This window comes from Pleuronectes platessa, chromosome 22, assembly GCF_947347685.1.
Source record: "Pleuronectes platessa chromosome 22, fPlePla1.1, whole genome shotgun sequence".
Lineage (NCBI taxonomy): Eukaryota > Metazoa > Chordata > Actinopteri > Pleuronectiformes > Pleuronectidae > Pleuronectes > Pleuronectes platessa.
The window spans coordinates 13,357,502-13,591,747 of NC_070647.1; the positions used below are offsets into that span (position 1 = coordinate 13,357,502).

The following is a 234,246-nucleotide window of genomic DNA, read 5'->3' on the forward strand; positions in this document are numbered from 1 at the left end:
AGTTTATCCATTAGCAAGCCATAATATTGACAAGGCCACGCTCCCCGGTTCCAAACTCCAGCCTTGTAGCCGTAACATTGGCCAACAGACAGGGTGTAGTGTGTCAATGTGAGGTGCTTACAGGCCGATAAAGGCTGCTGTTCCAATTCCTATAGGCAGGGGTTGATGGACAGCACAAGGGGAGAGGGGAGGGAGGGAGGGAGGGAGAACGAGTGGTGCCAAGGGCTCTCACAGCCTTTAAGAGTTGAGCTGGAATTTGGTGAAACGACAAGGAGGCGAGGAGACACAGATGAGGTAGGATTATCAAACTGCCCAAGGACTAAATGTCTCTCTCCTCAGACCTCAACAGCAGCAGAAGATGCACACATGCAGTAAGAGGACACAACACACGTGAATGTTCATGCAGACGTGTGCGATAACACAGAAAAGGGAAGCACAAACACAAAAGGTTCCTGCCAGCCACAGTCCCGCAGACAAACAGAGGAACTTCAGCCTGCAGTATAGAGACACTTTCCCCTGGAGACAAGCTGCTTTCCTTTGCCTCACCGTCACAGGCAGTTAAACAGCAACTAATGGACCCCACATCAACCAGCAGCATCTCGGGCCCTTTTCTTGAATGTTGTTTTCAGCTGCCCATAAAAAAAACAAAATATCAGACTTCGAAGCCAATAAAGAATCTCTCAGCTAAAAACAACCTTTTTCTCTAACCACCCCACAGCATATCTGAAATATACCATAGGTGACGGCTATGAAACATCTTCCAAACAAACCATTAAATTATGTGATAATAAACAAATATATGTTTTGATTAATTCTCCAACAAAAGCCTCATATATGGGATCAGACTCTCCCCTGCACCAGCCTGTGAAGCCATACTGCCCCTTATGGATTTCCAGCATATAGCCTTGTCCCTGCTCCCTCTGTTGAGTGCACACTAAACAATTATATGTTATCTTTTTGTTAGGACCATTAAAAACATAACTAGGACCATATAACTTTGATGCTCATGAGATTTTTACAACAATATCAATAACACAATGCTGGACACATAGGGTAATGTCAAACAGGGACTGGAGGGAGCGACGCTGAATTGATGCATTGAGTCTGGAGTGCAGGTGGGTAGAGGGAGGGAGGAACCAGCAGAGGGGCTCAGTGGGGCTGCTCTGCGAGGGATCTGCATTTTGCATATAGGGTTGGACTAGAGCAGCTGTTTTCTGCGTGTGAGGGGCGAGAGAGACGCAGGGAGCAAGGGAGGTGAGGAAGGAAGGGAGGGAGGGAGGGGAGCAGCAAGAGAGCGAGAGATGAGGCGACGACGGCGAGACAAAGTTTATGAGTCACATTTGGAATCAAAGACCTACAGCACACAGTCACACTACAGGGCTGACGCAGAGTGTATTCAGACGAGCCTGCACTGCTGTGCTCCGTGCTCACATGAATAGGAATCAGCTTAATCTTTAAAAAAAAAACTCCCTATTCAGATATAGATGAAAACGATGCCGGGAGATTACCCACAGTTAAGCTCAACCATACAAATCCATTAACCTTGAATATGGGAACTGTTTATAGAAGCACGTGCATCATTATGAGACAGTGTTTAACTTTAAATGGAGAGGAAAAATAATTTCATCGTTGAATCTCTTGGCTTATATGAGGCATAACCCTGAAGGGAAAGTGGGCACAGTCTGAATCCATGAGGGTTGACAATCCAAATATCTTTTAAATCATCTCAGTAAGTCACCAAGTTTGTTTGATTGCAATTTTGCAGAGCTTTAAAAATCCAGCCTTGTGAAGAACGTCATAAAACCATTTACAGATCCCCACAGTGAATGGGTGCAGGTTTCAACCATGATATCAAAGACAAATATGCTTCATATAATCTGCAAAATTGAATATGTTAACCTTAAATTGCACCCATCACGTGACCCTCAGTGGAATATCATCACTGGTAATAAAAAACCCAGGGCTTAAGATAAGGTCACAGTAAACTCGGTGTGCCTGCTGCATACCACAGAGACCAAGTCCCTGCAGACGCATTAAAATGTTTTCTCTGTTAACACGAGTTTCCCTAAAGTCGAGCTCTTCTTCAGGCGCTCTGTCTGAGCCACATCGGTCAAGTGCACCAGCTCTGGGGAGAGAGAGAAAGCCACATCCCAGCGATCCTGGAAAAACCCACATGGGGAGAAACGTGGCTGAGTTTAATTCAGCATAACGCAACCGTGCACGAATTATCACACGGGAAGACATGGCCACTCGTAAAATATTAACTGTGCGGACTCGCTGCAAAAAGCAAACCCAGGAATACGAGGATTGTGCAAAGGACCCGCTTGGAAAGAACCTCCCGAGCTCGAATAGTTCCAGGCTCCTTGAAATCCTGCATCCCTGAAAAGGCTCCAAAAAGGCAGGAATTCAAGAACTTCCCAAAGTATCACGCTGTGCATCATTATAATTCATGATCTTTTTAAATCTGAACATGTCGAGGGATTTGCAGTTGCTAAGCATCCTGCACAAAATCATGTGTATAGTAGAATATAAGAGGTTTTTTTGGAGACGAGCCTTAAATCCCAAACTGCAGTGCATGCATGGCTCTGCACTCCACTGGAGCTGCTCCGTGCATCGGGAGGGGAAACGCATTAATCCGACGCGGACTCCTCCACGAATCGTTCTCTTTTTAACCTTCAGACTTTGCACAGTGCAGGAGGAATACGCACAGCGCGACCATGCAGCTCCCTCTCCTCCCAGTGGATGGATGGCACGGATGATGATGGGCATTGTGGATGTATAGGGTCCCGGAGTTTGGGGGACATGGCAAGTCATTAAAAAATGTTTCTGCAATTCTCGAGATGGACAGGTTCGGTGTGAAACCCGCCCCGGTGCCGGAGTGCGCAGCGCGGGCATGGCGCAGCCTGAACAGGTGCAGCACGCCTCGGATCACCTGGCTGCTGCAGTGGCCACCTCACACCCAATCAAACCCGGGATAGAATAGCCCCAAAGCGAGCTTAAAAAAGAGATAAAAAAGAGTCCCGGCTGTGGGGACTGAAGCCGTGACAACCCCCATGTGCTTACCTGTAATCTATGCAGATATCACTTCACAGCCTCAGCCGCATCGACACTGCGGATAAGAGGCACGTCCGGAGCGATCCCCAACTCCTGGTACTCCTCCCAAAAACCGAGAGAATCACGTTAAATCCGGACGAGACAGAGTGTCCACTTTAAAATCCCCGATGAGGCTGTTGGTTCGAAGGCGATTCCTTGCACGGGAAACGGGGTTCAAAAAGCGGCGGACTTCCAGGCAGCATCCACGGTTCAGCGGGACTGTACTACGCCGCTCTGTGCGCGCTGAGACCCGGCTGCTGCAGCTCCCATCACTCGGCGAGGACGCACTTGGTATGCCGCTGGAAAAGCCGCTGCGCCGTATTGGGATACCGCAGGAAGCTGTGCGTGTGAGTGCGTGCGTGCGTGTGTGCATGCAACGTGTGCGCGTGTGTGTGTAGAGAGAGAGAGAGCGAGAGAGAGAGACAGCGTGCGTGCGTAGATGTGACTCAGTGCGGTGCTCCTGCTCAACTGAGGTGCTGCAGCGGAGTGCGAAAGAGAGAGGGTCGAAGAGGGAGGGAGGAGGACAGGAAGAAGAGAGGGAGGGAGAGAGAGAGAGGGGAGCATGCACTGCCTGGGAGTTTGCAGCGGATCTTGAGGCTCGGGAGGGACCGAGGAGGAGACGACTGTTCCCACAGGGATCCTCACTCCCCCGCGGGAACACCTCGGACGTGGAGGGGGGGCTGCGGCGGGGTTACATTTTTACATCCCTGGCAACTGCCCTAAAAGAGGCTTAGTGCGCATTAATGAGTATTATACACAACAATGTCCAGCACCGAGCAGTTTACTATAATCACGGTATTGATCTAATTCCCTTTAAAGACATTGGTTGAGATGATTCCACTGTAGTGTCCAAAAAGAAGAATGTTAGGAAAAGTTGATTTGAAAGTTTGGCACCTCCATAATTTGAATACAACAAGAAAACAATGATATAAGAGATGATACTGTATTCAAATAGAGGGTTTAAGCAGTGAGGTATAAGCGTCCCTCAGACAGATGAAGGTTTATGTAATGCATTCATCCCCCTTGAGAATGGGATTTGGCAATGCCGTAGGCAGATTTTACACAAATATGCCACAATAGCGGGGGTGAAATGATCAGATCATCGGATTTGAATATCAAATCGCATGCAGGATGATTTAAAGATAGAGATTAAGCAACAGAGCAACATAATTATGACACTTGCATAGTTGCAGGGGGATTAGGAAATCTGCATTTTTGCTCTTTGATGATCTTTTAACATGCTCCAGGAGTGTTTCCCTCCCAACATGCATTTCAAGCAATTCATATTAAAAAAATTATAATTATGTAATCTGGTCTTTAATGATATAATCAGTGTGGGGTGGGGGGGATAATGCCCTTTCCATAAAATGGATTATTAGGCTTGCTCCTTATCTTCACATAGAGACAATTCAAAACACATGGTGCACAACACTGAGTCATGTTTCTTTTGTTTCCAATCTTGTGAAAACTTCCAAAACAAGCCCCGCTGGTCTGTGCCATTGTTTGAGAAATGGCCCTACTCAAAGAAATGATGTGGCATTTAGGGATTTGCAGATGAGCTCAGTGGAAACAACTGACAACAACATCTTAACTTCATGAAAACATTAATTCAAGCAGACTGGGGGAAGAAGAAGGGCCGGAGCTGACCATTTAGATCACATCCCTCAGACTGGGAGGCAGTTTACGCTTCAGGGGGTTGGAGGGTGGTGGGGGTCTTTTTTGGAAAGGCATCCATGCCTGCTGCAATATCCTCTCTCTCTCTTCCTCCCTTAGACCTTCTCTCTCTCTCCCTCTCCCAGCTCTCACTTCCACAGGGCTCCCCTGCATTGGCTTTGAAACACTGCATCAGAGCCCCACCTACAGGCCCAAGAAATACCGCAGCTACACAGACGCTGGCCAGACTGTTGTGATCCGAGCACATTAAACCACCACAATTCACTGAGTTATTTGTGGATATTTTAACTAAATATTTTACAAAGACAACTGTAAAAACAATGAAGTGGACAAAATGTTGAGAAAAATGGAAATTCCTCAATTCCAACTCCATCTGCGGAGGTAAACTTTGATATGACAGCTGCTGGTGGAGCTTGTTATGAGACTGTTCTGCTAAATCCTGTTGGAAATTAGCATTTCAGTTAACTGTCATTTATCAGTATCGGAGAGAAGCAAAAACTTCCAAGAGAATAAAGTTGAAATTCACAACACAATATATGTAAAGAGATCCCATAAGGTCACAAATATATACATACATGTTTTATTTATACATATTATACAGAAGGTTGCATTGAGCTCAAGCCAGATACGTGTCAGAATAAGGTCTCCTGTCATGTGAAGATTCTCCCACAGAGGTTAAATACCTGTGATACCTGTGATACCTCACAGTACTTGGTTATAGAAACAAGTAAAAGCCTCTTGGGTAAGAAATATCGTCAAGAAATATAAGTAAGCCTAGAAACTACACCGACACCATACCTCCACTTCTGATACCAGTGAAAGTTCTGAAGATACCACAGTACTAACCACAGCAGATATTTTAGACAGCAGTACTGAAGATGCCATACACAGTAATGCAGATACCATAGAAGGTGATGAGCATACCATTACATAACTGAAGGTACCACAGAATGTAGTGCAGATACCACTGGAAGTACAGAAGATACCATAGTAAAAAGTACAGAAGATACCATACACAGTACTGCATATACCATGGATAGTACTGCAGATACCATGGACAGTACTGCTGATACCACAGGAAATACAGAAGACACCACAGAAAACACAGATTATACCATAGAAAGAAGTGAAGATACCATACAAATTACTGCAGATACAATACAAAGTACTGCAGATATAGTAGACAGCACTGAAGATACGATGTAAATAAGACACGCAGAAAGTGTCTAACAAACCAAACCACACTGAAGCGTCTATTCTGCAGTAAAACACGCACTCACCTCCAGTACTTTCCACAGCTGCTCATCAAATGGGTGAATTCCAGTCTTTAAATGCATCGTTAATATGAAATTACGGTTTTAAAGTTAATGAAACTGAGGTTTAATAAACGTTATGATTGTATACAAGGAAGCGGACACAGCGTCATGTGACAAAAACCTAATTAACGCCAGCTTGGACGTCACGTGACAGACCTGTGCTCACCTGTGGGGTTTTCTTCGATGACGTCAAAATGAATGCGACTCTGTTTTATTCTGAAAGACAAAAGATTTGTTTTTATCATTGTGTCAGTGACACGTCTCTAATCTGTGTCGTTGTTTTTCATTCATTTGTTAAATTGTTTGTTACTAAATAGGAGGTTTTTATTTCACAACCCTTTCTCCACGTATTTGCTTAACTTCCTGTTTCTTACAAAATAAAATAAACATCCGGTTTCTAGAATATTTATTGAAAGATTTAAAAGACAGCTCCTGAAGTCAAATTAATTGTGCATTGCTTATTTACTTCAGTTGTGTATCACTACCAGATCAAACTCCCAGGCTAACTTTGTCTGAATGTGTCAATGGCTCCAATGTTACATCAATAGGAGATTCTAAGTCAAAAATGTTACCGTACATTTTTGTATGTGACTTTTTAACAAATCGTGTATTTTTGGAATTTTGGGGCTGAGGAGGTCTAGTGGTTCATTCACGAAACACGAAGTTGGTGGTTCGATCCCTGGCCCCTCTAGTCCTTGTCCTGGGGCAAAATAATGAAACCCAAGTTTGCCCACAATTAAAACTCACTGACTAAAGTTTAAAAGCATGTGAATGGATGCTCAAAGATCGCTATGTGCTTGAAATGCTTGGATAGACCAGGTACGTTTGATAAAGATGGATCCATATAGGGAATGAGAGGTTTAATAGCATTCTGACATGGTGATATGTTATTGTTGTTTAAAAATCTTTGCAAAAGGAACTAAAATAGCTTTTCTATAAACAAATACAAAGAGGTTCAACGTTCAATGTCACCTCTGAAGAAGTCTGACCCTATAGCAAATCAATTCACACAATAATTCAACAATAGCTGTGTATATTGGGGGGGAGGGTGGGGGGTCTCTTCCTCTTTGACGGACCCGTTATCGTCAGCACGTCTCAGATCTGTGCTCATTCATTCCACTTTGGCCCCGGTGACAGACTGCGAGGGCAGATCCCGGAGTCATTTGAAGGGTGAAGGTGCGCAGATATCAACAGACCTATTGACTTGATTTAATTATTCAATAGGAGCGCGGAGCTAAATCAACAGTCTGCGGATCTCAATATCAGATAGCTTTCAAAAGCACAGCAAATCAATAGCGCTGCAATCTACAGTGACAATAGTAATTCCACGAGGGGTCAGAATCGCACGACCTCACCAAATTAATGTTAAGGCCACTGGTCCGTGTGCAGATCCAACATGCTCGGACCAGATGATAATGGCTCGGTGTAATTATGTTTTATCATAGGAGCAGCATCCTATCTGTGTGCTGCATGAGCACATATTAATTCAGTCCAAGGACACATGGGTTTGAGAGAAGCATTTAAGATATGTGGATTCACATGGATGTCAGATGTTAAGAATAAATAGGTGTTCACTCTCTGATCTTAAGACCAAATTGCCAAAACTGTAATATTTGTACCATGGGCCAATAGTTTCTCTTAAAGTAACTCAGCTGCTACCATGCTACACACACTCATAGATATCAATCCCCTTAGTATCGCTTTTTTGAATCAAGACCCATGAATTATTGAATTACGTCTAAAGATCTGTTCCGGAGCTTTCAGTCACATCACACAGTTTCTTCTTCAGCCGGTGGAGTTGCCCAGATGGAATCATGGACGTTCAAATTTCAAGTTGCCATTCATATAAGTACAAATATTCATGTTATCTTGAATAAAAGTTATTTCTTGAAGTTGTTCCTGGTATTTCGGTCATGTTTTGGGCTTTTTGACAAGAAATCCGTTTTAATTTTGTTTCACTCGTACAAAAATGCCAATTTAATAGGAGCATTATTACAAATGGGGTCGTGGCTTCATTCAGGATCATTGATATACAGATGTTGGAACATGAATTTGAATATTGGCTTGTCAAGAGGTCAGCGAATCTGGCCGTGCTGTGCGAGGACCCGCGTGTTGCGAGGGCAGAGGAGGACGCTGGCTCCGTGCTCGGCTCTTTATTAAAATGCACTGACCAATTTGACTCGGCCATTTGTCTTGCAAATGAGATGATGACTTATGGAGGCAACATGAACAGCTTTGATGAAGCCTCCTTTTTAATGCAGTCAAGTGGGCTGGAGGGAGGTGCGCGTGTGTATCTGTGTGTCTTTGTGGGTCGCATCACCAGCTGGCGCGGGGTTCTTTCAGCAGCTCTCCTCATCTTGCTGAAAACTGCGTGTGTGTGTGTTTGTGTGTGTGTGTGGGTGTTTGTGTGTTGTGTATCTGCTCACGGGCTGCATTGCATCCCTGTGTCCGTTTGAATTAACTCAGTGAACCCCTTTAAACACAGCTGTACATGGTTTATCTTAAGCCTGTGGGGATGCAGAGACCCCCCCCCACAACAGTGTTACACCGATCCCGGGGGTCTTCCCCTATTCTCCCCTGCAAGCCCCGACACACACACACACACACACCCTGCACACACACTGTATGATCCACATAATAGACATTCATCACACATCTGTTACAGTATATCCTTCAATACGACAGGCTGCTAAATCACGCGTGCAAAGTGTGTATATGTTCACTTTATGGTCAATTTACATGTCCTTCCTGTCTCAGGGATGATAATATTTATGAGGTGCCAATGGTGACGCTGGATTTAGTATGTCCGTCTTCATAAAAGTGTCTGCCCACTCCCTTCACTCCGGCTCAGGCTTATTCCTTTTCTTTAAATCACGGCTGAAACACTGGATGTGTCAGCCTCGTCCATGATATCTCATTTCTGCACCAAATCAATTAGCGTGCCGCCGAGCTAATGAAGTTTTATGTGTTATATGGAGGCAATGAATGACACCCTGATATCTCATTGATTTGGACTGTAAATAGGTTTTCAATTATTCGCCCGCATATGAGCCACGAGATGGTAAATTATCTTGAGGCTGACATTTGTGTACATCTGCTGTGTTTGTGTGTGTGTGTGTGTGTGTGTGTTGGTGCATGTGGGCGGACGGTCGGGCGTTGAATGTGTCACTCATTCATATAATTAGTTAGTTTGCATATTGATGACTTACTACGTTGTCTGTGGACGTGTTCGCCCGTGTGCTTCAGTTTTATTCCATCATGTCATGCGTGTGTTTACTCATCCGTGCATTATCTCCATCAGCCTCCCCATCAGGCTAGCAGCTGCCTGTCTGTCTGTCCATATATCTGTGTGTACGTGTGTGTGTGTGTGTGTGTGTGTGTGTGTGTGTGTGTGAGTGTGTGTGTGTGGCCACTCCGGGGCCAGGTGAATCAATGTTTTGCCAGCCTTTTCTCTAGAGAGCCAGGCTCATGTCCGTGGAGATCCAGACAGAGACACCCCCAACCTTGAGCTCTTCTGCCCCCCCCCACAGAATTGAAGTCTTCCACTGGGATGAACACTGCAGATGGTCAGGGGGGCTGGAGAATAGGGACATCAAATATACATGCAAAGAGCCAGGTGATCCCAAATGAGGATGATGGGATGGAGTTTGGCTCGCAGGGACCACACAGTCCTCCACCTGCGTGTGGACTTTAAAGAGGGAAGTAGAAAGTTGTCTTGTTTGTTTGTTAAATGGTTGGAACACGTTCAATTTTTGATGTGGATCCGGATCAGGGGGTGGATCAACCATGGTCAAATCTAGATTAAAGACACAAGCAGGAGCATAGACTGAACATAAAGACTTCTCCCCAAAAGTGAAGCCAAAGAGTCTCTATTGCCACCTGGACTATATGTCATACATCCTGCCTCCTCCAGATTAGTGGATGGGACATGAACCAAACTAAAAAGTCAAATTGATTTATTTTGGTTTTATTTCTGGATAGAGGATGGAAGTGGAGACACAATGAAGGTGCACTGGTTCTCGCAGGTCCACTGTTGCTGCTTTCTGCGTCATGGTCTCAAGTCCTTTTTTGCCTTGAACAGAAGGATAATAGCGTCCTTGTCTCATATTCGTCAATTATTTGTCCACCCTCTTTTTGTGATGCAAGCAAACACACACACACACACAAACACACTGATGACTGGAGGAATGTGGATATCTATGAACAGCGTCTTTCAAAAACGTCCCTGGGAGATTTTAGCACAGTATCGACTGGCACTGCTCCACAAAACACTCTATCACTATCCCTCCGTTCAATTCCCCTTTGGATCGCGTCCATCGGCCAAACTTTATGTGTGTGTTCATAACCTCCTTCTGTAAAGGCTTTGTTTTCTAGGTCCAGATGTTCCTGTTCCCTGATGTTTATCTGCCCATGATATTCTTGGCCAAAATGAACGACTGTTTTTGTGCATTAAAAATGAATTTATTTTGGTCTCCGTGTCCTGCGGTAAAAAACATCTTTAAAAAGCAGATACAGCGCTCTGTGCAGGCTGCAGCCTCCCTACACAAGCACATGTCATTTAAAATCACTCTGACGTGTGTCTGAATGCATCATGTTGAGCATTCAGAGACAGGAAACAGCACCGAGCGCAGAGCCAGGATCAGCCAAGTTTAAACACTGAAGAGCAGCTGAACGATCAACCTCCCGTCCTCCTGCTGTTCCACCTTCTCCACTGATCTGGTTCAAATCACATTGCATGTCTGACAAACTTTTCTGATCACAGGAGGAAATATGGATTTTACTCGTGCACGTGGCATTTAATCTTGAATCTGCACGTGGGAAGAAAAAACACAAAATTACCAACAAATGTTATTCCTGCTGTTAATTGATCGAACACGGCGGGAACACATTTACATTTTAAATTGATCATTGTCTTCCAAGTGTTACACTGGAGATGTAAATTACGTAATTATGCATGCATGAATACATGTCATAAACAGGCGGTGTCATTGCACTCTGCAGAGAGGGGGTGCAGTGTGCGTTACCGTAAGGAGTGAGTGACAGACTATATCACATTCATTTTGCATGGGAGCTAGGACGGAGCTCCTGCTGCACGTCTGTGAACAAACAACTGGAGACGACGCTCAGGCATGTCGACAAAACACAGCAGCGTTCTCACGTTGGAGGATACGTTTTGCACCAAAGCTGTGGATTCGTGAAGACAGAACAAAACATCATATTGCTGTAATCTGTCACGAGAGCACAAACACGCTCAGCAGACAAATAACATCTTTGATTCACCAAAGCCGAGCGAGAGCTCAGAGTAGAATGCGTCACATCCAGGCCTGTTTGTCAAACAGTGAGCAGCAAGAGCGTCTTTATTAAAACATTTCAAGGGGGGGGGGGGGGGGGGCTCAAGATGTGTTGTCATCACGTGCAGTCACTGAGGAAATTCCTTTTATCGCTGGATCCAGCCTGACTTTTTATAATGTGTTATTGACTCTTTTTACTGTGCTGCCATTTGATGTTTACAATGAAAATACATACAAAGTCGTGAGTGTACTGTATACAAGCCTCCATGCCCTTATAAGGGTCCTGACCTCTTCATGATGACATCGCAGAAGGAACACACAGTGGATTGTGATCGAGGTGTCAGCTGATCGTGGTTTATGATCACAACTACATTAATCAGATATCCAATAGTTCTACTCACATATTCTACCATTAATGGCAAAACCTCTATCATTGTCATCGCTAATGCCTCTTCTCTGTCAGACATTTTCTTTTGTATAAATATCTTAAACATTGATACACCTCTCCTTTTACGCTGGACACTGTTTCCTCTCATGAATGTTGTATCTTATGTATATTTGTCTTAAGATCTGAGCCATTTCCCTTTCTGTTCAGACAGCTCCAATGAAACCATAATGATATTTTCATCTAAAAAATAAAAGGTTAGAAAATGGCCTCATCACAGTTGTTTTATTGCAGAGAGGGAATTATGTGAACTGCTATGGAACAACCACAGGAACCAGCCAATCCACACAGCAGTTAAGTCTCAGGCATGCAACGATACACTAGCATCTAACTGGGCAACTTATTTCAAACACCTACACACATGCAAGATATGGACACAAACATAGACACACACACATACAAATTGTTGTATGAAATGGAAATGTAATCAAAGTCCAATGGAGAGCAGTCACATACAAATGTTATCCGCTGCACTGCAGGGCTGCAGCCAAAGGTGAGAAAACGCTGTTAAACCTCCTTTTCAAATTCAGAAGCAATATCACCACAACACGAGATTGGTGCTGTTTTAACTTGAAATGACACTTTAAACGGCCGACGCGGCAAAAACATCTAGCGAGATGAATTATAAATGAATTGCTTCTTTGGTAAATGTCTTTAAAGGCGCAGTTTGTGAAGCAAATGCTGCAGCGCCTCCAACAAACCTCAGAAAGTGACTGACAGGGATCTTAATGTGGAGACTGACACTACTCAGGAAATACAACAAAGTACTAATGGTGTCTGATGCTTTTAAAGGGGGTTAAAATTTGCCTTAACATTAGTTTATAAATCAAATGGTTAACTTATGTCTCTATCTATGGTTTAAGTTTCTACATCTGTCACTTGTCATTATTCTACATTTAAAACACAGATCCATAATAAAGTAAGTACAGGCAGTTTTATTTGTATAACAGTGCACATACCAGTCCATGACATCAGGTGCTCGTGTGCACGTAAACAAGCCAGAAGAAGAAGTGAATGGAGGAGACGACTCCAGCGAGCTGACAAGCAGAAGATTAATCCATCTTTGCCTGGGCCGGTCCCTCCCACTCCCTCCTCCTGTTTCTCCTTCCAGCCTCATTGTTTTCAATAAAGTGTCAAGACCGGCCATTTTATAATCACATTTGTGACTTGGGATCTGGGATTCAGATGCAATCAATGTCTATTAGAATCACAGGGTTATTGATTGAAAGAGGAGAGATGGTGTGAGCGATCTCTACCCATTCTCCTCCTCACTGTTTTCCTCGTGCATAATGGACACATATTTACACACAGCCAGACCTGGGATCAGCACACGGCTGTCTGCACATCGCTGGTGCTTTACTGGCAAGAACGGAGAGAACCGAAACAGATATTAAGAAGGATTCTAAAAGAATTTAAAAAGTCAGAAGCGTTCATTCCCCTTCTTCTTACAGGAGATATGTGTAATATCCATGTGCACAGTTCATATTCAAGCACTGACTACATGGGATGACCGTGTTCCAATCACACAATTCTTATGAAAAGTTATTTTCAACAACCATTTGTAAATGAATGTGATAAAAACCCTAAAAAACGATGAAGGATGTGCTCGTTTTTCTGCTCTTCCACATTTTCCTTACTGTATAGCTTGTTTCGCCCACTGCGTGTGTTGTGTTTTGTGTGTGTTTGTGTGTCTGTGTTTGTGTGCGTGTGTGTTTGTTTGCATCAGTGCCTGTCAGCCAGGGTCTCTGCAGCATTTCCACAAGGTGACATTTAGGGGACAGTTTCACACACTGAGGATATGGCTCCTTTAACTGCTGTTTATCACCTGCTTCTGGAAACGTCACCCGGCCTTACAATAGCTATATATCAGGATACGTGCGTGTGTGTGTGTATGTGTGCGTGTGTGTGTATGTGTGTGTGTGTGTATATTGTCGTGTGAGAGAGAGAAACGGAGAGAGAGCCTTTATTCCAAACCCTATATATTTTCTTTAGGTTGTATTTTTCTTGTAATTATCAATGTGCTCTTGTCCGCAAATTATACCTTTTACTCCCACATGCTTTCAGGAAGAGACCTTTGGAACGTTCAGCTTCTTTATGAATCCTGTGCATCTGGTGAATCTGGTGAGAGCAGCTCTACCTTTATGTGGGCTGTGTTCACTGTGTCACTGTGCATCTTCACTGGGTACTCCAGCTTCCTCTCACAGTCCAAAGACATGCACAGTGGGGGTCAGGTTGATTCCAGTCTCACTAATGTGAATGTGAGTGTGAATGGTTGTGTCTCTATGTTGGTCCTGTGATGCGCTGGAGACGTGTCCATGATGTCCCCTGCCTCTCGCCCAGTGCCAGCTGTGATTGGCTCAAAAGCACAAGTGGTGGGTTTTTTCGTTTTCGTTTTCGAGGGGTCTGTTCAAAAGATGTTAATTTGTCTCATGAAGATGAATGTTTCCTTCATGGCTTGAATATGAAAACAATTTGAGTGGATATTTCTAAAATACTACTTCTACAAAATACTTCAATGTTAGAATCAGGTTTAGTGCAGGATTAGAACAGTAGAATACGGTTAATGAGGTAGTTTAGACATGGTTGAAATATGAGGTTAAGGAATGATAGTTCTCACAATGACAGAGAGTAGGAAACTGTGTGTGTGTCTGTCCCCTCTGCGTGTGTGTGTGTGTGTGTGTGTGTGTGTGTGTGTGTGTGTGTGTGTGTGTGTTGAGCAGCCTCAAGTCCCAGGATAACTCATTAAGTGTGTAGTCCTGTCTGTAGAAGAATAAGAAGAGCAGGACAGTGTGCTGCTGTCTGAACTTACCACGCCAGTCAAGCACAGGGACCAGTGTGTGTGTGTCTGTGTGTGTGTGTGTGTGTGTGTGTGAGTGTAGGAGAGACAAATACACATACGACTCACACTAAGGGGGACACTGATTTGTGTCGCTCATGGTTCAAGGAGACCAGGAAGGAATTTAACCAGAGAATATGAACACACATTGTTGGATATAACACAAACACACACAGAGAGAGACACAAGAACACACACTCACCCCTCACAGGAAATAGCTCATGGACTGTGCAGAGTTTAAAGCAGTTGGTGTGTGAGGGGCTGTTGATTCAGTCACTGCACGAACACAGTGCACCTTCGTCTTAATGGAATAATTGAGTCTGTTCTATTGACAGATGCATACGTGTAAAAAGAAACACACACACACACACACACATACGTGCCCACACTGACAAATGCTAATGGCCGGAGGACTCCGCGCACCTCGTTCATTGTGATTATTGATAAGAGCTCCTTTGATTTTGGTTATTTGAATGGAAATGAAGCACACGATTGTGTTTGGTTTGCGTCTTGTTCTGAAATGTGTGCGTTTCAGTAGACGTGGAATTTGCGTGACAAGCGGCGAGGTTTTAATGAAACGCTTGTTTGATTTGGGAATTGGAAACGGCGAGGTCTCCTCCTCATTCTGATGTGTTCTGTTAAAGAACAAAGTAAATACACTTAATGTGCATATGTGTTTTTTCCCCTCTCCTCCATTCAGGAAAAGGGAGGAGGACAAAGGAGCAAAAAGAAGGGAAGAGTCTTTGTCTTCCTCCTTTCCACCCCGTGTTGTTTTCTTTTGTCTCACCTTCATTCCTAATTCAATACTTCTAAACACATAGGATGAAAATGAGATCCTAGCACAAACGAGAGGCGGTGAACGGAGAGAGGGCAAGTGAAGGAGGAATCTTTTTGTGTGGCTCTTCTTTCTCCGCCGACAAACAAAAGGAAAATAGGCCATCTTTCCTCATCCCAGCGACAAGTCCACAGGATCGATAATCAATCCCTAATCTCCCTCATCTCTCCAAGGTTCTCTCTCTCTCTCTCTCTCTCCCTTCTCCCCCTCTGTTGCTCTCCCATCTCATTCCTCTCCAGCCTCTCCATGTCACAAGCGGAGGACACACACAAGAACCAAGCAGATGCACACAAACAAGGTTTATTGCACAGAAACACACATATGATTAAAGATGAAGACAACTTGTGCTAAAACACACCTGAATGAACACAACATGTCATGACATATTCAATGTCAGGACAATAAAGACTCTCGAGTCTCCAGTCAAACAACACAAGACTTAGTTTAATGGATTTGTTTAAAATCAATTTAAATAACTTGATTTATTCAAAGAATAAATAATTCATCCTCTGTGATTTATGTTCAATTGACTTCAGTCTTAATAGAATCTAAATAAACTAGTAAACTACTATAAATTAGTGTCGTCTCTAAATCAAAATAGGAACCTCATATTTTCAAATAGGAGCAATAAGAAGAGTCTGTGAAGCAAAGTCAAATACATCCACTGAGGGTCAGAGGCTGGATATATGAGCTCTGGACCAGTATTCAGAGGATTTTCTTTTATATTGGACAGTTCCATATCTTTGTACTTTGGGAAAAATGAGGAATTATAAACACACAACCCTTCTACGGCTGTGTGTTTGTTTTAATGAGGCAGGAACAGTCTCCTCAATGGCCCATCCCACCAGAAAATGCAGCCACTCTCACATGCAGCCTATAAGATGAGCTTCAAGGCTCTGAAATGTAAAAGCAATGGATCCACCTGAGCTCCTTTACCTTCATGTTCCCTCACAGGTGGTTCGCTGCTTTAGGAAATGTTAATCTCACCCACAGGGACGCGATGAAAGGGAGGCAGGAAACTCACAGAGATAACCGGTGGAAGATGGAGGAGAAATAAAAGAACAAAATGAGCGACAAGAGAGGAGGGATCGAGGGCTGCCAGAGATCACACAGCATTTAATCTACCTGCGTTCACAACCATGAGGACCCGTGCTGGCCTGAGATCAGACCCCCCACCTCCTCTGGAACTGCTGCCTTGCTCCTGAGCTTCTTCTTTACATTGGGACAGAGAGAGAAGGAGCTGAAGGTGCATCTCACATCGTCTCCTGTGTTGTGCGTCCAGAACATCGCACAAGGACAGTGACACTGGGAGAAGGGGGCACCTTTCGCTCTGACATGAGTGTGTATGTGTGTGTATGTGTGTCTGTGTGTGTGTGTTTGTGTGTGTGTGTGTGTGTGTGTGTGTGTGTGCAACTGCCACTAGAAGAAAAGGATAAATACCAGGATGATACTGTTAACTCCACCTCAAGAACATCGAGTTCTATTTGGCTAAATGCTATATTGTTTGAAACTGATATTTCCCAACAACCAGTTACTAAAGAACAACTTTAACTTTTAAACTGTTGAATGCAAGGAAGGAAAACTTTTCTTGTTATATTGTGGTAAGAATCAGAAAATTATTTTATGGTACAATGAAAATACACCATAATATAATTAAAGACATCTTACTTTGCAGCAATTTGCTTCCTCACACTAATGAGTGCAAGAAGAGGCAGTCGGCATCATAAGTGTGGGATAAAAGTTTCATATAGAAAAATACTGTGTTTTATAATTGCATATAAATACGCATCTCAATACACAGACTGTCGAGAGACTGCGCTGAGACAAGTTGGACTTTTATTAGTTTCTCTTGTTTTATCGCTGACCCACTTGCAATTTTTCTCTTTAATGTTCTCTTTCTAAACTTGTTCTACAGTCGATAAAATAAATAAATCTAATGTAATTTCCAGTGACATTAAACACAGCCATCTGGTTCTGGATCAGTTGCTACTGGAGCAGACATAAATGTAAATCAGAAAAACAAGGGAACAATCTTTTCATCCACTTCTCGTCCCAAACCGAGGGTGTTTTATTTGTCCAGCTCACATCTTCACTAAGTGTCTCATTAGGCCGCTGACGAATTGTGTTTGCACTTCTTCACATCACAAAAAAACAACAATGTCTTTAGGACCAGGCCGAGATGGTTGCATGGAAACTCTGCAGACCTGGGTGGTTATGGGGGGGGGGGGGGGGGGGGGGGGGATACCGATTTCTGAGGCAACGACTGATTCAATGAGAACGAAAATAAGTTTGCACCTGATCTTGTGTCTCCCTCTTTAAAAAGATGGAGACGTGGAGCGGTGCAGCGTCGGCAGCTTTTCGAGTCCATCTCCACAAGTGGCACGAAGCACGGGGGGGGGGGGGGGGGCAGCGTGAGTCGCCACAAACTCTGTCCCCGTCCTCTTCTCTTTGGTTTTGTTCCACGTCCCCACGTATTTGTTTGAATCCCAAATGCGGGCACTTAAAAACTCAAATCTTTTATTCAACGGTGTGATTGTGAAACACGTGGGTGGTTTCAAGTGCTCACGGCCACTTCCCCCCAAACGGCATTTCAGTGATTACAGAGCCCGAGACAGAGAGGCTGCTTTCGATCGGGTGTCGCATGATTATTTAATAACTTATACAAATAACAACTTTTTCAACTATTTCATTTCTGCCTCTTTTGCTCACACACACACGAATAGGAAACATCCTCATGTGTTGATGCTGAATCCCAAAACCTCACAGTGTGATTTTCACTTCCCGACACACAGAAATGTGCAGGAATGGCTCTGAAACGTTGTATCAATTATTTGTATCAAACTCAATTCTGAAAATATCGCACACTCACCCTGAAAGTAACTCCTAGTATTCAATATTCCTCTTGGAGGCAATAAAGGTGTAAGTTATAGATACATTTATTTCTCCTGTTGGAAGGAAACCTGGGAAACATATATGAGAAGAGGTCAAAGGTGCATTTGTGTGAAATCATACAACATACGTGTGTGTGTGGCTTTACTCGTATGTTGCAGCAGCATATTTAATAATGTGGGAAGAGAGAGGCTCTCCACGTGGACAGTGTGAAGCTCACCAGTAAAACACAGGTGGATCAAAGGGAACCAGTATAGAAACGGAGTGGCTCCCACAGAGGAGAGGAAAGAGTACATCAATGGAAGCAAACCAAGAACTGTCTGCATCATATGAAGTCATCTGTTCACATCACATCACATCTCAGCATGAAGGCTCCTGGATGTTGGCTCTGTGATACACTGGGGGCCATTAAGGGGCCAAAATTTACACAGAGGGGCCAATTATATATCCAACATCCATGCACAAGTCTTGTGTTCTTCGAAACAGCTTAGAAAATAAAAAATCTTAAAATAATTGTTATATCTATTGCCATAGGCATCACAGCTGGGGTCAGTGCCCCCCCTGGCTGCGCCCCTGGATCCCCCCCTTGATCATAGCTTTCCCATAAAACCCAACTCATTATGTGAATTTGAGAATGAAACAAGGAGACAAAAATGGATTATGTAGAAACTTGTATTTTGGTTGAGGTTAAGACACAAAGGTTTACACATTCTTACAGCAGGATGTTGTGAACACCACAGACACAGCACAAGAGGTTAATCCTCCACAAATGAAATAACTACTGATGAAACCAGTGTGTTATGTTGTGGAGGCTGAGGGGTAATTTAAGCAGAATTAAAAAAAATAAATAAAAAAATGCCAATGCAGGAATTCACAACATATTAAATTGAAAAGGTGACAGTGAATGATTAATAGTTTTCATTAAAACGCCACACCACAATAATTTTCCCCCGGAGTGGAAGATGTTCCCCCCCCCCCCACCCCCAAAGCACATGTCATTAGTGAAAAAAAAAAAGGATGTGGCATCTCAAACATGAACAATTCATTTGATGATGCTGAACACAAGTAATAAGCAGGTTGTGTGTTTGTGTTGTGTGATCCTGGTGCGCGTCTGGAGAGCAGAAGAAGAAGCTGTTGTGTCCTCGGTGTGTGTCCTCCGCAATTAACTCACCAGTGCCACCAGCGCCGTTCTGCCCACTGAACGTCCTGTAGTAATGAAACCTTTAGCCTGGGGCCCTGTGTGAGTGTGGCTGAGGAACAATCCGGGTGATGAAATGATAACTCTTTTTGTGTGTATGTGTGTGTGTGTGTGTGTGCGTTACAAATAACAACCCAGCTGAGCCGACACAAACAGAGACACATCCTTTAGCATTTATGAAACTGTTTCAATTACCTTCACTGCCACTTAAACCCAATGAGCTCCCCGCATTGTTAATATAACCCCTCAGGCCACACACACACACACACACACACACACACACACACACACACACTCGGAGAGAGAGGGTTAAACTCCACCGAACGCTGATAAGCCAATGTCATTCACACAAAGCGTTAACCCAGCACCGCGTCTGCTCCATCAGAATCGATAGCGGCCCCCGGGTGCGGCTTGTCGCGGCCATGTTCGGGGGGGGGAAGCACAACAGCGTAACACCGGCAGCAATAATAATGTTAATGAGCTCCACGGAAAGGTCAAGGCTAAACAAAAGAATTCCTCCTTATAAATATTTAAGTGTGATTAACATTAGTGGTCCTAATTAAGCCATCAATCTTGGCCCCGGTGAAAGGACCTGTGATTAGCCCACACTCAGGACGCAGCACCCCACTCAGGTGGAGAGCGGGCTCCGCGGGGCCTGATGGAGAAGCTGTCGAGGAGAAGTGATCAGATCGGCCGACGTGGAAATATCTTCTTCTTTTATTCGTATAGCTGCAAATTACAGTATACACATTATCTCAAGGTACTTCACATAGTTAGATTGAAACGAGCAAACACTTCGGCGACTGTGGAGCGATACAAACGCCCTGATTGGCCCAAATATCCTCAGGAACTGATCTGTAGAATACACAACAACTTTGTGTCTCTAATCAACCTCTGTTGTACGTGGAACAATAAGAGAAAGCACTTTTATATTAGATGTAGTTACAGCGATTGGCTCCAGCTCCCTCTGTGAACCATTAAAGTTTAAACCCTACAGATAATGGATGGATGGCAATTTAAATGTAACAATTCAAACCAAAAGGTCTTAAAACAACTAGACCTATGTTATATATCTTATTGACTTGTTTATTGACCCATATCTGCTTTAGCCATGACATCAGTGCTAGCCAGTTAGCGTCTGTTTGTATTGTCACAACATCAAACTAGGTCTTTTGACATTGGTTTGATGACGAGAGCCCTGAGATGCACATGGAGCGTTTAAGAGAGAAAACCAATTATATTTATATAAGTTTGTTGATTTCCAGAGTGAGACAGTCTAATCAGATAATAACACAATAGACAGAATGAAAACAATACATTAAGGTTTCCTCCAGATACATTAAAGCCCCGGTCAAATCTCATCTCAGCAGCGATTTGTCGTAGCACAGGGTTGAGTGTTGGGACTTTAGTGGGAAAGCAGGGAAAGTGTCACAGCTCCAACCAGCTGCCATGTGGCTCTGGTGAAGCCCGGCCCGTATTCACTCATCGTGCTAACAGATGTTTGTCTGCAGACGCCACACAGGCCTCAGTGGTCGGCACTGTTACCTCACAGCACGAACTTTCACAGATCAAATCTCAGCCTCGGACTCCTCTGTGTGTGAAACCTGTTTTCTTTTACAGTGTCGGTTTGTCCCACAGTCCAAAGTTGAAGTCTCAATTAAATGAAAAAAATAATTACTCAAAAAGTTATTTTATAGATACATTCATTGGAGCTTTTGGGAAACGATGACGTCACTTACCTCGCTCATTCCCACAGATGCTTCATCGCCCCCTACTGGCCCAGGTCGCTTGGGTGTTTGAAGTTGTTTTCATGTTGTTGCATGGACAGAGATACAAATAAATAAAATCTTTCAAAAACATATCCACAGTCGGGTACAGGGCCTCAGTTAGAGGGACTTGTGACTATAGGACCATGGAGTGGTTCTATAGTAGATTGGAATCAGAGGCTATGTAACATCTCCAGTATATATTAATTCAATAATGGTGTTAGACTGGTTTTACACATGGTTCTGGCTCTTCTGAATAAAAGCAATATACTTGACACACCACCGAGGACACAAGGATAACGTTGAAGACCACACACACTCGGTCACACACACACACACACACACACACACACACACACACACACACACTAATACACAACGATCAACACAGTGAGCCGAGCTCGTGTTACTCCAGTCACCTGAGCCCTGGCTGTGTGTCGGTGGCCTCCGGGCGGTGCAGATGTTTATACGTGTGATAATGACTGTATGATGTCACTCGTGTGACCCAGAGACATTAAACAGAGATAATCACATTTTAACGCGTGTCTGTGTTATGAATGCCTGGAAGCACGGTATACAAGCAGGGAGGTTTCACATTCAGCACAATGTGTGTGTGTGTGTGTGTGTGCGTTTTAATGTTCAACATCTCCTGCTTGCCCTCCGGCCCTCTGCTTACAATGTGAGAGTGTGCCTGTGCACGAGCTGCAGCCATAACGTGAATAATAAATAACCGTGTGTGTGTGTGTCTCTGTATTCAGCCTCTGCACTGTATTTATGAGAACAGGTGTGTGTGTTTGTGTGTGTGTGTGTGTGTTTATGTACAGAAGCATCTCACATCCGTATACAGAGGTTACCACAAAGTGCATCTGAAGGAACAACGTGAGTCAAACTGTAATTTAAATAGTTCGCTGCTCGTCCGAGTGCTCGGTGGCGTGCGGACCAAATTAAGAAGAGAAGCGAAGTCGAGCCACAGCACGGGCTGCGGGCGCAAAGTAATTTAAATCCTCTTCTGAAGGGTGAGAAAACATTTTATACAGTTGTGGGGATTAGTCTAAACTGGCTCCTCGCGGGTCACGGATGGATCGGCTTATGCTGGGGCCGTGTAACAGGTTTAGTAGCCACTGGCTTGTGGTGCAGTCACATGCTTCCTCTGACATGGAGGGAGCATCTAACCTTCACATGAGGGCGACTCATTGGACGTCACGCTCAGGTCTGTCACCCATTCAGTCCATATCCACCGATACATAATTCATGGTGACACTGTGTGGTGCAGGTGGAGCTGTACCAGGGTGACACGGTAACTAATGACCTGGTGAATCCAAACACTGCTGCGATGAAGGGTTAATAACAACATGAGGAAACTAAAGATAAAATCACTTTAGAACTAATCTCGTGATAAAATACCTACAAAAAACACCAATTGAAACAATAATGCATTAACACTGTGTCCCTATATATCAGCTAGACAAATATAATAACAACAAATAATACAAAGAACAATTAAATATGTTTTATTACGAGTGGCTCTTATTGGAAAATCTAAACATTGGATCCTTTTTAAAAGGGCAACAGCAGAAGATGAATGCGACGTAATAATGTACCTGAGGAAAACAAATTTGGAGTAAAGATATTGTGTCAAATAGAAATAAAAATTCGGTGTTTTTGCTAGCGATTGATTTTTTCCCCCTCTCATTAGTAAAGGCCTCCCAATGAGAACTAGAGGATATGTTGTTCTGAAGAAAGCAGACACACTTTAAAACCTGCGATCTGTTTCCTCACATTAAAGACCTCCAGTCCTCTTGTGCCTCTTCTCCACCAGCACCGTGGTGGAGCCAGTGTCTCCAGAACTGGGCCATTGTCAAAAAACAGGGCTGCATTTTGACGGGCTTGACAATTTAAACATGATGTAATCCCGTGTGGCCTGAACGCACCAGTCTGTCTGTTTGACGGTAAAGCCCAAAAGAAGAGCGGCAGGAGATGGAGGATTGAGACCCTGGCCAACTTTCCCTCCAGTTGTCTCAGAGTGGTTCATCTCCTGGGCTCCACCCTCCCAGTGGCTTCAACTCCTGGCTGCGGCCCCTGACTTGTTTTGGTGCAAGTACATGAAACCAACACCCGGTTATAACTCAAAACTTTTTTTACAGCATTGCCAGAATCCACTGATTACATTAAGTTCCTCTTCCTCATTTGCAAAATAAAATCTTTCTAACTTAACACTTAAAAGGATTGCCGGTCTGTTTACAGTTAGTTTATTGGAATAGGAGTGGTGTGATATAATAAACACAAGATAATAAAGTGTAAAAAGTGCCCTTTTATATTAGGAAATAATAGATTAAAGTGTGTGTGTGTGTGTGTGTGTGTCTGTGTGTGACCGAGTGTACGTGGTCTTCCACGTCATCCCCGTGTCCCCGGTGGTCTCACTGTCTCCTCAGCACGGCAGCTCAGGGCCTCATTACTGCTCTTTTCATTTCTGTGGGGAAACAAAGTCAAAGCCAAGCTCTCACTCACTGCTTCCGTCTCCTCTTCATCACACACACACACACACACACACAGACACACAGGCACACACACACACACAGACACACACAGTATCCATCCCACCACCATAAATGACGTCAAATCATTCACACAGCTTTCATGATAGAGATCAACCGTGTTTTTGTTCAATTCCTTCTCTCTTGTCTTTTTTTCTTTTCTCCCTTCTCTCGTTTTATTTCTCCTTCGGTCCGTCACTTATTCCACAGATTTATAGTCTTATTTATCCGAGTAGATTCCTCCACACCAGGACATGGACCCTTTGGATTTGCACGTAATTAAAGTCCATCCAACTTGATGTCCTCACAAAAGGAACTGTTACCCATTACAAAAAAAATGCTGTTGCAGAGTCAAACCAAGCAGTGGCAAGAAGAGAGAAGCACTCAGAGTTAGGTGCTCCATCTGTTTTTATTCCACTGATACGTGACGTCTGTTGAGGTGTTAGAAGAGGAGTCTGTGTTCTGCAGGGGACAAAGGGAATAAGGTGGTGTTTCATCTCCTTCCATTTTGACTTGGAGTGGTTCTCATGGTTACTTAGCTCATTGCTGTATCCTTAGAGATACCTGAAAGTGATAATTTAAGTTCTATAAATACACATATTAGTGTTAGTTGTGTAGATTAGCATCAGAGGAAGAGATATACACCACTCATATAGGAGGCTCGCTGATGGGTTAGTGGTTTTATCGTCACGTTGAGGAAACCCAGACGTCCCGATGCTTTCGAGCTCTTCCTGGAGGATCCTGAGGAATTCCCAGGCCAGATGGGAAATGGAATCTCTCCAGTGAGTCCTGGGTCTACCCCGGGGTCTCCCACCGGTTGGGGCGGGCCCGGTAAACCTCCAATGAACCAGATCTCATCTAAGACCCAGTGAGAGAGCAGCATCTATTCAGTTCCAAGCAGATCTTCAAACAACTACTAAAGTTTGAGTGAAACTTCCTGTGCCAACGAGCCGCTCTGGCTCCAGCGAGCCTTCCTCCACTGACCAAAAACTTTATAGTGGAAAAAGAAAAAGTGAACGGTAGCAGCAGTTTGTAAAACCCCCGCCAATAACTCACCCCCCCCGCGGCAGAGCAGAAGTTCTGGCGGCAGTGAGAAGAGTTGTTGATGGCGACGGGCAGACGGACCCCGGCACAGACCCAGAGAGGGGGAGCGGACGAGAACAAACAAAAATAAAAAAAGAAGAACAAATAAATAAGAGTTGGGAGAGAATGGCGGAGGGTAGCGTGAGCGGAGAGGGAGCTCTATAAATTGTGGCCTGATGCAGGGCTGCAGGACGGGGTGTAGCAGCCTGATGAATAGAGCCATCAGCCTAAGCAGAGGCTACAGAGCAGCCTGCCATCTGCCTGCCCATTACCAGAATGGAGTGCATGACGGCCTCCTCTCATCTGCAGGGGCCCCACTGGCATCACTGGCAACCAGGTCCATTTCTTTACGTGCGCGTGTGCGATCACTCTGAACACATCCTCCAAATTCAAACCATAAACCCATTTTCTCTCGTGTTTTATTTTTTGTATATTTGTGGTTTAAATGCATTTGTCAAGCGCTTGAGTCTGTGTGAAGCATATGTGCGTTTGCATGTGTGTGTGTAACAAGGCGAAGGGTGGCCCTCGCGGAAGAGCAGAATTCACACCTCATTGGCAAACAAGGAAGGCCGACCACCACCAGCAGATCCACCCCTCAGGCTGCCGTCCCATTCTTCAGGATCCCTGATGATTTAGAGATCGTGGGGGGGGGGGGCAGAAGAAGGAAACGTAAGGAAAAGAGCAGAGGGAGAGGGAGACGGAACAAAAGAACAAAAAAGGGAGTAAATGCAGGAGCAAGAAAAGGGATAGACTGTGAGGAGAGACACTGAAAGGCACAAAGAGACGAATCAGAGCCAGGAAGTGAGTGCAGTTGGGAAAGTTAAAAGGGAAAAAGCTATTTTCTTCTTTTTCTTCTCCAGACAAGGTCATTAAATCAAATGTGATTAATCACGGCGGTGGAGGATGTTGCCTTTTGAGTGCATTCTGCTTTCCAGCCGCTTCCCAGAGAACTGAGCCCATAGAGAAGTGAGGAATCGTGGAAATGGAAAGAATGAAAACGAGATCGGAGCTTTATCCTCTTCGCCTCGTGTGGTTCAATACAGGAGCCGGCGCTGGTGGGAGCCACTGGGAGAACTCCACTGTGCACACAGAGACAGATGGTACGGAGCAGTTAGAGACACGCAGAGCTGCACTGACAGAAGGCCGTACCAGTAACTGCTGGGGAACGCAGGAGTAGGGTAGACGTGCAGAGTTTAAAGTCTTAGTGTGAGGGTATGAGGTGGGTTTATTAAACAGGACAATCTGGAGTCGAGGGGACACCTCCACCGAGGCCACCATCACTAAACACGCCTGGTATTCTTATTGCCTGGGAAATTGGTAAACAATTGGCAATGTTGAAGAAACTCTAGGATCTGCCCCTTTTTCTGTATCCACGCTAAAGTTTAATGGGTTCATACTGGGGTCATGTCTCACCCTTCCATCAAGTCTTAGGGAAATCCATTGGGTGGTTTCTGCATTATACTGGTTACAAGCAAACAGACAGGGGGTGACAACATAACCTCCTCAGTGGAGGATTAATTATACGCATCAGAGAACACTGATATTTGTTTTTATTTTCAGAGGCTTAGAAATTGATGATTTGTTAAGAATACACTTAAAACTCATGCCAGTTTAACCACAACAAAAAATGTGTGTGTTTGTGTGGATCCAGAAACACTGATTTAGAGCTCTAAATTCCAGTTGACCAAAAAGGAGGCGGGAACTACTCAACTACACAAAGTTTGGCTCATTTTTGTTTTTACCTCTGACATGAAATCCATGGACAAGGAACAGCAATTCACGTTTGGTGTGGATCTGGACAAATTTTTCACAGATTTTCATGTAAATAAAAAGCCTCTTTAGGTAAAACTAATGTCTCGGACTTTGTGCAGTTGTGTTCAGATACAGATAAAAGTTTTGATCTTCAGATGTTGTTCCACAAGCCGACCGTTGGCCCCTCGGTGGAGGTTAGTGAACTTCTACTTTCTCCATTTGTCTCCAAGAAGCTCCAGATATCCAGGGTGGTCATCACATTATTCTCCCAGTCCCATTGTTTTCCTGCAGGTGCACGTGGATCTTCACTGAGACACACTAGCACCTGAACCAGCGCAGCACTTCTTGCTTCTGCTTCAACTGTATAACTTTGTTTTTGTGTATAAAAGCATTTGTTCGTGTCTTGAATTCCTGCTCTCTGCAGAAACACGACTTACATCATCATGGAGAACGGAGAAGAGACGGATGAGAAACATCAACAGTGTTAGATGGTTTTTTTCAGCTCATGATTCCCAGTAACACTGACACTGACACCAGCCTGGTGATGAGATTAGTCAGCTGGAGCTCAACCTCAGGGCCTCGTCCCATTAAGGGGAAGTGGTTTCATCATGGCTGGGTCTTGAGATGTTCTTACTTCTGTGACTTCAGTAGTGTTATACTGGGAGAAGATGCTCTCTCGCTGGTAAGTGTCTCAAATCAGAATCATAAAAGAACACTGACCTGTTCTCCATTCATGATGACTGCTGCCCCTCCAGTTTCCTCCTGAAGGCTCCGATGTTACAGCGGTGATGTGCATTTGTTCGTTTTTAAATCAAGCATGTGCAGATATTTTGATTTTTATGGGTTAATCTTTACTTAGATAATGTCTATAACAATATTCCTATCAACTATATCAGGGAATGGATATTTTTGTGCATGGTATTTGTGCCTGGATGGAGGTATGTGCCCTCCAGGCATTATGTTCATGTTCGAGTTTTTAGCGAACAACTGTCGGTGCTTCACGTTGTGGAAAACACGTTTTACTCCAAATTAAAATATCATTAAGCTGTTGTGGAATATTAGAACTCAACGACATCTCATCCACACTTACTGAAATAGAAAAAAGTGTTTTTCTATTCTTATTCCTCACCTCCGAATCTCATTACCTCTACTACCTGATAGATGGGAGATCTTAACGGTGTCAGATGGCGTGTTTATAAATTCCAGCTAATTTAGCACAACATTAAGTTTGAATTGTCTGCTGCTCCTCGGGCGATTCATCAAGCTAAATAAACCAAACGCTGCGTCTTTGTGACTTTAGAGGACGAATCCCATCATCGACTCTGCTTCCACCGGCTCCTCTCGAGTCTTTGAGCGTCTGAATAGAAGATTTACAAGTTGAAAAGGTTGTAAAGGTCATAGCGGAGGCAAGGTAAGCCCCATGTTGGGATCTCATGATATAATAATAATGCTTTTAATTATATTAGAGGGGATATAATCTTATTAAAGACCGAACACAGCGTTAAATCACTTATCTTGGCTCAGAGGCCCCGGCTCAGACAGAGGAGTCTGTGCTTGTATCAGGAAGAAGTGGGAAAACAAGTGGGGAGAGAGAAAAAGAAATGGGGCTTAGTCTGTTCTGTGGAGAAACACCTGCCACGAACTCCACTTCCCATTATTCCTAACCTTTAGACCCCCCCCCCCCCCCCGACCCCCTCCAACACACACACACACACACACGGCCGCTCTATAATGGAAGCAGACCCCTAAACCCTCGGAGACTCTAAAAGTCAAAACGCAAAAGGACAGCTGACTGACAAACAGAGGGGGATTAGTCACAATGAATCACATGCTTGCACAAACACACACCCTGTCTCTGTTGCTCTCCTGCTCTGTCCATCTCTCTCAACCCCACACACACACACACACACACACACACACACACACACACACACACACACACACACACACACACACACACACACACACACACACACACACACACACACACACACACACAAACACACACACACACACACACACACACACACACACACACACACACACACACACACACACACACACACACACACACACACGTTCCTCTGATGCAGAATCAAGATAAAGTCTTGTATGTGATCACCTGCCTCCACATCAAACCCACATAAGCCTCCCAAGGACTCAGAGGTGGGGGCGTCACACACACAGCTACCCCCCCCCCCCCCACACACACACTCACACACAGTCAAACCAAACACACACATACATACATAACAGTGTCTCTGTCTGCCGTGTTAAACCCAACCCAGGGAGTCTGGCAGAGTGCAGACAGCGTGGAGAAGCCGTCTCCTCCAAGGCAACATTAGCCTGGGAGACTGAGCAGAGGAGAAACGCACTCCAGAAAGAAAGAGGGGAAGAAGACAGAGGAGCGGGGAGGGAGGGAGGGGGGGGGCAGAGAATAAGTAGATAAGTGAAGAGAAAGAGGGACAACGAGCGGATAAGAAAGAGGTAGAGATCCCTCGCTCTTGTTACTGAGCAGAAGAGGATTCACACGACAGAGCTAAATAAAGAGAGGCAGATAGAGAAACGGAGGGAGAGATGGATGAGGAAGCAAACATCTGGGACGAATACCCCCCCCCCCCCCCCCCCCCCCCCCAACGCTTCAGTCCCCGTCTCCTGGGCTCGTTCACTCCGTTTGGAAAAATGTCGCTGTGACAACACGAAGGCCGCGTATCCATCAAAGATATACAACACTTCCTGTAATTAGCATAAAACGCACACACACACACACACGCACACACACTTGAGACATGGAGCCCATTGCATATTAATGGAGAAAAGTTCAACACAAGTTCCTGTATTGTTTCGTCTTTTATTTTTCTTCTGATCAGACAATCGTGGCAAAGTGTTGCTCTGGATGAAAACGCAACACGTGGATCGTTACAATATCAACGTGACACGACAACATCACACCGACAGATGCAAAGGGGACAAGGACACAAGTGTGTGTCTGTGAACAGGACAGTGCATTAGGAACTGGTGGAAACACTGAATTGATGACGACATATTGAGGACTGACACTGAGGTGTAAAAATAGAGCTTTGCTTTCTGAAGAGCAGTGGAGTGAGCGGGGATGGCTGGTGTTCTTGAGGTGGTTCTGGTTCATCTTTTTCAGAGGGCCATGCTCCGGCCTGCTGGGTCCCGCGGGTCACCGGTGTGTCTCCAAAATGGCGGACAGTATCTCTGTCCCTCTGCCATTCTCACAGGAGAGAGAGACGAAGGTTTGGAGAGGTAGGAGGAGAAGATAAGGGTTGAGGGAAAGGACGTCTACTTCTCATTCTAGGTGCTGTGTTCAGTGCCTGGGGTGGCTCCGTGGCAGGGTTTGGAGGGTGTGTGTGTCTGTGTGTGTGTGTGTGTGTGTGGGTGTGTGTGTGTGTGTGTGTGTGTCTGTGTCTGTGTCGGTGCTGATTCATTCCCCTCCTCCTTCACTGCAGTCTGGTCTGTCAGTCGTTCGGTCGATAATCAGTAATCCCACACAATGAACTCCCTCTTACTTTCTCCTTTTCTTCCTTAACTTCCGGTCCTCAACTTGTTCTGCAGACAGAAACAGAGCGGGAAGTGCATTAGAGAGACAAGAGGGGCAAATCAAATCAAATCTAAATAGACAACGCAAAGAGACGGGGAAAGATAATATGTCAAACAGGAGAGACAAGACAGAGAGAGACGAGAGGCCTGAGAGAGTAAAGAGAAACAACGGAAAAGGAGAAGAGGATGGAGTGAGTTTGAAAAGTAGAAGAAGGACCGCAGGGCAGTGGATTTCATGTTAGCGATAAGTGCAGGCACAAATCCCCCCCCGCACTCGCTGTCAATAACCATTTGAACCGACCTATTGCAGCTGATCCCTCTGTATGAAAGAGAAAAAGATGAACGACGGGGGGAAAATAGAGGAATTAAGGGACGTAAGGGAGCGAGTAAGGTAGAGAGAGAAAAGATGTTCTTCCTCGCGGACCAACTTAATGACGGGGAGTCGGTTCCACGTCTGTAACATTTCATTTTCCCGCGGATAAACAGAGGGTGTATCTTCTGCAATATCGATTTGACCACAAAATGGTTATCAATAAAAAAACACTGTCCCTGAAGAGAGCCTCCTCACTGCAGAGTGGAGGTTGAGACTTTGATGGGAACACGGATGATTCCAGCTCATTACAACTTCACCATCGTTTCTGGAGGTTATGAAAACACTGTCTGCAGTTCCAAGGTCACTGCTGAGATGCAGGAACGTGGCAGCATCAATACAGCGGATTCCAATAGGGCAACAAATATTGGTAGACGCACTAATCCAATGTAGATATTGATCTTTTATAAAAATGTCCTAAACAAAAGGTGTAGTGTCACCTTGAAGACATTTTTAAAGGTCATTAAGGGATTTGTTTTTTCTGGTTTAATCAATTTCAGGAGAGGAACATTAAATTAAAAGTAAAAATATCTGCTTGGTCAAGATTTACTGACACAAGTGCTGAAATGACAAATTAAATCATAATTTATACTTGGAGGAGCGATATTGATTGAAACGCTGTCTGTATCAAAGGGGACGTCGGGGCAGTTGCATAAGGTCGCGGCATCTTTTGCATTTCAATACCTCGCAGACCTTACACCACCAAACCACGAACACGACTCAGACTTGGTCCTTTGAGAGTAAAAAAAAGAGGATGGGTCAGTCTGAAAAAAAAAAAAACGAATAGGAGAAGGAAAAGATAGAGAGCAGGAGGCGGTCATGCAGCGAGAATATGGAATGAGGAGCCGAGCAGTGGATGGAGAGATCGGCCCTCGTGATAAACTCTTATTCATAGAGGGAGAAAGAAAGAAGAGACTTTATCTGTCCTTCCACTGCCTCCTCCACACTGGTTGCTATCTGGACCTGTTAAGTGGTGAATGCATTAGAAGTGTGACGAGGGGATGAAGGGATGGCGGATGGAGGGATGGCGGCAGGGGCACAAAAGAGAGCGAACTTGGGATTGAATGTTATCAGCGACGGTGCCAATAAGAAGCCTAATTATCAGTGACAAAGGCCGAGTGGCTGAAAAGGCCTCTGCTTCAGGTGACCCCTGTTGACGAGTCAATGTAGTAGAAGAGAGATTTAGGGTCATTGGTTTAGATCCAGTGGGATCTGGCTCCTCACACATCCTGATCTGTAGCCGTGGTGCTGCCGAGTTTGAGGAATGGAAGGAGGGGGACGAGGGACGGGCTCTTAGAGGACACGTCTGGATCTTCTGACCTCCGGGGGTCAAAGTCACATCCTATGACACATCGTCTGGGGTGCAGCTTCCTGCCTGGCTGTGATAAAACTGTGTAAACATCCTAATCACCGAGCTGCATCAGCCCATATCAACTCCACTTCATCCCCCCCCTCCACTGTTTTGTCAGCTGTGTAATTCTGCATATTCTTCCTTTAAAGCCTTATCGCAGAACTGTTTCTTCAGCACCTAATGTCTTTAAAAAGCAAGTCTTAGATAAGCGCAGATGAACAGGAGTGTGGCACGATTGCCGCCGGCTGATAAACACAAGTGGATTACCATATCGTCACGGCCTAGCTTCCAAACAATTTACAGGATCATAGCAGCATCCGGACTGTGAACGCACCGTGGCTGAATCCCGACGAGGCTACAGGTAGCGCACTCTCGAAAAAACGCACGTACGAGACACGTGCGCACAATGAATAAAACATCACGCAATTTACATAATGTATAGCTTAAAAATCTGCCTGCATCTGACTTTTAGATCTAACACTAATACCCAGGAGAGTGAGCGACACACTGGAAACTCCTCAATTCTGGCAAAACAATGCAATTCAGAAAAAAAAAAAAAAATCTAATAGAAAAGCTCTATGAATGTAAATTGAGCCTTTTTGGGGGGGGGGTAATGGATGTTACATGTTGCAAAGTGAGAGAGGGGGAATCAAGTTAATATCAACCTGAGTGACATTACCATTACAACACAGTGTGTGGCCGCTGGGAAGGAACACAAAAAAGAGTTGTAGTTGACAATGAAAGGAGGAAACATGGAGAGGACACCGGTTTCCAACTAGCTCCTTTGGTTTGATTACATTAAAACACACACAGTGACAGTCAGGGGATGCTTGTGTCAGCAGATATTATGGAAATACAGCAGAAGGTTTAAACTATGTAGCATGAGCTGTACTCAGGCGCCAGCAGCCCTGTGGAAACGAGATTCTCCTGACTAAAAGCAAAGGGCTGCTGCATGTAAATGGATTCCAGCATGCGTGTGTGAGTGTGTGTGTTTCATTTAGACATTTAAAAAGCAGACCGACTGTTCTACTCTGGCTATCACACACATCTAAGCGGCCACTGATGTTTCGCTAACACACACATGGGACTACTTTGTAATACAAACATCAATTCGACTGAGAGCTACACTACAGGATTAGGAAGCACTACGACTCACATATCATCTCTCCATGAGGGTGCGTGCTCATGCTTGTCATTCTTCAGGAAGGGGGAACAAATGCATTATTTCAGTGGGTTGTTGTGGTTTTAAATTCAAGTTTTACATATTTTCCTCACCTGCCTGCTCTTTCATTCCACTTAACAAGCGTGCCAGGCACATATGCATAACATTCATATGCAAACGTTTCCAGCGTAGTGCTTCAAATGATGTTCACGTGAGATATGAGAAAAAGGATTCGTCCGGTAAACACCCACCTGTTTGGAGTTGTTGACACACTGCAGGTAAAGAGCTGCTATGTTGGAGCAGTTGAGGGTTTTCCCGACATTCTCTCTGTAGCACGCGAGGATCTGGCCCTGCAGGTCTGTGCACACGGGATACATCTCATACCGCCTGCGGGGGGGAGAGAGAGAGGGGGGTGGGGGGGGAGAGGCGGTGTGAGAAGTTGTGGAAAGTGTGGCGTCAAAGAGAAAAAGAGGATGGGGCAGGAGGGGAGAGAGTGAGGGGTGAGAGTTGAGGAAAAGGGATGGACGTGTTAAATGTGTGGGAGAGAATCAAAAGGCAAAAATCAGGTGGATGATGGGTAATGCAGGTTGACAGCAGAATTAGTGGGAGATACAAAATATTGAGAAGAAGAGGAAAAGAAGACATAATGTTGGAAAATGGACAAATCGATGGTCATTTTCTCTCAACAGAGTTCATGAACTGTTAGAGCACCCTGAGCTACCCTATGCGTGTGTGTGTGTGTGTGTGTGTGTGTGTGTGTGTGTGTGTGTGTGTGTGTGTGTGTGTGTGTGTGTGTGTGTGTATCCCCTGTCATTTCTATTATTACTCTCATTCCAGCCCAAAACACCATCAGATAGAATCAGCGTCACTGTAATTGCTGCTGAGGGGTCGGAGGTCAATCCGACCTGCCCGGACTGCAGGGATGACCACGTCCATGGGTGCATTACAACATATCGACAGAAGAGCCAGAGGGCTTTTATAATAATGGACAATAAGAGGCTTCAAATACAGCTTCCAGAACAACGGCTGCTGTCCGTGAGAGGGACCGGAGGAGAAGCTATAACTTTGCCATTCCTTGTGCAATACAGAGCAAAAACGAGAAGGATGGTTGAGTGTAGAAAAGCAATAAAGCTTGATGATAATGATGATGGGGTTAAAATTGCAGGCAGGCTCAGTATACCTTCCCATTTAATGAGTCCCTTTTCTTGTGTCCCACCACTAAAAACCATTTAAAATGTGTTATGGACGAGAGTATCGATCCCTCTACAAGGTGGAATCCATCCATTGATTCAGAATGGCTCCATGCAAGTGTCGACACTTTACAAACTGGGGAGCCATCACCTTGGACTGGTTTAAATGTCAAACTCAATCTCCTAGCATCCAAGAGGAGGTGGCTGTTATAGACTGTGAATGCAAATTGTCTGGTTATTGGCTACACATCACTAGCTTAGCACACTCCAAGTCTGTCCTTGAGGTCTGCTTCAGCTTTAGAGCGGCAGTCTTAGCTGGTTAGCGCCAGATGCTAGCACCTCTAATGATGGATGCTACGCTAAACTTAAGTGCATCAATTGGACCTTCGTTAGATGCAGGAGTGAAACCCGTTTTTTTCTCCAATCCAGGCGGTACCAGCAGCACTGGTGCCGCTGCCGGTGTTAACTGCTTTTGTCTGCTTCTTCACACACCCCATAAAAATCCATAATGACAACACATGCACACGCTCGGGCTATTATGCTAATGGCGGTGTCATCGTTTTGTTCACACCAGTGCTCAGGACACTCCATCTGCCTCACTAAACCCGCCTTGCATGGGTGTGAAAGAGAGAGATTTCGCCCGTCAGCAACTCCGGAGCTCCCAAAGGGATACTGGGGGGGGCGAAGCCGGGCCCCTGTAGTCAGAGTCAGATGTTTGATTTGCCCCCTGGAGTGAGAAATTACCCCCCCCCGTTGGATGCAAAGGAGGGGATTGGTCGCATGGGTCATTAACCAGGGTGCAAAGCAGCAGGAAGATGGCGGAGCTACGATGTGTACATATGTGCATCTCCACATGGTCATGTTTGTTTGGGGAAGAACCTACAGTATAGGACAGTGAGGATTGTTGGCAACAAGAATTATCAATATTTTTCATTCAGTCGCCAATGCTCCATGCAGTGGAAAGATAGAACATTTTTTTTAAATAAGTGCAAACCAACAGAGAAAAGGGTCAATGGTATTCCCCTTTTCCCCAGAAAGTAAGAATACTTCAATACCCAGAATGCACCAGGCTCAACACCTTCAACAGCCACTTCCAGATAACTCCCTGACAGATTTCTCCTATTAGACTTTACTTGAACTTCGGGTATGTTTACAAATACTATCAGCCGAGCAGGGGGCCATATACCGCTCATCGGAGTAAGAAGAAATTCATACTACACATGTGGTTGTGAAATCGATATTTTCCTATTTGCAAAGATTTGGAGAGGAAATGTCTTACAGGATTGAGCCATCATCTGTTTCCAGGAAAGTATCCTAGGCATTGTAGTCGGTGGCTAATGGCGGCTATTACCCGACACATGGAGAGAACACTGCAATGGAGAATTAACTAAGAGTCTCCATTTCAAAGTGAAGGGCCACGAACGGGGCGTTTCAGGCAAAACCGAGACAAACTTAAAGAATCGGTATTCATCCTCCAACTCTCTGCAAGGAAGTGAATAAACACTCTTCCCAAAATGTCAGAGTATTCTTTAAAAACATCGGCTGATTCTGGGGAGAGTCTACGCCTTGAAGTAATTCCTGGCATTTATAGAACTTTAAGCACGGATTGGGACATTATCATGCCGGGGGGGGCAGGGGGTTCTGCGCTTGTGCATCCGTCGGGGGAGAAATTCAGTCATCTGCTGGGAGGCACGACAAGGCCATTGCTCTGCGTCGGGGTATTGAACGATGACAGCGGCGCGGGGCAGGTATCGCTGCCATCCTATTCCTATGGATCCTGGCACTCATTTATTACAGCGCCTATGGGCATCTACGGGGACGAGAGGAGCCACATACACCCACTAATTACTTTCTTAAGCATCTGCGTTAATGCCAGGTGCATCCTGCTGATACAAACCACAGTGTTTATCACCAGTAATGGCCTCAGAGAGAGAAAGGAGGTAACATGAAGGGAGGGAGGGAGGGAGGGACGGGGGGGGGGTAGATAGAAGTGAAGAGCATTGCCTGATGAGGAACTAGACAGTGGTGCTTCTATTTTTTGCTTGCTCCCCGGTTCTCTCTCGGCGAGGAAGCGCCTCAGACCGCGGTTGAGTTAATCATGGAGACAATAACACTGTCACACACACTATCATCTATCATTAAGATTAACATTAAGTTCATGACGCCGAGCACACGGAGCTGGAAGGGAGAGACTTCAGCCTCCCCCCCCCCCCCCAGTTCCACATTAGCTGCCCTCCCGTCATTTACTGCAGAAACACAGGACTGCAGCTCTATGCAGCAAGGAGAGCAGACGCAAATAGGACAGACAGGTCGTATCGGTAATAGGCCACAAACACAACTGTTTCTATGAATGAGAGTATAGGATTTTTATTTACTGAGCAATAAAAGTTTGTGAGATTCTATCTATCAGAGCCAAGTGATATGAGTATTTTTCTGTTGGTTGAGCTTATCAATACCTTCTGATAAACAAAAACTATCAAACAGCTCATGAAACGAGACAAACGTTTGGTTGTTCCTGATGAATTCTTGTTAAAATAGTTTGAATGGTTCCAACACTTAAATGCTCCTTAGTAGAAGCACACTGAATCCTTGCACTGTGGGAATCCTTGGGTATAATTATAGATATCGTTGAAAACAACCATGAATCATCCAGTTCCCATGTAACCTGAGGAGAGAGGCATTCATAAACAGAGCTTCTGTTCCCCATTCCCAAAGCAGGAGTTTTGTTTTTCTTTACTGGGTTTAAATGATGTACAGGAAATAAAATAAAGGCATGGAGGGCAGGGGAATATTTAAAACAAGGTTCAGTAAGACTGTAGAAATGAAAGTTGTCTTTCTCAGAAGCCTAATTTGAAAAAGGTTAAGAGGCTACAGGATGTAAAACTATATATTTAGTTTTCTCTTATTTCCCATACCAATTTCCAATTTCCTGACCTTATTGTTTCCAATTTTTATCAAATTTATAGAATGGATTAAAAAATATATCAATGATTACTAAGATATCTTTAGTAAACCGTTAAGAAATGTAAATAAAGCTTGATAATTTGGAGTTTAACCATAAACTTACTAATAACTATTAATGAAAGAAAAAAACTAATACGACCAAATATATATATTTTTTAGATGTAACCATGAATGCACATCTTTAATGCGTTATAGATTCTGTAAAATGGGTTTTCGTTATTGATTTGAATCGTCAAACATATATGCTGAAGCCAATATATCTGCAAGAGGCTCATATCGATCAATTATTTATACATTTTGATAAATCGGTCAGGTTCTAGTGTGAAACTAGAGATTTTACAACACAAAAGTAGAGATTTCGATTTTTCTTTACTGCTGATTCATCCCGTGAACCCATGATGGTATAAATATACACCTTCTCTTTGTGTGAGTGCCGATCTTGTACAGCCATCACACACCATGTAAGAGCACTACATTATCAAAGACACAAATTTGAATGCGACATGTCTGCACAGAAATATAACTAACACGTTCTAATAACCTATATTCAGGTTATAGAAGCAGACGTTGCCATAAAATATCCCCAAAACAATTCCGCTATGATTCCTTCCCTCTATCCTCAGTGGTTCATGGGATATTTAATAAACCTCCATGTAGGAGGAGGGGACTGAAACAAACAGAGACATCTAAACAGAGACAGTATTATTTGCTCTCTGTGTGTGTGTGTATGTGTGTGTGTGTTTGTGTGTGATGCACCCTGCGTACCCCAGAGACCGTAAATCTAAACAGTCATATAGGGTCTCGCCTTGAGTCATTAGTAGCAGTAAAGGTTGCTATAACATCACCGTATCCAACCCAACCCCCAACACACACAAACACACACACGTACACACACACACTCGTCCCTATTGCCTGGATCCACTGATTGAGGGAGGATTGAAAGGGAGGCGGTTGCTTCAGATACCAACATTACACTTCCTCAGCTCTGCGTCATGAATCATAAAGCAGACAGGGGTAAAGAAGAGCAGACAGATGAGGGAGGAGGAGGAGGGGGGGGGGTGCTTTATTAGAGGCGGTGAGCCAGAGACCGCCGGTGGATGTTTTCAAGCCAGAGCACGGCACAAGACGGCAGAGAAAAGAGGCAGAGGGGTGTCTGCGGGGAGGGAGAGTTGGAGAGGAGAGGTGGGAGGCAGAGGAAACTCCTAGAGCTCTCCTCTCACTTCCTTTTGTAAAGTTTCCCTCCAGGAGAGGACCGAAAACCAGGTTGAGAGGAGGGGCAGGCAGGATGTGAGAGGGTGAACGTGTCCCATTTAACATGCAATAAAGTAGAACAGATTACCTGCTCACTCCCTCTCACTGTCCACCTCCCTCCTCAAGGTGTCCCTATATCATTTAATACAATCCCCCTCTTTCAAGCCTGCCGCTGCACAAGTCAGCACATTTCCATGCAGGGGGACACATTCCGATGGGTTTATGGCTCCGGCGTCATTCTTCAAAGGACATATTGACTAGGAGGGGATGAATTGAGCCTGATGCCTGGATTTCCATACGCCGTGCATGAGTTATGCCAATAGACGGAAGGGTATCGAGTCATTTTTCTAAAGCAACTTAAATTGATCATGACTACCATGAGCTGTAACGGAGCCGAGCGCTGCTGTAAAATGAGGTTCATAGATCTCGGTTAAGGAGAGGACATGCTTCGATAGCTGAACAAAGTGTGAGACACATCTGGAAACATGTACGTTCATCTGTCATGGTTTGAGATGCATTCCAACTTTAAATACAGAAAGCAAAAAGGAGCATCTACAAGGAATGGGACGAACACAGACACACTGGACGAAGGGGCATTGTCTACTCTAGCGTCCACTCTATTGGACAATGTCCTCTCGGCTCTTGTGCTGATTACACATCTTTGTTTTGGCCCCGAATTAGAGCGCGTGGCTAAGAATGTCTGACCCTGTTCGACCCCTAGAGAAAACCAACCGATCCTGATCCAAACCCGACAGGCAATTTTGTTTTTGTGTGTCGCAAACATAGCGAAACCGGTATAAAGCGGCCATTGTTGTCGTTTCATTTGTTGTTCTGGTTGATTCTGGGGATTCTTGTCTTTTTGTGTGTGTGTGTGTTTAAAAGCAAACCTGCGCTAGATGAAGCCATCTGTTCTGTTTCCCTAATGACATCTAATGCTGTTATTATTCTATCATGATTAAAAAGCACTTGACCACAAACAAGCGGGAGACATTTTGTGCTCTGTTTTAGTCGGGTTTCACACGTCTTACTCGAAATCCTAACCCATCTGTTTAAACACAGGCGACACATTCTGCGGCTCCATCCAGGGTATGGATTACTTTACTCTGCCACCATATTGAGTTCCAAATCACCACGTTGTCTATTTATCATCATTTGGGTCCACTTAGGGGTTAATAGGGTTAAGGGGGCGGGTGCCGGATCCCCCTTAAAAAGCCCTCATGCTCGCTCTAGTTAAGGCAGGCGTCAGTACCGAGGGGGGTAAATAAATACAAATGATCCAGTTAGGGAGAAAAATGACGTGCGTTTCGCTAACACAGCTTTTTAAAAAGCACAGCTGAACGACCCCCCACATTGAAATCCATCAGCATGGATAAGAGGTTGACTGGGAGAGGTAAAGTGGTAGAGAGAGGGAGAAAGAGCGATAGAGAGAGAGTGGGCCGGGAGGGAGGGATGGATGGATGGATGGACAGAGACGGAAAATCAAGAAGCGGAGTGATGGATAGAAGAATGGAGAGAGTGTATGAGTGAGCGAGGGAGAAGCAGACAATAACAAAGAGGGAGTGAGGGAGGGAGATTTAAATTAAGACAGAAAACAGGGTTCCTAAGTGAGCGGCGAGGGAGAGAAAGATAGATGAGTGAGTTAAAGAGGGAAAAGGAAACGGTGCACTTCTCCTTTCTAACCTCTCTTTGTACACGCTCTAATAAAGGGGCCCGGTGTTTGGTCTCTTTAGACGACACGTTTGATAGATTTCACAAAAGTGAAAAGGGAAAGCCTGAGACCACTTTACCGTTTATTTGGTAAAACGGCCTCAGACTTTTTGCACTTTGCTGTGTTTTCGGCCCGGTGATTCGGAGACCCTGAAATTACGAGACTCGTCCATAAACGGTGAGAGCGCCGGTGCGTCGCGATTGGTAAACATGCAACACATTTCCTCTGCGTATCCACAAAGTGCCACACGTCAGGTAGTTTCTGTTCTTTCAATCATGTCGCTGTAATATTCACTATATGGAAGAAAAAAAAACAACAACTCCCAAACAGGACAGAAAAGCAATAAAAGCTGTAAGTGGGTTTCCAGTCTGCGACTAAAAGGTGTGTGTATGTGATGCGTGTCAGTGTGTACGCCCACGCAGGTCGCTGGAATCGTGTGCGCTTTTTACCGGCAGCCCGGCGGAGCTCTTAAGGCCGAAAGAGGAGCTTTTAAAGCCGTTATTGACTTCTCACTCCTCTGCTGACCACCATCTTGTCCCTGGGCCCCGGGTTGCCATAGCTACGGAGTTGTGGTTCACCCTCACCTGAAGGGGGGGGGGGGGGGGGGGGGTCAAGACGCCGCTCAGCCCGACCTGCACCGCCACGAAAAAACACCTCCTCAACAACCTGCCTGCCAATTTAATCACTGCTATTTTGGGGTAATTAAAAGTGCTGCTTGGCCCGATTAAACCTCGATAAATCATTTCTTCGTTAATTTTGGGACATGTTTGTTCACTTAAACAAACAGGGAGCACTGCCGGGGGAAAGGAAGAGCCTCTACCTGACTCTACACCTCATTTACATGCTGGAGCAGCAGGGTGGATCTCAAACTGGCCAGGTTCTGTTTACTGTAATCATAATAAAGCATCGCAAATCATTTGGCAACGTCAAATAAAAAGGAAATGCGGATGCCGAAAAACTTTTAATAAGCAGCACTTGCATTACTAAGGGTTTTCTGGTAATACTGTGCAATTTGGATATATCATTAAAGTAAAGCAGGGTTGTTGGGAGTTGTTTATCCCTGAGAGATGTTTACGGTTGTGAAAGGCTGAACGAGGGATGAGTGGGCTCCGCTCTCTCCCACATGGTATGGAGGAGACGACAGACTGTCAGGTGTGGTCTCTTCACCGCGGCACAAACAAGACAAACAAGACAAACAATGAGCCATTTACATTCAACAAGTTCTGCTCCACGCCTCCTCATTCCACCTTTTACGTGAGCGTGTGTGTGTGTGTGTGTCGAGAAACAGAGCAAAGACAGGTGCTTCTGTTATTGTCAACTGGATAACATTAGAGAAAAAAAAGATTTATTTAAAAGTGGTAAATAAAAAATAAAATAAACAGACAAAGGGAGTGAGTGTATAGCCTGAGGGAGAGGAGGCGAGTGACAAGCAGAAATGAAAAATGATTCTCTATAGATGACCGTATGGGGGGGGGGGGGGGGGGCTGAAAAAGCTTGACTTTGACACACGCATACACGTCAATCATAATCAAAAAGTTGTAGAAATACACTTATTCTGATTCCATGACAAATGTCAGCAAGTTTTTCGAAGTTGTCACGAGATGTTATGTTCTCAATCCTTTAGTCTTTTAAGAGCGACACATTCACCGACACCTGACGTCCTGGTTGCATCTCAATTCTGCAGGGACCCCAGACAAACCCCGGAGTGACCGTCTCGGACAGGAAATCCCCCCCCCCCACAAAACTCTGAAAGGTTAGCGGTGACAGGAGAGCTTAGCGCCACGCCGCCGTTCTTTCATTCCCCATTCCGTCTCTTTTCGCATAATCTCACATCTATCATTTCCCTTCATGCCTGTCAGCTCGCATCTCAAAGTAAAGCCCCACTGGGTCAAACTCAGCCTGTCGAGACTTTAAACACACACACACACACACACACACACACACACAAACACACACACACACTCTCCAATGCAGATATCCACATACACATGCTAAAACGTCAGCACACTCAAATGCATTCATCTCCACGTACAAAAACACTCACACGCATATGTATGCACACATACATGCGGTGCAGTAAAGGTCACACATTCAGAGCTGGACAGTGTGATGCATCAGACCTGGATAAACACTAGTGGTGAATGTGGCAGCATATAAATCAGCTGCAGAGGGGGGGGGGGGGGGGGGGGGGGGGGGGGGGGTAGAGCCTCTTTCTGCACACGCACACACATCTGAGAACTCTTATCTACACCCAGTGTCACAGGGTAAGTGAATAAAAGCTTCGGTCTTATTTGTGCATGCGTGTGTCGGACGTACCGGGTTGTTACTTTATCTAATACATGTTGTGTATATTTTACCCTTTTATAGAAGACCTGTACACCAAACGTCTTTTGTCTCGGTCTTTGAGAGCAGGGTGATGGCCTGGAGTTTATGATTCATAGCAACCATTTCAGACGCCAGAGGGGCCTATTTACAGTTTTACCAGTACGTGCTTCAGACAATATTGTTCCAGTCGCTGCATTTTTGTGGGGAAAAGTTTTTGAACCATGACATCACAGAAATTCTTTCTTGTATTTATACTGCGCTGGCTTTGAGTAGAGAATTTTAGCCTTGTAAAAGTGTGACAGAATGTAATGTGCGTGTGTGTGTGTGGATGTAATGAGGTCAGAGTGATGCAGTGGTGTTCGGGGCCGGGAGAGCTCCATCATCCTCAGAAAACTCAGGTGGGAATACGGAGAACGGCGGCGAACAGATGTACAGCACACCTACGCTGAGAAAAAAGGAAAAGAACAACTACACACATACACCAAAAAATCGGGCTGCACAAAGACACACACACCTTCTCTCCCTTGAGTCCCTACCTCTCACACTTTAATATATTTCTTTCAACACCGCTAAACAAAATGACAGCACTGTACCACTCCTGCTGAAACCTATTTGTACACTATGTGGATAACCTGTGTATATCACACACCACAAAGAAACCAAATTAACACACAAAGGCAGGACTATTCCGGGCACTAGAGATCGTCAAGTCGTCCAAAAGAGCAAAACGGGAGTGATTTTTTCATTTCAGTGGAATCCAATCCCCAATACCAGACTAATATTTGTTTCAAACCGAAGCAATTATTTCCCATGTTGACTATTTCAGAGCATCAACTCAGAGAACTCAGAGAAGTATAAGAAAAGCTGCAGCACCCCCTGTTCCTTTTTCTAAAAGTCGCCCAAAAAACATGTACACAGATGTTATGATCCTCTACATTCGTGGTCCCACATATCCTCTGCTTTACTCTGATAAACCATACGTTCATATCAGCCCTAACACTGATCAATCCCTAGAGTGCTATCGCTCTCATTACAGCCGCGCCGACACGATCCACAGCGGGGAAATGAAGACATTCTAATAAGAAAGATGTCATCTCGCGCACTTTATAACATTTTCCCATTAACATATCAAATGTTAATTCTATCAAGTATGGATAAGACCTCGCCTTTGCGTTCTTTCTTCTTTTTGTTTTTTTTCATCTCTGGGGGACATTTTCCAGCTTTGAGGAAATCAAAAGCCAGTGTTAGACAAAAAATATTTCCTCCCGTTATTCAACAGAGGCAGATAGCATCTTATCTCTGTAGGGTATCTGTCATGAGAACGGGCTTTGAGGAAGGGTTCACATTATTGTGTTGGAGATATGAGTGCATGCAAACATACACCGTGGCGCATGAACTCGCACACGTAAACAAAGACGGGTCCAACACACCCTGTTAAATCCAATTAACCTCCCGCTCCGATCCCCACAATGCATCCCTGCCCCTGTCTTGTAAGACCAGACCTTCCCGCCATTTCATTAGTGCACACTCACACACATGCACGGATAGCTGCAGTCACAAGCCTGCTAATGCACACCATAATCCAATCCACCAATCGCTGCTCTCCGCGCGAAGGCCAGTGTCACATGACTGCCCGCGCGTTAGCCCAACATTTGCTCTCAGTTAGCGCCGTCATTTGGCACTAATGTTATTCCATGTTTTATTTTTTTCTTCTTTAATTTGATTTGGAAAAGTCTCAGCTCCGGCTTCCACCAGTCTCGAGCTCAACCCCCGGTGGACTGGGCTAATCACTTTCCAGCATTTCTGAGGGAGACAATGATCCCAGTGTTAGCGCTGGCTAATGACAAGCTAACACAATTAGCCTAGCCTCCCTGGAGGAGAGCTCAGAGCCAGGGCCCATTCTTGCCCCACCTCCTGCAGGCTCCTCATCCACTTTCCCTACATTACTATGGAGCCTAATGGCCTCTTATTAAGAAGACAGATGGAACACGGATGGGGAGGGATTCTGCACCTTCTTGAGTTACATATATGTGTCGGATGTGTGCTACATCAGTGACCACTCGGATGTTTAACTCTTTGTTTTTATGGGGTGGCGGCACGATTGGTAGAACTTGCAATTTAAGTCAAAAGAGGAGAAGCCGATGTAGACCTTGTTTCTGCAGCACAGAGGTAATCTTTAGTTTCTTGATATGGAAACACCATGATGTAACTGCTACAATTGATTTAATAATCTAAGGTCTGGTTGAAGATAAAGATTTACACAATAGAAGACAGTCCTGTAATAGTGAAATAATAAAAGAGCACGAGAAAAAGCCCTGTTATTATATCATGCAATCTGGCTTATCAGCATCATCAGCATCAGCTAATGGGCCGGGCTAATGTGGTTCTGATTGAAAGGCGTGGGTTAGAATGTGGCTGACATAATTCAATAGTGGACCCACCGGTCAGTCCACATGGATTTCTAATCTTTTGTGTAAATAGAGCTTTTAACTTTATCTGTCTCCGTGAAGCAATACACATGAAGCCTCCTGAGATCACAAACCTGATGTGTGTGACATAAGGATTTCTGTATAAATAAAAAAAACTTAAGATAAGGAAGGAATAGCAAAAGTCAGATTGATCCAGGTATAAACTAAGAGATCTAAAGTCTTCATCTACCTTGGATCACTTGAACTTACTTGAACTTGGCGTTCACTTGGTCGGCAGCTTTGTGGTAGTTCTCGGTGGTGACCTTGTAGAACTGAGCGCTCTGCAGAGAGAGAGACAAAAAGACAGAGACACTTGTGAGTGAGAGAAATACATGGAAATGTGATTGTGTCTCTTAAGTGTTCATCATCTCAGTTTGAAGCTTTTAAGACCAAAAGAAAACGTTTCAGGAGTATGACACTTTAACAGTTTAGACGATAATCTTAATATAAAGATGGAGGACATGACAGCTCCTAAAATGTGAAGCCACAGCGTCTCAATTGCCACCCGATGGCTCACTGCAGTATGGGTCAAACATTCAGTTTATTCATGTTAATGGATGGGAGATGAATCAAACTAACAGGCCAATGTACACATTTAATAAATTTTTCTCAAAGATGGTTTCTTAATTTCAGGTTGCTCTTATCACATCATTCCCTGATCACAATTCTGCAGCCTCTGGTTCCAAATGTGCAAGATACCAGAGTTCAAACCAGGGATATCTGAGCTTCTGGATAGTAGGATGAAGAGGGGGGGCGTCATCCATCTATATTTACAGTATTTACAGACAACCCTTCCTTAGCTAACATCACTTAAACTTCATTAAAAATTTGATTGACAGGGATATTAAGGCCAGAGGTCTATTGCCAGTTAGATTTACGGTCAATAACATGGAGGAGTATGTAGGTTGGAAGATTTCTTCTCTTTCCATGTCATTTTGAGCGTGTGTGCACACACTACATGTTGTCCTCTTGGTGTGAGGGTGTGAATTATTGGTATTTGTGTGTTTGTGTGTGTGTGTGTGTGTGTGTGTGTGTGTGTGTGTGTACATGTGCATTTGTGCTTATCCCTTCAGAAAAATGACTGCTGTAATAACGGGCAGTAATCCTGTAGGGTCAGAGTGTGACTAGTCAACAGCGCACAGAGCAGCGGTCATAATCCCCAGGTGACCCATAGCAAATGAAGCCGTAGCAGGACCACTCAGCCTGAATTACCTCCTCTAACACGGCCGTATAACCCAGCTCTTATGCCATTTATACTACTCCGGGAAGATCTGTTTGCCAGCCCTCTGTGGCTGCTATGCACATTTATGATCACACGGTGAGAGGTTGTAAAGAGTGATGGATAGCTTGATTGAGTCGTGTGAGGTTTGACCCAGGGACAAAACGAGCAGGATGTCAATCGCTAGCCACGTCTCCAGATAAGGAAGATATGGATAAAAAGAATAATTTGACGTTCTATGAAATCTGTCAAATTAGAAGTTTTGTGCCGTTGCCTGTGGTGTTGTTGGGCGAACACAATCAACTCAGCACTGCGTAACGCAATGCATGATATACAGGATCTTATCTAATGGAAACCAAAAGCTTCAATTATTTTGCATGAATGATATATCTACTGTAGAAGTGGGATGAATGTAAGCTTCTTGGTCCCATCTGCCCCGACCTAACCTCCTCGCAGGGAAGACATTTATCATAGTTCAGAAAAGATCAATAGGAATGAACTGCACTGCTGAAAAGATCAATAGTTATGTGTTGTAGGGCTAAAAGAAGATGGGACATGACAATGCTGACAAAAGGTCTGAGACGGATTTGAGTGTGCTTCATTTGAATGGACACTCGTACACAGGGTTTGGATCTAGAATCCTTTAATTTTTCACACTCTGCAGTCATGGAGGTCATTTGAAAATACTGTACTTTATTATCAACATGGAAACTGTTCTTTATAATAATACACAGCTATATTTCTAAATAGTATAAACATCATAAATATGTTATATCTGTTGAACCGGAACAAAGAGCGATTTAACGAACGTGTCCTGGACTCTTGCTACACCTTTTCTACAGAAACACACTTTGTATCCTCCTGTTGTTTTATCACTCACGAGATGCCTTCAGTCCAAGTGTCACATTTAATTGAGCGGAAATGATTGATGTCTATGTAACGTCTCGTGTCCCATGAGTAAAAATTAGATCATGAAATCCAAGAAACGTACATTTCCTTGTATGCTCAGGCATGAATTTGATTTAAAGGGGGGGTTGTATGCGACTGTTAGAATTATTGCTTTGTTGTTCTTGGAAAATATGGACATTGAAAAACATGGTATAGAACAATAAATTGTAAAGGGGGATCTGAATGCTCTGCCGGCCCACGGCAGCCGTCCCTCAGGCAGACATTAGTTTGTATGTAAAACACTATGAAAAAGCATTTCCAAAGTTTAAGAGTTAACTTGTAAGCTCATGCTGTATCAGTGCCCTCTTGGCCTCGAATCAAGTGGTTTTCAGTGAAGACAAAGAAACTGTCAAGAGCTAAGAAAAGGGATTTAAAGAGAAGCTTATTCACAGATAGAAAAAAAGACTAAAAGGAGATTTCGGGGGCTACTAAAGAGGCGAGAATAAGACTTCTCCTGGGTGCCGAGGTTGAGGCATTGGACGAGAAAGAGGGAGACGGGATTGGATGGGTTCGGGTCTCTGTCTGGAATACTAAGCATGAGGTAATAATACCTGCCTAAATGGCAAAGCTGGCACTAATCAGCACACTAATCCACCTGGGAGGACAAAAGGCCACGTGGGACCATGATTGCAGGGCCACTTACAACACACATACACACAAACATACGGTTACCGCGGTGGCTAGATGTGTAGATATAAACAGCGGCACACAGACCTCCACTAGGCAGAGAATTGGGTAATTTGTGTAATTACTGAGTGGCCTCAAATTGTGATTTCCTGCTGTTGGCCCAACTGATTTTAAGAGTAGCCCTGACCCTTTATTAGCCTTTAACTAGAATTTATTGTCCTTGAGAAGAAGGTTGAAAACGTTTCTCCCTTGACCAAAATTTTTGTTTAAAAAGAAATAGGAGTAGTAAAATACAACCTTGATATAAGTCTGGGAGAAATATGTTTTTCATCACTGCAGGGTAGATCTTTGTCAATGGATAAAGAGCTGTGACGCAACTGAAACAAGGTACAGTGAATATCCCTGTGTGCAATCAAGTATTCACCATCTCTTGACTACAACTGTGTTTCTGTTTATTTTCATCCCATTTACCCAATTTGCTTTCCACTAGCTCTTTAGCTCGTTGGGAGCCAAACAAAACGCTGGCGGGGGGGTGTCATAGACAAATTAAGTCATTACTGCTAATGCACTGCAGCGATATGGAGAAGATAGAAGCTGCACCCGAACACAGGCTGCAGCTCAATTTAGAGAATAGGAGTGCAATTTTTTTTAAAGAATAAAACAAATAACTCCCCGTACTGATGGCTTCTCTCTCTTATCTGCTGCTGAGCAGGAGGGCCGGAACGGGGAGAAACCCCACCATGGCAGACATCATGGTACTGCAGAGCGAGAGAAAATTAGACTTCTGCCGTGTGACTCACTGCAACTTGCTCATAGGGGAGGAAAGAGGCTGGTAAACTGTTATTGAGCTCATCCTGCAGACGCAGAATTGAGTAAGCACTTCAAGCTTTTTGCCTTGAGGGGCATGACATCATGCTCTGGTGGAGATGCACAGATAAGAGAGCCAGGACTCTCCGTAATTGCCATGAACACTTTAACTCCTAAAAGGACCATATCTGGAGGCCAAAGGTAACTAAATGTGCCAATGTGGACCATTTGTAAATGTGTATTTTTGGATCACTTATCCTGCAAACCACTTGTTCTGTATATGTACACACACTGTATTATATTCTAAAGGTTTATGCAACAAAAAACATCACCAATCAATCATCTCTGACTAATAAGTGAAGACATTCACCATTTTAGCCTGTGGAGTATTTCTATGCTATGTCGTTGTGACCAAATCACCAAATACACAAAAACTACTGACCACTTTAGTGTAAGAGAGAAATTCTCTTCGTCATCTCCTTCAAACACAGCAAAACAAGAGTATTATGCATTTTGATTTTAACACACAACAAGGAGCAAGGAAGCCCTCAAGTCTCCCCAAATAGAGTCGGAGAGGGAAAAGATTGAGAGGGATACTGAGAAGACGAGACAGGGGGAGAGATGAAGATACCAAGTCAGAGGCAGGGACAGAGATAGAGAGATCCAAGCCATTGCTTTTTCTTTTTTAAAGCTCTTCCCCTTGTATTTCTTCCTTTCAGAGTGCTGTGGAACTTTTGCTATGAGATGGCAATTGCTGCTGTGATTGTCCTCCATGGGAGAGCAGAAAAATCCAATTTCATCGATATACAAGGCGAAAAAAAGACAGGAAAAAAAAATCCCTTCAGAAAAAAAATGAAATTGAGGCATGGAGGAGGAGAAAAAAAAAAAAAAATCACCACTTGAGAGAAGAAAGCAGGAGGAGAAAAAAAAAGGGAGAGATAGAGAGAGACAGATGTGTTGGTAAGGGAGGGGGGGGGGGGGGTGGGGGTGGAATGAGACGTGATCAGGAGAAAAAAGAAAAAGAAAACATGGGTGAGTTGATTGTTAAATATGAGATTGTTTTACAGCAGGGCAGGTATTGAGTGAAAATGTAATAAATATATAGATATTGTTTTCAGGGGCTATTTGCTAGCGGTGGCCCCAAAGAGCGGCAGCAGCCCAGGCAGCGGGCTGAGCTGTCTGGGAGCCTGGTGATGGCCTGTCACTGGAAGCCCCTCTGATGAATGGCCGTGTTGGATTGGAACAGACGTGTAATATATATCAGACTTATATTCTCTCTCTCCCCCCCCCCCCTCTCTCTCTCTCTCTTTTGGTTTCTCGGCCTGTTTGTGGTGGTGTGTGGGAGAAACCTGAGGCGAGAGAGGGAGGGCGAGTGACGGGAGATGATATTAAACTGAAGGTACAAACTGCAGCCGAAATAAAACTTCTTCTTCTCACAGAAAGAACAAATCTAGAGGTTTACAACCAAAACAAGGAAGCAGGGTCTGAGTTTGTGGAGTGTTGTGTGGACCCAAATTGTTTCTGAAGATGGGACAACACGACAGCTCCCCTGAAGTGAGGCCAATTTGCCTTGATCACCCCTTGGTGGCATGCTGGAGCATAAGACATAAAGCCAGCCTCCTCCATGTTAGTTGATGGGACATGGACCAAAGTAAAATGTAAAAAATGCACATCAAATCCATTATTCTCAAAGATAATACGCTAGTAAGTGTTCAAATTTAATTTAATTTTATGTTTAATGCTATAAGGACGGGCTGAGACATCATGAGACAGCCAATCGAGGTGCTTGATACAAAGATCTAAAAGAAGAGCAACTTCTTTGAAAGATGGCCGAAGCCGTATCCTGGACAATTTGGCTTCACTTTTGTACCACATGAGGAAGTAGAGACATGTCATCCGTCTTACTATGGTGCGGACTGGTTTGAGTATCCACTGCTTTGTTCACCACCCTCCAATACACACACATCACTCATGTCGTATAAAAAGATTCTGTGTCACACATTCTTCATTTTCTTCCCCGAAGTTACACACGTTTAGGAATTTACTTTATGTTCGCTCATAAAAGTTTTATTATGTGAACGTAACTTATTTCTACTCCCACACTGCAGAGCATGGTGTGCCACGACAACCTACACAGGAACAGTTATTTTTGTGTAATACACACATGTCATCAGAGCTTTAAAATTGACATAATTGATTAATCTGTTAATGATTGTGGTATTGTTTCATTAGTGTCAGAAGACAGGGAAATAAATGGCCCTCTCAACTTCCCAGATATTAAGGTAGCATGTTCAGTAGTCTTGTCCATCTAAGCATTTAGAACACAAAGATATTTAAGTTTAATTGATTTCAACTAATAATTCATCAAATTCTCACTCTTAAGAATCCGAAACCATTGGAAGATTGGAATTATTTCTTGACGGTATATGCTGTAAATATCCACTTATAACTCATTAGCTTCATTTATAGAAAAACCTGTTAAATTATCCATATACTATTTTTTCAGGCCTCCTCTGCATTGTCTTAAACAATTTCAAGTTCTATATATTTGCTCGTAATTGTTTTTTCTTTTTATGTACAGCTATATATAATACAGTTAAGCTGTAAAATATTAAGCCTCAATAACACTTCTTTGTCTTTAGGGTTTGATAACATCTAGGAATCACTGCCATTTGTTTGAAACATTTATATCAGTCCCCAAATATCGATATTGTTCGAGCTGCAGCACTTTATGTCGTTTGTTGCTCATCTGTGTTTCGCTGTCTGTTTGTAATTGTATCTTCTTGTAAATTGTTCTCTGTGCTGTCTTTACGTATCGAGCGCCTTCCTCTGGTATCAATGTAATTAACCAAACAGGAATTACTGAGAACAAAACAAAAAGGGATGTTGTTGTTGGGTTTCCAGTGGGTGAGGTGAACAGGGGAGTGAACAGAGGCCGGACTGGGAGCCAAATGGGGAACTGTGGCCAGCGCAAGAAAAAGGTGAATTGTTAATACAGTCCCAACAAACTGCAGCCCCCCCCATGGAGTCCCAATCAGTCACAGTTAGGCGACATGCAATATGCCCACAATTGATCCTCCATTACACACAGGATCAAACACCGTCACACAAATCGCACATATGGTCCCCGCTTCTGTTGTGGTTTGTCTCCGCGGGGCCATACATCTCGTGGAGTCATTTGCAAAATGAATTGATGTGGTTGTGCGCAGGGATTGGTGATAAAGTGGTTTGGAAATGTAATAACTTCATTATTTCATTCTTGTGCATAAATAAATCAGTGTGCATTCTTTGTACTGTGTCTCACATTTAATTTGTTCCTGTTCATTATCGTTTCTCTCAACCTTTTCTTTACCACCCTCTCTTATTCTTTATCATTTAGTCGACATTTCGTCTTTTTATCGCTCTTCTGTCTTTCTTCTTTTACTTTAGTCTTTTGCTCTAATCCTCCATTACTCACTCAGCAATGTCACTTTATCCGAATTCCTTCTCTAAACCTTCTCAGGTAAAATCCTTTTTATATGTCTCCACCTGTCCGAGTCTCCCTTTAGCGTCTACCGTCCATTCGATATCTCTTTCCTTGGTGTTTGTCCATCTCTCTCTTTCCTCCCCCTCTCTCTCAATCTCTTGTGTCTCTGAGGTGTGAAGGTGATTAGTTGACACTTTGATCCAAGGAACATTGACCAGCGGCCAACATGGCTGATGGATGGCCGGAGCCTGGAGTCGATAACGCCTGCGTTTGTTGGGACTCATCACTTGGACCATCGGCTTTCACATTTGCTCCAATACAGTGGAGATACACAGTCCGGAGATGAGAAAAGAAAAGAGAAGCTCAAACAGTGGAGCTGGATCCGCGGAAGTTCAAGTGCGACAAAGGCAGCATGTCTCCATCATCGTGTTATCTCAGCTGTATTCTGCCACAACATAAACCTACAAAAGGACACAGACATGTTTTCTTTGCAAATGATTCATCGATTCATTTACACCTAATTTCACCCTGACGTCAGTAAATGGCTTCCTCTTCTCTCTGCTGCCCAACACAAGTTGTACAGACCAGTGCATTTCCAATTACTGACCGAGGTCCACTACCACTCAATAGCCACTGGCTTAAGAATTCAATCCTCAGTGACGGAGGGAAACATTGTGAGCTTGATTGACTCAAAGGGGGAATGTCTTGTGCAAAATGGGAGCTAACAAATCTATAGTGAAAATAATAAAAAAGCATTGTTACCTTTACGTATATTTAGATCCATCAGAGTCTGGATTTGGAGAGTGATAACCTCATAGTGGCACGACTTGTCTGTCCCATTTTCTCCTTCATATTCATATCTGCCCAGTAAATGCGTCGCTCCATGATAGACGAAGGCTCCAACAGATTCACTGGGCTTCGGTGACAAACTATTTTTCAACAGCAACCGTGGAGACGTGCACGGCTTGAGTTCGAATCATCAATGCAAAAAAACAGCTAACGATACGCATGTTAAAAAAACAAACAAGGGGCATTACAAACCTTCTTTGTGTGTTCGACTCCAGCCCTGTTGCTCGCAGGAAAAAAAACAATAGAGTAAGGCGGTGGTGATGCTGATCAGGGAAAGCATCTGTGGACCAGACGGTCCGAGCCACAGCTCACATCCTCACCAAGAGGGTTTTTTGTTTAAACAAATAAAAAAAAAACACAGAGGTCCTTCAGAGGACAAAGTGCCCACTGAGGATGGGATGTTGTGCAACTGTTGTTTTCGTGTGTGCCTCTACGAATAAGAATGCACCAGTGTCTTGATCATGACAGTGTGACATTTCCATTTGGCTTTCACCGTAAAGGGCATTTGACTTTTTGCTCTCTCCATAGGGGACAAAACTCCTTCCCAGCATGAAAGTGTCATTTCAGGCACATTAAACAGGGCATTGTATCCTTCCTGAGACACGCCTGTGATTTGAGAGCAGCGTGAGGGCGACATTTTTTAACACACGTTAAAGGGGCCTTTGACCCTGGTCCCTGTACCTCGCAGGCATGTCTCACTGGGACCAGCAAGGAGCTGCCACTTGAAGGGGGATAAAGCAGGGCGGCTGACCCTTGTCCCTTCAGAAGGACACTGGTTTGACAATGAGATTCGTGGGTAGTGTCATTTTCAGGGGACAGGAAGACGCATGCAGAGATGAATGAGATTTGACCTATTATCCTTCAGGTGGACGAATGGAAAAAGAGAGAATCCCAAAAGGCACACAAGTGAGGGAGAGAGAGAGAGAAAGGGATACACCACGCTTGGAAAAGCATGCAGAGTTTAAGTAAAGGGATGATAACAAAAACAGTGGGGCAGCGGGATGAGGAGAAAGAAGAAATGTGACCGTATTTGGGCTGAGCCCCATTATGAGCAAGCCTACTGGGTATGATGGCTGAACTGTGTGCACAGACCTGCGTGCACTGGTCCCTGCATGTCGGCGACTGCATGTATGTTGTTGAAAACAGCACTGATGCTTGATGAATGAACCAAACAGGGTTTAGTTATTTTACTAACTGTGCTTGTACCTGCATCACAACATTGTTAGGCTCACCACCCTGTCATGTGGTATAGATTTCATGGTTTACCATCCCAGTCAATGAAACAAGTTTTAAAAAAATCCATCAAGGTGTGATTTTCCATTTTTCTACACTAAGTGAAGGCTTATCAATGCTTTACTGATTAAATGTGAAGGCATGAAAATAAATCATCATTTAAAATGAATCAAATATCATCCCTTCATTCTGCAGTGAGCGGTAGAGCTACTGTGTATGCGTCAAACATCTTCTTACCCTCTCCTCCAGCCGCGCCACCTGCTCTCTGTAGAAAACATCCTGCTTCTTCAAATCCGCTTCTCTGGCCTCCAGCTGCTTGGCCTAAACACACGCACACACATACAAACACACACACCAATGTATGTGCACAGTATGCAGCAAACACACACGCACATACAAAAAGAAGACAAGAAAAAACATTACTCATGTGCCCAGTGGAGCATTACCAATTTTAACAAAACCAATCAGAATATAAATACACACAAGAGAATCGCGAAATAGAGATGTGGAGCACGTTTTTGCTCAATGCCTCGAAAAAAAAAAAAAATACTCCGGAGTGTCCATGCGTGTGAGACTGATCATGGCTCGGCAGCCACTGTATGAGCGTCTTTGTCCCCTTGTGCTCAATCTTCGGCCGAACCACTATCAAGCCAAGAGGATAACATCAGTCCTCCGTGCGAACGTGCACCACCGTCTGGCATATATATTTAGCTAGCCTGTACCTATCTCCACTGTCCTCCACTCGACTATGACCTTCACTAGACGTACGCTTGACTCTCTGGGTGATATACAGGACAGATAAGACCTGGATGTATCTGCTGCCAGACGGGGGGGGGGGGGGGGGGGGGCACAAACACCTTTACACTTCTATAGAGGGCCAGTGACACAATGGAGTCCACATATTTTGAATTGTTGAATTACTTTTAATCATCATTTGATTGTTATGATCACATGATTGGCTTTAAAATAGGATTTAAAAACTGAAATCAAATTTGGGTTCTGTTAAATTATTTACTTTACACTTTAATGTTTAGTTGAAAAAGACCTTTACTGACTAAAATAATCCCTTTGGATAAAGAAATCATATAAATGATATGTAATGTAGTGTAAAGTTAACTAGTTGAGTCAACTAATCGCACCAATCCCTTTCAATGACTGTCTCCTCCTCATTGGTGTTGGCTGCCTGAGCTAAGTTTTGTTATACGTTTTATTCACAAACCTATTTTTAGTCAAAAATGCAAGTGAAACGCTCCCGCTGTCGAGCCCTGTAAATCTTCAGAAACAAGCCGGAGTTGTCATCTCATCTATAATTCTACAAAGCATTTGGAACAAGGATCATATAAATATGGAGCCGCTGAAATACCTGCTGGGAAGAAATATGTAAGATGTCAAGGTAGCTGAAAGGGAAGAGGAATCCTTGACTCGATCGCGCCAAAAAACAGTGAAAGACAACTGTGGATTCTCGGTGAAGGTAAAGGCCTCTAGACTTACCTTCAATCCAATCTCCTGAATGAGGGGAGCGTTGAGAGAAAACAGGAGAAAGACAGAAAGACAGAGAGAAAAAAAAGTGTGAAGAGGCACTGATTCATCCATGAACTTCTTCAAAGTGGCATTTGGAAAGGTTTAGTATTCAGAGGCTAAGGGTGACTGGCTGCCACAGTGTTCTGCTTGAATACTCGCACACTTCATCCTCTCAATCTTCTCACTCACTGGCTTACACACACACACATGCACACACACAATCCACCATTATAGAAGGCATGGAGATAGAGCCTTGCAGCCATTGCTTTCGACAGAGCACTATAGGATGTAGGAGAGAGAATATAAAAGATATACAACGTTTAAAGGGGGAAAAGGAATTTGCATTACCGTGCTCGATCTCTACTGACACTGATAACCATCTGTGTTCGCCTGCTCAACCCACTCAATACAACAGCGCCGCTCGAGGCACACTGATGAGCAGCGGGCAGAGTCACTGAGGGGCCGTCCTCGCACGGGATGATTGGGTGGGGAAGTTTCAAAGTCAAGGGGATGTTCTGAGCTCACGTACTACACACAAGAGAGAAACCTACCAACACCGCACACACCCCTACACACTGTGGCATCTCTAGAGCCAGATAAGATGGGGGAAAAAACACCTCTGCACTTCATCACATTCACAACAACACAAACACACACACACAAACAAACTTTGTCATGGCGTGCATGACAAAGTTGCTGCCATCTCTACAGCCCTCAGCACAACCTAGCATTAGCAGGTCTTGTTTACGCGGTCACACAACCGTCTGCCTCACGAGTCTGAAGTGCTACTCTGTGGCCGCCGGTGTTATACAAAAAGAAAACGCTGCATGGACTTCATGACAGAATCTATTGGACTTAAACCTAGATAAATGATAGTGCCGGCTGGATGTGGGCTGAAGTACACACTTTAAAGTATGCCACATGTAGAGCGGAAGCAGCCACTAGTGTGACCTTTAAATGTGTTATCAATTCCGAGAGTGCAATCAGGTCTTCAAGGATGGAGTGGCAAAGTTTTTGACAGGGCTAGATTACATCGGCTGAGGTGCCAAAAAGCTGTCTCCCACCGACGGCTCAACTTGGAGAGGAAGAGAGGAGGGGCTGATGGGATGGAGGAGAGGACTGGCAGGGGGTCGTGTCCTGTCACAAGTGTGACCAAACTCAATGTTACGCCGATAGGTGGTGACCGCTGAGTTTAACTCGGCAGAGAGAGACAAAAGATACAAACAACAGCTGAGACGCTGTTCTGAGAGGCACACATCATCACACACACACACACACACACACGTTCACACCAGCCGGAGCAGCTGTACCCACAGAGAGCGGGTGGAGAGATAAATGTGTGCTGAGGGCGAGACTAAAGGGGTCATTAAAAGAAGAGAGGTGGTGACAGAAATGTGTACCCAGGGATTTTGCTCACTTTTGTGCATCGAAGTGTGTGTGTGTGTGCGACCGTGCATGTGTTCAATTTCCATGCGAGCAGGTTGGCCCACCTCTCCGACTGCGCACATAGGCCCAGACTCACAATACGTCAGGATTACTTCCGACTGATTAACCCCATTCAGCCGACTTTAGAGATAATCTAATCATACTAAAGGCCAAACAATGGGACAGACTTCACCACTGCCCATGCACCTTTTGTCCCCCAAATGAAGAGGCGGTTGCGGGTGGAGGAGGAGGAGAGCTCTGGGATAAGGGCTGGAGGGGGGAATGAAAGTGAACTTGAGAGTGGGGGGAACGGAGAGATAAGAGACAAAGAGGAGTGGACAATGGAAGGAGATTTATCAAGAGAGGTGTCAAAACGGAGAGCTGGCTGTTGGATGGGACACGGAGCCTCGGATGAGAGGAAATGATCATAAAGTTCAGAAAAGATGAGAGAAGTTAGAAAGAGGGGAATGAGAAAGAAAAAGAGGAAACACCTGATGCTGACAAGTTTTCCTTATTTTAAGAGCAATTTTAAAACTTTGCAAGTCCCGAGGATGATGTTATTCATTCAGGCTGATTCACTTTATTTAATTCAGCCTCTTGCGCCATCTAATTTTCCTGTGCAGCCATCCTTAACAAAGAGGAAGAAGAAAAAAATACCAAAGTAAAGCTACAAACACTCACAACAATACCTCCCCACATGCTGCTATTTGTAGCCAGGGAAACCGCATTAACACCAACAGCAAACGTTCACTTTCCCCCCTGCTTGTAGCCGTTGGCCCCCTGGTCTATTAGTAAGTACAGTAGCACAATAGCTGAGGGTGACAGCCGGCTCGGAGTGAGACCGCGGTGGTCAGATTAAGCGGATCGTTTAGGCGAGGTGAACGCCTCTGTGAATATCAATTAGCCCGCCGCTGAATAATTAAGGACAGCCATGTTTTTTAATTAGCCGACTGCCGCAGTTTGAGCTGGGAGCAAGGGCGGAGGAGTAAGAGGCGGAGGAGAGGAGGGGAGGAGGGAGAGGGAGGAAAACAGGTGGATTTTGCTGCGTCAGGCCCCCCCCCACACACACGGGCTGTTCCCTCAGTGATTTGCACAATTTCGTTCACAGTTAAGAGTGTTCTCTCTCTGACACTAGGGTTTGTTATTATTCAAAGCATAAGAGTAAAATCTCTCCTGACCAGTGATTACATGTCTTAGGGCAACTGCATGTACCGTTTAGATATGTGAATAATAAAGTTACATCATATTTCCCGTTTTTCAAGAGACACTGGAGACAAAACTCAAACAAAACACAGTTAAACTGAGTGTGGATCACTGTCCTCTATGGACAGACCACAATGTGTCCTCTGAGTGTGGACGTTATATATTAATGTTGCGAGGATATGAAAAACAATCAACTGTCAGTCGATTGGTGCACATGAGGTGATGACAAACTTAATTAATTAGTTTTGACATTTTTGTGGCAAAGAATCTTAAAACCCATCCAAGTTTAAAATGTCTATGAGTTGTAAGCAGTTAAACTCTTATCTAAAATAGTTTTACTTTAATAACTCATAGAGGCAAAAAGGTGAATTACTGGGGTGTTTATTTAATAGGGTTCTGCTTCCCTCTATCCATTCATCTACTTGTTACAAATCAGATATGTATTCCAACCACCTTGACCCCTAGGGTGAGAACAATCATTTTAATCAACTGTATCTGTAGAATTCAATAGGTTTACAGAATAGGTTTCTTCTAAGAGTATACATTTAGAGTAGACACTGCTATATTCCCTTTTGTTTAGGATAACAAATTCAGATTATGACTATTACTGTAGCAATTCTGTACATTTTACATTTTTCATTTCACGCCTCACTGATGGAGACCTCTGCGTTGTGATATAATGAGGTGAGTCACTGTTACACTGTTTACTCCCTACACGGTTTCAAATCATGCTTTATGAAAACAATCTTGCGAGATGCCAAGATCGATAGAGCACAAATCAGATCTCATCACATTATCTAACAGCACCTCATCCACAACCTTGGTCTCTTTTGTCTTCGGCCTGCCGCCATCAGCTCGGCCCTGATTCACCCCTGTGACAAGTAGCATCATAATCAATGCTCCCGCGCACCATCCGCATGAGAGCTGCAGCACGGTGGGTCAGACTCACTCACCGGGGCCCATCTATCACAGACCCCTCGCGACAGGGTCCTGTGACAAACTAATACTGAAGCCGCGGGTCTTGGGTCCTGCTTGCTCCAGCGGGCAGGGATGGGGGTCAAAGGGCAGCGCAATGCGACTGTGCTCCCGTGTTAATTGGCACGGCGGAGGTGTAGGTGGCTCGTGGGAGGTTAGAGATAGATGGAGGGAAGGGCAGGGATGTTCACGGGGTAGGAAAGATAAAAGCGAGGGAGAGAGCCGGGTCAATGTGTGGATGGAATATGGATCACAAGATAGTTGGAAGGAGGATTTTTGGACAGTTCTTGGATGAGCTGTCATATCAAGCTCGGAGGTAGGAGAATATTTTAAAAGGCCGGTGTCTCGTCTGATGAAAAAAAAGACGTAGACACACATCCCACCTGGCACCCACTTTGACTGCCTCTGAAACCACTGCAGCACTATCTTTAAAAGCTATCACTGGCAGATCAAATCTAAGATGGAGTGTAAAATGATATAACCTAAGTCAGACCTTACTGGCAGTGCTACGCATTACCCTTAAGAGTCACTAATAAAACATAACTCTTGGTAGCAGCATCTGTAAAACTCCACTGGAAACTATTCACTCTGGCTAGTTAATTAGCATCATGGGGTTTTACTGAGCGGCAATAACACTTAGCTACAAGGCAAGGTATTAGTCTCCGTGGGAAGTGGTAGGGTTATGGGCGATGTAATCATGTCAGATATAGTGCGGCCAGTTAATGGGCTTAACCTTGACTGATAGCACTAAAGGACGAACACACTGTGAGCACTTATTCACATACTGACTGGCTCACTATTGAAATGTGTTCCACAGCTGAGCCACTGAGTTCAGCTTGTACCCAGTGTTATTCTAAGTACACTATAAAAAAGAATATTATTATTATTATTACACATCTGAATCCTTGGATAGGTTGTACACTCTGCATAAAGACATTTCTGTTTTGTAAAGGCCAGAGGTGCTGGAATAAACTTGTTTATCTTTCCTGATGACGTGTGCCAATCATACAGCTGTGGTTGTTTTCAGACAGTCTCTCCTTGAAGGCATTCAAGGTGGTGCACTTGTTTGCACACGTAAAACTGACTGACGTAGCTGGAAAGAGGAATGAAAAGATGTCGCTGGAGAGATGTTTGAATCAATCGTACTTTTTCAGTCCTGCACCCGCAAGCTAAGCGCTTCATATAGGAAGTATCCTTGTTGGACTGATTGAGCTAAAAGAAGCAGTCTGTCCAACTCCAATGTCAGAGAGGTGTTGGGGAGGTGTTGTTTGAAACACCCAGAATCTTTGAGGCAGACTTAGCTGGTTGTAAGATAAAACAAAACAAAACAAAACCAAGACCAAACATTGTACCAGACCTGATTTGTCTTCTGTTCATGAAACCATTTTACAGATTATGTTTCAGTTACCAATCACTGGGTGTCTTCTAAATCTTGTAGCAATTCTGTGATGGTTGAAGTTTGGTTAGAGGGTTCACTTTTTGATGGTAAGGCCACCAAAAAAAAACATATAAGATCAGCGAAGTTAGCTTTTATGGGCAGATCTAGAGCAATGCACAGCATGGGGATATTGATAATGAGTATGACTCAATTGTAAGCATCTTAGATCAAGTCTTGAACTAAACCAAAGCAACCTCTTCTTCAGCAAAGAGGGTAATGGAGTGAAAAGAAGAAGTTTTATCATCAATCATTCAAAACAAGCTAGCATTGGGCAAGAAGCTCTGAATGAAGCAGTTACCTTCAGTCTACATTGCTGAAAATATTAGCCTATTTTCCTTTTTATATTCCTACGATATTTTATCCTCTATTGGGAATATGGTATAACCAGTGACACTAGGTGTTTTTGACAATCCCCATATAAGCACCATTTAAAAACATCAGTAAATTGACTTTCTCCTCGACAAAGTGAAGCATGGACCATCTTGGTAGAAAAAAGCAAGAATGATACAGGCTTAAGACAGATTGACTCTCCCAGGGGATCTCTTAGCACAGTGAGTAATGACCAGTGACCTGGTGGGTCAAAAGGCTGACCTACCCAGGACAGGGACCAAGGGGCCAGAAGGTGTAGGTAGTGAGCGTGGGTGTCTTGTGCGTGTATCTTAACTGCTGCCTAGTTAAGGGCAATGTTGAAAAGAAACGTCCGGGTGGAGTCTTTAGCTTATTGACTGAGAACAAGGGTCAAGAGAGGGCTTGATCTTAACCAGCTGCCCTTAATGATGCTGAGTCAGCAACTGTCAACCATCACACACACATTTACATCTCCACTGCATTTCTCCTAAATCTGTAGTTGTTTCAAAAATACACATTTATTTCACAGGTTCCAATGAATATAGGCCCCTCCGATAAAATGCTTCCTTTAAGATGAGCTCAGGATTGGAAGGCAGCGAATAACAGGTGAAAAGCTAGGAAAGAAATGATCCTCCAGTGAAAACAAATGGGAGCAGTGAGCCCACAAAGGTTGAAATCCTGGTAGGAACATGAAAAATCACTTTCCTTTCTACTCCCAGACACTTAAGGCCCCTCAGCCTTTGTTCGAGACACCACCTCCACCACTCCACTGCCAGCACCTTCACTGAGGGACGGCAACAACATCTGCTGGCTCAGGGATTGATTAATTGGCTGATCAGGCGCCCACGGTGTAAACTGATTGATTGATCATCTCGCGGTAGGAGCTGCCTTTATCTGGAGCCCTGGGGAGTGAACCTCTGGAGGTCCCCAGTCATCTGTCATGTCCAACACACAGGGGGAAGACGAAGAGGCAGATGAAGAGCTGTGGGTTCATTACCGAGACGCGGGGGGCATGTATGGAAGAAGTCTTAGCCAAGATGGGAACGGGGGGCATGCCAAGAGAACAATGGGAACATACGGACAAAGAAGCAGAGGATGTAAAGAAAGGAGAAGATGCTATGCAGAGAGAGATGAAGGAAGGAGAGTGGGCCAAGCCAACAGCAGTTGTAAGGCAACACGAAATTAGAATAAAAGGAGGAATAAACAAATGATAGAAGCCAGAGAGAGTCAAATACTTTTCAGGGTTTGCTTTGGGCATATAACCCATTTAAAATTCCTGCTACATCCTGGTTAAAAAAGCGAGAAGGTGGCAGATGAAAACAAGTGTGGAGAATGCTGGTATGCATTCAGTCAGACACACAAAATGTAGGCGGAAAATTCCTTTACTTGACGGCAAAGGACACAGTGAACGACCCGAGAGCGGAGAGCGGCATATTGCCTTTGGACAAGAGACGTCCCTGGGGGGGGAAAGTGAATCAGAGAGAGAAAGCTGGTGGAGCAGGGATGAGAGCACGAACAACCTCTGGCAGAGAGAAGGTGAGAGGAATGTAGAAGGGGGGACAACGGGAGAAAACATGCAGGGAGAAAAGGTGACAACCTCAGGGTAGGTAGCTGACATTGGACTATGGACACACTCAAGCTGCATGTGACTGACCCGTCTGTGTGGAAGCATGTGGATCTTTACCTGAATCAGGGCTCATGTTTAAGAGCAGCCTAGTATTTGTATAAGTAACTGAATCCTTAAGGGAATATGGCTTTGGGCATACTGTATATTGCTCAGGGTATGTTTGTGTGTGCTCACGCTGTGTAATTAATATTCATTCAATCCAGCAGCAGGTGGTCTTCCAAGGCTTGATGAAGCTAGGCGGGGGCTAGAGTCCGTCTTCGGCTTCTGTCTATCAAGCCAATGTCAGCAGACTCAGGGTCACCTTTAAGGCCTTGCTCCTATCCGGCATTAACATGCATGTAGTGTGAGCCAATCAAAAGTTGACAGCTCGAAATACATCGGTTCACATCTGGTCGGCGATTTTGTCTCCACATGCGTCTGGAGGGATTTATGATCAGATGCCACTTGCTGGCTTAATATGCTAATAAATATACATTAAACATACATGGGTACATCGTGTGTATTTGCAAAAAGTAGTTTTTAGCGTGTTTGAAGATGACAGATGGGGGTATATAGTAAATATGTGGGTTCTGTTACATGTGACTGGACAACCCGAGACCTTGATGTCACATCTGTACAGGGTCAAACTACTAACCTCATTGGCTGAACAAAGGCCTGTTCCTTTTCTATATCCAGCATTAAACTTTAAAAAAGGAATGGACAGAAAACAGCCATTCTGTTGCTGAGTCTCTAACCTTGTATGAAAACTGCTTTGTGGATAAATAGCTTTTATTTCTCTCTTTCCTTTCACCTCTGTATTTCCTTATCATTTCTCCTCTCTCTATTCTCTCAATGTTTCTCTATCCCATCCGCTTTTTCTGCTGTTCACAGCCCTCTTGACTCCTCTCCCCTCCTCTTTGTTCTTTCTATATGTTTAAGTTCTTTCCATCGTTCAATCAAAATGTCTCCCTCTAGCACCATTAGCTGAGCCGACTGTTCACTTCCATAGCACCTCATTAATACCACTCTCCTGTCAGAGCCAAGAGGGAAAACATGGAGAAAGACCAAGAAAAGAGGAAGGGACGAGCGTGAAAGAGGAATATACCTGTCATATTACACATCCAACGTATCTACTGTACGGAACCACACACACAAGTACAATTCTGCTGCAAAGTTAACTCTTGACACTTGCTTTTCTAACCTACGGACCAAAATAAGTTTCTGAGTGAAATTCCCAGTAAGACTAAAGGCTGCAAACACATTTCCACTCTCAGCCATAGTGAAACTGTTAAGAGTCTGGTTTCTAAGGTTTTTATGAATGCAGTTATGACCTAATATAACTTGAAACAGTATGCACATTTAGACATCACTAATACAAAGACAGTCACAGCATATCCGTGCTTATTTACCATTTCTCAACCGGAAAATCCTATTTGGATTTATTAACATTTGCTAGGATCCACTCTCAAACTCACTAACATGACCAGAGAGAGAGAGGTGCTCACAAAATGATGGTTAGACACTTGCTGCATTTGTCTTTAGTTGCAACAACAGATTTAAAACTCCTATCTACCCTAGTATAGGAAGATGGAAAGTTAAAACACTTTTTTATACCTTAGAAAATGTACAGATCTCAAATTTTCTTTTGTGTAGCATGTACTGAAAAGTCTTTGTTTAATTTGTTGTTATTTACACATGTCAAATGAATCACTCGCTCAGACAATGGCGGACCCCCCCCCCCCCCGCATAATAATAAACTTGTAATCAGCTTTCCAAAATGTTAAGAACAAATGAGGATCAATTCATACATAAATACATACACAGCCCAGTGAGGCTGAGGCAGTAAATTAACTGTACGCGCTCTCTCGTCAGAAAGAGGGTTCCGTGACATCGGTATCCATCCATCAATCGAGTGCTGCCGTATCCCGGCCCCACCGCTGGCAGCTCGCGGTGCCAATTAGCTGACAGGGTGAGGGCCCGGCGCAGAGTGCCAGCCAGGGGGCTCTGCCAATTACAGCCAGCCCTCCTGTCTAACTCTTACACTGGCACAGTGTGTGGGCACCGCAGCCTTGGCGGGGGTGAGGTAACGGCCAGAGATATGTAAAGGACGGTTGAACGGACACCCTCCAAGACGAGAGTCGGGGAATTAGAAAGGTAAGAGAGAGAATAACAGCGAGAGAGAAAAGGGAAAGAATTGACACATGTGTACAGAACACTGTCAGTGAAGGGGGGGGGGGGGGGGGGGATCGAAAAGGCACTGGTGCAGACAGAATATCTGCTCATTTAAACTGACCTCTCACAGAACACAAACATTTCATTATTCTGAATCCTCGGAGAAAACAGTTAGCATTTCCAAAAAGTTTCAGGATATCAGGACAAACAGTGAAAGGTATTTGGATTCAAATGGTGCCTCGTAAAATGTATTAATATCCACAGTGACTGATCACAACGTAATTACTTCATTTGTGAACAGCTAAATACTCAGGTAATGACTTTCTCAAGTGCTGTAAACAATTAAGCATCTGACAGGAAACAGGTACAGCGGCTTGTTGACTGGCAATACAACGCCGCTGTGTTGCAGACAAATCGTAATAAGCTGGAGGAACAACATCATTCTGCTGCTTCTACTCCTTCAAGGTTCCCTCAGCTTTTTAGGTCCAAACCCGTAATCTTTACCACATCACCCCAACCCCTGCTTTAATCCATCGGCACAGCAACAGCACCAGGAAAAGTCATTTTTAAATCCACATTAATCAAACAGACTGACAGCTCTCGCAAATCCAGTTACACGAAGCCTTGCAGGGGTTACTCCTACAACAGCTCAGAGAACTGTAGCCAGAGATAGGATGCAATTTGTCCTTGGCGAGCTGAGCAAATCCAAAATATATGTAAATCACAGTGTACCACTACCTCCCTTTATCTCATTCAAACGTAAAAAGAAACGAGGACCTTTTCTTCCTCCAATCTCCCTTATACTCTGTGATGTGGAGAGAAAAGTAATAAGTTTAGAGAGGAAGGAAATACAGTTTTCCTTTTTTTTCTAAATACCACCCACAGGCACCAATTCAAAACCCAGCAAGTCTCCTTTAATACCTGGGAAATTAAATTGTCGGCCCATTATCAGCCAGGTCCAGTCATCTGTATCTAAAATGCACCCGCCCGCAACTCGAGTACACAAGATTTGCCATAAAAAAAAAAAAAGAAGCAGGACATATGCTGGAGACAGTTTTCAGAGGGGAGGCAGGGAGACGAGTGGCACGGCGAGCAGAGCGGGAGAGTAGGGGTGGGTGGGGGGGGGGGGGGGGGGGGGGGCTTGCTGCATTAAAAATGTTAAGCTTTACCCAAAGTCATTTTCAAGCCAGCCAAGCATCAAATGGAACAGAGTACATACAGAGAGACTAGGTGCTGATTTTCTCCGGGAGCCCTGACAGGATGGACATGCTGTTTGTGTCTGTGTAGGTATGCTGCGTTATTCCTCGCTGTGAAAGCAGGGGATGGAGGAAGAATCACGGAAAATCACATTAGCAACTGGTATGCGCGTGTCTTTGTGTCTGTGTGTGTGGGTGTGTGTTTTTGTGTTTGTGTCTGTATATATGTGTTTGTGTGTATATATAGGAGAGAGAGAAAAAGTAAAACATGCAGACAGAGCGAGCAACAAAAGCAACTTTGTGAAAAAGTGATAAACATGGACTGATACAAGACTACAGCATAATAAAACCCAATTCATTCTAAAACAAGAGTCCTGGAATAAATCCTACCTTCATGAAGGTTATTATGTTTCATGGAGGTGTTTATTCAACTGTATGATCATTTCGAAGGCTGCTGGTGCATTTCAAGGATTCTGATTAATTGCATTGGGTTATACGGAGGAGTTTTACTATTCCACTCCATTTATATCAATGAGGGTATATCAATTATATCCATCACACAGAAACACCTCTCTGTATAATGCAAGGTCCCTGCAGCTTAAGGTAACTAGTTGGGGTACTATTTAAAAGAAGTTTTTGTGGTTTCAGCTATTCTGATCCATCCATCCATCATCTCACCATTTATCTTCTGAGGGTCGTGACCGAGCTGGAGCCAATCCCTCTGACAAACTGGGATTTGAACCTTCCTGCTGTGCGTCAAGAGCTAGCCACTACATCACCGTTCTTCCCCTCCACCTTTCTGCATCCCCACTGTGCCACCCAGTAAAAGTAAATCCGGAAGCAATCGGTATATTATCTTAAACATAGATGCTACAAATTACTTTGAGATTTAATACATTTTAGCATTTGAAAGACTTTTAAAATACCTTTTAATAACAGTTTGTGGACTAAATTCCTTGAAATACTTTTTGAGAGTTGGACATTGATATAATGTTCACAGCTTCCCTTACTCACAGTGTCAGCTTAAGATCTCAAATTAGAAAAAAAACGGCCAAAGTAAATGTAAGATCTGAGTGTTTTGGACCAGTTGACAACGGTAGACAAAAGCACCGCCGCCAGGTATAGACCCCACCCAGGCCACTGTTTGGAGCTAGGAAAGATTGATGACTCCGGGTTTGATTGAAAAGTCTGCCTCGGGGGTTAGAGCCTGTGTCTAGGTGAGATGCTGTGGCCGGTGATTGATTGGCCAACTGGACCCGTTTTGCCTCCGCGGGGAAGCAGTGTTGCTGAAAATCAAAAGAGGGGACGGGCGGAAGTCTATGGTTTCATTAAAACACAGATGTGGGGAGTGACAGATGGATGTAGACTGTGAATAAAAGAGTTGCGTGACTCGTTCATGCTGTTTGCTCGTATGTCTCTGTCAATACTTCTTATTTGTCGGTACATAAAGACAAGATCACATTTGTAGCGCTCATACGCTGTTGTCTGCTTTGTTTTCCGCCGGTATCCACCACAGAATCATATACTCCTAATTGATGCTTTTGTTTAATTATTGCGCTAATTGACCTGTAATGAATGATTTATTTGAGTGTAATTATTCTAAGGAAGCCACCAATCAGGTCCTTGAAACCAGGCTATCGTCTCAGAAACAACCCCCCCCTGAATGATCACATGATGGGAAAATGGACTTTTTTATTGGCTGTCATGCGTGTTGAAGATAAACAACGCAGTGATACATTATCCATTGTTTTATTTTTCAGAGTTAATTTGTCAAGCTTGACCCTGTTATTTAGAGCCTCTGTGATCCAGGAAATGATCCTGCTCTGGACAAAGCAGACATCAGCATACGCAATGAAATGAGAAATACAACTTTCCAAAAATCTACGCCTCATTAAAATGTTAAATATTCAATTAGTGATCGTCCTCGTTATGCTATTCTTATAATAGCTGATTGCTTCTAAATACCATAACCCCCCTTGTGTGTGTGTGTGTGTTTGTGTGTGTGTGTGTGTGTGTGTGTGTGTGTGTGCTGCTTTTCCCTGTACCTTAACTGTGGTTCCCCCCTGAGTGGCAGAACATGTGTGAGCGCTGACACCGAACATGTTACCCTCAGACAACAGAACCCGCGGATACCCAACAACAACAACAACACACAAACACACACCCACGCTGCTGGGAAGTTTCAATTACTGGTGGACTTGGTGGCTGGCTACTGACCGTCAGCCTGTCAGGGAGGGGAGGGGAGTGACTGGCGTTGGAAAAGGACAAATGACAAGCAGTTCCACAAGCAGCAATATAGGATATATACTATAAATATAAATATGATGAATAATGGCTGGTATACCTGCCTGAAACTGTTTGCTATAAGAACAGATATGAAAAACACTTTGCTTCAACATTTTTATGTCATTCAACTCATTTAAACAGGTTAAAACATATGTACATTTCAACTTGCATGTGAGAGGGAGGCAAATCATTTTAATCCTTTTTATTTTATCCCATTATTTATAAAACAATTGAACATATTACTGTTAAGTATACTTCTTTAAAATATGCTGCATTCACAGGGGATTTGCCTCCAGCTTTCCATTCAGTTTACTTTCTTTCAGTATCTAATATGGCAAGGATCTCAAACGCGATAGAAAAAGAACCAGGATCTATAAGCGGAGTCTAAATCAATAAAATCTAAATGATACCCAACTCTGGTCTAATCCCAAGTCTGGGGGCAATTCTCTAGAATGGGTGTCAATTTAATTGGTGCGGCTAAGGCGGTGAAGGTTATGGCCATTATAGGCGAGCGTGGGGAGGCATAACGGCTCGCCAGCGTCACACATTGTGTGTGAAGTAGAGGAGGGAAGGTATGGGGGTCCTGCCGCTCACCGTGACCTGTGTCTTAATGAGGGGGACAAATCAATACCGTGCCGGACAAAAGAACACGAGAACAGCCGCTATAGACAAATGTTTTTTCAGTGCAAGTGAACGTGGGTACAGGTCAATTCCCGATCCATTAAGAAACAATTTGAGGTCAATATGACTGTGGCTCAAGGAAAGAACTAATTCAATAACATCATCTTAATTGTGACAACTTATTTATCCAATTCCTTATTTTCTATAGATTATCCTCTCCTAGCTGGAGGTTGGCAGCACTTCAGGGCATCGTCGTGGTTCAGACGTACTGTCCCTGCACTGGTTCCCAGTTCAAATCAGGTCAGAACGTCATCCCTGTTTATTTTTCCCATGTTTTCTCATTTCTATCTTCTGTCTATATTAAACCAGTGGGGGGGGGGGAACAGTCCACAACAGATAGATCAATTGTTGACAGACGCAATGTTTACCCATGTAGTCGATTCTCTCCCAACTTCTTTGCTTTCCACGAGACTGAAAAACACAATGTCATTTCTCTTGACACCGCAACTGCCGGGGGGGGCTGAGATAAATCCGGCACTCTTCAAAACACTCAATTGTTTCAGTAATTTTGAGGGAACGCAGCACAATGCACCAATGAGCATCTCTCAGAAGTTTTTCGGATTTCAAACTAACTTGGAGTACACACAGGGAAACTTGAATTGATATGCATTTCAAGGGGTCTTTCTAACAACAAAACAATCATAGATATCATTATTATAAGGACAAAAGCACTGCACTCTCTCTCCGCATTGAAATTCAGCCTGCGGACTAAGTATTGAAGAAAGGTAGGAACAAAGAGACCAATCTTTGATTCAATCTAATGACCTGATTGATCGCTCAAGGACATAACAGCACAACAAATACGATAATACATGGAGGTGTTAACAGGTTTACTGGGGGGAAAAGGGACTGAACAAATCACCTCTGAAAGCTTTATCAGCCACCAGATTATGTGCTTAGTACAGCAAACCACAACCTCTCTCCCAGGAGCTCGCTCTCCATCAACTTATTGACTTTGCACAGCAATCAGAACCAATTTCACCTTCCAATTACTGAACCTTATGGGCTCTACCACAATGTAAATCTAATTTATTGGGTATAAGATATGGAGAAAGGGTTCGGTATTTGATCAGAGTTAAAAGCATGTCACGTGAAAATTTGCAAATAGCTAGATATATTATATTCAAATGTTTGAATATATCGTGCCATTTTCTTCTTTTGGGTGAAAAGATATGAAGTGTCACATTAAGACAGGCAGTGGAAGGACGACAGATCACGGCCCCGGAAAACATTATGTTTCATCAAACACGAGTTCCCTTTGGTAGGAGCGAACAATCCTGGAGTTTGACAAACGCAGAGGGAAATGACAATGGGTAGGAGATGTCTTGTGAGAGAGGCTGCCTTTTAAAAATGGAGAAAACTCCATTTCCAGTTGAAAAGAACAGTAGCTGGTGTAGAAGCTTCTGACTTGACAATTACATGAGTGGTGAATAAAATAAGAAAAAAGGAAAAAGCGGCATGGCGCCGGATTCCATTAAAAATCCAGCACTCCAAAAAGAATGCTCAAATGGAGGAAATTATCACACGCACACACACGGTTTTAAAACGGTAAAACTCCCAGACAGGGATTCCTTTTGCTGTAATATGCATTATTTCAGGAAGTGGGAACAAACTGGACGGAGAAAAGACACATTCAACAGAATTTATATTAAAAAAACACAGAAATAAAAGACAAGCCGTGGAAGAAAGGCTGATAGAGAATGCACAGCAGCTGCAGCACTTGCTAACTGCAGTTTCAAAGGCTGCTAATGTCCCTAGGTTAGCCCTAAGGCTCCAGGCAAGCGCTTCAGGGAGTAGAGGAGGAAAAGTAGAGGGAGTTTGTACTTCTGGAGGATGCAGGCAATGACATGCACAAAGAGCGTGTGTGATCAGTTCAATAACATCCAACACCTTGCTTCACACATAACAGATACGAAGCAGGTGATACTTTTCGCCCTTCCTCCCCATCATTTGAGCCGTTTCTTCCCCCCGGAGAAACACAACAGAAATAAACTAACAGGAAAAAACTAAAAACACATCACATCATCTGTCTCGTTCCCTTACTACCCCTTTCTCTCTCTCCCTCTCTCTCACAACCCTTTTCTCTTTTTGATTTGATCGCCGTTCCAAATGAGGGATCGCTCATACACTTGTCCTGGGGTGTGGTATCACGTCAACGCTCCTCTCCTCCTCTCACTGTCTGTCTCTCGACAAAATGATTCATTTTTCTATTACGGCGATGAGCGTGTGAAATGAGCTATATAATCAATAGCATAGGTTTGTAAACAGCAGTCCGCACTCCAGGGAAAATGTGTTTTCTCTTTGAAAACAATGCACCGCCTGTGTGTGGTGAAGAACGCTCGTCTGACAATGTTTACAAGGGCAATTTACAGGAAATAAAGGCGCCAGCCGCCCCAGAACGAAGGCAGCTTTATTAATACAGCAGGATGAGCCGGCAGAGATGTGCAAGAGGACAAAACTATCAAACTACAAGATGAGGCCATCTTGTAGATGGGTTTATTTACCGTATGTTGATTTGACTGAAACTGTCCTCTGAGTTTGTATTACGCTATGAAAACTACTATGAAAAGAAGATTGGGTTGGATTTATGGCTGTGTGTGTGTTTCTGGGGCCGAGTGTTGACCCAGCGCAGACACTTCTGTGAGTTACTGCTAGACACGACGCTCACATACTCATATCTCTGACATTTGTCCCTTTACCAGGCATGACCTGTCGAGTGCAGCGAATAGGTTCACCCCTGTGCGTCTGTGTGATAGAACAGGAGCGTGTGAACATGAAATGGGACCTGTCTTCGGGTAAAGATGGCCCTCATCAGGGAGTCGGTACTCGCAAGGTCGTGCAGTTTAAGTGTTGTTTGAAACTGCGCTGCAGATTTGAACCAACTGAATGTTAAACCTGTCTAGGAAGATAAAATAAGAGGAGAAGGTTGACAGCGGTTGCAGAACATAAACTTACAAAGATCTGGGCGCGGTGCCTCTCGTCCTCGGTGATGATCCTCTCCCTTAGGAGAGCCTGCTGGAGGTTCTCCTGCACCATGGCCCGCTCCACAGAGAGCATCCTGGAAACTTCACTGGGGACCTGGGACTGGGCGTCAGCGGTAGCCTGCTCTGCTGCTCGGGTCTTCTCCACTTCCAACCTGTGGAGAATTAGCAACAATTTACTTTTGAAAACCATTACAGGTATCTATTCCTTATCAATTAGTTACATGTCACATAAAATATTAAGCACATACCGTGGAACTATTAAGTTAAGTTGTTTTTCAAATCAGCAGATATAACATTGCAACTTCTCTTTTTGTGTCTACAGCGCCACCTACGCTCAGGAACCTGTTGCACCTAATGCTGACCTGTTGCACATCAAGTCTCCAGAAAGAATTAAAAGGTCACCAAAGCAATTATGGTGCTAATGAAGAATAGACTCAGGCCAATATACTTGTATATTGATTTGAAATACCAACGCCTGATTCATCCATTCGTGTCCTTGTTGTTCCACAGCTTGCAAAGAGGGGGCACCATTCAGAAGCAACAGTAGAAGTTTGACTGCCCCAGATGTACCACGGTCAATTAACTTCTGTCAGACGGTTCAAATCAATTTGTATTAATTCCAAATAATTTACACTGAAAGGTATTTCAACTATGAATATGTAAAAGACAACCGCCTAAAATAAGAATCATCAATCCAATGAAGCAGAGGTGTAAGCGGAGGCACCACGCTCTCTACCGACACACGACCACCGTTTGAACCCTGTCACCGGGTTCTCATAGTTGCCTAGCAACGCACTTCCCGACTCAGTGACGGTGTGCTTGATTGGTGAAGAGGAGGAACGTCCCTGAAACCCTGAACGTCTTCCTCTCGTAGGAATCAAACGTTCGCAGCGAGGTAAAATAAACACAGAACAGACGGATCGGGTGGCTGAGTGGATTAGAGCAGACGAATGGAGATGGCAAGGATCTTAATAAACTCCAGCCTGACGGAAATCCTAACAGAGCCCTGGAAGGTAACCTTGACGAGCAGGAGGATACCGTGAAGCGAGGCTGTGTGATGCAGTTCACAGACACACAACAATAGTTCCATATAATTCCTCCACATATAAAGAGGAGACATCTATGATCCACCAGACGATTAAGTGTCTGACAGTGGAAATACACCAACGGTTGTTTTTAAATGTCAGTTCACTGGGAATAAAATATTTTCTTCTGTCACCATAATTTTTCAAGTTGTGCTTTAAAAAGTGTGACATTGTTTTAATATACATAAACACTTTAGTTGAATGCATTACTCACATTCTGTCTAATTAGGCCTGTTCCTTGCTTACTTTGATAATTTATGTGAATCATCTTGGTTGTCAAGTGTGTGGAACCCAACGGCTGCAGATAAAGATGGAGGATATGACAGCTCCACAAAAGTGAAGCCAAAGTGTCTTGGTCACCCCCTGCTGGCTGGCTGCAGTATAGCTTCTAAACTCTGCCTCCTTTATCTTAGCAGATGGGACATGGACCAAATCAAAAAGTAAAATTAAACAACAAACACTTTTTTCTCAAAGATGGTTTCTGTCATATTACGTAGTTTTCATCACACTGATGCTATAAAAACTGGGTAAAATATGATGATTGACAACTGAGACAGAGTCGCGATTGGTTGAGAGCGTGTATCAATGGGACCCCGGCCCCACAGCTCCATACCTCGACAGCTATTGCACATGATGACAGGGTTTAAATATGTTCTATTTTTGCTTCGTTTCTGGATAGTTAAAAGCGAGGGGAGACGCGTCGTCCATCTTTATAAACAGTCTACGACAGAAAATCTGTTCAGAATGAAACATTTTCCTCCGTCTCCATCATTTTTCAAGTCGTGCTTTAATAGGAAAGAAAATGTTTTGATATTCATAAATGGTAAATTGGAGTGCATGACTCATATGCTGTCTCGTCAGGTTCGTTGATTGCTTATCATTATGATTTAAGTGAACCATCTTGGCTGTCAGGTGTGTGGCAAAGATACAGTTTGTGCATTTTCAACCTCATGGCTGTTTTCCTGATATTGTCAATGTGATGGATTAATTTCTTCCCCTCACCTGTGAATGTACCCAAAATGTACACAGTGATGAATCCTGATGGCGAACTAACTAACTTATCACAACCTTGCACTTTTGGCTTTCAGCTGATGACAGGTAAGTCAAATGAAAATCTGTCTGACATCCTAAAGCTGCCGTTTGCCCGGCAAAACCACTAAATGTCAGAGAGCGGGAAGTGAGGGAGGGGGGCAAGACGAAAAAGACCAAAAAAGAGAAAGAAAGAGAGAGAGAGAGAGAAAGGAGAGAGCGTGAGTGGTGGCGACATGACATGTTTGGCCCTGAGGAAGTGAAGCAGAGAGGGAGTGAGGCAGAGAGTGGGAGAGAGAGATGGAGGGAGACGGAGAGAGACCAGCCATGTCCAGTCTCACAGTCCACTGGGCTGCACACGTCAGCACACTCCATCCATCATCAAGCCCCAACTCACAGACACACACACACACACAGTCATACAGGGAGCCTCCTAATGGTCTTTTACATTCACCATTTCCCACCGATCCACGCCTCCCTGCCTGCACTGCTAATGTACCTAAGCTACCTTTACTCACGAAGCTGTGGCTTTAGCCATTGCTCCAACTGTGAGTGAAGGAACGATAAACAGAGTTCTTAGAAAGGGACTTGGGTGGTGGTCATGTGGGAGAGCAAAAGCACCAATATTCATTCTCTGTGACATGAAGTTGAAGGTTTTCCAATTTGGATAAATGTTATTTATCGCAGCAATGTTTGATTAAATAAACTGTCTCTTTGACACATAAAACTTTGCTCCAAGCAAAACCAACTTCCTGCTACGCACCTGTCAGCAACACTGACACTCCAGACAGGAGAACCAAATCTCCTTTTGTTTACCTGCTCTGCAACAGAAACCCAATGACAGACGGAGAAGCAGAACTGAAGCAGGCACGGATAAACATGAGTGGTTTTCTGGTGTGAACTTGAAACATCTGGTCAAGACATTTCAGAGTTTGCCTTTCACTTGTGGAGAGACCATTTCAAAACTGAGGACAGGACAATTGTTTTTTACAGCACATCTTCACCAATGTTGGTCCGTAACTCCAAAAGCTCTTGAATCTTGTTGTCTTTCCAAGTTAACATCTTCATCGGCACCTTCTACATGTATGTCACCTTTACATCTGAGATATTTGTATTATTCCAGGCTCATGTCTGCTGCATCATTAACGTTCTTTCATTGGCTACGAAAGGAAAGTGTGGAGAAGGTATCTGACTCGTTCAAATTTGTGTTTTTCACATAGAAAAGCAGCTATACTTAACATAAAAAAGCTGTACCCACTGATCAAGATCATTTTTTGTGTGTTTTGTCAGATTAAGAAAGCTGGCAATCCTCTGATGATAAACGAATGGTGGCCAAAAGCTACAACTTGGACAAGTGTGAGCGATGAGGACAAGAGAATGGACAGCCCAGCAAAAAAAAGTCTGTCTACCGACTTCCTCACAAGTGCTAACCCAAGCAAAGACTGCTATCACTAGCTGGATGCTATCTTTCTGCTTCACCTCTATTGCTTTCCAGTCATTATTGCCCTGTCCCTGGGATATTGAACGCATTTTTCATTCGACTGTAGAAGATTGGCACTGGGAGGGAAAGGAGGGGCGGGGGGGAGTGTGGGTTGCTTTGAGAAAGAATGGTCGAGTCAGACCGAGAGAGGAAAAAGACAGCACCTACTCATGGGAAAGAAAAAACAACATAATGCCTTCCGAGGAGAAGTGTGTGTGTGTGTGTGTGTGTGTGTGGGGGGGGGGGGGGGGGGGGATGCTGCAGGAAAGAGAAGGAGGATAATCTTGGCCCGGTAACCTGTGTTTTGATGGCTCAGTGGATCGAGTCTTGAAAACAGTAAGATGGAAAGGCCGGACCGGGGATGTATCATTAACTTGGAGAGGAGCGGAGTGCGAGTGGGTTGGACTGTTTCGGCCATTTCCGGGAGGAGTACCTCACTTTTCAGGGGGGGGTGACCTTGAACAGAAGTACAGGAGGATGCTTCAGTTCTTTTAGGAAAACTACTTCTTAAACTGACTGGAGATGCTGCAACTTCTGAACAAGCTGTGCAGGTATGTGCGTCTCTGCACATACACATGCTTTGCAAGAAACAATGATTAATGTAGACGTGTTAAAAAAGCGGGGGCGAAACCATCATCATCCAAGTGCTCCACAGAAAATCACATCTAATATTATTTCCCTTGCACGAATATCAAAAAGTAAATATATTCACGTCTCCTGGCTTTTCCCCTTTTTACCCATCCATCAGTTTCTGCTTCTGTCTCCTCTTTCTTCGCCCATTAATGCTTCCAGTTGTCTACATGTCATCTACACAACATGTGTCTCAATATACTCTGCCTGCCAGGACGGATTCTGACAGACCTGCATAACAGCGCAGGCTCGACCCAAGTGCCTTGAAACAAAGGCATTTAAAGGCCTGATGCAATATTGATGTTAGGAATAATGTGGCTGAATGCTGGCCATGAATATTTTATGGAGCTATGCACTCTCATTGACACACATAAACACACACAAACATAAACACCACACCTGACTGTGCAGTGGTGTTAGAAAGGCTGGGAGCAGAGTTAAATGTATGGAGCACGGAGAACGGTGGGGATTCATTTAAAGATCCTTCACAGTTCAGAAAGGAGCATAAAAGACATTTTCTCATCTCCCTCTACTATATCCACAGTTAGAGCTAACTGCTAATGCTACAATCAAGCCTCATCAGAGGTAAAGGTAGAATAATATCAGCGGTATAAAGCTCAGACTCCCAACAGCAAACAGTCCATGTACTGGAATACGTTCAGCTTCCTGATGGTTATCATGGCGCAGCTAACAGAGCTTAAACTCTGAGATGGTTGGAAATGTCATCAAATTTCTCCTGAACCGACTGATTCTATCCGTTCATATCAGATCACGTTGAGTTATACTGCAACCAGCAGATTTCCTAGTTGATAAGAGCCAAAAAGTATAACTGACTACACAGGTCAACCACAGGCCACAGAACAAAGACTTGATTCCCCTTTTGTTAAACAGTGTACGTACTGTTCAACATTTCCTTATGAAGTGAAAACGACGGAATTGAACAACAATGGGATAAAGTTAGAAATTGCACTACATCTTATGAAAGATAGAGTCGGTAAGTTAGTTCTGAAATCTTCTCCATGTCCCGATATCCATCAATAAATGAAGTTGTCGACGTATCATTTCATCGGGATTAACAAGTCGGAAACAATAGCCTCTGATAGATAGAGCGAGTCAGCCTCTAGCAGTTGTCAGACAGTGCAAATATCACGTGTTTTGACGAGAGAATTGATAGGAGGGGATGAGATGTATCCGTTACATATTTTCAAACTGTAGCCTTATAGTGCCAACTTTTCCTGGATTACCAACCCTACCTTTAATGCAGATAATGAAAAGGAAGGATGAAGAACACACAGATACATATATCCAGAGACGAAAAAGGAACACACATCTGTTGCTGTTGTAAGGTGGTAATAGATGAGCAGTAAGTGTTTTGTATATTATAATGATGTTTATTATATTGAGCACTACTGCCATGTTTATTTTGATTGATTGTATTATTAATATTGTAATGATTATTACTATTAGCACGGATGTGAGGGGGCTGTAGAGTTTGAAGGGTGTAGTCGATTTTGACAGTAGTCACAGATAGAATATCATGAAGTTACAGAAAGTGCGGTAAGAGAATCTGATCAAAGACCTGTGATGCTGCTGATTCAGGCAGATTTTTAAAGAAGAATCACAACTCCCCAGAAATACTCCTGACAATCGGGTAGGATTCGGGAAGTTTTTCTTTGCTGGTCACCTCAGGCTTTCTACTTTGTGTGTGTGAGTACCTGTATTTCTGTCTAACGATAAATTATATAAATAAACAAAATGTAAAAATCTATAGGCTCTGCTATCTGTCTCCATTTGATCCGGGAGCAATAAACAATTTAACAGGCTGCCTGGGTAACACAGAGAGGAAAACAGAGGCTCCGGGGTAAGGTCAGTGTTCTCATTCAAAAGTCTGACATGTAATTATAATCACACGAGCGAAAAACAAGCTGCATGACTACATGCTGAAATAATGGGCATAAGTTGCACAACTGTGACATGTAAGTGTGCTCTGTATGGGCAGGGGGAGGAGAACGATGGCTGATGGCTGGAGAAAAACAGGAAAAGAACAGGAGACAGGAGGAGAAAGAGACGAGAAAGAAATGGAGGGAAAGGTGCAAGAATAACACAGAGAAGAATTGGATCGAATGGTGACACGGGATGAGTCGGGTTGAGGGAGGGGAGACAGAATGCTGTGCGCGTTCTCCAGCCCCCGCTCATCCCTCCTTCTCTCTCATCCCTTTCTCTGAGTCGTTCTGCTCTGCTGCCTCACAGAGAAGCGGCAGAGGCAAATCTGCTCCCTGCAGCCGCTCCTTGCTACAAATGAGTTTAAGGCTGCACCCAAATGAACTCTTCACACAGCCCTTACTTCACGCCTGGCACAGCAAAACATGCAGACCCACATCTCTCTCTTGTCATCTGTGGACCTGAAGCCAAACAGAAGAAATACTGCCTTATCTAAACACCACTGTTCCTGAAAATTTCCAGAAATCTGGTTTGCTCTAAACGGCAAAAACTGCTCTGGATGGAATAACCAAGTTAACAATGTAATCAGAAAGTTTGTCCACAATGTCATTTCCTGTCAGACCGCTGCTGTTAAATAAATTGCCAGAAGTACTCAAACAATGAATTAGGAAGCAGGACTTCCTATCTGCATTTTTTTATTATGAAAAGGACATAAATGATCATCAAAGCAATATGTGTTAAGAACATTTTAACAACCAACAAAGTGCAGGAGCCATTTTGGGGTTGAACATGATGTGGTTATTGTATAGCTTGTCTTTGTACTCTCTCCTACTGACGTGGGCTTTTTCACATATTCTTCCATTTCCCTGCGTTCAAGCTGTGCAGCAGTTTCACTGCAGGGGTTCCCCAACTAGTGAGACACTGTGTGGCCTTTCTAGCTGAGCTCTAATAAACTCAGACAGACAAAATGTATCTTCCTTCAACTTGCGCAAAACAAATGTTATCTTGTCTCTTTGCTGCTCTTCTAGCACAGCCAAGGCCAAAATCCCTGGGCCATGTTTGCCTTCAACAACCAAAAACTCTTAAAAGTTACCAAACGAAAACAGAAAATCTGAACTGGGGTGACAGAAAATGAAGTGGGAGCCTTTTTCTGTCGTGAAGTATAGAGGTGTGGGAGGTTGTTGTGATCATATAAAAAACAATGATGTGCTGGATTGCCCTAAAGGAAAATAATATAATGACTAAATTCATTCCTGAGCCACTTTTTGTTGGAAAGAAGTTTCTGCAGAGTAAGAACAAACAATTAAACTATAATGGCAGAATAATCAATAGAATGTGTACCTCTGCCAAGGCAGAAAAATCCCCTTTATTCAAATCAATGTGCACCAACTTGCACACACTCTACATATCAGTCCCAATAATGCCTAATTTTTGTCATCATGATGCATGAATTATTCCCTTTAAAATTGCCCAAAAAAAACACCCCATCTCACAACACAAAAGAACATTCTAAAATCCTGGAATCCGAACAAAAAAACCAGGGGTGAAAACATAACATCCTCGGCTGAAGTAATTATGCTTTAGTACATTAAGTGTTTCTACCTCAGTATCATTACATTGTGATTTATTTTATGACTTTCTGACTCCAGACAAAACCCACCACTGAGCAGCACCTGGCCCATGATTACTGCCTATTAAACTATTATCAAGGAAAATGGTCACACGTGCATGAGAACACACTCACAAAAACACAAATTGAACAAAAATAATGTGACAAAAAAACACAGAAAAACAAAAATGGAGGGATTGAAAGCCAACATGATTTCAATTAATTGCAAGGAGGGCGTAATTCTGAAGCACTTACTGAACAGACATCAATAAGTGAACTGCAGGAAGTGGTTACAAAAACAAAAAAATAGCCAGGGGAGAAAGAGAAATCAATCGACAAATGATTTCTCAACACCACTTATTAATTTCTCTCTTCCTGAATGAGCCTAAAAAACGAGGCTAATCACTCGGCTAGCACTACTACCTCCTCCTGGACACAGAAAGGTTGTGTCCCCCTCATACAGTACAATAGTGCATTTAGTGCCTAATCACGGCTGTTCAATGAGGGGTCTGCTGGAGAACATCCAGGTCTGTTCGAGAAAGGGGGGAGCAACACGATTATCGGACATTACAGCATGTGCACCTGCTTCTTCAGGGTCAAAAAGAGAAGAGGAGAGCACAGGAGATGACAGGAAGAGAGGAGAGAATGGAACACGCTCCTCACACCAAGAGGGTGTTTCTTCATCGTGAAGGTCTAATTGATCACCCACTCAACACCCAGGAAATTACCTGAAGAACGCTCCCCCCTTTCTCAGGCATGATTAATTGATCCAGAAAGGAGAGGGAAGAAGCAGAAATAGAGGCAGGGAAAAGTGCTGATGTGCTTCGGAAGAGAGGCAGATTGGAAACAGTGGGAATCGGAAAGTCTGCTGCTGACCTTTTTGACTATTAATGAGGGCGGAAAATAGTCAAATCAGAGAGCGTCTTCCGTTTATAATGAAATCCGGGTGCAGGAGTTGACACTCGTGTTGTACCGTGATTCATGATCCAAAAGGAGGAAGATAGAGGGAAGAGGAGAAATGGGTAGAGAGAGCTGCACACAAGGAGCAGCAGAGATTCAGATTTTACAGCAAACTCATCTCTTGATTTCAGCTAAAAAGGGAAACACTTGATTCTGAAGTAAAACACAACAAAAATAAGTTTAACACAACCAGTCCATTCAAGGCCATAACCAATGTTTGTGCATGAGTGTGTGTGTGTGTGTGTGTGTATCTTACCAGGCTTGCAGCTCTTGCTCTGCCTTGGCCCTCTCCTCCTCAAAGCCTTTGTGCAGCTCAACAGAAATCTTCTTCCTCAGGGCCTCTTCGTCGACTGGGACACAAAGAGAAAGAGAGAAGCAAAAAGAAAGAGAAATGGTTAAAGAGGGAGATTTGGAAGCAGACCAGCTATTGTTTGCTGACAGACATATTGGGACACAGAGTAGAATGATACAGTCTAAAAACTGGGTGCTTGTTTAACAGGTGATCGAAGAGTCTGTATAATTTAAAACAAAGAATCTCTAATGCTGTTTTTTTGAAAATAAACTCCAGAACCTAATTTTTCAGTTTTGCATCCATCGAAGGTTAGAAACATTCTCAACAAGCCAACTCGCTCGCCTGGACATTAGCGTTCTCACAAACAGCCCCTCTGGAAAATCAGAGTCCACTGCTTGTCTGAAAAGGCGCTTAAAATAAACAAAGAATAAAATCCCCATATCATCTAAATGCATGCACACACACCATCCATCCTACAACCACACAGCACCCCACCCTGCCTACATGTGTTGGTATCATCATATCATCACACATGTATAATTCCGTGTGTCCGCTGGTCTATCTTGGCAGGTAATTAAGCTTGAAAGCAAAGATGCCAGTCGGCACCCGGGCTAGAACGTGCTCTGAAGGCAGAAGTGCCACGCAGTGTGCTGCGGCACTGCAGTGATTGGAGGAGAGTCTGAGTGTGTCAAGATTACTCTCCCACTGCATTAGTAAGATGGGATAATCCCTTTTGTCAGAGTCTATTATTACCAGGTAATGTGTGCTAACAGCAGGCAGGTTGAAAGGCAAACACACACAATAAGCTAATTCCAGCTAATTCAGACCAATAATAAGACCTAAAATGTGCAAAACCATACTTCTCATTATTAAGGCTGGAAAAGAAACACAGATACAAGAAAACGAAAACTGTATTGGTACATTTCTAATCTAACAGAAATGTATTAAAAATGTATAAAGTTTATTGTGTAAACTTCCTTTTAAAAAAAAGTTATTTCAGAAGCAAAAGTACATTAGTTAAGTAGTAAAAAGAAAGAACAATTACAAAACAATAAAATATGTGTTTTTATAAAATAAATAAACAATAATAAAATAAAAATACTCAAAGGGAGAGGCGGTGGTCTAGTAGCAGAAACTTGGACTACGGGCAGAGAAAGTCTCTGGTTCGTCTCTGGTTCGACTCCACGGAGAGACAACAAAAGACGAACCTGGATATATCTGTCCAAAAATCCAAGAGTCTCCCTACCCTGTCTAGTGCCCCTGAGCAAGGCACCTTGCTCCCCGAGCGCCGTACATGGTCGCTCACTGCTCTGTGTGTACTGCACCAGATGGGTCAAAAGCAGAGATTGAATTTCCCTACCTGCATGAGTGTGCCTTTGCATGTCTGTGCATGTATTTGGGACTAATAAATGCATCTTAATAGGTGCTTGCTGCCAACCATAGATTGTATGTCAAGATGGATGACACGTCTTTCCTTCCTCAGACTATCCAGAAATTAAATCAAAATATCCAACGGCCATCTTGCACATGGCAGAACATTTGGACATGTGTTCTGACTCTTTAGTTCAGTCCAAGTCTCATCTGCTAACATGGAGGAGGCATAGAGTCCATCTATATATCCAGTCTATGGGTTACACATGAGTGGCTAGTGGTGGCTAATTTTGTTCTTTCAAAATCACATCTGGAATTAGAAAACAACGATTCAAAAGGTTGCCTGTGAAGTTAAAATTCTGTTTGGATAAAACAAGATTTAGTTTAGTTGTTTCAAGTAAAAGCAGAATCCTCAATTCCAATATCACGGTCTAATTAAATGTTTTTAATGTTATTTGGCCCTGAGCCGTTGCAGTTGTCTTGGAAATCTATTTAAAGGCTTCTGAGATACCCGGTGAAAGCACTGACAGAATTACAAACTCTGAGGTAATGTTTGGAAAAGACAAGAAACAATTAGATCCACAATTCTCAGCTTTAATTTGATATTTTCTCCAGCAACGGTGGTTGTCTCCTTTTAACACTGCTGATTCAATACGATCCATCTCGATGCAATTTGCCCCTGAAACAAATTCTCCATCACAGAGACTCATAAAAATAATTACATTTTAAGGGAATGAATATTAACTGGCGCTTGTGGTGGCCTGAACCTCAGCGCAGACTCTATGTTCTCTGCAGCGCGTGAAGACCGAATAAAGATTCACTCTCAACATTGTTAAAATTAAAAACAAGTTAATGACACGGTTGAACTTTAAGGTGACCAGTTACCGAGAGCGTTTCTACAGCTAATATGCTAATATAAAAAAATGATCTTCACTGGACAAGATGGCTTCTCTGCAAGGTACCCGGGAATTAAGTCTGAAGTTAGTGGAGCAGCTTTCTCCTGCTTTGCTTCCTAGTCATGGAATAACCTCCAGAACTCTCCCAGCTTAATGATTCTGTCTCCCTGGGAGAATTCAAAGCTGTGATAGAAAGCTGAGGAACTGAAGAGAGTCCCTGAGCTGGGTTTTGTCTCATGTAACTGAGGCTTTTTATCTGTTTTTTAACATGGTCCATTTTCCTTAATTGTTCCTCGTCTGTTTTGATATGCTTTATTTCTTTAATGTGCTTTCTTGGCCAGGTCTCAATACCTCAAGGCATCTCCTGGTTAAATTACGGTTATGGACTCATAAAATCTCTGCTCATTAACAAGTCCTAGTGCAGTGGTTGTTTTAAACCTGCCTCTTAGGAACGGGCTGTTTGCTTGGCCTGTGTGAATGCGAGTTGCAGCTTTCTTTGGAACCTGGTGAATCAATTTAGGATGTTGATAAGTTAAAGATTATTAAAATTGAAATTCTCACACATCCAAATATGACACTGCACTTTCTTGGGCCCAAACGAATACACATGCAAAGTGTGTAGCTGATAAGGTGAAGCTTTCTTGAGCTATGCGTCATAGAGACATTTCTGCAATTACTACATATATTCCATCTTGGCTAGGTCTCCTTTGAAAAGGAGAATTTAATCTAAAGAGACTTCCTGGTTAAGTAAAGGTTATGGACAAATCAAATCTCTGCTCATTAACAGGTCTTCTAAACTTCCTTTAGCTCCTTTACCGCACTCACTGTTAATAAATTGCTCTCAAGAGACATTAGTGCAAAAAGACAGTTAACGTCCTTCGTTGTTTCTGATTTACACCCTCTACCTCCTTTTCTTCTCTCGCACCAGAGGACAAACATGAAGAACTCGCTGAGTGACAACGATTGGGCCGAGTGAAGTGAAATGAATAAGCATCAGGTAGAGGGCGGTTCTGTATGACAGCGCTTCACAAGAAACACTAGTGCAAACACAGGTGGTGATTGACAGTTGACAACTCTCTGCTGCGCAGTGTATACGCAAAGACAGAGGCTGCTGTCACCTTCTGTCCAGAGTGTGAGAAAATAATATCCATCACGTTTGACAGCACTCAGAAGCAACATTGATCTCACCTCGCTGGAGAGTCTAATTACAACTCTGTTTAGAACCGCGGCAGTCGGACCAACCTGTCGAGCTACAGGCAAAGAGGAACAAGACTTTACCAAGAAATACGTGTTAGCATCGGGTGCTGGGCTGTGATCACCTTGTGTCAGAAACAACATCAGCGTGTCAGCGTCATTTTCAGATGCAGCGGGCAGTTGTTTTTAGTGAAAACACACTATACGCTCTAATAACCACCAAACTGCAGGCGGACATAGTTAAAAGCTAGATCATGAGCTTAGTGGATCATTGAGCGTCTAAAAGAGCAAAAGCTTATGTTGAGAGCCTGAGTTGGCTGATAAAAATCTGTCAATATGAGACTTTCACTGACATGCAGAAACTTTATTTAACAGAATATTCTGTAAATATTTCTATGTCATAAGGGTTTGATAACGACATCAAAGGAATCCTTGCCAAACATGTTTTAAATCTAGTTATCAGAAGGTAAATTGGAAATGAGTCACTTTCAATGCAACAACTTTACAAGGTGATAATATGTTAATGTCCTCACCGCTTGTTCTGCTGCCCATGGCCAAAACAGAATCACTGAAAAGGAACTGACAGGCCAATGTCAAATCATCCCACATTTAAACTGGTGATTATGGCTGCAAACAGTAGTTTAGCTCTGGGCCACAATGAGACAAGCAGCTGATGCAACAGTTCAGAGTCTCTATGAGTCTTTCACTTATGGACTGTAAGCCCCATAAGATCTTTACAGTGGATGATGCACTGTGTGCTGGACACCAAGCTCGGGAAAATCCAGAGGTCAAAACCCTGATATTTTTCCAATCAGGCAGATTCACCTTTCAGCATCAACTGTCCTTTTAAAATCCCTCAGACTTACTTTGAAAATATTTACCCTTTAGCAGCTTGTGCTAGGAAAAAGTACAAATTTGAAGTTCAGACGAGACTAAGCAACTGCTCATTTATCACCACGTTCTCTTCAGCCCTGCAGAGAGGGAATTCAGATAGCTAGCAGGCCCACAGGGTCAGCTGGAGAACAGGTTCTGATATGATAAACACCGTCTGGGGTCTTCGAGAGAGAGGCTTGTCGGGGTCAGAGACAATTCCAGATAGACAGAGCCCATGTCAATCCTGAGTAGGACATGTAAATGTTAAAAAGATTAAAAACTCATCATCTCTTTAGACGTGTCCCCCTCCTTTTCCTTATACACCAATCACTACACCCCTGTGGAAAAAACCCATAGAGGAGGAAAGGCGGTGGAGCACAGACTATTGGCAGTGGAGATAATAGACGATGGCAAATTGCGTTTCTCATCAGAAGTTTCATTAACCCCAGGACCCGCGTGGAGGGCATAATCTGTAACATTACCACTTCCTCACGTTTCTAGCTTGCACTTAGTCGAGTCACCGTGCACCTTTCACTATGTTCAAATAGGAAGAAAAAAAATAAGAAAGCGCCAGGAGCAAGCTGCCAGCACTGGCAGGCAGGTGCCATTTCCCATTTTCTCTTTTATTCTCAACCTTTCCTTTAAATTCAATCCCATGTTATGGAATAGGACCTGACTGATCAATTTCAGTTTTCACAAGATACTGAGAAAAGTCAGCTTCAATCAAGAGTTATCCTTTTCACAAGTTTCACATTCGCCTATATGTCCACAAACACCAAGTCACCCACATCTCTCCCTTTATCTCTGCAAGTCCCCCCCGTTCTTTATGCTGCTTCTGGGAGACATCTTTAAGCAGACTATTAGTCCAGCGCAGTGTGTGGGCTCGGGCATATGAATATTTATAGCACATTGGAGAAGGTGTAGGAGGTTCAACCTTGACTATGGTGTAATCAGCACACATACTGACTCAGGCCATGATTTAGAGACAGCCGACCTGCTGAGTGCTTCACTCGATACCCAACTCTCGTGGACACACATAATCAATGTCTGCCTCATTAAGGTCGTAGCCTTTAAGGATCGGGCTGAACTTTGCAAGTTTTTAACTAGATTCACATTCATCGTAGCTTTTTCCTGTTCTTCTTTAACAAGAGCATGCTTGATCAATCGTTCGAAGTCAAATTTGTCCACTCGTTTATAACACAGTGTGAGTTGGGTACATTTTTGCTATGAGGTGACCTTGCAGGGACGGTATGTTTAAAATACCTCAGTAAATGTCAACGTACATTACTGTGGTGAGACAAATATGGGCCGATGGCTGGAGAAGGTCAGCAGCAAACTTACAGTTAAATTGAAACTGCAGTGAGATAACAAAACTGAAAACTGAGGCTGTGACGGTGTAGCAACAAACATACTTTACAGAACGACAACGACAACTTCATGACCTTATAACGACAACTTCATGACCTCCAACACACTATTTAGGACTTGATTTCATAACTAACCTTTAAATAAATCAGCTGTGACAGTGGAAAGCAGTTTCTCATAACAGTTACACTCAACACATATCTAACCTTTAACAGAATTAAGAGAGATACGGTCAAATTTATCTCATAATCTGTTAACCAATTAGCTCAAACAGTAGAGGGATACTTTTATTTGACATTTGACAGCAGGTCCAGAGTAAAACAAAAGGTTATATCCACTTAGGTTTTAAAACAAAGCACTTTGGCTCCACTTACGTCTGGTCTCCACACTACTGCAGAGTTTTTGAGCCCCTAAATCTTAAATGTTTTAAATAATGGCCCTATTTTAGTTTAATTACTCGTCGGGTAGTGTTTTAATCAGCACTGGCAGAAGTGGATGCTTTTGAAATGATGACACAGACAACCACATTTAAGAATCTGGACTTATCCTTCCCCCGATTTGTCAAGCTCCTGTCACATGAGCCTTTTGGGAAGAAAACAAGCGGCATCAGCCTGGATTACCGAGAGTGACTGCAATGAGATACAAGCAGTGCAGACCTTGGTGTCTCTGGTATCGGCTGTTGCAAGGTTAAATTCTGCATTTGATAATACTACTGTGTGTTTTCAAGCTTGTTAATGTGGCCACAGGTGATAGCTGATGCAAAGCTAAAATTCACATTTGGAGGGAGGTCGTTTTTGTTTTGAAACACAGAAAAAGTTCAATTAAAAAGCTCCAGTGGGTAGGATTTAGGGGATTTATTGGCAGAAAATGATGTCATTCGCAAATAGATAAGGACAATTTTGATTTAGTTCTCTTATAAGAGCCCTTTATATACATATTAGGAGCAGGTCCACTTCCACGAAGTCCGCTATGCAACACCGCCACGTTTCTACAGTGGCCCAGATTGACAAACCAAACACTTGCTCTAAAGAGGGCCTTTCGCTTTGCAATCTGCATCTCCACTGCTAGAGGTCACTACACTACACACTGAAACTTTCGTAGTCCAGTTGTATTTTTGATGGGATGAAACAACAAACAGCATATAAACTTCAGTGTTGTTTCATCAAAGCCCTGTGGCCGAATAAAAAGTTTTGTGCACCAAACACCCACCCAAACACCATCTCCAGCCGTCCCTTAATGAGGCCTGGTGTTTTGCTGTGTGAAAGTGCGGAGGTGTCATTTTAATCACTGGAGTCACTGTGGCGTGGCATAAGTTGGCCTTTTTTTAATTACCTCACTGATTGAGCCCAGTCAAGGATGGGGGAGCCTGCCCACACCCTGGATGCCACCTTCCGAGGAACTTGCACCCACGCCCCTTTCTGCACTGTGTAATGACTAGGTAACATTCTAATGTCCTCTGCTGGATGTGTCAAGAGATAAGGGACGTGAACCACATTAAAAAGACCGGCATGCTAAAACTTTGCTTTAAAAGATAAGTGGGGAAAAAAAGGTTGTGTGTTAGAGTGTGAGTCCGGCAATATTATTATAGTGTGTTACTGTATTATCTGGAGTAATAGGGTTGACTTTGCAAAATCTTCTTTTAAGATGCACAAAATCCTTGCCGCTTCTCAGAGGAAATCATAGAGATGCTCCAGTCTTTGTGTTTTATAATAGTTTCTTTCTCTCAGATTCAAACACTTGATAACTGAATCTTTGGCAACTTGAGATCAGTAGAGACTGAAAACAGAATACTGGAATATTATCACCTCCTGAAGTTGCAAATTAAACATCAAGAAAATATGAGCAGCATTAGAAATTGATTTGGAGTCGTAGTCACCGACCCTTTGGGTCACATTATGGATTTAATCAACTCCTGAGGGAAATATGTGACTCTTATGCATCTGAATGCTACATTGTTTACTATCTAGTCGGATACTGTCAGTCATTGGGTGCTGAAAATGTAGAACCAGAAAAGTGAAGATACGGCCAAGAAAACCATGAAGCATCTGCCGAATTGGTTGATAAGTCTTGGTGGAATATTAACAATAAATGTAATATAATTTGTGTTACGGTTCAATTTTTTTAATAAAACACTGATTATGGCTGCTTCACTGAAGGGGGAATTAAATGCTGGGAATAAAAAAAAGCACCCATATTCCACAACAGTAGAAGTTGCGGCCGAGGTCGAAGGCTCTCACAAACCTCGGGAGAGGAAGGGTTACCATGACAGCTTGAGCTCCACAGTGACGAGGCGGAATGGAAGGCCACTAATTACAGCATCAATTTATTAACACTATTACATGAAAGAATTAATCATTTCATTAACAGTTGGGGGATGGCAATGAATCATAATGTGACCAAAGCTAGTGTGAGGCCCATTTTTTAAATGAAGACTAATTACAATCTGCGCGGAAAAGTTGGGAGACAAAAAGCTTAGGGTGGCTTAAACAATATAAACAAATAAACAATATTAAAATTCAATATAGCCGGTCTTAAATCCTTGGACAGTTCCTTCCTCCTAACCTTTGCTTTCTAATTAACCGTGCCCAACACATTTTAGGATAAAATGAGCAATTACCGAGAACAATTCATTTCTTCAGTTTTTTTTTAAAAAACAATTATGAACTCCTGTCTCTTATTAGAAGGAACCAGACACCAGTTTGTCCAGGTGTTGCGGGGGTCACATCTGCAAGAATGCAGTAAAAACTCACCGGCTGGTGGAGGAGGAGGAGGTGGTGGGACTGGAATCGACTCGGGCACTGCCACAGGCTCTGGGACTGGAGCAGCGGGTACTGGTTCTACTGGGAGCTGAGGAGGAGGTGCAACTGGTTCACAGGGAGCAGTAAACTCTGGCATGGGAGGCGAAGCAAGTGGCTCAGCGGACTGCAGGGACAATGTGTCCCCTGAAGGAGGCGACGGTGGCGGCAGCGTGGGCTCAGGCTCGAAAATTGGAGGGAAAGAGAGGGGTTCGGATTGAGTAGGAGGGGGAGCAGCCATGGGTTCCATCTCGACAGGAGAAGGACATGTTATGGGCTCAGATACAAATGCAGGAGCAATGGATTCAATCACCTGTGGAGCAGCAATAGCTTCCATTACAGGAGCAGAAGCAGCAATGGGTTGATTTATCGGAGGAGGAGGAGGAGGAGGAGGAGGAGGAGAGGGTTCAATTACAAGTGGAGGAGGAGCAAGCACAGCGAGCTCTTCCACCGCAGCTGAAGCAGGGCAGGGAGCAGGAGCAGGGGAAGCTGGGAGCAATGTAGGCAAAGATGAGGATGGGAGCACCATGTCAGCTATGGTGGGGGCTGCTACCTGTTCTGCAGGAGGCTGAGGAGGAGGTGGTGCAGGTGCAGCCACAGTCTCTGTGACAGGTGGAGCTGGAGGTGCAACAGGTTCTACGAGAGGAGGGGGAGGAGGCAAGGAGGTGATCGGATCAAAGGGGGGAGGCACTGGCCGCAGGAGAGGAGAGGGAATAAGTGTCGGCTCCAAGGGAGGTGGTCGAGTGGGAGCACGTTGTTGTTGTTTAGGAGGAGCTGCGGGTTCCCTCATGCGGTTGAGGGCATTCTCAGAAAGCTGCAGGACAGTGAAAGAAAAGTTTCAGAGGAACAATGTAAAGGAATCATTTGACATACTTCAAAACAGTACATCTCATCTGTTTAATCAGATTTGAACTAAACAAATATGGGTTTTGGGGGGTTGATACCGATATCAGGTAGTTAAAGATACACAGAACAATATTAATAAGTTTCATGCAAACTGTCAAATTAAAAGTTGAATATGAACTTGAGTACGATTAAGGAGTAAAACATTTTCGATATCGAAATAATATATATTTTTTAAACATTGACAATGATTTCCAAGATGTTGTTATTGAAACCCTTGTGACAAGGAAATGTTTATGGTCTTAATGTTTTACAGTTTCAACCATAACTTTAAAATATTTAAAAAACCTAACAAATATAGGGAACTTATTTAGAAAAGTTTTCCATCTGATAAACGTAGATACCTGTATGTCTGAAAGGCTCAATATCGATAAAACAGTCAGTCTTATCCACGTATAAATAGTTACAGCACCTGACTCCTGGTAAAACCACACCTTGTCGTTTTATTTAGTTGTTTCTGTTTGTTTAAACAAAGGACACTTGGTATGTGGATTAGTGAGTTTCAGATCTTCTGATCAAAGTCACTCCTCACTGGATTTAGTTATGGAAAACTAGACATTGTTCCCCACCAGTGAATAAAAAAAAGCTTAATTTTCAATCTGTTTACATAAACTGGCATGAACAAGGTTACAGTTCAGTGGAAAGCTAAGTTAGATGGACTGTTGGCTCGAGCATTGATTGACAGGAGTCCTGCCAAGTCAACACCTCCACTCTGATCAGCTAAAGCCTCTCAATCTATATTTAACATGAGCTAACAGTGTCGTGCAGACACGGCCACAGCTCCCACGTTATACTGGGAACTTCATGAGAATAACATTAAGGATGCACCAGTGTGTCCTTGGTTTTCTTTTTGTTTCCTTATCCAAGAATACATTTTACAACCATATGTGGCAGTTCAATTGGTTCAGATATAGGACGATATGATAATGTGGACAACAAATTAGATTCAAATGAAAATAAAATGTAATAATAACAAGGAGAAACTACCAATTAACCCTATTAACTGCGGCCCAGATGTGAGGGATCACCTCTCCCAGGACCAGCTGCTTTTATTTTACTTTCGCATTTATTTTTAATTTAACTATAACGCTGCACTATAACCTGAAACTTGAAGTGCAATAGATGCCGCTTGCAACTGAGAACATCAACACTGTAACATATCATAAATCACAACTTCTATCCTCTGTCATGGATCCAGATGTGTGACCATGTTCTTCTGGTTCAGTGAGAAGGAAGTTGTCCCCAACTTCTTTTCTCCCTTCATCAGGAGGCTGTCAAAACAGGCAACTGTCACCAGCACGTGCGGGACGACTTTCATTCATTCTGAGGGGGGGCTGAGAGGAGAGCACGAGGCTGGTGACGTCAGTGTCAACACTCCCCAAAAGAAGACATTCAAAAGTTCAGTGAGAGAGAGAGAGAGAGAGAGGTCACACACACCTGAGAAGCTGTTAGTTAACTAAAGTAAACCTTCACTCCTTTAGCTTAGCCTGGTATGTACCCTTCACAATGAATGAAGAGGCTACATCAATGTAGCATAGCTAGCTTTACATAAGCTTATTTTAGCATCATCTTTAACAGGTACCCTCCTGATTCATCCCACTGTGACAGTGGACTCGCGCCGCAGCAGCATGTTCCCTCACCGGTGTGTGTAATGTCACTCACCCGAATGCCCTTCACCACCGATATGTTCTCGTTCTCGTCCGACTCGAACGACACACGGCGGGTGCTGCTGTTCGCTCCCATGGTCAGACCGCGGCTTGTCACAGCGACACCAATCTGCGTGAGACGTGGGGCAGGTACATCCAGCGAGGTTCCCCCACGGTTCGGTAGCGATGGGAGTCAGGCAGAGTTCACAGGGGCCCACACGAGCTTCAGACTCCGCACTTCCGTAGCATGACGGGGCGCAGCAACGGCAGAGCTGATTGGACAGAGGCGCCGCACGTCCTAACGTCAGTGATTTTCATTGGTCCACATTTGTGTGCGGCAAAGAGGGAGTGTGACAGATCCAAGCACAGTCTTTGTCATCAGTAGTCTGTTTTAATAAAGTTATATTATATTATAATAAATTATATTAAAAATATATAGTATTAGACATGATTAGTTTGTTGTAATAAAATGATTATTATATATTTTTGATATCCCTCAAGTACAATTCTATATGCTGATAACAGCCTTTGTAAATGTTTGCAGACTACACACAACTTTTTTTTCGTCCTTTTAGGTGTAACAACCTTTTACCTTAAGAGTTTTCCTATGGTGGATATTGTTTTCTATCTAATGTCAAATCTTATCGTGAATTAGCGTGTATGTCTGTTTTAATTTTCCATGATTAGTGTTTTAGTTTTGTTATTATTCTCACCACTTTGACCACTCCGAGCACTTAACATTACAGGTGGCATCCACACACACACACACACACACACACACACACACACACATTCAGCTCAGCTCCCATTGGAGATTTGGGGTTCAGTGTCTTGCCCAAGAACACAATGGCATGCGGACTGCCAGGTAGTGGATAACCCACTGTACCTCCTGAGCCACAGCTGGATGAAAAATACAGATCGGAAATACTTTTGCATCAGTTTTGCAGGAGTTCTTGGACCTAAACGAAGCAGAGCTAATATCATAAAATACTGATTTACTTGGTGGTGAGGCATGTATGTTTTGGTAATTCACATTCAGTCAGAACAGAGAGACAAAATCCAAATGGCACAGGCAAGCAGGTAGATAATCAAAGACAGAAGGTAGATGAAGTGTGGTGGGAGGAGGAGTGAATGCAGGAGCAAAGCGTAGAGGGCAACAGAGACAATCCAATAAAAAAAGCGGTGGTGAAAATAAGTGCCAGGAACCGGTAGATGAGATGGTGCAATCAGCACGAGAACACATGTAGTGATCACGCTCTATGAGAACCAGATCTTAACATAGTCTTCATTCACCACCCGTCTCTTAAGACAAGTCATCAAACTATTTAATTAACAGTGAAATATATATTCCACACACCGCGGTTAATAAGTGTTTCTACTATTACTTGTAGTTGTTCTATGAAATATACTGTTATCACATGTGAAACACAATCCCAAGTCTTAGTGGCGTCCTATGGAAATGAATTGGGGGTAAAAAACTGCAGCGATGAGCCATCTTATAAATGATGAGTAGTTTACTGAACAATCACGCCCCCCCCCCCCCCCCCCCCCCCCCCCCCCACACACACACCATGTTGAAATTTGTTTGAAAATATGGTGATAAAATGCACTTATATTAACATTAGTGAATCACATGAGCGCAGAAAGGTCAAATGTACAAGTGGAGCATTCATCTCCCACAGACTGATTGAAAATTAGATGGGAAAAGTTCAGCTGTAAGTGTGCAGAGAGAATTCATTGTAACTTTTCTTTTTTATTGTATAATACTTTATATAATACAATATCCATTCCAGAAGCTCATACAGCCTCATACAGCCGCTGGAAATTTGATAAGTCTCAAGGAGAGAGGATATTATAAGGGATGACAGTTCATAAGACCCGTCCTCCAAAGTTGATATATTATACGTAAAGAATAACCCAATACAATTTTTTATAATGCACTTTTCTGTTGATCTTTGTGTTTTTATGTCCTCTGCGCTGTATAAGTTTCGGATGCTGTGCAAACATAATTCAATAAAGAGCCTTTTTAAGAATTCCTTCTGGTTGTGTGTTGGGCAATATCATTGAGAAATGCCACGTACACAGAGGACTCGCATTCAAATCTCTTACACAATGAAAAACATGATCAAATACACACTTTAATATATAGCCATGGTCGGCAAATTGTGCAAAATGAAATCGGATGTAGAAGTTTTAATGAGTTACATGCAAAGGATGTCAATCACCGGGAGTAATGACATGAGTTACACCTTGAGAAAACTCGACAGGCTACACTACATGTATATTAATGTAGGTGTAATCACTCATAAAAATAAATGCACACAGTATTTCCTCAGATTCTGAGTTTTAAATAATCTTCGTCTTCTTTTGTTCTCTGAGATGATGTGAAACCATTCAGACATTCCGGGATTCGTCCTATTGTCATGGACCGACTCCCCCAAGGGGGTTTGCCTTCACCTCCACTGTGAAAAGATTACGCAATAAAGCGCTGGATTGTGCATCAATGCCCTGAGGGAACTCTTTGAAAACGCCTCGGGCTGTATTGAATGCAGTGCTTATAGAACAGAGAGATTAATGACTGGCGGAGGGGGGGGGGGGGGATAAAGGGCCGTGCTTGTTGTTTTTGACAGCTTTATTAAAGTAAACACGAGAATTATTAAACCTGACGTTGATACGAAGCAATTACGCCACTTGGTTATCTGCTGATGGGAGTGAAGACTGCTGCAAGCCGAGTGTCGCTGTAAATTTGTTCTCATATGATACTGACACTTCTGATAATGTGAATGTAATTTGCATCATTGATCTTATTTATAGTTTTCTACACAATTCGGGAGAATCAGTTAACATTTTTGGCTTTAAAGTTCCCTGTGGCGCGAAAATAAATTAGATTTTGTTGGCTGAGAAAACAGCTTCCTCAAAGCAACTCAAAGATCTTATCGTGCAGGATGAGGCTCTCCAGTACAACATAGTTTGTTATTAAGTGTTGAAGTATGACTTTTCATGTTGTTATGTCCACTTCAACTTTATCAATGTTGCCTTCTGGCAAGAAGTTTTACTTTTGCCTTGATCTTGTTACATTTGAGTTGATTAGACATCCATAAATCCTCTAATTTCATTTCTTTCTGTATCGTTTCTGCAAAATTGAGAGCTGTATAGATATGAGCTGAATCATTGTCAAAGGAATGAACTTGGAATATAAACTGAGTATGGAGGTGCTGTTTCCTAATGCATGTGAGGTGCAAAAATAATAGACGTTTCGCTTGATCCAATTACAGATGAGGTAAAAAAAATCCAGAAGGTAAATAACACATTTAATCTTCTGATGTTATCCTCATGCACATTTCCATGGAAACAAGTAAAATAGTACTTTTTCTTAATCACCAAGAGAAGACTATTTTTTTCACAAAGGTCAAATTGGCACACACGAGTAAGAAACAGAATAACAAGACAGAAATACCTTTTTGGAGAATGAGAGAAGAAAGAAATGTTTCCCATAGTAACCTAATCACTATTGTTACAGAAAAATAAACAAACCACACTGTTTGAGTCGCCACTTATTTAGCATTTTCCTAGTCTGCAAATATTATAATTGTAACATAAAAAGTTTGGTTCAAACTTTTTCTCCACAGGAATAGTTTGTAACAAGTTTCCAAGGGTTGTGTAACTGGAGAGGTTAATATACTGTGTTTGCACAATCTTGTCATCTATCTTTTTCTCTGACAATAATTACTAAAGCTATTAGCACACATTAACAACGACTCGCTCAATTAATTACAACCTCAAAATGACATCTAAATATGTTCCTAAGACGAAGATCATCAATTATTTAATGATCACTAGAACCGTATCTGAGGGAAAGCACCTGCTTACCAGTAGTTTTGCTAATAGAGCTCCAGACTTATCCTAATTCATATTATCTGCTGTTTCTTCAGTAAAAAAACACAAAATGAATGAATTTAATTATGTTCCTAAACTTTAGGCGACTTAATTGGATTTGGTAAAGTGGCTGCAGCATTATTCAAAATTCGGGAAAAAGTGTGAATTTAGATTTTCTTTATTAAGGACAAATTAATTAAGATAAAGCAATCTGCATTTCAGATCTTAAAGAAATATCTAGTCCTGAATGCTCTTAATCCATATACAGGTCAGTCAGTCAAACCCGTAAGTCAGTGTCCGAACACACGTCAGCGAAAAGGAAATACCCTTGGTGCTGTGTGAAAGAATCACAGTAGATTAGTGGGACTGATGGGACACGGGCTGGAGGCTGTGAGGCGATAAGAACTTCAGAATTAAACTTGGACCTGGGAAGCTATAGGTGCCTTCAAAAGAAAAACTGTGGCTCCTGCCTGACACGGGGATTGTTCATTTTCTCTTTTTTTCAAATTTTTTTTTGGGCGGGGGGGGGGGACACAAAGATCACCCACAATGTTATCTCGCCGGTCCACCAGTGCATCAATCAGGGCCCGGGATGCTGGGAATCGACCTCCTTTTTGCACCAGAATCAATGCCCTCGCTCATTCTCATCGGTACAGCACAGATTGTCAGAGATACAGTGCAGGAGAGCCCCGCCAAATCCAACACTATATGTTCCAAATGGGGGGGGGGGGGGGGGGGGGGGGGCTATTAACTCACTGACACGCACTGTCTTTCTCCCTGCTCCTCTGCTCCACCTTTGCTTCAGCCGTCTCAGGACTGGAAGTGTTGCAAGTGAAACCTTTTCTATTGTGATATTTGTGTTGCATGTAAAAGAAAGAAATTACCTCCAATGTCAACATTGCACTGGCAAATCAACTAGTTGTCATTATAGAACTACTAGATTTCACCCCACATAGTGCGCCACATGCTTGATGCAAACCAGTTAACATCGAGCTGATACAGATCTCTGTTCTTGATGATGATCAATGAGTAATAAAATAGTTTGAAATGATTTCAATAGGCATATAATAAATAATAATTTCCATATCTGCTTTTGGATTTTTTTTTAGGCCCAAGAACTGACAGGCACTGACACTCATCTCAATTTGAAGTTCATCTGATGTAAGCACTGGTTCAAGTACCTCAAAGTAAAAATGTTGAATATGGCCCAAAATGGACACTAAATGCAAAATAGCAGTCCTCCTGTTGCGTTTTTCTAATTGCACCCAACGACTGTTTTGTTTGTCTGGTCATGATACACATGTGTATCGATTTTTGTGAAGATCGGTCAGAATATTTTATAACAAATAATAATAATAATAATCCTTACAATTTCAATAGGGCCTCACTGTCTGTCAGTGCCTGTCAGGGAAATTTAATTTAATTTAATTTAATTTATTAGGGCCGGAGCACTGACAGGCAATGACAGACTATTGAAATTGTAAGGATTATCGTTATTATTATCTATTATAAATCATTCTTACCATAAGGGAACATGTTCACATTGACCGATCTTCAAAAAAATCAATACACATGTGTATCATGACCAGACAAACAAATAAGTCTAACGGTGCAATTTGAAAAACGCAGCAGGAAGCCTACTATTTTGCATTTAGTGGCCATCTTGGCCATATTCCACATTTTTACTTTGAGGTACTTGTTATTATTATTATTATTCAGGCAAATGAATTGGCTTTTTGAGGGGTTTAACATGCTCGAATTCTTACCAAAATTTGCAGTAAATTAAAAAGTGGTGAAAATGTCGTATTCTAGAGAAACTTTCAAGGGCAAGGCCAAATGGCTCAACCATATCCTACACATACAATCTCATCAATCGATTAAGTGCAAGTCTTCAATTAAATTGCTTAGTAAATAATAACAATTTCCCCTGGATCTATTATCTTTCCTCTATAACAGTGTATTTACACTTTGATGCCTCACTGCTGCGGAGGGACGCTCCTCTGCTCAAAACCACAACTCCCAGAGTTCCGCGGTGCAACCTCGCGCCGCTCACTTCCTGTTTGGGTGCCGCAGCTGGAGTAAAGATGGCAGCTGACACAGGGAGGTTCAGGAGTGCTGTGAGCAAAAACAAAGACCCCTCCGGTCTCCTCATCTCTGTCATAAGGTGAGCTTTGCCTTCTTCTCATACAGGTAACAGGGCTGCAACGTGTCGGGCAGCCATTAGAGAGCAGTAGCATTTAGACACAGAGGTTAAATGACAGCTAGCTCCTATGCTACAAGCTAGCTACCTCCTTCCTGTCCTGTCAAGTAAATAAGAGGAATTAAAGCAGGTTTAGTGTTCGATACCGTTATTTCATGTCAGCTAATGATCACAGTAGCTTTATTTACACATTAAGTGGAAGGAGAAGTGTTAAATATCGTTTGCTCATGGGCTGTGTCCTGTTGAAGAAGCTTATTTACTGTTCGTTCATTTATAAACTCAAGTATTTGGAAAGGGGTCTTGCATATGTTGTATTGAAAGGTCGCTGCGTCTTCTAATCCTTATATTGTCAGTCGCCGTTGGGTGTCCACATTTCCAAAGTACAGCTGCTTCAATAGGTCCTTTTATATATCATCAAATTAATTGTCTCATTTACATAAAATGAATAAGAAAACTACCATTTTGCATCTTGGAGCATCAAGATAATGTTGCTGTTACATCCATTTGTTATTGAATGAAAGAACCTATTCATGTTGTCATGCTACCTCCTCCAAAGTGTTGAGCTGTCACCCCAATAACTTCTACCTTAAACTAAACTCATGAAGTGCTTTATATAACCTTATACTTATATCCCACTCGTCTTGTAATTGATGCCCCATCCAGATATATCATGTTTACTTAGTTATTAGATCAATTCCCACATCTTCTTCTCATTCTCTTCCCCCCTGATGCAGGACCCTGTCCAGTAGCGACGATGTGCAGGACAGAGAGACGGAGAAGGGGCGTCTGGAAGAGGCCTTTGAGACGTGCGACAAGGATCTGGACGAGCTGATCGTTCAGCATTACGCCGAGCTCACCACGGCCATCAGGACCTACCAGAGCATCACAGAGCGCATCACCGGCTCCCGCAACAAGATCAAGCAGGTAGAGAGCAGAGACGTATTCAAAACATGGACCCTCGCTCAAATGAACCAGAAGGGTTCAGAAAAGTGTTACTGAATCAAAGAAGCGCTTCTTCTCACAATTTACATTTATCTCTTCATTCATTAAAAGTGTCTCTTAACTTTTTGGTTTGACAATACTGAACTAGTTATTTGATTAACACAAATCCTTTTCACCCAAGAAGAAAACTGCTCATGGGGTTTCCAGCTGAAGAACCCACAGCTCGACATGCAGCAACAAAGAGAGACATCTGGTTTCACGAGTACTTGTTCACCGCAGACTTTAAATGATGATATAATTGCATATATGGCTTATATAGATAGTTGGCTTGTCATAGTATGAAAAGCACAGGTGTTGAAATAAAATGAACAATGATTAAGATTCCCAAAAGGCTGTGACAGTAAACCAGAAGTCACAATACCTGGACCTCGAAACCAAAGCAGCTCAGTGGAATTCAACTGTCATCAATTTACATCTTTGTTTTTCTTACTGTGACTTGTCAAAATGTCTTAGCTGAGAAATGTGCATGAAAAACCTTCAGCATGGTTCATTTCCTTTTTAAACTCGAGGTTCAACCAGCCAGTGAAAACACCTGTGTCTCACACCATTGTTTATAAAAAGTTTTTAAGGAATATGATCAATCACTTATCTGCTTTACTTAACTTACCTTTCAGATACCCTACACTGAGTAAATATTGATTAATTTGGGCAGGTAATTAAGTTGAAATATTGTTTGTTATTAGGTATTTTGCTGTCTCCCATTCGTCCTTGTCAGAAAATTATTCTTTCTTTGATGATACTGAGCTCAGAAAATCGAACAAATCAACGTTCAGGCTGTAAACTGTAAATGTTATACATATTAGTAAACTGTTAACTCATGAGACTAAATTTAGCATTCTGCATGTATTTAGTAGCCAAAATATTAAAACAAAATTGCAAGTGCAAATATTAATATACATCACAGAACAATCTATTTTCAAATTAACCTTAAATCTCAAAATAACTTTTATAGTCATAAACATTGCCTCACTTATCTGTACAGTTTGAGCCACACCTCCAAAATGCTTTCATTTTGAAGTACTGCAGTATATAAACTGTGCCTCAGGACCAGGCTTAGTGTCATGACCTCTACTCTCTCTGTCCTGCAGGTGAAGGAGAACCTCCTGTCCTGCAAGATGCTTCTTCACTGCAAAAGGGACGAGCTGAGGAAGCTGTGGATCGAAGGCATCGAGCACAAGCATGTCCTCCAGCTGCTGGATGAAATTGAAAGCATCAAGCAGGTGCCTCAGCGGCTGGAGACCTACATGGCGAGCAAACACTACCTTCATGCCACAGATATGCTGGTGAGTAGACTGAATGCCAGAGGATTGGCTGTACAGAAGCATCCTGTCTTCATGTGTATATTATTCCAGTTAGACAAAGAGGCAGACAAACAAACTAATAGATTGTTGTTTTAAGTGTTTGTATGGATGGTATGCGCGGTAAACAAAGTTGAGGAAAGTTGTCTTATGGGAAAACTTATTGACACTCAGCATATAAATGAGGCAAAACTGATAAGGTGCTTCCGAGACCAATTGTGTGCGGCACACATACATAACCACCTGTGTTTATGAAGTCCTGCTGCTTAGATTGATTTCTAGTTTGGTGCCTTTCATCCTTTTTAAAGAATCCCATTTGAGTCTCCAACAGTCCAGTGCGTGGAACTCTTTTACTTCAAGCAAGCAGCATCTAAGGGCACTGCAGGTGTGGATGCATGCCTGTACACTTCTCCTTTTGATGTGTGTTTTGCATTCCGCTCGGCAGGGGAGCTGGAGGACTAAACGACCAAACACTATGGTCTCTCTGTTCCTTCCCTTTCCCTCTCTACCTTCCTCTCTTCCTCCTACACATCATCCACCCAGACTCTGGTAATAATTACTTTGCTCGGATGGGGTTATCGGAGGATGAGGGAAAGAAAGAGGGATGATTCTGTGTCCTAAGGACCATGAGAAATCATCTGTGTGGGCGTAGAAAAAAGTGGAGCTTCATTCAACCTGTGCTCAGCCCGATCGGTGTGTTTTGAAAGTACGTGGAAGGTTCAAAGTCAGTCGGACGCTATGCCTCTGTGTTGTGGATGGAGCATTTTTCGTAAACAGACTTAAAAGCCCATTTTTTTTTGCCCGTACATATCAAACCGCTGTTGGATGCTTTCGTTCTACCTTTTGCTTTGGTGACAAGCAGTTTCATGAATAAATAATGTTTGAAAAGTCCAGTTTAAATAACACTAAGCATCCGCCCGAGTAGATTATCCTATTAGTCTTTATAAAAAGGCAAAATAACATACTTGAAATACCATAATATGTGTATGTTTGACTCCACTAACCATTACACATTGATTTCTAATACTTTAGATATGAAGTAATAAAGCAGCTTGTTAGCTAAAATACATAATGGTGGTTCATACTGGCTGGAAACCCAGATGTCAAATAGACTATATTTGCTAGGGAATCTGGTGTATTTTTTAAGTCACTTATTAACATGTCATTTAATTTGTTTCATTGCTTTTAAAGTAAAAACCAGAGCATCAACTTTTCAAAAATCAGAAAGATAAAGCATTTCTTTGCTACTGAATAATATTGTGTAGTGTCTGCTTCTCCCTGTGGCAACATCATACTGCCTGCGTCACTTCTCATAGAACCACTGATGTGTTCATTCCCATCATGCTGTCACTCATTACAGCACTCGTCTGTGAGATTTTCATTTTTCTGTCGCTGGCTCTCCATATCGTTGTCTGGGCTTGTGTTTATGTGAGGCTTGTCTTTAACGGTCCCTGCACACTGTGGGACTTCAGCTGTCTGAGTGCATTGAAGGCCTCACAGTGCGACGTGGATTTAATGAACATCAAGTTTGTTGTACGTAGACTGTTGGATGATAACACGTACTTAATCGTTGGCTACTATGCAAGGCAATGCATGTATCATATATATATTTGCTATACTGCAGGAGTCGAGCCTTTGCAGTAGAGTGGTATTTATGTGTGTGGAAGAGAATGTCGATCAGGGCCTGGCTGTTGTGTTACCATTAATTCAGTGCGGCATTTACTGCTGCATTCCTATTTGTTGGTGAGTAGACGTATGTTGTAGCAGCAGCAGTCACATTGGTCACATCTTTGATCTTCTCTCCCACTGTTTGAAGCGGAACCAGCGTTTAAGAGCCACAAAGCCCATAAAAACCATCAGATTTATTTCTTATTGGTCATCTTTCAGCTGGGACAGACTCAAAATCACAAAGTCTATACTCTCAGAGAGCAGTGGGTATAGAAGTAAGACTATGATCTCTGCTATTGAATGGCAGTTTTAAAACCCATGGGGTTGGTTAAAAATAAGACCGGCTTTTGTCCCTGGAACAACTCCTCTCCTCTCCTCTCCTCTCCTCTCCTCTCCTCATCCCCCTATTTATCCTTATCTCCAATTCTCCCCGAGCAAATTCAGTCGAGGCTTCATATACCTCATTACACCGACCAGCCTCCCTCTGCCATCCCAGCCCAATGGTAACGAGCTAGCCCCCCCCCACACACAGACACATAAGTGTTAACTGATTTACAGTCATACAATCACACACATGTAATCATACTCAGACACACACACACACACACACACACACACCGAATACGCAAATCCTTAGAGTCATGCCAAGTTATTCTATTAAACCAAAGGGGCTGATCACGCAGCGCATTAGCTCATCTTGTCACTAATGTGACTCTCCTTTGCATCAACACACACTTGACCCACGCCCTCCCAACCCCTCCCTCCACTATCCAATTCCCCCCATTACCCATTCCCCCCCTGGCCTGCCCTGGCCGGTCGTGCAAATATCCTGCGCAGCGCTATCATCGGGCCATTAGTGCTCCTGAAATACACCCAGAAAAGCACATTCATACACATAAATATACACATACAGACAGGCGCATTTTATTTAATGGCGTGAGGATTTATTAATTGCAAACAATCTGCAACCGCTGCTGCTCCTGCTAATGAAACCCGAGAAAGGAGGGAAAGGAGGGAGGGGTGGGGGGGCAGGCTGGGTGAATTTGGAGAAAATAAAGAGCGTGACTCAGGAGTGGATGAGCCGAATTTAGAGCAGTTTCTTTGGTGTTTATTCATGTTTAATTTGTAGGTTGAATGAAGATAAAATGATAAGATTTGATGAATTAAATTAGATGAATAACATAAATACATTTGCCCGTTCATTTGTTTAGGTTGAAATGAGAGTCGCTGTTCATCTCGTTGTACTCACGGAGCGTTGCTTCACCAGTGCTCGTGTTGAAGGAAACAGTTGAGTGGGAAAGTTGGATTGTGATGCTGTTTGGTTAACGTGGGCAGATGCATCACACACACACGACTAAATGTTCCCCTGTTATCTTAGCAGGTAGAACAGTCATAGTATTTAAGTAGATGTTGGTTGTGATAATTAATGATTTATTATTATTATGTTTCTTCTACTGCTCTGAAGGTTTTATGTAGAATAGCCAGAATATGAGTTACATTTAGATGCCTGCCAAACAGTGGGGCATCACTTGTTCAGGTATCTGATATATCCCCCATTGTCAAGTATTGTCTCCCTCTATTGACATGGCTGTTTCAGCGTATACCAGTTGTCAAAGTGATAAGACCAGACACATGAAACCAAACTGTGTTATCATATGCAGGTGACAGCCGTGGAGTCCTTGGAGGGGCCCTTGCTGCAGGTGGAGGGGCTCGGTGATCTGCGGTTGGAGCTCCACAGCAAGAAGCTCAACATCCACATCGTGCTCATCGATGAGCTGCACCGACACCTCTACATCAAGTCCACGAGTCGCCTGGGACTCAGGAACAAGGACAAGAATGCTGCTCGCCTCCCAGGGTAAGAAGCAGCTCCTTATATTCTAGTTCTAATGTGTTGTTGTTGTTCTCTCAGTATCATCAAAATCTCTTTTACTCGATTGTACGTTATATAATATGTGATCAGTGTTTCATTATTGCTTCTGTGTTTTGTCCAGGCACAGACCCACGACTGTTGGTCATAAACTGACTTTACAGTCTAACTGTAGGGTGCTGTAAGTTGGGACTAGGGATTTCATGTCTTATATAAACCTCCCTTATAGCCTCAGTAAAGCTGCAGCTATGCTTTTATGGCTCCACAAACATACAACACATTTTTATTTCATTTTCCTACTGTTGAGTTGAAAAAAAGAAGTAGCTTGTTATATAAAATATGTGTTTTAGTCAGTTTGTGTTGGTGTCTGAAGTATAAAAAAACTTTTATTGTTTGCCTGTTATGTAGTCAGCAGAAACGCTGCCTTCAAAGACTGTATAGATGTGCCTTCATTATAAGTTGTTCCACAGCCGGAACTACTAAGTGCAACTTGCCAGTTATTTACTGTATGGATACCAAGCCAATTACTGACAGAAACAATTAGACCCTGTCTCACTTGTTGCTCGACTTCTTCCTCTCTGTACTCTGTGCTCTAAAGTTGCAGAGAAACTGACTAAAACTCAGTGAATCCTTTGCTGGAAAGACACAGACAGCACTGATCCGCTAACAGGGAATTAGGAAGTGGCACTCGGAGTCATGATATTTGCTTTTGTAAAAAAATCGGACAAACACACACACGATGGGATAATGTTCGTTTTTTTAAGGGAACAAACTGTTGTTAGAAGTCTAGGAGCCAATGTTGTTCTTCCAATTACTGGCAGTTAATATATAAGACGACAGAATGTAGCATCCGTGGATTCTGTGTGACACTCGTGATGCGTCAAACAATGAAGAAGGTTTCGCAGCCACTAGCAGGATAACCTCCTCCGTGACCCATCAGCCAGTTTCTCAGTTTCATGAAGCGGCCATGTAACTTATGGGGCATAATGTGGCACAATGGCTTTAAACACACTGTTGATGCTCTTGTGTTCTTTGTGAAACATTCGGCTTAAGTGTTGTTTTCACTTGTACAGATGTGTTTGTGTGTGTGTGTGTGTGGTGCAGTAATTATGGTGGCGGTGGGTTGGTGAGGTATGATTTATTACTGAGGGTCAGCCAGTGACAGGTCCTGGCCTCCCTGGATTGGGTCGCCTCTAACAACGAGCCAGCCTCCATACACCCCAGTCACTTAGCAGGCCCACTGTGTTTATACCGCCCCAACTTAAAGGACCTGGATTGCTTCCACCTCCAGCTTAAGCCTTGATAAATGGCTCATTGGAAAGCAGCAGCAATCCCACCCAGATATATATATATTTTTTTATAACAGTAGATTGTTTTTGTTAGGGAAGGGGCAGGTTAGTGGGTGTGTTTCTGTTAGTGAATACAACATGTGTGTATCAAAAGCTATTACTCCAGCATTGTGGAGCAACTTCCTTTTCTATTGCAATCTCAGGATTTGTACAAGACAGAAAACATGATATGTATTAAGTTCACTTATTTGTATTTTCCTTCCCAGGTCTGCTGCCAAAGACACATCTCCCATGCCTGTGTTGGACGTCAGCAGTATGTCCACCCCCCGCAAGCTTTTGGATTCCTCGCAGTTCAGCACCCCCGGATCCAGCAGTGGTACGGTCTTTTGATCCTTTTTAGATGTGAGATGTAAGAAACCGTAATGGACAAAGATTGATGCCGGCTTTGCAGTTAACGTAGCCGTTTTCAGACGTGACCTCCAGAGAATGTCCGCACAATCGGGTCCAGAGTTTGTCTTTCACACACGAAGGAGGCAGCAGGAGATCGGCTCATTACTCAAAGCAGCTTAAGGGGAATTTTTCATCAAAGACAAAAGCTTATGAAGTTAGCTCTCCATTAAAATGCCATACATAAGATAACCAAAGAGATAAACATTTCAATAAAGTAGTGTTGTCGGTCTCTATGGATAAAAAAAAAGTGTGTGGATTTCAGTGAGCAATGTTATTTTCACTCTGCGGATATTCTCTGTGATAATGAAGTCATTAGCATCACTTTGTCTTACAACCATTAGCATGTCATTATGGGTGTGTATTCTCTCTCTGACACACACACTAACATACGCACCATTACTGGATTCACACACCAAACAGACAACCCACCACTGATGCCTCATTGCACTTACACACATATTCAACTCTGCACACCGGCACACACGCACCCAGACTTCTTCCCTCGCAGTATATGTCATAACATCTTCAACTATGATCATAGTATACGTTTCCCACACTAAAATTATAATCATCTCGCCCCCCCTAGCTGTACCATTAGTCACCCAGCATCTCTGTCATCACAGCAGGCGAAAAAGCATTCATTACACTCAAACCAGTAACCAGCGCTTCTAACAGAGGCTGATAATGCAGACTATAATTTTACCGGGGAATGTGTGAATTCTCGCTCGGCCGTATAGCGCCAGCCGCCGCATTCCCTCCAGGCACAGCACAGAGGAAGGCAAACAAGGAGATAATGAAAAAAGTTAATCCTGCAATAACTCGGTGTTCCCTTAGTGTTTCTGAGTTTTCATCTTAAGCCTGACACTTTTTTTTTGGGGTATAAACCACCCACTCTTGGCATTCTGAATTAGTGACTCACCGTTTCGGTTTTAGCTCAGTGGATACGAGGCGATCATACTGTACGTACCACTCAGCGTCCACAGACATTTTAAATTATTCAACTATTTTTTTTTTTTTTTTTTTACACATCTTTTTATTGTTTTTGTTTTTCGTTCACATACAACAATAATTCACACATACAGTGTATACAAAAAATGTTATAGGCAGAGAATAGCAGTAGGATGTCCTACACGATGTATGATATTAACAAAAATCTTAAACTGAGCCAGAACGGACTCCATGAACCACAATTAACCCTTGACCCTTCCCACCCACTGATAAGAAAAAAGCAAAATAAATACATAATTAAACCAAAACATACTTTACATTACATAAAAAAGAAAAAGAAAAAAGAAAAAAGAAAAAAAAAAGAAATTAGTTGTTGAGATAATAGAGTAGTAAATTGTACAGAGTTTGAGGGGGGGCGGCATCTAGTCACTTTCAGGGTGAATAGTAGTGCTGTTTAAGTACTCTAAGAAAGGCTGCCAGGTTTTGTTGAAAGCGTTATCAGAACCCGACAGAGAGAATCTAACCTTCTCAAGTTTGATATAAAGAAGGATCTCCCTAAGCCAGCTATTATGTGAAGGTGGAGCAACTTGTTTCCATTTAAACAAAATAAGGCGCCTGGCCAGTAGAGTAGTAAAGGCCAGTACCCGGCGTTTCGATGCAGGGAAAATTATTCAACTATTGTGTGTAAGGCATGTGATAGGCTCCTGAAAAAAATAAAATTTACAATGTGGCCAACATTTCTTTGCCTTCCTAATGTTGTTAAATCATACTGTTGTGTTTCTCTCTGTCTACCTCCATCTTTAGCTCCGTCATCCTTTCACTTACGTACCTTTTAACTTCACCTCTTTTTATTTACCCAGCTCCACACAACGCGTACGTGCGTGCCGTGACCTCAAACGCACAAAAACCCACACAAAAGCCCGGATAACACCACAAATACATAATAAATATCCATTCAATTCGCCCACCCGACCGACCTAAAAGTGGGCTACAAACTAAACCACATTTTTACCCACATTATGTGGAGAAAGCTGTGGCAATTAGCTGCCACCGGGCGGTAAGTGCCAATACACCGCCACGCTAACAACCGTGGTCACGACACATCAGCCGGCTTCCATCAGCGACCTAGCGTTGCCATTTTGTTTAATAGCATTAGAGCACCTCATTTGTAGCTAGTAATTGTCATAATTATTACACAAACTATAGTCGGAATGGGGAAAAGAGGAAGTACACCCAAAGTCCATTAACTTGCCATAAACATTAACTCTCTTAACGCGCTTTGATGGGGAATTGGGAGGCCCCATCTAATGGAAATTAGAGCATCACTCCATGCTGCCACTCTCAATTTAGCCGTTAATGTGGCTAAGTCATATAGCGAGAGTGTGAGTTGGGGGTGGAGTGTGTTTCTGTGGGTGTGTAGGGGGGTGATAACAGGATAGGTGCAAGTGTGTGCGTTTTAAATAGAAAGGGCTGTTTGTATACTGTGTGTAGCAGCTTTACTCTGGAAACTGCTGAATAGGTGTCAAACACTTTTCAGGGCTCTACAGATCAGGTCTCAATTAAAAGTGATAATTTCATATTAGTCCAGTGCTGAAGTAATTTGATTTCTGCGCTTGTAAATGTTTTATTATTAATTTACTTGTATATATTCTCCATATATGTATATGTATATTTCTTTTATATGTGTATTTGTATTTCTTCTTCAGTGCGTGAGGACGGGCGAGAGCCGAACCAAGCCGACCTCTCTGAAGTGGATCCAGAGGAGAACAGTCCTGAGTTCATGGGCATCCTCATCAAGGTACAGACTGGACATGAGCATATCTGAATACTGCTCACTCTTTATAATAACTTTTAGAACCTGAGTGATGTCACACCCACCTCCGTGATCTGTGCTGTTACTTAAATGTTTGCGATCTCCTTTTTCCTTCAGGCTCTGGCCAAGTTGAAGAAAGTCCCAGAGACCATCAAAGCCATAATGGAGCGTCTGGAACCTGAGCTGAAGCAGATCGTCAAGAGGTCCACCACTCAGATAGCTGACCATGCTTATCAGAGGGGCGAAACCCTGGCCCAGGAGTGCCAGCCGAGGTAAAGCATGGAGAGAGGGAGAGGGAAGGAGGCACTCTATTAAAGTATCATGGCTTCCTGAGAGTGGAGAATGATCCCCTCAAGAGTGAGTCGCCAAAGATCAGTAAAATAAATGGAGAAAAACCAAATAGTAAATGAATAGTAAATGAGGAGGGAAATGAAAAGGGAGGGGGGAGGGTACAGTAAATGGATCGCCTGAAGAGGAAACAATAAGCAATTCTGTGGAAAGATGAAAACCATCTTTTTTGAAATGATAATATTTGCCTGACAGAAGATAATAAGAAGCGCTAGCAATGTTTCCATAAATGATCAGTGTAAACAGCAGCATGCAGCTTCTGCTGCTACCGCTGATAAAAGCTGTCATTTGTAATCCCCGCAGTATTCTATCTATGCAGAGGAGTTTTATTGAAGCAGCGTGCGTGCCTGCTTGCTTCTTCTTCTTTAGTTGTAGTATTTCCCACTGGAATCAGTTCCCCTGTGTCGTTGGCCACTCTCTCCATTCATCCGACCTTTGCTTGCTCTGATTCTCAATCAGCCTTTACAGCTGTTTCATATACCTACTAAGTGTTCCTTCAGATTCTGGACCAGGTTGAACGTGTCTTCTTCTACGTCCTCAGATAAACTACAGCAGTGGTCGGTAGCTCGGTCAAAATCGTTGCCTGGTTGTTTTGATAGTTTGGCTATTTGTATTCCACCATATCCGACTGAAACACAGTTCAGGGGCTGAGCTCCATCATTGCAACAATATATATATAATATTACTTCCTGTTTGGCAATTTGTCTTCAAAGTAAAAGCTCAACCTGCTTTTTGTTGCTGTAATGCTTTATATTTCGCTGAATTGCAGAGCTTTTATTTTTTAAACTCTGGTCTGAAGATTGTGTTGATTGTTTAACAGACCTCTGTTAAGTAAATCATTCAATCTTAAATATAAACCACACGTGAACAGTATTACATCTTCACAGCAGATAAACCAGGTTGGATGAGCAAAAGGTTTCCCAGCTTCACTCTTGCTCTTCACTAATGTGGATCGGATCGGTCTTTAGTCGCTCTGGGTGTTACATGCAGTGGGTCTTTTGCATTAGGATCTGACAGTGAAGGCAGCAGAGAGCATGTTTTGAATGCGTTCCCAGGGTGTTGATCGTCAGACCGTCAACCAGGTGTGAAACACAGTAAAGGCTAAGAGCGGAGACACGCCTGCCCCCAGACCATGAAAACAGATCCTCTGCTGCTTTAAACCTCACACAGGTCATGGTTAAACACACCCATACATACACAAACAATTTCACACCTGCCTTAGCGGGCCGCCAACATTTTAAAAGCGCTCACGTCGACTCCTGCAGACTCTCACACACACACGCGCCACAGAGCACAGACTTGGGAAGCACAGGTCTCAGTCCACTGATCCTGAACCATTTAAGAGGAACGTCTTGTTTTCTGTCAGGGATGTTCTCTCCGGCCTGGTCTGCCTTCCCCTCTCCGGTTGCCTGCTGAATCTGATCTGACCTCAGTGTAATAGGCCAACGCGTAGCTCATTCCCAGATTGCCTGCGTGTGCGTGTGCGAGCGCTGAACTGCATTCGGGGGAACACTTAGAGGTGTTTGTATTTGGATTCACACACACCTAGTTCTGCCTATGTTCACTTCAATATAAAGTCGAGGCTTGTTGCTATGGAAACTCCCACCAGTGTACCACTTGTAGGGAACAATGGTCTTGCATTATTGCACACTGTATTTTATAGCACTGCAGACTAGCAGGCAACAGTTAAGCACTTTACAGCACATGCAGTGGTCTGGCTTTGCTGCTGGAGCTTTATGTTCTCATTCACCTCGCCTGTGATCAGCCACATTGAGAGTGCCTTTTCATTTCCACCCCCTTTCACTAGATCTTTCATAAAGATACTCCACACAGGTTCCCACTCCACGCGGCGACGTTATTAGCATGCGCCACTGATCTGTGAGCAGTTCATTTTAATTTACATCAAATCGGACTTGTTGAACTCATATTCCCATTTTTGCATTTCAAAAACAGAGCCTCGGTCCTCTGTTCTGAATTTTATATATATATATATGTAGGTGCTTCTGAATCAAATTTGAATCCCTCAGATCGAAAGAAAGAGCGGATTTAAAAGTGGAGCAATGCTCGAATGACCAAAGGACATTCGAATAAAAGGGAATGTCTTTTTAATCCAAAGATCTGAAGAGTGATTGCTTGGCTCTTATGTCCTGTTTTTCCCTGCCTGTCCCCCCCAGTGGTCACTAGTAAAAGTCCGAGGGGCTAATTTGTATGAATGTGTTCCCAGTCTGTGTGAATTTGTGTGTGACAGCAGGATGACCTTGCACATTTAATACCTCAACTCTACTTTCAACACTCCGTAGACCCCTATTTATAGTAATTTAATTATCTGTAACTGATGACCGACCTAATGGAAATGGGGACACTATCCCCTACCTCCCAAAATGAAACACACAGATGAAAGTCAGGGGTTGGCTCTGTACGTCCACGTGTCCCCCCCCCCCCCCCGCTGTCTCTCCATCAGCCTTGCGTGTGTCCGCTTCGATCATGAGGGGAAATGAGAAGTGAGGTCTTAAAGAACAGACACTATGGATTAGGAAGACCTCCGCTGGGAGTGCAATGACTGAGTGAGGGGTAGCAGATGTAGTGCATTTAGAGATCGGACAACAGAAGAGGTGACGAGGTCAGAGCTGTGAGTTTCATGCGGGGGGTGTGTGGCGTTCGTGTCTTTCTAAAAGTTGCCGTCCACCGTGGGTCCTTCCTTTTCCACGTGTCAGTCCTTCATGTTTACACATGAGGCAGGAGGCAGGAGGAGGGAGAGATTCCTTCACCCGCCGCCGCTCACGGCTCCTCTCTTCGTCACATGAACATCTCCCATTCACCGAGTTATAACTCATAGTGATTTGTGCCTGCTTTATAATCTCCATTAATAACATTTACTCGCTGCTGCTGCCGGTGTAGTGACAGACAGCCAACCAAAATGTCCCCCTAGTGAAACATCCATCCATCTCGCCTCCACATTATCCTTCTACCTTCCCTGGGAAACCTTGGCCGCGTCCCAAAACTTTCGGCGTGCCTACTTTTCTTGAAATATTCAAATTGCCGGTAATTTGTATTGATTTGGGATTAATGAGGTTTTGGCTCAGGTGCTTTTGAGTGCACATAATAGAGGATTTGTTTTAGGCAGTCAAAGCTTTTGTGTTTCTGTACAACAGGTCTGTTTAGAGTCTTGTAATAATTGGGCACCAAACTCAGACTTTAACATTTTTGTTTTCAGCCCTCTCCATTGGTTTTATTTGTTTTTTCTGCAGGATTGCAGGATTTTCTATATCATTTAATAACATAGTGACATAATGTATTTTTATCTTATATTTTCACCTCCACCCATTTCTCACTGAATAATGCATGGATCTTGATTTGAAAAAAAAAAAAAAAAAACAGGCATATTTAGGGGACTGACATCTATGAGTGTTTGCAATTTGGTTCGAAGTTGATTTATTGGATTTAAATGTGGTTTCATTGGGGGTGTAGGCTTTTTATAGCCGCTGTATGGTAATGCATTTTGGCACAGATCAGGACAAAGGGGAGGTTCCAGTAATTTATTATCACTTTCTTTAACCCTGCGAGATGGAGGCCCCTGGTGGAGGTATGGGCTCTTCTGAATGATTTCTAGTTCTAATTAAATCAGCAGAAAAACTGATTATGAGGTTCAGGGAAGATCCAGTTAGATCTGAATGGGAAATATGAGGAGCTGGCTGGCATTGTCATGTTTACAAGAATATATTGAAGGTTTGCTCAGCTCACAGTATCTGTTTTTAAATCACATGACAGTTCAAGTTCCCCAGCAAGGTCCATTATCCAATAACAGATATTTTTATGAACTTTAATCTCTTGTCATTTGTCAAATTAAAAGCAAGGTTTCACTTACTGCCAATTAATTTGAACCCCGAACGACATGTCAGACGAGTGCACCGAAAGAGTGTCAGGGAGTTTGACTGTATTGATATTAACTCTTAATATCTCCACTCAAATAAAGTGGGCACTCACTGGCATGGGCGCACTGGGTTCTCATTCAGACTCGGCTAATATAACCTGTGTTCCCTCTTTACTTTGAAAGCTTTGTCCTTGCGCGGAAAGCAGCTAAGGCACAGTCTGTATGAAAGCACAAGCGCAGACGAGGCAACTGTGAGTTTCCGATCCACAGCGCAGCACTCAGATCAAGTGGAAGGTCAGTTTGGTTTTGGCTGCGCTCTCTTCTTCAGCCGGAGCCATTTAGAGCTAATGAGAGTAAAGCTGCTTGTTCTGTTCGGGTCCGCGTTTGGGCCAGCGCACTGCTTTGACATCAGCCAGCTCAGGTGATGTGTTTTATTACCGCAGGTGAAATATTTGTGAAAAGTTCCCATTAATGATTATTTTTCTATCACCTCGCGCATTTTCTTATGAATGGTCCATTTTTTTCATTTATTCTGCTTTACCTCAAGTAAGTTGTTACAAATAATAATATACTTCATTTATATTGCACTTCTCATTTCATAAAATGCATCTCAAGGTGGTTTACATTAAAAAGATGGTTAAAACCAAAACCTAAAAACACAGCATTTTAAAACAGCAAAGGATGTTAGAGCAATAAAGTCTTAAAACAGCAATGTTAAGATTAGGATAATACATGGTCAAATTTATTAAAAGCAAACCAAAGAAATATGTTTTTTTAACCTGTCGACAGATACATAGGGCAGTGAAAGCTTTCCCCCAAAATTTGTTGTATAGTTACATAAATATGCTTCACTGTAAAATGTTTTTTTTGCAGTTTATGCATAGTTTTACTTTTTAATTGCACCCTATTTACCTTGACTTTGTATACATTCAATGTTTTCATAGGAATAATTAACAAGATTGCTTCAGTGCACATTCATCAGGTGGCATTGAAGAAGGAAAAGAAAATCTAAGCAGCAGCTGAGATACACAATAATGTCTTAACGTACAGAGTGCACTACATTGTACATTAGGGATGCCACGAGTGAGGAGGTGAGACAACCCTGGAGAATGTGGCCATTAACTGTCGCAGCTCTGTGCAGATATTTAATGTCATTGTTGGCAATATGAAAAAAAACTTGTTAATTGGTTTGCTGGCTGGCAGCAGCAGTATATCACCTCACGCTGAGACTAATTCTCCCTTCCTTCTAATATTCAAATAGAAGCAGAATTCTGCTGAGGCTCAAGGCCAGTTTCTTTTCTTTATTAATGAAGTGTTGAGTGAATTCACTGCTGGTTGGGGTTTCTCAGAGCTTAGGGAAAGAAAAGGTTATGTTAAATTGCTTATATAACAAATGTTGCATTTCCAAATTCTTTTTATTTGTGCAAAAGTGAAAAAAAAACATCAAATTTTTGTTTATTTCTTTTAAATATTACCAAGACTCATTTCTCATAACTTCTCTCCATCCCCTCTCGTCTCGGAGTCCTTCCCACACTCACTCCTGCTCTCGTTCTGCTCTCTCTGCCTCCCTCTGCAGGCTGCTGCTGGAGCTGCTGGAGCTCCTGTTCGATAAGTTCAAGGCAGTGGCCCAGGCGCACAGCGTGGTGCTGGCCCAGCTGCAGCACATCGCGGTGCAGTGCCCGGGGGGGGCCCAGAAAGAGGGAATCAAGCTGTACGAGCAGGCGGACGTCTCTGCCAAGATCCAGACGGTGCTGCAGGTCAGTGTTCAACAGCAGTGATAGTAAAAACATCCCCAGACCATTGATATACAAACATATACGTGCTTAGTTTATCTGGCAGGTAACTGTACGCACATGAAAAGGACAAAAGCCACAAACATTAGAATAAATATGAAGCTGTAAACATCAATACTATGCAGATTAAATGGAAATCAAATGTTAGAAATGTGTTTGAAGAAACTGGATAATGCAATGCAGGGTTTGCCGTGTCGAGCAAAAACCTATAAATCTATTTGAATGTATTATTGTCTTCTTCTAGTGTCCATTCTTTTTAGCATCCCTCCTAATGGTATGGGTTTCATATTGTGGCACTCGACCCGGTGTCAAGTTAGTTTTCACGGTGAACTCTGGGTTGTTTGTGTCGCCCACCCTATCAGTCACAGCCCCAGGCATTTATTTTTCATTCCCCTCCACGGATATTTGCTCATCCTTGATTCCTCCGGTTTCTTAAAACATTGATTTAGTTCGTCCTCTCCTACAGTAAATGAATCAGTGGCGGAGCCGGCTGCGGTGTGATGGATGGCATTCAATCTGTCAGCGAGGAGCAGCGAGGGAAGGAGACGGGCGAGGCTTGATTGCTCAGATTAATTTTCGGTTCTTTAATTGGTGTGTATTTATGCGGGGTGTCCGCTCCCTGCCCCTGCGTGATTGGCTGAGGGGCTGAGCAGCTGTTGGACTGACCTATGGCGGATCTCGAAGGGAAAGTCTGCGGCAGTCGCTGCTGTCAAAGCGCTCGCTGGGTGTGTGTGTGTGTGTGTGTGTGTCTGTCTCCCTGTGTGTGTTGATAATGGAGAAATCTGAGCTCTCTCCGGTGCTCCTTCACTGCGACGCGTGTAATTTGAATTTATGACATTTTCCTGAAGCCTGCCTCACGTGTATAACAACACTTTAAGTTGCCTGAGAGCTGGATTTTCTTATAGATGAAGAGCTCGTGAGGAACTTTCTAGTGTAGGAAAGTACAGAAAAACACATTTTCTCAGCTAACATCATCCCCGCTACGGTGATCAATAGCGAAATCAGCATTAACATAAACATAAACATTTTTACATAAATAAAATGACAGAGCGTTTTGCTTCCAGGTTTTAAATGTATAGCCTGTTTACTTCAAGCTATCGCGTTCTGGCTCGTCTTCACACTCTTCGTCGGCTGGCAGGCTTGTGAATGCATAAATACAGGAGTGTGTAGGTGCACGTGTGTGTGTGTGTATCTCAAAGGTTGTGAATGTGCATAGGCATGTGCTATGATAGCTCTGTTCTAGCAGTGGGGTCACAGAAGGCATTAAGTCATTCCCCAGCATGCGACCGTTGCCAGCACCCAGTTACCAGGGACTCCCCCCCCCCCCCCATGTCCCTGCGATGTGAGATAATGTAATCTCTTGATTAGAATACTCATTACGTGAAATGAGGTTTTCTTATTCACTCACTGGTGTTATTATTTCCTGACCGATTGTATCAGTAGGAAGGCCCCCCCCGTCCACACCTCCCTCCCCTCTGCCATTTCTCTCACGTCTTGCTTGTTGCTTCCGTTTCCTCTTCTCCTTCTTCTCTTCCTTCCTCAGCCTCGTTCCTGCTGCCGCTGTATCACACTCCCTCAGTTTCCTAATGCCCTGTGCATATTCCTCTTGCTCCTTGTAATTTCCTTCTTGATCTCATTATCTTATTTTTTTTTTTCTCTCTCTCTCTCTCACAACTCCCACACTCGTTTTCACCCCCTTCGTTTAGCCCACTCTGTCTCGGAGAGTCAAATATCGGCAATGAGGGAAATTACTGCTCCCACAGTGGCACAGTGGTAAATATTACTGGATACTGACACAGTTCTTATCTCCTGTTTAAAGACCCCCGGAGGGGCAGGAACATGCTTGGCAATGGTTAGAATTTGGTCCTGAATTCTGTTAGCCCCTCATCTTGTTTCTTTCTTGAGTTTGTTATGTAAAAGTCACACTTCTAAAATTGGTTTGAAGGCTTAGAGAATTGCCTGCATAAGAGGCAATTCGTTTTTTTTGGTAGCGATTGCAAATTTGTTGAAAGTTGTTCAAGCATCTCTAACTTTTTGTCACCTACTTTTAATATATATCTGTCAATCTGGAGGAGGTGGGGTTTATGACCTGCACTGCAGCCAGCCACCAGGAGGCGATCAAGAAGATTTGGATTTGGCAATCTTTACATACAGTAAAAAATATTTGAATCCCTACAACTGCTTTTATACTGAAATCCCACAATATCTCAGATATTAAGAAGACTTACTATTAAATCTACTTGTTTACACTCAACCAAACAACGATGGCATAATGTTGCCACTTTGACTTTGGCATATCTGTGTTCCATGTCCCTCACATATCAATTCCTTCTGTGACTGCCTCGGCTGCCGGATTAATTCCCGAACAACAGCAATGCCCCCCCCCCATTCCTCCTATAAAGAGCAGCGAGCTGGAATACAGAACCGTTTGTATGAGAGAGGCTTTAGTTATTGCACTTAACGTCTTTGACATGTGCAGAAACCTCCGGGTACGTGTTATTTATTTCCTCACTTTGAGAGCTGGAGAAACCCGGTTGACCTTTTCACATGACAGACCAGCAGACGGATGCGAGAGCCGGCTACAGGCCTCGGCCGAGACACGCTCTTCATCAATATGTGGCTCAGGCCCAATAGGCTGAGAGTGGCACCAAGTAAAAACAAGCTTTTTAAAACCCAGGATATGTGTAGTGGTTCTAATCCCGGCTCAGAAATGCTGCAGTTTCTCCTCCTTGTATATTATTCTTTATTTCAGTAAGGAAGTATTGATCGGAGGCTTAAGAGACTGGATGGTAATCAGTGGTATTGATGCTGCGAGGAGTGTTTCAATGCCACTTCCCAATTTTTCCACTGGCTTCCTTTAGAATGCGTGTGAGTACATGTATCGATTATTCACACTGTTATTGAATTTGCATTTCTAAGTGCCCGCACCACCACATACCTTCGATAGTGCCTGCGACTGCATTTCTTCCGCCTACCATCAGAAACTCTCCTGTTCTTCAAAGCTGTTTGTTTCTTCTGAGGAATCTGTGGCTGGAATTTGTTTGTATTCAGAAAATAGGATACGGCTCCATCACACACTCGAGACGACCTGTCAGCGACTTTAATGTGATGTCATCCGAGTCATAACATAAAGTCCAAACAACATCACGCGCCAAGCGAGAAAATCCACAAGTTTCATTTAAATTATTAACCCAATAAAAGTCACAATACCCCATCAGGTAATTGGGTAACATAGTTGAACAAAGATCACAGTTCACAGACCTCCCCATGCATTCTTCATTAAGACCACCTAGTGGGAGTGTTATTTAGTCCTGTGTCTCCGGCTTCTGACGTCCGACACCTCTTGACCTTGTCGGCTGTTCAGTTTGATGCGGGCGAGTTTGTTAATTAGCTCGCCATTCGTGCATTCTGCCAGGATCCGTGGCCGGGTGACTGGCTCGCCGTGCCCGTTGTCTGCTGCGTGAGCGTGTGTGTGACTGTGTGTGTGTGTGACCAGAGTGCAAATCACACTTTTAATGAGTGGCATCCTCTCTGCAGACAAGGAACTCTGAGGCTTTGCGCTCAAAAATTATTGACGGGTGTTCGCTGTCTCGGTGCCGTCTTTAAGAACTGATCCTGGATCACAGATACTTGACCAGAGGAATCCAGCTTGTTCACATCCCTCTGTAGCAGGAGCTGAGCTGTTTTGATGTTGGCTCCACTGAAAGAGTCTGATTTTAAAAACAAACTGTGACTAGACGCATCTTGTCGAGGTAGATACTCAATATCCCTGCTTTAGAATACACTTTGAAACCCCAAGTGGGTTCTCAATTTGATTCTGTGATTTTCCTGAGCTTTGGTCATATATTCCAACACATTGCTTCTTTCATTCTTATGACGTTATTTTCCTGTTTTTACCCATCCCTGATCTCCCCCTCCTTATCGATTCAGACACCCACGAGACGAGACCCTCTATCTTCGTCTAAACCTGCTCCATATTTAATCATTTCATTGCCGCAGAAGTACCAAGACAAATGGGGGTATATTACGTTCCTGCCGGAGATATTTAAATATACAAGTGGCTTAAATATTCACAGCCTTCTCTCAGCGCATCAACAGAGTGAAAACGAGGTGAATTGAGCTGCCAGCGAGTAGCCAGAAGACAATGATCTCTTTTAATTAGATATGAGGCGCCGACATCGCCGCGTTGCTCTCGCCGCAACATTTTAATCAATGTGTCAGATTTATTCCGCCGTCCAGAGCGCTGTTATATTTACATATCGTCCCCCGTCTCCGTGGTATTGCAAAGTCTCATCTCTGTCAGCCCCAGCCCCCCCCCCCCCCCCTCACATCCACTACATCAACATCACCGGAGACTTAATCAAATGCTGATGCGTGTTTTCGCAGAAATTTCCTTTGACTGTTGTCGATACATTTTTATGACTTGACGTTGCGAGAGAGGACACAGTATTTGGTCCTGTGCTGTAAACGCCATCGATGAAGAACTCGGAGCTCTGTGATGAACAGTTTTCTCATTTGGGTACAAGGTGCTGCTGTGGTGGCAGATAGAACGAGCCCCCCCGGGGGGATTCATATCTAACTGAATAACATGCTGAACTTTGTTTACTGCAGTGCCGAAATGAAAAATGTGGCATCACCAGGGTCATTCTCTTCTACCTTGTTTTCATTTTTTGGGGGAATTATAGTTATTCTGAAACTCTGATATGACTTTGTATTCACCCTGCTATACGTAGGTTTTAAATTTAAATCATTATGGTTTTATAAAGTCATTAATTGAACACGTTGAAACCTGGAGAAACTCTATTTGAACTTAAAGCTTTCCAACATGGTACAGTTCACCCATATTTGAAACCAATTATGGTGAATGGTAACAGTGTCATCGCTCTATGTCTAAGTATATTGAAACATGTTTTCTCTTCCCTCCGGTTCCTCAGTTAAATATATTCAGTAATTATCGCTCCTGCAGCTTTCACTCTGCTGTTTTGACTAGTGGAGATGAAGCAATGGATTTGTAAAGGAGAGTATCCATAGCAACACCATTCTATTATTCCTCTTCACGTTGTTTTTTTTTTTTTTTTTAAACAAAAAGTACACATATCAATGTCAGGGACACGGCAAGGACACGGAGGGAAATAGAAATGGATTGGAGTGAACACACGGGCACATCTCCTTTTTCCTCCGTCAACAAGATAGTCTTCAAAAGATTGACTTGATGTGGCCCTCTCCAGGTGGGACCCCCCCCCCCCCCCCCCCCCCCCAGTGCAGTGCAGTGCTGCAGGGAGTAGTTGTGGCTGAAGCTCTGTCCAAACCTGTGAAGGTTATTGAAATTTCTGGAGCATAATCAATACAGGGATGTTTACAGAAACCTTTCTTTGACGGCCAAGGACACTTTGGGCTTTAACTTCAAACCAGCGCGGAGGGATATCAGTCAATATGTGTTGTGACAAGACACCAGCCATGGGACTTAGTGGGGAAACAGCCGATTTCAATGAGGCCCTGTGAAAGGAACAAAGCACTAAGATTTTTCTCTCGGCTGCTTCTTACGATGGATTAATAAGAAGGAGAGGATGTGAGCCAACGAAACAGAAAACCAAGCAACGGTTCATTTCTTTAATTTGTTGCCGAGTTTACCCAACCACAGGTGCTCACCTGCGGAACCTTGAGTGACGCCCTCCTAATTGCCCTGATTTGTCTGTAATGGACAGAACGGAGGACGAGGACACGCTTCCTGGAGGCACAAAGGGTGACACCGGGACATCTTGCGAGGAAGAAATAAACGGGAGTGCCGGTAATGAATTACGGGGGCAGAGTTCCGTGAAGCTTTTCTCCAATTCTTAATAGAACTTCGCACTCCAGCCCGGCGGACTGATTTAAGTTCTGGGCGAGACCCGAGCCACTCGAGTGCAGAACAAGCTCGGTCGCTTGATAGAATTACGTCGAACAGTTGTGGCGGAAATGATTGTCTTTGTCAGGAGAGCCCTTGAGAGAGATGAGTTTTGCATGTGTGCCCACTCGCACACACACAAGCACACAAACAGACAAACACGCACACTGGAGTTGATCTGAACTCTCGCGCTCGGTCTTATTATCCGGTGCGAAGAGCCGTTTGCCACGTGTGTCACATTTTTTTCATGTGCCGTCTCTTTCCCCAGCCCGCTGTTTCACAGATTCTCCCATGAATATTGATTTCCAGTGATGTCAGTGGGTTCCTTCACCCCGTGCCTGTTTCTCCATCAACCCTCTGAAACCTGTGAGGGGAAAGTTGAGGCGGAAGCCTGCTGATCTAATTTTCGAATGAAGAAACGTTTTTTTGGTGAATTAGTCCAGATCCGTCCACGCTGAAGAAGCTGCTAAGACGAGGCTTTGATGTTTAAATGCTGTAGTTTCAACCTGAACCCGACGAGAATGATAAGTGGAATGAGATACGAGTTTGTTTCCATCTGGTGCTGCCTGTTGCCAATTTAAAGACACAGCGAGAGAGAGAGAGAGAACGAGTGAGAGAGCGTGTTCATATTACATTTTCCTGATTTATCCCATTTCATGTCCACTGATGGCCGAGCCAGTTACATCAGATGTCGTGAACACTCCAGGATTCAACTAAAATTAGAACCGGCTCCCATTTGGCACCAATCTTCAATTAGTAACATTAAACCAGTCAATATGTTTATTTTTGTCACTTGTGGATCCTTGTGTTACTCTTTGTTTTGGCAGCTGCAAAACCTCACTGCTGTTTATTATCTCACCATCACGACTCAGCGCGTCATTCGTTGCATCTCTTGGTCACTTTTAATTCACTGGCACAAATCTTTCACAGACAGAGTGAACATGTTTTCCATCAGACAAACTGAAGTTGTTATTTCTCAGATTCAAGGTGGGTGATCCTTCGAAAACTTCCAACCTCAAAATGATTCACGATCATAATTTGATTCCGTCTTCTCCAATTTCTGGACCTTGGGAGAAGCTGCACATACCCGAGTGATGCTCCTTCACACAGCTCCAGTCACGGTGGTTTTTTCTACATCTGTCGTATCGCCTCAGAAAGTGTCGACCATTCCCCGACAAATTTTGCAGATAACTTTCCTTTGAGAAAGATCAAACTGGAAACGGTCGACCGACTGCCACACCACCCGGACGTTGAGTCCCCCTTTTGGCGTCTGTTCCTCAACCGCCATGCTTCCAGCTCGTGTTTGATCTGTTTAAAATGCATCACGCATGAAAGAGACTGGGAGAGAGTCCCAGTTTGACCAGTAAGCAAAGCTGTCAATCTGCAATCATTCTGTTGGTTTGTGAATGTCGGCCAGATCCTTGTTATTGGATTAGTCTGAACTGTCTCTTTTTAATTGACTGATAACCGACCTGTATCTTATTTATCTGATCATTTTCGAGCCAGCGTTACAGTGCAGTGCAGTTACAAACACATTTTAACTTATTATTGTCCTTTTTATTCACTGGTAAAAGACAGAATATAGACAAAAGTTGTGACGTTTTTTACTTATGCAACAGTTAGTACAGAAGTTTACCAGCACTGTTATAAATTGATGTGGGTTTTATCCTCGAACTTTGAATTAAATCAGAACTGAAGCTTCACACAAACACTGCCCTGCTATATTAGGAACATTCAGTGCTAGGCAACTAGCATTGTTTGCCTTATTTGTTTGGAACAGATGCTGCAAAGTGTCGTGTGGGTGATCGTTGTTTACTTTTATCGTAGTTATTGTAGTTTTCTATTATTAGGTACCTTGGAAGAAGTTGACAGCTTGAGATGATGTTGACTCACCACCTCGCATTAAAAGTTACGATTTTATATTTCAGGAATAAAGTGACTTTTGTTAAGTTTCTGACGTGATGCATTTGAAACTGCAAGTTTGTCCTTTATGAAAAGAGAACAACACAAACATTCTTGACAAATAAACATGTGTGTTGTTAAGCCTCTGAAATTGCTCTTTGTAATTAATTTGCTCACTCTGCAATGATATTGAGACATATTTAGTGTCCCATCCATAAACACACACTTGTGTTGACTTTGGCTTTGCAACAAGGACTTTTGTTTTACCAATTAGATTTGGAACCGACAAAGAAAATAATTAGGAAGCTTGAAGGTGACTTTCACAAAACTTTATTCTTGAGAGTTATTGGCTCTGCGATGTGTTTGCTGCTGATCTGAAGTAGATAGTTGAGGCTTGTCTACTTAAAGTTTTGTGCAGTCACTAAATTTACCGGGAGGTCCCTTAAGTAGAGGTGTGGATACCATCTTATTTGACTTCACTCAAAGGTGTTGAATCAGCAGCTACTGGTTATTTAACTGGGTCTCTTGTGTTTTATCTGTGTCCTCCTCCCTTCTCCCATCCTTCTATCCTTCTATGCCCGTTCTCTCTTTAGCATTCTGCTCAGTGCTCACTCGCCACATATAATCCTTTGCTCTTTCTATTCTCCACTACGCTTTCCCACCTTTATCTCTCCTTCTTCCCCCCCCTACCACCCCTCTGTGCAACTTTTCTGCCTCCCGTCCCTCCATCCCTCTCCCTGTCCTAGCAGTCCAGTTAATTGCCTCCAAAGTTCACTCTGTCTCTGGGCTAATGCAATTTAAGTAGGGTCGGAGCCCCTTCATCAGCCAGGCGCTGGCATTTCATTAAGTCTACTTGGGCGTTAGCTTGCAAGCAAGCGGGGGTTTCGCTCCATCAGCTCATCATTAGTAATTAATACACTGATAGGATTAGCTGCAGCATGAGGCCAGTGGCGGGTGGAAGCCTCGGTGTTGCCGGTTGGAGGGGACGTGTGTGATATGGCCTCCAGGACTCCCGGTGATGAGGGGAAGTGGGTTAGAGAGTAATTATGCGTATGGAGCACGGTTGTATGTGCCTGTTTAGCTTTATGTGAACATTTCGGACCGAGTGCTATGACACCTAACATAACATGTATCATGAGAAAGTTCACTTTTTGGGTTATTTTCTATAGTTTCAACATTTTACATTATGCAAAAAGTAAAAATATGACATACGATGATTTTGCAGTTTTATCTGACACAAAATTACACAAATTAAATTTTTCTTTGGACATTTACAATCCCATTTTCAGCAGAATCTTTCTCTGTCATAAGTTTAATCCACTCTCTACATGAGCCTGGATGCTGAGATAAAGCCTCTTACTGATAGCTGTGCCTTAGTAAGCCCTGGTGGAATGGGAGATTTATTCCATAAGAGACAAATCTACTGGGATTCTGCTAGAGAAGATACAAGAGTCACAAGTATTTCAAAAAACGCAATACCCCCAACAAAAGTTGTACCTATATACTTGTTAGATTTCCAACATTTATTATCTTAGGTAAGGCCCATTTTAATCACGTCCATGGGTGTAAAATAATATCCATGTAGAATTTTATAATGGATGAACTTCTTGCATCCCCTGTAGTCTTAGCAGCCTCTCATGAATCTTCCCTTATCTCATTATCAGGAACCCCTTGACATATTAAACCACAGTGCAAATTGTAGTGTGAGAATTTGAGATTTTCTTAATGAAATACTGATGCAGAATATAATATGGTACAAGAAAGTCTCCACTGCTTCTCTCTGTAGCCCAAAGACAAATGAATTATCTCTGCAGAGGTCACATGTATGTGTACTCCTTTTACCAGCCATTTATCTCATTGAAAGGATTATTTCAAAATACACACAATAATAGGGTTATTCCATATGTAAGAGTAGCTTTGTACTGCACTCACCCAGATTTGGTGTTCTCCCACCCATGTCCATTTTGAACGTTGTTAAAGTGGGTTAGGTGGACCTCAAGGCTCCATGTCCACCTAACCCTAACCCATGTTCCATCATTCCTTGTTTGGAAGAGCCAGTCCTCCATTAGCTCTTGAGGCAAACATATAATCTCTGACTGATACTTGGCATTTTTCCATTCCAGATGGTCCTTAATCATATGATTATATTGTTTATAGATTCCCTCAGAGATTAGATTATAGTGTTTTTTTCCCCCAATAAAGCGGGATTTATTCAATTCCATTATCCAGATTGTTCTATTTAACTAGTGGAAATTATATTTCCTAATTTTGACCCTGAACACAGCATCAGATCTGAATATATTCATTCCAATCAGTTAAACTGGAATGTAGGATTCCTGATTGCATGCACCTTGGGGTATCAACATAGCCTCAGGTTTATTGACCCTTTATTTTCCAGCCTGATATTTCAGAAGAAGATTCAATCATAGATAAAACATTAGGCACTGGGGAGACTTGGCTCTTTATAAGTAAAGCATTTCTAGTTATTTGTAACAAAAAAAATCAACCTCTTTTTTTGAAATATCATTAAAACCTGCTGTAGTACAATTTTTGATCGTAATCTTTTTCCTATCTCTGCTCTTGCAAATATGTGTGTGCACTTGAATTAATGGCGGCGCTAACATGTGAAGGCTTTCCCTTGCATGACGGGGGGTGCTCTCCGCAGCGTTAATTACATCATTATGGTCGGGATGGATCTCCATCTGCTCTACCATTACTCCTGTCCCACTCTGGGCTGACCCACTCTGCGCCTCAGAATTAGACACACACAGGCTAAATGGCTCCGCTAAATTATGAAGCTATTAGATATGGGAGGCTATTTTAGAACATATGTATTCACACAGAGAGAGGAATGAAGACGGGGCGAGCGGGAGAAAGGAAACGACGAACGGAGGTAGACGGCGCAAGAGAGAGAAAATAGAAATGTGAGAAATGAGAGATGGGGCAGTAAGAGAGTTTGAAAAATGAGAGCCAGTCAAAGCAACACAGGGAATGTGCAGATATAATGATAGAGTGGAGGAAGTTAACTTTCTCTATCGGGCCACGGCTTCGATGTGCTTGTCCTCGGCTATTGTTAGAAGTTGATAAGATTTTTATGAAGCATGATAAGACGTTGATGGATTTCACCATGGATCATGCAGACAGTTCAGGAAAATGGAGAACGCCGGTTTCAGCGGTGGTCATCAAATGCACCCAGTTATGTCAGTGGCCTTTTCTCTATCTCCAGGGTTTATTTCTTCTCTTTTTGTTGATAAAATGTTGCTGTGAATTGTAATAAACTGAGGTATTACAAGTCACGATAAATAGAAGACCTGCTGCTCATCAAATCTCGAGCTGATATCGTAGACATATATCTCTGCAGAGCAAGGAAATTGTAAATACACATTTCTTTGAAAATACATGAGAATAAATTGCAGTATAATATTCCCAGAAAGAAAAGAATGTAGTGTTACCACAGTGGGAACAGTCGCTGTGGAGAAATTGAACTTAGCACCTCAGTGAGCTGTGGTGTGAGGCAGCATCCCACCAGACAGTTAATGATCAAAACCCACTAGATTTATTTTAACAGTTTAACGATCTATTTTGGTCGTATGGATAAAAAAGGCAATTGTGAATAATCTTACAGGTGAATAGAGAACAGACAGGCCGAGTGTACAGGATATGATCCTGAGTGGGAGCTTCCAAGTCATTGATAAACTCAATGCGACATTATCTTTGGTGTAATAACATTAGGAGGAGTCAGATGAGGATAACATATCCCATCATGTGTTAGAGGAACTATTATAAGTGACTCTAGAGTGACACTAAAGAAATTCTAGAAATAATATGTTTTATGGACCAGTTTAGTTCGATGCAGACATTTGTTTTGTTTGTATTGACACTTTAGAATCTCCAATTAACTCAACCTACATCTCTTTGGACTGTGGAAGGAAGCCGGAGCAGCCAGAGAAAACCAGGATTCATCATTATCGTCCCTTCAAATTGTAGCCAGAGAAAACAACCCCTTAAAAATCATTGTCGACTGTAGACACAGCTTGTTATGCAAAGACAACAACCTGAACCTGTGTCACCCAGTGAAAGGCCATTATTGATACCATAAAGGCCATTATCCCATTAAGATAAGACTAAGATGGTCCTTACTTTCATTCTTGTGCTTCTTGACTTCTCATATTTTGCTCTGTGTTGTCTAGGGTCTGCTGATGGAATACCTTGATGTGAAGAACAGCCGGAGTGCCACAGAGCCATCGGCTCACAACTCCTACGCCAGCACGGGCAGTGAGTTCGCTGCCTTTTTTTCCAAGAAGAAGCCGCAGCGTGCCAAGCAGTCTCTTTTCAAGTAAGGATCAAATCTTTTGCTCTACGGTTCATGTTTGTCCAAAAATATAGGAATAAAGTATTTCCTATACAAGAGACTTTATCTCAAAAGACAAAAAGTATCTTTAATGTTACATTATTCGGTTTAACATCTCATACCCAAGGCCGCTGATCTTTGGATCCCCTCCCCTGCAGCTTGCTGTTGCATTATTTATGTATTGTTGTATTGTGTGCCCACTTGTTAACCCTTTGGTGTGTTTTGCAGGTTTGAATCGTCTTCCCATGCCATCAGCATGAGTGCCTACTTGAGAGAGCAGAGGCGAGAACTCTACAGCAAGAGTGGAGAATTACAAGGTGAGGAGGGGGATGGAGGGATGAATGTAGAGAGGGGCGGTGCATAATACTCCTGAACAGCTGGAATGGAGAAGGGTAGAAGGATGGTGAGATGAAGGGGAAAGGGGGGGGGGGCGGGGTGGCAGGGCAGAAGGTGGGAAAAGTATTGACTGAAATGTGGGAAAAGGGAAAAGTGTGAGAGAGAGACGAGAATAAATTGGGTTGGGTTTTGCGGCGTGGGGGATAAAGCAGCAGAGAAAAGAGCAGCAAAGGTTAGGGCTGGGTGGAGGGATGAAAAGGTGGAGAACTGTTGGAGGTGTATGGGTTGACTGAGAGAAAAGATCTGAGTAGAAGACACAAGACTTACTAGCTTACTGGAGGGACAAAAGTAGAGGCTACATGCAGATAGATCGACGGGCAGATGTGTGAATCTTGCCTTATTGAGTTTACTGACAAGGTGTAAATTGAATTGTCAAAGATGGAGGCGGGGGGGTGGAAGACTGCTGCCATACAGTGAATCAAAATATAATGAAGTGCTGTTGAGACAGAGACCGCATGTCACAGATTGAAAAGTGACAGGTGTCTATAGGAACAGGAAGGCGGCCAGCGGAGGAATGTGGAATGGCAAAAGGCAGAGAGCAGGGTGACTCTGCAACCCACCAGCAGGTCAGGGGCCTTGAAAACCGCTCATCCAAAGTCATTCTCTCTCACACATACACACACAAACTCACAAAACAGAACACTGAGTGAGCTACACAGCCAGACCCTGGAGAGTCCATGCTGCTCCACTGCTGCTGCTTCTTCTGTCTCCCTCTGACTGTGTTTCTCTGCCCGCGACCTTGAGGTTTCAATCAGCGGTGCCTGCCAGCGCTGTTTGTCTGGTACTACTCACCGAGCTCCTCGTTGACATTGTTTGGAGAAAAGAGAAATAGTTAAACGGTGGTGGAAGTAGATTAGTTTGGATTTTTTTAGAGAATTCTGTTTATCAAAGCATGCCAAAATGTTTTTTTTTGACAATATCTTCATATTTGTGTCTAGAATTCACTAGATCCAGATTTTTATTTGAATCTGCACCGAATTGCACACACTCAAAAATAGCACTCCCCTGAACATGACAGATTTTCTCTATCTATCAGGATTTATGAATTATTCTCTGATAAATCAACAATAATTTTGCAAAACACCCAATCTCCAATTCTAAAGAAAGCAGAAAATGAATCCTGGATCTGCCCCATAATCCAGATCCAGTCCAATATTTCGTAGGATCTTCCCTGACCCATAACAAATCCTTCCACCAAGTTTTGCCATCATCCGTCCAGTAGTTTTTGCATAATCCTGCAAACACACAAACAAATATAAGGAGACAAAAACATTACCTCCTTGATAGAAGTAATTAGGGTTCTGTATACATCTTAAAAACAACCTTTAAAAAACTCCACTGAAGTATATTTAATTACAGGCTGAACCACCAATTTTTAACAAGTCATACTGCATATAGTGTGTGAATGTCTACAGAATGTACTGCTCCAGCTCCCCACCATCACCACCACCACACAAAAAGAACAGCATTGATTAGCTGCGGATAAAGGAAAAACCTCAAATAGCTTTCAAATAACAGCTCACTCTTTTTTTTTTTTACTTCTTCAATCTGTCGGCGCCACAGAAAGAAAGTATGGAAAAAATCTGATTTTTGACTGGCTGAATGCCTCGGAGCGTTCATAAGGAGATGAGATTTCTTCTGCGCTTTCATTTTACCTGTCACAATGCGTGGCGCCGGCCACGAGCCCCGGCCGGCGCCCTGAATGGCTGCAGAGGAGATTGAAGGAGTGAGAAATCATTTAGAAAAAGTGAAATAAGTCGACTGTGATGGCAGGAGGGGGAAGGATGGATGCAGCGGAGGTGGGGTGGGGGGGGTTAAAAGTCATTGTTTTCATCAGGGTCCAGCGAAGAAACCATTAAGAGATTTCTCAAGGAAGAAATTAGAAAGAAAATATATATTGGACTGTGTGGAAAGGGACTTCTTCTTCTGCTTCAAATTAAACTTCCTGTAGGGAGGGAGGGAGGGGATGAAGAGTTAGAAAAAGCGAGATTGAGTTGATGAGTTCTTCTGGCTCCGGGATTACTCAACACTCCAAGCTTAGTCATGTGTGTCTCTCAGTCTCTCCACTCGGAGTTTCCTGAATTCTTTTTCCCTCAAAGGCCTGCTTCAAGTCAATAGAGTTATTAACTCAAACGCTTGCCAACAGCCGCGGAAATAAGAGTTTGATTGTCCAATTTTTTAATCCAGCTATGCGCCGTTAACAAATGCATGAGAATGGTCACATACCAAACAAAGTAAAGTCCACGAATGATTCTGTAGTCCGTGCACTTTTTCTGTTTCACACATCTGTGCACGAGTCGAGGAAAGATAAGAGCAGCTGTATGTGTGATGATTTAGTAATCTATCCACAATCACACATCTCTGATGGGTTTGAAATGAATCTGTAATTCCTGTAATTTATGTCCCCTGAGTGTTGTAAGGACACGCCATATATCATCACACACACACATACGGCTGCGTGGACACACATTCAAATGCCTCGCGTACACACACACACAAACATGCAGGGGGACTTAATTGCCTGCGTTCTCCATCTGAGCGTGCCTCGTATGCTTCAATTAATCCAATTCTCCATCTAAAGACTTTATTATGGCTCCATATGCAACCACATCTGGAATATGTGTACGTAGTGAGACTGCCGCCAAGAGTATGTGCAAGTTGTGTAGTTCACATACATACAGCAGACCCTCAGCTGTCGGTCTGAATGTGTGTCTACTCTCTGCAGGTGTGTTTGTAGCCCCTGCAAACCGCTACCTTTCTGAATCACACAACCTTAATCCAGATTCAATCACGTCCCCTATGAATAAATGATGAAAACAACATTGTTCAAGCTACAGATGTGTTTTTCTTTCCTTCCCCGCTGCACGTCTCCCAACCGCTACACTTCTCCATCCTCGACCTCCTGTCTTTTTTATTGCCTCTCTGTTGTGTGTTTGCGTTGTGTGTGTGTGTGTGTGTGTGTGTAGGCAGCGGATGACTCAAAGTGCCCCAGTGGTCATCTGGGAGGCGAAGTGTGAATATAGAGTATCTCAATAACTACTGCAGTCCACACCAAGCCGGCGATGCATTAGCAGAGTTTTGTGTTTTCTTATTTTATTTCTCTTTGTGCTGTGGCCGCTCCTTGTGTTCGGTGCGATATTGCTTCGCCCCGGGGCACGTTTGAAGCGACACCCCCGAGGGCCGTACACAAAGCCTGCCTATCACCACAAGCTCTCCCGGACACGCTCGCATCAAACCCCCCCCCCCCCCCCCCCCATCTCCCTTTTCCCTGCGGGCACATACGTATTCTGCCATTTCCAACTTCCTCGCACCTCCGACCTCCCACCACGCCCAAGACTCATTCCTAATCAACTCGCTTCCAAATCTGTTTCACAGATCTGTTTGACTTGTTCACAGGGTGTCCGGCAAACAGAAAAGAAGAGCCCCATATATATATACAAACAGTGTGGTGATGAACACCCTAACCCACCCCCTTTAATACCTGTCTGCTCAGTCGTTAAAAAAAAAAACAGTATGTTGTTTTCAGGGCTTCTTGTTTATGTATAATAGCCCCGTGTCCCCATGGGAAAAGGGAGGAACAGGGAAAGGGGGAGGAGTGACTGCTCAGGGCAACCAGGAGTGGTGTTCCTTGTCAGGCTGATTCCAACACCCCAACAGGCAGGGGAGGGAGGAGAGGTGCAAATGGAAAACTGTCTGGCGGGAAGACATTGAGGTGGAGGTAATGGTGGGTGGGATATCCGGGGTGGGGTTGGCAGATGTTAATAGCCACGTGTTCTCAGAGGTGTGAGCGTGTGCATGTGTGAGTGTGTGTGTGTGTGTGTGTGTGTGTGTGTGTTTGTTGCAGAGAGAGTATGATCCTTCAAATTGATGTGTGGTGGTGGACACTTTACCAAACTGGGCTTGGGATGGAGGGTATTACATTTGCAGAAACACTTTTGACTGTTCAGAAAGATGATGGAGTCATTAGAGGAGGTTTCGCCTCACCCTCATCGGCTCCAATATTCTACCCGGAGAATCTCTGGACAATTGGGATCCTGAGATATTTGGATTCATCTCAGCTTTATCCTCAGTTTAACCGCATTCTCCAAACGACTCGCCAAATAATTGCTCTCAGATCAGCTCCTAAATCTTCGGCCACCCTCCAGTAAATTCCCTGAATCCATTTCACTGTAAAAATCTACCCTTTGCACTAATCATTCATTTCCCAATCATTCATTCTCTTAATTTGTTGTTCAAGGATAATGGATGTGCATTTATCTCGTGCACTGATCAATACTTGACTTCCATTGACCTTGCAATTATGATTTATCATATTCATAGACTGTACCTGGATGGGGTTGAACTTTGTCGGTTGAAAAGTCAATAATTATTACGGTAGTATGATGCTGAAATGTCAAAGACACCTGCTTAGCTGTGATTGATGCCCCCGTCTCTAATCTGTCTTCTACGTTGATGATCTGTTGTGGTTCAATGTTTCCTGCTCAGCTTCTCTTTACGGTGTCAGGTTGACATTGAGATTTGTGTGCGAGTGCATAAGTGTCTCAACCCGGAAGATAAATCGTGAGCAAATCAAATCATGTTCCAATAAGCAGTGTTCCGTATGTTCATATTAATCCACTGAAAGTAAGTGTCAGTCAAAGGATTGAAAGAAATCCAGTATCTATAATAAAGTAGCTATCGTGGTTAGACAAGAAAGACTGTAGAAGCAGAGAAGGCACCAATTCACCTACTTAGAAAACTCTGTCCTGTGCTTGTGGCCTTCATCAAGTTTAGAAAGACAACATGAACTGTAGTTTGTAGCACCCTCACTTTTTTCCCTCGTGTGTTCTGTTCTTTAGCGCAAGCAGAGATTAATTGAACTGACCCACACAGTTGGATTTCTTTATTTTTAACTGATTCATAAAGCTTATGTATTCAGGCTATTCTAAACTTTAAATCACATCTCATGCGCTACGAAAGAAAAATACTATTTTCAATAAACCCCTAATGTCATTTTCTTTCTTCCCCAAAAGTTCTTTACATTTTTCTTCCTCATTTCGCAACAGATTAAATTTGATGGGACAGGTTATATAAAGGAGGTCTCATTACTTTCACCCATATCTTAGAAACCTCTGAAATGTACGGAAGTTGCATTGTTATGGAAAAGGATATTTAGGGAAGTATCTTTTCTTTTACTTAAAATCAATAATATTTTTCATTGATTAACTTTACCTACAGCAAAAACCAGACTAAACAAAGATAGATTCACACGTTAGTAATAGGGCTGTGAAATGATTAAAAATTTTAATCAAATTAATCACAGGTTTCTATGGATTAATCATGATTAATCACATTACCGATTTTTTCGGAATATTTTTGTGAAAACAAGATTTATGACATTTAACTTTTCTTTTGTGCTGCAACTCAGCAGTTCTTCAGCAGTTATCATTGCTTTTCCATATGGAACATTAATATAATCTTCATCCTAAACAGAATTCGGGTTCCTTAGCCATTGTGTGGTTGAATAAAACTTTTTTTTTTAAATTAAACAGAAATTATTTGAGCTTCTTAGCCATAGGATGGTTGACATTTTTTATATTTTTTGTCACACAACCATTAACCACACCATGATACAATCTAATGCCTCTAAAGGCCCTCTTAGCTACTCGGTCTTTAGCCAGTTGGTGAGGCAAACTAACTTGTTCAAATTCTCTGACAGTAAAGCTGACCGCTTCTTTTGCACAATGTGTCCGGCGAGTGAGTCTGGTTTGGCGCATTCCACTTGAACGCCCCTCGCCGAGCAACACATGCTTCGCGTTGCGGTGGTTAGGCGGGTATTGCTACGGTGAAACGATAACTTCTCGCAGATTGTGCATATCACCTTGGTTTTACTGAATGTTCGATCTTTGTTTTTTTGGAACACGATCTTCCCGTCCAGAAGGTCCTCAGGTTCATCAGAATTATCCATGTTGTTTGTTTGTTTGAATGGCAGCTGCCGTCTGACTGCATTAGAGCGGCGACTAGTGCAGAGGCGGCGGAATTGGAAGGTCCTTCTGCGCATGCGTTAAATGCGTTAAAAAAAACAAACGAATTAATCCTGTAATTTAATCATAACGCGTTAACGCGTTATTTTTCACAGCTCTAGTTAGTAACCTTCAGATACACTTCACACTAACGTTATTCACAGTAGAACATTACCCAGGAAGCTGAGTGATTTAGAATATGGGCATATCCGGTCAGTGACTGATGAGTGCTTTCACACTGGTCCGATGTGTGTGTCTGTGTGTGTGTGTCTGTGTGCGCTACATTAAGTATGCATGACAAGCTATGTCATGAATGATATGTTGGACACGTCGTAATTGAACGACTCGGTGTAACCACGTTCTGTGCTCTGCAGGAATGTCACTGGAAATTGACTTTTCCTCTCTTGTTCCCGGAGCCAGACCTTTTATGTATCGCTTTGTTCCAGCAGCGACATAACTGGGTTTGTAGATAAAATGCGAGGTACCTCTGTTACCCGACAGGCTATTACCGTGGAAAGCTTGTATTTGTGTTGGGCATGAAAGCAAATACGCAAGAGCTCTGCATATTGTGGAAAACAGGGACACACACAGACACACACACTTTGCTGCAGATGTCCTGGCTCTCAGTCGTTATTTTGAAAGTGTTATCTTGGTCTCATTGTGTTCAATTTGCAGAAAGATTTGAGCGGAGTTGATGATGATGGTTAAAACTACATTAAAAGATGTGATTTCTTTCCCTCTCCTTCGAGACGCACACACTCACAAACGTACAGTGTCGGATTTGTATCTGCTGTGGGGCCGGTGATTGAATTACAGGAGCTCTGGTGTTGAAATTAAAGGGCAAGACAGACAGTGTGGGAAATGCAATGTGGCTTGTAATGATAATGATTCCCAGGTGTTGTGCAGCTCACAGAATCAAATGGACAGAAGCATCACAATGGGAAAGACATTGCAGGCAAGTTACGGAGAGACTGATATTGGAGTTTCCAGCGTTGAACTCACTGTTGCTGTCAGACGTTTGCTGAATCTTTATGGAGCTCATTCTACTACATTGCTTATTGCGCTTTTGTTTCTTTTCAGTTTGTGGAGTTACGTCTCTCCATTGTGAATCACGGATGATTATCCAAACACAAGCCAGCAAACACCTGCTGGAATAAATCTCGGTACGAGCCCGGGACTGAAACTGGATGTCAACCAAAAATCACTCTCTTTCTTGATAGATTGTTGATGCAGGGCTCTGGGGTAGAAAAGTCTCAGGGGGGAAATATCCGTTCAAAGAAATATCCGCAGATGTGTCGACGGGGTCTCGACACACACCTGGGTAAGGTGACAAACCCGTTTCTCAGTCATTAAATGCTGTGAGAGGATAGAAGTGCAAGAAATAGAAATGAAAGGGGGACGCAGAGGACAGCAGAAGGAGAAGAGAGCAAGGTTGTGCTAGTTTACACAGGGGAGACTCTAATCAGAGACAAAGAGCTCGGTGTACTTTTCCAGTCTGAGGCTAATTTTAATCAGCATTGGTCTTGTCAGTATTGGCGGCTTGGACTGCTACCTCTGTGTTTACTTTTAATCTCCGAGCTGCTGATTGGAAAAGATGGAGGGATGAAAAGGGGAGGTGGGAGAGAGGGAAGGAGGGAGGGAAGAAGGGCGTGCGGGACTTGAGGCTGTGAAGATCCTGGCACCTGCGCCGCCGCAGCCGCACCGGTGGCCCAGCAGATAAACACACACCTCCTGCTTTCCCAGCATGCAACAGGTCCTTCCGTTAAAGACTTGGAGTGTGCAGTGTGCTGACTGATTCCCTGCTGGGCCCAATCAAAGATGTGATGACACTTGGTTTTCTGGACGATTAGACCCACGGTTCTTAATACACACCTACACACACACACACACACACACACACACACACACACACACACACACACACACACACACACACTCACACACAGGTGCACACGTGTGCACTCAATCACTCATACCTAAACCTTTTTTTTATGGTTGACAGATTCAAGAGATCATGGCAGTGAAGAGTGTTTTTAAACCCTCTGTGATTGGAGCGAGCACTGAGATTCTGCTTTCAATCATAATCCACAAAATTATTTTCTATAATTATAAACACTTTCTGTAATATGTGCAGTTACAGGGAAACCTTATTGGCTTAGATCTTCCAAGAATGATAGTCATGAGTTTTCCATCAAGGGTGTCAGCTTCCCTTTTATGGTCATATGATACACCAATCCGAGAGCAATCTCCCATTCCCTTTATAACCCAGGTGCACTTGCACCATTTCGTATTGCTATGATGATGGAGGATTTTCCAGGTAGTGAATGAGAACGCTTCTCTGCAGTGGAAACATCTGCTCGCGCTTGTGCGTGGAGTGAAAGCTCCACAGCAGACGATCTGCATGTGTAACAGGAAGAGTGGAGCTGCATATTAGGATCCTGATAATATCTTCTTTAAAAAAAAAAAAAGGGAAATGCTGCAAATTCAGAACAGGTTGCAACGTGCGAGCAAAGCACCAAACTACCCCTCAGTTTAAAAGCAACATAACCGTAGATGCACCTGCATTACAGCCCTAAGTGGTGCTTGATGTTTCATTATGAGTCCACTTACTGGTCGTGCCTGTGTATTAAGGCTACTTCCAAACAACTACATTTTTGTTTGTAAACCGAGTAAAATGCAAATGTTGGGTGGATGCTGCCTATGTTTACTGAAATGTTGTGGTATTATATTATGGGGGTTAAAGCAGGGATAACACGTATAGGCAGACAAATTGAGACCAGATGGCATTTGATATTTTAGTTCTCAAAACTTTTTACTGACGTTTGGATTTTAGACACGTGCCAGTCAATGTTTGTTTGTGTGAATGATTTATTTACTTTCATATCTTATACAATGTTCTGTTCAGATGTCACATTTTGGTTAAAGCTACTGTTTTTCTATTGTTAATATATTAGGGGTTCTACCTTCTCAACTTATATAAACTTGCTGATCTCAATGAATCAGTGTAAGGTAAAATATTTTTTTTTTTAGCAGCACAACAAATATTCTTTCTAGTTTTAGCTGTTTTGTACAAACACAGTTGAGTGAAGGACTTTTTAAATAAAACAACTACCACTTACAGTTTACAGGTAGATGTAGCCTGCACTGGTTTACATCGCTGAAGTTTGACAAACAAACAAACAAACAAACACAACGACACAAATTCAAAGGATTATTGTCACCAACATGTCCCACGTTCAGGATGACAATCCCTCATGTCTCAAAAGACACATTCTGCACAATGAATATTCATCACGCTACTGGAGTGCGTTGTTGTCATACCACCGCTGACAGATGTGCATTCATTAAACTGGAGACCACGGAGACACATTGTACGCAACAGTGACACTTTTAATAATTAATTCAACTCATTTTACACCTGAATTTATTTATGCTATCATTTATTTATACGGTTTATTTTCATCTGGGGAGTAGCTCTGGTGTCCCGGTTGGTGGAGAAGCAGATACCATCCCATTAAATTAATTTTAATAATTGAAGGCTCTCATTAAGACCCAATCAGGCATGAAGACAATCTGACTGGAATGGGATGCCCGGAATTGACCGGAGACTCATACATTATTGACACAGAAACCGATCTTATTTGATCAGCGGGTTTTCAGCCTCAGTGGATGTGCTGCCGACTGTCTGATTTCTTTGCGAGCTTGTGGTCGCGCACACATATAAAAATCTATATCTACATATGTGATATGTGCTCGGAAATATATTAGCTGAATTGATCGCTCTCGAACTCGATTTCATAGCAGCTGCAGACAGGTTAGGGCTATCAGAGTGAAAATTGGATTATCATCTGTGTTGTAATAACGTATTTGAATCCAGATTCTGCACAGGATTGTCAATCATGGAGTTTTACCTGTTTTCTTATAGCGTCAAAAACTAATTAGAAAGTCATCCAAAGCTCCAGCTGTCAGTCCTCTAATAAAACCACAGTTCAATTTACTAGTTCCAGATTTGTATTTACATCTACACCAAATTTTGCACACTCTTAAATATTATTCCCAAAGAAATCAAAGACGACCTAAAATGAAACATCAAACATGGAACATGGCCTCATTCAGCTTATAAGCAAACCATTCCCGTACATTCTATAAGAAGAGACAGATGTTGCACTTTCCTAAATGTCAACTGGGATGGTTTAATGTTGACCTCTGCTCTTCACCACCACGGCCAATTGTTTTCCAGCTTTGTGAGCCGTCATTGTGTGTTTGTTTGTGCGAGGGACGGTGATTGTGAGTCACTTACGCCAATCAGCCGGTGGCTCTGCTGCCAGTCCCAATCCAGAATCCCTCCAACAGGGACCACAGGTGTCTTTGATCCTCTTCAGCTTGACCTTTGTTTGATCACACGCGGACACACAACGCAGCATGACGCAAAGGGCTGTAAGTGAGAGATTACAGCTGTGATCACAACGTGGACACGAGTCACATGAACAAAACAAAAGAAAAGTCGTCTTATACATATTTCAGGTATGTACGTTTGCAGGACTGTATATTGTCGAAATATTACATTATGAAACAGTACTCATGCTGTGTGTAGAAAGGTTAAATTTAGAATTGTTCTAATCATGGTATCAGTGTGTGATCATCTTTAATGACCCTGAAAAATCATATTGTTAAAGCTGTTCATACATTTGAATTTTCAATTTAACTTGATTGTAGTTGATTGTCTATATTTAATGATGAGAATATTGTACTTTTAATGGAGAGAAAGAACCAAACTTAACATATCATTTTCAGTAACACCAATTAGAAAGTGTTCTCCAGGAGAACATATGCAATAGACAATTTAAAAAAAGCTGTAGTTCAGGTACATGCAAACACAACAAACCAGGAAATACACAATATTTTGAAAAAGCATCTGTGTTTGCCACTGTGTTTGTTTTTTCACACAGCCTCACACATTTACACTACTGAGCAAAAAAAAACAGATCGAAACAATTTGTAAATTAGGGTTAGAGTGTTTCCCCTTCCTCGTCTTTCTGGTCTTCCTCATCTTGTCCTCTCTCGGATGCGTATGGGAAAACACTCCGGTCCCTGGAGAGTGCGTTAAAGAAGGCATCACACGTTCATTCTCTCCCTGCCTAAATCTGAGCCGGGGCCGGAATTCATCACAGGATCAAACCTGTTTCTCATCAAACCCAAGAAAGTGTGGATAATGCAATTTCACTAAGTCACTGCTTGACTTGATTGCATGAGGGCCGGGGGGGCGCGTGCTAAGGCACCGCAGGGGGGTGGACGGGTGTCACCGTTGCCAGTGTGTGTGAACATGTATGGCGATCTGTGTAGTTTCGGTTTATCCATTTGTTTTCTCTTTGTGTCACTACACAACTCACGGTTTTGTGTGTATGTGCATGTATATATATACATCTGCACCTGTTAGTTACTCTGCTTTAATCCACGGATGTTTTTATGGAGGGACGTTGTTTGTCTCGTGTGTTGCAGAGCGGACAGTGGCCCTCGGGGGGGGATTTCAGGCAGATTTGGCCACATTAGAATGTGTCACTTCTTCCTCTTTCCGCTGCTGTCCCAGTGAGCACCACTCCTCCACACCACCCCTCCCAGTAATCCAGGATCAGACCACACACCAAGGGACACTAATGCAATAGACAGTCATCCAAACAACAAACAAAGAATCCTCAAGCGCTCACACACACACACACACACACACACACACACACACACACATGCAGACACACAAGCTCTCACAAACAAAGTCGCACTTTGGAACATGGTGTTGAGAGGGGCCTGGCAGCAGATCGGTGGCTTCCTGACCTGGAACCGGAGCCGACCCCGTCACGTCCAGACAACTCTGAGGAAACACATGCATATTAATGCTGTTGTGTTTAATATTCATCGGTATTACGGCCCGTTGGCAGCTGGTCCCAGACCCCACGGATCAATGAGGTCTCCCCCCCCCGCTCCTTTGTCTGACACAGATGCAGATGTTTAGAGCATGAAATTGAATTGGTCACCGTCATTGCAAAGACTCTCCCCCCAAGTCTGTGACATGTTGATGCAATTCATGGATCTTGAGTGTTTGCAAGTTGATGATGAGGAAGCATAAGTTTAGCCATGTTGATGATTAAAGAGAGAGGGAGAGAGAGAGAGCACGAGGGGGGATGAGCAAAAGGGTGCGTTGGCGGCATCTTTGTTTAGGAGCCTGTAATTGAGTCTTAATTGAATTGGCACCAACGGAAGGATGAGGAGATGGAGAGAGAGACGGAGAAAGAGATGCTGGAGTGAATTGGAGCTCATCTCTGTCTCCACGTGGGTTTCCCCCCCCGAGAGTCCTGAATCAGAAAACCCTTGATTTGAAAAGTTTGGGACGGGATGAAAGCCTTCGTCTTCATTTAAATGAAAACACGACGAGGGTGTTGTCTCCGCCTACTTTTCAAATGAAACTTGTTCCATTAGAAATGGGTTATGGAGCCCAGCACAGGGAACAATGGGCTGATATGCATTTGAATGCAAGGCCAGGCCGGCTGCACAGGTAATGCTGAACAGGCTTTCACACTACGGCAGGGGCGTCTTTGTGTTGTATCACACGAGCTTTAGCGAGGCCATATTGGATTTGGAAATGAAACACAAGCAACAGCAGAGCAAAGGCTTTGTGCCTAACTGTAATCTCACCATTTCTGAACACACACACACACGCACGCACACACACACACATTGAGTAACCTTCGAAACCCTATCAAAGGAGCTTGGATTACCATCTTGTTGGATTTCTGTCCAGGGTACCAGCTCACTTTCTACACTTGACATCACATCACACTTAATTTCAGCTGACCACAATGCAACAGGAAAGTGCGCACGGCATCTTGAGGGTATTATTCTCAGAGTCCTAAAATCTTGGAATCAAACTTTTTAATAAGCTCAACACACACAGACGCACACACACTGTTGAATTCTTTATGTATCAGACTCCCTTGGTTTTCAATCTAGACAGTTATTTATTGCATTGTCTGGTTTCTTCCAGTCTCCGAGTTGAATTCTTACTTCTTGCCATGGGATTTAACAATAAAGCCTAAATCAAAAAAATTCAAATGAATAACATTGTCTCGACTGCATAAAGACAGAAATACCACCATGTCTTCTCCTTTTCCTATTCTCATTCATCCCCCTTTCACAATTTGTTTGTGAACACTGTAAACCTATGGTAAACATATGCATGCATAGTGGTCTTCCAAAACTTTTAGACACACACACACACACACACACACACACACACACACACACACACACACACACACACACACACACACACACACTAACTATTTTGCTCCGGAGTTTGCTTTATTGACAACGAGCCACAATTTCTCCATCAATTATATGGATTACTTCAGGTTGAGTGGAGGTAATGAGCTCCGGTGTTCTCTCTCTCCCCGATGATCTCCCCTCTTCCCCCCCGTCTGCAGCCCTCCCCCTGTAACCCCCAACCCCCCAATTTCTTTCCAGTACATGACAATGATTATTTGATCAAACCTGATAGCTGTGGGGTTTACCCACGCAGCGATGCAGGGGGTTCGGATGATTGTGTGCACGCGGGATGCATTTAGATCTAGTGGTGGCTGAGTTGATGTGTTTATTAGAACCGAAGGTGTCAGCGAGGAGCTCAGAGACGTCCACCGAGCGGGACGTGGCGTCTCGTTAGCAGTCTGGGTCGGTCCAGTTGACAGCAGATCTGACTCCTCTTGATGTCCGCTGCAGAGTACCCCCCCCCCAAGCAGCACACACATAGAGTCACGTCCTGTTTCCTCTGTTCTAGGTGGAGCCGATGACAACTTGATCGAAGGGGGAGAGATGAAGTTCGTGTGCAAGCCAGGAGCGAGGAACATCACTGTGATCTTCCAGCCTCTTCTCAGGTACAGCACTGAATGATAACACTCAACACCTCAGATCAAACTTCATCAGAGGCATGTGATATGTGATCAGCAACACAGAGCAGCAAAAAGCTCAGTTAATAGTCTCTCAACTGAAATAAGGCCCTTTATTCTCAGTTGAGCATGAGTAAATGCGGAAGTACCATAAGTGGGGTACAAATATGTCTTAATTACACTTTGGGGTTTCCCGCTCTGGACAGGAACATTTCAGGGCTGTTTTCTGAAGCTGTAATCCCAGTAGAGTCTTCTGCTTTCCAATTTGAAGTAATCCGATTAACACAAACCAGTTCACAAACAACAAAACATGCTCTTTCTACTGGATTCAGTTAGATTCCATTAGTTTAGCTATATGTACACTATACGTTAAAGGGTCTCCAGTGTCTTGGTGGTCTGTCAGACAGGGTAAGCCAGGCCACAATACATGTAAAGCCAGGGACATGACTCAATACCAGTAATGTAAACTAATCCCATTACAGAGCCACTTAGTGACTATCCATCGATTTCAAACTTTTTAATTTTTTGTGAGAAACAATAAATCAAACGTGATGTAATAGACTGTACTCTCGGTTTCCAAACATTTTTTCTCGATACCATCCAGGAATTGGGATTGACTACCGCCCGTGCTTTTATTTCCCATTAAATTTGAGTATTCTGGAAGGTTGTCTTTGTTAATGTTCTGTATGGTAGTTTTCTATACTGCGCAGTGGTCCCAGTAGAGTAGTGTAAATCTAATACTGAAGCAGTTTAATTGAATTGGCCGCTGTGCAGTGATACATTGCCTTCTAGGATCCATTAAACAGAGATGTTTCCCATTTCCACACTGTGGTCCTCGGCCTACACTTTTTAACATGACGGGGAATATTTCAATGCATGGAAGTAGGATTAGAATTCCCTTCTGGAAAAACACTTTGTTGGTCGCTTAAAATTCCATACGTTTGGCTGGTGAACAGAGGTGATGAGTGTCAAACTAGATGGTTAAACAAGTTCTCTGGCATCGATCTTCTGTATGTGTTTGTTTTTTAAAGGGTGTAATCTTTTAAAGGGTTTAATCTGATAGCAATTATCACTTTCATAAAGGATTTGTAGCATATAACTGCTAAAATACATTATAGAAGTTTTTATTTATCTTTAAATGCACTGGTATCAGATCAGTTCTCGATACATCTCTAGGTAACACCTGTATTATGACTTTTATAAGTTACAACATCTACAACTTTTCAAATCTTACACACAAATATAAATGTTTGAAAAAAACAAACATCCACAAAGAGCAAAACAGATGGATGTTTAGATTTTGGTTTAGTTTACTTCCACTAAACGTTACGGACGAATAAACAATAGGAATCACAGTCGATTAAGTTAGTTTGCACTCAAGCTAGATTGCTCTTCATCTGTCACATCCACTTTGGCTCCCCCTCACGTCCCCGCCAAACTGAGCGGTATTGTCATGTGTCATTTCACCTTTTGTTTGATAGATTGAAGCTCTTTGAAAGCAAATGACTGGTTTCAGTGGGAGTATGGACTGTGTAGTTTGTGTGTGTGTGTGTGTTGGAGTGCCTGCATGTGTTTATGCATGTTTTGCTGTCTTCCTTTGCAGACGGCTGACTGTGTGTTTATGTCCCGTCGCTAATGTTTTGGCTTTTCTCTCAGTCTCTCAGTCTCTCGTTCTCTCGCTCACACACACACACACTCTCACACGTGTTGATGCTCAGCCTGTGTTAACCGTGGGCCTCGCCAAGCTTTTGTCTGAACAAATGAGCAAAAATAAAACGGTGACTAGCTCTCTGCCTACCTCTGCTATGTTGTCTGTAATGGTTCATATCAATCACACCCAACTGCCTCGCACACTGGGGCACTCTCCTCCTCTGCCTCCCTCCAACCTGCCCTCTCAAGACTTCCAGTGCCAATGGAGCGCTGTTGCTTGCAGATGGTTTTCTAATGGCAGAGCTCTGGCACGCCGCTGATGGATCGCTACACCTCCTGCAGCCAGCCAAGCAACTCATGGCAGCTTTAATGACGAAAGCAGTCGGGGGGGTTGCGGCACAGGAAATCACTGGTGTGTGTTTCTGTGTGGCAACGTGTCGGAATATGAGACAACAGGGTCCTAATGTTTGTTTGCAAATGTTTTTTACATGTTGTGTTATATCTTTTTATTTCTCCTCCCATATCAAAGTGTTCTGAACATTGCTTTTGTGCACCCGGCAACACAAAGTCCTCACTATTTCATCTTATGTTATATGAAGCACTCTACGAGTTGTTCAGATGATGTTGCTTGTTATTCGCTTCCAATTAGGAAGCCCAACTCTTTCTATATCCACAGTTAAATGAACCTGGGGATAATGACCTTCATGATATTAGCTGTCCAGGATTTCCAAGGTCCTAATCTAAAGTGGCGCCTAGCATGACGCAAGTGTCTCTGCTAGTTTCAGACCTCATTCTTACATAGCAAATCAACTTGTGCCCCTCTGAGGACCCATGTTGGTCTCGACGGGTAAATGGGCTGGATTTATACAGCGCCTTTTCTTTTCTTATCAACCACTCACATAGACTTATATACAGCAGAGTCCTGCACAGGTCTATTTTTTGCAAAACCTGCACCTGCAAAGCTCTGCATGCACTGGACTTGACCCGTCACCTCCAATCATCTCCAATGCAACACAACCTGCCCGGATCTGTTAACATATGTCATGCAACACAACCTGCCAACCCCACTCTTGGTGTCTGAGATGTGTTCTTGGAGGAAAAAAAACACATTTCCTGCATTTTTTGCAAAGCCACTAAGAATCTTTTTGTTGTTTTAGTTAGTTTTATCTAGTGACAGTTGTCCGAGTGGAACCTAAGTGCTTAAAGGGGGTGTCATAGGCTTTTATTATACAACAAATCCTTGTGACTGACCGGGCTTCATTCAAGCTGATCTACAACATTTATTCAGAAAACCAACTCTAGTTCTCACCTGCTGCCCTCTTGAGCTTTGTTCATGTTTTCCTCGAGCCTGTATCCCTGAATTTATATGAATATCCTTTGACCCGTGAACTGCAGATACACAACCCAGTGCAGGACAGTCAAGTTTGTTTGGGGCCAATTACTATCGATTGGACCTTTTATCCAATAAAAACCTGGTCAGGTAGTAGTGTGCAATAGGCGGGTGCATAATGTGCATGCACTCTGCTCTTTACACACAAACACAGATGGTCGGCCTGCACACGACTCTGTGCTGGGGCAGAATGTGTAATAGCAGCCAAAGAGAGTGAACAGAATTGCACATATCTGATCCAGAATATGCTGGAGGGATAATGTATCCCACCTGGTCCTGGACAGCCTCGGGCTCCCCCAGGAAGAGCTGGAGGAGGTGGCCGGGGAGCAGGACATCTGGACAACCTTGTCTCTTCTGCTGCCACCACAACCTAGACCTGGATAAATGCTACAAAAGGGGACTAGTGTGGGTTAGACTCGTCTAATGTTGTAAATACAGTAACTACATCTAATACTTTACATTGTGATGGAGGCCTTTTCCCTGTGTCATACTGCAGTCAGAGGTGTCAGGGTGCAGAGTGTATGTGTTTGAACATGCACACGCAAATGCGAGGCAGACCTAGGGGAGTGTTTGTGCATGTAGCAGCCAATTTAGTTTGACTTGTGGGGTCTCCCGCTGACATTTGGGTGATATTTACACCCCTTGCTCCAGATGAGGTTGGCATTTTGAAAAGCTTCAGCAGTTCCCTAATCTCCTCCCCGTTCGCCATCCTCAGGATGACCAGGCGTGGCCGTGCCTGTGGTATTTTCAGCTGCCTGAGTGGTTTGCATGTTTGGCTTCACTCACATCTACACATGCAGTTCACATTAGATAATCACTGTTTATTAAGAGCCAAAGTTCCATAAGTGCCATTTTCTTGACGCCTTGTGGGATTTCTTCATGTTTGGTGCAAACTTCCCTTGGATTCAATGATGCACTGATTAGAATGCTCAGTCATATTTTTCTTCTTCCCTTTTTCAAGTCCTGAACGTTCATCGCCAAACCTTTGGATTAGAAAAGTCGACATTTTTCCTCCTTGATATGAATCATTCAGTCAAATTGCTTGGATCAGAGTTCAATCAATAAGTAGTTAAGCAAGATCCTCTTAATAATTAGACATTTGCCTTCGCTTTGTTTGCCAAATAGCCGGAGCTTTAGGTAAAAGGTCAAACTGGAAATCCTGCTGTCAGGGCAAGATTTGGACAGAGATTCTAATAAACCAATTTTTCCTTCACTGATTTGCTTGCTAAAGGGCTTAGTGTAATACTAACAGGCTTGTGCTCAGCTATTTTCTATTATAATTGAATTCATTTTTGGCTTTATCTAGCTTTTTTTGTAATTACCAGTTCAAATAGATTTCTGGCCTGAACTTTAAATTACCTGTGGGCGTGTTTTGTTTTATCTAACAAAACGGTTTTCTGTGTTTAATCAAAATTTCACTAAAACTAATGTAAGTGAGCTCATGTCTGTCTTTGCATTTGTGTACTGAAACTTAAAGGAAACATAGAGTTATCCTGATGCTCCTCACATAATGTCCGACTGGTGGGTGCTCTATAGATCTCTCCATGTGCACACACAGAATTATCTCATTAAATGAACTCATGTTGATGTGCAGATACTTGACGTTGGTGCTTCTTATAAGTTTCTGTGGCAGAGTGAAAAAGTTCAAGGTAGAGAAGTGAGTCAGCGTGTCGGAGATTGACAGAGAGCGCCCAGGGCGAGAAGAGAGGGAAGGACGACTGAACAAGTGATGAAAAGAATAAGGAGCCGTTAGAGAGCAGAGGAGGACAGAAGGGCTCTACCTCCCACCAGTGTAGCCCGTGGTTAAGACGACACACACCACGACTCTGGACTAATTTCACACTCTCATTAACTCCTCTCCTGAGCAGTGCACACAGAGATAGAAAGAGCTGGAGCTGAAATCGAGTACCTTTTAAAAAAAAAATAAAGAAGGTTTTAAACAGTTATTTTGAGGTCCCTCAAATAATTTAGCCGAGAGGTTCGCTGTTGAATTCTCAAACTAGATATTCAAGGAGAAGGACTTTTAGATTTTTTCACATTTCCTACTGAAATTCTTGAAGAAGACCTCGCTCTGCCAAAATAGAAAAGGATATTGACTGTGTGTGAACTCATGGAGACTTTACCTGTGAAGACACATGACCTTGGTTTTATTGTGTTTTTCCAATTTTTTATGTTTTATTTTTAGTTTAACTGTAAAATATCAAGCTTCAATTAAATTTCATCCTCATAAGAAAACCACGAAAGCTACAAAACCATTAATCAAGCCATTTATGTAGATAATTATTATCATAGCATCATTAAATGAGTATTTAAGACAAACAGAAAAAGTCCTCTTGCAAACTACAGCGACACGATTCAGTGTTGATCTGCTTTTTCCTGCAAAATGGAAAATAGCAACTATATAAATCCAGCAATCATATCGTTTAACACTTTGCAGTTTGTTGGGCAGCGTGAACAAGATCAAGTTAAGCACCAGATCAAATATCTTTCTCAAATACACCCCGACAAGAAGATTTGTTTGGGATGTTAAAGAGCAACTGTTGATATTATTTCTGGGGACCGGAGGTGCCCACTGAGTTTCCCTCTCACATGACCCTTTCTTTTCAAATACGTAAATTCTCTCTGCGGCAGAACTGAAAATGGCAAAAATAATTTGTGGCTGAACCCTAACCTCTGTTTAGTCAGGCAGCAGCTTCATAATTACTGGTGAATAATACAGTTTTGCTTCAACAGTAAATCTGAAGTCAACCTCAAACAAGTTCCTGCACAGAGGCTATTAAAATGCAGCATGGACGTCTTGTCTTAAGTCTTCCTCACACATACATGCACAGACCGCTTTGCTCTGCCAGCCCTGGCTCTCTTTTCTAATCTTTTCTCACTCTTTCGGGGGGGATTTCCCTTAGTAAATAGCATCCTGCCTGTCTCTCTTTCTCACCCACACCCATTAAAAACTGGAAGCATAGTTGGGAATAAGGGGAAGAGAGGATTTTACACTCGAAAGGTCAGAAGGAGAAAGAGAGATAAAGAAACCAACAACAGAGAGGATAGCAGATGGGAGGCAATGAATGGAAAACACAAAAGGGAAAGGATGATAAATAAACGGGAACAAACAGACAGGTGGAATGAGAATAGAAAGAGATAAGAAGACCGGAGTGGAAGAAGGAAAATGCAGAGCAACAGAACGGTTTGCATGCTGGGTGGCATCTTAGCTTGCTTTGAATTCCAGTTATTTATATGCACATGTGTGCACTGTTCATACATCTACCATGAACTGTACATGGGGAGGAGATGAAAAGAGAGATTGAACACCGGTGTGTAACCAGTGTGTATAAGAAAAAGAGCTAGAGAAGGAGATTTGTCAAAAGCCAATATAGAGCTGAAGATTTCTTGTTGCTGAGTCCTTGAGTGAGCGTGTGTGCGTCCTGTGAGGTTTTCAGAAACATACCAACATCATCAGCCGGAACAAATCTCCCACACAGACAAAATAAACTAATGCAACAAAATTCCGTCTCAATTTGGATAAAACTGTGGGGGGGGGGGGTCACCGTTAAACAATAGAGGAAGAAAAAGAAGCAAAAGCAGCTCAAAGGATTTCTTGCAGTCCTCACCGCGAACAATTGTAATTTTTGAAGGAAGAGGACTTTCATTATAGTGGTTGTAACTACATAATGAAGTTACAGCATACAAATGTAATTGTGTTGTTCATTGCATGCTCAATATGCTATATATGTCTGGTGCTCGTACCTGTCACCACAACTGCTGCAGCACCAGCCCCCCCCCCCCCGTCTTCATTCTTTTATCTCTCTGATGCCCTCCCCCACAGGACAACACACACACAACACACATCATGTTGTAAATAACACTGCTGCTTTTATCGCCTCCCAAAAGTGCAACTTCAGCCACTTTCTAGTGCGGTGCAGAGTTTTCAATCTCCTCCTGTCTTACAAGCACATGCGTGCACAGAGACACACACACACACACACACACACGCACACACACACGCACACACAGCAGATATTGTGCAGCAGATTAGATACATCAATGCGGGGGTCTTTTCTCCGGCTATAGAAGGTGGATAAACTCTTTGATTGTGTTTATCCATCCCATAATGGAATTCGACTGGGTTCCCAGGGCAACCTGTCCAGCAGACCTATGTGAAGCAGACAGTCGTCAGTGGGAGCTTAAGGGCGTCTCGTTGGTCTGAACGCCCAGCAGTGGACTTCTTATGAAGTCGGCTTTGGAGGTCCCTGAGGTTTGAGGTCTGCGTGGGGGAAAGAGAGAAAAGAGAGAGTGGATACTTGGAATTGTTGCCCCAGTCAGATTAGAGGCAGGACTGGTGTGGTGACACAAAGAGAGACCATTACCTCAGAGACACACACACACACACACACACACACACACACACACACACACACACACAGGCGCACACAGGCCTTTGAAGCTCGTCCAGATGACCTGGTCATTATCACACAGATGTTCACACAGTCATGCTGTCCCTATCAATGTTGTCGTCTCCCCCCCCCCCCCACCCCCCGGCAGGTCCTGATTGCCTCTGATTGGCTGCTTTTTGAGATCTGGATTCTCAGGGGAGTTGCAGCTCTGTGTTTGTGTCGTCCCCTCTGCACTGTTACCAACAGTAATTTAATGAAATGAAGGTCTCCGCTTTTCTTTTCTTTTTAATATACGATAATTTAATTAAGTCCAACGTGGCTCCTCAGACCTGTTGCTATGAAAGGACAGGAGTGAGAAGACAGAATGCCCTTAATGCTCATCGAATGAATGCCAGCGGGAGCCGCTGCCAAGAGGAGAATTACCAAACCACAATGAAGGGATTTCTTTTCACCGTGTGTTGCTTTCTGCCACATCCCTCACTTGGTTATTTGTCTCCTTTCTTTCTCTCATTTCCTGCATTTCCCCCGGACGTTATCAGCCACTTAAAGAGGATAGTTTAAAGACCCACTAAAAACTGAATTTCGGCAAAAAAAGAAATGCTGTAGCGTATTTAAAAAGAAGTGTATTCCATGTTTCTTATCTGCTGCTCTGAGAAATACTGTCAAGGTGAAGACGGAGAGCCGGAGATGGGTGATTTATGGATATTCTCTTGTTCCTGTCCCTCACACTTCCCTCTGTTTTCTCTCTTTGAATTCAGCCTCAGTCGTCAGTCTCTCGTCTCTCCATCCTTCAATCCCCTGACAACATGAGCTGCCACTCTGTGTTACTGTCACATGAGCGAGCGCCAGCCCCCACATCACAGCAGCCTTTGATTGGCCAGGCCTTTCCAGGTCGGCGAGCCGCTGCCTGATAATAACCTTGTTTGATTGCTGGAGCAGAGAAGTAATTGATTGATCCGCTCACCCTGTCTGGGGCTGGGCTTCTGAAGTAGCCTCGTGGATCCGAATGTGTGTGTGTGTGTGCGGGCGGGTGTTTGTGTGGAGGCGGAGGGGTCGCTTGATTGTGGAGGGAAGTTCTGGATAAGCATACATGTGTACGCTGCACAGATTAAAACACACACACACAAATCCACCCGCGCTCTGTTATTATCGTATACGACAATATGCAGTGTGTACCGGAGCTGTACAGACGAGGGGGAACGTTTGGGGAGTTTGTTTTTTTAAACACATCTGCTCTGCGTACCTCTCTAAACAAACCCCACCGACCAAATAACAAGTCATTAAACCTCATTAAAAATCTCCAGCTCCCTCTGAAAGGATTGTTTGTGATCCCCTAATTGGTGGTTACACAAGTTAGTCCATCTTTCTCTATAGTTAATTATTGTCAAAGATAGATGGTCTCAACTCGCTGCAGCATCTGACCCGACGGCAGCTAAAGAGACTCCAGGCAGTTCCTAGAGACGGCGTTTCACAGATAATAATTGGAGTTGGACCGTGTTCGTCCTTTATGTGGGAATATGTTGATAACATCGAGGTGTAAATGTTAACTAGGTAATGATTCATGTTTTCCTGTCACAATTTCTTGTAAATATCACTCTGCATCCACAGGCATTCACATTTGTCTCGTATCCCGATGTGAGGAGATGTAAAAACTCGTTGGACGAGACTTTATTTGCTGCTCATGTCTTCGATTTGTTCCCGTTGGGTAATTTTGCCTCTGGCTCATCTTCCTGTGGTTTTAAAGGATCATTTTGTTGTGAACCAAAACATTTTGAGCCTGAATAGACATGATTTCTTTCAGGGTGTTTAACTCTGGCGGTTATAACATTACTCTGAAACCCAAGCTGTGAAAAAACCCAGCATTGAAATACACAGCATTCTTTTTTTCCTTTTTTTTATGAGATCTTTCAGCCTTCATCCCTGTCAGTGACTGATCCCCGGCTTTTCTGGAGTCATGATGGACCTATTGAAAGTGCAACCAGTGGAAAACCCAAACAGGCTTACCGAGTACATCCTCTCCTCTCCTCTTTTTTATCTATCCAACATTTGGAATCAACGGCTATGTTTTGGTTATGTTTATATTTTAGCGGGGCCCATGCTGACACCGATATCAGGCAGTGAAACATCTCCTACACAGATCGGCGCATATCTACAAGCATAAGCACAGATACCAATATGTCTGTGAGAGATATCAGCCCAAAGAACTGATGCACATGCTGATTGCTTTCCTGTTAAAAGTTCCCCGCCTTGGCAGGAAGTACATTTGGTTTCTCGCTCCTTCTGCTCTCCTGTTTGAAACGCGGGAAGTCTAGAGATGGAAACCCTTTTGCAATAAAGTGCAACGACAGTAAACTGCCGAGCTTTCCCTCCGGAGCTGATGAGCTGCGAGAGTGTAAACACGTCCACCACCCCCCCCCCCCCCACCCCCCCCCCCCCACCCTGCCTGTAAGTGGTCTCTTCTCTGCAACAGTTTGGCTAAATTCATTACACCTGACCGAAATAGAACTTGCATCCACAACAACAATGAAGACTTGGATGGAGTTTAAACCAGAATAGGACGGAGCAGACTGGAGGAAGGGAATAAACAACATAAGGGAGGTGGGGAGTGAAAGGAAAAGGCAAAAAATCCATTATGTTTGATGTTAGCGTCTCATCTTGGCAGCGAATGCTGGTGGAAAAACCCTGTGAAATGACATTAGGGGCATCTTGTAATGTGATTTCTGCTATGTGTGAATATGAGATTTCTAATGGATTTGAGCACATTAGAGCAGTCTTTATCTGTAGTATTTATTCCCCCCTGGTTTCAAATGCAATTTGCTAAGTACAATGTTTCACTCTGCTCTAGCTCCACCAGCTCTCTGGCTAGAAGGGATGTGGGGGAGGATTATATTATTTTTCTTTCTTTCTCTTTTTTGGTGGGTGGCGCTACATAAAGATATCATGATAAATATTCCAGGCACAGCACATGTGACAAATTGGTATATTATGAGAAAGGGAGATTGTTTCTAGAATGTGAGCAGAGGTATGCAGAGAAGAATCATTTCACGAGGAGCACGATTCTGTGCATGTGTGTGTATCAGCGTGTTTGGGGTTGTAGCTATGCTATGCATCTGTCCAATGCCTTTTATTCACAAGTCCAGTGACTACATGTTTGTGTTTGTTTGTCAGTAATGCACCTAAAAACACAATTATAGAATGTGTACAGGCGAATAATTCACACCGTTATATATTTCAAACTTTGATATTGTGGAATCAATATCCACAATAGATGTGTGTTGTTGATATCACATTCTGAAGCAGCGGTAGTAGTAGCTGAACACCAACTTACTCTTCTTTCTTTTCTGATATAAAGTTTATTGGTCTATTTATGTAATATACTGGTCTTTGGCCATTGCAACAGTTGTTTTTGTCTTGAAAAGGATTTGATGCAGTCGACTCGAAGCTCTGATCAAACCTGTCAAAGAATATGAATGAACCAAATGTGCATAGCTGTTTAAACAGGATCTTCATCTAATTAAATACTCGTATTGGTGCTAGCAACAACCTAGTGTCAGGGGTTAACAGGTGTAACAAGAAATATACAAGGTGTCACAAGTTATTTACATGAATTTGAGTAAGTAAGTCATCTTTGTGTGAAGTCTTGTTCAAATGAACACACACACACACAGATCTGCTGGGTCAAGGCAGACCTGCTGCCACGTTGAGTCAGTTTTAACGATTCACCGGTTTGTTGACACGAGAGTCTTCTGCCTCCGCTCCTTCCCCGATCAGGAAAAGCTCACACATCTCACAGCACAGTGTTGTGCTGAATGAGATTTCTACCAGCCTCTTGTGATGAATGGGGCAGAATCTGATGCAGGACTCCACGGCTCGGACAGAGTGCCATTTTCACAGCGCACCATCTCTATCTTTCGCTGCTTAAATTGTAAAAAAAAACAAAAGAAGAAGACAAAGACTCATGTTCGTCTTCAATTTCCCTGACACCCTAATATCTGTCTCTGACTGATTGGGGTCACAACATCCCTGATTAGCATCCACACGGACGTGCTCCTGCCAGCGGTTCCACAAATTGTCCCAAATCAGCCAACGTGGTGCACTCGGCGCTCTCTGCAGGCTTAATGAGCTAGATTAAGAAGGAAGTCGTTTAACCCCTGCCTGCACACACACACACACACACACACACACACACACACACACACACACACACACACAGATAGGCATATGTACTCATCACAACCACACAGTCATAAGCACAAACCAAACACACACACGCTTTCACGCACATATATACACATACACATCCTCTAACAACCCCCCCCCCCCCCCCCCCCCTGTATTTCACTAGATAGGAGATGGAGCGAGGCCATTATGCAAATGTCAGGTGTCAAGTGTAAATGAGATTGGAGGGATGGGAAACAGAAGTATTGAATCAAACTGGCTCCCTTGGCAACTGCAGCAAGGTAATGAGAGCATTCCAGGACGCAGGCTGGCAGAGGCCGTCATCACGCTGAGAAACAGCCGAATGTGGTGGAAACTGAAAAAAATTGGTTAAGAGCAAGTCCACTGGGTCTAGTTGATCTAAGGAAGAGCCAATAACACCAGCACCTGCCCCATTCGTACTTTGAGGTGTGGATAAAGATGCTGCGGCTCACCTCGAAATTGACTTTATGTTGATATCGATAATAGAACGGAGAGAGGCAGCTTAGGGTCACTCGTAGCAGCCTCGTCATTGCCTCTGCCATGGAGGTTATGTCCCCCCCCCCACCACTGTACATTGGGTTGTTTGTTCAATTGACTGTGTGTCAGCAGAGTCAGGCAAAACCTACAGAACGGATTTCAACAAACCGGCCGAGAAAGAATCCTGGACAAGGGGGCAGATCCAGGGTTAGGGTTAGCAATTTGGAAAGTGCCAGGAAAAAGTTTGAATTTGAAATCAGGCACATTTAGGAGTGTCATATATGAAAGTGTTTGTGTTTGTGTAATATGGTGCATATACAAATAAACATCTGGTCCTGGTGTATTTAAATGTGTCTTCATAAAGGGACTGTTTGGCCTTGGCGGAGGTATGCACTGTACTGAGAGCTCTAGTTTCTTTGGTTTGGTTTGTCAGCTTGTCAGTTTGTCGGCAGTGTAACACAAAAACCCCAAATTACCTTGACACTTGATGGAAAGATGGGACACGGGCCAAAAAAAAAAGAACAAAAAAAAAAGCATAAATGTTGGTGGTGATCCAGCACATAATCATTTTCTTTTGTTGACAGTTCCACCGACTTCCCAGGTAAATCAGAGCGTGAGCTGACGTATATCAGTGTGTGCAGCTTTGTGTGGCTTGATTGCATTTAAGTTCTTGTAAGTGCCATTCTTGTTTGGGTTTGTACTCACATAACTAGCGGGAGATCAGACCGACAAAGGTGTTGGCTGCTATTATGTTACAAGGACGCACATCAACAGGTGGTGTTTGGTGATTTATGGCACATGAAGGGAGCTTAAGTGAATTTCTCTCGTTTAGAAACCGTACCCAGTCGTCATTTATGTTATCCACATGCCTCTAATTGTCGGCATTGTGTAAGTATAGTGCAGCGTGCACCACTCTCAGAGATGTGTAACCTTCAGTATTTCTAAGTTGTTAAACTAAAGAAACAACAATATCAATACAAATTCTCCAAGCCAACCCTTTAATTCAGATAATTTGAAATACAGAGTCGTGCAAGTTGTCACTGCAGGTCATCTCTTCATCTTCCACAGAACTTTGGCCCGGCTGTTGTTAAACACAGGTCGTATCCATCTTTCTCTCCCATCTCTACATTTGATGTCTCTCTTGTTTATCTCTCTATCTGGCTGCTCTGTCTATAGCTGCAGGCCGGGCACTGATTATTACCACTCCTCATCCATAATCCTCTTTTCTTGCCTCTTCTTCTGCCCTCGTTCCTCCGACTTGCCTCTCTCCCGCTCTCCCTCCCACGCTCACTGGCTCATTTACTGCTGGCCCTGGTCTCCTTGTGTGAGAATATGAAATATTCCTGTAATTACTGGAACCTCAGACTACAACTGTTAGTTTAATAATGAATGTAAAACTGAAAAAGGAATTGGAGAAACATCATGTAATGTGTTTGTGTTGAAAGGAATTGTCTTGATTCACTCTCTGGTATTCATATATATTAATACAGATAATCATCTGATAAAGCCTCTGCACATACATAAAACTGTGTTTTATTAAGATAAATGTCCCTTTTATGTAGTAAGCCTGAGTTTTTTTATGTTCACTATATATAGTTACCTGCTTCAGTCTATTATTAGTTATTCAATCTACAATTCTGATAGCAGTTTCTCTTGAAACTAGAAGTTTTGACCAGATACAAGTTTTTCTTGACCTGTTCATGCATGAATCTCTCTGTGGTGAGTGGGGAAGTGACAAATGGAAATTAGTTTTCGTAGATCGCTATTTTTAATATTTCTCACTAACAAAATGGTGGGCCCTTCGTATTCATATTGGACATAAGTAGTGAGTCTATCAGAGAAAACCCCCGCACGGCATACTGTAACTTTACTGTATGAGCTCACCCTCCATTTATCAAATCAATTCAAAATTCATTCTCCGCGCGGCAAATCCCATCAGCTCCGGCTTTCATTACAGACAACACATGCACTCGTGCTTTTTAAATTTAATCAAATTCATTTAATACAATAGATGAGATTTTATCATTTTATCAGCCGCTTTAATAAATAAAGAAGTCTGTTTTGTTCTGACCTTTTTAATGTGTGTTTATCAGTGTTGCAGTTAATTATCTCGTTAATGAATTTAAAGCTCTGGCAGTTATCTGGTTTGAACTCTGAGCACTCGGTTGTTCTGAGAAATTCACTCGCAGGAAATTTGTTTGCATCCTCTCCTCCTTCCTCCTCCTCCTCCTCCTCTTTCCTTCTCTCCCCTCTCTATCTTCTGTCTGTGGTCATCCTGAGTGCTGAAGTCTTTAAGAGACGGATCCACTATTTACCAACATGGCTTCTTGCATGAAAACACATCACCCACACACACCCCTGTCACTTTGTAAAAAGTGAAATGCACTAAGTTAAAGGTCAGTGCCGACTCAAGGTTGTCTCTCTTCCCTGAGAGCCCTTTCAAGTGGACACACACAAACACACACACACAACCACACACACACACACACACGGACTAAGACATGACACTACTACAAGCAGGCTCGGACAGGCTATGAAAGGATCAATGAATAATTTAACCCCTAACATCATATTTCCCATGGCAGTAACATATACAGAAGGGGCTGTGTGTGTCTGTCTTTGTGTATGTGTGTAGTGGTGTGGCGTGGCGTGTGCCCACCTTCATTTTGGGTCTGCCTTATATGCTGAGAGGTGGCTATTTCAGCAGTGTAATGTGATGTGTGGGAGTATTATCAGAGCTGTAGGTATGACAGACACACAGCCCTAGAGCTGACTTCCTGGAATTGCATTTTGTTGGCCCTCTCCAATATGGGACCTGTCACCTCGCCCCCCTCCAGGCCATGCAAACCGTGATGGAGGCGTCCCTGCGAGGTGTCACCATCAAGGGTGCGCGACTCCTTTCTGTGTTTCTGTCTGGTTCTCCCGCCGATTAAGATTTTTATGCCTTTTCAATCATTTCGCCCTCCTTCAATCCTCTTGCTCTCTTTTCTTCCTTTATTTCTGTTCCCTTTCACTGCTTCCTTCCACCTTCACTTTGTCCTCACTCCTCCCTTCCTTACCCTTCTCCTTGCCATTCCTTCTTCACCTCCTGTGCCCCCCCCCCCCCCCCTCTCCCTGTCAACACTGTCATAGCTTGGGGAGCCCTTCAGTGTATTACAGATCTCTCAACACTAGTTCTCTTTATGGCACTTTCTCTTTTTAAATTCAATCAGGCTTCAATGGAGCCCCCAGAACCATTTCAATTTACTACCTGGACGCCACAGGATGGAAAGTCCTACGCTAACATAAAGGTCTCAATGGAATGGAAGGGGTAAGAGAGAGAGAGAGAGAGAAGAGGGATGGAGGAAAAGTATGGCAAAGAGGGGAGGAGGTGTATTGAAACGTTGCCACGGAGAGATAACGGCAATGGAGTGGTAAAAATAGAGAGAGGCCGGGGGAATTAGGGGGGAAAGAGGGTGAGAGGGAAAGATGAGGGAGAGGGAAGAGTCTGAAGCGTTGCGGGGGATAAGAGACGGCAGAGAGAAAAGGGGAGTGCAATGGAGGGTGGGAAATGGAGAGGGGGGGGGGGGTGAAGGCGTACAGTGAGGAGAAGGAGTGATAAATATAAAGTGTTTTTTTAATCAGAGGAGAATGTGATGTGACACGGCTCACACAGCAACCTGTTTGAAGGAATGCATCAACCTTTGAACGCCTGTGATACTGTGCACCGGGAGTATACTGTGCTGGGAGGTTTGAGGCAAATAAATAACAGACACAAACCCGAGTGGCAGTCAGAAGATGAAAACTAGTTTTCCGTTGGAGCAAAATTGTTCTTATATATTTACGTATAAATCAACACAATGGCATTCTCGCCCAATGCCATTTCCCACAGAACAATCCTTTTGACCTCAACTTGCCGACTTTCTTCAGGGCAACTTTCCATTTACTTTTTCCCTATGGAGCCAAAATGGGCTCCTCGCGTCCATCTTTGCTGCCAGCCCTATTTGTGTGTGTGTGTGTGTGTTGTGTGCGGGTTAAGTGTTTTTCTCAGTACTTTTCAGGCAAATTGAAAAGCGCCTTCGCACTTAACTCTCCTGGGGATAGTTGCCATTTCGGTCTTGCTGAGTCATTCACTAAAAAGCGCGAGTGTCCTTCGGTCTGAAGTCTGTATCGTCTCCATCAACTGTGATCAGACAAGAACATAATGTGCGTGTGTGTGTGTATATGGCTGTGTGTATATGGCTGTGTGTATATGGCTGTGTCAGTGATGATGAAAGACAGACTCAACATTCAATCAGTTTTGGCTCCCAAGCTGTATCTTCCGCTCTCTTACCACTTTGCACCGTGAGTTTGTTTTGCGGTGACTTTCTCCATATAGCCAGCAAATATGAATCAAGGCTTCTCTGTACATAAAGTCATGGTGTATGTACAGTAAGTGTTTTATTTATTTGTTGCCCTTTTTGCTGCCTCTGGTTTCTCATCGCGTTCGTCATAGGTTTCATAAAGTCCAAAGCCTTCGCCTCCCTCTTCAATGTTTGACCTGATATCTCTCTGCAGTTCCTGAAAATTAGAAAATGACTCGCACATGTTGGGTAGAAATCATAAGTTTCCAGCAGATGTTGCTTTTGATTGGGCACCAGATGATGCAGATTGAAGGATTATAAACTCATTTTTACGATAAGAAGAAACCCTACAGTAATTTTGCTCTAAATTAACCCGTAGATATTGTTTAGGTATAATAAATTTGAGTCACAGTTTGTAATTGTTGGCGTCTCCTCAATCAGCTTTGTTTTTTTATATCCTGGCTTACTTTAATAGAGTAGCCCGCTTCCCCCTGTTCTTGTAAATGTCACCTGTGGGAGGCCACTTAGAGCACAGCTTATTAATCAGACTTGTTTTATATGAACGCTTAAATACTTCAGCGCTGAGCAGAGCACAATCAGACCAGATACAGTTTGTGTCTGCACCTGCCCGTCTGTCTAATAGGTGCCTGTGATTAAGAAAATAAGAGCTTGAGGGGACCAGAGACCCACCCACACACACACACACACTAACACACACACAGACACTACGGGACCAGCCATGAACAGCACTGTCACCTGCCTCTTTATCTGTATTGACTCACATTGTACAATGGTGACAAAAGCAGTAATTTAGGCCTGGTAGCCTCCCATTGTGACATTGAGGCATCGTCTTCTCTCTGTGCTCTTAATGGCTCACTGCAGCGTGTGAGAGAGCTGAACCTCCCCTCGCTGCTCACAGCCCTCCTCCGCTCACCGGACAGTTTCAAAATGGAAAAAACACACAAATCACCTGCTTTTAAAAAATGGCAGGAGGTCGACACAAAAGTTACTTCTGATTAAAGCGGAAGAGGAGATTGATATAAAAGTCTGAACTTAAGATCATATAACATCAGTGGAAATTCAGACTTTTGTATAATGCAGGAAATAATTGTCTCCACAATTTTATACTCCCACTTCTTTGTGTCATAATAACTGATCCTCACCACCCATTACTGACTCTCCCGTTAAGATGGGAGTCCATTATAATTCCAGAAAGCTCAGTACTTACCATCCAGTTGACAGCAGAGACAGGCCATTATACAATATAAATTCATACTTTTTGTGACAAACCTTCAGAAATATAAAAGATCCGGTCCACTGGAAATTTGGAGGCTTTGTTGTGAATGGGAATGAACCAGCGGTGGACAGGTTTGTAACCCTGCTGCTATGATTTCCTTGCCTTAGGCCCCATGCCAGGGAAACTGTGTGTCTTTGAAAGTAAGTTTCATTGGAGTGAGAGATTCTCACAGCGGTATTTTTAAAATGGGCAGCAGGCAATGATTCAGCAGTAAGCTGTTATTCGGCAGCATGCTGTCACTGAGCTTCATTTGACTCTAACAATAATAATAACACACTGCATCAATTTGATTGAGATGACGACATGATTGGTTTCCTTTACTTCTCTTTTCTTCCAGACTTGAGGGCTCCATATTTTTGCACCTCTTTGGTGTTTTAATTATATAGTAGTTACCAGGTCCCAATGGCTTCTCTGTTGAATGGCTTCTTTGATGCTTTCTCAGCAATTTCATAACACACATAGCTGCTTTTAATACAAAAAGAAACGGGAATATCACTTTCTAAATTATATGATTTGACTCACATGCCCTAAACGCCAAGTAACCGATGAGTAAAGGCTTCATGTGGCAGTTTGGGAACAAAGAATAGAGGAAGCATCTATCTGTGCACATCTGTACTGAGCATCTTCACCGTATTCCCTGAATATACCTTGACTGCATTGCTCCGGGAGAGAAAGACTAATGAGAGAGATAGTCTCGGGTGGAATTAGAGAGAGCTAAAGAGATGGAGGGTGGAGAGCCCGCTGTAGGAAGATGGAGGAGTAGGCCGGCAGCAGCAGTGCGGTGGTGATTTGTCTTTGAGACTCCGTGGTGCTGGTGTTGGCAGCGTCAGCTAAACAAGGCCATCTCATTTCCTGTTGTCTGCAGGAAGCAGCTGTCTGCTAGCTCCACTGCTGCTGCTGCTACTCAGAGCCCCTGGTCATCAATCTCCCCTGTTTTAATTGGTCTGCACCACACTGGGACGGGCCAGTACCCACACGCACACACACACACACACACACACACACACACACGCACACGCACACTGAAAGAAAAAGGTGCAGAAATAAATGTGCATGTAAGCAATAAAAGTGTGAATTCGCTCACACTTTGATACGCAGAATGAGCATCTGTTGCACATATAAAGACTTACACCTGCTCACTACTATGTTAAGCACAGGTAACCCCCTAATGAACATCACACTAATGTTCCTATAGCTGCCCTGGTTTTACTCTGCAGCATTTCTTTAAGTCGTGCAGAATTAAAGTTCCTGCAGTGTACACTATAAAACACAGATATCCCTTTAATCGAGATGATTGTTTTTATTTAATTTTGGGGGTAGCCTCCTTGTTTTTCACAGTAATGACATTTCAGAGACACAGTTTTCGAGGTTAATCGTGACTCCATCCTATTCCCTCCATTTCTGTCCCACTAAGCCGTGGCAGTGAGCCGGCGTGCTCAGCACCAGGACCCTGAAATCGTGCAACAAAATGGAAGTCAGCCATCACAAATTTAGATAAACACACCTGTGCTTTTCCCCACTGTGACTCACCACAAATCTTTTCTGCGAAACAGGTCTTATACTCAAGGAAAAATACTGCGAGCCAATTCTACTGGTGTGAGATTCAGTGGAGATCGAGGAGGCTTGCTATAGTCTGTGGAGTCTGACAATTTTATCATTGGATAATATTTCATTTTAGGAAAGAACTTTGAAATTCAGTTTCAAACAATTCAACAAAGCCAAGAAACTGAACCAAGTTTTCCTAGGCATCATCCAGCCAAACATTATATTAACCACTTTTAAAGGTTGCTGGAGCCAATGCAGAGTGCACAGTCTATCAAAGAGCTGACAGATAAACCTACTGTCAATTTGAAGTCAGTCAGAATGGATCCAACCCCAATCTGCACATATTTGGACTGTGGGACCCAGAGTACCTAGAGAAAACCTATTCAGACACATGGGAAACACATGTAAACCATTTTGAAATAATAGGAATGAATCAAGTCGATCCACAGTAACAGTAATTAAGTAAGTCATCCATTATGTTCTGTACAGTGTCGATGGAGCTCTCTTTATTTTCTCATCAGGCTCACTCTCCAAGGAAAGGTCATGTATTATGGATCCCATTCATACCTGCTGTTGTAAGCATGTGGACACACACAGACACACACACACACACACACACACACACACACACACACACATCATTTACATAATTTATCTTTGCACCTTCCCATCGCACATCTTTTTTAACACTCTCTCTTTTGTTCTCTTAGATAAACACATACAACCTCCCTTTCCCTTGTACACACACACACAGACACACACACACATACAAACACATGCACGATCATGCACATGCATACACACGGCATCATGGGCAAGAAGCAGGGTGTAAACAGGATGGAGTCTTGCAGAGGCGTGGGCGGGACACGGAAACGACCATATGCATTTCACCAGGCCCTGATTAAAAAAAACAGACTAGCACATCTAATCACACACAATACTGTCACATCAAAACACACACTTCTCCTCCCTACACACACATACACACACAAGCAAATCATGCACAGGTTTCAAGTGGTGCACACCAACTGGAATCTTTATTCTTCCTCCAAACCATATTTAATCAGAAGAAAAAAACTCATGAAGCCTGAGCTTTTAGAGGAAGCTGACACAGTGCCATCCAGTGGCAGCAGGTGGAAACTGCTGGAGAACATTCATCAGAGGTATACACAGTTTTGTTTTTCAAGCAATGCATCTTTGGTGGCCATTCAGAGAAGTTCCCTCATCCATCTCTTCAATGTTTAACTTTTTTAATGCATCGCTACAACTTTGTGCTGTGAAAGCCCTTGAGCAGAGCTTTACATTCTGGGGTGTGACTCCATTAATTTAACACCGCTGTAGAAATAAGGACGTAGTTTGTGTTGGGGGGGTTGTAATACTCCCAGAGAATCAATATTGAATGAGCAGTTGGATAACAATTAAAAGCTGCCGTTGTAGCATTTATTGTCCGGTCCGCTGAAATGAAAGCCAACGCCGGTCGTGCCATAAAACCCATTAAGTGTTCGCGTCCATTAAAATCCTTTTTTTATGACTTTGAAATCTTCCCGAAGTGACGGAGCAGTGCCGGTGTGAATAACTGCATATAGAGGAGTCCCTCTCAGTGGCGGAGTGATGTATTGACATGTGGCGCGTGTGTTTTTGTGTTAATCCACGAGCGCGTGTGTGTTACTGTGACAAAGACGGACTGATTAGGTATGTACACACACACACCGCCACTCACTCTCCCTCATCCCCTCTCAGTTGGTGGAGGTTCTCCGTGTCCTGTCCTTGATGTGTGACGAGTCTTTACAGATCAAGCCTTCCCTCTCTTCGGCAGCAAGAAGAAAAAAACAAGAATCAGAATTCACCGTAGCTGATGGATTCGTGCCTGAGGAGAATTCCGGGGGATTTAAAAATGCTGAGTCTCTAATCGATCTTAGCACACTCTTATTCCGCCCGTCTTTCTTAAATCTTTGTCTTTATCCCATTTCTCTTTCGGCATCATTACGCCGCGGCAGCAGATAAAGATGGATGGTGGGATCCCAGCCCTTTCAATTTAAAGGAGCATTTGTTACCTTAGATTTAGTTTCCAGTGGGAAATGAATCCAGAGCCGCTGCTATACAACATCTCAGTCCCTGTCTGTCATCATTTGTTTTCACTGCCTTAAAAAAAAAAAGACCCCAACTTAAGCGTTTTCTGACTAATCAGAAAGCCATTAGGAAGCACCAGGTTCGCTCATTAGCCAAATCCCTGTTGGTATAAATACATTTAATTCCATTCAGGAGTGTTATTTCTCGACATACGTACACAAAGGGCATAGCATCGACAATTATCCCACCCCAGACCCTGGGCTCTGACATCTGTTTCCTAATGACAGATAATTACATGCTGTCAAATGCAATCATCTGCAGTTGCTGCTAAGAAGCTGGGGTTTGGTGTGCGATTGGTGCAGCCATGTTGGCTCCAGAGGAGACAACACACCCTGAGGCGAGTGTGGGGACGCTATTGTACACCCGATTTGAATTTGAATATCTGTGTGTGTGTGTGTGTGTGTGTGTGTGTGTGTGTGTGTGTGTGATGAGTTCTTGGCACCTGTGAGACTTGCAGTGAAAAGACATTTGAAGATGGGAACTGTTGCTTCCTGACTCTGGGCTCATGTGTGTGTTTGCTCAGTCAATGTTGTTTTGCCTTTTGGTTAGGAAATGACAATAAACTATTCATTACTCTGTTTGCAAAACATTTCTCTAAGGAAATGGAGGGATATTTTTTATTATTAAATGTGGATATTGTTTTCATTATTGATTAATCTGACGGTTATTTCCTCCAGGTCTCTACTGCCAGAGAGTTTTTAACAACCCAGAGTGACACAGCAAAATTTAAAGAACTTTCACATATGACAGATATAGCAAAGCAAAAGTATAACATTTTGAATTGTATAAGAGTAAATCAACAAGATCCCAGTTGGTTTAGTTGTTTTGAGCACAGTTGTCAAAGCTAAAAACATACTGGGGTGATCAATAATGCATTACAACTTCACTGTGTTTGCACATTGAACATTCTTTCGATATATACTGAATGTTTCTCATATTTTATGTTATAGATGGATGAAAATGTAATGGATTTTGGATATTGTTTAATTGCACATGTACATGTAAACGCATTAGATCAATGTGATGGAGCCGTGACCAAATGTCCTTCTACTCGGATTGACAGGAACCTTTTATTTTCAGTCACTAAATCCCAACACTCTCTCTCAGTCTCGTTGCCCTTTTAATGATCTCATTCAGATTCCCTTCCTGTAATTGACACCCACCATTACAACCTTTTGCCGCCTTCCCCCTGTTATTTTGAGGCCAGTAGGAAACGGTGTGTGTGAGAGGGCAGATAAGCAGATTATATAAAACCACTAAGATTTCCCAACACACAGGGGCGAGTCCACACTGTGCCACCGCCGCTGTGCCTCTGTCGCGCCTCCACAGCATCAACCTCCGTGACTTGGCCGACACCTCCGCCGCGTACAGCTGCCATATGGTCGACTGCTGCGTTTTGTTGTCACCTGGCAACGGAACTGACATTGTTGCCGTCACATCGGGTCCAATTATAACGGCTTCGTAAGATGAAGTGGGCGCCATTACTGAATTCTTGTGGCTTTGAATGGATTGAAATCATCGTTTTGAACGAGTAGCCTAATGGTTTTTTCGGGTATTGGAGGTTATTTTTCAAGCATTAAATTGGCTTTCATATAATAAGGTATGTCTGTGGAGAAAATGATGCCTTTTACCTGTATGATTCACAGGCATGAGCTTGAAAAGACATTTAAAGCATTTATTAAATATGATTTGACTATGTTTACTCGACAATTCAGATTTGTTTAAAAAATAAAAATAAAAAAACTTTCCCAGCGGTAGCATTGAAAGGAGTCAGGCCAGACGTGTTAAGATGCTTTTAAAATCAGGTCATGTTCTGATGTATCACGCAGGAGCTCATGATAACTGGCGAGAATGTCAATCCAGACGAATGTGAAGTCGAGCTCGGATGTAGCCTTGAGAGATGAAACGAGGCGAGCTCGCTGTCACTCTTTGGAGAGAGGTCAAGCGGTCGTACCATGTTTCTGTGTGGGAGGCTCGGCTCAGGATCCAGTTGTTGTTTTCTCCTGCAAACGGCCTTGTGCAGCGCAGCCCGCCAAGAGAGCGCTCCTGCAGTTTTGGTTTGTGATTCATTCGGAGTTGAGACAAGCTGATGGCTTTTGAATGTGAGTCAGTGTGTGTTTGTGTGTGTTAACGTGTTCGGTGTAATTTGTTATCGCCACCATCATCGTCACCAGAAGCTGTTGCTCTCTATACAGTGTGTCAGGAACATCAGCGAGGCAGATGTTGGGAAGATGCGGTTGTAATGACAATGAGCTTCCTTTCAGAATCCATTTAGAACTCTTAGAGCTCCTCTGTGCTTGGCTCCACGTTATCTCAATATGAAACAATTCTTTACTACATTAAGTTAAATAAAAAGTTACTAGACCTTTGTTTTTGTTGACTTGTGGACTTATATTATCCCAATTATCCCATATTTTACTATAAACCCAGAGAAATCCAGTTTGGTCGCCTTTGTCCATTTCTGCTATAACATCCGGGACGTGGATAAAACTTAAATAAATGAATCTGATTCGCGTCAAGGAGACTTTCATCAACTCCCATGATCTGACGCTGTTTCACGACTTCCACAAAATAAGTCTTTTCTTATTGTTTTGACGGAGGGACCCCTTGTGGCCGAAGTGACAAATTGTATGTTTAAGTAGTCGAATGATTTCTCTGAATCCTCCCACAGAACACTTTGTCAATAAACCTTACCAGCTGTAAGCATGTCAATGTGCTGACATGTGCCGACATTACTTATTACCCCAGTCCCCTCCGGCGAGTCTACCTCGAGGAACCCACGGGCTCAGATTCCCCTCATGAAGGTGCCTGCCGCTCCAGATGGCCGTCGGGATTGACAAAGCCGTTTTTTTTACTGCCTCGTCCCTGCGACATCACTCAAATGTTATCACCCCTGCCTACAAAAAATCCATCTGTGCTCACACGCTAACTTGAAGATCCATCATCCCGCCGCTCCTATCGAAACAATGACAATAATGACAGCGCGAGACGGATCTCGGGAACAAGGGCGACGCGTGTTCCAACCGGCAACTTTTGTCCCGAGATTGATTCCCAAAAAATGAAGTTGTCGGCAGAAGTTGTACATTTGTGTGAAGGGGGGGAGGGGGGGGGGCGTTTAAGTGCACACTGTATTTATACAGAGAAGCTGTGTGTCTGGGCCTCCATTGTTTCCGGGGAGCTTGACGGTTTTAATGAGGCCACGGTAGAGTTTCTCCTACTTAACTTTCTGTTGTGGTGGAGTTTCAGTGGGAATCAATGAAGGATTTAGAATAGGTTTGGGTTCCTCGCTCACTCTGTCTCGCTCTTGCTCTCTCTGACACAAGGATGAACGTATATCCCCCCCCCCACACACACACACACAAAAGAACACACACACACACACTTGCCTCAGCTCTACCCGACTAATTGGGCCCAGATGCTGAGTAGTGTGATCGTGCAGCTTTTGCTCTTTTTTTGTGTTAGGGTGAAGCTGTTTGTAAGTGTGTGCTTGTGCGCGCATTTGTATGCGTGCGTACATTAATGCGTAACCAAATCAATCTGGCACCTTCACTGATCTATAGCTCTTTAATCGACTGTGTCACTGCTTTTCTGCAAAGCTGCAGTGTCCTGGTTGCAGCTTCTACTTCCCTGAAGTGCAAACGCGGTTTCCAAACACTTCCTCCTGCTTTTTTACAAATAGCCACGTCCAATCAAATCTCCTTTTAGAGTCATCTTTGTTGCTGCACTCCCTTCACCTGCCCTCAGTTTTTCACAATTGTGTCACATAAAACAATTTTCTTACACCTTTTTCTTCGCGCTCCCCTCTCCTATACGTCCAGGTCATATATATATCACAGGTCCTGTAGGTCAAAGAATTCTTTTTTGGAGGAGCTTTGATTTATTTGAGCATTTATTTGTGCTGAGCGCTTCAGGAGGCAGCCCGCTGCTGCATGGTTCGCCCGGCGGTGTGTGTGAGACGAGGCCAGTGACCAATGATTCTCTGACAAACGACGTGTGCATGTGCCTCCACCAACCCATACATAACTGTCTGACCCCATCTGACCAACCAGAGACCAGCTTCTTGGGAGCATCCAAACAGCGTGTGCACTGAGCAACTGTAGCTCTCATTGTGTTTTATCATTAATGCCTAGAAACTACTTTTGCATTTGCATTCATTCTACTATATATATTTGTACAAGGTTTCCTTTACACACACATTCACTACAGTGGTTGCACACACTCACATCTGAGGGTTGGTTAGTTAAACTAAGGTCTGCATTAATGGCCCTTATAGGTGCTCAAAGGCACCTTGAGAGACACACTATTTTCAAAATGAGTCCCCACAGGAGATCTTGCCCTTCTAGGCGATTCTAAGCCCACTGATGCAGATTACTGTGTTGCTGGTCAGAAGCCCTGAAATATTTCAGTGGTCATTTAACCTCCGTTCACAGCGGCTGTTGTCAGTGTGTGTTCTCTGTTCTGATGTGTGTTTGCCTCGATTGTTCTGTCCAGATTCATTCAGGAGATAGAGATGAACATGGGGCCAGGCCAGGCCAAGCAGTGCCAGCTCCGAGCTTTCCTCACCTACTACATCAACGACCTCTTTCTCAACCAGGTGAGTGAAATTACAAAGTGAAGCGCTCTCTCCAACAGAGTCGAATACCAGCATTCAAAGAAATGTTTTACGCTGCTTTCTGACATGAACTGAAACTCTGAAATTATCAAAAATAATACAAATTATACAAAGACGACTAGATAGCTAGAGAGATTAGAGAGCTATTGGTGATGAGGTCCATTGCCAGTGTCAATGTGCTGTAAACAGAATACCTGATCTCCGTAGAGGAATTACTATGTTCCACCCATCCTCTGCATGCTGCACCACGCCTCACCTGAACACTTCATTGTTAATGCATCTGAGCAGAGAATCACCTGCTGCGTTCTTCCTTTATGCAAGACAATCTCTGGAGGATGTCCCACAGCTCATGTCTGAAAACGGCTTTATTGGAACATGTTTGCTTTCCTATAAAATACCAATCGCCATATTAAAAACCTCAATAACAGATTGATTTTAATTTTATGTTAAAAACATGCTCTTTTAATTATACTGTCATGAAGGCCTCAGTCTTGATCTTGTTACTCAATAGCTGGAACCTTTTGCACTATATTCGAAAATTCCTCTGATGCAGTTTCCAGGCTCCTAGTCTTAAAAAAATCAATTGACCTGGAATTGAATGTTCCATTGTACCCCCTCAGGGTTTCTTTGATCGAACCAAAAAAACCTCCACAACGGCATAGTGCCAGTGACGATTGTATTACTTAATCTTCTCAATACAACCTTAATAGAATACCTGTTCTTACCCAGCCGCACGCGTCCGGAGTGCACGGCTTCCCAGCGGAATGGCCAGAAGGCAGGTGTCAAATGAAATGTCAGATCTGAACTAAGAAAAATACACGAGGCAATAAAAAGTGGAGAAAGAAAATACAAGGGCAGTAACTGAGTGGTTCTTTCGGAGAAGGTTAGACAACTGTAGCTTGACTCCCAGTGGACGGCAGTGTGGTGTGAGTGTGTGTGTGTCTCCTCGCTGCCTCTTATCCTTTTGATACACACTTCTTTCACCGAATCATTAGGTGCGGACAGAGATCAACAAGGACATTGAGACAGTGAGCAAGACGGCCGACCCCTTGAAGATCCTTGCCAGCGCCGACACCATGAAGGTTCTGGGCGTCCAGAGACCCCTGCTGCAGGTGAGGAATGTCCAAAGCATTCGAAACACAACTATCGACTTACAGCGTTGATATCACTGGTTATCATCTACACTGTGTCCTCCAGTTATATTGTGTATTCACAAGCTTTATGCCATAAGTTGATGTCTATAGTTTGGGAACTTTCCTTAGTTTAAATAGTACAGGCTAAGTACACTGGATGTGCACAGTCTTCAACTTGTATTGACACAAATTCAGACACATAGGATTTGTGTGTAGTGCATCCAACTGTCAGCGGTTAGAGAGGTTTAATAAACAATCGCACAACCTGTTTGTTTCACAATGTTTCCCCTTAGTACCTCTGTTCAATGGATTCACTGGAGTATCCACACCATGCAGTTCTCTGTGATCTCGGCTGGATCAGGGGAACGCACACAAACACACACATACACACACACACACACACACACACACACACACACACACACAGACACACAGATTATATTCAGATAGTTATTCCAAACTCACCATCTATTTCACAAGATCGCAATTGTTGCTGCAATATTATTACATTTTTTTGTAGTTTGAGCTTTTACTAACCGGTGGTTCTCTATGTAACCACTCACACACACACACACACACACACACACACACACACACACACACACACACACACACACACACACACACACACATACGCACACACAAGTAGTGGGTTGGGTTCACTGCAGGTTCACTGTGCTTGTGCTCGTTGTAGGGATGTCTTTCTTCTCTCTGTCTGGTGCAACCTGTGTGTTTCTGTTCAAGAATATTTGTCTCTACATAGAGTTTCTCCCTTATTTCTAGTAGTATTTTGTGATACACATTTTGGTTTTGTGTACTGGTAAATATTGTGTTAACTAATACAGTATCGGCCCCCTCTGGGCTCTGTTACTCATTGACAGTACTGTTGTAATTTGGTCCTTTCTGGTAAAAGTACTGGATTCAGTACCCAACCCAACCGAAGCATTGAGATATCCACATTTGAATATGCATGTTGCCACCCCTACACAAACAACATCCAGATAAATTGCAAATGACAACTGTTCAACTTAGCAAAGAGCTGGAGCCATTACAGAAAAAGATCTTATATTGTCTGCCTCATTGACTGCACCATATTTAACCACAGGCTCATCGTGCTAATTTTGGCAGCCTCTCTTATCCATAACAGGCTCATGGCAGGTTGAGGATTACAGCAGTGCCGGTGTCAAGATCCAGGCAGCTGGCAAGATTTCTCTGTGTCTCAGTTGTCAGATACTCTTGATGATTGGTGGAGTTTGACTCTCTGTCTGCAATATTTTGGAAATTGACGTTTCACATGCACACATATATGTTTTTTACACATCTATGTGTGTGATGTGTGTGTCCGCTCAGTTGTCAAGGAAGACGGGTGTCACAGAGAGGTAGTTTGTCTGCGATGTGGGTGTTTGTGTAGCGGGAACCTGGATATATGATTGTCACTGAGTAGGTGTGTGTGTGTGTGTGTGTGTTTCCTCTGCGTTTTGTGGTGTGTTTGTTTCTGTCAGAGCCTTCCTGTCTGCACGCCTGGTTCTCTCACAGGGAGGGAACAGCGGTGGCAGTTCATTACAGCGAAAGAGACCGTGGGCGTTGGGAGTTCAGCAGGGTTTGTTTACAGCTCGGGCCCCTCCTTAACGAGGAGTGCAGCATCTTGCTAATTATGCTGCTGTGGCTAATGAGCCTTTCTGCTGATAGTGGGGAGGGCAATAAAACACTTCTTTTGTTTGGGCTTTTTGCCTTTTTTTAATTGGGCTAAATAAAAGAGCCTTTCGCTCTTCTTCTCCCTGCCGTTCACGTCGGTGGGTCAGGATGGCATCTGCGTGTGTTTCCGATACCAGGCGTGCACTGTGTTCCTAGCCACATGCGACTGTTTCCCCACCTGTGAGTGTGTGTGGATGTGTTTGTGTGCTCGAAATGAGAAGCTTCTCCCTGGTTTCTTTGATGGTCTTCATCTGAGGTGTCACAGTTGTCTCCTCAGCGTGAAGTTTTATTTGTTTCGTTGTCATGAGCGCTTTCGATAAAGGAGTTTTCATCCGTTTCATCCAGGAAGTGTAAACTAAAGTAGCTTTTTGAAGCAGGTTTACATCAAGTTATTTATGTCGGGAGCTTCCCATCAGCCAGGTGGTGAATCCGTCTCCACTCCGACTGCAATGGATAATTAAAAATCATAGTGACGGTTCTATAAAATGGTTTGATAAACCTTCCGGTAATTGAGCAGATGTGGAGGAGTGTGTCCATGTGTGTCTATACATCTTTGAGCGAGGGCATGTTTGTGTGCGTGTACTGTATGTGCTCCCTTTTTAGTGCAATGGTACTCTCTGTGCCAGGTGTTATCAGAGACAGACACACACCACTGGCATCAGAGAGAGAGAGAGAGAGAGAGAGCTCAATATTGCTACAGCACATTAAACACCCTCTCTCGTCCACCTTGGCTGCAGCCGCATATAGGGAAACCATAGGGGAGCACATTTTATAGTCGCATCTGCTCTCCGCAGCCATTGAAGCACACATTAATGCGTGAGATAGTTTGAACTTGGGGAAGACATTAGCGTTTAGCATGTGCGGTTTTGTCTCTTCTGGAAGGGAGCTGAGGAGATCGGAGCCAAACAGAAATTTAATAGCACACACGCATATGCCGGCGCACAGTTATACTTTTTCAAGACTCGCGTACAAACAGCAAAGCCTCACTGCTGCTTACAATATTTATCAAAACAGTGTTCATATCACTTTCTGACCCTCAGTTATACGATACAGGGCAGGGGTTTATATCTCTGCTACCCCCTTGAATATTTATGGTTATGTTTCCATAGCATTAAGGATAGGAGTGGACGCAATGTTATTAAATACATTCATGTTATATGAATTATTTAACCTTTGTCAGTGATATCTCGGCAGTAAGAATACGGTAAAAAATGAATTCGTGGAAGGACTGCACCGAGGTCAAGGTGAATAAGACGCCTCAGGTTTCAACAGCAGCAATGCACATGCAATCTGGGCTCTGGGTTAATAAGTAATATATTGATAAGGGCAGTGATTTGCCTATCACTATGCACCAGGCATGTCAAATACTGCATTTATCATATCATGTACATATATTACGTAATAATGATGTGATTATGGGCCTGACACCGGCTATATATTGTCCACTCGGAGGACGAGATAATGGAGGACGGGGACAGTATATAGTTCAGTGGGAAAGGTTAACGTCCATTCATGTGTCTGTGCGATAGCATAGGCTGAGCTGATAAGGCTCCAGAGGAGTCGTGGTGATAGGATAAAGAGACGGGCCGCGAATCGAAGGCATCTTTATGTTTCTGCTCATTTGATATCTGGCTTTCTTTCCTGATGTCTTTGTTTCTCTCCATCTTTCATCTGTCGTGGCTACACGTCTGGCGTTTCTTGCTTTGTTTTTCCTGGGACACACAAACCCTGCTATCTGTCCAGCTTTGGTGTTGCCACTGATTGATTCATTTAATTAGAGCGAGATCGAGGGAACAGGGGTGGAGGGAGAGAGAGATGGGGGAATAGAAGAGAAGAAGAAGAAGAAGGTAGGATAGGGAGGGTATGGTCACTCTGCTGGATAGCCCTGGAGATTGGCTCCATTAATCTTGGTAGAAGTCGTGTCCCCTTTCCACACTCACTCGCTGACACACTAACATACAAGCAAATACACACAAGGTGCGCATGCAGCTTCACACCAGTGCAGTGGGACAAAGTGTCTGAAACAACAAATAGGTGAGCGTGTTTCTCTCTCCTGAAGACAGCGCTGTTGAGCCACCTGCAGTCCCACTTCTGAGTTTCACTGTATTGTTTAATTCTGCTCACATAATTCATCGGCCAACATTGCACCTCACAATTCAAATAAGCTCTTTCTTTTCAGTTTTTTATAGCACCTCCATCAGTAGTTTCTGTCTGTTCCTTTTTCTGCTTGCAGAGTCCTGACAGCCGGTGGTCAGAAGTATTAAGTATTAAGTATTCGTTTTTGGGTTGTCTGTCCTGCGTCCATCCATCTGTCCGTCCATCTGCCCGTCAATTTGATGTCTCAAGAACAACTTGACAGATTCCTTTAAATATTAGTTGAATTCAAGAATGAACTGATAACAATTTGGTGGTCAAAGGTCAAAGGTCCAGCCCACTGTGACCTTACAAGACAACCTATCTTACCTTGAGGAAATATTATTTCAAAATTTGGTACAAAACTTTACTTGAACTTAAAGATTTTGGTGGTCGAAGGTCAAGGTCACGGTGTCCTTGTGTTCAAGTGAATGTGGGCAGAGAATTTCATTACTTTTGCCATAAACATTCACTTGGACTCAAGAGTGACTTGATTAAAGGCTGGAAGTCAAGGTCACTGTGACCTGTTAGACTCACTCATGAGCTGATTGGATTTGGGAGCTCATAGGACAAAGGTCAATGTCACGGTGGCCTCACAAATCCTGTTTTTGGCCTCTTGAACAGGATTTCTCTGCTTATAGAGAATTGGTTTAAATTTGGAATGGAACTGATTCGATTTCAAAGGTCGAGGTGACCTCATGAGTCTGGGAAAAAAATATTCAGGTGGAAACTACACTTGAAACTACACAACTCTATGTGTTCTTGGGTGTAGTATAAATAAGTGTCCCTGCATTTGTTATTCATGCCTGGGCAGAAGTTGCCCCGGAGCCGTGTAACGACTGAATTCTTCTCCTCGCCGTCAGCATGCAGATGCACTCACCGTACTGCAAGATGCGTTCCGCTGCCAATGGCCTGCTAATGATGTTGACCTTTTGAATTTCCCATTCACATGGAGCTTCGTGAGGAGAGGAAGGTGGAAACAGACACGTGTTGCTTGTTCATGCACGCAACCCGCACATCCACCTTCCAGCAGCCGTAATGACACTGACCTTTTTATTTGCGATGATGTGTGGGCTCTGTTTATGTGCGGGGGGCTGATCGCTTCCTGTTGATTGGCTCCCCGCTGCCCCCTCTCCCCCCCCAACAATCACCCCGGCATCGCGCACGAACACGCATATGCATACACAACGGATTACAGCTTGGCGGCGGTGGGGGCCGGCTTGTCTCCAAACGCCCAGATCCCATCAACAGACCCGGCAATCACAAGACAATACACCTGTTAGCTGCGGCAACCATTGCCCGGTGATTGGAACTTAAGTGGGAGGAAGGAGGATATTAGGGTGGTTTGTGTACACATGCACATGGACAGAAACACACACACAGACACACAACAGAGAGACACACAACAGAGAGACACGCGCCATTTACATCTCCTTCTAGAGATTTTTTGATTTTGTTTTCTCATCTTGGCCTCAAATTAAGTTTCCTGACTTTTCATTGCTTGCTCTCTCGGTTGCCTAAGTTGAAGAAAATTGCAGTCACCCATCCTTCAGCAATTTATCATTGTTTGTCATTGTTTATTTATCTTATTGTTCTGATTATTGTTTTTACTTCATCTATACTTTTAAATGTACACACATCTGTAGGACGTTTAAAAGAATCGACTCTGGCATTGGAGTTATCACCATCGATCAATCATATATAACAATATATATTGTGTTTTGATATTGTGTCTGTTTTCTCTGGTACTAGAAGTCGTCACTTTTTTGGAATTTTTCTATTACATCCACTGAAATCCTGAGACATTCTACGGCTTCTTCTTTTCCCGGAGTCTCACTCACCTCAGAACCTCATTCCTGCGCCCCCCCTCCTCCTGCAGTGCTCGAGGTGCAACAATCCCCACCACCCACCTACGCCTGGTTATCTCCCACCAAACACATGTACTCCCGAGGCGCGTGCCCGGCTGCCCGGAGCCTCCAACCTGCCTGCGTGTTCACGCCTCGCAAATGTGACGACGTGCTCTTTGTTTGGGTTGTTTGTGTACGGCGGGGGGGGGGGGGGGGGGGGGGGGTCCAAAAGTCTGGGACCACGTCGCCCATTCAAAAATGCTCTCAGACTTTTGGACCCTCCCACTGTGTATCGGTGTAACAGCTATATATTTTAATAATAATGAAAGTGTGTTTGCTTGTCTGTGTGTGTGTAGTGACAGAGCGAGCATTTAAATGAGCGGATGGAAAAAACAGCCCGAGCCGCCGCAGCCTGAGGTAGTCCAGGTTCGCAGCAGGCAGCGCTGCCACTGACAGACTCTCTGTGTATAACGAGACATAATCTTTGCCTTTGGAGTGAGTGAGTTAGAGCGAGAGTGAGAGAGAGAGAGAGGGAGGGAAGTTGAAATGTCAGCTCTACCGCAAACATGCCCGATGGTTTGAAGGAACGAAGGTTCTGGCTGTGGGTGCCTGATAAAAGTTCCAGCCTGAATTTTTTAGAGGCAGGTTGGTGCTTCTGAATTTGCAAATGACTTGTCTTTGTGTTGGTGGGGCAGCAGACACAGACACAGTCTGTGTCTGCTGCACGTATCTGTGTGTGTGTGTGTGTGTGCACGCTAACACAATGGCTCCAGATGGGCCTAATGGAGCACTGAGAGGAACATACACCCCGCTTAGAATGCATTAAACTACATTATAATTTGTCTTTTACTCTCTCAAACTTCTATTCACTCACACACACACATCACTGAAGGCCTTATTCAGCTCTTGTGATAAATTATTCATAATAATTGCTAATAGTAAGTGATTGATAACTTCATGAAACGGTAAAGTGATCCAGCAGAGGGCTGCGTAAAAACATCGAAACACTAAGATGTTCATGGCATGATGGGTAAAATTGACTTTTTGGTCTCCGTGGGGGAATTAAATGCTGAATCCGAACTCCTGGGTGATTTACACAGAAGCCCCACATTTCACCCTGCATCTGTGTTTTGTGCGTGGGTGTGAACGGGGAGTGTATGGGAGCCCGTCTGTAATCAGCCAAGTGTGATATTGCTCCTCATTTCTCAATTAGAACACTTACAAGCACCAGATTAAAGCTCTGCATCCCAAGTGATGATGGCGAAGTTGAAAGAAAAAACAGATTTGTGTAATAATTACTTGGTTTTGTCCGAGTCTGAAGCTGTCGACTCAGAATCAGTATTCATTTCACAGCAATATGTTGCTTTTGTTGTACTATGAACATCACAGCATCAATATTAGCTTTAGTTTGTCTTGCTGAACATGTATCTTTTAGGGTATCACACAAAAAGGTTGCATTGGATTTAATTTATGTCAGATTTAGCCCAGAAACATATATAATGGATTAGCTTGTTATTAAATGTACTTGATTAGAGTTTACAGTTTAGATGTCCTTTATTTCAAATCTTAAAACTGAAATTCTACTGATTAAACACAAAAAAAGCAGTGGTCTATAGTGGTCTACTGATGTCCCTGAATAAAAACCCATGGGGGGCGGGGGGGCCACTTCTGTTTCACTGACATTATGCCCATTTGGGAAGACCAAAGCGCTCAGTTGTCAGAGTTTAAACAAACTCGAACACAACCCTGCCCACACGCGCACACACATGAAGCGGCGTGTGTTTCGGTCGAGCTGGCACAAGCATGAGGGCCATCCGGTGTGTGTCGGGGGAGTCTTCTGGAGCACGGCTCGACGCTGACTTTGATGAATGATCTGTCAAGACAATGTCCCACTCATGACCAGCTCCCCTTTACCCAGGAGACGGACAGCCTGTGTGTGTCGGTGTGGGTGTGTGTGTGTGTTTGTGTGAAAGAAGGGGGAGACCGAGGTTGTGTGTGCAGCTGCGTACACGTAGCGCTGAGTGCGTATTCTTTTTGGCATCCCTCGATTACACGTGTGTGAGCGGCGTGGCGGCGGCATTACACGAGTCAGCGGTTTGAGGTCAGGGCGTTAAACACTCTGACCCCGGCACAACCTTCAGGGGCCACCCCTCCATTTTAATGGGGAAATCCGTGATCCGTTTCCCCCCCCCGCCTCCACTTCAACACCTCAGAAAACACATTACAGAAAACCGTGTGAGGCTGACTGACATTAAGTTAGTTTCATTTGTGTAGCGGTCAGAGTTATTTCAGGTCACTTTCTCATAGAGCAAGTCTGGACTGTTTCCCTTTACAGTGTTATTTACAGACACCCACCAGGAGCTTGGCAATGAAACAACATTTACTCACATAATCCAAGTGAGCCTGTGTAAATATATTATTCCCCCCCTTTATATCTTCTGTTTCTACCTCAGGATGACGCTTTGCATTAACAAGAAAACACCGAGTTTAGCGATCACACCCCTGCACTCTTACCGTATTAACACCATTCCCCCCCGCCCCGCGTTTAGCTTTTTTCACTCCCTCCACAAAAGGAAGCGACTACTTTTAGCACCGGCTCAGCTCCGGGTGCTCTCTGTACTGATGACCGTGCATTAACAGCCTTTTTTCTGCTGAGGCGCCAGTCTGAGTGCTAGCGCTGCCTTGTTGCTGTCATTAAACCACTTTGGACCGTGGCCTTCATTTCACTCTTAACAGCGGCAGTTTACCCCAGCGAATTCTGCCATCCCTTTCACAACACCCGGGTCTAATTTCCCCCCCGATGACTGTGCCTTTTTTTTTATGTGGTAATGATGGGTAAAGAGTAGAGGCAAAGTGCAGCCAAGCTCAGTTTCAGGGGTAAATCCACACCGTGAAGAGGAATTATGAGATAAATACGGGCACAGAAAGTCGACCTTTAAAGATAGACTTAGACAGAGAAGCCTCCATAGGGCAGGTTGTCTCCTATGGAACAGTTCCCTCCACCGCTCGCAGCCCTCCCTCTCTCAGTCTGTACCCTTGATTACTTTTTAATGATTTCTGCAGCCTAAGACAAATGGCTGTGTTAAATGAGCAGAATTAGACAAGGGAGCTGAGTGCAGGAGCATTTGTTAGAGCAGGAGTAATGGATCGGGCAGCCATTGTTTACTCTCCTTCATTCACTGTCTTGGCCTGATATTGAGCTCAATGTCCCCAAAGAAGGGACGGCAACAGTGGAGGGACACTGTTACAATTTGTCCGACACACTAACTTTCTTACAATAGCCTCTTAATGTAAAGTTGTCCAGACGTTTTCTTTTGCATTTAAGAAAATGGCTAGTCAGTCATGCCTTGTGCTGAAGTGGCCCTGAGCCACCGACTGAATTCTTCACAGCCTGACTTTACAACCTGACCTGCCCACATCAAATGAAAACATACCTTCAGGTGCCAATAAAGAATCATATTATTTTCACTGCATTATCACCATAGAAATTGGCAGCAATGTCATCGCCGCTTAAATTTCTCTTTGCCACCAGCAGCGGAGGAAGCGCCTGCCTGAGCTCCACTAACAGCTCGCCCTCCTGCAGGGTCTGTGTATTTCTTCCTACCCTGGCAGGCTGACAGGGAGTCAGGCATGGACAATAAAGGGTGTTCCCTTGGCAGAGACGTGGCCTTGGTTAGCACTCCATGGGCATGGGCACCGCTATGGATCATTACTTTCCTCAGTAGAGTGGCTCCTGTATGTGAGTGTGTGTGTGTGTGTGTGTGTGTGCGTGTGTGCGTGTGTGGGCATATGTGTGCGTGTGCATGCCTTGCTCGCCTGCGTGTGACAGAATGAGTGAGGGGGAAACTGAAACCCAGAAAGAGCTATTAATATTAATATCATTCTATCACATCAGGGTTCCTTCCATATTTTTTGAAGATCAATTACAGTCACTACTGCCCCCTATAGTCTTTGCAGACACCATGGCAGCGAGCTGCTGGCCCTGGATATAATGGAACTTTTAGAAAAATGAATTATTAATGATAAAATAATAGAGATTATACTTAAACCTTCAGCATACAGACTTGTACGTATGAAGTCTACTTCTCTGGGACTTATTTTATTAATATCATATCTCATTTTGTACTTTTAATCATGACCATTTGTCGGAGTAATGATTCTGACTAGTGGATCCTCAGGTTGCCTGTATTCTCTGGCTCTTCTCGCTGCACTACACTCCTGCAGTTGTTTGCATCTAACACAGGGGACTTCCGTTTTATTAATCTTTGACAAAGCTACACGTTTTCCCATTTCACTCCTCAAGGACGGGGCTCCATACGTTTGCATAGCGACCTGTGAGCTGAATAAACTATGAATTATGAATAGAAATCACGTTTTTAATATTCCCGCTCTGCACACCTTTGTATGGGATGACTCTGCTCTGAACACTGCACTGCTTTTGTAGTGGCAGCAAGTTTCATAGAGGGTGCAGCCAGAATAATAGCAAGTTATCACTGTTATTAGAGATTTAGGATAGATTGGTTAAGTGCTGGTAGCAGACAAACTGGAACGCGCTGAGGTGTAATCTCATTTAACAGCTCTTGATTTGCTCAAAGGTGTGTGTTTTGGAAACTTTGCACTCCGTGTGTTATGTGCGGGTGTGTCTGGGGATATGAAGCCGCTCCGCTGTTCCCGGGCCAGCTATTAGTCACGCAGGAGTGGCTAATCTGTAATGGCTGCTGTCACAGCCCTGCCGTGGCTCCTGGTGATGGGCGCGCGGTGACAAATGCACACGCACTCACTTTCAGCCCGAGATGACACACAACACAGAAGTTGAAAAAAACACAGACACACACACACGTGAACTCACGAGTTTAGACGAGCTGTCTGGTCACCAGGCGCCTGTCCAGCCACAGGTGACAAAAAGATAAATCATGGTAGAGTTACGTTGACGCTACAACAGAGAGGAACTGACACGATCTGACATAAAACCCTGTCTCCTTTTATTTGTCTCTTACTATCTCGGTTTTCCTCAACCCGACCAAATGCTGATTACTCTCCTCCTGTTTCTGCCTCCAGAGCACAGTGGTGGTGGAGAAGTCCATCCAGGATCTAATGAGCCTGATGCAGGACCTGAGTGCCTATTCCAACCAGTTCCTGGAAATGGTCTGCGACAAGCTGAAGGAGTACAAGGAAATCTGCAACACGGCCTACAGGTAAGAGAAGACTAGCTCACCTGCTGGAATCGATTTCTCTCCTGGAGGATGGTGGACATTTAATAGTATTGTTTTTATTACTTCAATTCCATATAGTTGTTTGTGGCGAGCAGGATTTATGATCACCTAATCCGACAAAACAAGAACATCCTTGATTACATTTTTAGAAATGTATCTGTCGCTGCTGCACACACGTCGGTGCCGTGAAAGGCCACGCCACCCGTCTGTGCTCCCCTGGGACCACGCAACACCTGGCCAGGTAAAGGGAGGGCTAGAGAATATGGGGAAGGGGTCGGAGAGGGAGCGGTGAACTGGCCAGGAAATACGGGGGGAAGGCGCGACAGGCTGCTGGGAGTCCATCTGGACTCTGTCACAGGTCAGCATCACTCTCCCCGGGGGCTCGGAGTGATAAAGACAAGCTCAACAGAACATGCCAGAGTGTTGGTGGTTTTGTGTGTGTGTGTGTGTGTGTGTGTGTGTGTGCTCTTCACACATGAACAAGCCTCTGTCTTTCTCAGCGCCCCCCCCCCCCCCCCCTTCTTACATGTGTGTGTGTGTGGATGTGAAGCCCCTGAGTGCTTATGTCTCCTGTACAAGGTATTAATATGATATTAAATTCAAATCCAAGCAGTTGTTTTTCCAATCCAGATACGTACAAACAAATCAAATACATGTTGTCAGTCTTCCCCAGGCTGTCCTGACACTGAATAAATAATTGTTATTTCTTGTTGTTGTACCAAGAGACAATTATATGCATATCTCAGTTTATAACTTGTGTGAGGTGGTCTTCATTTCATCATGTGTGTCTCTGTGTCCCCTCAGGGCCGTCGTCCAGTGTGAGGAGAAGCTGACCATCAGCGCCTCCTGGTCTAAAGACGAGGACATCAGTCGTCTGCTCCAGTCCCTCCCCAACTGGGCCAATATGACCCAACCCAGACAGACCCGACAGAAGAGGGAGGACGAAGAGGACTTTACCCGGTAAACACTCGTATATGTCCATGTTTTTTCCGCTCATTTACAAGTCTGTCAATAACAAAACTATCCACAGACAAACACGACAACAATAAGTTGTCCTCGTTGAACACTACACACACACAAACAAGCAGGGGCAAACACACACACAATCACACTTGAGCAATCACGCAAATAATCCCTTCCCTCCCGTCTTCGCCCCTTTACTCACATATTATTGAACCCTCTCTTGTTGACGAAGATGCACTCATAAAAAGCACAATTGCTCTTTTAAACACCCTTTATCTGAAGGAAGTGAGGAAACGACGGGAGGACAAAATAGGAAAATATAAAGACAGCAGTCGGAGGCAGGAGAGAAGGGGGGGGGGGGGGGGTCAGTCTTATCGAAATTGCCTTTGAATGTGCGCACTCTTCAGGGAACACTGAAGCTCATCGGAGCGGAATAGTAAAGTAAATAAATAAATTGGTTATGTGGCCAGAGAAAGTCAATCTGTTGTGTGCGCTCGCTCCCTTCCTCACACACACACACACACACACACACACACACACACACACACACACACACACACACACACACACACACACACACACACACACACACACACACACACACACACACACACACACACACACACAGACCGAACGCACACACACAGACCGAACGCACACACCATGGGAGCACAGAGATAGCAAGAGGAAGACCATAAGGCTGTTTGATTTGAGAGCCGTAGATGTTTTCATCTCTATGAAAGGGGGATTAGCTTCTGCACGACTGGCAACCCGGCGCTTATAAAGCCTCATTAATAAGCTACATGTGTGAAGGAAAGAATGTGTGTGTTTGTGTGTTTGTGCACACTGTTCCTTCCACCCATCTGTTGTTCAAAGGATCCTGATCTTACGGGCGTCCCGGTGACTCTGGAGGCCGGTCCCTACGCCACACGTTTTTTTGCACAACGCCGCGGTGCTTTGGATTCACTCATCCGACTTCCCACTTGCTTTCTCTCTCCCTGCTCTTTCTTACCAGTCTCCCAAGTAATTTATCCTTCCAAGTGATTGCGATTGTTATAGCAATGCAAAAGAGGGTTTGATCTCTTTGTCTTTGTTTTTCCACCCTGCAAATCTCTGCCTTCTGTTTGCCGTCTATTCCTAAATAGTCTCCATCACCTGCTGTTTTTCTCGCCCACCGACTGTCGAGCTTCCTCCTTTTGAAAGTGACTATAGCCCCAAAAAAATCTCTTAATAACATGTCCAACTTTATTTTACTTTCTATCTTTGTTTCTTATTCGACATTCGCACATCACTCCAGAGCTAAAGGTCCTAGTTCAGTTCCACATCACTAAGCCAGTGTGCACATAAGCAGGAGCTCGCTATGAAATCTGGATCCTCTTCAAATAAACATTAACACCCGAAACATTTGCACATCCATTCCATTTAGCAGTCCATTATGTTTTAACTTTTGTAAATTAACTCCTGTTAAATATTCATGTAAACCACACACTGCCTCTGCAGGGCAGCCATTTGAAGTCCATTGAATAATTCCCTTCAAAATACCAGATACTGGGCTGATTATGGACGAGTTGCTATGTTTCTCTTTGCCAGCAGCATAATGAGTCCATCTCTCTAACCACAGAAACTCTTTGTATCACTCATTCTCTCTCTCCGTCGGTCAGAGTTGCTTTCGCGAAGGAGTCGGAGGTGCTGACCGGGAACCTCGGAGACAAGCTAATCCCCCAGAATGAGATCCTTCGTGACGTCAGTGACCTCAAGGCTCTGGCCAACCTTCACGAGAGCATGGAGTGGCTGGCCGGTCGTCTCAAGACCTTCTTCGCCAACCTGCCTCATGCTTCCAGTAAGTACAGAAACCATAACTCTGCACGTGGAAGCAGTCGATACCTTTTCTGGTCATAAATTGGCTCTTCAGAGATGTTAATGTGATAAATATGGGACCAGCAATCAGTTTTTTTTATTCACCTCTTCATCTCATCTTCCTCTCCCCTGGAAACATATTTTCATACTCCTACTTTTCACGCTTAGTCATATTCTCTCATATAGTATCTGTGCATGTAGGTAAAGCTATAACATCCCTAGAAGATGTATATAAAGTGATTTACAGCTTGTATGTTGATACTCATCACATTACTAGTAGATTCTCCCAAATTTACATAAAACCTTGTTCCTGTTTCCCAATTGCATGATATTTATTAAACAAAATATGGTAATATTCTTGACAAATATATCAACATTTACAGTGCATTGTGTGCTTACAGCTGTTCAAGTGATGCCAACACAGACATGTGTTACTGTTTACCCTGCATTTTGAAAAACGGAACATTGTCAGATGATTGCTTTGCACCAGAACTGTGATAATTATCTCAATTACTTTATTTCCATTGTGGCACAGACACAAAAAAAACTTGATATGACCCTAATATGACTCTAGTTTTGTGTGTGGCATCGCCCAGAGTGAACAAACACTGCTTCAGTGAAGCTATAATCCTGGAATCACCTGTTGACCAGCCTGTAGGAAACATACCTCCTCTCCAGTGAAGCAGCATTACAGTATTACCATGGATATATTTTCCAGTCTCTCAGGTCATCAGGCAGTTATCGATCAGAGTGCACTGCAGATGAGAAAACAATGTCCGGATAGTTTATGGCAGGTCGAGGACTGGAGGTTAAACTCATTAAGGTTGACTCCACTCCTACAAGTGTGTGTGTGAGAGTGTAAATGCCTACCACCCTCAGCAGGACTCTTCAAAGCATTTCATACGTTCCCTGCTTAGTCATCACTTTTGCATCATTAATCACTGATCAAAATGAGGTGTGTGTGCGAGTGTATGTGTGTGTTTGTGTGTGTGTGTTTGTGTGTGTGTGTGCCTGATTCAATCCCACACATAGTCTTTATGCAGATCGTGTTAATCACTCGTCATTAGAGAAATGCTTTTATCCTCATTACCACATTGAGAGTGCGTTTAATCTTCCTATAAAGATTCTAGCATCTTGTAATATGCTTCTTCAACTCCATATCTTTTTATTAGCATCATACGATAGCAATCAGAGAGTTATTACTCCCATTAATGACTCTTATCAAGGGTTCAGGTTTGTTTTCTGTACTGTAGTTTTTTATATTTTCTTGATGGAATGCCCAAAATATAGTAGAATTGTGCAGTTTAAAACCTTTCACCCAAATACTTAAAAGAGTAGAGTTGAAGAATACATGACTGGACGACTGTATTAACATATTGTATTGTATTATTTGCAGTATCGAGTGATATTTTGGGACAGAGAGCCCAGATGTTGATTTTCTATAATTGGAAATATGATGCTCCCAAAGTTTCTGTTTGTCTCAAAAAGTCTAAAATATTTGGTTAAAGTTATGTTCATCTTGCAGAAATAAGGAAATTAAGTTAATTTATATGTCCAACATTAAAGTGCATATGTAAGTCATTATTTGAGCAAGGCCACACATCATTGAATAGGTATATAAATATTGAATATTTTTAGAAAGTAGTATGCATTGCTTGCACAATATCTGGTATGAAGTGTGTGTCTTCACTTCCACTTTTGCATACAGTTCATTCACCTCTGTGGGTATTCAGGACTGTGGAGACACGTATCCGTGTCCACAGCCGTATCTCGGTCCTCTGGCAGAGCTCTGGTAAATTATGCACCTTTCCCAGAGGGATGGAGCGAGTGCTTCAACCTTTATCAGCCAGCGCCACTACTCTCCAGCTCCAGACCTCTGATTGCTCATTGAACTTGCTCTACTCCGCCGTTCAGTATCTCGTTTTTCTTTTTTCTTCTCCCCAACATGAAATAATTAAATGAAAAATGTTTCCAGATATTCTTATGTGGGCTCCACTTTGTCGCTATCTCTTTTTAAACTCTTCCCTCTCACTGCAACGCCAGCTTTCTTTGTCTATTCCGAGATAAGAATTCAATAAAAGTACGAGAAGGGACGTGACATAATTATCATTAATTCTGCCGGGTGGCATTAATGGGGAAGGAGAGTTCAGGCACTTATCATGCCGGGACATTCCCCGCACTGTTCAATATTTAGTGTTTGCTGAGCTGATGACAGCACCATGTGTGTGTTGCTTTGTGCGTGCGTGTGCTTGCGTGCACGTGTGTGTATTTACATAAGCATGCACTGTGTAAGATGGGACAAGGGTATGGCTGGGAAAAAAGGACCCCACCTTATCTCATCCTCCACCCCCCCGCCTCACGTCTATGCCTCTCCAAATTGGATTTTATATTACAGACGCAGTCAGGTATGAACAACTCATTTTCCTCTCCCTCTTTTTTCTTTCTTGTTTTTCTCTCTTTGCTTGATTCTTTCTTGGTATTTCGTTCTTCCTTTCTTTATTTTTTGTCATCCTGTCCTCATCATGGCAGTGGGAACATTGTTCTTCCTGTTTTTTTCTGGTAGATTTTGTCCACGGTTGGCGGAGCTTTGCGGCGGACGTTTGGTTTGATCACCTTGTTGTGTGATTGAATTGTAGCGGATGTGTACTTACACACATTGTTACCTTCTGAGAAAATAGAGAATAATACGAAAACAAACACATGTGCATGGGATCCACTCAGCTTGGACACATGCAGTTTTATGCATCTGTGCTCGGATATCAGTTTGTCAGATTATTGCGAATGAAGGAGCAAGTCAGTGAGCATGTGTGGGTGTGTGTGTGCGTGTGTGTGGACTGTTTGTGTGTCTATATGCAGACAGACCGCTGATGATGATTTGCCGTGAAGGTGGCTGGAGAAGAGGGTCTTATAACCCATCTGGCTGCAGCACTGAACTTCTAATCCACTTTGACAATATTTCCCCGACAACACAAACACACACACACACGTATAAATATATATACTGATGCCTGAGGGGCAATGTCAGCATGACAGCCATGTTTGAGTTGACTACTGTGTGTTTGTGCGATTTTCTTGAATTTACAAGTGTGTCTGGCAGCCGAGTTACTTTGTGTAGCGAGCAGCGACCCGCACACTGGAGGTCATGATCAGCGTGAAAGATTTTTCGGAGTGGGCAGTCTCTCTCCCGCCGACCTTTTCCGTCTTCTTCTTGTACATGTGTGCAAATGTGTGCGTCCATGTACGAGGCCCATGCGTCATTAGGGTGCACGGCAACAGGCCTCCGATCTACGCCACAGGGTTTCAACATGATAATCACATGGGTCTTCCGATGGGAGTTTGTTTCTCCTCTCCTCAGTGTTTGCTCTGCTGCATGTCTGAGGGCTCATGGAATACACTTTCCTAACCTTGACTGTGGTGAGTGTAGGTCTTCACCCTTTAGCAGCAATTTGTTTCTTGACTCCATTTAACAACACATTCTGATTCGCTGCAGGGGCCGGGGGGGGGGCAGCTTACAGTGGGAGGTGATGGTGTTGTTTTAACAGTTGTCGAGATATTGTCTTTTCTTCTTCCGTCCATTTGTTTCTGTTCAAAATCTGCATTTTTTTGTACTTTGTCATAATAAGACGTCATTAAGCAATTTGGGGGGTTTCAGATATTAACATCTCTTCATCTCGTTCTCAATTTTTTTTCTTTCTCTCTCCTACCATCCGCTCTCACTCTCCCTCTTTCTCTCTCCGGACAGAAGTTCAGATCCCCATGTGCAGATGTTCATCCTCTACCAGAGGCAGCAAAATAATTAATAACTCGGCTCTGACTCAGTCATTTATGAATCATTCATCACTGCACCCCTGCAGGATACCGTCCTTTGCTTTTCCTTCTCCACATTCGTTTCCATCCCTCTGTTTTGGCTGAGAGTTAAAGGCCATTGTTGTACTTTTTAAACAAAAACCGACAACTTTCTCTCGTGTTTTTAGCATCCGTATTTGTCTGCGCTACAGAAGTAAAATCCTATTGTTTTCTTGTATCTTAACTTATTGTGTAAAGGAGAGGGCAGTGAGTGTGCGTTAAAACCGAAGCGCGTTCCGGCTTTGTGTGCGTTTGCGTCCCCTGCATGTGTGTGTAAGTGTGTGAATTCCATCACTGATCTTCTCTCTTAATGTCTGCCACCCTCATCTTCCGCAGATGGCAACAACAGACGTTTCTCTTCGATGGGATTCAAAAATAATTGGATAAGCGTACTGCAAACACACAAACACACACACACACACACACAGACACATTTGTGCATACATAGATACACAACATACACATCCTCACATTTAATCATGCATACACAAAGAACTTATAAATAAGAGATGGGAGTCATTTGGTTTGTGGAAAAGGAGAAAGGAGGAAAAAAAAAGAGCGAGAGAGTTGTCAGTCAGGACCAATGAGTCGTCTCCTTTTGCCCGTCTGTCCCTGACTCTAATGGCGCCCCCCCATGCTGCGACGCCTCCCTTGCACCATCAAAGCGGCACAGGCTGGGGGGGAGGCGGTGCAGGAATCTGTGTGTGTGTGTATTCGTGAGTCTTTTTTGGCTGTGTGTGTGTGTGTCTGTCATGGACACCCCCCGGAGAGACCTCCAACAGTGTGTGCCACAGCGAGCCCTGTTTTTTTCCCCCAGTCTCCTGCCAAAGTGAGTGAGTGTAATGCACATGAGAGGAAACAGAAGCCTTCGAGTCACTGTCACACACACACACACACAGACACACACATGCACACACGCGCCTAAAGGGAGAACACTCTTGCTCTTTCACACGAGCTAAGTGAAGAAAAGAGACCGATTGAGGAAGAGCAAAAATCGTCTTAATCTGACAAAATATAAAAGTACCTTTTTCCGAGGTGCTTTATCTCAGACTTTGCGTATCAGCCCAGATTACATTTGTGTGTCTGCGTTTTGCTGTCAGCGCAGTGCGAGATGCATCGCACACTTGTTGATGTCGCTGCCACTCGTTTGATTCCCACAGTGATGTCATAAATCACCGCTTTCAAGTTCCCTCGGTGAATATGTGAGTCGCGGTATTTGTTGTGTCTGTGCCGGCTTCTGTATCTGTTAATGATCTGATAAGGTGACCAGGGAGAATAAACAGCCTCAGCCCCGTCCAATCAGATGGAGTCAATTATGTCATTATGCCGCGCTCCCGTGAGAAATCATTGTGGATTTTGTTTTAATGTCGAGGCCGACCTTGTTTGTTGTTCCTGTGGCTCATTTAGCAGAATTAATACTGATGCTTGCAACCTGAAGTTCTAATCCATCGCTGTCTGTTTACTGCCATGAGGATGACATGGCAGTAAACCCTAACCCTAACCCCAGTGTACAGTAGATAATATATAGATTTTATACAGTAGCACAGACGTTGATTGACATTTTATATAAAAACCCAAACATAGAACCAAACAGATGGTATGTGATGTATTAGAGAAATCATTTGATTTAAAGAAGTATTAGTCTCGGTCTCACTGATTATATTTTTTTGTGAAAACAGTTGAAAATTGCAATATATAAAGATTGTAATAAAATGTCAACCACCTCAATTATCCCACAACTGACATCATGGTGGTGTACCGATCAATTTGAGAGCAGGATTTATTGATTTCACGTTCAGATTTTGTAATGCTTTCACTCAAAACCCTGCGCTTGCACTCAAGCAGCCCCTGCTTGAGTGCAAGCGCAGGGTATTTTGTTTTTCTAATGAATTTCCTGTGCTTTTATAATTTACCATCTTCTGTGCTTGGATCTTTTTGGGGCAACAAGTCTGTTAAAGTTCCCCAACCAATGGAAAGCCAGGAGTAGAGTTGGTAAATGAAATTGTCCCACACTTGTTGATCGGCGATAGGAGGAAAAGAAAAAATTATTCAACTGGAAAAGGAAGGATTGTAACAATGACTTAACCAATAACTTGTTGCCATGTTCCAACCGGGTTGTTCGGGTTGTGAATGAAAGACATGGGTTTCTTCCATAAGGTGTTTGCTGATGCTCCTCCGACTCGAAGAGATGCAGTTGAGGTGGTTTGGGCGCCGGATCAGGGCGCCTCGGGGTTCCTCCAACTGGTGGACCATAAGAGCAGCTGTCACTGTTGTCACATTCCCAGCCCTGGCTGTGTTTGCTTTGTTAATTGGATGGCAGGGATACATACTTCCCCGCTGTTTGCCTAAACCAATGGTGTCTCATCTTATCAGGGGTTCATTTAAAGTCATGGAAAGTGTCACGGGGACCTACACACATATTCACCAGCACCTATAAAACCTACACACATGGACATGAGCACACAGGAGCTCCCAGCGTTCGACACAGCGGAGAAAAACTGATTTAACGAGCTTTATGATTTCAAACAATGTGTGAATACGTCTGGAGTGAGGTGTTGAGCTGGAATAGGTCGTATAAATGTGGGCCTATAAATGTTAATTCCAGGTATTGTAGTTGTTAGAATATATGTGAGGTATTAGATCATGTGTGGTTATAATGTATGAAGTCTTACCGCCCCTTATTATCTTTGCCAAGGAAGGTAGGATTTCCCTGTTTCACTAATAGTTAGTTCAAATATCACGTTTGGAGCTTAATATTCTCTACCTGTGTTCCAACTTCCATTTCTTTAAGGTGAAGTCACTCAGAAGTATCTTATCAGACAGACCGCATTATTCAGCCTTAGTTTACACACGGTGCCACTCTATCCTCAGGTCTTTTTGAGTGTGTGCTTGAATGCTCGCCTCCATGTGTGACCTTCGGAAGGGCAGGAAGAGTAACTGTGGAGCTGGATTAGACTGCGGCACATCGATTGTGGACCCCTGCATTCTGCTGCTCAACAGTCACTCTCTGTACACACACGCACACACACACACAAACACACACACACACACACACACACTAACTCGCCTCATTGACCAAATAGACTTACATGTGAGTGACGGGGCCAATTTCACTCCTTTTCCTCCACTTGCTAATTTATGGCCATTGATCTACACCTGGCTGAATTTATATACACTCATCATGCTCCCTGGTTCTCCCTCTCTCTCTCTCTCTCCCCCTCTCTCTCACACACACACACACATACACATGAACACACACACTGAGGTCTTTTATATGGTTTACAATGCGAGGCACTGACACATGCTCCTGCTGCTTCAGCACAAGTGACGAGTAGAAAGTACAAGAACATGCTGAAGGACTCGGGTTGTGTGTGAAGTTGAAATAATGGCTTTTCTTTAGTGTGTGTGAGCTTGTTTCTTGTTTACAGTACCTGGTTATGCCAGTATTACATGGTACACATGTGTGCAGTAGAAGTGTGTGCACTATTGTGTGGGGTTTTCTGGGTAAAACAAGGTTGGGGTCCAGCTTAGGAAACTGAAACTAGTCTTACTGATTCCTCTACTCAATACTTCTGCTTGTTTGGACTAATAGTGTTTGTTAATAGTGTCTTTGTTTGTCTCTTGTTGTCTTTTCTGTCCACTCAGGTGTGTCTCCCTGCTCTGGAGACAGTCAGGTGGTTGGTGAGAGTGAACGCAGCCGGGAGCAGATCCTCCAGACCCTGACTGACTTGTCCAGGGCCTTTCAGGAGATTTCTGACCGCTGTCTCCTGGTGTTGCACCTGGAGGTCAGGTAGGCAGGAGAAACTCGTACAACATGATGAATAGAAACATAATAAATGTATCTTAGTCGTAGAATTAGATTCTCAGCCGGCAGTTATATGCTCTGAAGTTTTAAAACATTACTTCATTATTTGTTATGCAAGTGCATTATATCCTTTTTTAGTGAAGGCACAAAACTACAGTCCCAGGAAAGTGAAATTGGACTGTATATTTAATTAGTTTCTACTTTGTGTAGTTGTTTTATTATATTAGGTTTGAAAAATATACACTAGGGTCCAAAAATCACAAAGTGAAAGTGCTCTCCGTAAAGATTGTGCAAGTTAGGTATTGCTTTAACCTTATTGCCATCAAATCTGGGACTCAGTGATTTGAGACATTCTTACAGTATGAATTAAAATCCTTTAATCACCAATTCCATAACGGTACAGCACAAACTCAAAGGATACGTTTTCAAGTCTTAAAGGCAAAAGTAATCATCAACATTATAATTACACCCTAAATGCACAGTTAGGAGATTTTTTTTTACCGTTGTTTGAAAATGTGTTTTCAGCGTCAACATCTATAGTAAGTTAATTTACCACACCATATACTTTCGGCTCCCACAGCCGCTAATGGTCACCATTCCTCTCCCATTCCTCCATGTACCACTATTCCCCCAAAGACTATTGTGTAGCTTATGCAATATTGTTTATGATTTCAGTTGAAAACCCTCCCTGAGGCTGATGGCTTGCTATACGCTACGCTCCATTGACTCTCCCCATCTACCGAATTTCCCCTGATAGTGCTACCAGCTAAATGAAGACATGAGGAAGAAATCGGGGGGGGGCATGGGCTGCGGAGTTTGAAATGGCAGGCGGGGGGTTAAAGAAGGGAGATACGCTATCTAAATGAGAGAAATGATTGAAAAGAGAGGAGAGGAAGTAAGATGGAGGCATTTAAGATGGTTGTGTGGTCGTTGGCTTTGGCTTAAGGGGAATCCACTTATATCATGTTTTACTTTTCTGCTCAGGGCGCTGTGATCATGGACTTAGGACAGAAGTAACTCCTCCAGTCTAGACAGAAATGAGCCGTCTGTGGGCTTAAAGGACCTAACTTCTCGGATTTAGATGTTTAAATGGTCAGAGAGAAGCATACTGTTAAAATTCAGCTCGTCTACACGTCACAGTCCTGCCATTGGTTTTTAAGATACACAATACATTAACACTAGAATAGAGATAAGGTTGTTGTGCCTCTGATACCTTAAACACCTAATATATACGTGTTAGACATGAAGGCATGAAGATGAGCTTCTCTGACATATTTTTCTGAAGACCCCATTCACAATGGTAGTGTGAAGGCAGTCAAGGCTGTACATTTATTTGACGTGGAAGCTTTTTGGCCCACTCCTCAGTAGTAGAGTTCAACAGTATACTTAGCCCTGCGCTCTAACAGGTCGCCCTTAACTAATCAGGTTTCCTACCTGAATAGTTTCCAGCCACGATGTCGTAGTAGCTGAATAACTGGATATAAGTACTCTAAACATGATGATTTGTGCAGAAATTATAGGTGTTGGAGAAGTGAGAGCACTCAGTGCCCACTGAAGTGTCACTTCCAACTACGTTGTAAGGGCAGGAAATAATATGCTGCATATAGGTCAAATACATACCTCCCTTCAAGAGTCTCTGTCTTTCTTCTCCCTATAGTTCCTTTATTCTGAAACTAAGCACAAGTCGTGTTTCTTAACATATCAACAGTGACCTTTGAGAGAACATGGGGCTCACAAAACCTGTAAACATAGAGGCATTTTGACATTATTCTTTCTTTCATCTTATATCCCTCTTTCTCTTTTCCTTCCTTGTTGTATCCCAGGGTGCACTGTTTCCATTACCTGATCCCCCTCACCAAGCAAGGGAACTATGCCATTGTGGCCAATGTGGAGAGCATGGACTATGACCCACTGGTGGTGAAACTGAACAAGGACATCTCGGCCATAGAGGAGGCCATGGGGGCGGCCCTGCAGCAGCACAAGTTCCAGTACATCTTTGAAGGTCAGCACAGAACTGGGGTGAACAGCTGCCTGAGAAACACCATTCACCTTCCTAATTAGAGCAGAATTTGAGTTTTGTCCCATTGACTCAGAGTTTTAATTATGTTGGTCCCAGATCTCCATATCTTGTTTTTATTCATTCTCTACCTCTCTCGTTTGTTTCTCCTTCTGTATTTTACAATGATTATTTCCTCTCCTCTCCTCCCCCCACCAGGTCTGGGTCACCTGATCTCCTGTATTCTAATTAACGGGGCCCAGTACTTTAAGAGGATCAACGATTCCGGCATCAAGAAGATGTGCAGGAACATCTTTGTTCTCCAGCAGAACCTCACCAACATCACCATGTCCAGGGAGGCCGACCTCGACTTTGCCAGGTCAGAGGCTCTCTCCCATTTGTAAAGGATTAGCCACAAATACAGCCAGGAGAAGTGTTTTGTGTGTTTGTACAATGTTGTACGTGCACTCCAGTGTGAGTTTAGGTTTGAGGGGGGGGCTGACAACCTTCAACTGAAGTAGCAGGTGGCAGATACGTTGTGCAGATAGTCAGTGTCTCTAAAATGTCATCCTATTTCCTTGTCTATCATTTATAGACTGGCTGTTTGCCCTTGAGTTAAGCTGATGTCATGGCCTCTGATATCTTTGAAATAACACTATTAACATATTTATTCTTTAAAATCTATGCTGCACACAATTTCAAGATAATCACTGTAGTATTTCTACATTTTACATCATATTATAAAAAGTATATATATTGTGAAACCATCAAAACTAGACCATACTTTCCAGTATGTGACCACATCATGAAGTTTTTCAGTCAAAATCTGTAATTTACTCATATACCGGACACACACAGACACACACAATGTCCTCAAGTTCAGACAGCAACGATGTCAACACACCGGGCCGACAGATGGTCAAACAGATTGTCAACCACGCCGAGTGTGCATGGGTTGTTGGTGTTTATTCCTTATTCATACATTTATATTTTGCGAGTCTACCTGCTGTTGCCCGGCGCTGTCCGGCCCTGACAGGCATGGGGGAAATCAGCGCTCAGATATCTTTGTGAGCAAGATGAAGGGAGTGAGGACGAGAGGGAGGGAGCAGGGGGGGGGGGGGGGTGCATAGAGAGAAGAGGACAGAAAGAGAGGGGGTGGTTCCTAGCATTCAAGTTTTTCTTGAAGTTTGTGTCCTTGACGGGAGAGAGAGTGTGCGAGGGGGCGGGTGATGGAGAGATGGAAGTAGAAGGGAGGGCCTGGGGGGGGGGAATGAAAACTGAAAAGCTAAAGGACGTCGTAGAAAAGATGAGTTTCTCAGGAAATGCACAGAAAGTCTCTGAGAAGGTGGCGCGGATAAACAAGAGTTTACAGCGAGAGTTGAAAGCAGGAAACTGACGGGGAGGCATAAAGTGCACACACTTTGTTAGAAAATGAATATATACATTTAAATGTTCTTAAAAAAAACATCAAACTTGGCTTTGACACAATCTTGTATGTGGCCTGTTGAAGATTTGGACATTTGGGTTGTAAGAACATTCAGAAGACTTTATTTAGAGGTTTGCCGTCTGTTAGTGTCCTTCTAGTTGTGTGATCATTTTAAAAACAGCTCTTTAACCCGTTTCAAAAGCATCTTTCCTCACCATCGCAGTCTTCCTGTAACCATTGCTGCTGTGGAACCAGGCCTGCAGTGTGGTCACGTTGGGTTGCAGGGTTAATTAGCTCCTTTTCACAGCTCCTGGCATCTTTTCTGAGTGTGTCATATGTTTGAGTGGTGTCTATGCGCTGGCGTTGCTTGGACATGGCTATTGCTCGTAACAGTCCGAGCCAAGTTTCCCTCCAGTGAAAAAAAAGAAAGAAAACAAAGATACTGAAATGAACTGGACTCTACTGGATGTGGAGAGCCATTGATTAGTATGTAATTTCTACCCTCTGTCAACTTTGATTATGGAGAAATGCCAGTGATGGCTTCTCTGTCTCCTCTCTCCTTCTCCCACTCTCTGTGATTACGAGGCGTGGGCGGTGTGGAGGTGTTGATTGGGAATTGCAGAGCGCATTGTTTACACATTCATGGCTTTTTGGATTGGCCGGCCCCCGGCTTTCATGACACGCCGACACTCACAACTCACACACACACACACACACACACACACGCAGACCAAGCCATACACACATGTAATATGTATTGTTCTCACCCATGCACAGACACTCAGCCAAGCCAATCAGCATTTTGAAATCACCATATTTATGTTTTTGGAGATGAATATTCATAACTCCCACCTGCTTGTGCAACTGAGACGGCCTGTGTGATGTAGCATGATGTTGAAGCACTTCCTTTAACAACACATGTAGTCATTTAAAGCCTTTAAACTGTAAATCCAGGTAGAGTCTGATATACAGTCATTTCCATAAACTGTAAAAAGAACTACGTCACGTAAAGCTGTTATCTCATCTCCCTTAGAAAGGTCAGCGTCCACCGGGGTCGAATTTGAAATAATTTGAACTTTTAAAGCAGCGATTTCAGCCGGTGCCACGCCAGAGCCGCAAATCCGTCTGGTTGGGTGCGACTTACTTACAGGTAAACAACGGCAGCTTCAGTGCACAACAGTTTTTTGACAGATTGTGCGAGCAGCTCAAGCATTACAGCCTCCACCACCAAAAGCTTAAAATCTGGAGCGCAAATAGAAATACTTTGTCTTACGTTTTTAAAGAATATACATTAAAAAAAGTACATTTCTGGTTGACGGTGACATTTTGTCGATAGACTCCAGCTTATTTCCATGTCGCATCGATACAAGCTTTGCAAATTTAGCCATTAGTTGTGCAGACATGGAGAAGGCTCACATCGGCTGACCGGCAGTGGGGGAGAGACCGAAAGCAGAGTTTTCCTCATCAGTATTTTATGACCACCTCAGGAGAAACAAGTGTGAAATGAAGACAGGAAGTGGGCACGGCAGGAGGCTGGGTTTGGAGACAGGCAACAGATGCTTGTCTGTGCATCTGTGCACTTTTATGTTCTTATCTGAGTGTGTGTGTGTGTGTGTGTGTGTGTGTGTGTGTGTGCTCATACTGGTCCTTCAATCTTTATGAGGACCAGTTAAGTTGTAGACAATTTTCACAAGGACACTTTGCTCAGGCTCGTTTAAATGGAATAGTTAGGATTGACTTTAGGTAGGGTAAGAGGGGATCATTTATCGAGGAGTGTCGCCCCAATTTCATCTCTGTGTGTGTGTGTGTGTGTGTGTGTGTGTGTGTGTGTGTGTGGGTGTGTGTGTGTGTGTGTCGGTGGGTGGGTGTGTGTGTCGGTGGGTGGGTGTGTGTCGGTGGGTGGGTGTGTGTCGGTGGGTGGGTGTGTGTCGGTGGGTGGGTGGGTGTGTGTCGGCTGTTTTTCTGTATGTGTGCTTGCATGGGAAAGAGAGACTAGCAGAGACCTGGACAAGGGCGCACCATTGATCTGAGTTAAAACTGAAGAGAGGCCCAGTAACCAGCACTGCAGAACTCATGACGACACACACACACACACACAGTAACACACACACAAACACACACTCAATCACCACTTTCACAGACTGCGACGAAGCATGGGGAAACAGTGCCATCTTGTGGTGAAATCCATTTTTAACTGAAAAGCTGCAATATGTGAGAGGTGTTAAAATGTGTGTCTGTGTGTGTGTGTGTTAGAGAGCATGTGCGTTTCTATATAGCAAAGTATGACAGTCTCTCATCTCTCGGTCATACATTTGGCAGTGAAGCTCAGTGAGAGGGTCGGGGTCAAACACACACATGGACACCTAAACACCGGCACACAGACCATCTGCTCAGAAACGATTCAGTGGCTCACTCCTATACTGCAGACCTGTGTGTCTCCACAATGTCACCGCAATGTCACATTTGTGTGTCCAGTGTGTGTCTGTACGTGTGTATCACTCCACTGATCCCTTCCTGTCTAGCTCTATCTGTTCACGTCGATTTCTGCAGATAGGAGATAAACAGATGAGACTGTTTTTGAGTCTTTTACCTTGAAAAGTCCAGAAGCAACAAATCGTTCCCACGATAACAAAATAGCAAAACTGTCAAAAAAGTGTTTCCTGGCAACTGTCCACTCCAGCCTAAGGAGAAATGTTGTACTTAATTCGCTGGCAACTGATTTAGTTTCCTAGTAAGTAAAATAGAGATCTAACATAATTAACTAGTTTTAGCAAATGTTTAAGTCACAGCTTGGTCAACGTCCTTGAAGCCTCAACTCAAGACAACACCTTTTTAGTTTTTCTTTCTTTTACCCATCATAACGTTCTGCTCGGCTCTGCAAGTGTCTTGGTTTTCTGTTTATCAACTTATAGTGTCAACCACAGACTGTACACAAGAAATGGATGACTCGTCATTTGAAGCTCAAATGTCAAAAATCTGTCAATCATGACGTCTCACCTTGTTTTATAGCATCAAGTTACTGATTAAAACCAAACATGAACATATTGAATATACAACAGTAAGTTAAGAACTAAGTAAAATGACAAAAAACATGTAGGAACTGTAGGAACATCGAGTTTCAGATCAAGTAAGCTTAGATTCTTCCTTGATGTCATGAAGCTGAAACTTAAACCACCCCTAAATGGTTTAAGCGAAGTTGTGTGTAACTGCATTCAAACACACAACCAGCTGGAATAATAGTTTTTACCGCAGCGCACCAGTGAACAAAATCCTCTGAAGGAACTTCATCCTACCTGAATCCCCTACAGCTGAAGTAAACCTAAAGTAAATATGTACCTGTTTGTCCAAATGCCTCCGATGTCTGGTGCCGCAGCCTTTCCCAGACACGCTCTTTACACACACACACACACACACACACACACAGCAACACAAACACACAGGCGGTGGAGCTCTGAGCTGCCCGGTGACCCGTGTAGGCAGGTTGCGCCGCTGTCATAACATCCCCTGCAAAACTTGCGAGCCCCTTAACCCATCACACCCACCTGTCTGCCACTGGAAATCACTGCAGTCTGCCTGTGTGACTTGTCAAAGGTGCTCGTGTGTATTGTCCCCGGTTGTGCGACACCAGCCTCTGCGGTGTGTGCGGTGTGTGCGAATAAACTGTCCTTGGTTTTTTTTTCGGGTGTGTGTGTGTGTGGAGGTGACAGGCTGGTGTGTCTACAGAGAATGTGGTAATAAGTACAGTTGACGGCCGTGTCAGGAGGTAGTGGGTGTCAACAGATAAAACTGTTTGTATTTAGGCCTGACTTCAATACGCTGTCACTTCGCTCGGCTTCTGTCTCCCTCGCTGTCACCTTGTGTCTCTCTCTTTATCTCTCTCTCTCTCTCGTCCTCCTCTCTCTGTCCCTCTCTCCTCATATTTTCTCTCCTCTGCTCCATCCAATCACCTGCACCGCCTATTCCCTCGCCTCTCTTCTTCTCTCTGCCCCTCCCCTGCTCCTGTTTTCTGTCCTGTGTTTGTGTGTGTGTGTGTGTGTGTGTGTGTGTGCACGATGCGTTACGATGAGACTTGTCTCTGCTGATGAAGCCGGTTTGTGTGTTTGTGTGTGCGCACCCTCGCAGCTTGATGACGTTGGTCTTTGCTGATGAAGCCAGTCAGAGCGTGTGTGTCTGTGTGTGTGTCTGTGTGTGCATGTTGTGCGTGGTGCAGCGTGATGGGACCGGTCTTTGCTGATGAAGCTTCAGTCTCAGAGTCTCTGCAGACCTTCCCTCATTACCAGAGGAGAGACAAATGCACTGCCCTGTAGGGAGAGACACAGAAGGAGGGAGGGAGGGGAGGGAGAGACACTAAGCTGGTTAATGTACAAAGCAGAATTTATATGCGAGAACTAAATATATTCACAAAAACATTCCTAGGACTTATTTCACATGTAAATTCCTGTTGAACAGTGCAAAGACCTTTCTGATCGCAGCCTCTCAGCAGTGAAACGGTGCTTTGCAACTTACCGCAGTTTCTGTTCAGTCAGTCGTCTGCAGGCAGGTCAATATCTCAGTGGGTGTAGTCACCACCCGGCTGACTGAGTCACCGCGGTGAGTCGATTCCTCTCTCCCTCTTGTGCTCCTCTCTCAGAATCATTTTCACCGACAATTAGCATATTTTGGAGTCTCTCTCTCTTTCAGTTTGTCGCCCGTAGAGACAATATTTCTGAGGGTTTTCTCCCTGAAGTCAGAAGACGCCATCAAATCATTAAAAATGGTTTACCTCCTGCACGTACTTTTTTAGATTTTTAGGGTTGACTAACTCTGCCAGACTCGATAAAGACAGACTTGATAATACACGCTAGCTCAGCGTTATAGCAGAGTAGCAATAGTGTTATAATTACAAGAACAAGATGTCACATTATGTCCAGTTTAGTAGAGAACTCTCAGCAATGTTTTCTTTAATGATACTTCCACTTTGACACTGCACATTACAGTTACAGGGAAAAGAGATCGCTCAAATCCCTCTCTACTCACGTTGACTAAGTCATCAAGCGCCTCTATCATCAGTTCGAATGAGGGATAACAGAAAGGGTAAGAGCCAAAGACTGTAAACAAAGATGGACGACGCTTCTGTACTTCCTCCTCTTATCGAGAGCTTTGCCATCTTGTGTTGATGGTGTCATTTGGAGTCTGACCATTTTGTAGCATCAAATAACTAATTAAAACCAAACTACCTGGACATATATCTAGGTTATAAGAACGACCAAAAATAAATGTTTTGTTTGGTCCATGTCCCACCCATTAACATGGAGAAGGTGTGATTCAAGGCTCATACTGCAGCCAGCCACCAGGGGGCAATCAAGACGCCTTGGCTTCCCCTTTTTACTGGAACTGCCATGCAACAACTTCCCTTCAGCCCCCCCCACCAGGCTCTCACATCAATGACCTCACGTGCACGCTCTCTGTTTTGCAGTCGAAGTTTCGCCGACTGATTGCTTGTTTTCAAAAAGCTCATTTTTTATCTGCTGCGAACAAAAAGGACAAGAGGCCGAAGAGGAAGAGATGCGTTTTCAAATCTTTCCAGCTCAGGGTTGATACAAATTAGGCCGAGACAAAAAGAAAAGGGGGAGAAAAGAAGACAAGCTTCCTTGTTGTTGTTGTCAGTAACATCGATATTTGTGCAGCAACGAGCCACGGTTCCAGTTGATTCTCTCCCATCCCCTCTCCTCCTCCTCCCTCCTCCTCCTCCTCCTCCTCCTCCTCCTCCTTCCTCACCTCATCTCTCCCCCACTAACTAATGTGTTGTTGCAAACGTGCTGACAGAGGCAGCCTGTAATGGCCTTAATATTGTACACAGTGGAAAATGAGGGGAAATTAATTGTGCTGATTCTTGTCTTTCTCTCCTTCTCTTCTTCTCTCTTTGCGTCTTCATCTTTTTCTTAACCCCCCCCCCCTTCTCCTCCATGTTTCTCTCTGTCCCTCACCCCATTGACATACATGTATGAGTTCAATGCTGCGTCCACGCACCATAAATTTACTTAATTTTCTTTGTATATGAGGAGAAGGGAGGGGGGGGCGGCTAATTAAAATTTAATAGAAAGCGCAGCGTGGAGGCGCGCTGACACACACAAACAGACACACACACAAATACACACACACGCTGATTACTGAAGCAGGGCTTTCATAGATGGAACTTCTGGAAGAGGCAGGTGGAGATTGGTAAAAATGTGTGTGAGTGTTTGTGAGTGTTTGTGAGTGTTTGTGTGTGTTTGTGTGTGTTTATGTGGTTGTGTGTGTGTGAGACACCGACAGAGGCTAAATGGAGAAAAGACTTAAAGGAAGGGGCAATCAAAACAGCAATTCACTTAAGTATTGTCGAAAAAAATAATACTGTGTCTCTAACAGATAAGAAGAAGTGTGTGTCTGTGTGTCTGTCTGTGTGTGTGTGTCTGTGTCACTGGGGGTTCTTACTTGATGGTGGAGTTCGGAGAGATTGTAATCTTATTAACAGCCTCACCCTGTTTGGCAAATGGCTTTCCAACTGCTTGTGTAATGAACTGTTTGAAAGTGTTTTCAGCGCACACTAACATACATCACTCACACACGCACACACACACACACACACACACACACACACACACACACACACACACACACACACACACACACCTTCCTTACACTTTCTCTTTCTGAACCTGCTTCCTCCCGTTTGAACTGAAGGCTAGACTGCCAGCTGTCCTCACAATGCAGTCACACACACACACACAGACACACACACACACACACACACACACACACACACACACACTAATAACCAGCTGACAGCCCAGCAGCATCGTCTTCCCGTGGGCGCAGCTTCTCCATTTAGATATCGGATGCTATATGGCGAGCACAACAAATTGCACAGTGGATTTACTACACTGTCATCAGTTGTAAATGAACTAGAGTTGATCTGCTTTTAACAAATCCTGCGTGGGACTTTTCCCCAATGCATCGCTGCCAAGTGAATTATAGAAGCTATTATACTGTAGTTAAGCCATGCTTTATAGCACTGATGAGGTATTTTTAATTTTCTCCTGCTGGCTGCTGCATCAACAGATGGGTTCCAAAGCTTCCCAGTTTTGCTATTTTATCAGACAAATTGTGGTGTTTTTTGGGTGGGGGGGGGGACTAGTGGAAAGTGTACAGACAGCACTTAGTTTCTGTTGGAGCCATAATTTCAGTTTGCAGCAGAGCAGATGTGTTTGTTATTCATTTTTAAAATCTTAGCAGCGTTCAAACGGGGAACCGAGCGTAAAAAAACTCATCAGTTAGTCAAACCACACAAAGTCGACAACAAGAGCTGAGACACTGGCAACTTTTTGTATGTATAACACAGACTGTACATAAAGATGGACGATGCATCATTCGGAGCCAGCGTCTGCGCGGTAAGAATCATGGGATGTCAGTCTCAGTTGTCAATCATGAAATTCCCCCCCGTTTTTTATAGCTTCAAATAAATAATGCAAACCAAACTTATTGAAAAAATACCTTTTTTAAACTTGAGTGCACACCCAGGCCTGAGAAAAGACAAACCGAGCTCGACCTGAACCCGAAGGGAGCTCAGGTGTAAATGTGATAAAAAAAAAAAACATGACCTAAAATGACAAAAACATATTTGACGTGTACTGTGACTTTTTAGTTTGGTCCATGTCCTGTCAACTAAGATGGAGGAGTCAGGGTTTATGACCTAAACAGCCATGTGTCATGTTGTCCGTCTTTATAAACAGTCTATGATTTATACACAGTAGCTACAGCCCGGGCCAAGTTAACACTGGAGAGTCAAAAGCCCCATGAACAGGTCTCCAGTCTCTTACACACCAAGACAAACACGCTCTGAAACAAGCAATTTGAACTCTCTGATAAACCTAACCTCCACATTTATAGCTGTAAATACAAAGAACAAATAAACCTGAATTCCAAACACAAGAACCGTATAAACACATATGACGACACAGAGGTTTGCCATCACTATGCCTCTGTAGAAAGTCAGAGGGTAAGAGTTGGGTACAATTTAGTTTATTGCTCTTGTTCAGAATCAAGTCTCCTTCCTCTGAGCTGTTTGCTGTAGAGAGCCGGTGTATTTGAAAGAGAGGAGCCTCGTCTCTTCACAGCTCCGTCCCTCAACGGAAGAAATTAGAGTTTTTCTTTGGGTTATACTCGTTTTTCTCATTAGATCGTAAAGTATAATGAGGGCGATTTTCCTCAAGCGTGCAGTCAATCACCAGGTCTCTGGGAATGTAGCGGTAAAGCACTCCTAACGTACAAATGCACGTTCAAAGCCGTTTGCATTCAGACATTCATCAGCCAGTGAGACAAACACAAGCAAATTCATGGCACATTTCATCATGAGATATAAAAAACAAAAGTGGGAGCGATCTTTCTTTTCTTCCTCGCCCCCCCCTCAGTAAACGAATGTGACCCTCATCAATATTGACAAGCTTTTTCACGAAATGAGCTCAGGGACGGAGAAATGAACAAGACCTTGGAGAGAAAGTGAGAGCGGCGGGGAGAGTGAGACAGAATGCAAATGCTCTGATGACCAAGGGCATTACTTGTCAGGGCGAAGGCAGAAAAAAAAAAGAAAAGAAAGATATACGCCGCTATTCGTCACTCATAGCTTTAGTCATCGCTCTCGTTTTTCTCCTCGCTCTCCGCCGCTCTATCTCCATCTCATTCATTCTACCCCTTCATTACTCTTTCCAGGTTCTTTCTTCCTCTCCTGTTGGATTTTCCCACAGTGACAGCAGATAGAACACCTTGGAACAGAGGCTCCCTGAGTGCTCGTTAGCGCCTCGTTAGCAGTGGAAATGATCATCTCAAGAAGGGGCTGGGTCTTGGTTGGCTGCTGGAGCTAAACAAATGAGATCAAAATATCTTCTCTTTTCTTTTTTCACTGTGCACCATCGTGGAGATTTGGATCCATTTACCTTTAATTTCCTCTGGGCTCAACCCTCTTTCTGCAGATTCTTTAGTGCACATGTTTACAAACAAGTCTTTGTCTCTGCTGTCACACAGTGGAGGAGGTGAAGACAGGTGGAACTTCTATTTCTATCTCAGTCAACACCTCCAAGGCCTTTCCTCAGCCTCAGGGCGACAGGGATCTCTCCTGGCTGAGCTGCTGGTCCCACAGAGCAGCAGGGGGCGCTGCTGTGGACCGACAGTAGTCACTTTATTGATTTTCACATTACAGACACATGAATGAAAACCAATGGCTGTACAGGACAACACATCAAATATATGCACATCCATAATATTCCGTTCCACATGGATTCACACATAAAAGAAACCTCTGGCAGCTGAAACTGTTTATGTCAACAAAATAACCAGAGCCCAATCAATATGGATTTTTGAAATCCTGATGAAACATAATTGAGGAGTTTAATCACAAACTTTATGATAAACAACTATAATTATAAAGAAAACTCAATAATAACAATATAGAACTTGAAATGTAGAATAAAAATGTTCTTAACATGAAATGCAAACAATTACTGTAGAATAAAAGTATTAAATATAAGCAAATGTAAACATCAACATCGAACGGCTTGTCACTTGTTCTTTTGGTTTCATCCAGACGTAAAAACATGTTTACAGTTGAATTTTCATTTGAATATTAGAAATAGTAGAATATAGTACACATCACCTGCTGTCCACTCCTTACTTCTTACTGTATTTACACCGACTGTGTGGGAGTAAAACATTTAGTGTATCATCAGATCACAGGATTTGCCCCATAGCCGAGGGCAGATACTGGTGAAATGTGTTCTAGTGCCTGTCTGCGTTTTTGTGTTCCTTTGTGTATATCAGAGCATTGCACACATTACCACACACACCTGCACTCTCCAAGGTATTTGACCTGTTTGCCCCCGAGCAAAGAATAATGGTCTCTCCTGCATCCCAACACTCTCCTGCACTACCCTGCCACCTTCAGCCTCTCCTCCCAGGAATGTGTAAATTGTGTCCGTTGTGACGATTTACCTTTTCTTCTAAGAATCCATATTTATAGCCAAGTATTGTGTTCTCCTCATTGAGTGGAGGCTAATGAGTTGTACAGCCGTTGCTCACATACACAGGTGGTACATCTCTACAAATCTGATGTTTTAGTCAGGAAGGAAATGTGTTTAACGAATGTACTTGTACCTCTAGTTACAGACCTATAGTATCAAGTCTACACACACTTCTTCATTCTTTGGGCTCTTTCAGCACAGTTGTGTTAAAACGGTTTGTAGCTATGAATGTCTTCCCTCTATCTTTAGCTCCCGCCAGCATCAGGTTTAGGTCCTTTACTTCCTCTTGAAGAAAAAGTATCTCAAGAGCAGCAGTTAGTTTCCTTGAGCTGTAGTTTATCCTTTTTGATTCTGCACAGGAATCGTGTAAAACAAAGGAATATGAAGCACAATCAGCTTTTTATCCTTTCTATTGCAAATGCTTTTCTTTTCTCTCTTTCTCTCTCCACTCATAACCTCTTGTCGTTCTCTCTCTCCTCCTCCTCCTCCTCCTCCCTCCTCCTCCTTGCAGGCAGTACTATGAGATGCTGTACAACGCCGCGGACGAGCTGCTGAACCTGGTGGTGGACCAGGGCGTCCGCTACACGGAGCTGGAGTACATCAACGCCCTGTCCCTGCTCCACCGCAGCCAGACGGGCGTCGGGGACCTGAGCACCCAGAACACCCGGCTGCAGCGGCTGAAGGAGATCATCTGCGAACAGGCGGCCATCAAGCAGGCCACCAAGGACAAGAAGATCACCACGGTGTAGAGAGGAGAGCAGGTCGGGGCTCAGAGGGGGCGGAGCCTGAGAGGGAATAACTGTACATTTTTCAAATAACCTGTGCTTTACATGTTTTGTTTTTCTTTTCTCAATCTTCTGATTTGTTTATCAGGGCCATGTGTGGGTCAAGTGCACAAGAGCTGGAAATGATGGAAAGAGGACATTTAAGAACTGAGTTGTATGTGTGTAGACTGAGATCAGAACGTGCGTGAAATCTGTTGTACTTTGAGATATGAACTCCAGAGAATGTCCGCACAACTGGGTCCAGACCTTCTCTGGAGTTTCACACAAGAACAACGCAGCAGTAGTTTCTCCACTCAGATCTCCGCAGCATTCGGGGGGGACTTAAGCCCTCATCACCAAAATCTCTCCTGACATTTTTGCTGGTGTCTTCTACATGTGTGGCACTCCGGAGAAAGTCCGGAGACTCTGACTCGGATGTTTGCGTCCTCACATTCATCCCCTTCAGAGAACTTCATGTCTCAGAGCAGCTTTAATGTGATGAGACACATTGTAGTCGGGGGGGCTGAAACATATACTTTTTCCCCGAACTCTGCAGATTATAATATATACTATATATGCAGCAGTGTCTCCCTCTAATTGTGAAGTGAGCTGACAACCAACTACAGACTTTCCCAAGTCCAGCTCCTTGTATATCTATATCATGAGGTAACCTATATCGCCCCCCCCCCCCCCCCCCCCCCCTCGCTGGCCGCTACAATGACTGCAGCTCCAGAATGAAAAGGCGATTGTCTCGGACACTCACCCCAAACTTGGCCGGCCATCTCATCTCATTTTCCTGTTAGATCTAAACTGCTGCTCTCAATTACACCTCTATGTCTCCTCTCATGGCGGCCCCAGGGGCCCACTGATTTCTGTCTGCAATAACAGATGCCAGATTAGACTGTCTGAATGAGGCCACGTCTTCCGCCTGCTGCCAATTTGGGTCGGTCCCCGGAGAATTCCCGCAGCGGAGAACGGTGTCACATCTACGGCTGTTACAAAAATCTGTCTTTAGTTTTTTTCTTACAGTTTGAGCAGCTTTAGCGGCGGCAGTGTGAAAAGTTCTTCACCGACCGAAGGACTCGGTAACTTAGGATAATTTATTTTTGGGCTAACTTCAATTTCATGGCCAAGAAATAATATTTCAAGTCCAGCACACCGCAGCTGCATGATTTACACATTTCTACATTAAACAATGAGTTTTTATTCTCATACTTTATACGTTTCTCCTTCTTTCATTTCTCGTACATTTTCCTCAGCCGTACTCGCTCTATAAACCAAACTAAAGCCATTGTGACTCTTCATGTTGTCGTTCCCACCACCTGCGCGAGAGTCTTTTTTAAAGTGAACTAAAGATATAAGCTCCAGAGACGATCAACATCATTTCCCCCCCCCCCCCCTGTTCTTACTTCATTAACTTGAGAGAGAAGTACTTAACGCGAGCAGGAGAGGGAACTGGGAGTGTTGTCAATACAGCGCGGGGCCCAGTGCTGGTGTCCCTGAAGCCCACGGAGCGATCCATCATAATGACACATCGGCCGGGATCGATGGGAAAACAACGGTGAAGCTGCCGAGGGGTTCGCCCACACCGCTCTGCCACACGTACACACTGTGTTGAAATCTGGAATCTGCTTACTCGGCTGTTCACTTCACAGCTACTTTTGTAATGTTATACATGAGGAACTTTAATACAACGCTAACTAAGTGTGTCGTGTCACCACTAGCGCACACAGAAGTCCAGAAGGCTTCTGTACTGGGGAGACTGACTGTATATAAAGATGGATGACGCTTCTCTACTTCCTTCCTGTTGTGGAAAAGTGAAGTAAAACAATGTTTCTGATACAGGTGGCGCCATTTTGTGCTTTGGATGTTGATAGGAGAGGCGGTTTGAAAAGTAATGAGGAGGCGTGGTAACGAGGGTCCTGCAGATTCATGCAATCGACCAATCACGAGGCAGTCTCAGCTGTCAATCATGTTTCACTTAAAACCATCCTTACCAGAAACATGAACTCTACTACTATCTAAAATGTACTTCATATGTACTTTGACTTTTTCACTGTGGGCCATGTCTCATCTGCTAAAATGGATTATTTGGGGTTTATGACCTTGTTTGTAGCCAGCCACCAGGGGGCGCTCCAAATTATTTCACTTTTTAAGGAGCTGTCATATCATCCATCTTTATTTACAGTATAATTTAACTCTACGTACAATGAGTGAAAACCCTTCCTGCTGTCCAAACTTCTTTTTTTTATTATTAATGAGTGAAATATGTCAAATGTAATAAAGGTTCCATTTCATGTTTTGGTTTTTCAGCGCACCTTTAGTTTGCACACTTTGCGTGATTCAAATAAGAATGTGTTAAATTCTTGACGTTTATTTTTCTGTCAGTCTCTAACAGGTCTAAACATCTGTCCTGTTCGCCTGTTGTCATCTTTAAAATGCTCTGAAAAGTTTGTCTACTCTAAATCAAGCACGTGTGAGTTTTTGTTCCTGTGCAGACACTGAGAAATAAACCATCCAATCCCTGTCACGTCCTGTGTATCCTGCAGAGTTTCTATTTTTCTTTGTGTGTGTGTGTTTTGCGTATTTTCCACTGGGTGAGGTGCACCTGACTAAAGCTCCCAGCTACACACACTAACCCTCTCCCCCGATGTGACAGCCCCATCCCTCACTGTGTTCCTCGTGCCTTCATGCATCATGCGAGTCAAGGCCGATCCAAAAGCAACACTTCACCCGACAGGCGTGATGTGTGTAGTGACACGGTGCGAAGGCATGAAGTGGAATGAGAAACACCAACACGTACAAACACACAACCTGATCGCCTGTGTTGTTACGGGCGTCACTCCTGCACATACCTGCACGCCGGTGATATTTGCACACTACGGATTGTGTTATTAAACGGATTGTGTCAACTGTCACCGAGCCTTCGAGAACTTCTGTCACTACTTCTATATGGACTCCCTAACCTTAGCATTTATATTATAATGTTAACATGTGATGCTAATACAGTTGTATGTTATCAACTATAATCCTGTTTACATGATACAGCACGTCCCACATTCTCATATTTAGATTTTCTAACCGAGAGATTAAACTTCTCATATTCCCTCCATAAGATAACTTATTAGATTTTGTCATTTAGGGCAAGGGTCTTCAACGTTTTTCAGGCCAAGGACCCCCAAACTGGTGGAGAGATGGATTAGGGACCCCCTACTATATATATATATATATTGTATAAAATTGTGTTTTATATTAAACTAGTGCCATGTTTAAACAAAGCTACCCTGTTATTGTGCATTCAATACTAAGCTATTCAAATATTACACAGGTTCATATATTCATGTTTTTAATTTAAACATGTGCCAGGTACAGGGTGGCCATGTCAGTGCCATTTATAAACATACATCTTGCATACAGCACTGAGCTATTAAAGTAATACACAGATTCATGTTTTATTTTAAACATACATGTAGAGGAGACAGTGAATCCTCAAGCCATCTGTGGATGGCACACATACTTCCACATTAATGAGATGTCGGACCCTGATGGGGAGCACACAACTTATCTAACCTTGGACGGATGGAGGTTGTTAGGGAGAGGGTCAAATCAGCCTCACAATATGTTGGATGCATCTTAATGTCTATTTAAAGACATTTAAATTTGTGGGAAAAAAATTGGTTAGAAAATTAATTAATTATAAACAAATTAAAAAATGGTCTAATCAGTGCCTCTGCGGACCCCCTGTTGAAGACCTCTGATATAGGGAATAAGTAAACATAATTGAAACCACTGATATTCTTCAATCGCTGCTTGGTTTAAGTGGAAGTGCTTTGATATTTCCTCCTGCATGTTTCTGTGTGTGATGTTTCTTTCTGCGAGTGAACTTTTACAGGAAGTGCAGTGTGTGTGTTCTGCTGTGAAGGGACAGATGCTCTCAGGCGGCTGCAGCTCAATCCAAATCGACACCGGTGATTCCCTCATAATGACCTGCTGCTCCTCATTCAGACACGTGATGGACACGTGGAGCACCTCCACCCTCCTGATCTCCTCGTTAACGTCTTTTTAAATAAAACTCACATCTGATACCAACGTGTAGTTTCCCAATGGAACCTTTTTAATTTCTGTTTAAGTCCCTGGGGAGTTTAAACGCTTTAAAACCCACATGTGGAAATTGTGGCTGGTAAAAAAAAAAAACTACACTACCCATAGTTCCTTGCACCTGTTGCTGGGCGACAGAGGAGGACGCTGAGAGTTGACGCGAACTTGTCAGATCACCGGGATCCGGATGTTTAAAAGGTTTTTTAAATGTCACCCATTCATTTAGAGTGCCTGTCAGTCAGTGGTTAGCCTGGTCCATCGTCGGTGAGGCTTCTTTAAGAGACAATGAAGACAACAACCGACAGGGACAACCGACCCTAAACACACGAGGCGACTGGGACAGCTGTCTCCCAACAGCGTTGCTTTAAAGTCAGTTGTCTTTAAACGGTTTTCATCAGAGACAGTCGCTTCCACTTCATCAGTGGATGTTTTTGTGTTGACAGCGGAAGTGTCTCTCTCACAGCCACTGACGCCACTGACGCCTCCTCCGCCGCAGCTCCCAGTAGCTCCCAGTAGCTCCCAGCATCTCCCAGCAGGGACGAGCCGGAGGAGAACACAGACATGGAGGTGAGGCTTCCACACAAATAAACACGTCTCTCAGTTTCCCTTACATGTTGTTATTTATTCAAATGTGAACTGCTGTGTGTGTGTGTGTGTGTGTGTGTGTGTGTGTGTGTGTGTGTGTGTGTGTGTGTGTGTGTGTGTGTGTGTGTGTGTGTGTGTGTGTGTGTGTGTGTGTGTGTGTGTGTGTGTGTGTGTGAGTTTTTAAAACCCAAATCCATGATTGCTCCACAGGTGAAGCAGGTAATCTTGCAGGAGAGGTCTGTGGAAGTGAAACAACAACACAAGGTCACATGCTGGATTATTTGCTATTTGCTATTAGCAGTGTTATGATCAATTAGACGCTTGGTCCATCTGCATGACCCACGTGCATGTGAGCTTCTAGGGGCAGGAAGCTACTGGGTGATGCTTTCTAGTGGCCTCATGCCATGCTGGTGTAAAGCTGGGCTGTTGGCTCCCTCACTCCCCCTGCTGTAAAAAGCTGCACAGTCTCCACACGCTGGCCTCAGGGGGACTTTTTAATGAATGCATTTTGTGTCGTGATGTTTACAGAAGACTGGGGTTTTGACTGCGGAGCTGGTTTCCAGTCGTGTGAACCAGCTCAGACGTGTGGGCACTGGGCTGCAGCACCTGTACTATCAACTGTCTCTGCCTGTAAGACCCTTTGCACTTAAAACCAACAAAAACATATACAGATACAAGATATTAAGAGTTAAATGAGAGAGAGAGAGAGGGAGAGAGAGAGGGAGAGAGAGAGAATATGTAAGAGTCAATATAGAATAAATACCAAAACTAATCACAATAAATGGATAAAAGATTACATTTAAGCATATATGTATATATATATATATACCATTTAATCTAGATTTAGTATAGAAGGACAAGGAATTTATTTTAGAAACATTAACATACATTTTTGTATCTAAATTCATCAGGTCTTTCTTTTATCAAATGTATTTAATTCTACCTTTTAAAATAAATAAATCATAATAAATGAGTGATACGCACTTTGGAGCAGCAATGATTTTTACAAGCAGGTAAAAACAGAAAACACTTCAGGATTCATGAACAGACACACTCAGGCTTATAAGTACTATCTAATTTAACAAGATCAAATCATAATACACAGCCATATTGTGTCTCTTTGCATTTAGAGGCAGTTTTCATTTAACTTGATTTATCTCTGTTCTAGAATCACAATCTCAGCGACATCTCCGTCTTAAGCAACTTTGTCCATCTTCAAAAGCTGGAGCTGCCTCACAACAAAATTCAAGGTGAGTCTTATTTTTAAATTGGATGACGTGCATGTGTTTACTCCTATTAGAGATTTATTATTTATATATAAAACAGACAGATTAACTTAATCCTCCACTTTTCTCCTCTGCTAGATTTGTCCTGCCTGAGCCACATGCCCTACCTCGTCGTCCTGGACGCCTCCCACAACCACATCTCCAACTTCTTTGGATTCCAGCCACCCAAGAACTTAAAGGTGACTCAGGACCTTGAGCTGACAGGATAAGGCAGCACGTGATTGGTGGCTCGGGCTTCCTTCTCTCACGCTATTCCCCCAAGATAGGCCCAGATTTCCATAGCCCATCTGTAGTCACTTAGAAAATGCTTACCAGGCATTAGCTGCCCTTGAATGACAGTGAACTTTTATTGAATTAAAGATTCTTTTCCACACTCTGGATTTAGCCCAAGTATTTCTTCAGAGAGACGTACTTAAGGCTTCTTTACTCAGTGTGCTGCTCTTTCTTTTCCCCAGGAGGTCAATTTCTCCCACAACCGCATGACAGCAATGAAGGACCTGTCCGCCTATTCATCTCTGAGCAAACTGGATCTAGACCGTATCCTTACTGAGCAGCATTTACATCCATGTGCACTGGAAATCATCCCCCCAGCTTCTTTCTTGTTCGATGTAAGATGTCTGCTAACAAACACCGTCTCTCCACCTGTATTTCCCCCCTGTGTATTATTCCTAAGTTGCGCCCCCCCCACCCCTCAGACAACAGCTTCAGCGAGGTCAGTGGTCTGGAGAAATGCAGCCGGCTCGCTCATCTCAGCCTCGCGTGCAACAAGATCTCCAGGATCCACGGCTTGGACAACCTGCCGCTGAGTCATCTCTGCCTCGTAGGTTGTTTTCTTTTCTCCGTTGTTTACAAACGGGCGCACAATCACACGTGCACGAGCATTTTGCATGACTGTCGATGCTTCAGTGGATGAGCACTGTGCACACAAACACTTGTTGGAATGAATTTGGGGTTGTTATTCCCTTGTGTGCTCAATTTCACCTGCTTCTGGTTCCCTCTCTTTTCTCTCCCCTGTATCCATGTCTCTGTTTTCGGGGGGGGACAGGTTTTTACCTCCAGTCAAACCCTCGGCCCCCTGTTTACAGATTCAACATATGGTCGACCAGCAGGCCTCTTCTCACTCTCTTGCTCCCTCTCTCCACGTGGCTCTGTGTGTGTGAACACGCGTGTGCTCTCCTCTATCCGTGTTTCCTCATTGTCAGCAGCCACCGGTCCTTCTGTGTCTGCCCCCTTGGCTGACAGCTGCCGGTGTTGGAGAGAGAGCCTGGACCAGGTTCAGCACACAACCACCTCATCCGTCCAGCATCCATCTAAACCCATCCCTGACCCCCCCCCCCCCCCCCGCCTCGCTCACCGCCTCCCCAAACAGCACGGCCCTGTCAGCCGGCCTGTTTCCTCGCTCATCACAGCAACGACCCCGAGCTTCAAGGGACCAACGCAGTCGACCCCCCCCCCCCCCCCCCCTGCCAGGCGACGTGCTTGGCAGAGGCCGGGCGAGGTGTGGCCAGACGGCGAGATAACAACTTGAGTCACCGGAATGGAGTGAGAGGCAGGCCGGGGACCCCGACGAGGGAGGAGTGGGTTGCCAGCTGTTCGCCTGTCAGTCCTCACCCATCAGGATTTAGCAGAGAGCGGCAGCCTGTCACTCAACCCAGCGCTGAGGGGAGAGGAAGTTCAGGCGTCCCGCAGAGCGACCATGACACGTCCTTAATATTTATTAGCGGGAATCGTTTAGCGGATATGAAGCAGAGGTGGTGGTTCGGAAGCTGCTGGCGTGCACATGCATATGCATGACGCTCATGTGTCTCTTTCTGTCTGTGTCCAGAGGGGGAACCGGCTGGAGAGGATTGAAGGGTTGGAGAATCTGAAGAGTCTGCAGGTTCTCGACTTGTCTCTGAACAGCCTCAGCAGCCTCTCTGGCCTCCAGAACCTCCACCTGCTGGGCTCCCTCAACCTGGAGAAGAACCTGGTACTGGTCCAGAGACAGAGAACTGGTTCATAACAGAGATTCAGTACAAAAATTAAGACACAACAACAAATATACTGATATATTAAATAGACAAGATAGAGAGTGAAATTTCATGCTTTTCTAATTTCAATGTTTACCAATGAGCTGCCCCAGAGGAATCCCACAGCATGATTTTTTTTTGTGTGTTTTATTTTCTCAGATTTGTGAGATTCAGGAGTGTAAGCACATTCACGATCTTCTCCTGTTGAGGGACCTCAATCTGCTGCACAACCCCGTCCAGGTAACACAAACCTTCTATCTGAACTAGCACTCGTTTGTATGTCAGAGGTGAGAGGTCATCATCCACATCATATATCCTGCTGTGGCCTGTAATGCACTCGAGCTTCCATGATGACCTCCATCTGGTCAGTGTTTTACTCTGGCGCCGCTGTTGAGTGTATTCTTTATGAGGTTTCATCTCAGAGAATGTGCTTTAATGTAACTTCACCATATGTTTTTTGTGTAACTAACAGGAGCAAAGAGACTACAGACTGTCAGTTGTTTATCTTCTGCAACACCTCACTCTGCTGGACCAAGAGGAAGTCACTGCTAGAGAGAAGGTAGAAATTAACACGTTATTCTGTTTGGTAAACTGAAGCCAAGCATAAAAGATGGCAGCATCCGTATCTGGGATAAACCAGGAGGAAGTGGAGGCACGTCGTCCATCTTTACATCCAGTCTGTGATTGGTAAATAACGATAACAACATCAACATTTAAATATCACCGATTCCAGGTGGCGTCCGTGAACAAATACGATCCTCCGATGGACGTGGTGGCCGCCCGAGAACACATGACCCACCTCTTGTATCAGCTGATGCAGCCCCAGCTGCTCTACGACAGGTACACAATACTACAAATAATACCACAACCTCATATATATATATAACTGTAGATATCTTGTAAACTCATCCACCCTGACACTTGTTTCAAAACACGAGCGGGGTTTTATCTGCAGTGTCCCTGTACTGCTCATATTATCTCCTCTCTGAAAGAAGGAAAAAGATGAGTTCATGCATCAGCACTTTTTTCTGAAAACATCCATCATCAGCAAATAAAATGCTGCAGCTCGACTCGTTTTAACATTCCCCCCCATGCTTCCTAGAAAGCACACGTCCACTTTACCTCCAAGGTTCCTTTTTATATCGATCGTAAGGGCGACATTCAGGAAGGGTGAAGTTTGTGGTTTTATTATACTTAAGTCTTGTTCATCTCAAGTTAATTGGAGGGAGATAACTGTGTGTGTGTCTGTGTGTATGTGTGTGTGTGTGTGTGTCCTTCCTACCAGTACCTTGCCCAGTGCCGACTCTCCCTATCCCATGCTGGTGCTGACGGGTCCTCAAGGCTGTGGGAAGAGAGAGCTGGCCCACCGACTGTGTCAGGACTTTAACGAGTACTTTGGATATGGGTCAGTATGGAGTTTATGTCCAGTCCTCTGAGACTCAGTGTCAATTATTAGTTCTTATATAAGCCCAAAACTTTGGATACATTAATCCAATATGATAAACTCATATGTTAAGTATTAAAATCACTTATCGGGTATCCACAATGTAAAACAAACCTATGTTAATATGGACGTTAAATCTACTACTAATTCACTTTCATGTGTCATTTACTTACTTTCATGCACAATTTCCCACACTGCTATATTTATGCCATACAAGCTAAAAGCTGCACAGATATGAGAACAGGGTGTCTATTAAAATGATTTAATAGTTGTATGACACGTTTATTTGTTTGTACAGTAAGAAATTTAAGATCGAAGACTAAATGTGCTATGAAGCCTTAGAAGTAGTTAGATCAGTCACTTGTATCCCTGCAATGTAAATAGCAGGATCCATCCACCACAGATTAACAAGGTGATAATGATCCAGACACACAAATAGGGACAATCATACAAAAATGTCAGCATCATTTTCAAAAGTACCCGACATCGTGACTCACATCAGTTTTGCCTCAGATTACACTTTAGCCTGGAACAAGGGGATTTCTTCACAACATAATGAGACGGAAAGATCACACCAACCAAAAACTCTGTAAATGAAACTATATTTTATCTGTGGATATTAGATTACACAACTAGTTTGGTATAAGAAGCAGCGTTCAGATATCAAATGAGGATCAGATACGTATGAACATAAAGAAACATGAAGCGAAACACATGGAGAGAAACCTCTCTATCATAAATTAACAACATATTCTTGGCTCTCACTGGGTGGTTGACTGGTTTTCTGCCCCCTTACTGGCCCTTAGTGGTTACACATTGATGTCATAAATTGTATCGCTGGATGTGTTTGATGAATATTTCCCTGTGTGTGTGTGTGTGTGTGTGTGTGTCTGTCCACAGAATTTGTCACACCACAAGGGAGCCATACTTCGGGGAGGAGAATGGAAAGGATTACCATTTTGTCACTGAAGAGGACTTCCAGACCATGATTCACATGGTGCGTCCCCCCGACACTAAAAGTTTTATTTTCAGCATCAAAGGTCCGAGGAGTGGCTGCATGAGAAGAAAAGTTCTGATCTCCTGCACAGATCCATAAGTCACTCGGAACATAATAATTCTCGCCTGCACGCTGATGAAATGTAGGCTTTGGTTTTTTGAAAAGCTGCATCTGAAATGAGCTCCGGTCACATAACTCACACAGTTTCTTAATTGGCTTCCTCGGTCATAACGAGTGGAGTAGATGAGATAATTAGTTTGTAGCAGGATGGATTGATTTTTTACTGTAACCGGCCGATATTCTGTTTAAAACCTTTACATTCAGTCAAATGGTCGCCTCAGAGAAATGGGTCCCTGCACCTTGAAGACATGCGTTTCATCCCGTAAGAGTGGCGGGGGGGTGGGGGGGGGGGGGGGGGGGCAGTAGAGGTGGTGGTCATGACGTGATTTACACAGCGCAGGCTTTGATGCTGCCATTGATGCCTCTTTGTCTCCTCTAACAGAGGAAGTGGATCAAGTTAACCTGACAGTCTCCAATTCTCAGAAATGACATTTGAAGCCTCCAAATTTACAGTAATACCAAAAAACGACAGCTTTATCTCGGGGATCATAACTAATTCTTTCAGTTTTATTCATACATCTGTATTGGATTTGTCCATAAGCCTCTTGAGAGCTGCCCAACAGCCCTGAAGGCCGGCAGACACAGGGTCAGAGGTCAGAGGTCACGTGTGAGAAGTAACAAACCAGGTGAAAAGATCAGTTCGCAGGTGGACAAGTGACCTCGGGTTGCTTATCTAACATGCTGAGGCTGTGTATGTGTGTGACTTGAGTTGATAAAAAGCTCCTAACTGTTCTTTAGTGCTGCACTAAAATGTTCTCTCCTTCTTCCCCCCCGCCCCGTCAAAAATGGAAACACCCTCTCAGGGTAAGTTCATGCAGACCTTGCAGTACGGGGGTCACAGCTTCGGGCTGAGCAGAGACGCCATTGAGGACGTGGCCAGAGAAGGACTGGCCTGCTGTTTGCATGTGGAGCTGGAGGTGCGCATTTTATTATAAATAACAACAACTAAACACATAAATATACAACCAAACATATAAGACTAAATATAAAATTGTATTTATTCACTCATCTTACGAATACACACCTTTTTTGCATTGTCTATTTTGTCAAATCAAAGTTTTCAAACCAGCATGTTCGTTAAAAAGTTTCAATTTTAACTGATTTAACAGTTGATAAATAAAATCAGTCGTCTCTTGTGTAAACTTACAAAATCTTCAGTAAACCGTATCTGTGCTCACCCCCAAAATCTCCTTAACTCCCAAAGAAGTAGCTGAGGGAGTCATACAGTTATAATTTATAGGTGTATCATAAACTTGTGTGGCTGCTGGTCCGTCCCTGCAGGGTGTGTTCAGTCTGAAGAACAGCTCCTTCGAGCCTCGGTACATCCTCCTCATCCCCACCCGAGAGGACAAGTACAGGGGCCACCTCAGGGGCCGAGGGCTCTACACCCCGGAGCAGATCGACATGGCCGCCTCCCGTCTGGAGCTCTACAGGAACACCAACAGGCAGCGGCCGGGCTTCTTCGATGAAGTGATCCCCTGTGGTACGGCCAGGCAGCACTCTGTCACCGAATTATTTCCCGTTATGCCATTAGCCGTATTAATTCATCTACAATCCGGTGCTTACTTACACTAATTTAATATTCTCCCGTGGCTAATTTGATCCATTCTACTAATTAGTAAATGTTATGTTTAATTGCAGTGTAAAGTGCTATGAATATTTATGGAATAATTTTCCACAAACATTAGTGTTTAAGCTAAGAAAACACCTAATGGGTTCCCAAATGAGATGTTATGATCTTTCTACTTATTCAACCTTTGTTTATCGTGTTAGTAAGATGGAGATTGTGATGTCCTGCTCTCTTCACAGGCCGCTCGTCATTGGAACTGTCGCAAAAAAAAGCAAATATCCCCCCCCCCCCCCCCCCCCCCCGATCTCTTCCCCTGGCACGGATAAATTAAACACACTCCTCTAAAATCCATACACTCCACTTTCAATCCAATTACCGTATGCATTAAGGGCACGTGGCCGCGGACTAGCTGTGTTTATCATTCCCTCATGAAAGCACTCAGACATGTTAGCTGTTTCTTAATGAGACGAACATACAGGGAGCCGGGGACACTCATCACTTTTATGCACTGCTGGCCAGCACCTCATTACACTAAGGTCATCCTCCCCATATCTTTGAGTCATTACTGTTTGATGAGAGATGTATTGGGCTCTGTTCACAACCAGCTTTTCTTGTGTGTGTGTCTGTGTGTGTGTTTGTGTGTGTGTGTGTGTGTGTGTGTGTGTGTGTGTGTGTGTGTGTGAGCAGATGACTGGGAAGAAACGTACCCGACACTGAGGCAGGCAGTGAAAGAATACCTGGTGCTGGAGGAGCAGGAAGAAGAACCCAACAACACAGCGCCCCCTGGCCACATCTCCACAGGTGTGTGTTTGTTTGTTCAAAGCATTAAAGCGTCAGGGTCGTTGCCACAGACTGTAGGAGAGCCAAAGAGTCTCTGTATGCCCCCTGGTGGCTGGCTGCAGTATACATCATAAGTCAGATGGGACAAAAAACGAACTAAAAAGTAAATTATGTTTTTCTTGTTTATGGTTGTTCTTTTCACAAGGCTGTGTAGCCAAATGTCCATCTTTATATACAGTCTTTGATCAGCTCATTTAAACTATTATACAAGGTCTCTGGTTCTGGAGAAGCAGTAGAAAGTCAGATGAATTCACTTGAGTCATTTCTTAGTATCTCAGCTTTGACTTAAAACCTTTTTATTAGAAAGTCAGAGTTTCAAACTGTTAAATCTGTGCTTCAGTGTGCCACTTTAAGTTATTATCACTATGAATCAGATTTGTTCATGCTTTACATTGTGCATTATATGTTTCTATAAGCACCGTGTGCCCATAAGTATTCTGTTACCATCATACACAGTATTACCCAGTACTAATATACACTCTCGTTTGGCCTCAGGTCCCGTGCGGGATGAGAAGCCGGCGTCCCCCCCGTTGGGGTCAGGATCAGTGAAGCTCACGTCCCACCTGGCCTCAGCTCTCGACCTCTCAGATCCCGCCCACAGAAACTATATCACCAAGATCCAGTTAGAGCTCGCCCCTCAGAAGAGCGCCGCGGTGAGTCCCAAGCTGTGGGATGAAAGATGTATCAGCTGGGAAGCCTTTCAGGAGTGCTACATCATCATCTTGACTCTATTAAATCTATAATAACATCAACCCTCTGACAGGATGCTTGCTTTTCTTTTCCTACCTGCATCCACGTTCACCCCTGTTTGTCCCCTTTGATCAACATCCACACCTACCATTCATCTCCTGTCTCCCCTTCATCTCACCTTCGTGCTGCGTCTTCTCCTCACCTCCTCCGTCTGCCTGTCTCTCCTCCCTGCAGGAGCTGGCGTCCATCAGAAGGCGGGAGCAGCTGGTTCGGGAGGCGATAGTGGGGAAGAGTCCAGGGGTCTACAGCCAGCTCTTCAAAAGGTCCATTATCAGGAGCACACACTCCAGCGCCTAATTCCAAGTGGCCACTCTCATCCGGGCCAGATTTGTAGTAATGGCAGCACTTGTCCTAACTGCGTTTTGATGGCCTGTGGCTTGTGTTTGACCTTGAAGGTGAAGTGGCAGGTGTCCAAACTGTTTGCAGTAACGGACGCGTACTCGTGCTTTCCTCAAATGTACCTTAGTACCTGTCGCCTTCTTCTCACTAAACCAAATATGAATGAACGGTCCCATGTTGTATATTAGTGGATTGTGTTTGTGTGTGTGAAAATGCTTTATCCTGTGATTTATACTGGTGAAGATCTTTATTGTGTTTTTTTGTCCGTCTCAGCTCTCCTCAAACAGCCCCGTCACCAGAGCAGGGTCATGATCCTGGTGCACATTTCAGTGATGATCACAGGTACACACACAAACACACACACACACACACACAAAACACACACAATTATCTCTCGGTAACCACAAAGGACATTTAATTGACTTCCATAAATTTCCTGGAGACTTTCCTTAACCATATTTACTACTCGCTTAGCCCTAATCCTAACCTTACACAAGCACATACACACACACACATACCCACACGCACACCCACGCACACCCACGCACACACACATACACACACACAATTATCTCTCCTTAACCACAAAGGACATTTAATTGACTTCCATAAATTTCATGGAGACATTCCTTGACAATATTTACTACTTGCTTAGCCCTAATTCTTACCTTTCACACACACACACACACACACACACACACACACACACACACACCAGGTACCTTTTTTAATGTTGCAGTGGATCAGTGAACACTGAACAGTAACAGGTGCTCGTGCAAACATAGAGTTAAAGACCAGATGTTTCTGTATCTGATCTTGAATGGATCTGTGTACATATGTTACACATGTATAATACACATGTATGTGTAACAGATATTGAGTTGTTGAGCCTTCGCTCTGCACGACTCATAAGAACGTCTCTTTGATTCCTCCTGAGAATCAAGTCTTGTGTTTCCATAACAATCTCAAGCTGAAGATTTGTCAGCAGGAAACTGCTTCTGTCGCACAATGTTTTCCTCCTTGGTTCTTTTTTAGAGTGCGTTTTACTGGTATGAGCCATGTGGGGACAAATGTGAGCAGACAACCCCGCACACGTGCACAGACACACAAACACACCCACTCCTGAAATCACATTTTAAAGCTTTTGCTGCTTTTTGAAGAAGCATTTTTTCTGCTCAATGAACCTACTTGCTGCAGAAATATGGATTCTATCAGTCTTGCACTGATATAGCATGTGTGTGTGTGTGTGTGTGTGTGTTGTGTATTTTGCATGCAACAGCACACACAGCTCTCTCCCTAACCCGCACAACATTTTGTCATTACTTCTCCTCTAAAAAGAGATGCTACAGATGCAGAGATACAGTAAATTGATTTGTTCCCCGTGGTATCGTGCACTGAGGAGGCGAGCTTCACAAAAACCTTCTGTCAGCCTGTGTGAGTGAAACCTGCCCCCAGTGTTGCACTCTGCATTACTCATCCCTTCAGTATTTCTATAGAGGCTACCAGACGTCTACCTACCTGTCGTCACTGCGCTCAGCAGGGATGTGTCTTAACTTGTGTGTTTCTATCTCACACATTGAAGCAGGAGATCCTGTCTCTCTGATGGGAGTTGTGTGTCTGTCGGTGTGAATGCGTTAGTGTTTTTTCCTATTTGTAAAACTCGTACACTTCTCACTGCGTCAACATCTTCCCTCCTTTTCTATCCTTGTCTTTACCCATCTGCAAGCAGCCTGGACGAGTCTCAGGCCAGTTCATCTCTGTCCGTGCCCAGTTCAGCCGGGGCCCTGATTGTCCCAGTGGCACCGCTCAATACCGCTGACCCTGGACAAGCCTCGGAAACACTCGAAGGTTATTATTTCTTTGTTAGCTATTTGTCATTCATGTATTGATGGATATATGTATTCGAGCCAGGGAAAATGCAACACGTAATTTGTTGTGCACATATTATGTTTTTAGTTTTAACACTTTTTAAAGTTTCATGTATAGTTTAGTCCAAATTTTTTCAGGTTGAAAACTCTGTAAATCTCCTAAATTATACTTTTCTTTACAAGATGATAAAGATGACTGTATTATTTTAGCACATTCCTCTGTGTATCTCCATATCTTAAATAAAACTCTTCCTTTTCAGATGCCCTGGCCTCAGACCCCGCCCCTGACGCTCCCCATCCAGACACAGATCAACCGGCCGAGGACGTGTCCCCCTCCTCCGATCGACGTCCCGGATCCAACGTCAAGCCCATCCTCCCCCCCATCCCCACTGGGCGCAAGACCCCCGCGGCCCCCAGCCCGGCCCCCTCTCCCAGAGCAGTCGAAAAGGAAAGACATGCAAACAAGAAGCAGTAGCTTTTAAAAGTAGTCTAAGAAAGTCATAAATCAAAAGTAACATCTGATTGTAAGATGACACTTTTAACTTTGGAAGATGATCCAACAAGGTTGATCAGTTCACATCGATAGATATATAAATATATAAGTTTAAATATTAGCTCGATATGCTCAATTAAAAGAACATCACTAACAGTCGACCATTAAAACCACAGATCAGCTGTTATCTCAGATACACTGTCAGCACTTGCCTCTTCCTGTTCCCTGCTCCTCATGTCACAACACGTCTGGATCTTTTTACACTTGCATTGTGGTGTATACTTGATAAGAGATGGTGTTAATGACCATATATACGGGGACTATATAGTGTAATTATAGGCAAAGTTGTTTCCTCATCGGCCTGAAGCTACGCGCTGTCAACACACACTACGATTCAGCCTCACGTAGATTGACACACACACACACACACGTCTTTCATTTGAGATAAATACAGTGTATAAGAAAACTACTGCTTTGTCCTTCTGTATTAACACCTCAGATTTATGAGCATGGGAGGGACGCATTCATCTTGGAAAAGCTCACGTCGACCAAGTATGTCGTGTTTTATGAATGTGGATTCGTTTCCCCGACAGTGAAGTGGCATTACGCTTCCCGCTGCTCAGTAATCTCATCAAATAGGATTTGCTATTGACATCTAGATACTGATCTTTTATGTGTAGCGTAGAGCTGCTTGTCATCGCATGATAAATACATCATTAATCTTTATCTCCTGTGTTTGGGATTATTTATTCAACTGGAAAAGCATTCATATGGAAGTTGTTGACGGGTATTAAACAGCGAGCCAAAACAAAAATGTCTGAGTGTGTTTTTTTGTGTGTGTGTGCGTGTGTGTGTGCGTGTGTGCCCCACATAGCCACGCACACTTGTGTATCCGCTTGTTTGTGAATTTGGCAAAGCATTGTTTATTTGTGTCTCATAGTAAATGTCATCTGTCGCAGATGTATGCATTGCTTATTAAAACGGTGCCTCAGTCTGTTTGTAATTGTGTGTGTGTGTGTGTCTGTGCACATACTGTATGCATGTGCCGTTTCCTGGACTGTACGTGTGTGCAGCACTGGTACACACACACACACACACACACACACACACACACACACACACACACACACACACCTGGCCATCCATCACTGTCTCGTCTCTGAGGCAGCAGATGTTGCAACCCCTGTCATAATTCTTTGGCTGTTTGAAGCCAGACAGTGACTTTCAGGCCCCTGGGGTCTAACCTACTTACTCTGCAGTCTTCACACATTACCACAGCCTATCATGGACCGGTGTGTTGTCTCTGTGCGGGGGAGCGTTACCCTGACTTTAGCTCTATGAGCAATGATATGTGAAGGTCTTTATGCCCATTTAAAGGAGAGATACAGAATGTATAATGTTGAGGTTTGCGGATGAGTGACTGGAGACCTTGCTTTAAAAATAGATAATGTCCATCTTCTTATAGCGTGCAGGGTGACATGGGATGACTACAGCTTTTACTGCAGCGTATCATTTCACACATTAATATGTTTACTGCATAAAACAGTTTAAACTTTATAAATGAAGGATTTAACTTATGTAATGATATAATGTGTCAGCCGCTGGAAAATAAACCTGTTGCACACTTTCCTCCGGACGTCACTCCTCGAGACAGAATCACTTTTCACCGCAGGATAAAAAAAGGAGAGCACATTTTCTTGGAGGAACAAAGACTTGAGATTTATGTCTGCAGCACAACGTTTCAGATGTGTTATCAATTTCCCACAAAGCTCAAACCCCCCCCCCCCCCCCCCCCCCCCCGATTTTAGGAATGAACTTTTTACGTTATATCTAAGACTTGAACGATAATGAATCTGTATTTTTATTGTTCTGAGGAGGTTGTAATAAATAACAGAGATTGTTTGAAATAAGAGGAAGCAGTGCTACATCAGTTTGACTGATAGAACTCTCAGTTCTAAAACAGCACTTTGCTATTTAATAGGTATTTTACTTTGTAAATCAGCCTGACAGAAAGATTGAAGATTTAGTCAAAACTTCAATTTAAACTTTGCTAAACTATGCTGTATAATAAACTTAATATTCTGCTACACCATTTATTACCCTTCAGTATTACTGACTGCCCTATACTACACTTTATTATACTGTTTTTGTTTTTACTTAACTCGAGTGTCTACATTCTGAATAAGAATTATGTGGACCATACAATACCCTCAGAAATTCTCCCAATGGAAACCAGTAGTGTAGATGGAGAGGAATGTTACTGGTAATGGTCTCATGTTGCTGGAGTTATTTCCACTCTCTATTTCACTGGACCAGCACCAGATAAGGCTCTGACTCAAGCTGCTGTTCTTTTCTCATAGTTCAGAAAATGATCTTGGAAGTGGAAGTGATTCGCTCTAATCTCCATTTTTAAATACAGACCTTTTGAGGGAGGTCAATCTGACTCTGAGCTTCACCTCCATCCCTCCCGGCCCGTCCTCCTCTCCTGCTCCTTTCACTCTCGTACCGTTCTCTCAGGTCCAGACCAGGTGCTCGCCACCATCATCGAGCCTAATGAGCTGCCACCGCCTTCAATTACACCCCCCCCCCCCCCCCCGGCCTTCACAGTGACAGTGATTTTTTGGCAGACACACACACAGCATCAGTTACGGACACTTTCACCCGCTGTGGGTTTTCTCATAAAAGGTCTCGTGAAAAACCATGGGAGGAGAGAGGGAGGGTTACAAGGCTGAGAGTGGACTCAGGTAGGAGTCTGTGAAAGAACAACGAGGTGTTACAGGCCCAGTGGAAACCGGCCTCACACGTGCGGGGGGGCCCGGTGTGAGGGAGGAGGAGCCGGGACACGCCCACTCAGCTCATACATGTGTCTCCTCCTGCAGAGGTGATTTACGCTCTTCACTTAAAATACCTGCCATTTTGTTTCTGTTTGAAGAAATCACAGGGAATCGATAGCACTTGACACCGAGCTGGTATCATTTGTAAACCTTGCACGAGTAATTCTTCTTTTGGTATTGGATCTCCTCTGACAGCTCCTTGAAGAGAGGGAGAGTGACCGGCTGTTTCAGATTTGTGCTGAGCTTGTTGTTTTGATTGCTACTGGAAGCACTGGGCTGTGTGTTTCAGCCGAATGGAAGAGTGACCGCCGACCACTGACATGTGTGGACTCTCCATCTCACTCTTAATCAACTCTACCCCTCGGTCTCCTTCTTTACAGTAGTGAAAATAACATTTACTCCCTGGATATACAGGACCAAAGTATTTGTACTCACATATTTCTGTTCGATGTTTGAAACATGATTCTACTTCCTGTTTGACACTGCATTCTGGGTTAGCTGCACAATCAGGGTGTTGTTGTGTGTGTATGTGTACAGAATAACTCAACATCCCATAAACGGATCTTAACCAAACTTGGTGTAAATATTTCCAGTGTAGGTGTCTCCACATGATAAACTTTTGGAGCTCATTGGTCTAAAGTCAGGGTTTAGGTTAACAAAAGTATAATCGGCAAAACAAACTTTCCAAGATATCTCCACAAATAATGAGACTTGACAATCTACAACTTACCTAATGATCAAAAGTCCCAAAATGAAATCAAATAGTGTTTAAAGTATTAAACTACTACAACCAGTACATGAGAGGGATGAAAACTCCCCAATTTCTGAGTGGCCCAAAAGAAAACCACTTTACTTAGTTCTTGACTTGAAGTGCTTATCTCTCGCTCGCCAAATATTTTCCCCTCCGACCTGTCGTCACCCGCCGCAGACACACAAGTGACACTTCACCTCGAGGGTGTGAGAGCCCCGGACCGGAGGCTGCTGCCAAACAGTGAACACTCAACCGGGAACACTCTGGATTTATCTCTTCAACCTTTGGGCTACTTGTGCAGCGGATGTCGGAATAGGTCAGGGCCGCTGATGAAGTGAAACCTTAAACAACACACACACACACGCACACGCACACACACACACACACACACACACACACACACACACACACACACACACACACACACACACACACGCACACACACGCACATGCACACATGCACACACACCTCTGCATTAACTCTGCCGCATGATGTGGTGGGCACACTCGGTAACCATGGCAACGGCACTCTGCATTGCACCTTCCTGTGTGTGTGTGTGTGTGTGTGTGTGTGTGTCTGTTTGTGTGTAGTATGTGTGTGCGACTCCTTATTGTGTTCCCCCGCGGATAGATTAATTCCCTGCCAGATTCATTCCCTGTCAACTCGCTGAAACAAAAAAAAAAAGTTTCTGTTTTAATTAGTTTGCTGCGGTGTCTCGCTTCATCCATCTATCTGGATTGTGTCTCTCTCTCTCTCTCTCTCTCTCTCTCTCTCTCTCCCCCTCTCTCCCCCTCCTCCTTCACTCTCTCCCCCTCTCGCTCTCCGGTGTAATTAAAAACAGTCAGTGCGGGTAATAGAAGCGTAATAGTGTGTAATTGCAATAATCAATACAGAGTGCACGCTGAGGAAGTCGCCATTCATCAACGTATAGAACACGGAGGTGGGAGGACGTCGCCTTCATTCATCCACGTGCACTCTCTGCCGTAATGAGTCTTATTGTGTTTCAGTAGAAAAACACAAACAAACACTTGATGATGTTGTGTAAATAAAGTCGTCACATCATACATTAGCTTTAAATACATGTTTTATTCACTTTCTTAGAGGTTGAGTTACATGATTTGATTGATTGCCACAAACTGAAAAACCCGTTTAACTTGAATTAGTGAACGCCGGCTCAGTTAAATCTGATTAACCAATCAGGACGTATCGAGTTCATTAGCGAGCTCCAGTGGTGCCGGTGGGCAGATGATGTCACCGAGCCCGAATCACTATGACTGCAGCTTTTTTTATGAAATGAAAAAGTGTTTTTAACCGACTCTTTATTTCTTAGATGTGCTGTTTTTTTTTTCTCTCTCTCTCTCTCTCTCTCTCTCTCTCTCTCTCTCTCTCTCTCAGGCTGTTTATCCGAATGTTGTTTTGTCAACGTCTGACGTCATCGGGGGGGAAACTTTCTCCTGGGTGCAATTACCAGCTCACTGTCAACCATTGTTTTTGCATTTATCATTCTGCTTTATTCTCACTTTTCACATTATTATGTTTTCTTTGTTTAATTATTTGTAATCAATATAAATTATATGTCTTGATATCATGAAAAGTAACAGTTGCTATATTCATCTTACTTTGTTTTGAGCAGTGTTACCTCTTCTGTTTCCCCGAGTCATCATTTCATTCCTCCATCCCAAAAGGGAGGAGAGGCATTTTTATACATTTGGAGATGTTCTTCAAAGCAAATCCAAATGTTATAAAGAAAAATAGACCGGCTCTAAGGGAACGTCTGATTCGTCTCCACCTCCTGCACGATGTCACTTAATAGCAAACTTCTGGTTCCTGACACTTCCCACTTCTCAAACTGGTTTGCAAACATTGGGGTCGGGACAGAAGAGGGAAAGAGACACACACACGTCTCTCTCCCTCTTCTGCCTCATCCCCTCCGGCTGTGGATCAGGTGGAGGTGGAACGTGTCCAGACAAATACCCTCACCGGAGCAATACTGCCCCCTCCAGGGTGGGCTGACCTCACCTGGGAGCCAGGGAATGCCCCCCCCCCCGAGGCCAGCAGCGATCCAGCTGTGCTGAGCCGAGGGAGCAAAAGGAGATAGTGTGAGATTTTACACTCTATGTGTGTGTGAGAGAGATAGAGAGAGAGAACGAGTGAACTCCTTTGACCTGTCGTCTGGTTTTGACCCGTGATGACACTTCATGACCTTTGCTCCGACCTCGGCCCTCCACACGGTGACCACAGCTCTTCTCACGCACATCTTTTCTCCTCTCCCTCCATCCTCCATCTCTCTCCCCATGTGTTTCCTCTCCTTCTGCAGATGTTATTCCCCCGTCAGTCTGCCTCTTCACCTCCTCCTCATGTTGTCATTTCTCTCTTTCCATTCAAATGGAGCATGTGTCTGCAATAGCAATCTTTTTTTTTCTTCTCCTCCCTCTTTCATGCCCCCCCTTCTCCCTCAGTCGAGGAGCTTTGTATTACACACTGTCGGTCAGACATCATTTTACTCCATCCTGTTCCATTTGTGCATCTCTCCAGCCTGCGGAGGTGTTCTCATTACCTCGTCCTCCCTCTCTGTCACTGTATCCGCTGCTCTCTTTTTCTCCTCCGCCTCTCATCTCCCCCAAAAAAACGTTTCCCACAGTCCACCTCCTATGAAATCGAGTGATCCGCCGAATGTTTCAGTGCCAGCGTCACGAGGAGGCGCAGACTCCCGGCTGTCCGACAAATTACTGCCCCCCCCCTCCCCTCGACTGTGCCCTGCATATAAAATTAGACCTAAGACGTTTCAAAAAGGCCGTGCAAACGTCTAAAGAGGCTATTACAGCAGGGGGAGGAGAAGCAGAGGTGGCCCCCCCCAGGCTCTAACATCCTTCCCATCGCCTCGTGCTGGAGCCAGAGTTAGACTCTGTCGTCTCCCGGCAGCTTCCTGTTTGATTTTCAACGAGAGAAGAAGACCACGTCGGTGGACGATCATTTTTTTTTGTTATCCATAAAACCTGATTATAGTGAAAGCCAGTAAATGGCGACTCACGTCAGGTCACAGATAATTCAGTGAATTATGCCGCTATCTTTTTTTTCTACGGCCACATTTACCTCTCAACGTCTCTGTCGGCTTTCATGTTTATTCCAAAAAAAAATCTACTTCCCTGAATTTTTATGCGGACACTTTTATATGATGCACACAAAGCAGCAGCCTGCCCCCCTCCCCCCCCCCAAGCCATTTTCCATTCCATTGAGTACTTCCAAAGAGCTCAAGTGACCTGCTCGACAGACTTGTCTCTGCTTGTGTGTGTGTGTGTGTGTGTGTGTGTGTGTGTGTGTGTGTGTGTGTGTGTGTGTGTGCATGTGTGTGTGTGTCATCTCTCAGCCGTGGCATCACTGTTTGGAGGCAGCTGCCTTTGTTGTCTTAACCAAGTTACATTTTTTGTGCAATATTGTACAACACAATTCTGGATAAGGGCAAAGTCAGGGTTGGATGAATGAATCGTAAACCCTCCCTCCAGAACTAAAACAATTATTCTATAGAATATAAACCCACAATGATGTGTGGTGTCAACAAAAGTCGGATTATGTTGGATTACAGGCTGATGTCAACACACCTACATCTGATGGAGCCTGTTTCTCTTTGACAAAAACACATTAATTAACTCTCAGTTATAATCAACAATTTATAATTTAGATTTTGACGACAAATCTCAGTCCGTCTCAGCTGTCAATCATAATATTTTATCCTATGATTGTAGCATCAAATAACTAACTAGAACCAATTTTACCTGAGAAAATATGAATGTGACATCATATAAAACTGTATGTAAAATGATACTGCAAGGAAATAATCAGGTTTTGTCATGTCTAAGGAAATATTGTTACCGAAGATACTGTTTTGATGTCAAATTCTAGATCCTCTATACTCTTCATAGGTTTCCTCCTATTACCCTCATAGCTGGATTAATGATGTGACCAAGCAGAGAAGGGATCAGGAATGTCAAACTTTTATTTATAGAATGTTTTTTACAAGATACTTGAATGAGCTGATCAACGGGGACTCTTCCAGGGGCAGAGGGCGGATCACCTCAGTAAGGTACAGCCAGATGTTGGGCACCTCTTCATCCATGTTCACAGCTGATCCATGACGTCTTCAAGTACTTGAAGTACCTGCTCTGCCATTCACCATTTCACGCAGCAATAGGCCCATCCTCCTCCAGCCCCATGTCAGGGCCTTCTTCAAACGGACAAAAGCCTGGCGCACAGTCTGCCACAGAGTGAGGTCAGTCTGGATGCTGAGTGGCTGCATCTCCTCATCCGTGTTCTGCGTGGACACAACATCCACAGTGTCCTCAGATAGCTTCTCCACCTCCTCCTCTGTGACTGAGGTCTTCACTTGAGTAGTGGGGTCAGTCTGTCTGCTGATTGGCTGCATCTCCTCCTCAATTTTCCGGGTGGAGGAAACATCAACTTCCAACTGTGGCTGCTCCTCAGAGGAGGCTGCAGCTGCAACTGGCTCAGTTTTATTAAGTCTGCGCTTCCTATTCCTTTTGCGCTTGATCTTGCAAACGATTGGCTCCTTTCCACGATAATCCTGCAGGAGATCGATACTTGGGTCAGTCTGTTTGCTGATTGGCTGCATCTCTTCAGCAGTGTTCTGTGTGGATGCAACATCCACAGTGTCCTCAGACAGCTTCTCCTCCTCCTCCTCCTCTGTGACTAAGGTCTTCACATGAGGAGTGATAGTGAGGTCAGTCTGGCTGCTGATTGGCTTTATTTACACATTATCAAAAATCTTTGAGTCCAAAAAGAGCAGCTTTGGGAGAGACAGAGCAAATCAATGAGCTATCTTCATTTACACCAGTGCTAAATTCAGATACTATAACAAGTCAGCATAATCATTTTCCGTCTTTTCCCACCAGATACTGCAGATGTGGTTTCTTTTTTAAGCGTCCACCCCGGCTCAGCTCGGCGACAGGTCGGGTTTAATTGGCAAAGTTTAGCCAAGAATTCCTCAGCTTTTATCGTTTGACAGGAACACCTGGATTTACAAGCCAGTGGCTTAACCCTCGCCTCTGTTTGTGCTCGGCAGCCAAACGGTCCGACTGCCAAGTGAGCGCAGCCTGTGTGAGTCGGCAGAGAAGGAGTGAAGCATGCTGGGAGGCCTGGGAACCTGGCGGATAAAACCACCGCACACTTTGAACACATGCACACAAACTCGCGAGCAGTGTAAAATCCTCTGAAGGTTCTTCTTCTGCATCCTCAAGCAAAGCGTCATCAAGTATGGACGGTTAAAGAAGTCGTCTATCTCTGTCATGTGCGGTCCGGAAGGTTCAAATGTACAGTGTGGACAGATGGTGACCTTTGACCTCCTGGGTGGGAGGGGTGTACAGTAAGTCATCTCTGCAGGTCAAACACAAGATCACCACTCCTGAACCACAGAGGGCTGCAGTTCGTCTTCAACGGGCCAAATCTCTCAGATCTGTGTGTTGTTCATTTATCTACATAATCTGCATCAGTGTTTTAAATGATCAAATCACATAATTAATTAAATTGCAGCTTAAAAGTCTATGGAATTCTGGATAATCTTGACATTTTGTTCCCGTAGCTAAATAATAAACAATCCTTACTCTGTAATTCTTCAGACTGATGACTCAGAAAGGTCTGTGTGATTGTTCCCATTCCCCCACGTGTGCGCCTCTAGTTGTGTATTTGTGTCGAAAGTTGGATTGACCACAACACACCATGTCTTCTCAAAGCACAGCGAAGAGAAGTGGCTTTGTTCGTTATTTTCAAAAAACCCTCCTGGCAGCTTCCGAGTGGTAATTGATTGCACGCCCTCACGACCCCCCCCCCCCCCCCCCCGACCTAGACCCCTATGATGCAGCATCTCGATTCTCTGCTCTGGTGCCGCTTGTCCCGACAAAACCAGCATCTCGTGTTGCAGCAGCTGTTTTCCTCTGTGGCCATGACGGCTCATATCTCAGGCGAGGACGGGGGGGTCGCATGGTTTATGAAATTAATTTAACAAGATGAAAATTGTCTCCGTGAGACGAGCGCCGACTGGGCGTGCACCAGGGGGTCTAGATGTGTGTGTGTGTGTGTGGTTTTGTTGTTTCTGTCTTGGCTTATCCCGTCTTTTGTGCATCTCAGTGTGTGTGTGTGTGTCTGTGTGCAGGCGTGCGTGTGTTCATACGTATGTTCGTGCTGCTGAAAGGCTTGGCACTGAGCAGACCTTTTGTAGTTGGCAGCAGCGGGCACCCTGCCCAGCTTGTGTGGTTTTTATGGACGTGACTCAGACTCACACTAGCCTGCGGCCAGTGGAGCGACTGCCCGTCTAACTGGTGTGAAACCAACAAACGTGCCAACACTGGGTTGATGTGAGACTAATGCAGGCGTCGGATCTTCCCTGACTCGTATCTCATGCTGTCAGTTCATCAGTTGTTGCATTAACGCCGCACAAAGGGAGGCGGGGGGGGCAAATGAAATAACAACACGGGAAACCAAACCCCCGAGGTGGATTTCACTGGGTAACAGCACGTGACCTGTTCCCGATTCTGGGAATATTAATTGAGAAACATTTCAAGACGTATTCGGTCAAAGATCGTCTCAGAGTTGCTGTCTAATTTTAAACAAAGAGGCCCTGCGACCATCTCCACATGAGCCCGAGCTCATGACATTACAGTCATATACCCACCAGTGATACAGAGCACTGTATGGAAAAGTAATACATTCTGAATTTCAACTCATATAGCTTCAACTTTACATAATTAAAGTGCGAATGTGAGAAATCACACAATTAACGGGGGCGCCGCACAACCGGCGGCTTAGGTGGTGTGTGATTCTCATAACCTCCGCGATGGAGCCGGTGGAGCGAGGGAGGAAAGAGGGGAGGTGGAGAGAAATGAAGATTTCAGAAATACATTCAAATCTGTATTTCATCAAATTAGAAGCAGAGGCCCCTTGAATAGCCGCCACGAGGCATGACTTGGAGAATGGCCGAGGCTGTTCGAAAAACAGAATATTATATTCACCGGGTAATTATATTCACTTGTGCCTCCATCATACATCGTCTGTGGCCTCTGTGCTCAACACGCTGCTTAGGGAACGGGCAAGAGACAAGAACCACTGAAGAAAAAAGTAAGTATTACTCCATACTTTTACCTAATGTTATAACCAAGAAGGCAATTATCTTTGATTGATATTTTTATTGGGCTGCCAGTAAAGCTGGGCAGCCATATGGAATTCCTAACGAATGATGAACCGGGACACATTCATACCTGTGGGTGGATTCCCCCCCCCCCCCCCCCCCCCCCCCCCCCCGAGATTTATGGCGGCCCACTTGGAGTAAAAGTGCAATTAGCCGAGGCAGGGCTAGTTAATATTCCCTCTTGGAGATCCACAGGACCTTTTATACCTAGTCACACCTGCTGCTCAAACACAGCTAGGCTTCGCTCACCCGTGACGTAATCGAGCTTAAGAAGCCGTCAAGACTGTAAACTGGTGGAATGTTAGTTAAAGTTATGTTTCTCTCTAAACGCGAAGGGGAAATCACTATCGACGCCGACACCCGAGGATCCTCTCGCTGTTCAGGCCCAGTTCACAGGATCGGGGGGGGGCATCGGGATGCGGTCCTGAGGTCAGTTGCAGGGCAGCGTGTTGCTCAGACGACCCCGAGGCCAAACCAGCATCCTCCTCCTCCTCTGTGTGTCAGAATACATCTCTCACACCAAAGCAGTTCCTTATAGAAGGGCTTCATTTGCATCAAGACTGGAAAAGGACGTTCAATTGCACTCTTGCCACAAGCTTGTGCCTTTGACATGTTCTGCTGCCGACTCGTCAACATTTTGTCCACACCTTGTAAACATAGAAATATCTGTTAAATCTTCCAAGAGGGCAAATAAAATGCTGAATCAGCACAATCGATGCTACTAGTGCACTTCTCTTGCAGAGTCTCCCTATGTAGTGATTATTTGTGGTTTTGTGTGAGTATTTGTTAGCAACTGTCTGCAACACAATTTATGGGATAATAAATATCACTTCACCTTCAAGTGTTGGCTGTAGTGCCGCTCCCTGGAAGTTAAAATAACACCTATAGACCTCAAAGCTGAGTGGTAGGGCTGAATACGTCTTTCTACCACACATAGGACATCAGCTTGCTCAATTTAAGTTATAATAATGTCCCTTAAGTGAGGCAGTAATGAGAGATACTGTGGTGTAATTGTAAACCTACTGTAAATTGCTCCTTCTCCCATTTCTACACAATTGTCTAAACCTGCGCCTCAGCCACATCCTACAGCTAGGAGTGTGAATGTGAGTGTGTGTGCATGTGTGTGTGTGTGTGCGTGTGTGTAAGTGCGTGTAGAGTTATAGCATGTCAACACTGACAGCTAGCTTAACCCTATTAAACTGGTCACCGCATTCCTGGGGTCCACCTTTAAAAGGTGACCCAATGGCCCTCAATATACACAAAACACACACAGCACACATTAACAAGCTCACACACACACACACACACACACACACACACACACTGAGACGGGCTTGTAAAACACAACTGATTTATCCTCGTCCCCGTCCTCTCTGTCTTGAGAAGGCGATCATATTTTATGGGTTTTAAGTACACAAACCTTTAATACAGAGGTATGTGGGGAACACAAGAGAGCATGTTTCAACAAATTGACCTTGGCTGTGTTTCGGACTTTATTTGACGCTACGTAATCTAACGCTGGATGAATAGAATATTGTGAAAAGGCTTTTTAAACCCAATCATCCTTCACCACCACAAGTAAAAAAGGCTGTAAAAGACGTGGGACCTCGAATGTAATGTGCACCAACATGCACGGTTCACTGCTGTTGTCTGGTTTGTGTTGGTTTCTGTTGTGTTCTCACATTCCTTCCACTCAAGGGGATGATTCGGCTAATCGCGGCTAATTTAGCTTCCAAGTATTTTTACATCATTCTCCCTTGGCTGCTTCTTCGGTTACCCCCCCCCCGCCCCCCCCCGAGGAGGAAGCCTGTCTGTCAAACACGCGCTCACATGCACATGTAGCCCGGTCGTGATGCATTCCTTTGCTGCAGGGTCAAAGCTCACCAGTAAACCCCACCTCTCCTTCTTCTCTGCCTCTCTCTCCTCCTCTCGGCCTCGCTCTCCCTCTCAGAGCCAACAGGTTGCAGCAGCTTCACCCCCCCCCCCCCCCCCCCCCCCTCTCTCCCTAAACTTTTCTGTGCTTCAGCAGAGCCCAGGAAAAAAAAGCTGTCAGTCAACCACACTTCCCCGCTCTCAAACACACCTACCTCCTCGGCTCCTCAGACACAGACGACTGGATACACCCGTTGATTCTCGTGCACCTCTCCAAGGAAGTTTGATTTATTCATTTTACGTCTCTGCCTCTCTCGGATAAACTTTTTTTTTTTTTGCTGGTTGTTGTTGCAATATTTAGGGATATATTTATATTTTTTCACCTCTCAGCCCTCGAGAGGTCGTCTGGATTTGGAAGATAATGATGATTCACTCGTCTGCGGTGGTAAGTGAGAACGTGAGGGGCCCCATTCAGGGCCGTAGTCAAAACCCATTACTTTAACTGCACTTTAATACGGTGCTTTACCGAAGAGTTTAGGGTTCTTAACAGTCCAGATACCCTTGTTACAGCCAAAGTGTCTGGACCAACGCCAACGCTCTTTGTACTGCGGCTCCTTAAAGTGCAATTTCTCGTTAGGCAGCATTACTTCTGTGATATTAGTGCTTTTGTTGTCCGCTGCTTTTCTCGTCTCAGTTGCTTCCCAGTGTTGAGTTGCAGTAATTGCTACAAAGGTGCAGGTTCATGAAGTTTGAGAGCAAGTAGGCACGATAATCTCTGTTCATGCAGTGCACACGTCCCGAGCCGGGAGTCGATGCAAAGATTTCACCTACAGTCATGTGAGAGCATCATCCTGAGGTGAAACTATGCAGGAGGAATTGTAAGATTTTCTCCCGTGCATGGACTTGTCTGAGTTGGTTGACCGCAAATGTGATATCAAGGATGTATGTGCTGCAGCTTATGAGCTGTGTTCAAGTGCATCGGGTTTTATTTGAGTGTGTTTTAGCCGTAGATGTTCATGTGTGTCAATAAACTATTGTGTATTCTTGAAAGTGTGTGTGCATGTGTGTGTGTGTGTGTGTGTGTGTGTGTGTGTGTGTGTGTGTGTGTGCGCGTGCCTTTTCACTGTTTCCCACCTAAAGGGATAATCCCCGGCCTGTGAAGTGGTGAGGTGGAAAATATCCTTATGTAGAAATAGCTGACGTCCCGTTAGACTTGCAGGGAAAGCGATGTGTGAACGGGCGTGTGTGTGTGTGTGTGTGTGTGTGTGTGTGTGTGTGTGTGTGTGTGTGTGTGTGTGAGAAGAAGAGATAGGGACCAGAGCGGGAGCATAAGGGCCGGAGACAGTAAACGTCATTTTGTTACAGTATTTAATCCTCTTGGCGGCGGTGATAAACTAAAGGCCTCAGACACAATAAACCTCCTTCCTCCCTGGTGAGGCCTGGACCCAGAGCGTGTGATCC

At 43.7% G+C, this 234,246-nt stretch overlaps 4 protein-coding genes across 4 annotated transcripts in view; 2 read left to right on the top strand and 2 right to left on the bottom strand.

Annotated features, from left to right (window-relative positions):
• LOC128429190 (plexin-A4) overlaps positions 1-3,294 on the bottom strand; it is a 120,208-nt gene extending 116,914 nt beyond the window's left edge. Inside the window, exon 1 of the mRNA XM_053415470.1 lies at positions 3,064-3,294. The gene's annotated coding sequence lies outside the window, so the exon portion shown is untranslated. The remainder of the gene's footprint in view (positions 1-3,063) is intronic.
• Positions 3,295-29,549: 26,255 nt separating this feature from the next.
• chchd3a (coiled-coil-helix-coiled-coil-helix domain containing 3a) lies at positions 29,550-92,359 on the bottom strand. The gene is made up of 9 exons (XM_053415321.1): positions 92,135-92,359; positions 90,123-90,383; positions 89,525-89,621; positions 81,040-81,133; positions 72,021-72,201; positions 54,452-54,535; positions 45,276-45,346; positions 33,411-33,546; positions 29,550-30,285 (listed from the first exon to the last, which is right to left on the bottom strand). Exons 1-9 carry the CDS (start codon positions 92,213-92,215, stop codon positions 30,262-30,264), a joined length of 1,029 nt encoding a protein of 342 aa, XP_053271296.1. The 5' UTR covers positions 92,216-92,359; the 3' UTR covers positions 29,550-30,261.
• A 5,695-nt stretch (positions 92,360-98,054) lies between these two features.
• exoc4 (exocyst complex component 4) lies at positions 98,055-204,433 on the top strand. Its single transcript, XM_053415040.1, has 20 exons — positions 98,055-98,158; positions 98,929-99,118; positions 100,285-100,479; positions 103,824-104,017; positions 105,585-105,694; positions 108,423-108,514; positions 108,647-108,801; positions 114,325-114,505; positions 126,518-126,663; positions 126,907-126,995; positions 140,902-140,998; positions 166,904-167,006; positions 168,020-168,136; positions 178,891-179,027; positions 179,850-180,005; positions 181,670-181,848; positions 189,357-189,501; positions 191,340-191,518; positions 191,732-191,891; positions 203,481-204,433. Exons 1-20 carry the CDS (start codon positions 98,079-98,081, stop codon positions 203,716-203,718), a joined length of 2,943 nt encoding a protein of 980 aa, XP_053271015.1. The 5' UTR covers positions 98,055-98,078; the 3' UTR covers positions 203,719-204,433.
• Positions 204,434-208,337: 3,904 nt separating this feature from the next.
• lrguk (leucine-rich repeats and guanylate kinase domain containing) lies at positions 208,338-220,114 on the top strand. The gene is made up of 22 exons (XM_053415471.1): positions 208,338-208,398; positions 208,627-208,680; positions 208,945-209,046; positions 209,585-209,666; positions 209,781-209,881; positions 210,158-210,239; positions 210,398-210,522; positions 211,528-211,671; positions 211,871-211,951; positions 212,184-212,270; positions 212,445-212,551; positions 212,997-213,116; positions 214,056-214,152; positions 214,657-214,668; positions 215,076-215,189; positions 215,554-215,755; positions 216,530-216,633; positions 217,162-217,335; positions 217,607-217,695; positions 218,045-218,113; positions 219,501-219,619; positions 219,900-220,114. Exons 1-22 carry the CDS (start codon positions 208,393-208,395, stop codon positions 220,112-220,114), a joined length of 2,286 nt encoding a protein of 761 aa, XP_053271446.1. The 5' UTR covers positions 208,338-208,392.
• The last annotated feature ends 14,132 nt before the right edge of the window (positions 220,115-234,246 follow it).

Excerpts from the sequence above, each read along its gene's own strand:
- exoc4 (XM_053415040.1), top strand. The coding sequence starts at position 98,079 with ATGGCAGCTGACACAGGGAGGTTCAGGAGTGCTGTGAGCAAAAACAAA. Across the intron at positions 167,007-168,019 it reads ACGACCTCTTTCTCAACCAG|GTGCGGACAGAGATCAACAA; the intron begins GTGAGTGAAATT and ends CCGAATCATTAG. Across the intron at positions 179,028-179,849 it reads ATCTGCAACACGGCCTACAG|GGCCGTCGTCCAGTGTGAGG; the intron begins GTAAGAGAAGAC and ends GTGTCCCCTCAG.
- lrguk (XM_053415471.1), top strand. Across the intron at positions 210,523-211,527 it reads CGCTGAGTCATCTCTGCCTC|AGGGGGAACCGGCTGGAGAG; the intron begins GTAGGTTGTTTT and ends GTCTGTGTCCAG. Across the intron at positions 211,672-211,870 it reads TCAACCTGGAGAAGAACCTG|ATTTGTGAGATTCAGGAGTG; the intron begins GTACTGGTCCAG and ends TTATTTTCTCAG.
- chchd3a (XM_053415321.1), bottom strand. The coding sequence starts at position 92,215 with ATGGGAGCGAACAGCAGCACCCGCCGTGTGTCGTTCGAGTCGGACGAG. Across the intron at positions 90,384-92,134 it reads CGGTGGTGAAGGGCATTCGG|CTTTCTGAGAATGCCCTCAA; the intron begins GTGAGTGACATT and ends ACTGTCCTGCAG. Across the intron at positions 33,547-45,275 it reads CAAGTGAACGCCAAGTTCAA|GCGGTATGAGATGTATCCCG; the intron begins GTAAGTTCAAGT and ends TCCCCCCCGCAG.